This window comes from Rhea pennata, chromosome 19 (genome assembly GCF_028389875.1).
Source record: "Rhea pennata isolate bPtePen1 chromosome 19, bPtePen1.pri, whole genome shotgun sequence".
Lineage (NCBI taxonomy): Eukaryota > Metazoa > Chordata > Aves > Rheiformes > Rheidae > Rhea > Rhea pennata.
The window spans coordinates 106,739-359,114 of record NC_084681.1 but is presented as its reverse complement, the minus strand read 5'-3'; the positions used below and the strand labels follow the sequence as shown (position 1 = coordinate 359,114).

Below are 252,376 nucleotides of genomic sequence, written 5' to 3'. Positions count from 1 at the left end.
GCGCCCGCCGCCGGCGCGCGCCGCCGCTCACCTCCTCGCGATGCCGCCGGGACCGGGGCCGGGGCCGGGGCCGGGGCCGGGCGGGAGGTGGCGCTGGGAGGGACCGAGACGCCGCGAGCCGCCGCCGCCGCCGCTCACGGACGCGTCACGTGATGTTTGGTCACGTGGCTCCATTCATGAGGCGCCCGGCGCGGCCGCCGCGAGCGAGCGTCGGAGGCGACGGGCGAGGCCGCGCCTTAAAGGGGCGGCGCCCGGCCGCGCCCGGGCCCGCGCAAACCCACCGAGGGGAGAGCGAGGCCGGGCGGCGCCGGCTCCCCCGCGGCCGCGTCACGGCCCGCGCAGCGCCTGCCGCCCCGCGCAGCGCCTGCCGCCCCGCGCTCCCCTCCGGGAGCGCCCGCACGCCTTGCTCCCTCTCAGCAGCTCACCTGTTTCCACGGTTTCTCGGAGCTGCTGAAGCCGCAGGGAGCAGCAAGGTCTCCCCGCGAAGTGCTGACTTCAGGAAGAGGGCTTTGCAGCTGCTGTCCTAGGCACTAGTGGCAGGGCTGAAGCAAGTCTCAGCTGAAAAGCGTACAAATAGGGCTGGCTCTGACTGTGAAATGGAGCTCTCCCCCGACCGTGCCTGGCTTGAGCCAGGTACGTCCGTCTACACTGCTATAACCCTGTCACAGCAACATCCGTGCCTGCTGCATTTACTGCTGCACTACACCCAAAGCAGGGCCTCTGCCTGCCAGAGCACATCAGAGGAAGGACAAGGGACAAATGGAAGGTGCAGCAGTGAAACCAGGTGTACAGGAATTAAGCAACATCACAGAGAAAGCATAATCCTTAGGAGGAAAAAATGCGGGCCCCGGATACTCAGCAGCAGCACTGCTGTCCTCTGCCATGCATGCAGGGGACATACGAACTTGAGCCCCACAGAGTCCTTCCGTACGCTTTGATGGGCTATTTCTCTTCTGTGGTGAGCAGCTAAGCCTGCAAGCATCTGACAAGTTCAGCTCTAGTTCTTGCACAGCAGTGCTGCTCTGAGGCACACTGGGACAGCCCATATGCCTCTCTGGAGGGGAACAAACTCAGCTGTGCTACCTTTTACTGTGTTAGCCACCTGACTTGCAGCTTGGCAGGTCCCTGCACGGTTTTCACAGCTTTTGAATGGGGAAGGAGAGGAACATGTGGCACCAACTTGCTTCCCATCTACTCCTGCATGCAGTAGCAGATCTGCTAGAAAGCCTAAAGGTTCAGGACAGTATGACAGGAATTAACACTCAAAATCCTCAGTCTGATTTCAGCCAGAAGGCTTTTTTCCTTCCATTCTCTTTAAACCTCTGAATACTGGTAGCATAGGGCCCTAAAATAACCTTTATGTTATTGCTCAGGAACCACAGATGACAAGAGAAACCAACACCTTCCCAGTCCCATAGCCAAACAAGCTTCAAAGACAGGAGCACAGCACACCCTAAGCACACTCAGTGGAGTATCCAAATAAAGAGACCCGCCCCCCTCCACTCCAAACAGCTGGGACTAGCCACAGGCCTCAGTCAGAGAAGCAGTTTATTATGTAAAGAGGTAAGAGGAGTAACCGTCTCTAATAGTCATACCCTGCTACCAGCCTAAATCTTAACAGTGAAAAAGCTTTTCCATTATTAGCACCTTTGGCAGCCTCTGCACTGTTACCTAAATGCTTTTCCTGTATCTCCAGAATATCAAAGATTCCCCAGGAGAGAGACAATAAGCCCAGCACTCCCCCACTATATCCCAAGGTAGAATACAGTATGACATATTCATCCACCCAAATCCCTTCTGTCCCATCCAGTCTGCTGCTTCCACTGCAGTCTGCTAAAAGCAATGGGGGCAGCCTGCGTGCTTTGTACTGCTTTCTGGCTCAGGAGAGCACTCAGTGTCTGAGAAAAGAGTACACGCAAGGACGACAACCAAGGCTATTTGCTATTAGAAAAGTCATATAAAGCAGCAGATGAAACCTGGTCTTTGCTGCTGTTCTTGAGATGGTTCCCAAGACGATACCCGATTAACCACCTTTCTAGATGATGCGCTGTCATTCATCCAGTTGCTGAAAAGGGTCAAGCAGGGCTTCTCTCTCAGCTTGCTGCTATCTTAAGCCTGGCCAGATTTCCCCCTTCAGAAGTACTGAGTTTGATGAGAAGAAACCACTGCTTCCAGACCCTATTTTTCCCTGCTGTTTCTTGCTCACAAATTTGAGTCAGGCTTGAGAAATTCTTCAGATGGGAGCAGCAAGGGCCTTCTTTTTCTGCAACGGTGCAGTCATCCAGACATGTTTCACCAAACAACTTGTTGCACAGGCACCAGGCACACATGAGTACTCCCTTAATCTCTTTGGTGTCAAGCAGGGACTGAACCATTTTCCTCCTGATCTCGTGCAAGAGAAGCTAGATGAGATGGGACAACATCTGAGCCACAAGCCATACCAGATGATTTAGCGTTTCCCTTCAGTCTTGTATACTAAAGGACTAGGAATGCAACTGCATAAAACATCACCAGCTAGCTTCTAGGTGTTTCCCCTCTCAGCCATTAGCAGTGTAATATCTTCAAAAGAACAGGAAGAAAAAATAATAATCAGAAACGGGCTAGAAAATACCAACACAAAGGGATACTGAAGGCTGTTGTGCTGGAATTCATCAGCCCAACCTGGGGCCCTATTGGGGAAAAGTATTGTCTGGAAGGGACAACCAGCCTGTTGCAGCATATATAAACTGCAGGAACTAAAGCAGAGTAGCCCCTGGCAGCGAGTTATCAACACTGCAGACCAAGGAGACAAAGCCTGATTCAAGGAAAGAAGCCAAGGAGAGTTCTGCTGCCACTCAGTAGCCCAGCACCTGTGTACCAAACCCAACCAGATAAAGCCCACTTGAGCCTCAGGAAGCAGTACAGAAAAGGACTTCCTTTGAGGGAGGGTGCCCCTGACCTCAGCTCTGCTCCTTGCTGCTTCAGGTGTAGTGCAAAGAGCAAGGAGAGCATCACGAAGCATAGCAAACACTGAGGCATACCCATAGCTGTGTGGAAGCAGATTCTGCTCGTGGAGAGGTCAAGGGTGTCAGAAAGAGAACAAAGAGGGAGAACTTGCTACCCATCCACCTGCCTGAACACCCAAGAAGGCTAGCAGCAAAGGAGGGACAGTGAGAGTAGGTCATGGTCCCTAAACTATCTGGAGTAGGGAGGAGTTAGCAAAGAGAGATGGAGTGTGGTTCACGTACTTGGGCTGCTTGAAGGGCAGGGGTTCACATCACCGGGCTGTCAAATCAAGGCAGACGGGAAACAGAGCAGAGGCACTTTGATCCCTTTTGAGAGGTACATTAGAGCCTAGCCTCTAATGCAGTGCAGAGCACTATGTTTCTGCAGTAGTAGCTGTTCTAACTAATAGACAGGGACAGGAGACAAGCTCTGACAGCACACGCTGAGGCAAGAGGGATCCAGCCTGATTCAAACCACTGAGACCAAAAGGCATTCTGAAACCTCTCAGAAATACCAGTAGAAACCGTATTCACATGGGACACAATAAACACTGCCTGAGCTCTAGGGGTATCCAGGGCCTCTGGCCAAATGGGGTCCTTGATAAAGCTCTGGTGATATCACCTCTGCCCAACGGAGAACAGCAATGCTAGGGACAGTTTTCACCAATCCTACTAGAGGTTAAAGATCCTCTCCTACAGCCTCATGCTGCTCCACAGCTGCTGCAAGCTGAGAGTCAGGTATGGGGAACACCAACATTCAGAGCGAGAGTTTTTCCTTAGATAAAGAAGAAAGGGCATATAGAAGACTGATGATCTGCACAGCCAGACTACAGCAGTCTGGTCAGTTCTTCTTGATGCTGGGGCTCTTACTGGTGAACAGACTGACTTTGCTGGCAGATGCCACAGACAGAGAGGGAGATTCTAGCTTGACCTTATCCAACAAAGTCTTCTTTATGGCTGCTGGGGAGATCTTCTCTTGGTCTGCCAAATGCTGCAGCTCCCTGCAAGGTAGTGGGGGGAAACAGAGTTAGTCACAGCAAAAGGAAAAGACCCAGGAGGTGGGAAGCACAAGTTTTGTAGCCTCAACAGGACATCTTGGGTGCCCACCTTGTCCGGATGCATGAAGCCTCCACAGCATTGATGAGAAGTGAGCGAAAGCCGCCGCTCTCCAGAAAGTGCAGGGCATGGATGGTGGCTCCTCCAGGAGAGCAGACATTATCCTTTAGCTGACCTGGGTGCTGCTCAGACTCCAACAGCATTTTGGCAGCACCCTGTAGCGAGGAAGAGAAAACAGCCGCCATAAAACTCATACTGAGGACACCTACTGTCAAATACTCCTGTTCTTCACTGCATAGAGCAGTACCTAAATACTCACAGCAGGCAAAAGCAGTCTCCTGCCTCACAGCCATTAGCAGGCTGCTAGAGCGCTCTTCCAAACTGAAAAAGCCTGCAGGGGAATCATGCTTCTCCTGCCCCAGGCTCCTACAACACCATCAGCACCAGCAGGCATCTGTGAAACTTCATCTATTCCCTCACCAGGAACTTGTGCCCATTCAAATGGAACCCCTTTTTAACATTCAGTACAAGGACTGAGATAATTTTAAACTGTGACGTACAGAATACTCTGCACTGAGTGGGCACAGACTCAGTGTGGTTTGGAAGAAGAGATACTGACCAGCAACGCCTGAGCTCCAAGCCGAACAGCAAGCCTGCGGGGAAGTCCCATTTTCACTCCTCCATCCGCCAAAGCATCCAGGGCAGTGAATGCCTGAGACCACACAGAGAAAAAATGATGAAAAGTTGTTCTCTATTCCAGAACTAATGTTCTTAGGAAAGGGAGACTCCAGAGCTCTAGGATCACAATTTGACTCCTACTGCTTACAAGAACTTGGCAAAAGTCACCTCCAGTCAACCCATTTCTCAGATGAGACTGCTCCCCTTTACTACATGGGTATCATACCAGGCTTCCCTCCCATCAGTTCCAGATGAGCTGAGGGGAATGGGAGAAACTGAGTTTCTGGATCGTACTAACAACAGGCCCAGATTTTGCAACATGGACACGTGGACACTGCACACTGGCTATGGACTTCAGACTCATGAGACAGTTAATGGACTTTCATTGTTGACTCATACTGTTATAAACTGGATGCCTGGATTATGTGTCCCATTGCAAATATAAAAAAAACAAGAACTCACAAGCTGAAGTTGCACAGACTTTCACTGCATGCAAAGCCCACTTCTCTCCCCATGACTGTCACAAGTTGAGGAAGCAGCACATACATACGCAGGGCCACTGCCACTGAGCCCCGTGACAGCATCTATCAGATCCTCTTCCACTTCGGTGCAGAAGCCTACACTGGCCATGAGTTGTTCCAAGAGCTTCCCATCCTCCACATCTGCATGAGTCCCAGTGGCATAGACTGTAGCACCTTCCCGGACAATTACAGGGGTGTTGGTCATGCACCTGATCACTTTTGGTGTGGGGCAGAAGGTAGAAAGTTTCTTAGGGTAGAAAATAATCAGACGTAGAAAGAAAGGAGGAACAGACGGGGGGAAAAGAAAAAAAGAGCTTTAAAGTATATTTGCCATACCAAACAGGCTGCTTAGGAAAGAACGCCCAAGGGACAAGAGTAATGCAAGCAGAGGGAACAGAGAGACTTCTGTATCCCAGCTTTCCTGCTTTGAGCCAGTGGACAAATTTTAAATGTAAAGTCTATAGAAGTACCACCAAATGGAGAGCTGAGCAGAGCTGCTACTGGGAGTGAAACCTGCAACACCTAGCTCCCACCCAACTTGCAGTTCTCCACATACAGCTCCTGCAGACTCAGCACAAAGTCTGCAGGAACTCAGGAGAGGTGACCCACCTTTTTTGAGAGAAAGAAGATCCTACGGCATTTCACATAATAAGAGAGTTTGCAAAAATACTTTTTTAGCTTATTCTGGTAAGGATAGGGAAAGGTGGCCCAAGGAAGTTGGCTGGCTGCAGCACAGAGTTAGTCTTGCCGGGAAGCACAAGTACCATCTGCCCCAGAAATGGACAACATGCCAACTCCTGGGATCTGGGGGAGAGTGATGGACACAAGGCCAGCTCCAGCATGGTGCTGTGCTGCAGGGAACATCTCCCAGGTGCCAGGTGTCTGTTACAGCGTGGCTCTGCAAGGACACAGGCCCCATCGCGAGTGGCAGCACACAGGCCCATGACAGCTTGCGGTGGCCTATGCTGCACCTCACCTTCTCAATGGAGCTAATGGTGACACCAGCTGCACAGGAGACCACGATGTGTCGAGCCTCGATGTCAGGGCCGACTTCATCCAGGACGAAGGGGATGATAGGGGGCTTCACGGCCAGGAAGAGCACGTCGCTGCTCTTCACCGTGTCCTTGTTGCTCACCGTGAAGTTCACGCCTATTTTCTGTGAGGATTGGGATAAGCGAGAATGGTGCTGTCCTGGCCCCCGCGGCGCCCCGGCTCCGGCCCGACCCCCGCACTCACCCGCAGCCCGCTCACGGTGGGCAGGTCGGTGTCCGGGGAGCTCGCGGTGATCTTGTGCGCCGCCAGGATCCCTGCGGACGACAGCCAGGCTGAGCGGGGCTCAGCCCCGCCGCCCCGTGCCCGGCCGCCCCACGCCCCAGCCCCACGCCTCGTGCCCGGCCGCCCCACGCCCCGTGCCCCGCCGCCCCACGCCCGGCCGCCCCAGCCCCGCCGCCCCGTGCCCCGCCGCCCCGTGCCCTGTGCCCGGCCGCCCCGTGCCCCGCCGCCCCACGCCCGGCCGCCCCAGCCCCGTGCCCGGCCGTCCCACACCCCAGCCCCGCCGCCCCGTGCCCGACCGCCCCACGCCCGGCCGCCCCACGCCCCGTGCCCGGCCGCCCCGTGCCCCGCCGCCCCACGCCCCGTGCCCGGCCGCCCCGTGCCCCGCCGCCCCACGCCCGGCCGCCCCACGCCCCGTGCCCCGCCGCCCCGTGCCCCGCCGCCCCACGCCTCGTGCCCGGCCGCCCCACGCCTCGTGCCCGGCCGCCCCGTGCCCGGCCGCCCCGTGCCCCAGCCCCGCCGCCCCGTGCCCCAGCCCCGCCGCCCCGTGCCCCGCCGCCCCAACCCCGTGCCCGGCCGCCCCACACCCCAGCCCCGCCGCCCGGCCGCCCCACGCCCACCTGCCGCCGTGAAGCCCCGGGCCAGGGCGAAGGCGAGCTGCCCAGCTCCGATGAACCCCACGCTCATGGCGCCCGCGTGTCGGGTCCGCTCGGGTCCGGTGCGGCCCCCGCCGTCCGCCCGCAGCCGCGCCGCCCCACACGTGGCCGCGCACCGAGCTGGCGGCGGCTGCGACGCGTGGCAGCGGGGCGGGCTGCCGGCGACCAGCCAATCGGCGAGCGGTAGGGCGGGGCAGAGCCCGGCGCTCCGCCACTCAGGGAAGAGGGGCGGGGCCCCCGAATCAACCCTCGTCACCTATTGGGGGCAACCTGTGTTTGGTGTTGCATCATTCGCTGCCTACGGAAGCCGCCCGAGGTCAGCCCCCTTGCGGCCCGCTGGCGTCTAGGCAACCCTCGCTCCACTAGGCGGCGCTCGTCCCCCGCGCGCCCGGCGGCGGCGCCCGCGGTGCCTGCCGGGAGCTGTAGTCCGGCGCGCTCCGTTCTGGAAGGTTCGACGGCGCCGCGGGCGGACGGCGGCTGCGAAGGCGGCTGGGCCCCGCGCTTTGCGCTTGGCCAGAGGCCCGGCGGCCTCCCGGGGGAGGGTCGCGCTGCGTCCGGCCCTGCGAGCCTCGGGCAGCAGCTGAGTGCAGCCTGTGCACCCTGTGCCTCACCACTGCGGGACACATCGCACGTCCCCCCGCATGGGTGCTGCTGTGCTGCGCACTGATGCTGCTGTTTAACCTTAGTTAGCTCCTTGCAGACTTCCTTGTCTGCATGGGTCCAGCTTGCTCGGGGTATCCTCTCAGGGGCAAAGCAACCCGAGGTGGAGTAAATAACAGCCTTGCCTTGGAAGCAGCTGTGGAGAGCATGCAGAAATCAGCACACCGAGTTTTAAGCAGCGCGATGGCGTTGCCAAGGCAGGCTGGGCCCAAGGGACAGCACCAGCATTGCCGCAGCCACAGGGCTCATTCCGCTCCCTGCAGTCGTTCTCGTGGTGCGGTTGCATTGCCTGGTGCACTTGGGCTAAGGAGGAAACACAGAGGGATGCAGCAGGTGTCTGCAAGTGTTCTTACTTTCCGGCACATAGTTCTGTTTTCTGTTGGTTTAATGCATATTTTGCATAGAGAAATAAGTTTGTGGCATCAGCTTTACTGGTGCCAGTGGCTGCCTGCCAATAGCCTTAGCACAGCCAGTGCGACCCTTTGGATGTAGGACCAGAGATAAGGTGGTCCTGGGGCTGCCTCCTGGCAGGTCCAGGGTCATTGCTGGGAAGAACTGATTCCAGAGGGGCTTTTTCCAGCTGCTGATTCCAGACATTCCACAGATGTTTCTACCTCCTTTTGTCTGATTCAGCTCTGGAATTTTGTTACTGCTGAGTTTTTTTCTCCAGGAGGAATGTGTATGGTATATTTCAGGAATGACTGAATTTTTTACACAGCGGTGAGGATTTAATGGGCACAACAGGTGTGAGGAAAGGACTCTCTTAATCTCCATTTTTCTTCTCCCCCCCCCTTTTTCTGGTTGTTTTCAGTATTTATTTTTCAGTGTTCTTTTGTCCTGTTGTTGCCCTTTTCTCCTTCCTTCTGTCTTTGTCCAGCCTTACTGTTGGAGGTGGGTGGCCGGGAAACAGGTTGATGAACTGGTTCTGCCTCTCTGAGAAAGAGGGAGACCTCTGTTTTCCTGCCCATACAGATTCTTGTTTTGATGGAGAATGACTCATGCAATCTTTGATTCTGGAATGATGGTTTTCTCACTTTCTTGGAATTACCTGTAGATTCCTGAATGAAGAAATTTTCCTATGTTTGAACCAGGATGGAAATTTTATAATCCAGTAAACAGAAAAGTTATATTAGCAGGTTTAACAGATAGCTGCAACAAGTGTCCCAGCTGTCATAAAGGAGAAATAGAAATGTATGATCTTGCTGGGGCTCTCAGACTGAAGATGTGTTCAGCCCCGTCTGTGGCAGGAGCTGTAATGCATGCTTCGGAGAAGTGCACCCCTGTTGTTGTGGGTTGACTCAGAGGAAAGCTGCACAGTAACAGACTCTAAGGACACCAAAACACTTTGAAATATGTAACCAGACAATGTTTTTTCTCCTTAATGTAATCTTACCACACTGTTTTTTTTCCCTTCTTTGGCTTTTCTTGTGCTCTTTTATTGACAGAAATAAATCTCTGTCTTTCTCCTGAGGATGAATGTTCCAAAACATTGTCTTTGTGGGATACTGAATCCCAGAGTTCTTCAAAAAGGAAGGGGAAAAAAAGATTTTTTTTTTTTTTTTTTTAATTTCTGGTTGGGCTCCCGTGGGACCTTTATAGGTTCACTGCAAATACAAACCCATAGTTCTGAGTGAATTGAGGTACTTTCCTTCATTTAGGTACATACATTAGTGTATCAAAAAAGTTGAGAATGATTTGTCTGTTTTGGGGCAAACAAATTACTTGATCATGATTTATTACTTAAAGGGAAAGAGGAGCTCTGTAAATAAAGGGCTTTTTAAGTCAACTGGATTGGTTTAAGTCAACAGGATTGGTTCTTAAAATTGTGTTAGCAGATATCTGATGTTCTCTGCCCTAGATTGGGTAATCTCATAGTTTCCAATGGTTAGAGAATATTTTAACCACTCAAGCATGAGGTTTAGATTTTTTTTCCCAAAAAAAGAATGGATTGTTATCCACACAATCTTCCTTTGCCGTTTTGACCATGCTAACATTTTTTGCTCAGTCTTTGGCTGGCAGATGAGAAAGCTAAATCTGAACACGCTGTTCTTGGCAATGATTTTTCTTTCCACTCCTCCAGTCAGTGGTATCATGATTTCCATGTTAATTTCTGTTTCCTTGTTATTCTTAAGGCACTGAATTTTACCATGATAGACCCAACAGAAAAAGTAACTGTGAGACAGTCTTTGTGTCCTTAGTATTGTATAATTTGCATTAACAGGTGCAGATTTTATCATACTCCTGCTAATTACTCCTGTTCCTTGCAAAATCATCACAACAGAAAGCAAGCAAATACACAGCTAGAAAGAGTGTTAACCATCTGAGGAGCTTTGCAACCGGCTTTACTGCACACAAGATTCAGCAGTGTCATCTCTGGTGACAAGCAGCCCCTTCCTGCTGGGCACCTGTCACTGACATCTCTCTCCCTAGTCTCTATCAGCCCCTGAATAGCTACTCTGGAGCCCCAGGAAGATGCTTTCTTAAAGCAGTACTCCTTTTTTAGATTTTAATTTTATAAAACAAACCATGACAATTCACAGTCACCTATTTTATTTTTAACACTCAACAAAAATAAGTAATTTCAAAGTGTTACACAGCTTAATTTATCTAGGTTGACAAGTTTAAAAAAAAGGATAAATCATAAACGTTCAAGATTTCTTTAGTGTGCAATGACTTTATTGTACAATGCCTACTCTAATACAAATGAATTTCTCTTCCAAACTTAAAACTTCTTATTTATACAGTCCATTAATATGTTTGGGCTTGAGGGTGCAAGAAGAAAAAGCTCTCTAGTGCCCTGTTTTACACCTACACCAAATAATCTTGGTCTTGACCTAGAATGAGCTGGCCAGCCTCTTGCTGGACCATTATCTTCTGAATTTCCTGCCCTTAATGGGAACTTGTGGACAAGAAAAATCTCTTGGGAGGGTATTTTGTGCATTCCTTTTACTACAGATAGTGATTCTTGCCCTGTCTCATGGGCTAATAATTTGAATCTTTAAAGGCTGCTTCTAACCCAAAGAGCAGCAGAATTATCCAAAGCCATCTGTCCCAACATATTTTTCCGCTGTTTTTCAAACCCCACAGAAAGCCCTGATGAGAGATATGTTTTCTTGCTTTTTCCTGAGTGACCCTGCTACCAAGAATGGTAGTCAGAGCTCTTGGCTATACACTTTTTTAGGGCTGCATTCAGGCTTCATAAAATGAAAATATAAATTGAACTGTGCTTTCTGGCAGAAAGCAGAAGGACTATGTGCTAAAATAGTAGCTCTGTAGAGGATAAGATAAATGTATACAAATCTCTAGAGATGCAATAAGTCTGCCATTCAGCCTTATTTTAAAATAGTTAAGAGGGAAATCTTGCTTCTGACAGTCAACTACTTCTGGACTTTAATTAAACCTATCCAGTCTGCATACTTTCTGCACAAGTACTCAGACTGCTTTGGTTTTTTGCTGGATCAGAAATGAAGAACAGTTTTTCATATTAAGCTTGAAATCTGAGCCATGCTATGTAGGACTTCAAAGTCATTTTGTCAGGGATGGGTCAGAGAAATGCAGCTGTTTGGTGACGCAAAATGTCAGGAATACTAAAACCTGATCTAGTCTGAGGCGGTGCTCTCAATTGGTTACCATTATATGCAAGTTTTTTCCCCAGCAATTTTGGTCTTTTATGCAGAGCCGTGAGATCAATTCATCTTTGCATCCCCTTCCCTCCTCTGTTCCTCCCACTCCCCAAACTCATATTCACTTCAGACTTCCGGGGGGGGGGGGGGGGGGGATCTTGACATCAGTATAAGGAAACAGTAGGGTATGAACTGAGAAAGATGCACATGCCAAGCTACCTTCAGGTCCTGCTTGTGTGAAGATGTTAAATGACATGCTTATTTTGCAGCTTAGTTCCATTCTGCAGCCTGTAGCTTGGCAGTAGAACCCCAGTTTCGCAAAGCTTCATTTCTGTAATGACTCAGTGTTTGCTGAACAAGAATGTCCCATACTTCCCACCAAGGTACACGCTTAAGGATTTTCTTTCTCTGTGCTAAGCAACAAAGGAGAAAGAGAGGAAGGGCAAGGACTGTTAATCTTCAAAATAGTAATATGGCTGTGATGTTCTTCTCAGAAACATCCTGACTAGGGTTTCCCACACTTGCAAGCATTTCGTATCTCACCACATAGTACAAACTAACCCAAACTGTGAAGGATCATTTTTCATCCCTAGAACTGGTGTTCCTTGATGCAGCTTTTAGTTTTCCCACTTCCTGGGCAATCACTTGATTATAGTTCAGTGTTGGTAACAGTTTCAAAATCTTTCATGCCTTTCCTTAATATTTGGTTCAGGAATCCAGTAGCCTACAGACCCAGTACTGCAGCAAGCCTGTCTGTCTTCTGGAGATGAAAGGCTGTTTCACACATTTTGAACTGCATAATTTCTTTGCTTGGTACCAGGTGGCTGAAGCAGATGTTGAATGACTGGGGAGGTGGGTTATTTTTCCAGGATTGCCTGCAGCTTCCCCACACTACAAGCTGTTCATTTGTTGGTCCAGTCTTAACCTTCGAGTTTGGTTCATGTTTCTTATTGTGTGCCTGGTCAACAGCCCCCTCCACCACAGCCCAGCTCTTGCTGCGTCCCTAGTTGCATTTGTTCACAGAGCTTGGGTGGCTTTGCAGAAGCAGACCTGGGCCTATAGGTGGGAGACAAAGCGGATGCGCTGCGAGTAGGCCAGGTCCACGACATAGAGCAGCAGGTTCACATAGGTGAAGATGGCAATCACCAGCTGGCTATCCCAGGGGCACTTGCCCTTGGCACAGAGCGCGGGGCGCTGCGGGGAGCCGTACTTGCTGTCGAAACAGAACACTGGCCAGATGACCGCCGCGCTCACGTACAGCAGGACGGCCACGAAGGTGTAAACCACCACAGAGCGCTCAAAGGGAAACCACAGCGTGGCTGTCTTACCCGTAACGCTGAAGGCCACCACCACCACTGTCATCACAAAGCAAAAGCTGAAGACAGCTACGCACCACTGTGTCGCCACGTACTTGCTGTACTGGCTGTCATTCACCAGTGCCCCAAAGATGATGCATGCCACAAAAGCCTGCACAATTTTCAGGAGGCCAGAGACTGTGGCCATGTAGCTGGTGACTTGTCCTGGCTTTGCCCTGGTTAAGAACACTTCCACAGCGTACGCAACGAACAGGAGGCCTGCAAAGACGCTGGCTGCTATGCGAAAATCTCTCACCTCACAGCCGATCGGATAACAACTGAGCTGGACAAAATAGAGTGGGTAGATCACCGCAGCTGTGACAGACATGAGTGTGGCCAGCATGGCAAAAGCAGCAGTGAAGTTTCCCCACGAAATGCGCAGGCAGCTGTGCAGTTGCGTGAACTCGCAGGTTATGATAAAGACAGTGATGGCAAAACAGAAGGTCCAGACAAACATGCAGAAAGTGCCGTAGGCTGCACTGAATCCCCCTTGGTGGGCTACCAGGCTGAATGTGGTGCATCCAAATGTCATCTGCAGTAAACGAGCTATTCCCACCGGGGACGTCACTGCAGCTGGGTTCAGATATGGTCCTCCCGTGCTCTCCATCATCTTTCCAGTTCAGCAGATGCTGCACTTGCAACCCTCAAAACTTCCTTTCAGGCTTTTGCTTCTTTGTCCTGAGTCACACCTGATACCAATTGGATAGAGCAGCAGCTTTAATCCACACTCGTCTCTGCCGGTATCACTAGGTGCTGCGTGTGACGCTGAGCATGCGTTTCTGGCAGGCTCTCGGTACAGGCTCGCCTGCTGCAGGGAGGTTACTGACTGGCTGTGCCTGCTGGCTGCATTCTCAGGGCACCATGACCAGCTCACTCTGCCTGCAGAGGTCTGAAAAATCGTCCCTTCTTCCGTCCTTTCGCTCTCTCCTTTCCCACATGGTGGCTAAAAGGGGAAGCTTCTGCCTGGGGGCCAACATTTATTCCATTTTAGCTCTGCAGCTGTAGCTCTCCACTCTGACGTTTGCAGGAACCTAGGCGTATAAATAGGCATTATATTAATAGTGCTGGAATGGAATGAGTCCTGCCCCCCACAACTCCCCAGCGCTGGTGTTAGTTACACCGAACCAGTCAGCTCCGTCGGCTTGGGGCTATCAATATTGTTATTCTGCTACAAACACTCAGGTTGAGCGCTGCTGTTCTCCAGGCGGCTGACACATATTGCGGAGGCTCCTTGTGGAAGCAGGCTGTGATCCAGCCGTGCTGCAGAAATAGGAGCTCAGTCCTGCAGGGCCTGTGGCCCTGAGCTGCTGTACAAGCCTGGAAGCATCACAGACACTTAGAAAGGATTTATACCAGAGGCCACACCAGGAACTGACTCACTTTACTCCATTTGATTGGGAGCAGTAGTATATTTACCTGCTGTGAAAGGCCATGCTGTGCTTTGGGCATTAGCGAGAGCATGTGACTGTGAAGATTGAGAATTACTTCTCACTCCATCTCCTTACACTCCTCCCTGTCTCTGTTTTGCTTATATATGAACAAGTTAATCTTGTATCTTTGAATACCAGAAATAAATAGAAGTGCCCACAAAGAATTGCTTTGATATTCTTAGCTCTGCTTTGGAATATAGATTTCAATGTGTAAGGTCAAACCCTTGTTGCTCAGTAAATCAAAGCTTTCACAGATAGTTATTTTCAGCCTAAATTTTTCCTGAACAAGGTCTCTACTCAAAAGTCTCTTAATTTTAATTTGAAGAGACCCGAATACAATTTCTGCTGTAGTTTCAGATTCAGAAAAATTAAAAATGCAATTCATAAAAAAAAAAAAAAAAAAGTTCCTCACCTACCTCTTTAGTCATTTCTCTCTTTTTTTTTTTTTTTTTTTTTTTTTTTTTTTTTGTTCTTAAAGCAAAGAACAAATGCACATTGCTAACTTCCCACCTGCAGACAGGCTCGCCCAGTGCTGGTCCTGGTACGAGGAACTGGGGGTCATCCCAGGAGCTCCTCACAGGTGCAGGCACTCAGCCTAACCGATGGCCAGATTAGCCCAGCCCTGACCAATAAAAATGTCCTGAATTGCTCTAAATAGCCATAAGCTGTGCTGATAAAGTCTGCAACTTCCCAAAGCAGAAACTACAGGAGTCGCTAGATTTATGTGGGAATTACATCAAGTTCATGCTTAGTAACAATATTAATTGCTCAATATTATTGTTTTTATATTCATATGTTAATAGGACAAATATGAGACCCAGCAATGGACTACCACATGCTGTGCTCCCAGTGAGCATGCTGCTACCCTGAACCCTTGCCCTTTCTTACTCTCTGTGATGGTAATTCTTCAGTTTTAGCAGAAATTCTCATTCTCCAGACTTCACTTACAATGTGTGTAACTGTCCGTATTGTAGCATGTCCCATCAAATAGAGAGCCTATGCCGGAAGGCAGAGGAAACCTGCTGTTGGGCTCTTAACCAGCCTCTCTGGGCAGCCTGGTGTGCTGTCCCTGTGCAGTCTCAGCACACCATCAGTGACACTCTGTTGCACCTACACACAGCTGAACTTACACTCATCGCTTTTCTCTTTAAGCCCTAGCAGAAGCTCCCCTCTCTTCCCCCCCCCATACTATAACATTCAGCTGCAGCTGTCCCACACTAGCTGTGTGGGCCCAGCGAGAACCATTTATTCAAATCTTTATTATACAATCATCAAGCAAGTGACTGTACTGAACCCCACAGTCACAGGAAAAGTACACTTTTCAGTTTATAGCACACTATGTCACTGCTTGTGCTGCAGGTCGCTGCATCACCTCCCCATCTGCCAAGGGGAACCATCCGGACTCATCATTTGTCTTGGAAAGGCAGTTGCAAGTGCAGAGCAAGGGGATGGTGCAGGCCATGCACACCCAAAGAGAGCTGCTCGCCAGGCCCAGTGCCGCACGCTGGTGACTGTGGGCCCTGTCAGGTGCATGTGCACTGTGACCGCAGTCAGTCGCTGAAGCCAGTCCTTGGAGTTGGCCTGGTCCTGCTGCCTGGCTTCCACTTCCTGCGAGAACTGGTGCTGCGCGGGAGAGGCCTCAGCTCCGTGAGAGAGACAGTGCCGGCAGAGGGCAACTGTCATGCTGCAAGCAGCACTGAGAGGTGCTGCACCGTATAGACTGCTGTCTTCTGCAGGAATATTTGGGTTTGAATGAGCAGGTCTCTGCCCCCTGTGCCGCTCCAGTTCCTCCATATGCTGCCAGCAGTCTGATTTCCCAGCATCACATGAATGCATTTCAAAAGCACTTGAATTTTATTTTTGCTTTAAAAATTTTAAGCAAATATCTGATAGAAGGTCCTGCATTAGAAGCCCACAGCTTCTTGCTCCCTGCCACATCAGCTTGTTGCACTGGTCCTTTGCGAGTTTTTTGTACTGGATGGGGAATAGTGCTGCCTGTACAAGTGCAGGTTTGCGCTGAAAAGAGCTCCAGCACCACAGACCTCTGCTGGTGAATGAAGTGGCAGCTTTGCAATTAAAATGCTTGCTGAGATGCACACCTACCTGTACATCAGGCCAGTGGCTCCAAAATGAGAAGTCAGCACACCTTACAAAGTGAGACATTGGTTGACACAGAGAAGACCATAACCCCACCAAACTGTCCAGATGTTTAGCCTGGGCTCCACACTGGAGCTGTACTGCCATGCAGAAGGCGCTGCAAGGGCCAGCACTGTGCTCAGGCTCAATCCACTGCTCCCTGGCTGCAGCAGGGCTGCAAAACTGAGGCAGCAGCGGCAGTGCTGGCCTAGCACTGCTGCTGCCCTCTTGCAGCATTTCCATAGTGACGATGCTGCCTCCCCATCACAGGCCCAAGGAATGGGGTGCCTTGCCCCACAGCAGCTGGGCTGTGCCTCACCTCGCACCAGTGCAGCACGACTCCTTGCAGCTGCTCTGCTCCTGGAACACTTGCAGGTGTAACTGCTTGCGCACCACTTTATCACAGCTGGGCTTTATGCACCCTGCCATCTGGGGTCTGCTGTCCTCCTCCACAAGGACTAAAAAGGGGGTTGCTGCTCATCTAGGTAAGAGTTAGTTTCTGTTAACAGGCCCCTGTGTTTTAGCAGTAATTCTTGCAGTGAGCAGAGGTATGGACTTTACCCTCCAGGTCACAACTGCAACCGCTGACGTGCCAGATGCCGGTGTCTGGAACTGTGGCCATGTTGTGCAGAAACAGACATTCTACTATCAACTTTTGACTTCTTAGTTGCATTTTAATTTGGGCTCAATCACATTATGTTTTTAGAAGCAAATTTTCAATGATGGCAGTTTATGAGGGAAAGGACGTCATCTAGTCATAAGATCTGAGAGTTCCCCTCATGGTGCCCAGTACTTTCAATCTTACTTTTTTTTTGCCATTGGTTTCCATGTAACAAATATCACAGCGGATGAACTTAGAAGTGCTGGATTTACAAAGGCTTGGGAAATTTGTATTTATTGCACAAGGACAATAAGAAATACAGAACTGGAAATTACCTCCTGGGTTACAGATTGCAGTTTCCAGTTACTACTTGCAACCACCTTATATAATCTAATAAATTTATCAGTGTCACCCCTTAAAAACATCTCTGAGAGCCTTGCTCCCTGCTATAACTTTTGCAGAGCCACACTAAGCTAAAAGTGTGATTCCTGATTTCTAGGAATTTTTTTTCTCTGTTTGCAAGAGAAACAGGATGTCTCGTATCCGCTCTCAACATTTTTCATCTGCTCTAAGATGAATTAACCTTTTAGAAATACAGGTAATCACCTCTGTATATACTGTTCCAAACTTCTACAGTGGCATTTATACTTTCCTGCGCCCTGTTGAAATACATGACTGGACACAGAGTGGAGCACTTGTCATAGCTACAGATGCATGATATTGTGTATAGTCACCCCGTGAGCAACTGGTATGGACAGTAGTTTCCCTTTATGCTTCCCGCTGAAAAACTCTTTAGAGAACAGCAGGAATTCTGGCTACTAGTCAAGTACCAGCACTTTGCACTGATTCACTCCATTTGACCCCAGCCCTCAAAGGAATCCAATTTTCCTGTATGCTTTTCCAAACTGTCTTGGTACTGAGGAAGCCTCTCAGTTTTGTGGCATGAAAAATGTAATTAGAACAGTGTTACTTTTATACCAAGCTCATTAAAATACAAAGAATATTAGTAGTCCCTAGATTAATCAGAGGGGAACTTCGGCATCTCAGTTCTGCTTGCAGCATTATTCATTTTCTCTTTAGCTACTTTTTATCTTAAATTGGTACTAAACCCCACCTTGCACAGCTGAAATGCTATTTTCATGTGTGGTACTGCCTACCTAACTATTGATTGTTCAAGCCCATCAGAAGTAACTGTATAGTATGGGTTTTGTTTTCATTCATTTATGACGAATTCTTACAAATAATACCATTTTAACATGGCAAGACCTCTTTTGGAAGTGATTTGTGTTTCAGCTGCCTACGTGTTGTTTAGCTATTTACACAAATGTAGGTAAATACAAAGCAGGTGTTAAGAACTTCTGCAGAATGGATATAAATTACTGCTACTTGTATGGGTTTGACTATACCAGCCGCAGTGCGTTACTGTGTAAAGCTTTTAGTGCAACTGTCTTTGTGCTTTCCTCACCCAAAGCAATGGTCTCTCACTCTCTCCAGCATCAGCCACCCATTCCTGTTTCCTCTCCTGTTCTCCTCCCATTAAAAACAAAGGGGATTCTGTATGTTCCCTGAGGTGATTGTTTGCAAACGTTTACAAGACTAGAAATATGTCGGTTCTTGTCTTGTGCTTGCTACCTTTTATGTTCCAAATGTTTCCCATTTTAAGATGGGCCAGACAATCTGATCAAACCAAACACTTATCTCATTAGAATAATGGCCTTTGCTGTAAAAATAGATGCCTCTCTGCATCTTAGAATGTAATGCACCAGAATACCTGATAAATCATGATCCTCAAGCTGGAGGTGCTTGGCAGATGAGAATCTCTGTACTTAGACCTCACATTACAACCTTTTCATTAGAGAAACAATGAAAAAACAAACTGCAAGGGGAACAGAGAAGTCTGATTTTTATAAAATGTCAGTACCACCATCAGCCCTTTCCCAGACACAAGTGATCATAAAGAAAACCTATCCAAATGAGCAGCACATACAACTTTACAAAGACATATGAACAGTTCTCTGACTAGCCCTTATAAATAGCATTTTACATATTAAAATAAATATGTCCATATTGCCAAAGTAGCAAGAGGTTTCTTTGTTATTTAAAAAAAATATGTTACAAAACAATATCATTTATTTTATATTTCTTGCTTATTTAAAAAAGTAATAAAAAGTCATTTTATAAAATAATACAAAAGTAAATTGAGTACAAGAGTGTCCACCCCTAGCACATGTCCTTGGTTTGTACATTATGACACATCATGAGACACTGACCTCCAGGAAGTCATGTAATTTCTTCACTTCTAGTTGGTCAAAAGAAATCCAGTGCTTGCTTTTTTCACCACTTGTATCAAGTCTATGATGTAAAAAAATCATGGCAAGGAAAGAAGTCCTAGATCTGGGGAAGGTTCCACTGCTGCTATTTATGGTTTGGCTACTTCCTGCATCAGATGGCCTTGTGTAACACAGAAAGAGGATGTGAATGCCCAAAACAGCCCTAGTGTGTGGAGGTAATGAGTTCCAGTCAAACAGCCGAAGGAAGAAACTGCTCTTTTCTTGACACGTCCTAAGCGTGCAAGATTTTGGGGGCATGTGGGCACATATGGGTTTGAGCCTGAATGGGTATGGGTATGCACCTGCCTGTATGAGTATGAGGAAGAGCAGAGAGTCTGGAAGAAGGGCTTAGAGTCTCCTCTGCCTGATCTAATCTCTCTGCCCCTCAGAAGATCCCTTCTTAGTTACCACTGCTGAGCATTCCCAGAAGTTTACTGGGCTCCAGGCCCTGCTGCTGTGCCATCTTCTGAACATCAAAACCCATGTGCATGAGGAACTGGATCACATTCATCTCCTGCCCTGTGAACTGGTCCCTGATGGTTGGGCATGAGGGGTTGCAGTGGGGCCACGGACAACTGTCAATCAGATGAATTGGGCAACCTTTTAGAGGGGTTTTCCCATTTTTGTTGCTCTCATGTAGGCTCCGATCCCAGCAGTGCAGGGCACGGGGTAATGAAGTCCCCTTCACCTGGATGTCTGTCCAGTGACTGAAAAGACAAACCATACAGATTGCATTAGAGGTCAGGTTGTCAGAATGGCCAGTTCCCCGGCGATTCCCCTGTTAACCTTTCATAGAATCTGCAAAAGCACTCACTTGCGTATAATGATCTCATGAGACAAGCAAGCAGGAGCAAAGCTAGCGCTAAAGGGAAAAAAAACAACAACAACAAAAAAAAAAAAAAACACACATGGATCAGGTCTTGGAAGGACAAAGTTACTCCTGTTAAATAAAACCTTCCTGACAAGCTAGAAAGTGGAAGTTTTGCTGCCCCTGGCAAGAGATTTAGAAACAGCAATGGCTGTGTTCCATCCTGCCTAACAGTGCACACGTGCAACAGGGACTCATGAATAGCTGCTCTTGCATGAAGCAAATAAGGCACATTAATAATTCCTCTTCTGCTGTCTCATCAACTATCTGGTTTACAGTCACTACCTTTCAACGCACCCCATCAGGTTCATAGCTGTGCAATGAATGGCAAGGCTTCTCAGATCTCACTTTGGAGGTAGGAAATGAAAAACCGTGTTCTTCCAGATAGTAACAGTTTACTGAAAATTGTGAATCTGGAACTTATTTTGCACTTATTCAGAAATGAAAAGGGCAATATTCTTGATACAGACTAAGTATGGTTACCTAATTTATGGTTTTTGCAGAGCTCCAAGAAGTGTTACTAGAATACTGGATAAAGGACTTCTCTTGGAAATAAAGACGCCAGCTTTTCTCAGTGGAAGACTTACGTTACATCCTTCAAGGTGTTTCTCAGCTCCCTACCCAGGTTCTGGATGTAGAGCCACTGCCCCTCCTGAACAGGCTGGCCAGTTAGGTGTACATTATCTACAGTAAGCTGGGCCTCGTCAAAGAGCCATTGGACAATGAAGACGGGACCTAAAAAGACAAAAGAATTGGGAAAGAAATACCTGTAGCTAGTCACAAATACAGAGAAAACTCTAGAATCCATTTTAAAACTCTTTTCTCATACTTACACCGAAGAGTAGGGTATATCTTGTATCCAAAAAAGCAATTCCATTCCTCTCCTTCTTTAAACTGCAGTTTACAACGCTCAGGAACAATACCATTCCAATACCTACAAGACAAAGAAAGCAGTAATAGGATGAAGGTCATAATGCCATCTTAACAACTGTCCTTCCACATCCTAGCCTATTGCTATTCTGGTTATAATTCCAACTTATTAATAGCAGAATTTTTCCTCAGCTGTCATGTCCTATCAACACATTTTAGGGTATCTGCAATTACACACATACTTTTGCATAGCTACAGTTCAAATAATTTTCTTTTCCAATAAAATAATCCAAGAAGCCTCTAACATAGGCAAGAAGTACTTTTTAAGTACCAAAATGCAGGAAAAACGAGAAGGAGGGCATCTCCTCCTCACTCTAATGTCTTACAAAAGGGTAGTTTAAAGTATCTGATTGTACCTTATTCCTCTCTTGATGGCTTCTGTTGGAGCGCACGTTATGGTATCTATACAGTCAGTTCTGCGATACTGTTTATTATCCAGGAACCAGCCAGAGTCTGCCAAGCCTCGAACCTGAATCCCGTGATAACCCATTTCCTCTAGCTGCTCTGCCACTCGATCCACATTCAGGAGCACTCCTGTCCCTCCAGCGCTGCAACAGCAATGTTAATACTGCAGTCATGAAGCACGCACAGCTATTACATGGCTGGCTAGAGTACAAGTCCTCTCACAGCAACAACACTCTAAGCAACTCCATCAGTCACAGGACAATACAGTCATTGGTCACCAAGTTATTTCCTTGCTTTGCAAAATACTGAGGAATAAAGCCAATGATGATCAGAAACAATCTGATAGCTCAGTAACCAAATCCCGTTCTTGTTCTTTCTTCTAGATGATGTAGTTGCAAGAATTTTGGGTGCTTAAAAATGGGAAGAATTGGAAGTGAGACCAATTCACCCTCTAACATCCTTATGTAACACATGCTGTATGTACCACAGCTTCGTGCAACATAACATGATTAAGAGCACCTATGTCAGGCAAGTCTGAACTTTGAATTCAAATATCTGGAATCTGCTCATAAGGGGCACGTGGTTCACAGTGCAGAACCACAGAAGCCAATATTCTTAATGCAGGGCAGAGTGAATATATCCCTGTCTCCAGCAAAACTTTTACTTTATTACTATTTTCTCTCAAATGTACTTGAACCAAAAGCTGAGGAACTATTTTTATATCATCCGCTATTGTACCACCCATAGGAGGAAACTGAGAACAGATTCAGGGTTTGCTGTGTTATTTTTCAGGAATTTTTCAAGATTTGATGAGACCTTCCCCCTGAAGAGCTGCTTTCTACTGTGGAAGCCTGCTGTTCTCATCACATGAAATCTTGTAGATACCTACCTGCTTCCTGCTAGCAGCAACACTTTTGCAGTGCTAAGACCTTTTCCCACCAGCTCCTTTATAACCTCCTGAATGATCAGTGCTCCCATGAAGGCATATTCATCTGGAAGAGAAAGCTCAGTGTCAACAAGAAGCTGTTTGCTGTGCAGGCTAAGTCTTTGCTCCTCTCCACAAATGCTTAAGAACCTTTTGAAGGAATCACATGCCTAAAAATAGGCACATTTTCCCAACCTATATCAATCAGGTCTAATAAAACATATTCCCTCTAATACAAAAAATGCTTCCCTGAAAGAACCCGAATACAGAGGGATTGTTTGTAGTGAAAAAAAAAAATCTACCCCCAATACACAGTAACACAAGCACACCTTTCTACAACCATGCTTATGAACTGATAAACTTAGAGAGGAAAATAACAGCATACCAGAAAGGCTCTGGGACCCTTTCTATGAGGAATATTCATACCTTTCTATAAATTAGAACCTCAGTTCCAACTTATTGCATCCCTTTTTATTCCAGTCCATAAAGCCAACTCAACCATGCAATATTTCAAAACACTACATTTATATAGACTACTACTTCCTTTGCATCACCAAAAAGCTGAAGTGTAACCATGTCACAGCAAAAATCATAAGAAGCTGTGAAATGAAAAGGCCCCTTACTATGACAAAAAGTATATTTTTGGCATCCATAAGTGGTCAGTTTTTCCATTTAAGAGTTTAGTGGAAAGAGACATTGAGTAACAAAGTGGGTGGCTCTAGGGCCATAATTCAAAGACCTACTCAGAGAAAAGCACTGGACCTTCTAACTTTTTGGTGTCATGTCCCAAAGCATCTTAGGCCTACTGCTTTCATTCACATCAGTGCACGTCAGGAGTAGTTCCATTCCAGTCAAAGAAAACTCAACATGAACTAAGACCTGGTGATTCTCTAAATAGTACTGCATCTAAATACCAGTCCTGCTTAACTTGGGAAATGCAATGAAGTACATGAGGTAGAACAATTCATTTGCATGAAATTTAGCTTAAACCAGAAGAGGACTCCTTTAAGCAGACTCTCAGAGACATGTTATTGTCAAAATGAGAGCTGATGTAAAACAAACACAAATTATGATGAACTACTCTTTTGTCTTCCAAGGCAATCTGCAGACAGCTTTAGCCCGACACATGATGGCTGTCTTCAAAGGCCAGATATCTTTCTGATAAAAGCTTGAAACTAAGTTCACTTCACTCGACTCTCAGATCAGCAAAGCCAAAGTCACATGAAACAAACCATGGCTCCTCAGCTACAACAATTAATTTGCTGTGTGCTGGATTCTGAAGATTCAGCTAAAAGGAATTCAGTGCCTCTAATCCTTGCATACTGCATCATTGTACATCTCTGCAAGCAGTGGCTCTGAACTATTTCAAAACAGGTTGGGCTAAAGAGATCAGGATGTTTTATCTGGAAGTTACTTGATATTCTTTCCTGTCCTTTAGCAAGAAAAAGCGCATTCTTCATTCACGTAATTTCACAGAAGTCTGGCCATATCCTTTAATGTGTGATGTCTGTGGCAGCAACAGCCCATCAGCAACACTCACTTTTCTCAGACTTGGAAGAGGCACCACTCCAAACATCACTTGAGCAATAAGGGATGAATCTGCAAAAGAAAAGTGTGTGAGAACTGATGTTCCTTTGACATCCAAAGAGGGGTGAGGACAGGGTCAAGTAACTGGAAGAAAAATAAACCCTGGCTGAGGGGAAAAGGAAAGAATTTCTTCTCCAGTTAGACACTTGCATACCTACCTGTGCAACAAGGTGACAATTATAACTCTCTTGGGATTTCTTCTGAACACTAGTAGTCTTAGTGAGTTAAATCAACAAATAACGCACCTTATTGATTTAACTGAAGTACTAAGCTCAGTGGATAGAACAGAAGGTCTAGATTTTGCTCTTGGCTGTCCCATTGGTATGATGGGTGGCTTGCCACAGGGCAACTCTCTGTGCTTCAGTTTTCCATGTGTGAAATGAAGAGACCTTGTCCATGCAGAGTAAGTGTTGAGCGCTACCACTGGAGGCTTATGCAAGAATACAGTTACCTTCACATTTTTGTCTCCAGCTTGTGGGATGCAAATTAACCTCCATGTCTGCTGCTATGCCCTGCTATACAGATACTTACATAAACTGGTATCTTTCCCATTTCTCTTCTCTGAACTGGAAGAGCTACTCTAAGTTCCTTTCAAATTGGCAAATGTAAGGCACACTATCAACTCACCACCCACAATAGTATTTCCCCTTGCAGACATTAGTTATATCTATCTCTGTAGCATTCTTGCTAGCCTAAGAGGCAGGAGATGCTGTTTTAGTATAAAGCTATTCCACATATTTGTCTGTTCTTACACCATGTTTGCATTCCACCAGTGGGGATTTTCTTCTGGTTGTGATGACAGGATCCCAGTTCCTGCAGATGAACACACAAAAACAAGAAATGTACACTTGCCACTCTGAGGTTTTAAAGAAACTCTGTCAGCCTAATGCAGGAAAACCATTGGTAAGAAAGAGGAGGAGTGAGGAACATTTCTAAGTTTGCCCTTTGATAGATGTGACTTTCAGAATTTAATTCATGCTACAGATGAAGGCTGTCAAGAAGACTGTGGTAGTATAAAAAGAAGCTGTGACACCTGTTGAGAGGTACACACTTCCCCAAACAGCAAATCCTAGCAGGTGAACTGTATTATATGAAATTACAGGATTTGTGTAAACGACAGAGGTCTTCATATACAGCAAGCTCTGAGCATAAGCAGTAAGAGATGAGAGCTCCATATTTCTGTGTTGACTCAGGAGCCTTGTGGTCCAGGGTGTGGGTATCCATGGTATTAATTCCACCTTATACATTAAATTAAAAGCTAAAAATACTTTTACATATATACCAAATGTATGCTTTCACACAGGCAGTCTCTGCTGTTGCTTAAGCAACATTACGCAGAAAGGGGATAACACAACTCCAGATAAGAGGCCCAGACAATTCATCTGATTTTTCTGTATGTCCATAGGGCCAGTCCTATTGTAGGCAAACAAAGGAATCCAGGGCATTGTGTAAGCAGGTATACGTGTCTTTACAAACAGTCTAAGAGGCCCAAGAACACTTCTCACAGGATTGAGAAGCACAGACTTTCTTTAAAGAAAACAAAAAGCAAAAACCCAACTCTGTAAAGCTCCCAAGAGGCTCTTCTGTATGTGCATACATTTAAAATAAAGAAAGTATATTGGCCATGGTTCAAAAAAGTAGCATCCTCTTACTAGTCAAAACCATACATCCAAGCACATGAGTACATCTGTGCTTTTATGATCTTTCACGAGAGTGGAGAAACATATTTATTTGCACCTATCCAGGCAGGAACAACAGTCTGTCTGCACCTGGACTGAGCAGGAGCAGCTACAAGGCCATGAGCAGGTGCTCACAGGGACACCGATGACAGACGCCTCGGCAGAGCCCCGGCATGGTCATGCCCAGCGTGCAGAGCAGCAACTCACCGACTCTGGTTACCGGCCACTCCTTGGAGCTCATGAGCCGCCGCATGGTGTCGAAACGGGTGTCGCAGTTCTCCCGGTTGAAGCAGTACCACCCTCCTGGCGAGGAGAAGAGACCTGTAGACCACTGCCCCGCCGGAGGGGGCGGCCAGGGCCTGGCGGCGGGGACGGCGCCCGGGACACATGGCTTGGCTCCGGCGGGACGTGAGAGGCGACGCCGCTGGCGAGGCGACGCCGAGGGAAGGCGGCCAGCACACACACGCCGCTGCCTTTGAAGGGGAACCTTCCCCCTGCCCGGCCTCCCACCCACCGCGGGATGAAACGCTCGGACTGTGCTGAAATAAAGAAGCGCCTGAGGCTCACCCTCCAGGAACAGCAGCCACCGCCGGCTGCCCTTGGACTCCTTGAGGTAGTAGCTGAGGACAAACAAACAGGAGGCGGCGTGAGCAGGGAGCCGCGCCCGACCGCAGCGCTTTGATGTCGCGGGCCCCGCAAAATATTTGGTTAAAGCGCCGGGGCGGGGGCGGAACGGAGGCGGGCGGGCGCCGCCGCCGCCGCCGCCCTCCCGAGCGCCTCAGGCCGCGCCGCGCGGGAGGCGCTCGCTGCACCTGTCGCGGCTGCGCCACGGGCCGCCGCGCGGTGGCGCCGCCGCGCCGGGCCGCGCCGGGCCGCGCCGGGCCCGCGGGAGCGCACGGCGGCCCGGGCCGGGCCGCGCCGCCCCGCGCTGGGCCGGGCTCGCCGCGGGCGGCGGCGGCGCGGCGGCGCGGACTCACCCGGCCGGGCTGCCATCGTTGCAGGTGACCGAGGCGTTGTGCAGGAGGTGGAGGCGCAGGTCGTGGGGCAGCGCCTGCGCCGAGCAGGGGTACAGCGACTGCGCCAGGCTCTTGATCTGCGCCATGAAGCTGTCCATGTTGCCCTCCACGGCGGTGAAGTCCAGCGGGAAGCTCTCGGCCGCCGGCGCCGCCGCCTCGCCGCGCTCGCGGGCCGCCGCGCCGCGCCGCCGCCAGCCTTTCCTGCCCTCGCCGCCCGGCCCGGCGTGCAGCAGCCCCAGCAGCAGCAGGAGGTGCACGGCCGCCGTGCCCATCGCCGCCCGCCGCCACCCGCCGCTCGCCGCGGCGGCAGCCAGCCCCCGGCGGCGGGCAGCGCCGCCCGCGCTCCGCCGCGCCGCGCCGGGCCGCCCGGGCCGGGGGTCGGCGGCGGGCGCCGCGGGCAGCGCCGCGGGCGCGGGCAGTGCCGCGGGCGGCGGCTCGGCGGCGCGGCGCGGCGGCGCGGCGCGGCTCCCGGCGCTGCAGCCCGCTGCCCGCTCCCAGGCGGCGAGCATGACAGAGGGGCACGGAGTGCGCGGGGAGCGCGCCGGGGGCGCCGCCAGCCCGGGCGCCGCGTGGGGCAGCAGCCGGCCAGCCCCCGCCCTGCCCTGCCCTCCGCCCCCTCGGCGCGAGGCGGGGGGAGCGGGGGGTCTGCGCCGCACCGCGCCGCGCCTACCGCGCCCGGGCACCGCCATCGCCGCCGGGGCCGGGGCGAGCCGCCGCGGCGCCCTGCCAGCCCGGCCCGCGTGGCGGCGGGCACGTGGGGCCGCCCCGGCCCCGGCAGCGCCGCGGGGGTCGGGGCCGGCTGCCGCCCCGACGGCGCCGCCCGGCCGGCAGGCCCCGCACGTGGCGGCCCCGGCGGCGGCGCCTCCGGGCCCGCGGGCGCTGCGCCCCCCTGCTTCCCCCGGCCCCGACGGCGGCTCCTCCCCTGCTCCCACGGGCGGTGACCCCCGGCGGCGCTCCCTCTCAGCCGCGCCGTCTGCCGCGGTGCTGCCGCTTCACCCGGCGCCCGCAGAGAGTCGGGGGCGGCAGGATGCTCCGGGACGAGAGACGCATACCGCTGCCCCGGGAACAAAAGGGACTGGAACGGCCGTGAATAAATTTCGATTGGAAATTAAGAGAGGGCTTTTCCCCAAACATTTGTGGAGGAGCGGGGACGCTGCGGGGGGAAGAGCAGGGGACCCAGCCGGGCTGGGCCACGCTGCTCTGTCCCTGCCGCTCCCCCCTACCCCCGCGAGACCTGCCTGAGGTTCACGTGCTCGGAGAGTTCTTCTAGGTCCTATTCTCAAACCATCGGGCTTATCCTCCAGTAGCTTCCCTGGTTATTCTCCAGAGTTAGGACATTTCCAGCAGTGAAAAAAAAAAAAAAAAAAAAAAAAAATCCTGGACCAAAACTATGTTAAGGATCTGTTACTAGAATGCTTGTCATGTGCGAGACCACAGGATGTTGCAGACATTTTGCAGTTATCTCAGAACTCAGCATTACAAACCCAAGAAATCCAGAGAAAATGTTACCCTTAAAATAATTCCAACTTTGTTTAGATACGGAAATGGACAGCCAATGCATTTAAAAAGCCCTCGAGAGGAACAGGGAAATAGTCTGTGTCTTTGACAGGCAATTTAATCTATCTGGGATCAAAGAGGTGAAAACAGTATAATCTCAGAATAGTACATTATTTTTCTATAGGGCAAGAGTTATGGTTGTTCAGTTGATGTAACTACATTTTCTACCTTAGCGTGTTTGGACTTTAAGCATATCCTCAACTCTGAATTTCCTACTCACACAGCATAGTTTTGTAATATGCTTGTCATGTTTTAATTGCAGTTACTCTAACACACTCTCAGTCTTAGCTCTGTCCTTAGTCAGATTTTTCCTTTCAAATGTTTTATTTTCCTTTCATTTAAATGCTGATAGTACCAATAGTATCTTTAAGATAGGAAAAGCCTAACATACCACACACATACAAAAGCCACTCACTGATATTTTGGGGTGCTTGGCACAGTTCTGTATCACTCTATCTTCTCCTACTCTGCCTTTAACATCCCTTCCTCACTGCCCATGATAGGTATAAGGACTAGTTATAGCAATTAAAGAGCTCACCTGACTGCCTGAGCAGAGGTGCATCTGGAAGCTGGTTAGTTTGCACAAAGTCTGAATAGATGAATTTGTAAGTCCTCAAGAACACTGGAGGCTCACTGAAGTAGCTGGTATTCACAGCTCCAGGGGCTCATGTACCACAAGATACCTCTAGAGAATTAGGCTGAAGAGACTGCTAAACTTCATCTGAATTCTTTTGAGAAAAAGGCTGCCATTCCTAATACCGATAAGCTTGTGTTCTTGGTTTTCATGCACCTTCACTTTGGGGAGGTCTAGCATTGCTGGACTCTAACTGCATTGTACCATCCAGTGCAGTAAGAGGTAACTGGATGTGAAGAGGAACCTTACTGCAAAGAAGAACCCTTGTTAATGCTGATCTTTGGGCCTTTATCCAAAGAGGTGAAGCAGTAATGCTTAAATTATACCTATTTTGGCTTCGCTGAGCTCCCTTCAACTTTCATATTTATCTTAATTCAGATATATCAGAAGGGTTTCCATCAGAGCACTTGTCATCCTTCAAAGCCCAGGAAAACATTCATATTACCTCTGTCATGAAGGTGTTAGGGGGCTATTAGAAAAGTGTGAGGCTGTGCAAGGGTATGGCATGAGAGACTTGCTTTCTTCTAGAGGTTTAAATTTGTTTTGATTTAACTCTTTGTTATACTGAGTTCTGGGAGAACAGAGTGCACAAAAGTTTCAAAGCATTTTCAGATATTGCCCTTCAGCATGAGAGTTTCACTAAGTTTTAATGTTTCCATAAGAGCCATCCTACACTGAATAGATTGGACTCAGTATGGTAGGAAACTCAGAGAAAGCTGGGAAAAAATTAGACTCCTGCTTCTGAAATTGAAGATTTGGCATTTTTATTTCAATAGAAGAAAGGCATGTAGGAGGCCAGCTAGATATTTTTAATTTTTGAGAGTAATGTAAAGGGAGATGCTGTTTCATTTTAATAAATATCAAAATGAATTAATCTGTACAGTATGTTCCAGTATGTCCTAATGTAATTCAGTATGTTAAAAGTATATTAGAGTACGTTGTACAATAGCAAATGAGCCAGTTCTGAAATTTCCTAATACCCTGCAAGACCAAGGTAGCTCCAAGACTTGCCACTTTGGTGTTTCTGTCAAGAGAGGATCCCACTTGCAGTCCTGTGCATGGACTCATGTCACAGGTACGTTTCCCCTTGGCAGCCAGTTCTCACATCTGGTTTAAGCAGCTCTGCAGCCCTAGCTCAAAGTTCCTTGGCACATTTCTGTTGATTTTGTATTAATCAAAAGCTGGGATGTGTTTAAGTTACCTGATAGAAGGCCACCAACCAGTGGATAAAATCCTGTTTTTGCACAGTCACTACTTCCCCACTATCTCTTCTACCAATGTGCAGCAGGGGGTGGGGGCAAAAGAAGCTCAGCAGATAGGACAATATGGCCCATTTATACTCTTGTCACAAATGTGAAGTGCTGTGTGATGCTATACTAGGAACCTCCCTCCTGGATGTGCCCAGGACTCAGCATAATCAGTAGTGCATACTATTGATACAAGTACGCAGAAGGAAATACTTTTCAGAATTGCCATTACTGTGAGAAATAATTATTTTCCTGTGTGATATTTTGAGATTGGTTTCTAAATATTCACAATCACTTTCCTATCATTTTGAATAAAAGAAGGGCTTTACCATGCTTTATCAAGAAGCAAATAAATGCACTATTCTCTGTGCAGATGTGTAACTGAATGCAAACATGCATAATGCTGGGAATATTTATCTAATGCAAAGCACCATTAGCTACCTAAAAGGTGTTTTAAGGTCATTCTGTAGTTTCATCACTGTAATCACAAACAAAACACAAAGGGTCTCTAGCATTTTCAAAAACGGTTTTGAGACTCACCCAGCAGATTTGTAGGCATGCTCTTGATCTTGACAGTGGCAAAAATCTGAATCATTAAAGAATTTTTCAGCTATTCCCTAATGAGTTCCTCTTTCTCTGTAGTATTTTAATGAGCTCCAGGTTGTAGTTCCCTCTTTCTTCCTTCTTTCTTGATGCTTCTAATTTCAGATAAATATTTGAGATTAAAAGTGGCTCTGGATGTTAAATGTGACCCTTAACCTCCGTGCAACTTTCTGATTATGACATGTCATTAAAAGCTAGATTCATCTTTCTCCTCCTGCAGCTTGGAAATGTTCAGCTCAAGTTACATTGGTGTCTTTTTAACAGGAGCAACATTTCTTTAAAGGATATGTCCTTTCAAATGCAAAATAGAAACAGCTGCATGCTTCAGGCAGCAAATAAGAGCCACCCTCCTATACAGAAATGAGACCAAACTTTTGGGTTCCATCAAAACCAAAAAGTATCTTTTAAAATTGGATGACTGCCAGCTAAGTAACCAGTGATGTTAATATTTTAATCCTTTTAATTCTGTTTCTTCTTTTGCTTCCTTCTATTAAGCTATTAATTGATGAAAGGATGGGAGATTTTCACTCCGTTTTAGATACCTGCAGAGTTTTGATCTCTTACCCCCCTCTGTTTTAAAGACTAAAGGGAATTGACAAGACACAGGTATTTGTTGGACCTTTTGTGGCCATGTGGAAACTTTCAGGACAATCTTACCCTTAAGTCCTCATGCCTCTTCAGATCATATTTTACAACAGAAGGCAATTTGAATGGTAGAGTATTATAGGAAATATGTCCACAGACCTGTGGTAACAAGAGAATGATCATTAATTGTAATTATTCTTATATTATGTGATACCAAATAAATTATCCAAGATTTGAGGAGAATGTTCTAAAACAAACACATTTAAGTACATCCATCTTAGAACAAAATTAAACTGTGACACTCATTGCCCAGTTATCTTGTGTGTGCCAAAAGCTTAGATGGGTTCAAAACACAGCTGGGTAAATTAATGTAATAAAAATCCATAAGCTTTATTAGATGTTAAGATACAACCTCTGATTCTAGAAGCCTGGAAGGTGAAGAGAACTGACAACTGGAAATTTATTCTGGGATAAATATAACTGTATATCCTCTTGTTCTGCTGCTGTTCCCAGTCACTGTCAGACATCGATTACTGACCAGACAAAACTGTTATGAACTGTTCCTATTAAGACAGTTCTAAGATGTGGGCCTCTTTCCTGGAAAAGGGAATCCTTGAAAGGACTGCAGTTCATAACTGCCTTATGCAGTGGTGTATTTCAGAATACAAGCAAAGTTCTCTGGTGTATAAGCTGAGAAATTATAAGTAAAAGGATGGTGGTAATACCTCCATATATAGATATAATGATTATACTCAGAAGTTCCATAGTTGCTTAGTTAAATCAATTAAAAAAAATGCATACAGAAAACTTACAGGATGTTGACATTACTGAAAATCATTTGGCTGATGTGGACTAACCAGTTACTTTTCTACGATAACCGGCCATATGCACACTCCCTGTCCATCCCAGCTCTGAAGTAAAATACATCAGTTTAAACCTTTTAAATATATCTAGGAATCACGGATACAAACTGTGATTCCAGTACCCTGAACTCTATAGCTGTATACGCAATATGTCAATGACACTTCCCAATAGAAAAGAGCAAATCCAAAACAAGGACTTAAAAAACTTTTTTAAGCATTACTTTTAAACAACATAATGTACACTAGGATGTCCTATATTAGCATTAGTGCATCTTACTGAGTAGCAATAATGTTGTGTGGACTTAGGAGGCTACATGCATAAGCAAGGAGATGTCCCTCCATCATCCAATTTCTCATTCTCTTAATCTCCCTTCTCTCACACTGCTGATACAGTGTTATCTATAACAAAAGTCTCTTCCCTTAACAGGATCTTTTTCCTTTTTAAACTAAGCGCAGCAGACATTTTTGTGGGAGCTGGTGGGGACTTAAGCTTAACATATATGATAAATATAGAAAAAGTAGAGGAAACATTTGGAATATAGTAACAACTTAAACTAAATAAATTCCAGTGGTTACTAGAACTAAAAGTTCTTTATGATAAGAGCAAACAGACTAGTTGCATCTCTTGAAAATGCCTTCAATGCTAAAACGGTGGTGCTGAGACTGAGGGGGAAGGCTCCAAAAGAAATAACTCAGAGCATTTTTGGGGAGGTGTCATAAAAATCTCCTTTTGTAGGCAGTGGCACACTCCCACCTGCCTTACCACCAGTGTCCTGGTCGCGACACTGTTCCGAGACCCATATGGCAATAGCAGCGCAGTCAGGTGCTCTCATCTTGTCTCTGAAAGGTGGCTATCGTGACAGCGTTTGCATTCTGCTAAGGAGCAGCTTTGCAGCACGTACAAGCATTTTCAGTTACTAGTCACTCTGCCATCACTGCTTACTAAAGGGTCAAGAGCTTAAATCTGGGAAGGAGATTTCTTGCCATACATTCAGCGTGTGACTGTGCCACCCCCAAGTGCATCTGTCCAGCTCGGAGTGAAGAGCCGTAACTGCAGAACGCCCGAACACTGCAAAGAGAAAGGAAAATAAGACACACTAGCAATAGCCACTGGAAACAATAATTGAAGAAAAAGGATAATTGCTTTGGAGCCCGTCGGCAGAGCAAGGGGATGAGGCCACGGTTGATGCCAGCAGGCCCGGCCCGAGGGCTCCAGCTCCGGCTCGCCCCGGGGGCCCCGGCTCCCCGCGCAGCGCCGCCGCCGCGGAGCCCTCTCACGCCGCCGCCGGCCGCCGCGCAACGTCCGCCGCGTCCCGCCGCAGCCGCCAGCCCCTCGCGCCGCGCAGGCCAGGCCGGGCCAGGCCGTGGCGGGCGCGGGGGCGGGGCGGGGCGGGGCGGGGCGGGCTGGCGGCTGGGGGCGGCCCACGGCCCAGCTCCGCCTCGGCCGCGGCGCGGCGGGAGGGAAGATGGCGGCGGCGGGCGGGGGGGGCTCCGCCGTGTCGGTGCTGGCCCCCAGCGGGCGGCGGGTCACGGTGCGGGTGGGGCCCGGCACGGCGCTGCTGCAGGTGGGTGCGGGGCGGGCGGCGGGGCCGGGCCGTGGCGGCGGCCGCTGACGGCTCGGTTCTCTCGGCAGATCCTCGAGGAGGTCTGCAGGAAGCAGGGCGCCAGCCCCGACGGGTTCGGCCTCAAGTGAGTCTCGCTACTGGGGTCGCTCTGGCGGGCGCGGGAGAGGCCCCGCCCGGGGATGGAGCCGCTGGCCGCCCTGTGGGGGCAGCGCGCGCCCGCTGCCCGCGGCCTGGTCACTGCCCCCGCCAGGGCCGGGCGCTCTCGGCCGCCTCCTCCCCCCTCCCCTCGGGGGAGGGGGAGGCTGGCTCCCTCCTCCTCCTCCCCTCGGGGTGGGGGAGGCCGGCTCCCCCCTCCTCCTCCTCCTCCTCCTCCTCCTCCCTCCTCCCCTCGGGGGGGGCCCGGCTCCCCCCTCCTCCTCCTCCCTTCGGGGTGGGGGAGGCCGGCTCCCCCTCCTCCTCCTCCCTCCTCCCCTCGGGGGGGGCCCGGCTCCCCCCTCCTCCTCCTCCCTTCGGGGTGGGGGAGGCCGGCTCCCCCCTCCTCCTCCTCCCTCCTCCCCTCGGGGGGGGCCCGGCTCCCCCCCCCCCTCCTCCTCCTCCTCCTCCTCCCCTCGGGGTGGGGGAGGCCGGCTCCCCCCTCCTCCTCCTCCTCCTCCTTCTCCCCTCGGGGGGGACCCGGCTCCCTCCTCCTCCCCCTGCCCACCTCTCCCCCCCCCCCTCCCCTCGGGGGGGGGCCCGGCTCCCCCCTCCTCCTCCTCCTCCTCCTTCTCCCCTCGGGGGGGGCCCGGCTCCCTCCTCCTCCCCCTGTCCACCTCTCCCCCCACCCCTCCCCTCGGGGGGGGCCCGGCTCCCCCCTCCTCCTCCTCCTCCTCCTCCTTCTCCCCTCGGGGGGGACCCGGCTCCCTCCTCCTCCCCCTGCCCACCTCTCCCCCCCCCCCCCCTCCCCTCGGGGGGGGCCCGGCTCCCTCCTCCTCCCCCTGCCCACCTCTCCCCCCCCTCCCCTCGGGGGGGACCCGGCTCCCTCCTCCTCCCCCTGCCCACCTCTCCCCCCCCCCCTCCCCTCGGGGGGGCCCGGCTCACTCCCCCTCCCCTCGGGGTGGCCCAGTGTGCTTTGATTGTTTATGGTCTCAGAGGAGCCTGAACTGTCCGCAGGCTACTGCCTGGAACTGGTGTTTGTTTTTGCCTTCACCATAGCTCTGTGGGTATTTAAGTGAGGATAGGGGAGGAAATCATTTGTACGGCCCTCGCGAGGGAGAGAGATCCATACGGTATGGTTCTGATTAATTTTGTTTATGTGACTGTGTGCAAATTTTCTCACCCAAAATTCCCTTCACTTGGGGATGGATCCCGAGATCCTGTGTAACTCTCATGAAAATACCCCTGCTCACACACTTCTGCTAGCTCACAGTTTGGTGAGACCCTTTCCCTCTTTTACCTGTTTTTTGGCTATTACAGGGTAATAATCAAGAAGTTACTGATTTGACTGTCAGTCAAATAAGTTTCATCTGTTTTAGCGTTGAACATAAAGCATGAATGTGTAGAGTTATTGTTTATCTCTTAAAGTCTGAGGATAAGCATATGTATGCCCATTTGTAAAATCTGTGACCTCTGTAAACTGTAGGTCTTTGGCATGCAGAATCATTTTATTGATGACCGTTTTCTGAATTACCACTTGTACATTGCAGACTCCATGGCTTTTGGTTGCCCTGAAGAGAGTTCTCTAGCTCTGTACCTGGACTTTGCACTGTTGCCCATCCCTGAAGTGTTCTGAAGGTGGCATGTGATGGTTCCCGATGTCTTCATTGGGTTCGTTGTTCTTTCAGGTTTCAGAGAAGTATGTTGGATCTCTCTCTGCAGTGGAGGTTTGCCAAGCTGCCCAACAATGCCAAGCTGGAGATGGTGCCAGTCTCTCATAACAGAGTGGGAGTGGGAAACACGGTATGTCCATTTCACAACAAAACCTGATTTATTTGATTTTTGGTCATGAGGGACATGATCTTGGAGGCGTGATGATCAAAGCATGATTAGGCTTGGTCAGTGCTCGAGTGGAAGACCACCCAAAGAATAGCTGGAGGTGGAAAACAATTTGGTATAATTAAGTAGCTGAAGTCTTTGCTTACAGGCCGTACAGTTGTGGAATTGCAGCTTTGTGCTAGAGGATGGGGGCATCTTTGGGGGAGATGAAAAAAATAGTAAATGTCTGAGACCTTAAAGTCTTGCTCAGGAGTTTACTCAGCAGCTGAGTTATTAAATTAGTTCTCTCCTATTTTTTATTTCAGTTGTAATAATCTACCTCTATAAGATTTAACTAAAATATCAAACTGTTACAGGCTTGTCTTTTTCTTCTTTCCCAGCATTGCTGTTCGCAATGTGTTCACACAGCTTTAGAGTTTTTTTTCTGAGGGATGCTTTGTTTAGCAGTGGTTGAATATGCCTTTTCAGTATAGTTTGCAAAGTGCTTATGGATACTTTGTTCTTTAAGAATTTTTGTCACATTTGTTCGTAGGAGATTTAAAAACCTTTTTATGCATGTCATTATAGCTGCTGGAGGCATAACTTTTAAAACAATGTGTTGTTGTTAATGAGCATGAACACTTCATTTTGTGTGATAAAAATAGTGTATGATCTTGTTTAAGTAGTCTGCAAATGAAGATTTGTCTATCACTAACAACAATCCCTCTTCTTAGTGACGTGCCTAATGTAGAGTTTTTCAAATTTAGGGGAAGGTTTTGGGGTCTGTAATACCAATCCCTTATGTCTGCTTTCTGAATTGTGTTAGTCTTTGTTTTGTTACAGGCAGTTGCCTTAGGCTTAGCAAAAACATTAACTTATACATATGATGAAATGTGAACTTCTTAATGCTATAAGAAAGTTTTGGGACCTCGGCTGTCATTCATTGTGGGATGCTGTGTAGTTTTTAGGATCCTTGCTGTCTATGTTTCTCTATAAAATCTCTTTATGCTTTGTTTTGCACTCTAATGTTTTCTTTTTCACATTGTGGCAGAAGGAAGTTTGAGCTTTAGATGACATATTTAATTAAAAAAAAAAAAAAAAAGAAATACCACAGGCTAGTAGCATCTGCTGTGGTTTTTAGTTGCAAAGGTTATGATGGCATCAAGTTTGTGTTCTGGAGGGAAGCAGTTCTGTCAAAACGGTACAGTGATGACTTTATCTTACATTTACATCCAGTTTGAGGGTTGTTGTACTTGTGGAAAAATTTTTTTTCCAAGCAGATATAGCCAGTATATCCAAAAGTATGAGAAGGACTGAGTATATGAGAGAGGCTGTAACTTGGAATCACTACTTAGATTGCAGAAGAGAAGCACTAATGAAAGTTTAAGTTGTTACTGTTTCGTTTTGTTTCAGCAGAAGAGCCTGCAAGAGTGAGGTTCCCCTTTGACTGTTTGTTGATGTTTTAGAGGGGGAAAAAAAAAAGACAGCAGATACCCTTGTTAAGGGTGCAGTCTAAACAGAGTTGCTGCCCCATAAACTCAGAACAGAGATCTTACTTGGAAGAATTTTATACCAAGGCAAGAAAATCCTTTGTACAAAATACAATTGACTGAAAGAATTGCCTGTCACAGGGAATCGGTGTCAAATAGTGCAGGAAGTTTAAAACAGCTGGATAAGTCCATGAATAGAATTGAGACTAGGGTTATGCCCTAATGTAAGGGTAGTCAAGCTGTGGACTCGATCTAGCAGGCTGGTTGTGGTCGTGGTGGGGTGAACATGCTTCTGTGCCTTTTGTTATTGGCTCCTTCATTGAGATAATTTGCAAATAAATAGATGTTTTTTACTGTGAAACACTTAGTAGTAGGAGATAGAATACAGACTTTGATAAATCATTGATTTGTTCAGCAGATTTGATATTTTTAAAAATAGAATAGTTTTAGATTTGCCTCTGATTGTAAAAAATCCTTGATTTCTGTAAGATATGTCTTTATTGAAAAGTTGAACAAATTCCTCTTGCAATGGTGGGAAGTGAACTGTACTCCATCAGTACAATTCTAGTGATGAAGCCATTAGCCATTTGCTTGTATGTTTGTGAACTTAGAAAATAATTGGCTCTAGTCTCTGTAATATTTTATATAGAGTTGGGGGTTTTCAAAAAGACTTTTATTTTCTAATTGGCTGAATATGATTTTCCTGACAAGCTTAGCTTTGAACTGTTGTCCCAAAACTGATGCAACTGGCAGTCTGAATTTCTGGTCTGGATTCATAGAGAATGGTGATGTCAGCTGTCATCACTCTGCTGTAGCTGAGAATAATCTAAGGCTTGTCTTCAGCATCGAAAAAGCAGGAGGTCATGTTAGTGATGGGATGAAACTACTTAGTTCTGTTGGCTAGTTGCTGATGATGCCACTGTTCCCCTTCATGCAGAAAAATTGCTGGCTCCAGCAGTTTGCAGTCCTGTGAATGCAGGAGTAGAGGTAGATGACACAGTCCACCAAGGCATCAGTGTAGATTGCTGGAGTGTGTGGTGGCTATTTTTTCATCTCTCTCTCTCTCTCTCTCTCTCAAAAAAAAAAAAAAAAAAAAAGATTTTTGCCCTGAGGTTGTTGGTAGTGTTATATTGTTATATGAATGAAAAGTGCTTTGCTATTTTCCTTTTCTTGGCCAGGTGCTAGATTTTTCTCCTTTGGAGTCGCTGGGAGTTTAAAGTTCTTCAGGACTGTCCTCAGTGTATTAGTGTTTTGGACTTTTTCCTCAGTTCTCAGGAGAATATGTAGAAGCTGCATGAGTATGTGCTCATGAATATGAATTTTCACTTTCTGAATTAGGAAAAGCTTATTAGAACAGGCAGCTGTCCCTTGCCTTTCATTCTAATGCTGTCTGCAGATGTTTAAGAACATGATAATTGAAAGCCAGGAATTATTTTTGAGATTTTGTTTTACTCTTAATTTAAGTTTTAAAATTTGGTAGTTAGGAAGCATTAGGGAGTTGCAAGTTACACGTGTAGTTGTTTTGAACTCAACAATAGTTAATTAGGTCTTCAAAATATTAAATAAAAAGGGTAGATTTGAACCGTGTTCATTGTTTCTCTGTGTAGATGTTCAAGTGTGCCACTTCTTCTGCCTCAGGGAAGTTCTTTCCCAAATCAGTGCTTAATCTGCAGAGCTCTGGTGTTGGTATTTTAGTTTATGCAGCTGCATCAATGAGTTCATGACCTCCTGTCTGGGTTATTGGAATTAGTTCTATATAGCTGTGAAATCCCTTGCTGTAAAGTTTCAGCTAGTGTAAAACAGAACATCTCAATTGCTTGTGAAGACCTAAGGTAGGAACCCATTATTTGGGATTCTTGCACTGATCTTTTTCTGAATAGGGTTCAGGTCAGGATCTGACATTTTAACCAGCATTCTCTGAAACTGAGATGTGTTGCATGATACTTTATTCTCTTTATTGGAGAGTGTGACCACCTTTGGCACATCCTCCTAAAACAGTGCACAAGCTGAGAAGTGCTGAAAGAGTGAATGAATGTTCAGAAAAGCAGATGTTACATTGTGGAACTGGCTCCTGGAGAGGAGATAATGATTCCAGCATCCATTTTATCCTGAACTGAATGCAAAAACTACTGCAGTGATTAAGCTTTCTGCCTGCTTCTTTGTTTTACCATCTTGACAAATGAGCAACTAGCAGAAAATTGGGGTAAAAAACCCACAGAAGTCTTAGAAAATCTACCTCTGTTGCCATTTGCCCCCTTCAGCTCTTTTATCTTAAGTTTACCAATGTGAGCTTTATCTGTAATCTTCAAATTTTGCCTTGGACTATTTTTTTTCCAGGATGAATCTGACACTTGCATTGGAACTGTTCTCTTCAGAGTTCCCAATGACTTTTTCAAAGCCAAGACTCATAATGAGTACTGTAGCCTTATTTCCCCATCAATTTGTCAGCTGCTTTCAATACTTTGACCACCATTCTGTGAATATGGTCTCTCTTGACTTAAGAAGTGTGTACGCTCCTATTCTCATTTGATTTTCTCCAATTGCTTGTCCAAAAGATCCATCAAGCTCCTGCTTACTTTCTTTGGAAGCTCCATAGACTTTGGCCTGAGTCCTTTGTGTTCTTTCTCTGCATCTTCTGACTCAATAATTGGCAGATATGCTTGCTTCCAATCTATCCAGAGACTCAGAATTGTTCTCTTCTATGCTCATCTCTCTTCTTTCTTTTGAAGCTAAAATTTTAGATTCTTCAGGCCCTCTGAGGATATCTAGCCACACCTCATTCTCAAAATTCTCTGTAAATATCTCTTTTACTGTGAATTTATGTGATTAAGGAAATGAGAATCTACTTTACTGAGCTTGTAGAGATGCTTTTTGGTCTCCACAGACATTGTGTTATTTGGAAAACATAGTGCAACTCTTCTGTCTTCTGAATCAAGAGAAGATTTCTGTATAAAAGCCTTTCCTTTCCCCTTTCCCCTTCTTTCCCCTGTCACTTATGATTGTTTGGAAGCCAGGAATATACTTTGTCTTAAAATTGTACTCAAATGGATGTCCTCTAGAATTCTTTGAGATAGTTCACAGAGAAGTGGAGTCTAGAGTGTGGAGGAGATGTCGTTGGGTAGCTATACTGGGCAGGCTGGTGGACATTTGAGTTGCAGTGAGACTTGTTTGTCCTGCTGCTTCTGTAAACAGTTAGTAACAATAATGAGCTATTCCAGCAGTTTGTCTCATCTCAATTTCTACATTTTGTTTACTCAAATTGTGAGCTCTTGGAACAGATACAGTATGTTTGTACGGTATGAGGCACAGTGGAGTTCTGAGTTAAATCCTGATGTATTAGATTGATACAAAATAGTGGTAAAGTTGCAGAGTAAATAGTTTTGAACTGCAATATTGCTCAGAATTGGATCAGGTGTGACATGATTTAATCAATAGACTATTTTCGTAGCTTAACCTCTTAAATATTTCCCCAAATACATGTTCTGTTATGAAAGTAGAATTAACAGCTCATTAGATTGTATATTTTTAATTCATCAGTAATTATGAAGAGTCTCTATTTTCATGATCTAAGCACTAAAAATCCAACTGTGATTTTTTTTTGTTTGTTTTTTCCCTTGTGGACTAATTTAATCTAGAGATTAAGCTCTGTATTTTTTGGTGCAATTTGCATTGTAGTTCAATACAAATGAGCAGGAGACTGGAGCTAAGAGATTTGAGTTCTAAGCCTTGTATTATCCTTGTATTATATTTATTTAGCTATGTAACTTTAGGTCTGGAAATATATAATTTTTTAAAATGTTGTCTGATATGCCCACAAATATTTCCAGTACCACGCAAAGCATCCTGCTGTCTGAGAATAAATATATTGTAGATTGTCCGGATGAGAGGAACGTGTCTCATGTGAGATTACTGAAGTTGTATTTTTTTACAGTGCTGAATGAGTACTATGGGCTTGGACTCAGAAAGCAACTTTGCAAGTCTTATTAACTGAAGTCATACAGTTATGTTAAATATTTAGTGATGTGAGAGAAGAGTAAAATGCTAATGAACTGCCCAAATGAGGATCTTTACTAGAGAATTAAAAATTTTAACATTTATATTTATGTTACAATAGAATTATTCAAAATACCAATTTCTAAAAGAATATATTGAATACCCTTCAGCACTTCTTAACTAATTAATCATTTGCAGTAAGTGTTGAGAAGGAGGTCCCATCTTTATGGATAACTAGAGGTAGTTGAAATATTTGAAGAAAAAGTTGTTGTGAGAAACATTTTCCTTCAATTTTCAGGTTAATTCAGTGTATTTTCCCTATAGGTTCGGATTGCATTACACTTAGATGATGGCTCCCGTTTACAGGACACCTTTCTTTGTCAACAGACTTTGTGGGAGCTTCTCAACCATTTTGCAAAGACCAGGTGAGCAATGCAAGGGAAAAAATGCTTGTTTGGACGTATTTCTGAGTGAGAGCAGCTAGCTGTCATTAGTGATCCAGATAAACCTGCAAATTTGTAGAATTAGCCTTTATTTGACTGTATTTTTCCCTTTACAACACACATACTTATCTTCCCTTGCTCTTTCAAATTTGACAATCCATAATTTCATTATTATTTTTAGATCCTGGAGTAGCATTCTGGCTTCAGGGCATAAACTGTTAAAAAAACTGCTAAGGCTAGGAAGAAACTATACCCAGATATGTTACTGCATCTGTCTTTTGCACAAACTTCTTTGAAGTGCTAAGTACTGCCAGTGTTGAGAAACTAGTCTCCATCAACTTAGTCACCCACTCTGCTCTGCATTTCAGCTCTGCAGTTCCATGTGATGAAGGGAGTTCTTTTTTAATCAAGATACTATGGCTTTAGGGATTCGTATAGGTCCTTCAAGGAAACCTGAAGCTCTCAGGAGGTTAATGTGGCATCTTCAAATGGCTGATTATATCCTATTTAAATAGAAGAACTTGTAATCTATTCTTGGTCTCATGTTCTACCTGGGTTTACATTTATTAAATATATATGTGGATTAGAAATCTTATTTGATCTAGTCTACATCCAGTGCTTCCTTTTGTTTTTAGTTTAGACTTAAAAATGCTGTATTATTTTGGAATGTCAAATGAATAAACTCTTCTCCAAAGTTTTTTTTTTGGTGTCTTGAAAGACAGAATCTTTAAGCTGTGACAGCTATTTTATTCTGAATAGAATTTCAACTTTTTAAATTGTGTTTACATTTATCTGTCTTATGATAAAATGTCTTTTCAATCATGTCTTTCTAGCTTGTTCTTTCTCTCACATTTCTCACCTTCTACCAATTGCTCCAGGCTATTTCTAACTTGGCAAAATAACTTCTTTTGCCTTTGAAGCTCTTACCTCACTGTACAGATACTGTGCAACAGTATTGTGTAACTAGGAACTATAAACTCAACCTTTTAGGATATAATTACAAGATGCAAAATTATGAGTTGTCACCTGGCAGCTGAGCCATAGCAACTGGCCACTTACAGGTATGTTTTCACCTACACTGCAGACTAATCTGTACTAGCATAAATTACTTCCACCGAAGTTTAAAGTTGCTTATTCTACACTGCAGTTGAACTAGCCTAAAAGCACAGGTGGCCAGGTAGTGGACTGGGTAGAAAAGTACCTCCTCAAATCAGAGTAGCAGTTGAGTTGTGTGCCTGAAGCTGTTCTGGAGCTGTTTCTGGGACAGCAAAGCTAAATCTTCCAACCTTCCATTGGTGAACTGCTAATTTTCTGCCAGCTTAGCCCACTGACTGGCTCATAACAAGATCAAAGGAGTGCCTAGTGCTGGCCTGAGGGAGGGGTTTGGGATCATGGGGTGGGAGGCAGGTCAGAAACAGCTTTAGGTGGCAGCAGTGGATTGAACAGTTACTGCCTTCTCTGTGCTGGTGACAGTAGTTTTGTAGCTTTATGTGGGTATTGGCTCAAATAGCTGATTCAGCTGAAAAATATTTTTCCTTTGTGTTATCTCTCAGGTAGATCGGTTTCCTCATCTAGTTCACATTTGGGTCTCAAAGACAGTTGTGAAAAGTACAGTGTATCTGAAACAATGGTAAAAAAAAAAAAAAAAGGGTAGCAGCATGAATGGTGGAAATGGCTTATGTCAGTATTGCTACTCAGCGTTTAGTATTAACCTTACCGATTCTATGATCCATCAAACCATAATCTGAGGAAATGCTTGAGGTAGTCTAGTGACCCTAGAACTATATAAATGTGTTTTTTATTCATTCTCCTCTTTTCTTTTCCTTAAAGGTTGGGGACCAGGTCTATTCTATAGCATTTACTCTTAAGTCAAAAAGGGCAATCTTCATGTAAATACTAGAGAGTAAGGTGGGGTTTTTTTTGTTCATTTGTTTTGAGTGGGAAAGAGAGAAGGAGTAGGCAAGACAGGAATGGGGAGAGGAAAGCCACATATAATAGCTGTTTTTAAGGCCTCTGTTGTACCTTACAACATTCTTCACCTTATGGGAGAAGTGCCTGTGGCAGTCTGGGAACTGCTAGATTGGTAGGGGAGTAATTGCGGATAGTGATAAATAGCCCTTATGTGGCTTTCTCACACATTATTAGTCAGTGTTTCTTTAGTTTATAATTTGAGCTTTCTTATATAATTTTGCTCCTTTGCAGTTTTATTTGTTATAGGTTGTTGTAACAGTACTAGTTAAAGTACATATCACTCTTTGAAGAATTATCTGCCACAGAGTGCAAAGCATTATTAGCTTCAGTTCATAAGATACAGCTGTTCTTTTCTGCCCTCTGGAAGCTGAGTTCAGATATCTGGATGGTATTTGCAGACTTATTAAATTCAGTGAGTGGCAAAGATGCTGGGGGTGACTTAAGCACATATGAGCTGGATCTGTATAACCATCCATACAGATTTCATGAGTTGTGCTGCTTTCCAGTGTGTACTGACTTAGGTGACTAACTAGTCAACTAGTTGTTGATTTTTGCTGAATTCTTCCTTGGACTTTCCAATTGGAGACATTTTCCTGGAATGCTCAGCTGCTGTAAGTGCGTGAGGGGAAGTATGCTAAATCCACTGGAATTTCCCCTGAGTCTCCAGCATCTATCTTGGCTAATTGGGTCTGAAGAAGGTCTGGAAGCTATTCTAGGCTGCTCCTCCTCTCAGCGTGCGGCAATCCTTGCACAAGATGTTTACAGTCCCTGTCAGATCACTACATGAAGGAATCTAATCTGCCTGCCGTTCCCTTTCTGAAGAACAGCACATCAAAGAAGTGACACTGTTTGATGTGTGTGCTTGCCTCAGTGAATGCATGTAATGGATTAGCAGCAGCTGGAGGAGGAGCCTACTGGCTTTCAAGAGTTACACAAAAATAAGTCTCTCGGGGATCTTTGCTTTGAGTCTGTTCTGCAGAGACTGGTTGAGGGCACAAGCAATGTACACCCTTTTAGCATCAGGCATGGGAGCATTGTTGCTTTTCTGTCTCACACTCTTGCCTGTCTGGCAGCTTCAGCTGCTTTGTAGACTGTTTCACATAGACAGTGGTTGCAGTCTGGACAACTGAAGACAATTTTGGCAATGACCATGACTCTCTGCTGTTTTTGAGATATTGTTCGCTATGTTCAGGTATTTTTCCACACGTTTTTAAAGGGTTCTTCAATCCATATTGTTCCTTGGATTGAAGCAGAAGAAGTTTTGGAAAGCTAAATGAAGTGAGGTTATGTAAGTCAAGTTAGTTTGCCCTCTCATGGGTGTATTTGGGGTGCATATTCCATTGTGCTTCAGCTTCTCTCCTCCTAAATGGTGATCATTCACCTTTCCTGATAGAGAGATGACTTAAGGTTTAAGTTTTTTTTCCTCTGGCTGTTTTTACCCTTTTCTGTGTTTCCAGAGAAGAACTCCGAATTATAAACTCTCTGTACTATTTCCTCCTTGTCTCAGCAGTCCTTTGTTTTGTGTGCTTTTATCTAGTTTTTCCTTTTGAGAATGTATCAGATGTTACTTCCTCAGATGCGGAAGGATTTCTGTCAGGATATAGGTAGTCCTACTTGGAAGCATCAATGCTAGCAATAAGGTAGGGATGGCTAGCTGTCCTGGATTGTGCAGAAAAGTCCAAGCATACACAGACAGCTATGGTGTGCTAATGGTAGTCTTAAGTGCTATTTTGTTCCAAGCTTCCATCTGGGATGCAAGATTTTTTTCTGCCTTTCCTCGTCAAGTGTGGGCCTTTAGAACTTACTGAGTTACTGCTGCAAATTGCCTGAACCTTGGGTATGAATCACAAGAACTAGCATGGGCTTGCGTAATCTAGCATTGGAGTGTGTTCCATGCTGCATGACAGTTTGCATAAAACAAAAATTTCAGGTCATTTTTGTATAAGGTTGGTTGGTTGTTGGTTCTGAGTTCCTAACCCATAAACTCTGAAATAATGAGGTTTCATTGCATAACTTGGTTTTTAAGGGGAAGTTTTCTGTGCTATTTGTCTCTGAGTCCTCCTTTGCTTTTTCTTCAAAGTTCTTTGCAGTAGTTTGTGCTCATTAAGAAATGCCCTAATTTTGAGTGATCTTTTCCAGCTTATCACAACAAAATGCTGGAACCCTGTAAATAGAAAGCTTTCTTCTACCTACAAGTATCTTTATTTCCTTCCTTCATATTTTGTTGTACTTGCATAACAGTTGTCTAATTTCACTCTTGTTTCTGTTCTACGGGAGTCTGTTTCTGGTTCAGTCTTTTTTTTTTTTTTTTTTTTTTTTTTTTTTTTTTCCCAGAGGGACTGCAAGTTTTGAATACTTGTTTTTAAAGAGCAAAGAACTGTAATATATGACACCAATGGGATGGCTAGGATGGATCATACTTTGCATGGGGCACTGCATGATAGCACAGGATATTGAGAATCTTAACATGTAGATGGATAAGGTAAAGGAATAACCAGAGTAGAGTGGGCAGGAACTGTCATATTTGACTGAGTAGGATTTTAGAGAGTAGGATTTTGGAGATGATGATAATCTTAAACTTGAAGACAGTGAATGGAGTTGAAAGTAATTCTGTGATTGAACCACATAAGCAAAATAAGTGATAATGAAATGCTAAATTGGGTGGACAAGGCAGAAGAGGGTAATGTTTTGAGGAGAGTGGAAAGTGTTTATGTGGGAATCTAGAGATATTATCTAGTTGCAGTGAGGAGGAATAAGTGATATTCCTGTAGGTGTAGAGAGAAAAGCATGAATTTTGGAAAAAATTATGAGTGAGTTGAAAATATAAAGCAGAAGAGAGTGAGAAATAAAAACATATTAATTTTTTTTTTTGGTTGTTGATAATTCATTCTAAATTAGAAAGGTAATTATTTTTCAAAAATAATGAAGCTTTGAATGAAAATGATAAAGGAGGAGAGGGTGAATTTACTCATGTAGTTTCCAATGAGGAAGAGATAGCCAAGAGGTGATGTCAGAGCAGCCAAGATACAAAAGTAGGTGGAAGGGAACAGGTTTAATGGTTGAGAGAAAAAATGTTCACATTAGGATTGGACTGATTACTGCAGCTTGTCCAGGAGATACTGTCATTTAGAGATTTCAGTTTAAAGTGAGGAGCCAAAGACTGATTGTGAGGGGACACGTTTTACTCCTGAGAGTGGAAGAGGGGGAAACGACAGTTCTCGGAAAGTGGCCAAGTAAACAACAATATTGGGAAAGTCAGGAAAGGCCAGTGACTTTGAAAGCTCAGGGACAGAGATAACTACCTAGAAGGACGGGGACCTGTTACGAGAGTTGACCAAAGAATTCTGTTATGTATCTTGCTCTTGGACCCTTCCTTGGAGTAGAAGACATCTAGACCTTCGCAGAATTTGAGCAGGTTTGTTTTTCTCACCAAAATGTAAGCAAAGCCTGCTCGTTGTTGAACTCCTGCTTCTTTTTTGTTTGATCTCCTGGTCACCTCTTCCTGAAGAGCATATGAGAGTAGTACTGCAGTTGGGTCTTTTAGGAGTCTTTTTAATACTCCTTTTCTTTTTCTTTTTTTTTTTTTTTAATATTTATTTATTTATTTATTTATTGTTCGTGGAATTAAAAACAGGCTAAGTGACAGCTGTTAAGTACTGTTTGAGACCAAAGTAACTTGGAGGTTTGTCTTAACCAGAGATTTGTCCTGTATGCTGATATTTTGCTGGCATTACTTTGAATAGGCTAGCAGCTGCAGGATTTATAAACACAACTGCAAGCAGGGTCTTCCTGATGTGTGGGAAAATGCCTGGGATAATGGAACCAGCTTTCCGTCTGTTTTTGGCAGTGTTTTCAGCTATTTCAGTGTCTTAGTAACAGTAGACAAGGGGTTATGTGAGAATAGTCACACTGGTACAGATAGCTGTTCATCTGCTCTAGTATCTTGCAGATGATACCTTTGGCAGACTAATGACAATTTTTCGTATCCACCTGTCAGATCCTTTCATGGATCTCGGTTTTGATGGTAGCTAACACAACTCTCCCGCTTCTTCCATTCCTGTTTAGTTTGTATTGCTCACCTTCTCTTGTTTACCTGTTATTTATGCTGTTCTTTCTCTGCCATCAGATTTGTGTTTCCACTATTTTCTTTCCAGCTGTCCTTTTTGCCCAGCAGTCTTTCAGCAAACTCCATTCTATACTAGGAGCTTGATCTCTTGATTCCTGTAGTGTTATATACAACTTTCTGTCCTTGACAGTGAATAACTGATGGCAGAACCCCAAGTCACAGCAGAGTTGTTCTAGTTCTTCTTCTTCTTCTTCTTCTTCTTCTTTTTTTTTTTTTTTTTTTTTTCTGGTTGTTGATGCTGAGTTAGGAAGATAATTGTTTTTTATACTCTGAACCTTGAATGTATGGATTAGGATGCTGTGGGTATGTCTGTCACTTACATCTTGTGGGAGTGGATTTGATGTGTTGGTTGGAAGAAATGTGTTCCAAAAACTGGTACTTGAGTAAAATCGCACTGTGACCTGTTGCAGCTAGGCTGGAAGTAGTTTTCAGCCCCTGACTTTGCCAAATCAGACCCATCCCTCAGGACGAGTTTTACATGTTGCTCTGTTTGCATTTGTTATCTCTGTGGAAGAACAGCAACTGGAGCTTGTCAGTTGTGTTCTGACTCACCTTGTCCCGGATCACTGTGCTGTTGCTTGCTTTATTTAGAAAAGCTAAAGTTTTAACTTTGAGATCAGGATTGAAGATAGACTGCTACAATTAAAACAAATAGGGATTTAAATTCTAGTCTGTGCTTAACAGGTTTGCTCCCCCACATCCCTCCATCTGGAACTCTTTGATGTGTTCTTGCTCTTAAGGATTGCTCAAGGATTTAAGTATCATGGTTTTCCAGGTGCCTGTCTCAATTCTGAATGACTTCTGGCTCCACCCACCTCACATTTCTTTGAAGCTGAGTTTTGAGTCTAAATGTAAATATTGTTGATTAGTTTTCCTGGAACTTCATGGTTATTTCCATTCTGTTTCTGCTTTATAGGCTGCTCGACTCCTTCCCTGCTCAGTTTGTTTTATCACTTTCTACTGGGCTAAATAGACTCTTGTTTAATGTTACGTAAGACACTGATTGGATATAGGTATGTTTTTGTGTATGTGTATATATGTATGTATATATAGTCTTGGAAACCGCTAATCTGTATGATACAGATCACATTATAGGTAGCCTTTCTAAGATGATATTAGCGTGTGTATATAATGTCAGGTAGCTTTGGTTGACCATTATGAAGATATATGAGTTTACTGGAGCCACTGCTTTGGAAGTAGTACAGTGCATTTGGGTATGTAGACTTTTGTCTACTACTGTGCATGCAGATTGCTATGATGCTGAGGATTATTTTCTTGTTCCTGCCTGGACAGAAATTTTTATCTCTGTCTAAAGATGGTCTTTCCATAGTGATTGTTAAAATAATCACCTCTGGGTTGGGTTCATTACGTGACTTTTTGTGACTTACCTGCTATGAAATAGAAGCCTTACTAACAGCAATAGTCAGTGTGGCTACAGCATAGCTATGCTATATGATGTGTGTGGTCACTCCAGAATCAGATACTCACTTGCCTGAATGAATTTTTTCTATCACTTAAGGAATTCTCCCATAAACCCCAGAAATAACTTTGTGTCTCGGAATATTGTGCCTGAAATATTTAGTGTTTAAATCATATGATACTGAAGGGAGAATGCTTTAAGTAATGGAACTCCATTCATTAAACTCCTTTCCAGAAGAGTTGGAATGAACCTAGCCTGTCATTAAATCCTTGTCTTATAATCTTCTCTTGTTCCCTCCCCAGGTGTGACACCCCAAAATTAAAAGAAAAGATAGAGAACAAGTCCCTGAAATTACAGTTTAGAGATACAAGGAATACCTTAGATGTAAGCAGTCAGAGTTCATACGTAAGTTTTGTGGCACTTGGACACCAAGTTGAGAAATGTTTTACAAATGTGTTCAGGGGAATGTGTGGCTATGACTGCTTCTGCAGAATTATGAACATCGCAGAGAAACTGTTGAAGTGCAAACACTTTTGTTTATGACAAATTTTTTTAGGAAACTTGTTTCCAGAAAAAAAATACTGTATTTTTTTTTCAAGCTGCCAGGGTCCTGAAGGCTTTGCTTTTTTTCTGTAAAGTTCACTGCAAAGACTAGAAGCAAAAAACGGAAGAGATTGTTAAGTGCGAGTGTTTACATAACCCTTTAAGTAAGCCACTTGCAAAGCTCTGCTTGAATTTAGTAGCCAGCACAGGGGTAATAGAGCATAAAATGTCAAGCTGGCTTCGGGGACTGGCTTCTGGCTCTCTTTTGTCAGAGGCCTTAGGAGCAGAGTGAGGATGTATCATTTTACTAGGCTGTCAGGTGCATTTCATTAGCTGATTTGCAGTGACATGTTTCTGGTAAAGTAGCAGGTGATGGGTGATTGCTTCCTGCTGGGGGGAGGCATAAGGGAAAGCCAGTCTTTTCAGGGGCTGGACTACAGAGAGTACTAAGATCAAGGGATTTTACAATGAGGAAGAATTTCAGCTGTTTTTGCTTTTGATGCTGGAACAGCTGTTGCAGTGCAGATGGTATATACTAGCTCATTACTAAGGGATGTTCTGGTCATAACTGAAATGACATAGAGCTTTGCATAGGATGTGTTAACAGTAACTGTTGAACACCCCAATGTTATGAAGAAGAATGAGTCTCATGAGTTCTCACTGTGTGGATGGGGAATATCCTTGGGCAACTCTTTCACCTTTTGTTTTGTAGTTTCCCCTGCTGAGTTACATTCAGACCGTCAGCCTAAAGCTTTTGAAAAAAGGATTTTGAGAATTCAGCTAGCCATCTCTCCTAACTGCAACTGTCCTCAGGATGGGCAGTGTTCTCCTGGTCACCTTTTGGCATTCACATGCTTGAGGGAGAGAAACAATCTATTCTTCTTCATCTGCTCATGTTTCACCACATTCTCAGCTGATTTCAGTTTGAGTTTCGCTCTGATCATTGAAAGGGAGACCAACATAAAAGAGATTTTCTCTTGTTGTTGTATCTGTATCTACTTCTCTCACTGATTTCAGTAATTCAGTGTAAAGTACTGCTTAATTCTGCAAGGCTTTTTACATTTCTACAAACATTTGAGGTTTTGTATTGCTAAAAGCGTTGCTCCATTTTTATTTTTTCATTAAGAACATTGTGTTGAAGAGTTTTCCACATTTGTTCCTTTTTGAAATTACACTTATCATATTAATTTTCCCTGAAGTTCTGACTGTGCTATATGTCTGTCCTTAGACCCCTTCTCTGGTTGCACTGGCACATGGTGTATGTCCAGAATATGTTGATTTGCAATATTTGGTGGAGATAAGTTTGCCCTTTTTATCATACTTTTCTTTCTGATGATACTCGAGACAGAATGATCCTGCTGGCTGCTCAGTTTTCTCTTGCTGTCTTTTGCAGCAGAGTAGAGTTTGGTCTCCATACTTGGCAGTCCACTGTTTACAGAAGCAGATAATAAAGAATTTACTTTTAACACTTGTCATTTTCTTACTTTATCCCATTTAATTTTAATTACTTCAATTTACTGCAAAGCTTTCTGATTGCCAGTTGTATCAAATCTCCAGGTTTCAAGCCGTATGCAAGCTTAGTGGTGGTGGTGATCGTGGTGTGTGTGTGTGTGTATTTTTAACCTTAAATGGATGAATATAATTGTTGCTTTTATTTGTCTGGATGATTATTCTGTGCTGGATCACTGCTTAGTGTGCAGATTCCCCCCCGCCCTCACAGAGTAATCCACCGTCAACACTTGTTATTGTTTGCTCTTGAAGGGGAGAATCAGTTTCAGAAGAATGCTGATTCCAAAGGGAAACATTTTTTGCTAATCCTATATGCCAGCCAGTAAGTGGGAGAATGTACTTCACAGCTTCTTGATTGGTAATGGAAAAAAAGAACTTGCATCTCTTTGATCTAACAGTTCTGTAAATATTCTCTGGAGAAACTGAATCCTCTTCAGTGAAGCTGGAGATACCTCAGGGTAGTGCAGATTGGATCATCATCTCAAAAGTCAATTACAGCCTCAAACAATCCTTTCTTGGAGTAGAAGGAAAGATTCATAAATTAATCCTAGACTCCAGAACCTGATTGCTCAGCCCAAATTAGAGTAGCAGACTGTATCTTAAATGCATACTGAGGCCAAGCTAACTGCACTATTAAAGGTTAGCATCTGCAATGGTTCTTTCTTAACTTGAATACTGAGACTGCTGGAACTATGTGCCAATTTTGGAGTTAGTTATTAAGGGACTGTCATTAGCGCTCTGACCAAAATTCTGGTCTGTAACTTAACCAATGTTACCAGTACTGTCTTTTTCAGTAATGAAAGGTGCAAAAAATGTGTGGCAGCTATCTGATTAGAATTTAAAGAGGCTTTTTTAACGCCAAGTTGATATAGAATAACTGATCTCTGATATAATTCTAAATTATTGAGGGAAATGAAAATAAGCCTGTACTCCTTTCCCATATATGCTTTCACAGTAGAAGAGGAATGCAAGAAGGCAGGTGGGTCTGCATAGGATGGACACTACTGAATGAGTGAATCATCTTGGACAGATGATGACTGAGACCTGCAGTAACACAGTGATTGTCTTTTTCCTGTCCATCTTCTCCTTTTGATCAAGTGAATATGTGATAAAGCTTCTTCAGTACTTCAGAATTGGTTATCTGGAGAAAAATAGGATAGAATCTCTTCAAGATTTTTCTTTGTAGTCCCAAGCTGTATTTTTTTTTCCCTTTCCCTGTGCTGTGAACCCTTCGCTTTTTAAGTTTTCCTTTGCAGATGGCTTGTCAACAGCTTGCATCATTATTGATGTATCCTACCTCACTAAAATTCCTAGCTGCACCTTTATCTTCACTTTGTCTACTGCTGCAGCTTTTTCTTTGGCTTTTTGTCCCTGGTCTCCATAATCTAAAAGCGTTTGCTGTTTTCTTTCTTTTTTTACTTGTTACTAAAACAGGCAGGTTCCTTGTCCTCATTATTGCTTTTGTACAGTACTTCATTCTATTAGATGCTCTGTATATACAGAAAGAAACTAGCCTTTGCCCAAAGAAAATATGGTTTAAACTCTAATAGACTAATTAACTTAGATAAAAGGTTAAAAAATCGAGTAGTAGTATATCATGTTAGACATTGAGTACTGAGACAGTAACAGTGGTGTTTTCAGATTTATCTAGTAAAATCAACTCATGTCAGAATTTGACTTGAAGAATTATTTCTCCTTTGTTTTTAAACTTTTTTCTGGGGCTGTGTTTAAGGAGCACTAGATGTGTTGGAGCAAATTCTTTACCTGATGTCCAATACCGATTTTGTGAAATGTCTAAGAATTCGTGCTGGAGTTACAGGGCAGAGAGCATAATTAGCTAATTTCACTTTTCACTCTTTCTTTACAGTGGTTTTGGAGGGGATAGATTACTCTACAGATGCTGCAGGTTATTTTGCTTTTTATTGCAGGGAGTTTATGGAACAGCACGGTGAATTCTCTCCGGTCTGTATTTACATGAGAGATGAGGTAAGTCATCCTGCTCTCCTTAGCTGTCTCTTTTCCTTCTGTTCCCCTTCTTCTTCTTCTTCTTCAAAAAAAGACACCCCCCCTCAAAAAAAAAAAACAAAAAAACAAAAAAACAAACAAACAAACAAACAAAAAACAGCTCACCCCCCCCCAACCCACTGACACTCAGCATTCAGCTTCATTTTCCAACCTGGAAAATGTTTCCTCTGAGCTTTCTTGAGAGGGGAAATAGAAAAACTTTGGTCTTTTCAAAGCCTGACATGTCTGTGTGGAAAAAAAGCTCTCTTGGAACGCAGCTGTGGGCCGTTTAGACCTCTGAGCCCATAAAATGAGCTCAATGACCTGTTCGTGTTTTTCTTTCCAACTTCTTTTAAAGCTCTAGAGTCAAAACAGTGGTTTCATTTTAATAAATATTTGCTTTTCTCTGTGTTTTGATCTTTTGCTATTAATGTTTTTAATATTTTTATGTGCATATTGTGGAATTTGCTCTCCCTAGTGTCCCTTTCGCTTCCCACTGACCTCTGTGGACAGGTTGTCTTTATTCTGGAACAGATCATGACAAGCAGATGGGAGGTGTATGTAGGGAAATCGGCTATCTTTCAGCTAAGATATATTGCCTGTAATTAACTTCTAATATAGAAATAATCTTTTGCTGAGCTTGGATCGTACTTGGATGCACATATGGAACAGAAATATATATGGGTTGTCTTCCATCAGAACGTTTTAATAAGTAGTGAATTTGGTAAAGCAGTACAGGTGAATACAAATGGATTGAAGTCTCATTTCCAAGTGCAGAAAGAGTGACTTTGAACTCTTTCTAATGTTGTATGATGCTTGTTTTGATGCAGACTTTTTTCTAGAAAGCGCTCTTTAACTGCTCTCTTAGGTAGGCAGTTGCATGAAGTGTTTCCTCTGTTTTTGTTGCAGATACCAGGAAAAGATGTCCTAAGGAAGACGACACTGAAGTCACTTGGCCTGACTGGGGGCAGTGCCATCATCAGGTTGGGAGGAGCAAAGTTTGAGTGTTTTATTTTTCCTTTACTCTAATGGTGAATTTGTTTTGTTTGAAGTACCCAAAAATGCATTGAAGTTCAAAAAGACAAACATCGCAGCATTCAGTAATTACTGTATTTGCCTGTTTATCTGAAACTGCTGCCCAGATGTGCTTCCCACAGCTGCAGATGCTGGCACTGACCAGTCGTATGCAGATTAAAGGGGCTTGTTTAGTTTTCTTTCTTTCCTGCAAGTGAAACAGACAACTCAAAGTTAGTCTCTCTGACTGAGAAGACAGAATCTACTACTTCATTCTTGCCTGCTTTGAATTTCAGACACTAAATTCCCAGTCCCTGCAGTGCCTCCTGCTGACTGGTTTGGAGGGTGAGGTGGGGGACAATGACAGCCTTTCTATGATCTTCTAGTGAGTGCTTTGCAATGTGTACAGGAGATGAGGATGATTAGAATGTGTGCTTTACAGCAGGTCTTCGTTTGGGGTCCCCCTTTCTCCCCTTCAGAAACTTCAGAGCAGCTAGAACTTGTTCTTTGCGAATGAATGGAAGAAGATGTTTAAGCTTAGGGGTATACTTGAGTCCAGCTGTCTCCTTTGTTTTCTGGTTGTATTGGAAAAGGGAGGACAGTTCTTAGGATAAATGATTTTGATTTTATTCTTTTTTGTATCTCTTTTAAGGGTTGTCATGAAGAGATGCGGCTCATCTGGTCAGGAGAAGGCTGTGGATGCCATGGCTCAATGTAATGAGCTGACAGTGAGGGCAGGCTACACCAAAGAAGCAGTGGATGTACCCCTGACTCAAACACACACATTCCCAGAGGACTTGGACCACAGTGGTGTGGCCTTGTCTTTACACAGCTGCAGAAACAAGCAAGATTTCGTTAGAGAATCCCATGCCAGCTTGGAGGATGTGTGGCCTCCCTCAGAGCATGAGTCTGCCCCATCCGTCCCTTTTTCCGGAGACGGACAATGTCTTGGGGGCTCTACTGTGGCTTCAGCATCTGCTGGATTGCCATCTTCAAAGCTGCCAATATCTTCCTCCAGCCCTGGAGGCCCTTCTAAGCCAAAGAAGTCTAAGAACAGCCAAGAATTGCTAAAGGAGCAAGAGCAGGTAAGGCAAGACTTACTTGCAATGAGAGCTTTTTCATCCTGCCTTGCCTTAGTCTGAGTGCCTAAGAAGAGAGAGATTTTTTCACCATTTTAAGATTTTTTCCCCCACCATGTAATTTAGAGTTAGGTGCCTTGGTGACATACAGTTCTGACAAGTTCAATAAGAAAGTATTACATTTTAGGCTGCTTGCTGTAGAAAAGATGAGGGGTGGGAATTTAGGAATTTGCATGCTGTCCAGAGGCAATCAAAGCTTTGAAACTCGAGGTATTTTTGAATAGTTCAACTGGAGGCAATATAACTACATTAAAAGTGCAATCCAGAAGAGCCTCAATTTTTGTGCCACAGATTCCATGAAGAACTAAATTTCATTACCCAATGCACCCTTTGTCATCTGGGTGCTTTGTCTTTTCTAACTGCTATTTACTGTGTAATTTTACTAAAATGAGCAGAATTTGGCTAGACTTGTGTATTCTAATACTCTGAACGTTCTAACTGCTTGTTGTGACTTACCTTCTGCATGATCTAGGAGATAAAACTTGGTAGAGTTCTATATACAGAAAGGGAAAACCTTTCTAGCTGGATGTAGGATTATGTCCTAGGAACAGAACTGGTCTTAACAGATTTGTTGCAACTTGATCCCATGCCTACCACATACTTCTAGGACAACAGGATCTGAGCAGAAGATGGTCACCATTTCTAACTCTGAGGTTGTAGGGTGTGCTCAGATTTCTTGTCTGAGCCTTTCTGTGCAACACAGAACTCCATATTCAAGCTATGCTAAAAGCAGTGTCCCATGCTGATGAATAGTTAACATTTACTTCCTCAGAGTTTCTTCTGACTGTTTTTGCTTTGACTTCTAGTTTAATTCTTTTGGAGACAGTGTGGTAGAATACAAGGGGTACAGATTATAGAAAAGGAATTTTTCAGTTAGTTGCATCACTCTTGCCAATTACCAGAGTTAAGTCTTTAAAAAAAAGAGATCTGAACCTCTTCCCTTCCCTTCAGTCTAATCCTGTCTCCTCTCTGAGTCTAATTTCTTAGTATTGCAGATTATGCAGAAATCTTCTGTCTCTTTCCTCTCTGTTTTGGCTTGCATCTAAAAGTGTTTTCTGTCCTATTCTAAATTCCTTGCTCTTTATTAAAGTCTACCTCCATTTAATTCTGCTCCCAGAAAGAGAAGCTCTACACTTATCAGTACTGTTGGTGTCTCTGAATTAAAGATGCATTCATTAAAGTTAAAAATGGTTTAGCTGACATAGAGGTAACAGAACTGATGAGTCTATAGTGCTGTTATGCCATCACAGGATGGTCTTTGAATGCTGTCAAGCATGCTTTCTTGAAGACAGCTATATGGAATTCATTGCCTTGAGCAAGGTTAGATATGTCTGGCAAGTAACCTAAAATGAAGTACAAGAGACACTGAATTCATAATTTAATGTGGACAAATTACTGTTTGTCAGAGATTGTGTCTCAGATTCTTCAGGATCAGTATTTTTTCCTTGCCCTCTCACTCTCTGTGCACATCACTAGGGCTGGCTTTAATGATGAGAGATCTCCTTCATTGTTTCCCGCTCTTTAATACCTCCTACAGTAGGGAGTGCTGTGCTTAACTTTGGTTCTGATCCAGCCAAGAGATTAAACAAAGGAAGGCCGTAAGTAGGAATAGAGGAAGTCTGAGGTTCAAAGGGAGCTTGATCCATCGGGAACTTAACAAGGACGTGTATATACTCTCACACAGATGCAGAGACTCTACCAAGGTTGACTTCTCTGTGGTGCGGTCTTTTCTTGGTGGTTTTCTGAATTGTTTAGGAACAGAAGCCAGACCCTAGAAGGACTCTGGAGCAGTTACAGATGTAGCAGAAAGAGACCATGTCAACCCAGTGGTGAATATTTGAGACACATGAGAGTCCATCTAATCAATGTTTTCTAACCTTTTGTAAAAGATTGAGTATAGAGAGTGCTAAACAGTAGGCTGGGCAATGTTTCCAGCCTAATGTGGTGTTCACTTCAGTCATGTTCTCATCTATAAGGGATTTGGAAAGATTGTGCCTGAAAAGGAGAAAAAGAAGAGTGGGAGGGTTTGGTGTTGCTCTTCAGCGGTCCTGTTGTTCTCACTTCTCTTGAACTGCTTTTATTGTTTTACTGGCTATTGCCTTATGTGAGGTTGTGCTGATGAGCATAGAGCTGAATAGTGGTGGCCTAGGGACTCTTAAGATCCAGTGTCTTTCTCAGAATTGTAGTCCAGTTCAAACCACTTTGAGGCACTTCTGGAGCCAGCCTCCCTTCCAGTTTGAGAGCAGCTTTGGAAGCAGCTGCAAATTCTGTTGAGGGGGTTCTGCCCTTGTGTTAAACAGCATGTGATTTTTGACTGCCATTTTCAAGCGCTTTGATCTGGTGCTTTTGCTGCTGATTGATTACATTTTGTTCCCTCCTCCATTCCTGCCATCCTTCGCTCTCCTTGCTCTCAGCAGCAACATAAGAGCAGAGCTGGCCACATGGCATCTGCTTTTTGTCCCTCTTCAGTCTGGAAGAAAAAACCCAAAACAAAACAAATTATTTTTAAACATCAAAGGTCCATTTTTGTAAAGAATCTTCCCATTAATGCTTTGCCTGTGTGTGGTTTTTGGAATTGAAGAGAGAGACTGGATAAAATCTGTGCCGGCGTCCCTTCGTTTCTTTGGCTGAAGATGGTTTACAGACAGCTGCATGCTGACTTTGATGTCAGAACACTAATTATTAGAAGGTAACTTTACGCCAGATTCCCCTGGAGATCAGAGCTCCCTGAGGTGGTGTAGAGGACGTGGGACTCCAGGGAGAGCTTACTGCTATGGAAGGCACAGTAGCCACAACTTTGCTAAAAGATAAAGACAAATTTTCCTCAATTTACTGCTTACATAGGGCTACAGTAATGACCTTAGAGTGAATTGCATTCTTCCTGACACCTGGCTTTATTGTGTAAGCTGGCATTACATAGACTGCCTAGAAGACACTGCTGTAAATAGATGGCTTCAGCCTGCTGGTGAAAAGTGCTTAACATTTCAACTTTATTAGAAGTAGAGACTTTGAAGAGTTGATATTTCGGGAAGGTGACAAACCATAATGCAGTGTCCTTGGCTCCTGAAAGATGTATAGCTTTCTCTTCTCCTGAGCTATATAATGGAAGATAGGAACTACCTGATAGCGGCCACTCTAGTATTAATAGAAAATTCTTTGTCACAATTGCAGAAAATACCAGATGTGAGGTGGACTGGAAAAGAGATGGTACATCTAGCAGATTTCTTTTTGTAAATTGCTATGGGAACGTGGTTTTCAGACTCTGTTTGTACTTTAAGATCATTATTGGTGCATTAAAATAAGGCTGTATTGACAGTGTTCAGACTAGGGAAGCCCTGTCAGAATACCTAAGTGAGTAAATGGTGCCTGGCCTGTGCAGGGCCAGTACAGATGTGTACCAGAGAACCAAACAGAGACATTTTGGCTGGATGCAAGATGGATGTCAAGAGCAGAGCATTTATGTCTGGAAAGTAGTTTTGCTTCACAATGCTTACATAGTTCTGATAGGCTGGAGAACGGCTTTAGAGGGATTGCTAGTTCCTGATTGCCAGTTTGTAGTGAAGACCCATTTGTCTGAATGGAGGCATCTGGAAAGCAGCACTTGTATAATAGTTCAAACATACAATAGCCCAGGCAGTCAGCTGGGAGGTGAGTGCTTAGAACTGGGGTACATGGCTGCCTTCTAGTATCCTGTGATTTCTGATGTCTTGGCTGAAGTCTTTAGCCACTACCCTGGTTTGACTGTTTTCTTGGGGAATTCTGTTACTGTTATGATTAGCTAAAGTGCTTGCTGGAGCCAGTAATTAAACGATAAATTTAGGATTTGCTAATGCAGACATTGCATTTTATTCCAGCACCTTTCACAACGTGCTGACATAGGGCACGTCTACTCGGTCTTTTTCTCTGGAAGGGGAAGTCTGTCTTCAGTAGCTTCGTATCCAACAAAAGTGTGCTCAGAGTGAAATGAAATTTAAGTCCGTTTGAGGAGATTGAAGTACATTGTTGGGGACAGCTGACTGATTCTCTGGCCTCTGACATTGCTCTGTCCTTGTTAGACCAGCTACCCACAGCAGTTAGGACTCTTGTGCAACAGTGTCTTTCCCAGAGGGTGGCTCTGTGCGCTCAGGATCACTTCTTTATACACACAGCTCAGGGAGTTCTGCAGCTCTGGGCATTCTTTCCCCCTGAGTCCAGGGAAAGCTGCAATCAGAGTCCTTCACCCTCTAGTTAGAGCTGACTCCACTCAACTTTCTAAAAGTAGCCAAGGGTCCCACCCACACAACCTCACTCTTTTAATTTCTCAAATTACCCTTTAGTTCCCACAAATAGAGTGAACATTGCCTTGTAATTTGTGTTGTCTCTTTTGACAATTGAAGGAGACTCCTGTTCCCAAGGGGGCTGTGCCTGGGGGAAGGGAGAATGGATGGAAAGCAGGGAGAAGGACATTCAGGCATTCCTTTGGATTGGAAGGGGTATATGAAGGAATGATGGGAGAAGAAATGAGTACAGGGAACTTCTCTTCTAGCAGCTGCCTACTTTGAATCACAGAGCAGTTGAGGTTGGAAGGGGCCTGTGGAGAGCATGTGGTCTAACCTTCCTGCTCAAAGCAGTCAGCTAAAACAGATTGCCCAGGACCATGTCCGGTCAGGTTTTGAATATCTCCAAGGATGGAGACTCCACAACCTCTCTGGGCAACTTATTCCGTTGTTCAACTACCCTCACAATGAAGTGTTTTCTTTTTTTTAGATAGAATTTACTGTGCTTCAATTTGTGCTCATTGCCTCTCATTTTGTCATTGGGAACCATTGAGAAGAGGCTGGCTTAGTTTGCTTTATGTCCTTCCATCAGATATTTGTGCATATTGATAAGATTTCCCCTGGACCTTCTTCTCCATGCTGAATAGTCCCAGCTCTCTCAGCGTCTGCTCATATGAAAGTAGTCCAGTTCCTTAATCATCTTTATGGCCCTTTGCTGGACTCAATCCAGAAGATCCATGTCTGTCTTGTACTGAGTGGCCTAGAAATGGACACAGTACTCCAGATGTGACCTCACCAGCGCTGAGTAGAGGGGAAGAATCATGCCCTTTAACTTGCTGGCAACATTCTTCCTAATACAAGCTAGGATGCCATTGGCTGCCTTTGTCATGAGTGAGCGTTGTTTGCTCATGTTCAGCTTACTGTCCACCAGGATCCCCAGGTCTTTTTCTGCAAAGCTGTTTTCCAGCTGGCTGACCCCCAGACTGTAGTGGTGCATGGGTTATTCCTCCCCGAGTGCAGGGAAGGCACATCCCTTTGTTGAACTTCATGAGGTTCTTCTCTGCCCAGTTCTCTAGTCTGCTGAAGTCCCTCTGAATGGCAGCACCACTATCTGGTATATCAGTTGCTCCTCCTAGTTTTGTGTCATCTGCAAACCTGCTGAGGGTGCATTCAGTCCCATCATCCAGGTCATTAATAAAGAAATTAAACAGTATTAGACACAGTGTCAGCCACTGTGAGATACCAGTAGTGACTGATCTCCAGCTAGGCATTGCACTACAGGTCACAACCCTCTGAGGCTGGAATTTCAGCCAGTTTTCAGTCTACCTCACTGTCCACTCATGTAGCCCATACTTGATCAGCTTAACTATGAGGATGCTTTGGCAGATGGTGTCAAAACTTTTGCTGAAGTTGAGATAAACAACATCAGTTGCTCTCCCCTTATCCACTAAGCCAGCCTTCTCATTGTAGAAGGCTGTCAGTTTGGTTAAGTGCAATTTCCCCTTTGTTGTTTACTCCTGATCACCTTCTCATCCTTCATGTTTCTGAAAATGGTTTCCAGGATTAGCTGCTCCATCACTTTCCTAGGGATTGAGGTGAGGGTGAGGCTGACCGTGCTGTAATTCTCCATACTCTCCTTCTGGCCCTTCTTGAAGACAAGGGTGACATTTGCTTTCTTCCTGTCCTCAGGAACCTCTTATGATCACTGTGAACTTTCAAAGATAATCAACAATGGTGCTGTAATATAATCAACCAGCTCAGCTCCCTCAACTCTTGGTGGGCGATGACACTTTCTTAGGTTCCATGGACTTGTGTATGTCCATGTTAGGTATTCCCTAACATAATCTCCTCCACCAAGGGAGAGTCTTCCCTTCTTCAGACTTCCCCTTTGGTCTCAGGGGCTTGGGATTCCTGCAGGCCAGTCTTACCAGTAAAGACTGAAGCAAAGAAGGCATTCAATACATCTACCTTTTCTGTGTCTTCTGTCACTAGGGTCACTGCCCCATTTAGCAGCCAGTCTACATTTTCCATAGCCTTTATTTTACTGTTTATGTACTTGTAGAAGTCTTTCTTGATGTGTTTCACGTTTCTTGCTAGTTTCATCCCCAGAAAGGCTTTAGCTTTTCTAACCCCACCCTTGCGCTCTTGGATAGTGTCTCTGTATTCTTCCTGGGTCACCTGTTTGTTTCCACCTCTTGTATACTTCCTTTTTTTTGTTTGACTGTAGTCAGGAGCTCCTCGTTAAATCCATACGGATGTCCTGCTGCCTGTGCTTGATTTCCTGCTTGTTGGGATGGACCGTTATTGACCATGGAGGAGGTGATTCTTGAATATCAAAGAGCTCTCTTGGACCTCTTTTCCTTCCATGACCAGATACCATGGGATTCTTCCAAGCGGGTCCCTGATTTCTGCCTGCAGCTAAGGCTGACTTCAGTGCTAGGTATTTTATAAGCACAAAACAAAAAAAGTTTTCACTGTCCAGAGGAGCTCTCTTTACTGGATGAGAGGTGATACATACCAGAAGCCAGGTTAAAAAAATTTAAATGTGTACAATGAAACTCTACAGCAAGCCAGTTCCAAGCACTCAACAAGCCAAAAATTAGTTTGCCAAAGCAGAGAATTACTCTCTAGAGTAAGAAGAATGCTCTCAAGTAAGAAGATACGGCATGGGCCCTGGTTGTGAACTACTGCAGCTGGTTCTGTGGCAAGAGAATGTGAAGGAAAGAAAACAGAAGGTGTGATGAGAGCCAAGGGTATGTGGCAGATGAACAACTTAAAAGGGCAGTTTATAGGCTATAGTACATATGATAGTACCTGTATTAGCTGTGTCCTGCCTGCAGGATAAGGAACTACTTACATACTGAGAGGTTTGGAGCAGGGTAGAGAGAGGCAGATGACTTTGGGAGAAGAGTCACTTCTGAGTACTTATAACAAGGTTCTAACTAGCTAGAGGTATGGTTCAACTGCAAAATATCTTTGTAATGTAAGTGAAGAGATCCCACAGGTACTCTCTGGAAAGGAGTTATCTGTCCGGACATTAGATGACTGCTGAGCTTTTTATCCTGGGCTGCTTATATAGACAGTTTAGAGTAGCTAGCTCTATTAGCTGTGTGACTCATCTGATAGAATATAGGCTTCTACTGCTTTTTGGGAGGAATTGTGCCCCAAGCTCCATTAACTATAAAGAGTGACTAGTTTCAACATTGGAAACTTCTATATAGTCCATATCTGTTCTTAGTGAGATGAATTCCATACAGTGTGATTGCATTTCAGTTTGCAAATACTGTCCTGCTTTTTGTCCATAACCTTCTAGCATTATAAAAGGAATGTATTTAAAACTAAACTGAGCTCACTTTTATTCTGTAGCTTTTAGAACGAGAGCCGCTTGTATGTCATCTAGACCTACTAGAACCGCTTCCTGCTGGCCCGGAAGACCTCCCTGATGAGTTTTTTGAAGTCACAGTGGATGATGTACGGAAACGCTTGGCACAGCTGCAGAGCGAGAGGCAAGTTTCCTCTCTGTTAGCAACTGAGAATGTTCCATACCTCTTTGTTAAGGAGAGTCATGCTATGCTCCTAAAGGTGGCTGTGATTTCTGGGGAAAGAGTTGTAGATTAATTAATGGATGTGGGATCATAGAATCATAGAATCAGTAAGGTTGGAAGGGACCTCTGGAGATCATCTAGTCCAACCTCCCCGCTCAGCAGGGTCACCTAGAACAGGGTTAGACAGGGCTGCATCCAGGCAGGCCTTGAATATCTCCAGAGAAGGAGACTCCACAACCTCTCTGGGCAACCTGTTCCAGTGCTCTGCCACTCTCACAGTGAGGAAATTCCCCCTCACAGTCAGGCAGAACTTCCTGTGGTTCAATTTCTGCCCATTGCCTCTTGTCCTGTCACTTGGGACAACTGAAAAGAGTTTGGTCCCATCCCCTTGACACCCTCCCTTCAGGTACTTGTACACATTGATAAGATCCCCCCTCGGTCTTCCCTTCCCCAGGCTGAAGAGGCCCAGCTCTCGCAGCCGTTCCTCATAGGGCAGGTGCTCCAGCCCTCTGATCATCTGCGTAGCCCTACGCTGGATTCTCTCCAGTAGCTCCATGTCTCTTGTACTGGGGAGCCCAGAACTGGACGCAGTACTCGAGATGAGGCCTCACCAGGGCTGAGTAGAGGGGCACGATCACCTCTCTCGACCTGCTGGCAACACTCTTCCTAATGCACCCCAGGAGACCATTGGCCTTCTTGGCCACAAGGGCACATTGCTGGCTCATGGTCAGTCTGTCATCCACCAGCACTCCCAGGTCCTTCTCTGCAGAGCTGCTCTCCAGCAGGTCAGCCCCCAGCTTGTACTGGTGCCTAGGGTTATTTTTCCCTAGGTGTGGGACTCTGCGCTTGCCCTTGTTGAACCTCAGGAGGTTCCTCTCCGCCCAGCTCTCCAGCCTGTCCAGGTCTCTCTGAACAGCAGCACAGCCCTCAGGTGCATCAGCCACTCCTCCCAGCTTGGTATCATCAGCAAACTTGCTGAGGAGGCACTCCGTCCCCTCATCCAGGTCATTGATGAAGAAACTGAACAGGTTGGGACCCAGTACTGAGCCCCGGGAGACTCCACTAGCCACAGGCGTCCAACTAGATTCCGTGCCACTGATGACGACCCTCTGAGCTCTGCCTTTCAGCCAGTTCTCAATCCACCTCACTGTCCGCTTGTCTAACCCACGCTTCCTGAGCTTGTCTAGGAGGATGTTATGGGAGACAGCATCAAAAGCCTTGCTGAAGTCAAGGTACACAACATCCACTGCTCCCCCCTCATCTACCCAACCAGTCACTCCATGATAGAAGGCTATCAGGTTGGTTAAGCAGGATTTCCCTTCGGTGAATCCACGCTGGCTGCTACTTTTCCTCCATATGTCTGGAGATGACATCCAGGTGATTAATGACTAGACCTGGAAATCTCTACCTTTTATGCAATCAAAGCACAAGGGCCAGGTCATACTTTTGTACCAGGACCTGTGTTTTTGTGTGAACCAGTTGACTATTTGTGTCATGGGATAATGGACTCGTTGGATGCTGAAAATTTAATCATGAAGTGTTTGTGATGCTTGTCTGGTGCTAACTTTTTCTGAGAAGTTCAAACCAGCTGGGCCCTCACTAAGCAAGGAATAAAAGAAAGATTCATACCAGTCTTCTGTGTTTCAGGGAGTTATTCATAGACACTTAACACCCTACCTCTCTTTCTTTTTTTTTTCTCTCTTCCTCTGAAAGAGAAGCCACTAACTTTATAATTAATGTGCCTGTATTAGTTAGAGGCCCGAAGTAGTGGTGAGCTCCTGCTCTCTGCGTTTTGATCTCACTGAACATTGAATTTTAGCAATTAAATGGCTAGAATTTGTAACGTGTGGTGGGCAAATATATGAACACGGTGATCCAGTTCCAGAGGAATAATTCCCAGTGACTTCAGTAGTAGCTAGTAGCATTTTCAGCCAGTAAAAAAAAGCCTTGTATTCTAAGTAATGGAATTATCTTTTATTTGACCTTATCATAAAAGACCAACTTTGAGGCATTATCCAAATGGGAATAATGCAAGATCAAACTTAATCAGAAATCAAGACATAAAGATGTTTGGGATGCTCCCAGAGGGAAGAAAGTAGTATGGGAAACTGGGCTAACTGTACATTCTGCTGTTCGAGTAGTTTGCTGTCAAATACTTTGACTTTATTGTACTGTTATTCCTGTTCTGAACTAAAACCTCAGCTTAAGTAACTTTCCCATCACAACAGCATTTTGCCATCTATATATTCCTTAATGAATTAACTTTGTGAGTATATTTAGTTTCAAGTAGATCATAGTATTTCTTTAAACATTACAATATTCTATGAAACTACGGGATAGTGTTATACTATGGCCAAGTCTGAGTAGAACTTTCTGCTTTAAAGTTGATTTCCACCCCACTGGCCCTTCCCAGGCCTCTGAAATCCACATGAGTACACAGATTGGCTTGGAAATTGTTCTGCCACTTGTGGGTCTGGAGTAGTTAGTGGTACAAATGTATGGTCATTTGGTCGGGGGTTACTGGAATACACCCCCCTCAAAAAGGTCCTCATTTCCAAATTTGCTGATGCTTGTAACCCTTTTTCCTCCCATGGTTAAGGATAAAAATAAAGGCAAGTTCCACAAGAAACTGGTGTCAGTTGGCTGCTGATCTCAGCTGGTGAATCTTGCCCAGAATTAGCTGCACACAATGCAATATTTTAAACGTGGTTAGAATTTAATTCCAGTTTCATGAAGAGCAGAGAATTCATATGATTCAGGAACTTGGTACACAAAGAAGGAATGGAACAGGTTAGTTTGCTGTTCACTTTTCAAATTTTTAATTGGTGCTTTCAGATCATTTTGAAATGTCATGTGCCAGCTGAGCGTTCTAGGTATGGTTGGTGAAGTAGCCCTTTAGTTGTTTTGTTCAGCATCTATTCCTGAGATACCTTAATAATTCTCAAATATAGAAAGAAATCCTTCAAACTGTGTAGACACAGGATGATTTAATAATAGAATGAAATTGCAATTATTTGATCCGATGTTTCACGAAAATCTATCCTGGTAAATAGGTTATTCAGAATTAAGAATTATTCGGAATGCTGAAATGAGGGAAAGGAACTGAAGCTGAACATGGAATAGAAAGGTATCTGCTAGATCTAAGTGTAGTTCTTTACTTAAAGGAAAATACATAATTATTTTTCTGAATTTACTGTGTCATCTTAAATACTGATAGATTGTTTTGCACCTGCTAATCCTTTTGAAAGACCAGTCCACAGCCTTGCTTCATTCATTGTCTGAAATGTCCCATTCCTGTTCTGTTTCCTTTGCGCTAATTAATACCCATTAGTTCTTATGCCAACATTGTTTTTTCAGCTTCAGTAGCTCTTTTTCCTCCCTAGAGTAATCGTGTCCCACTTCAGTCTCTGTTTTATTGGATAAATAAATCCAACTTTTTTGCATATAATCTCAGAAATATTCCTCTGATTATCTTTGTGGCAATCTTGGCATCTACTTCAGTAAACATACTTTTCTTTTACAGAGTAAAAATAATTTTAAACAGTATTGTAGATGATGCTCACTAAATCCATGTATGTGCAAGGCACTAATATTCCCTATCTGTATAAGTATTTTGCTTCATACAGCCTGGTAAATACTTCTTTCCAAGATCATCCCATCGTGTTGGCATGTTATAAGCCTTCTTATGATCAGCTTCTCTGCTTAGATTTTTCTCAGGTTTCCAATTTGTGAGCTTCTACCTTATAGTAGAAAAAATACTCTGTTTTGTTACTTCAGTTTACAGGATTGTTCACTTTCAAAATATTAATATTTCTCTATCTTGTAAGTGTCTCTTTAATTTGTATCATAAGCAAAGTTCATTAGAACACAGTAAGTTTTCCTGCAAAATTTATTAAATGTATCCCAAAAGGGATTCTAAAGGAGTTGCAATTGCAACATTACTCTAATCCTCACGGTTCTCCTTTTAACACAACTACTTTTTCTTCACTTTATTGCTTTCTCTTGCCTTAAAAATCTTTAAAGAATCCCTATCTTCTCTATCTAAACTGATGATTTTCCATGTGGATAAATTATACTTTTCTGATTTTATATAGATTAAAGCTTCTGTTTTGCCCTTGTCTAGAAAATAAATTACCTTATGAAAGAACATAGCAGATTAGCAGGGTACCTTCAGTACCTCCTCAGTTGCATTTTATCCATTGTCTATTTTCTTTTTCTTTTAAAATATGATTTAATCTAAAGCCTTTAAAGTCTTTAAAGACTTTAGAGAATTTGAGGATATAGTGCTGGTACCAAGCTGGGGAAACTGCAAATATAGGGAGAGTGGAATTTTGGAGCAAAGAAGACATCTAGAAGAACATCAGTCTGAATTTGTGGGTAATTGCATGCATGCATGCCTATGTATACACTACTTGTATACAGACCAGAAGTTTGCAATTCTTAGCTGTTAGAGCAACATGACCTGGGGGTAAAGTAGTGGAAGTTCTAAGATTTTGAGTGGAAAGCACAGCAGGTGGGGAACATACAGTGAGGGATATATGGTAAGCAGTTGTCATCTGTCCTGCTTGGGCAGGACATTTTCTTAATAAAAGTATATCTTAGAGTGGTGGGAGTTACACCCTGTCTTTTTTCCCATGTATCTAGGAAACGCCTGGAAGAAGCTCCACTGATGACAAAATCTTTGAGGGAGGCTCAGCTGAAGGAAAAGTTAGAACGTTACCCAAAGGTATCCTTTTTCTCTCTCCAATCCCTCTTGATAGTCCAAACTTGCAGCTTAAGTAGCTTTGGGAACCAAATGTGACCAACAGAATCTTGAGCTGCTTATAGGAAGGCTTTTCATGTTCCATTTCCTTTTAGCAGTTGGTAGCACCCACTGCTACCGTGTGAAATCAGCTGGCTTGTAATGATGTGGTTGGGCATCAGGCTCCTTTTATTTCCTTCCAAATGGTTGAAAACCCTTATGTTATACACACGTCAGTCTATGTGATTGAGCTTTCCTATCTACTTCTCCTCTATGGACTCTTAGTTTCAATAGTATCTCATTACACGTTAAATGATAAGATAATATGGACTAGAAAGATCTTAATCTGTAAATAGGATCCTAACACAGTTCTTGTCTTTGATGCTTCACTGCAAAGAAGTAAGAAATGAAGTTTCCAAATTAGGTGCTAACTGACCACCACTGTAAACAGAATGATGCTACCTATTTCAGCATATATACAGCATAGGGACTGTGTGACTGGGAGGCTTCCTACTACTGCGAACCCTCCAAGATGCTGTTTTATTGTCTATACTTGTCCATGTTTGGAACCTAGGGTGACTTTCTACCTTATCTGAGTGTCACTTAGCATGGGGAACTTGGAGCTTCTACTCTCTGAATATGTGCTGTTACACTGTACATAATACTGTTGTAATTCAGCTCTTAACTGTCTTTGGAAGTCAGACAGTCCATATTCTCTGAGGAGCTGCACAGTCATGGGAGCCTGTAGAGCAGAATAGCTCAAATCTCCCCATTTGTAAGAAACTTGCTATAAATTCTAAACCAAGGGCAAGCCTCACAGAATAGCTGTACACAATTGACCTAATGTGCTTTGCTTATGACTAGGTGGTGCTGAGAGTACGTTTCCCAGACCGTCATGTTCTACAAGGGTTCTTCCGTCCTAGTGAAACTGGTAGGAGCAATTTCTACTTCAGTCTCTGTGACTGCAGCTAACATCTCTCGTCACTGGTTATTGGCAGGGCGAAAGAGAGTCGCTCTGGATAGATCTTTCTGCTGCGCAGGAGAGTAATACTGCCCTGAAGAAGCAGCAATAGCTAGCTATGCCATTATTATAGGGCCCTGAACTTGATGAGAAAAGAGTCTGAGATAATACCTTAGTTAAAGGGAATTTATTTCCAAGACTACTTGATGGAGGCTATGTCAGGCTGCTTGATGGTGAAATCTTTGTGCCCAGGAAACTGTCCTACTTGATATCCCATTACTTGTGCTCAAATGGTATATAATTGAGTTACAGCTTATTTCAGACAGACTCTGTAAGAGAAGACTTGGTGGGGCAAGAGATGAGGTTGAACATTTCCTTTATTTTAAAGATTAAAAAGTAAAAAAAAAAAGAGGGTGGTAGCCTTCTGTACTATATTCATAGTAGCAGGGGTTGGATCATTCTTTAGTCATCAATTCACAAAAGATAGTGAGTCAGACTACATGTCAAGTAGCTCTCACTTGCTAATATAGATCCTCTCCTTATGAGCTAGCAATCGTGGTTACCCACACATTTTTATATGGAACAAGAACTGATGACTAGTGACTAGAATCTAAGCTAGCTTGTCTCTGCAGATCTTGCAGCTGTTACTGGATTTGCTAGGAAAGATTTCACTGGGATCCTTATATTTTGCCAAGGGACCAGAACACACAGGTTTGTTTTCTGCAAGATATTTGTAATAGTGACAGCTGTAGGGTTCATTCAGGGAAAGGGCAACCTGCACACATTGCAAAGGACAACTCTGCATATTCAGACTAGCCCTTTGGGCCAACACCTGAAGAAACAGCTGTCATCCAGGAAACCTTTCTACCCTCCTTTTTTTTTTTTTTTTTTTTTTTTACAGTTGGCGTTTTGAGAGAGTTTGTAAGAAGCCACCTTGCAGATGCAGATTTGCCATTCTACCTGTGTGAGTGTGCTGTTGGTAATATTTGGCCCTATTTTACAAAGCCTGTTCCTAGCTGTGATTGCTCTGATGTGTATGGGATTTTGTGATGCCATGAGATAAGACCTGAGGAGGGATTTCTTCTTCAAATGTGACCTCAAAGTGGAAAGAAGGTATAACTCTGGCCAGTTAGCCACATTATGCTTCTGCCTAATATGAAGCACATGTGGGCAGTGAGAACATGTCCCGCTTTTGAAAGGCAGCAATCCCTCGTGTATCTGCTGTATTTATTGTTTTGGTTGCTGGGTGGTCCTGTTTTGTAACTTGTTTTTTAACTTCAGTTATTGCACCTCCCAGAATCATCTTGAATGATGAAAGTTTGACGCTCTTTGAGGTAAGGACTCACGTGTGCTCTTTCGTTCCCTCTCTGACATGCTACTTCTTCCACTCACCCCAACATGCCTTAGTAGCTTTTAAAAGAAGTTGTAAAATGTCATGATCCCTGTGGATTTCTACGTAGCCAAAACTAATGGAACCAGGTGTTTCAGAGCACAAGCTCTTCACCAGAAGAGGTCCACCTTGTGCAGCAATAAGTAATTTCATGATGGTGGGGGTGGAGGGTTCATATTGTTGTATAGATAGACTCTGTGCCCTATGGAGCCTGCACTGTATGTAACCTTAAAGGTTATTGCATGAGCTGTGTAAATGACTTTGCTGTATTTGTGGTTGGCCCAGTATAGTAGGAGATGTGATACTGGTTTTGGATAGATGACTGTTTAACTTCTACAGCAGAAGCTAAATGCCATATTAGACGAAAATCTACCTTTTCGGTAGTCATTGTACAAGAGTTTACTATAAGCTAGCTTATACATTGTAAAACACATACTTTATGTTGTAATTTTTTCTCAGCAGCTGAAATTTAATTTTTGGAGATTATTTGCAAACGTCAAAGTGGTGATGAAATCTCTGATCAGAGACTGTTGGCTGCAGAAATCACACATCTCCTAAGAAGAGACTGACTGAGTGACTTTGCGAGTGACTTTGCCTCAGACTCACCATGTTTAATGGGAGTCATGCAGAATGTTGTGGACATTTGTAGAGTGATGGACTGAAGATCACTTGCAGGGTGAAGGGTCAAGCAAGTTGTAGTGAGAGTTTTTGATTGATGCCCCTGAGGGACAAGAAAGGGCAGAGTGGAGAAACAGTGAGAGAGAAAGGGACTTTTGAAACAACATACTGAATTAAGAAGGGATTAGAATGCCTCTGAAGTTGTTTGTAATAGAGCTTTCCAAATTCCACACAACTTCCTGGCCAAACCATGTGGAAGAGATACAAGCACAGCTGCTCTTAGGCTATTGCCTGTTCAGAGAGTCAAATAATTCAGGTCTCCATGTTCACACTCAGAAGTTTCTCACCTTTCTAATATGCTGTTAATATTTTTTTGCTAAAATTTGAATATTTGAGTTTGGTTTATTGATGTCCAAGTTGCTCCTCTTACTGTCACAGTGCCTGTGACAGGTGTGGCTTCCTAGAGAATCCTGAGCATATCACAGCCCTGTTTGGTTTTGTGGTTCAGGAATGGCTATGCAGTAGCTTTTGGCCTCCACCCAGCAGCACAGCGTGCGGACTACTGTTTCTATCAGCCTTTCTGCTCTCTACTTAAGCATTGCTTCTGTTTGTGTGTGCAGCATGCCTGGCAGCCTTTCTTCCATTTGACAGGAAAGGGACACTGTGTACTGGTAAGACTTAATGCCATCCTGGGTGGGGGAGAGGAGCCAGACCAGTGATTTTTCTCTTTAAACCTTTCTTTTTATATATGTATTTTAATTGATAACGGAAATACCACTGTCTTTGAACCAGGAGATTTTGCCACTCGGGCATGAAGGCAGGTCTTCCCAGCTTCCTCTGATTTTGGGGCAGTAGATGGGGGAGAGATGGCACAGCACTGTCTCACATGGTTACCATGGGGGGAAATGCAAAAGACCAAATTTGTCTTCAAATTTCTGGGAAATCCCAGGGAAAGGAAACTGGCTATGATTGCATTGCTATTGATGCATTTGAAAAACATTCATAGGATCAGCAAGTAATAAGAAGTATTCTGCTCTTGTTAGCTTTTTCTGAGGCCAGGGGTAGCCTTATAGCTGTGACTAGTACAAACTGATCTGATATTTCACATGCACTCTGCTCTCTGCTTTTCTCTTTTTTTCCTCCTGAGCTCTCATCTCTGAGCACATCCCTCACCTACAGCTCTGTGACATGTTTATTGGAATCCTTTTTTCACCCTTCCAAAGTGTGGTTTCTCTACTGTTCTTACCAACAGCTGTTTCCTGGATAAGATGGATGTTTTTCTGTCTTTTTCTAAGATCTGGCTGGAATACTTCCTGGATTTCCTGTCCCAGCCTTCTGACTTCTCTTGTGCCCTTACAAAATAAACTACTTCTTTTCAGTATCTCTGTGAGATTTTTTTTTCCATGCCACATTTCTCCTTAGTATCCAATGGACTTGCAGTTTTGACCTCTTTTTTTTTTTTTTTTTAAGATGTGCTTTTGTTTCTTTTTTTTTTAAGCACTCTAGATGTTGAAGACTCAAAATCTACTTCTGTTACTAACTTTTTTCTCTTTTACTGTTCATTTTCTCTTGGATATTTTGTTGCTCCTTTGAGCTCCAGTTGCTGCCTTTATGACACTAATTTCTTCCATCATTTTCTGTCACTGTTAGAAAATACCTTGTTTGCTCAGGTGCCTGTCCTTATCATCTCAAAATCTCCTTTTACATTCTCTTTTTTAGCTAGCTTCTAAACTCTTTGCATACTGTACTTGTTCCACAAAAAAAAAAAAAAAAAAAAAAAAAAAAAATTTTTTTTTTTTTGCTCTGTTTGCTCTGCCTTTTCAGCGATCTTGAATGCTGCAACATCCTACTGTCTGGCCTATATCTGCCTTCTGTTCATCCAGCTTCTTTTGCTATCTCTGTTCTTAGCTTTGGTCCATCTTCTGAATAAATTTCAAAATCCTTTGTCTATCATTTCTCCCTCACCCCCCAACAATATTGCTCCTTTATTTTCCCTTTTCCAACAGATATCAGTTGTTTCTCTGGATCTCTTTTGAAACATTACTTGTTCAATGAAACACCACAGACATAATGATTTCTTTGCTGTCTTTGGATCAGAAATTTTGTGGCAGGAATTTTGTTTAATTTGTGCTGTTAAATTCTTTGCTCATGACATGTTACCTGTGCTTCTTATATGGATAGCAATTTCCCAGTTTCCCAGTTATGACATTTAATTTGGAATTCATCGCTCACAGCAGCTTCTTGAAACATTGTTCTACTAAACGATCTCTAAGATCTTAGAGATTTTATAATTCTTAGAGCCCTAACCCGTGGGATTCCTCCAAGTAGGTCGCAGAAGAGGCAGCCAGAGTCTGCTCTCCTGAAGTCCATGGTTGCCATCCTACTTATTGCCCAGTTTCTTCCACTCAGGATCCTGAACATCATCTCATGGTTGCTGGAGCCAAGGCTGCCCCCCAGCCTTCACATCTCCAACGAGTCCTTTCTTGTTTGTTAGTACAAGGTCCAGCAGTGCACCTCTCCTTGTTGGCTCCTCTACCACCTGTGTCAAAAAGCTATCATTGATGCTCTGCAAGAGTCTTGTGTGCCTAGCTGTGTTGTCCTTCCAGCAGATATCAGGGTGCTTGAAGTCCCCCCATGAGAATCAGGGCCTGTGATTGTGAGGCTACTTCCAGCTGTCTGCAGAAGGTCTCATTGACTTCCTCTTCCTGATCAGATGGCCTGTAGTAAACACCCACAACAGTGTCATCCATGTTAGCCTGCCCTTTAATCCTTACCCATAAGCTCTCGACTCTCTCCTCATCCACCCCTGGGCAGAACTCAATACATTCCAGTTGCTCTCTCACATAAAGAGCAACTCCACCACCTCGCCTTCCTGGCCTGTCTTTCCTAAAAAGCACATAGCCATCCATGACAGCATTCTAGTCATGCAAGCTATCCCACCATGCCTCTGTAATTGCATTGAGATCATGGCCCTGTGGCCGCACACAGATCTTCAGTTCCTCCTGTTTATTCCCCATGCTGTGTACATTGGTGTACAAGCATTTCATAGAGGTAGTCATGCATGCAGGTTTCCCAGGAGGGGTGCCAGAGGATCCTCCGTAGCCATGTCTCATATGCACTTACCTGGCTGTATGCACCTGCTGGAGGCATCCTGACTTGAGCCATTTTTTGTTGACTACCCTGTCTCTATAACTCTTCCCTTCTCCCATCCTTCCTAGTTTAAAGCCTTCTTTACCAGGCTGGCCAACCTGTTGGCAAAGACATGTGTGCCCTGCGTAGTGAGATGTAAGTAAGTTTCTTGGTGGTACCATTTCAGCTGGAAGAGGATGTGTATCTGCAGCATCATGAAAATTTTTGCTCATGTCTTTGTCACCCACATCCTAGAAGAGTTTGCTGATATGGTTATACCAGTAGACCTGAGCAAACTACTTCTGCGGGATGGTTGCTAAAGTTTATGATGAGTTTAGAGGCTGACAGACCCTTGCTGTAAGTTTCATAATCTTTCTGCTTCAGTGGTTGAATGTAGAAATTTTGCCAAGTTTATATTTGTAGTGTAGCTTGTCCTCTTAGACCGACTGGTGGAGCAACCTCAGATGGTGGGAAATGTGTATGCAGCTATAGATATTTAACTTTGTAGAATTTTTTATCATGCATGTTTGGTGTGACATTTCAGAATGCCTCTAGCTCTTGTTTTCAAAAGCTTATTCCCCAAATTAGGAAAGCCCTGGTTCATCACAGCTTATTTGTAAAAGTGATTTGATGGTGAAAGGAGCAGGCCAGCATATTTTTTAGTGATTTTTTTTCTGTTTAAACAAAGAATTTGTTTTGTAATCAAATTCTGCCCAGGGAGGCTTTAGGCTCAGCTTACAGCCACTCTAAAGAATTGGAAGTGAGTGCATGATTTGACCTGAATGGCTTGGGTTAGCAACACTACTCAAGGAGGTGAGAGGGGTGTAGAGGTTTAGCAATAAGGAAACCAATGTCGCACTGGATTGGTGTGAAACACCAGTGGAAGTGATTTGTTTGAAGGGGGGAGAAATTCATGTATGTTTGTAGTGAGATATGGGAAGGGAGAAGGCTGTGAGAAACTTAGGTGACTTGAAAGGATTAAAGTGAAGTGACAGGAGGGAGCTTGAGGAGATGTATACCTGGATGGGATTCAGATTCCTCTGTCTTTAAAGTGATTTTGAGGCAACAGGGTTTGCTGCTGCCAGGAATGTGAGTTGGAGGAGGGGCGTCCTAGCATGTACATTAAAGCTTTCAAACTGCTTAATGCAGCTGTATGTATAGTAGCCCTTATATAAAATGGATTTGCAGATTGGAAGAGCTGTTTTTGATGCCAGTGGCCATGTCTCCTGTGTCCCATGCCTGGAGCTCTTCAGTCTTTTCAGGCTACGGTCTGATTGTGGCAGGAATTATTCTGTGTGTTTATAAACATTTTATTTGGATGAAGCATCAAAAGGGGGAAAGAAACGATTCCTGCTGAGAACTTGTCATACCATTCCAATTACCCATACTGCTTGCTGGAGACCACAGTGCTCTGACATGCTACGCTTGCCTTGTCCCAGTTTAGGTTGGCTGATGCTGGGCAACACTTTGCTCCCTGTTACCAGTATAAATCTTCTTTCATCTTTAACTCTTGCCTTGAGTCAGCGAAGGCTCCATGCTGTAATGTCTTCTGCTTGCATAGACTTCCTCAGCTGCTGGAGATCTGAGTGCTTGGCAGGGGCTGAAGGGGGCTTTCTTCTCTGGAAAGAAATGGGTGCAGGAGTTGCTCTGGCTTTCATGTCCTGGCAACTCTGTTATTGTTGGATGCCCTTTTTATAGGCAGCTGTTACTAATCAGGCTGCCTTGCCTCAGCCTCATACTCTTGGTAAAAATGAAACTGGCACAGAAAGGAGCAACAGAGGTGTTATTTCTGGTATTGGGCCAGGTGAGGCAGCACTGGGGACTGGATTTGCTCTCCACTTCTCGCTAGCTCTCGTTCTCTAGTATTGTCTTCCAGACAGTTAAATCTTCTGTCTGGGAAGATGTTTGTGCTGGTCAGTAGCCACACCTGCTGTGGAGCTGAGGGCTGAAGAGGAGACTACAGTGACTGGTCCTGCACTTGATGGGGTTTGGCTTTGTATGGGTGGGCTGGTTGAAGCCTTGGCCTCTTCCAGGCATCATGTGGCCTGGGAAAGGGAAGCCTTTCGTACTGGAGTCAGAGCCACTCTTCCATTTCTAGTATTTGGAAGGAAAGAGTTGAAAAGACAGAGCTGCTTTCTGAAGATGGAAGGTTAGGGTAACTTGTAAAATGTTAGACTTTGGGGCCTAGAGAAGAGTTCTTGTGCTTAGGGGACCTTGCAGCATTTTTACTTGGCATCTCCTTATTATGAGTGACTGTTCTTGAATTATACTGTGTTTTGTTACACTGAATGCATATGTGAATGAAGGAGTGTGGAGTGTGGGGTTCCTCTAGACCTTATAGGGAAGGGAGCTTGACCGAAGTAATTGGACAGTTAATTTTTTAGGTTTTATACTATCTGTTTCTTGGAGACTTTGTGAAAGAATGAGGCGAGGTTGTTTTGATCAGTAGTACTGCTCTTTAAATTTGTTGGATCGCATCCTGTAACTTCCAAATTTCACAGCTTTCTCTCCAGGTGTTCTGTGTCAGGGATGTTAGCAATAGCTTCTTAGAATGCTTTGCACCTAGTGCAACTTCCTATCAAAGATGCATGCCTGTAATCTGACACTTCATTTTAATAGGGTGTTTCTTAGATGACTTTGAAAATCCATGTTTTTTTTTCAAACTGGATCTTCCAAAACATGCGTACTGCCCTGGATTTTTTTTTTTTTTTTTTTTAATAATTAACTGTCATATTATCTGGCTGCTCACTCTTTCATACACATCTTATCTGAGCAGACAATAACATACCAAAATAAGTTCTTTTTTTAGAACTCCTCTGGAGTGTATATTCATATCAGGAGTAATGTGACTTTCAGAGGAAGCAAAGGCAATCATGAGGAAAACTACACCAAAATCTGGTTATCCCAGTGCCAGCTGAGAGCTGTAATTGAAGTTGTGCAGCCTTAGGGTTCCTTATTTTCAAATGTTAGATTTTGTCCAATTAGCCTATTCCATAAATACATTTGCATTTTTTGTGCTTTATTCTCCTTTTGCTCTCAGGGACTTCTTAGATGGATATTTCCCCGTAATGGTGCTCAAATTCTTGAGAAACAGAAGATAAGAAATAGTTCAGAAGACTGAAGAATGAAGGAGTAGAGGCTGGCTTACAGCTTCTCCACACCCATTCTTGGTTTTCTAGGTTGCCTCATGTCCTCTCCAAACATGTGATGCTATCATGTCTAAGCATCAATGAATTATTATTACTACTTTTAAGTAGGACTGCAGCAGAGAAGCATCCAATTACTTATTCCCTTCAGTTTAGTTATGAACTACTTGATTGCCTTCTGTTTTCTCCTTGTCTTTGAGAAACACATTGGTACACAGGGAACTCTAATAGTGTCCTCTGAGGATTTGGGAATTATCTTGAGGAACTTTAGAATGGGTTTCTAGAAACTTAAGGTAATTGAGACTGTCAGAGGCAAAGCCTGCTTTACCCCAAACACAGAGTGTTCTAGACATTGACCATTGCCAGCCTATATGTTTTAGGAGCTTGTTGTCATGAAAACTGCTTGATATCTGAATGTATCACAACCCCACCCTCTACTCGAGTAGAAAAATAGAGACATCTGTTATTGTTATCTGCCTGGGAACTGGGTGGTGAGAATCACTTGTCCAAGGTCAAGCATGAATCATGGAGTTGCGCTTAGGTTTCTGTGGTATGTGTCCATCTGTGATGGTTTTCCAGGTATTATGCCAGCAGTATGTTACCCTTCCACTCCTCAAGCTGCCTTAGTGCTGTATATAAGAAAAAGTAAATGGCATCTGAAGCAATGTGAGCATGTTTCAGTGTTTGGGTATTTATGAATAACTGAAATTTGTGCTGAAGCCGATAATAGGAGTCATTGCAGATGGTAGAGTACCATATTGTCAACACTTTCTCTCTCTCTCCACCCTCTTCCTTCAGCCAAGTTGATGAGATTGTTGGAACGACATTTGTTAAATCTGATAGCCTCCAGTAAAGAAGGAACCTTTACATTGCAAGCAAAACCAGGAAAAAAGACAAATATTGTCAACTTGTTTGCCAAGAAACAGAGGCTGAAAGAACTATGTCTGAAGTGAATTGTTCTGAAATATATGTGTATTTACAGTATAGTGAGCACACAGATTGGCAGCAACGTGGAGTTTTTGGAACCCATAAAGACTTCAAGGCATTGCTTTGGTATTTTGTTATTGCTATTTTGCTGGCTGTCTTATCCTTATGTCCCTTGAATTGTTTTATAATGTTCCGCTCTCCAGAACTGATCAAATGCAGGCTTTCCTGTTGTAGCAGTTGGCCTGGAGTTCCTTATATAGGTCTAGTTGTTTGTTTGTGCTTTTCTAGGCTAGTTGAGCTCCTTAGAGCTGCTTTTCCCCTTCATTTCTTTCAGAAACGTTTACTCGTGTAGTTCAGATCTTGAGCTTTAGTGGAGACTGTCATTGACTGCTGAGTTGATGCTAGGAAATAGTAGAGGCTGAGAATACCAGCCACTGGAAAAAGTCAACGCAGCAAAGGGGGCAGGAGGCCATTGTTTGTCTTCAGAGGAGCTAAAGGAATCCACACACTTCCACATAAATATTTAGATTTTCTAATCAGATCTTAGAATGCACCGAGTTTTTCCTCTGGCATCTACTGTGGGGCAGGAATCCAGAGGAGCTGTTTGTTCCTTTCTTTGCCTTCTGTTCTGTTTCCATATCCTCTCTGTTAAAGCCATTTTGGGCAGTGCATTTGGCGTTTTTTGTTCAGTGAAGCAGACTGTGACTTGACCATTGTGAAGCCATCTCTGCTCTTGGCAAGAGTCAGAATCCAATTTCAGAAAAAGTTACTTCATCTGAGTCAGTCCTTTGGAGGTATTTCCAGTGGCAGGCCTTGTAATTATTCTACTCACTAGCAAAGAAAATTAGAGTTAATAGTGGAATTCATCCTCATTCATCCAGCCCAGAACATGCTATTCAGCTTCCTGTGTTAAGTCTTAGTCCTTACTTACTCATTCAGGATTTTCTTACCTGGCGAGGTTTTGGTAACAATCTTACCTCCTATCTTACCTTATGTCCTATCTTGCCAGCTCTATTAACTGTGCTCAGAAAGGTTGTAAGTACTTGCTGCTTATGCTGACTTTTGAGTAGGCTGGACGGTTTGATCAGTATAAGGGCTTTCCTTAAATTCTGCCAAAAATGTTATCTCTTCTACTGTTAATTTTGGGGGGCAGATCTTTCTGCCCTCAGCTCATGGAGTCAATAAATATTCTTCACACCTAGATTCCTTCTTAAGTAATTGTCTCAAAATAGTGCTTTCAAATCTTACCTTTAACCTTATGAATCCTTTAAAGGTCCCCTTGTTCTGGTTGGATCAGATTGCCTCTGTATTAGCTACAGAGTATCCATCTTCTGCAGCAGTTGCAGTCCACATTGAGAAGCTTTGTTCTCAGGTTGTAAGCAAGAACTACTTAGTCAGTTTGCTCCCTTTCACTATGACTGTAGTGTTTATTTCTGTTTCAGAGATGCTTTGCAGTCTTTTTGCAGAAGCTTTTGATCCACCAGCTTTCCGGTTGAGTTTTCCAAGTGCTAGTTTATGTGTTTGGAGTGTGTGTACTTTGCAGTATTTCATGTTGGTAGCTTGAGTTTCTCCATCCATGAGCATTTCCTTTGAAGTGCTTGTTTTCTTATTCATCTTGTAACATCAAACTAACAGCAGACCTGTGGCACTGTAATCTTTTAAGATCATATAACGGAAAGAATGCTTCTTGTTCTGGCAGCTGCAAGTTCCCCCTTAGATAGCAGCCTGACTGATCTAAAAGCATTATTCTGTCAGTGAGCAGAGTAACTGTATGGAAATAATGTACAGATTCTGCAATATTCTGTTCTGGTTTTTTTGATACGGATATCTGGAGATGCCTAGTGAAGGAGGAAGTATTGTAACATTATTTGGGGAGGATACTGCCTGAAATCTTTCCTGTGCCCTGGAGAACAAGTTACTAAAACATGCAATAAAACAAAGCAGAAACATTTCTCTTGTGAATCGCAGCTGTGCTCACAAGAAAATGTTGTTCTAATATAGATATTTTTATCATGGAATGCAAGATCCAGTAGACCCAATATACCACTCTACAACCAGGATGCCCTGCTGTCATAAACCACGCTTACCACGGTGGTGTCTGAGTAACTTCACTCTGAATGTCTGAAATAAAACCTTGAGTTATGTAGCTATGCAGTTTCAAACTAAATGCAGCTTTATGAGTAACAGGCAGGTCTTCAGACTGGAGGCCCAAAATGGGAGGTTTTCATTTAAACTGGTTTAACTGTAACCAAAGTGATGAAGCTATGTTATGGAGCTCTTTTTAAAATGTGCGGAATTGGTTGTTTGGAATGGTATCCCTTGAATGAGGAAGACAGTAGCAGGGCATTAGCTTCCTTCACGTCTTGCCTCATCAGCAAGTTTCTGATCTCTTCAGAAGAAAACTATCCTGTGATTAAGGTCTGGGATGGGACTCTGGAAACTTGTACTTATTTTTCATTTCTGCTACTGTCTTCCTGTATGACCTTGAGCAAGTTATTTAATCTCTTTAGGTCTCAGTTCTTCATCTGTAAAACAAAACAAAATCATATTTTCTCACATTTGTCATTGATTTTATTTATATTGTGGCTTGCTTCTCATTACATACACATAATGGCACAATAGGACAACGTTTTCAATTGGATTTCTAGATGCTGTGACAGTAAAAATAATAATCTCACTGTATCTTGGAAATATACCTTGCACAGTGTGATTTGAATGTTTTAAGGCCATGAGTTAATAGTATCCATTTTCCCAGTCAGAATGGCACTGTACTCAGGGGTGGAAATGAAAGCAGCAGAGAAGAGAGATGCTCAATATTTGAGTATAGTAACTAGCAGTTGACTCATTCATATTGTAGTTATTCTTTGCATGTAACTGATTGGAGTTTTCTGAACATATGTTTCAAACAGCCTGCAATTCTTTGGCCAATCTGGCAGACTCAGTGTGACTGTAAGAGGTTTCTAAATCTCTTTTGATTCACAGATACTCTTATCCTATACAAATCCTATAAAGTAAGTATTCAAAACTTCATGATTCTTCTTCTAGGGATAGCAATACATTTGTTAGAGCAACTGCAAATGAAAAAGTAGCAGCTGACTTGAAAATACAGTTTTCAGATAATATTCTTCCCAATATTTGATTCTTGCATACTTAACACTACTAGAGAACACTAAAGGCTCCAACTTCAGAGCTGTATGTTTTCCTGGACTGTGCAGATACTAAAGCCTTCTCATCTTTATGCCAAGACATTCTTTGGCCAGTGGGGTTATTCCAGTTGGTTTTCTTTTTCATGTGAAGTTGGTGTTGATTTAAATATTTTTATATTGCAAAAAAATTGCAGACAGTGTGCATCCTGTCAGTGGTTAGATGGAGAATTCCTGGGACGGATCAGCTGAGGTGTATCTGTCTTCTGTACTGAACCCTCAATAAATGCTGAAATTGGAATGATAACCTGAGACTTCTTCAAACAGGAAATAAGATAACAGATTGCTCAATTGATCCCAGTTGAAGAGAAGACGCTTACTGGATGTAAACTTTGGAAGAAGGGCCTGTGCCTTGGCTGAGCCCTAGGAAAGGAAAGGGATGGAAGGAGTGAGCCGTGGGAAGGAGGTTGCATTCTGTATACTTGTAAGCTGCTCTCTCGTTCCTTTCAGTTTCTTTCCATTAAAAGATTATGGACTGAAGTGTTTGGACTGATGTTTTGCCAGTAGTGCGAAGTGGTTGTAGAGATAGAATCTGAAATGTAGAACTATGGTTATTTGTTACCTTGTGAGTAAATAGGGCAGAGCTTTATATTGGGGCATATTCTGTCTGTATGTTTGCGTGGTTGAGAGTATCTGTCTTGCTCTTGGTGTGTGCATTTCTCCCTCTTCTCTCTTTGTGCCTCACACAGGCCCTGTCATGAATTTTCTCTGACCCCTTGGGGCCATTCCCACACGAAGCTTTGATGTGTGTGCCCAGACCTTGATTGACAAGGAAGTTTTAACAGCAGCAAGAGGGAAATGAAGAGAAAAGGGCAGGGCTTTGTACTAAAAGGGCTTTGAGCTCTGAGATGCTGTGCTTAGTTATCTGCTTCAGAATGTTAATTATTTACCAAGATAATTGGGCGGGAGGGGAAAAAGCGAGAGGGGAGGTTATTAAAAAATTCCAACATTAACATGCTACAAAAACCTCATTTTCCAACTTGCAGCTGACATGAAAAGGATGTTGTGTGTAAAGGGGCCTGAGCGTATGTATGTTTGGGGAGGGGATGTGGGGGGCTCCTTTTTAAACCACCCATTTCCTAAATAGAGGGATCCCTTCAGAGGAAAGCAGCGGAAACATCAAAGGCCTTGCAAGAGTTTTCACTGGGGTTTCTAAATCGTGTCTGGCACTTTTTAATTAAAAAAGTTTATGTAGAGCTGTCTTTGTGGACTAGAGCAGGCAACCTTAGGCCCTGTTGCTTGGGGAAGGAAATGTTAAAAGACCTAGTAAATAATGATTTCTGCTGCTAAGATGTCAGTTCAAGGATGTGAAAATTGTTGGCCATTTAGGCAGGAACTGAGACTTGGAGTCGACTGATGGGTGTCTCTGCTGCTTCAGTGTAACGTGGCATAGGCCATTCTACATGGGAGTTTCCTACGTGCTTTGAATTAATGTCCAAAAAGTTGTAATATCACATGCTCCTTTGATGTTCATAGTTAGGAAGATAGGTGAAGCTGTTTTGTTTTGCCACTAGTTAATACACTTTTATTAGTCTCTGCTCTAGGTACCAATCCACAGACTCCTCAGTGGTTCCTTGAAGCTCCATAGTGCTCTGCAGTTCTGGTAGCTACTTTGCTGGATCAGGCTCCAGTATCTTCACTCTGCTGATGGTGGCAACAGAGGTTTAAGAAAAGTCAAGAGCAGGCAGCCTGCCCTGCAAAATGCTTACATATCTATTGATGTTCTGAAGAGGAATAGAGATTTTTTTTTGTTCAAGAATAAAAATCTAGTATTCTTGTTTTGCCAGGATGTATATAGACCATTAAACAACATTCTTCCATCTCCCTTATAGTTTCTGACCTGTGACAATGCTTATCATATTAATCTTCTGCATATCACCTTCAAACTGTTTTTAAAATACAAGCCTGTGCTTGCAGTAATGTCTGTTTTTAATGAGAAGCTTAATTTTGAATTTCTTACTCAGCAGTTCCTTGAACTCTTGGATGTACCATCTGGACTTGCTGATTTAGTGCTTTTTAATTTATCACTTAGTTCCACCACCAGTTTTTCTGCTGCTTCGGTTTCTTTGAGGATGTAGTGCCATTCTGTGATCACTATAGTAGCAGAGCAAGTTTTATAGGTACTTACCTTCCTGACTTATCTGCAGTTGTTTTTACTACTCCTCTGTTAAACTACTGCAGCTGTGAGTGCATGCAGTTTTACATTATGGTTTCTCTGGTGTCTGGTGAAGGGCCAAGTATATTTAAGGGATTGGTGCATCTGATATACAGGGAGAGGCTGAGAGAGCTGAGACTGTTCAGCCTGGAGAAGAGGAGGTTCAGAGGGGGATGTTATCAGTGTATAAATACCTGATGGGAGGGAGAAGAGAACAGAAGAGAAGACCTATTTTCTTTTTGAAAGAGAAGATTGAGAACAAAGTTTTACTCATCTCCCACTCTCCCTAATGATAAAATTGATCCAAAAAAGTCATTTAAATTCTCTTCTTTAATCTGAACTTGTTATTGCAACTTTCTGCAGTTTTAATCCTTGAGTTGTATTTTAGCTCTACACATCTTCTCTACACATCATCTGCTGTGGCTTTTGTTTCTTATTATTGGCTTCACAAGCATTAGTTATAAAAGTCTGAAAGATCTTTGTTATATTTGAATTACAGCCAAATGACATTTGCCAGCTTCCTTTAATTCTTGCCTCCCTGCTTATTTATTTATTTATTTATTTGTTTGTTTGCTTGTTTGTTTATTTAAGGCTGCATAATGTTTCTGAGACTCCATTTTTTCTTGAGTAGTATTTATTCAGCAGCTAAGGATTCTACTTCATTTCCTCTGATCCAATCCTTCAAGATCTTTAACCGGCATGCTTAATTTATTAACTCTCTTTTTCTAAAACAAAATGTTTGCGTTCTTTCCTACCTTTTCATTCCCTATGATGCTGAATCTTACTATGTTGTAATCACTGGTATTTATTGGCTTATTTCCCATTACAACTTTAAGCTGATCCTGTATGTTACTTAGAATTAGTCAAGAACAGATTTTCTTGTATGTTTACAATTGTTCATGCAGGAGGTCATCATATGAGCTACTGACAAATTACTTCTCAATCATACAATTCCTTCTAATCAGTTAGTATGTCAAACATCAAGTATAATTTGTATTTTGTATTTAAAATTTTTTTCATGGAGAGGTAGTTGGATAAAGCTACTTAGCCATAGCATAACATGAGGATAAAGCAGTGGAAGGAGATGATGGTGAGATGACCACTAAGTTATTTGACTTCATTGTTTTGATTTGCTGCTTTTTTAATAATTCGAGAAAAACAAGTGAATTGCAACAGGCAGTTGCCTCTGTGGAGCACTGGGGAGCTAGGGAAGATAAGAGGCACGAAGTACTGTGGTGTGTTATTTCTGGAGCTATTCCCAGCAAGACAGGCACTGTCTTGCATCTTTCCACTATTGTGGGCACTAGGGCATTATCCTTTTATCACAGGCCTTTCTACATGGCGTCAGTACTTAAGAGATCATGGAACCAACCATGAAATCTAGTTGCCTATAAGCTACTTTCATTTGATTCAGTGCTTCGTGAGGTGTGTGTGTGTGTGTGTGTATACATATATATGTATTTATTATTTTTGAATATGCTACACAAGGTAATTAAAGCACATAATGAATTAAGATTCAGCTAATTGACATCTCAAATAACAGTCAATGAGGAATTATTAAAAAACACAAGCAGCTAGTGTTCTACTGAGATTAATTTTGGGCACACACTGTTTAATATTTTTATCTAATTTGAAGGTAAATATATAAAAGCATGAAGATCATCAGAGTGATGAATACTGGCATCAAAAAGGCAGTCCTACAGTTATGTAGATCACATGATGAGCTAAACTACTGCAAAATATGTTTGAATACAGCAATTATTCAGATAGGAACTAGTAATTCAGACTGGACTTTCAAAAGGATAAAGTGCCTCCTGGAAAGCTGTTGAAACCAGACAAATTCCAACTAGAAACAGGATAGAAATGTAATAGGTTAATCTGAAATAGACTCCTGAAGGCATAGGTGGATTTTTCTTCTCTTACTATCATCCACTCTGGTTTTGGAAGATGCTTAAACATATCCACATTATTTGCTCAGCACTGCAGAATGTGGGTAAAATAAAATGGCCTCAGACACAGGGGGCAGAGGAGAACAAATGACAGGTCATCAGCACAGTGAGCACTTGTACAGGTTTCATCATCTGTGTAGTGGAATTTTCATACTGTTGTGCCTCATCTTAATTGGCATGCCCTATGCTCTAGAAAAGTTTAGACTTTTCTGAATTATAGATGGCTCAGTGACCTGATCTTAAGCTCTGTAAATTTGTCCATAGCTGTCTTAACTTGTCTGCAATGTCCACAGCTGACTGTGGAAGCATCTACAACCAGTGATCTCTTCTTTTTTCCCTTTGCTGCAGGCTAAACTCTTTCCAGCTGCTGTCATTCATTTTGGATCTGAGGAGTACAGGGGTGAGTGAGCTTCCTTTCTTCTTCAGCTGGCTGCACAGCTGCTACAGTAGACCCAGAAGAATTACATTATTTCCCTCAGATTTATTCTAACAAAAGATAAAGTGGACCCTGAGAATGCTGATAAGTATTTCCATTCTGAATTGCTGAAAAGTAGCTTGGACCTGTTGAAACTGGATTTGGCACCATTTAGCTTGATTACAAACATAAAGTGAGCAACTTCCTTGTGAAATGTGTTAGGCTACGAAATAGGCAGTATCTACTATGGGAATGGTAGAAGAACAACTCTCTAGAAGAAAATGTCATTATTCAAAATGTTAACTAGGCAAGCAACTATGAAATGTCTTTACAGACTTCCTATTGTAGTGGACTAACTGGAGATATGAAGCTCTGATTCTGTGACACCTCTGGTTTATGCTCAGAATTCTTATTTCTCCTGGAGAGTAAAGAAAACTTCATAGAGTAGATTGAGATGCAGTGATCACTGAAAGAAAATGTCAAGATCTTGCGTTTTGAATGATGAAGTAGGCACCTTGAGCTGTTAAAGAAACTGGCAGAATTTAAAAGCATCCTATTTGTCAGTTGGTGGAAGAAGATGGAGATTCACTAAAACATATTGTAGGCATTTGCTGAGCCTAGAGCTGCATGATTCTGTGGTGACTGATGTCTTTATCTTACCGAACAAGCCTTCAGATTTCATTGAGTTTCATTTTAAACAGATTGTTACCTGAAGTCGGACCTGCTGCACTCTGCAGTTTCCCCTTCTACAGCTGATTTATTAATAGCCAGGTATGTTGGGACTGACTAGAATTGCAAATGAGTGAATATTTCAGGGAGGGAAAGCATGAAATGAGCCTGTCTTTCTAGAAAGAAATGTGATCTGAAGGAACTAGGGCTTGAATTTCTCCTTCATACAGTCATGATTCACAAACATACTTGGCTTTATAGTTTTGTGAGTCCTTCTTTGTGTAGTAGGATTTCAGTGACTAAATCAAGTAAATCCTAGGGCCTTTGTCATAAGAAGGAAGAGCCTTTTCAATCTGACTTTGAAAGTGTAGAGATGGTGGCATATGGGGCGTATTATGAAAAAATGAAGTTATTCTTGTTGCTTCTTTTTTCCACAGATGTTTGTCCAAAGCAGTAGTTTCTTCTGCTTCATCATCTTTAGAATCAACAGTTCCATCCCTGGCTGAACCTGAAGGGGAAAGTGACAAAAAGACTGATGAGCAACTGGAACGAGCAAGAGTACATGAAGTTCCACAGCTGATGAGTAGGGCCCCTGGGAAGATACCCAAATGGCTGAAGCTGCCAGGTATCATATGAGATCAGAGGACAGCTCTTCTCCTAGTGAACTCCCCAGGAAGGCAGGCTCCTCTGTGCCATACATGTTGGATGTTGAGACTGTTCTTAGGTGACACGAGGAGGCTTGCAGGGCATGGACTTGAACACTTGACAATCACAAATCAGTTTGTAGCTTGAAACTCATCCTTAATTGGAAAAGTAGCTGAATACTTGTTCTGTGCAGTGTTGAGTCTGGCATCTAATCCGTATGTCTGAAATCATTTAATGTTCTGGGGTCTTAATTGTGCCAGTGTAGTTCAAATACTAACAGGCATGATACTATGCCTATGAAGGGCCCTTGTCATCTATTAAACTTCGCCATTTTTTTTTGTTTGTTTGTTTTACTGGTGTAGTCTGTGTTAGTATTTTCCTTTTCCTTGATTTTTGAGTAGATCTTTTTATTTTTAGTCTTTACTGCAAAACAGTAGTAATTTTCTATAGTTAAGATTGCAAACAAATTTCTATTATGAATTTGTTCTTGGTTTATCCTGATCAGAAAACTGCAGCCTTGTTTTCAATCTCAAAACCAATAGCTGATATGCATTCTTACGTGAGAACTTGCACAAAATACAAAATAACTATAAAAAGGATTCCAGAATTAAATGATTGTCAGTATTCACTTTTTGATGCAGTGGTAAGGAAGAAAAAAGTTAAATCAACTCGCTAAACAGCAGTAGAAGTGGGAATTATTATCTGGAATTTCATGGCTAACAATGCCAAATGTTTACTTCTTGAATGAGAATTGTAATATTTGATTCTTGGAAGACACTCTGGGGCCATCAGCTCCAGCAAGTGTAGCATAAGGTGTGAAATGATTGCTGGAATCCTGCAATCAGTGGGTTGCTGTTTTCCTGCTGTAACTGCTCTGCTTTAGACTACCTCTGGGATATTGATGCAGGTAATGTGGGAAACAGTACAGGCAGGACGTTTGAAACATTCCACTTATGAAGGGAGAACTTTCTTTCTCCAGTAAAGAGTATTTGGATAAAGTACAAAAAAAAATCTTACCTACCTAGTTGGCTTACTCATGAATAGCTGATATGAAAAGCTAATAGCATGCCTCTGTATGACAAAGTTCCCTCCTGTAGAAGTTGTGTTGCATTCAGCATTCCATCTCACTAAGAACTACACCTAGATACTACCTAACTCTTGCCTAACCACAATGGTGTATAGCACCCTCAGCAAAGAGATTGTTATTTAGAAACTGTGCAGTGCAGATTATATATTTTGTGTTCTAATGCTCTTATGTTTGTGTTGTAGGTGGGAAGAGATGAAACATTCTCAGCTGCTGGATTAGTGTAGCAGTCAGCTGTGCTTCTTTCCTGATGAAGTACTTCAGAATTTGTAAGAAACTGCTGGTGGCCCTGGAGAGACCTAATCTATATGAACATGAGTTATAAGTAGAAAATTGTTATTCAACCTGCCAATTTCCCCTTTTGGAAGAGTGGAAGGCCTACCTTGTGGTCCTTCTGACTATAGAAGCAGAGTCAGAGGTTAAAGTTAAGATTGCTTGCATGCAGATAATATGAATAGAAAACTGAAGAGATATTTCCTAGTTACTCTCCCTTAAGGACTTTGCTTCCTTCTATATTTTGAAATTCAAATCTTCCCAGTTCTGTCTTCAGAGATAACCTGAGATAGTCTAGCTGCCTGAATTCTAGCAACAAGGTAACAAGTTGATTCAGTTTTACCTGTAGTTAAGTGCTGCCTAGAACAAGAGTTCTCTTTGCTTTCTGCTGGTTGAGGTTAGTGCTCCTGTAATTCTGGGCATAGGTTGCTTGAAAGCGGGTGAAGAAGGCACATACAGGTCATTCATAACAGCTTAATTAGGCTTTTCCTGTGAACCTCTTGGTTTGCTGCACTTACCTGTTTTCAGTTGACAGAATCTTGTTAACAAAAACACAAGTACCTGTTAACAGAATGCGTGTGGAGTTTTTTATGCCTCAAGCTTTTTTTTTTCTCCATTACACATAATTAACATCATTAATTACTGTTCTAATGAGTAAAAAAACACCCAGTGAAAGGGTCTCTTTGTGTGACCTTCCATCTTAACTGACTTCTGTGGTCTGAGTGTTTTCACAGCAGAGTAGCACTTTTCTGTAGTGCAATTAGTGTAGGGAAGGGAGCACTAGTCTAGATCTTTGCCTCTTGAGATGTATGGAGATGAATGTTATTGTTTAGAACTGTCTGCCCTGGAGATGAGCAGTATAGTGCCACAGTGGCTATGGTGCTGTATTTTATTTGAAGTCTCCTCCATGAATCAGTGATTCATGTTGGACAATTAGGGTTCCATGTTAGGGCAATAAGACTTAGAATTTGTTTTCTGTTCTCCCTTTGTAGACGCTTATTCCCTAAACTATGTATGCACCTGCACAATTTGCAGATGTAATAAAGCGGAGTGGCCATAGAAGGCCTTTTTGTCGGTCTCTTTGATAATGTGTTTCTTCTCCCAATGCTATTTTTCTTGTCAGTTCACAAGAGCCTGCTCCCTGTTCATTGGGCCTGCCATGCCTCATTCCATCCCCCCATTTTTTTTTCAACAAAGTAAAATGGAGCTTTGTACCATCTGAATGAACTTCAAAGTGGCTAGAAAGGGCACTCAGGGTTCCTGGCACTTGTCATTGTCTCGCAGCCTGGCCAGCATTTCCCTTCAGGTCTAATTACTTCCAAATGTTCCCAGATGCTTTGAAGAAACTCAGAGGGAGGGGGAGGCATGAAAGAAAGGTGGAAGAAGAAAAGGAAACTCAAACTCCAAGTGGAGGAAGCAGAGTGCTGTAGGGAAAAAAAAATTGACTTCTTATATGACACCCAAACATGAAAAGACAAGGAACGTGTGCGGGCACTGGCAGTGGAGAATGCAAGAGCACTGTGTACAGCTGCTGCTCTAAATAATCATTTCTATGGAAAGCAAGCTTTCCTGGAACGTGACAGACTGCCTATGAAAGACATACTACAGCAAAATGAAGAAGATTAAAGTACTGCTTAAAGCTTATTACTTCAGTGGATCAAGTATGGGTTAAGCCTAACCTCCAGAGTACTATCTGCATCTTGGTTCAGGTGCTATGTCAGGCTTATTCAACTCAGGGAAGCCAGAGGTAGACTGTGGTTAGGGCTGCTTTGCCGAATTTGTGCAGGATATATTTGTGGCCAACAAATAGCCAGAGCTGATGATAGGTGATTATATACTCACACTAGTGCTGCTTGATGTATTACTGAATTAGAATAAAAGTAGCAGTCTGGTTGGTAGGAAGTCGTTCTACGCCTTCAGATGCCTTCGTCTTGTTCTTTGAAGGCCCCAGGCAACATCAGCTACTATGCTGACGTTATTATTCTGATTAGCTCTTCTGATTACAACAGTTGTGATAGAGAACTGGCACCCTAACTACCTGCAAGGACCTGGTATGGGCAAATGGAAGAAAGAAAAATTTAGGAACACAAATAACAAAAACATTATTACTGGAGCAGTTTCATGGGTTAAGTACAGGACTGAGGACAAGACTAAGGTCTGGTCTGTCAGGACCTAACTGGTGCTCACAGGAGCAGTTAGGTGTGACTTTACCCAGCGGAGACACTAACAAATTTTGGCACAGTTTATTTTTAGCTGTGGCTGGATATGAGCAGCAGCTGCAGGAACAATGTTGGGTTTAGCTGGATCCCCAGTTTGAACTTTCTAATGATTTTAAGATCAAGATGCAACTGTTTTCTCCAGTTATACTGTAATTGGCTGTGCCAGTGGGATGATGTTTTTGGAGAAGAGGTAACATTTTGCCTTTGATTTCTGCAGCCAACTTCATCCTGCTGTGTGCTTTAAGTCAGTTCTGTCCAACATGTCCCTTGTGTAACACAGTAGAGCATCAAACCCACTGTAATCCTGTCTGTTTCAGTAGGATGGAAAATTGGTACTTTTGAGAGCTACACCAGCGGTCTTACGCCCCTTCCCCTACACAAACAATAGTTAGTTTTAGCTGCTGCTGTTAAAATAGCACTCTACCACTAACATCTACATCTGCAGTCGTCTTTAGGCAAGAAAGCTGGTGTAGGGACCAAGTACGTCAGGGAAGTGAACTCATGTCTTTTTAGGGCAGCAGTTTTGACCATCCGTGTCACTAGGAGACAGAATGGATGAGAGGGTGAGAATCTGAAATCTGGATAAGGCAAGAAAGGAGTGTATTCTTTAAAAAACAGGCAAGATGCCCTGATGTTTAAAACTGCAGGCTCCTCACCAAGGAAGCTGCTATATGGATTCCTACCCTGCCACTACATGGTAAGCTGGATTTGCTTCAATCTTACTTCTGCTATAGTAGTTGAATTCATCCCTTGAGTTGTAGTTGGACATTCAAAGATACTACTACCTATATTTTTTGATACTGCCTATTATGCCAGTATGGTTGTGGGACTGAATGCTGAACTGGGTCTGTTCTTTCATTAGTTTCATTGTGCAGTTGCACAAACAGTTGTCTTGGCAAACAGGCTGCAGTGTAGAGGGATGGGGAGACTGCTTAAGCTGGTACTGTCACCAAGAAGAATGTGCATTAAATTCTGGTTTTAGTTGAAGTTTCCAAGTGGCTGGTGCCCTGACTAAGGACCTTGATAGTTCTTGGCTGAACAAGTACAGTCACCTCCTGAGTCTTTGCCTACTACAGTTACCAATTGGACGGTGGGGGGGAACAACTCTTACTAAAGACTTCAAATAGCCAGCAACAGACAACATGCAATCTTTAAAACACAGTACTGTCAGCTGCTTTTGCTGTAGCAAGCTGTGTGTTTCCTAGCAAAGCTGCTTCAGTTGTGTGGTTCCTGCCTACATGTGTAAGGTTTCTTATTTCAGTTCCCCCACCCTGCTGGCTGAGGGGCCAGCCTGTCCCATGATGTGGGATTCTCACACATGCTGTTTGTTATTCTGTCCTTTTTCCTTTCGTCCTACAAAGATTTAGAAAAGAGGGTGTGTGTGGAAACTGTGCAAGTCTTTGAAGCAACTTGACTTTCGATGATTAACTGCAGCAAAGAGCCTGTACAAGGGAAGGAGACTTGGCTTTGATTTATTGATGTTTCTTTGTGAGAACAAATTTATAGCAGAGGGAAGCAGCTTCTGAGGAGAATATCAAGTAGTTAAAAGGTTCTAAGCATTCTTTGATGTCAGAGCCCTGAAGAAATACTGGAAGGTATTGAGGAACAGACACTGTTTATTTATAAAATAAAGATCAGATATCTGCTTTTGGCAAGAGCCTGTAACTGAGCTTCTGTTAACAAACCATTCATTAGACAGGCACGGAGCTGGACCTAAAGTTTCTGCCACAGCTGCCTGCTGAGGTGATGAGAGCCTGCAGTTAGAATGACATTTCCAGCTATTAAGTCTTGCCTTGCATCTCAGTGAAGCAGCACCTGTTTCTCATGTAATCTGAGAAAGCAGCAGCACCTTACCTATGCTGTGGGGTACAAGCTACTGTTGCAGGAATAAGGCAGCAAGATAAAAACCTGTTGCACGCCTAGTCTACCAAAACAAATGTGGCAGCCTCCTCCCAAAAATACCATCTGACAGTGTAGTTGCCTAGGGCTTTGTCATGCTTGGTAAAGGAAAGAGAAAACAGAAACAATATGGCAGAAAAAGAAAGTGATGCTGTTCTTCCTAGAGCTAAACTCCGAGGATAACAATCCAGATGTTCACTGTCAGATCAGGGTCTTCTGCTAGCAGCTGGCATGTCATATTTGCTTCACTGAGTCTCTAGAAGTCTAGAAGCTGTAAGAGAGCAGCAGCTGCTTTAGTTTCCAAAGGGAGCAAGCCAGTCACCACATCTGCTGGGTCCCCAGCAGCCCCATAAGGATATTACTGACTAGCCAAACATCTCTGAAAAGCAAGGGGATTAAGCTGCTTGAGTCCACATCCTTATCCTGTTAACAGGATATTTTACATACCAGCTGTGGCAGCACTTTCTCCACATGTTCGATATCCACTTTCTCCAGGTCCTCTGCCTGAGCCTGCCGTGCTGCTCGCGCGGCCGCTTCTGCAACGCGAGTGAAAGGGAAGCGTTAGGGGCAGCGGTGCCCGTGCGGCGACGCGCGGAGGACGGCGCGGCCCCACGAGCTCCCTAGGCCCGCAGCGCCGGCACGCTCGGAGCGCGCAGAGGGCGGGCGGGCTCACCGCGGACAAACACCTTCAGCATCTCCGCCGCCAGCAGCAGCGCCTCGCCGTTCACTGCAACGACAGAGCTCTCGTGGAGGGCGGGCGCGGCCCGGCCCGGCCCGGCCCGGCCCGGCCCGCCGCCCTACCTCGGGTCCGCCCGTCCCGGAAGTGGAGGTGGAGCAGCCGGTCCACGGTCTCCTGCGGGCAAGGAGCAATGAGTGCGGGCGGCGGGGGGAGGGCGGCCCGGCCCGGCCCGGCCCGGCCCCGCCGCACCTTTCTGAAGCCGCCGGCGCGCCCGGCCCGCTCCTCCATGGCGCCTTCCCGCCGCGCCGCGCCGCGCCCCGCCCCGGAAGCGCGCGGGGCACGCCGGGAGCTGTAGTTCGAGGCGGGAGGGGCGGGGAGACGCGGCCTGCGGCGGCGGCCATCATGGAGGAGTTCCGGCGGGCCTACGCGCGGCTCTGCGAGGCGGGCGGCGCGGCGCCGCAGGAGGCCGTGCTGCGGCGGCTGCGGGAGCCCGGCGCGGCGCCGGGGCGCGGCCGCCTGGACCTCGCGGCGCAGAGCCTCTCGCTGGAGACGTGCGGCGCGCTGGGCCGGCTGCTGCCCGGCGCTGCACCCTTCGCCGAGGTGGCGCTTGGCGACTGCGGGCTCAGTGAGGAAGGTGGGCCGCGGTAGGGCCTCGCGGGCCGCCCGCTCCGGTGCCCGGTGGGCACCGTGGCCGACCTCGTGCCGGGGCCTCGCCGGCCGTTGTTAGCCAGAGCGGCGTGGCATTCGCACCTCGCAGGCTGGCCCTACTCTTGCTAGGCTGTTTCGAGGCCCAGTCACATGCCCCCAGCCTTGCTCCCTGCTCGCCTTCCTGGCACTTTCTCACCCTGTATAGGAGACCCACAAATAGGAGGCCAAAACCCTCTCCACGGTGAATGCGATAGGGAGGTGCTCTGGCGTCTGCAGCCGTGGCATGCTCAGTGGCTGCGGCCCTGCCCTGTGCCTGGTCAGGGGCATGCTGGCCCTCCAGGCCTGAGCTGCCAGGCAGAATTCGACTGAGAAGTTGCAATGGAGCCCTAATTGTGGTCAGGCTGCAGGCAGCAAGGGAACTGTATCGCAGCCTTTGAGGTAGTAGGGTCCCAATAGCAATATAAAACGTAATTGTTGATCTTCAGGAATCATCTGTTAGCAAAGACAATAGACTAGAGAATAAATATTTCTTGTTTCAACCAAATTAATTTGTGTGATCTTGACTAGACAGTGAGACAACAGCATAGTCTGAACATGCTTGTAAACAGAGCTGTTTTCCTTCTGCGTTCAAGGGCCTGTTGGCTGTGCATGTGCATGAAGGGGTTCTTGGTGGCTGCTGTTAGAGGCTGTGGTGATTAGAATGATAATCTGTTAATTGTAATCACTAGATCATTAATTCCAGCACGTATTGGATTAGGATTCTGTAGGACATAGTAGGGTGATTCTCTATTCAGCCTCTGTTGTGTAGACAGATTAAGCCAGTGATCATCCTGTCTTTGTGGTCTGTCCGGACCTGGCTGTTTTAATGGCTGTGTTAAGAAGGTGTATAGTATAAGATGCAGTTCTCTGTTTAGGTTCCTCTTTTTCTAGGAATATATAATCTCCATCCTTGGGGCTTCAGACTCGCACTTCCCAGCAGCACTGACTGTTCATTGAGTGAGATGCTTTGTTGTAGCCATATCTCCTGAGCTGGCTGGTTGAAATCACACTTCCTTCCTGCTCAGGGAGAAGATTACATGTGCGAAGTAAAGAGCCTTCTTTTTTTCTTTTTTTCTATCCAGGTGTCAAACTTCTGTTACATGGGCTTTGCTCCAACACTACAGTCAAGTGTTTGGATTTGAAGGTGAGTTAGAGTAAGCATAAAACGAAACAAAGAAGGAGGGAGGGGAGTAAGAGCACAGTTTTAGTGGGAGTTAGGAATAGAAAATCCTGGTACAGGATTGTTCTGCAGCATGTGTAGTCCTGTAAATTTCCACTTCTTGAGTGACTTGGTCCTCTCCCCTTATCCACCATGTTACAGCAGCCCCCAAATTACTTGGTAATTTATCTCTCTCTGTGTTTTTTTTCCCAGTTCTTTTGTTTTGCTAGAGTTACTGCTGCATGTTTTTTGTTGATTGCTGCTCAGTCAGATAGGGCATATGTAGACTTTTCTTTGAGTTTCTCTATTAATCACTGACTTAATAGTTGCTTAACTCGCTCTTCTGTGGAGTTCATTGAGTTTGTTGGTATTCTTCTGCTAGCTTGCGACTTGTAACTAAGCATGTATTTTCATATGTGGTGATCACTTTGCTGTTAGAGGGCCTTTCTAATCTCTGTTCCTGTAGGACATAGCTGTTCCTTATTATCTACAATAATAAACTATATCAGACCTTTCTTTCTCATCTGCATTGGTATTAGCCAAGGTGCTCTTAATGAAGCATATTACAATGGTTCTGCTCATCTAGAATCAACATTTTTTATCCTGTTATGGACCATATTGATCCTTTGCTGTCCTGTGATTTTTGTGAGCCCAGTCAAATGTTCTTAGTCATAATGTCTCGGAAGAATATCCATTATTCTTCCAGGGAGGTTTTGCTTTCTGGAAAGCTCATTGACACGTGAAACAAATGTTGTTCAGACCATCTTTGGCAGGCAAAAGTCCACATTACAGCTGAACTACACCTGGTGCTGTTTGATGTGCTAGCTGGATTGGGGCATGGCATAACTCTCTGATTGCCTAGCACTTTTGTTTCAGGGAAATAACCTGCGAGTCGTAGGAGCAGAAGCTTTGGGAAAACTTCTTAGGCAGAACAAATCCATCAGGAGGTAAACAGCTGCACATATCTCTCTTTCTATTATATTCCTGTTAGATGGAGAACAAAATTGGAAAGGGATGAGGGGTGAGGATGTTTTTCCTTGGGCAGGAGGAATATCAGATGATGCCCTTTCTTGTGAGAGATGGGTCAGGTGAAGGAGTGAGAACTGGTGGGTGCCCTTTGTGAAGATGCAGGGCCTTAGCAGCACCCTTCTCTCTGAAACTGAGTCTCTGTTGTGGAGATGGGTATCTGAATAGGTACCGTGTCCCATTCAGATATTATGCAGGCTGTTAAAACTGCCAGGTTACAGGACAAACTCCAATCCTATCTGATCTTTCCCTCGCTAGCTTAATCTTGGAATGGAACAGCCTGGGTGTGTGGGAAGAGGGCTTCTCCTTTTTCTGCCAGGGACTGGGAGCAAACAGCTTTCTCCAGCGGCTAGATTTACGCAATAACCAGATCAACCATCAAGGGGCGGGAGAACTGGCCATGGCACTGAAACGAAATGCCAGCCTGCAGGAGCTAGGTAAGAGTGACCAATTTGTCCGCTCACAAACACATACAAAAACGTACATGTGTATGTTTTGGGTGTGTTCAGGTTGATTGCAGCCTGCCTGGATCTCTGCAAACTGCTCAGTGTTTTCATTCCCATTTCCCACTCCTGTTTCCCATTTTGCAGACTGTGCAGAGAACAGAGGTCACAGCCCTATGGCTTTTGAGGGGTGAGAACTGTAATTGGCATCTCTGGAACCAAACCTGCAGATGAAGATTATGTTCTTGGAGCAGAACAGTTCCTAGTGGAGGAGGGAGTGGGTTTATTCCCATTCATGAATCCTGTTGGCATGCCTCATATCAGGCTCTGAGACTTACTTTACATTTGCTTTGTCCTCAATGAGGAACTCTCATAAGGTGAAGATGTGAGGGGCATGATTTACTCCCTTGTCAAGCTGGGACAGCTCCCAGCACATAACTCTGCTTAGGATTCATTCTCTCCATTCCTGTTTTGTCAGTCATTTTTCCTCCTCTTGTTCATCTTGCAAGGGGACATAGCAAGAGCTGAGCCCTTCTGGGATTAGTTAACCATGCCTGCAGATGTGTGAGGAGGATGGTTACTCCTGAGTGCTGTATCTCTCAGCAGATTTTGAGTCACTACCTGGATGAAAGTTTGCTTTCCATGTAGATTTGCGCTGGAATAATATTGGGCTTTTGGGTGGCCGAGCTTTGTTGAACTGCCTGCGCTGCAACAAGACCCTGAAGAGACTGGAGCTGGCTGGGAACAATGTTCCCAGTGATATCCTGAAGGCTGTGGGTAAGCAGTACTCGTTGCATGGGAAAGAATCAGTAAGTCTCCTCCTAACTCAGTGCTCAAGGGACATTGGATATTTACTGCTCCAAAAGAGAGCCACCCTCATCCACTTCCTATCTTAACAGCATATACACCGTGTTGCCCTGCATGGCTTCCTCTTGCCCTGTAATGTGGGCTGCTTACGTAGGAGATGTCATTTTTACCAGCAAGAGGAAGAAATAATTTGGATTGAGTTAGACTGCTATGTCATGTGAACATGGAAGAACTTGGGGCTGTAGTTTGTCTCTGAGTAACCAATGGTCAGTTAGATTTGGTTAATGTAGCATGTCCTTTGTCATTGTCCTACTTACACTGGAGCTGAACTGTTCTCATGTGGCTGGGGTGTTGATAACTTGGTATATGCTACTCTTTGATTCCCCTCCATTGTGTCCTTAAGGTGAAAGTGGTCTCTGTACACAGACCAGTCTGAGAGAGGCTACTATCCTGGTGCTTCTGATAGACAGAATGACACCTGGCTGCTATAGTACCGTCTTCTATAGCAATGCTTTCTATTCTGTTGCTATAGAAACATATTCATGCTCTCCTGCTTTTTCTATGTCAGAACAAGCTTTGGATCACAACCAAGACCGTCAGACAATTCTCAGTGAGACCCACAATCGAACCCATGTTCTCAGCAAGGAGGTTTTGAGTTTGAAGAATGAGAAGGCTAAACAGGTCAGCAATTTCCTCATATGTTGGCAGTTCAAGTGAGACAGCTGGAATCTTACGCTATTTGCTGATGTCCTTATGAACCATTCAGTGACAGGACTGTTGTGCACCTGAATTTGCATGTGTATCTTTTAGATTTTAGAAGTACTTGATGTTATTTAGTATGTTACTTCTTTCCCCTGAGCCCTGTTGCCCAGGAATCAAATGCATGACACATATTATGGAGATATGTGCTGCTGAGCATATTCATTTTGGATTCTGCGTGAGTTTGGTGATTTTTCACCCACATTCATGCTTCCACCACTACTTTTGCAACTGTTCTGATGTTTTCCGAGTGATAAAGCTGTAAATATGGGTGTTTTGCTTCTGACACCTAATGTTGTAGAGTTCCTGTGGCTGATGACCTTAATCAGACCTGTAGTCAATCTGTTTAGCCTCCAGTTATTTTCTTTCACAGGAGTGTCTTGACCTGTTTTCAGCTGTCATTAGGAAGATAAAGATGAGAAATGCAAATGGTTTAAGCTGATGCTATTCGTTTTCTCACTGATGTTTGTCTTGCTCACAGTTCTTGGATTTGATGGACATCATAGACAAACAGAAAGAAGAAATAGCCAGGAGCAGCAGGTGAGTTGAATTTCTGGGCACTTTCTGCTCTCTGGCAGCAGGATTGGGCCCTCTCCATCTACCAGAGCTACCAACAAAATATTAGCCCTTTTATTTATTTATTTTTATCTTTCCTGAATGCAGGATGTCTGCAGCACGAGTCAGCCAGCTGCAGGAAACACTGGATGAGCAGCACTCTATTATGAATTCACTGAAAGCCAAGTATGGAGGGGGAAAACTCTAGCTTTCTCACTGTTCTGTGTAGTAGGCAGTGCTGAGCTGAGTTACTAAGAAAGAGAATAATCTTTCTTATTCTGTATTCTAAGTGGCTGGCTTAGTATTTCACTTAGTTCTGCAGTAATGCCCAGAAGGTGTAGTCAGATCAGGCCTATGGCTTTTCCACAGTAAACATTTTGCCTGTTATTAAATAAAAATTGAGTGCATTGATGTAAGAGCTTGTGAATGACGGAGGGAGAAGAGAGAAAAAGAACTGGGGGGGAAGGTGGTGCTGCAGGTGTGTTCCTTGAACTATTTGCAACCTGAAAGAGTCTATTGTGGTCATCTGCTTTGCCTGTCAGTTGGCAGTATCCCATGGGGACTACTGCACATATGAAGAAACCTGATCGATAAGATTCTGTGTTTAGGAACAATGAACTGGAACTGCCCAAAAGTAGTGTTAGACTGTTAAGCTGTCACTTCAGCACTGGCAAGCCTGGTTAGTTCAGTTCTGTCAGCTCAAAGTAGTTTCTTTGTGCCGTGCTTCAGTGTGGCTGTATCACTCACATAGAGAGTAAGCAAGTCACTTCTGATACCTGTGTTTAAAATTCTATCCCTAATTTTAAATAACTTTGCAGTGGTGTAACATAACCAGCTTTGTTCTCCTGTGAGAGTGTGCAAATTCTGAATGGGTCCAGGCAGAGAAAACAGCACCAGGAAAACAGGATGAGACAGCAGGGCAGCAAGCTCTGAAAAGTCCCAGGTCACTGTTTGTAGAGGCTGCTGGGTACAAAGGTTGTCGAATTCCTTTTCCCAGAGGCAAAAATACATCTTTCAGCCATCCTGATTTAATCCACTGCCAAATGTGTGTCCCTGTCTTGTACCGTATGGTGTAGAGAAGTCAATGGAAATGTCCTTCTGGAAAGAACTCTCTGGAAAGTGTCTCTCTGTGTAGGCTGCAGATGACTGAAGCTGCCCTGGCTCTGTCTGAGCAGAAGGTGCACAACCTGGGAGAGCTGCTAAGTGGTATGAAACAGGAACAAACTAGCATGGCTGAGCGCCACCTTAAGGAGCTCCAGCAGCAAAAACAGGTGGGCTGGATAAGTCCTGGTTAGGTTTGAGAGTTGCATTCCAAGCCATATCATACCTGGTTCTTGTGGATTTGGAGGGTGCTGGGTGGGATAAGCAAGCATGACTTTTACCACTAGTGGATTAACAATGGCTGGCCTGACAAAAGTTCTTATGTAAAATAGACAGGTTAGTGTTAGGTGCAGAGTGAAGCCATGGTGACTCTGGCTTGAGTTGAATTTAGCTGGATGTGGTGTTGGATGGGGTAGGTTGGCAGTACAGGAACTCAGGTGAGGGAGTGACAGGTTTTTCTCGGTTTTATTCTGTTTCCAGGAAGGTGTTGATAGAGAAGGCAAACTTTTCCGGGAATTGTCCGCTACCAGTGAGAAGAACGTGCTTCTAAGAAACCAGGTAGAAAAGCAAGCCCAAGGCTGAGAGGTGGGACTTGGGCACTAATTGCCTCTGCTTTCTGTATAGCTGCTGCTTCGCGCAGACTGTCTCTACTGTTTGTGTCTCTACTGATTGTTCTGTACAGGCAACTCCTGCTGATAGCAGGATAAACTCAGATTTTCTCTTTTATGATGGTAAATTCCTTGTAGGTGGATGAATTGGAGAAGAAGTGCAAAGTCCAACAGGATCAGCTCTTCCAGGTGAAACAAGACTTGACTAACACAACAGCAGAGTTGAAGCTTCGGGCTGTGCAGGCTGAGGGTGAGTGAAGCGGCAGAAACAGCTCTTGAGCACCTGCAGGATAGGGTTACTGTCCATGAGTCAATGGTGAGAGACAACCAAAGAGAAAGGGTGGAAAGGTTTATGATCCAACATGGCCTATGTAACAGAAAGGCCTAGGAAGACTAGTTGTAATCTGCTTACCTTTAATCTGCAGAACGCTTAGAAGTAGAGAAGAGAAGATTTAAACAAAGCCTTGAAGACATGGAATCCCTTCGATTAAAAGAGGTAAGACTGGGGTTTCTGCAGCCTCCTGAGGTTAGCTTATTTTTGGCCCTGAGATATGGAAACCTCCGTTTGTTCTCTGGAGGCTGTTGTTTGCTGTCAGATGCTCTTAAAAAGTTTTTAAATTGGTAGGCTTAGATTTAGAGTGAGCAGTAAAGTCCATTTTTACAAGCAGAGCCTAGCTGAAAAGATCACAAGACATTCTGCCAGCTAGCAAGACTTTGTAGCTTGCAAGAGCGTGGGCCAGAGCAGTATATGATTCCGCAAAAGAGGCTTGTCCTTTATGTCACTCTTCTTCGTGCCAGAGATGGGGTTCTATTTCCCGGGTTGGCCTGCAAAAGGTCTTAGGGGTAGGGTTAGGATGAAGAGAAGGAGAGAGGCTGGAGGAACTGTTATGTTCTTATGTCACTCTTGTTTTACATAGTGTTAAATATGAATATACAGTCTTGTCATACTGAAATAAAAGGTGCATTGCTGGAGCAAATGGAGACATGCCTCCTGTTAGGGGTTTAGCTTGCTGATACTTTCTCTGTGATGTAGCAGAGGGATTATGTCTGAATGTGGATAGGGCTGTGATTTAGAGTATTTATTGAGGTGTGGAATCTCTTGAAAATAACTCAATAATTTCTCCAAAGATTTCTAAATCTTTGAAGAAAAGACATTTGCCAGGAAGATTTCAGCAACATTACAAATAGAAAATGAATCTCTTTCTGGTGTTTTGTGCCACTTGAAGATGAGGGCTCGAACTCTGTCTTTTACCTCTTGGATTGGAAGGGATCTCTGTCTAAAGTTTCAGTTTCTAGAGAGCTGATTCTGCCTGTATTGCAATTTGCTACTGGAGCTCTGTGGGAGAAGTAAGAGTTCTTTTTGGTGGTAGCTGTGTCAACAAGAGGATACTCTTTCTCGTGCTGAATGGCAATGTTATATTATGCCTAGAGATCCATGCTTTTCTGGCACTTGCTTAAATGGTTTCTGCTGTTTTGCAGGTGGATTGTATGACGCAGAACATTGAGGCCAGTGAACGTTCTATGCAAGAGAGGATCCAGAAGCTGGAGGCCATCAGGATAGCTCTGGAGGAGGTGAGAGTGCGCCAGGTGCCCTGGAATAATCAGGTAGCAGTGGCAGAAGCAGGCTGTCAGTATTTTAACAGGAGAGCTATATAGATTATTCTGATGCCAGAAGACAGCAACTGGAACGTTCAGTTTCACAGCTAAAAGTTAGACTTGTGGATTCTATTTGAGCAAAAATGAAGTTTCTATTGAACGTAATTGAACTCTTATCGTGATTCAATTCTGCCAGTTTCCTATGTGGTCCGTGTGAGTTGTGTAGCATGTTTCTCCTTATCTGTTCCCCCAGCTAGATGCAGAGCTGCCCTTTCCTATTCCCCTGTCTTTGGAAAGTTTCACCTGTTACTTTCCTACCTATAAATGAAACTTTCCTTGAGTTTAGTTGGCAATCTCAAGGTGAGAAAAGGTATGTAATTTGGGATTCTTCTCACCTCACCCCTGCCCCTGAGTGAGAGAAACAGCTGTGTCACTTTGTAGCCTGCAATTGGAAGCTGCTGCTGTTTTCTGGTCAGTGTTGCAGTGATGCAGCTTCACTGTTTGGAACGATCTTTTATATGTTTTTGGCAGGAGCTAAGCCAAGTCAAAGCAGCTGCACTTACTGAGCGAGGCCAGGCAGAGGAGGAGTTAATAAAAGTTCGGAATCAGGCACGGCTGGAGGAGGTAAGGAGAAGACCCATCTGTGGGCCCTGCCTCTACAGGAAGGAGTGAATTTGGTTGTCTGGCCTATGCATTTGTCTCGGAAACTGATGAGTAACTCCTGCCTCTGGATTTCACTGTCCTGCAAATAGGCTCGTTTCTGAAGGAAGAAGCTCTGAAAAGCCTGCTTTGAAAAGCCTGAATTATCTCAAAAATCTAAGCAATATCCTTGCTTGCTCAGTGCTTTCAAGTAACAACAAAATTGATGTGGATATTGTTGTAGCAGGTTTCATTTAAGCCACCAACTTTTGAAGGTAGCAGTCAGGTCGATCCTTCTGTTTATCAGCAGCTTTCATGTGCTGCTTCTGTTTCTCTGAACTCAGAATAATTTCCCCAGATGGCTATTGCTGCTGGGTAAGAACTGTCACTGTAGAATTGAACTTCTTTAGAATGGCAATAAAGTCAGTACCTTGGGAAAGAGAAAAGGGGATGAGGAAAATACATCAAGAGCCTCTATTAGGATTTTTCCTCATACATAACATCACAAGAAAATGGTATACAGGGTTACAAATACATACAAGCTGGCATGTGTCTGTGGTGGTATACAGCATTCAGAATATGGATGAGAAGACAATGTAACATTAAGTGTAAACACTAGAGGTGGCATTGGTGCTTCTGCCAGAGGAAGTGCCTCTGTGTTTCAGTGAGTGAACTGGGCTTTGCAGTATCTCCATCAGAATGTTTTCCTTGGAGCAGAAGGCAGCTTAGATTCTCTCCTGAATGCGAGAGAGATGTGCCGTATCTTTTAGGGCTAAGCTTTTTTTTGTTCTTTGCTGCCAGTTGACTCCACCAAGGGTGCGTTGTGCTGTTGTAGACAAGAAGGAGAGAATCTTTTTGCAGGAGTGGGAAAGGACAGATTTCTTTTATTTTTCCTTTGTATTTTACAGCAACAACGACTAGAACACTTAGAAGAGAAGCTGCGGCTGATGGCTGAGTCACGGGATGAAGCTTATAACTGTTGCCTTAAGCAAAAACAAGTGGTTGGTGAGGCCCAAGCCAAGGCCAATCAGTTAAGCCTTCATGCTGATGGACTCAGAAGGCAGATAGAGGAACTTCAGCAGGTAATTTGGATGGGAGCAGAGAGATGCTTATCACTGGAGCAGAGCAAATTGCTGATGTTTGGTTATTCATGGATTTGTGCCAGGACCTGAACAATAAAGAACAAGAGAAGGTGACAGAAGTGAATAAAGTAAAAGTGGAGTTACAGGAGCAGATTGGACACCTGCAGGCTGAACGCACAGCACAAGAAGGACTTAGAGAAAAGATTGCAGCCCTGGAGAGACAGCTGAAAGGTGATGGATGTAGCAGGATTATATGTGGTTATCCTTTCGTGCTTATCAAATGGTAGTGCTGGGCACTGTACAGTGGGCCTGGGGCTGACTTATCCTTGTAGGTAGTGACAGCAGTGTTTCCTGCTTGTGTATGCACCCATGAATTAATTCTGGTATGCTTACAGGGATACTTACCTTCAATTTACAGAGAAGACCAAGACTCAAAATTTAACTGCCCCAATCTGCATAGCAAGTAAAATATCTAGATTTCCTGCGCAGTGAGGTGTAACATTTTGCAAAACCTCTCTCATTGTCTCATGTAACTAAAGGCTCCTTGCAAATTCTTATGTGCCTGTCACTCATCCTGATTCCATTGCGCTTGACTGTGCTACAACATGTTGTTCCTGTTTGTTCTAGGAATACCCTGATTTCCTGTAGTAATGCTGTTATTCTTTTCCAGCCCAGTCAAGTAATCACCGAGAGGCGCTACTGGACAAAGAAGGTGAAATCTCCATGCTGCTGGAGAAACTGAGAATGAAAGAGGCTGAGATCTCCAGAATAAGGGAAGAAGAGGCCCAGCGAGCAAGCTTCTTACAGAATGCCGTCATGGCATACGTGCAGGGCTCCCCCTTGGGAACCCCCAGTCCTAGGAAATGAGAGTATGCCCTAAAGAATCCACATAGGGTAAGCAACTCAGGTACAGCTCGTTCTTAAGTGGGATAGTTTTGTCTGAGTGGAGTGGCATGAGGGATTGCAAACATAAGAAAATCCTCTCTTGCTCTTGAGAAATCCTGCTACTGACAGCATAAAGGACTGATGGAAGCAACCATCTAAGGTTGGGGTAGAGGCAGGTGAGTCTGAGTTCATGATGTCGAGCCCTTTCCTTGCACTGCTACAGCATTTGAAACAATTTCAATGTCCTTTTGTATGGTGCTAGTCTGTCAGTGCACCTTCTCATTACTAGTGGTGCTGTGTGTTCCCTGGGAAGTGGTCATTCTGAAGCACTCAGATGCCAGGGCTATTCACAATGAAATTTTGCAAATGACAGGCAGAAGTATTTTTTTATAGCACCCTGTAGATGTGAGCCATTTACTTTGCTCTAAGTCATATACATGGGCTCCAGAAGCTGCTGGAAACACTAGGTCTTAGCCACCTGCGCTTTTTTACCGAATGCTGCAGATGCAAGGACCACTGACAAGGCTTGGGCAGATTTGCTCGCTTTGGCTCTTCTGTCTTGCCTCTCTTTGGCACTGGCAGTAGCGATGGGCAGCAGAGATGCGCTTATTACACATAGAAATAGCTATGCTGAGATGGATCATGTAGTGGCTATCCATATTCTTTTGGGACAGCTGAATTTTGGCCATGATTCAAGCTTTTACAGCATCAACTGACATTTAAACAGAGAGGATCAGTTTCTATTTTTCATCATTGTGAACTGCAGCCCTTGGTCAAAATACAGCAGGATTTTATTCCACCATGACAAATGATAAAACTATCCTGCTGGCTTCTCAGGATCCTGGAATTCGGTGCCATTTTCTGGGCCTTGGGCCGGAGAGTATGATAGTTCTGACCCACTACTGGGGAGATGCTCGTCACAGCACAAAGGGATGGATGTTGCTTCCTTTTCTTGGCAACAGATGTCTATTGAGTGACATGGAAAAGGGGGAGGGGATGTGAGGGCTCTGAACCAGAGAAAGAAGAGAAATCTATCAGGAGACCAATGTGAGAGCCTTCTCTTCCTTTCCCCACTGAGTCTGTGGGGGGCAGGGAATGAATGAATTTTAAGTACATATTTTAAAAGGCAGCTGAAAAATGAAGCTTTTCTTTCTGTGTGTGCTGCCTGCTTTGTGTTCATGATCTGTTTTAAATACTGGGTTTTGCACTGCTTTTTTAATAAAGAGCTTTAGCATTTTGCCATAACACTAGACAGTGAAAATCTACATGAGGTGAATTAGCTATGTAAGTATACAGACTGAGGTTCTGAACCAAGGTAAAAGCAAAGAAGCTGAGAGTTGCGCCTCAGTGACACTTACTACAGTATTCTGCTGTCACCTAGTGCAATAGTGTCTTCTTGCTTTTTTTACTGATGGAGAGGAGAGAGCCTATGCTGGTAGTTAGGTAGTCTGGATCCTAGGCATCTGTAGAGGAGCAGATGAGGGGAGAAGAAAAGCCTGTTACATAGAAATAGTCCCTTGATGTGAGTGTCTCTGTTCTTGGTAGAGTATTTGGTAACATGGAAAAATCCACAGGTTATTGTTATGTAGGATTCCTACTGCTGCATCTTTGCTTCTCAGCATGGTAGGATGAAACTTCTGTAGGGAGGTGGAGGTGAAATCTACAGTGTGGCTGCATGATGCAAGCTGCAATGCAACCAGATTTTAAATCTTCACCCTGGACGGAGGGGGTCATATCGTGTGCGGACCAGCTCTTCAAGTTTCTATGCAACATCTATTGTTCTCTTTCAAAAGGCCGCATATGAGTAACTTGCCCTTCACCGATGGTTTGTTCCTCAGCTGCTAGGAGGAGGAAGCAATGGCTGGAGTAGTGTGGGATTTGGAGGGAATGATGCAGATGGGGCAGGATAAGACGGCTGTATGTGAGCACTCTGCGTTTCTCTTTCAAAGCCCTTTGAAAACCGGTCCAAAACTTCCTGTCGAGGCACTGGCGCCTGCTGTGAGGGCTGCGGGTGGCCGGGGCAGCCCTCGAGTGTCCCTGCGGGCCTCGCCGAGGGCGCCTGGCCGGCTGCACGGCCCGGGGGAGGGGAGGGGAGGGGAGGGGCGGGCCGGGCCGGGCCGGGCCGGGCCGAGCCGAGCGGCGCCACCCCGGGCGGGGCTCCCGGCGGGGGCGGGGGCGGGGCTGGGCGCAGGGCGCCGCTCCCGCCGCAGGGCTGCGCTCGGCTCGGCTCGGCTCGGCTCGGCCCCGCCCCGCGCCGGTCCGTCACTGCGGCGGAGTCGCGGAGGCGCCGCCATCGCGGGCAGATGCAGGCGATCAAGTGTGTGGTGGTGGGCGACGGGTGAGTGCGGCGGCGGCGCGGACAAAGGCGGCGCGGCCTCGCCTCCCGCCGGGGCCCCGCGCCCGGCCGCGCTGAGGGCGCCGGGCCCGCCCCGCCCCGCCCCGCGGCGCGGCCCGGCCCGGCCCGGCCCGGCCCGGCGAAGCGGCCGCGCGGCGCGGCGCGGCGCGGCCCGGCCGAGCGGCCCCGCGGCGGGGAGGCGCGGCCCGGGCGCGGCCTGCGGCGGCGGCGCGGGCTCTCGGCGGGGCCGCGGCCGGGCCCAGCGCTGCGAGGCCGCCGCCGGCGGGGCGGCGAGGCCGGGCCGGCGGGAGCATCGGGCGCCCCGAGCGCGGCCCGTGCGCTGCCTAGTTCGGTCTTCGGCCCCTAACGCGGATGAGCTTCACGGCCAAACGGTGTAGTGCGAGGAAAACAAATACCTCCTTTTAAATCTGTTCCCTTATTTCTCACTGTATGAGGATGAGTTGTCCCAGTGACCTCCCTAAAAATCACAACGTTCACAGGCTTCTCTCAAATCTCCTTTTATTGTCTGTGTCCCGAGGTGAAGTGCAGTGCGTTGCTGCCTCTGACCTCACCGTGTGCCTCTTGTCATCCCTCTCAGTGTTCTCCAGGCTTTTCCTACATGATTCTTTCTGAGAGCTCATCTGTATTCAGGATGTGGGCCTGCAATAGGTTTATTGTGCTTAGTAACTTTTTCTAGTACTCTGTTTGCTTTTCCAGTCACTGCAGCAAGGACTTCAGCAAAAGATTTCCATGCTGGTGTTGTAGTTTAAGACCAAAATAGCAGTGTGAAGACTAAATGAACTCGGCTACCAAAACACTTTAATCATGGGTACATGCAGCTTCTATGAATGAAGTGACTCCCCTGTTCCATGGGAGAGAGGACATAGTCCATGAGAAAAGCTGGGCAGATCACCATAGTGGTTCCTTACATTGTTGCTCTTTTCCACAGGAGAGGGTACACAATCCAGGGGAAATACAAATGAATTAGTGCAGTGGTTTCAGCTGTGCTATGTGTAGTCCTGCTACAGGACCATGGAGTCCCCTGGGTTCTCTCCCCATGTTACTTTAGTTACAGAATTGGGTAGAGAGTACCTGAGCCATTCAGATTCACTCAAGAACCTAACAGCCAGCTGTTGCTGGTGCTCACAGTCTGCTTCTCTGGAAAGTTCTCAACAGTTCACAACTTTCACAGTCATAAATAGGTTTTCTGTACTCATGATATTCCTCTTTTCTTATAACTAAGCAGCTCCTTTATACTATAGGGTTAACTAAAGTTCATATGTTAACTCTTGTCAGCCAGATCCAACCCATGCCAGCTGCCACTGCTGGGTCCACCAATCGCCCCTACCTTCAACAATCCTGGGCTGATATTTTTAGTGATCTACAGTGATGCCAAAATCTCCTCCAAAGTGATAGTATTCAATTTAAAGTTCATTTTTCTTTATGTTTACCTGTCTTTTTTCCCCTTTTTGTGTTTATTGTCATTGAATTCCTGTACCTGGGGAACTTGCATAATTCTGAGTTAATACTAATTTTTTACTTCACTATTTATCCACTTTGCTATATCATTTTGGATGTGTTGAGCAACAGAGAGCCCAGGAGAGAACCCCCATTCATTTCCCCTCTTTTGGTTCTTGGAACAAATACATTTTGTCTGGTTCTTTGCTGGGGCAAAGGTGGGGGGAAAGGAGTGGAAGAAAGCAGTCAGGTGTGTGCTCAGGCAAAGTGCATATGGTGAGTTCAGGCCTGATCCCTGACAGACAGGGAATTCTAGCCTGCTACAGATCTGTTTCCTCACATGTTAACTTTTTTACCTAATTTATTTTTGGGGTAAGGGAAAGGGTAGGTTTTCCTGCCTTATTGCTTCCTGCTGTACTACCCTTCTTTACGCTTGTCACTCTCATCCTCTGCAGAGCTGTAGGGAAGACCTGCTTGCTGATCAGTTACACCACGAATGCCTTTCCTGGAGAATACATCCCCACTGTGTGAGTAGTGACCCTGGGCTTAAGTCGCTCTTTGCTCAATACGCGTACGTGTGTGAAAGTTCACTTTGTAGGTGGAGAGGAGGCTGTCCCTGCTCAGGCTATGAACTGCATGTGTGAGGACGATGCCAGTGGTAGAGCTGTATGTGTGGAGGGTAGAGTACCCCCCACTGGAACTGAGTTCCACCATGCTCCCTCCTGATTCACTACCCCCATGGATTTCATATAAGTCACATGTGGGTCATAACAAGATTGTCACTGATGAGGGTTCTTCATTGGCAGGTTTGATAACTATTCTGCCAATGTCATGGTAGATGGAAAGCCAGTGAACCTAGGCCTCTGGGATACAGCAGGGCAAGAAGACTATGACCGACTACGGCCTCTTTCTTATCCACAGACGGTGAGTGCTGAGCTTGAACTGACCTGTAACTGTTCCCTGTTGGGGACAGGGCAGCTCCCAAGGACAGCCAGATTTTAAGCAGGCCGTTTTTCCTTTAAGGAAAGTCTTTTAATTTTCCTTTAAGGAAAGTTCCTGCATCTGCAGCCAAAATTCTCCTTGTTTAAGGAGGATCACAGCTGAAATTCTCCCAACAGATCATCCCATTCTAGTCCTATGTTGTAATGGTGTTTGAACAGTGACACATGCCACTGGCAGGGTCTGTTGCAAGGAATGTAGTAGGGCTTCTTTGCAGCCAAACAATGTTCTGGATTCCCATTTTCTCTCAATGGCACAGTTCACTATTGGGCTGCACTGGTAGCGTTTCCCTGCATGTAATGATTGCTACCTTCACCGTCAGGTGTGAAGAGTGTACCACAGTTAAGGTATTTGTGGCCACAGGCTCTTAACATAATGAGACCAGTATTATGCATCAAGATGAAGTCATATACCCCAAATCTCTCTCTTCCCTCTGTGAATTATTTTCATCCTCTTAATGGGGAAGAGTTTATTATAGCCACAGTCCTCACTGGTGAGAGGTAGTTGTCCTCCCTAAGGCTCCCTCTCCACCCTCTCTCCATTATCTCTAGCTGTTCCTTTCCACATGACTAACTCTCTTGTTTCCACACAGGATGTTTTCTTGATCTGCTTCTCCCTTGTGAGTCCAGCCTCCTTTGAGAACGTCCGAGCGAAGGTAATGTGTTCTTTTGCCAGGGGAGGCAGCGGAAGGGAGGAACTAGTGAAATCCTATGTCCCACTCAACACCACACTTAAAATGACACAATCTCTAGCACTCATTTTTTGAGAGGAACATTCATAGTCTGTGGAGTTTGAGAGGAGCCTACTTGTATTAATGAGTTCTTTGTCTAAGTCTTTGCCTTTTGGAATCTGACACTTAAAGAAGATAAGAGATATGATGTCCTAGAAGCTAAAATGGAGTTAAGGGAATCAGTGTGTGCTGAGCTGGCTAATACTGTCTGTCATGATTCCCTATCTCTGTGCCTTCATTATTACATCTACACCACTATGTTTCCACAGAACATCTTCAGAACCATAGGCAGAAGTATCCTGTTCAGGTGTTGCCAGCATGTCAGATATTACTAAAATCCTTGCTTCTAACAGTGAAAGCATCTGGGTGGCTGCATCTCCTGGCATAGCTACTGTTCTCATCTGGCTTCTCTGTTTCAGTGGTACCCTGAGGTCCGACACCATTGCCCAAATACACCTATCATTCTGGTGGGCACCAAGCTGGACTTGAGGGATGATAAGGACACCATTGAAAGGCTACGTGATAAGAAACTAGCCCCTATCACCTACCCCCAAGGTTTGGCCATGGCTCGAGAGATTGGTGAGTTTGGTGAGCTGGCAAATCTCCGTGGTGCTGAGGGTTTTTTTTTTTGTTTGTTTTTGTTTTTTACTGGGTGAGGGACACTATTACCTCTTAAGACTGGTGTGATTGAGCTGGAGTTCTCTTTCCTGTAGGGTCGGTTAAATACCTTGAGTGCTCTGCTCTGACGCAGCGGGGCTTGAAGACGGTGTTTGATGAAGCCATCCGGGCTGTGCTCTGCCCACCACCTGTGAAGAAGCCTGGCAAAAAGTGCACCGTGTTCTGAGGGCTGTGGCCTGGGTGCTGGCTCAGCATGTTGTTGTCCTCCGACAGATTGCGTATTAGCTGAGTGTTTCTGGAGGGGGCTGGGATGTGTAGGGCCCTTCATCATGTACGAAGTCAGTGTTTTTTAAATGTCTCTTTGATTTAACGTCAGTGTTGATGTGAAGGGGCAGTGGGTGCAGGAGACTAGCTGGGGGACTGTGGAGCCCCCAGGGGAGGTACAGTGGGGAAGGCAAGGTAGCTCCTTGAGGCAACAGGCTGTTGTGACTCTCCTGAACTCCAAGCTGAAAGAGCTGAGACATCCATCCTGTGTTGGAAACACCTGTTTTATACCTGCAGGGTGAAAAGGTGGTGAAGATCCTTGTAAGAGTGGGGAAGGAGCTGACAGAAGTAGTGTTGAATGACAAGAGCAGCTAGGAGAGCAGTAGGGTCTCCTTGCCCAGCCTGCTGTGGCTAACAAATCGGTGCTCTACCAGATATGTGCCTGAGACTGTTACAGGAATCAAAACCAGCTCTTGAAGGCGTCAAAAAATAAATGAGATGCAAGGCTGAAGAACTAATCATTAGGTGCTTTACTGGGTACTAACCAAACTCAGTGAGTGAAACAGCCCTGTGCAGTTGATGTATTTGCCTTTTAATGTGCGCACACGGTAGGACAGCGTGGTGCTGCTCCCTCTTCATCAGTCTTTAGCAGGGCCTCCCCTCCACAACCCAGCTTCTGCAGAGCAGGGCTGAGGTTGTTGCCTCTGCTTTGTTTTTTTCTACTAAAGACAGTGAAAGAAGCAATGAGGAGTCTGCTAGCTTCTCCCTTCCCTTCCCACTGGAAGTGAAGGTGGACTCTATGGATTTGGATGGAACAGGGAGAGCGTCCAAAGGGTTGTGGGGGGAAGAGGGTTGGAACAAAGACAGGTCCAGTTTCTAATCATCATGTAGAGTGAAAGATAAAACCTTATTTGGTGCAATAAACATTCTCCATGACGGTGTATCTGAGCTTTATTATATAGAAGCCTCCTAATGGTAATTTTCTGCCTTACTTATACAGGTTTCAGCCCTGTTGCCCCTCTTCTGCAACATGGGGCAAGATTTTTTTTTTTTTTTTACTGCTTTTACTGGTTTCCATCCAGTTTACATCTGTGCCGTATTAGTATGAAAATTAAGGCCAGGTTTGAAAAGCAGGTGTCATCTTAGGAGACAAGAAATCCCCCATCAACCATCAATGAGCTGCCAGTTGTCATAGCACTCTTGTCACTGAGCAGGAAGAGAATGCTGTTCACAACATCATCCACCTCTGGAATCAAACACACAGAGACCATCTGATGCACCCCTGAAGCGGTACTAAATGGCCTCTAAATGTAATTGAAGCAGGGAAGAATCTCCACCTCCTGGCTGTACTTGGTTTGATACACAGTGCAGCCCAGGTGAGAGCTGGGCAGCTTGAATAGGAGCTGGACATGCAAAAGTCCTTGTTGCAATCACACAATAGATATTTAGTTCACAGCAAGCACCTACACACTTTCCCCCCGCCACTTGATCATATTTATGAACAATAGAGTAAGTGCATTCCACTTGTCCTAAACTGAGAGGGTTCTAGAAGAGGAGCAGTAAGGTTGTCTTGCCTGTCCTCATTAAGTGATTCATAATTCAGCTACAGCCACTCAGCAGAGTTGTGACTTTGCCCACAAAATAAGCAAGTTACCTATGGCGCTAATGTCAACTAAGGGGAGAGCGTGGCTATGACAAAGAGCCTAGCCTGGTAGCAAGTCTACACCACTGACCTGCAAACTTTCCCAGTGGAATCCGGTTAATCATGGCAGCAGATTTCTGAGGGTCACTCCAGTTAATTCTCCCCATGTCAGTCATAACCACTGTGGGGTTCACAGTGTTCACCCTAATCTGGGACCAAGAACAACAAACACACCATGTAACCAGACTGCTCTGAGAGGAACTACTTGTGTTTAACTTCCACACCGTTCTTTCTCTCAGAAAGAATCCTACCTTGTGGGGCCCCAGCTCCATTGCCATCACCTTGCTCAGCATATCCAAAGCACTTTTTGTAGAACCTTCAATAGGAAGGAAAAACGAGGCATTTAAGTGCGTAGCGCTTAGTCTGGATTGCATAGAAGTATTTCACTTTCCCCAGAACTGGTAGCCAGCACCTGGGTGGCTGTGAGTCTCCAGCTAGTCAAAGATGATTAAAGGTACACACACTTACAATAGACGGCATGATCCCGCAGAGCACGCTGAGATGCCTGGCTAGAGACATTTACAATTGCACCTGGCACCCCTTGTGCAATCATCTGCCGAGCAACAATCTAGAAACAAAGGGATGCCAGAATCAGAGAGAGAAATCACCATTGTGTTCAGTGGGAACCTTCCGGGGATATTACAGTAGACAAGAAAGCCAAAAACATGAAGAAGAACTGAGTCCCAGCAACCTCACACTTTCTAAAACGAGAGGGAGAGGGAGAGGGAGGGAGGGAGGGGGGGGGGGGGGTGGGGGGGTGTGAGAGAGGGAGGGAGGGAGGGAGGGAGAATGGGCAATATGCACAAATTGTCAGGTTTAAGTTTAGGTTACAGACTTATCTCCACTCTGCTGAACAACTTGGTCACTGTTGCTTACTGGATAACTGTAGTCATAATTCCTCCTCACCTGGGAAACATGAAGCACAGACCGAAAATTCACATCAAGAGTCCTACAAATAAAGCAAAACAGAAAGTTGCAGAGCAGTTGCAGCCCAGGCCAGAGAGGAATTGTTTTGGGAGGCAAGAGAGGACAACTTGCTGCTAGCGCCTTGGAAACACTGGGTGAAACTCTAAACATAGTAAGAAATGCCAGGGTGACTGGCTAGTAAGAATGAGTGCACTCACTTTCAGCAATAACCATTCATCAGAAGCAAGCTGTTTAGAGGCCTCTTCCCCTGTGCAGAGGGAGAGGTGCAATCTGCTTCCTCACGTTATTTCTAGGAGGACTCTGTTCTTCGGTGGACTAATCTAGTACCATCGTTAAAGTTTAAACAGAGAGGTCTGGGCCTGCGCCAGTGCCTCCTCTTACGCCAAATCAAACCTTCATGAGTTTTTAAAGCAACAAATAAATCTGCTATATAATGTGTAGAAACAGCATTTCTTGTATTTGCCACGTAAGCCATTTAAGCCTTCCTTAGGTTGTTACCAGCCCATTCTATGCAGTGCTCTAAGTAGCACCTGAGCATTTTATAATCTAGCTATGAAGCAATCAATTCTTCAACATAGCTTCACATTTGCCATTTTTAATGAAGGGACAAAGCATGATCCCTCTTCTCAGATTCACCATATCCCATTACATAAAGCTCACACCCAGCTGGAGCTCTTTCTACAAATGATGTTTTGTTTTCAAAGAAAATAAGTGAGTTTGATTTTTCACAGTTTCATACAGCTTAACCTAACTTTGTCTTCTCTAGCTGAATGATCAACAATTGTGTTTCAATACAGGAGGGTCAGTGCTATTTTGGAAGCTCTGGATAAATAGCTTGATTAACACGCTTCTCTGCTGCTCAGATTGGCTAGAGGGGCCTTCTGTGTAAGTAAAAGTGATGAAGCTGCAAGGGTCTGACTGCTCAGTAACAGCATAAAATAGCCTCAGTGCTTTACTTAGCTGCTGGCTGATATTTAACAACAGGGTGGAAGGTGATTACTTGAAGTAAAGAAAAGCAGTCAAAACCAGTAACAGGCAATGAACCACTGAGGAAGTGAGTGTTATAGGCATTCCAAGAGTATGTGAGAGACACTGGTACCTGCTATTTTCCCTCGTAACACATACCAATTTCTGGAAAGCTTTGCCACAAATTTTGTGCTCACTGTTTTGCTAAAGATCAGCATAGGCCTTTTGGACGCCAGTGCAAGGCCGGGCAGCAGCGGCACTCACCTGTCCAGGGCTTCGCGCGTCACCTCCAAGAAGGGCTGCAGCAGCGCCACGGCCGCGTTGTTCACCAGCAGCTCGAAGGGCCCCGCAGTGCCCAGCGCCGCCTCTGTGGCATCCCAGTCGGCCAGGTCAAGGCACAGGGGCTTGATGCCGGGGCACTGTGGCGAGGAGGCACTCAGCAGGATGGCGGGGGGCGGGGGAGGTCCTGCAGCCGGAGCGGCGGCGGGGGGGGGGGGATGCAGCAGGAGTGGGGGGGGTAAGGGGGCAGGGGGTCCCACAGCGGGGGGGGGGCCCACAGCAGGAGTGTTGGGGGTTAACGGGGCAGGGGGTCCTGCAGCAGGGGGGGGGGCCACAGCAGGAGTGGTGGGGGGGTAAGGGGGCAGGGGGCCCTGCAGCGGGGAAGGGAGCAGTGGGGGGGAGTCCCACAGCAGGAGTGGTGGGGGGGTGAGGGGGCAGGGGGGGTCCCACAGCGGGGGGGGGGCCCACAGCAGGAGTGGTGGGGGGTGAGGGGGCAGGGGGGGTCCCACAGCGGGGGGGGGGGCCCACAGCAGGAGTGGTGGGGGGTGAGGGGGGGGGGGTCCCATAGCAGGGGGGAGACCCACAGCAGGAGTGGCAGGGGGTGAGGGGGGCAGGGGGGTCCCGCAGCCGGGGGGGGGGCGGGGAGGCAGGGGGGGTCCCACAGCGGGAGTGGGGGGGGGGTGAGGGGGGCAGGGCGTCCTGCAGCGGGGGGGGGGGGGTCCCACAGCAGGAGTGGTGGGGGCTGAGGGGGGCAGGGGGTCCTGCAGCGGGGGGGGGGCGGGGAGGCAGGGGGGTCCCACAGCAGGAGTGGTGGGGGCTGAGGGGGGCAGGGGGGTCCCGCAGCAGGGGGGGGTCCCATAGCAGGGGGGAGGCCCACAGCAGGAGTGGCAGGGGGTGAGGGGGGCAGGGGGGTCCCGCAGCCGGGGGGGGGCGGGGAGGCAGGGGGGGTCCCACAGCAGGAGTGGGGGGGGGGGTGAGGGGGGCAGGGCGTCCTGCAGCGGGGGGGGGGGGGGTCCCACAGCAGGAGTGGTGGGGGCTGAAGGGGGCAGGGGGTCCCGCAGCAGGGGGGGGTCCCATAGCAGGGGGGAGGCCCACAGCAGGAGTGGCAGGGGCTGAGGGGGGCAGGGGGTCCTGCAGCGGGGGGGGGGGCGGGGAGGCAGGGGGGTCCCACAGCAGGAGTGGTGGGGGCTGAGGGGGGCAGGGGGGTCCCGCAGCAGGGGGGGGTCCCATAGCAGGGGGGAGGCCCACAGCAGGAGTGGCAGGGGGTGAGGGGGGCAGGGGGGTCCCGCAGCCGGGGGGGGGCGGGGAGGCAGGGGGGGTCCCACAGCAGGAGTGGCAGGGGGTGAGGGGGGCAGGGGGGTCCCGCAGCCGGGGGGGGGCGGGGAGGCAGGGGGGGGTCCCACAGCGGGAGTGGGGGGGGGGGTGAGGGGGGCAGGGCGTCCTGCAGCGGGGGGGGGGTCCCACAGCAGGAGTGGTGGGGGCTGAGGGGGGCAGGGGGTCCCGCAGCAGGGGGGGGTCCCATAGCAGGGGGGAGGCCCACAGCAGGAGTGGCAGGGGGTGAGGGGGGCAGGGGGTCCCGCAGCGGGGGGGGGGGGGGGCGGGGAGGCGGGGGGGGGGGTTCCCACAGCAGGAGTGGGGGGGGGGTGAGGGGGGCAGGGGGTCCTGCAGCGGGGGGGGTCCCATAGCAGGGGGGAGGCCCACAGCAGGAGTGGCAGGGGCTGAGGGGGGCAGGGGGTCCTGCAGCGGGGGGGGGGGCGGGGAGGCAGGGGGGTCCCACAGCAGGAGTGGTGGGGGCTGAGGGGGGCAGGGGGTCCCGCAGCAGGGGGGGGTCCCATAGCAGGGGGGAGGCCCACAGCAGGAGTGGCAGGGGGTGAGGGGGGCAGGGGGTCCTGCAGCGGGGGGGGATGGGGGGTGAGGGAGCAGGGGGGGCGGGGGGGGTCCCGCAGCCGGAGTGTCGGGCCCGGGCCCGGCGCTACCTCCCGCGCCAGGCTCTCCAGATCGGCCGCGGTGCGGCTCAGCGCGGTGACCTGGGCCCCGGCCCTGCTCAGCGCCGCCGCCACGGCGCGCCCGATCCCTGCGGAGAGGCGGCGTCAGCCCCGCCCGAACCGGCGCCCGCACCGGCCCCGCAACCGGCCCCGGCCCGGTCACCTTTGCCGGCCCCAGTCACCAGGGCCCGGCGGCCGCAGAAGCCGAGCGGCGCCTCCATGCTGCGGGCGGGCGGGCTACGGCCTGGGCGGGCCGGGGCGGCGCCGGGGCTGGCAGCGCCCGCGGGCGGAGCGGCTCTGGCGCCTGGCGGGGCGGCGACATGCGCCCCCCGCCCGCCGCCGCTCTCGGGCAGCCCCCGGACGCGGCCGAGCCGGCAGCAGCGGGCAGAGCCGGGCCGCGCAGCAGCCCCGTCCACGGAGAGCGGCAGCAGAGGCCCCCTCTGGGCTCACCGCGCAGGAGACAGGCGCTCCGAGCTCACTTTTTTTTGGCTCTGGTTCTCACTGGAGCACCATACTGAGAGGCCATAGGAAAGCAGGCTCGTTATGAGACGCACAGGATCTCTCATGCAGCACCCTGCAACAACAGTAGTGCGCTCCGAGGTACAACAGGAGCAAACAGACTAGAAATAGTAAAGAGGTCAAAAATGACAAGGCACTGCACTACAACTTAGTTCTGATAGTGAGGGAGGCAGCTCCACCTCTCTCCTGCTTTGCAGTGCTGACACTGTGCAGCAGTAGAGCAGCAACAAGTATGCAGCTTATTAACATGCTTCAGTGGTGGATGCAGAGGTCTGCTTGGAATATTGCATGATTCAGCTATTGCTCTCTGGGGACTCTGAGCTGCTGTGGCATGTTTAGTACATGCTGAGCCAGATTTACAGCAGTTAATTTATTCCTCATTCCACTTCAGTATTATAGTTCAGCTGCAAGGCTTCTCACCTCTAGTCCTTCGTATGCCCACCCAAATGTATTTGCCACAAAGCCTGATACAGGCTTATTTTCTGCAGTACAGGTCTTATGGTCTGTTATGGTAAAGAAACACAACAGAAAACACGGCTCTTCACATATTTACAAATTTATTTTATAGAATCATTTTGTGTATGAGACATTAGTTTAATTGAAAAGCTCCATTCTGATATATCCATAAAGCCTACTGTATTGTCAACACTTAGAAGTCTTAAAAAAGCTTGAACACATTGAACAGCACTGTATTGCCATGCCAAAGAATATGGTCCTTTTTCAGCTTAATAAACACCCTATGAGCATTAGGTATGCCAAAGAGGCAGCATATTCGTTTTAGGATGATTAAGGAATACACAGTGTGAAACTTCTACAGTTCATTTGCTGCCATCAGTATGAAGTGGTGTTGGTTTTGAACTGCAGTTTGCAGCAATGATTACTACTTGTTCCACAGTCTGCAGTATCTGACAAGAGGTTGCTCTCAGTGGAAGGAGAAGCTCCAACGTAAGAGTTCAAAATCTCTGTCTGAGGATAAACTTTAGAGATAATGAACCTTTACAGCTTTCTGCTGTAGAAGAACCTAAAAAAATGTTTTAAAAAGCAATGGTATTCATATGGTACCAGGAATCACCACAGCTATTAATGACAAATTATAAAACCACAGGACACCTCAGTTCTAGTGAGCAGAAAACCTAATGGCGAGGTAGAACATTCCACAGCCAACTATTCCACAAGTCCCAGTCTATCCTCTGTTACAGGCTGTCAGTTACACATGCACATGAAACTGCCATTATGTTAGCTGGACTTTGACATGAGAATAAGTGTTGCAGTGAATCAGATCATTCTCATGGTCAAAGAATGATGTTTGCACTGCCTTGAACACTTTAAGAGTTGGCTGCAGGATTGTAGGAGTCAGTTTGTTTACACCTCAGTGGAATTAACTAATACCACATAGGGAGGAGAACATACCCAGTTAAATGCTAAAAGATTCATGTTAATGAGGGTAAAAATACTGAGTGCAGAGAACAGTATATTCTAGGAGGCTGACACCTCTGCTAAGCTTCACAACTGAATACACTGCAGGTGCATACCTATATTATCTCTTTCCAAGTGGAAGTTAAGCAACTAAATGAAGCTCACAGTACACTAGGCACAGCAGTTTAGAAACCTGAAACCTGCTAGGTTGACATTTTAGCTGTACAATCTCTGATCAACAATATCAGTCTGTTGTTCTTTCCTTAATTTTGCCTCAGACCTTTAAGCTAGTAACTAGCAAGTATTTTCTGAAAAGTCTGTGAGAATAAACAATGTTTAACAAAGTAAATTAATGCAGTTCTTCACCATGTCAGTTAGGGAGCGGACATGGCCAAGTTGAAGCTAATAAACATAAAATATGCAGCCCCCTTTCTTCCACTTTCAAAACAAAACTGACTTTATTTAAAAAGCAGCAGCAGCATTGAACTTCTGCTTTTGTGCAAGTGTGCAGTCTCCTTTTATTGACTACATGAACTATTTATTGAAACATTAAAATGTAGAGTAAAAGTAAACACAGACCTAGACCTCAAAAGATTTACTTAAGAAGCTGAAGAAGGGGGAACCACAGTCATACAATTAGAGGTCCTCAAATCACACATCATTAAAGACTTCTTCAGGGCATTACAGCTATCTAGCCTTCTTCTTCCCTCACAGAAGGCAAAGAATACAGAAGGACTTCAGAGTGTTTAATCAACCAATGAGCATGCTCTAGCTCAGATAACCTGCTGTGGGCAAAGTAGAAGAAATGATTACTATCTAGTCTGACAAATATTTCTTTAGTATCAAATATCAAGGGAATAGTCTAAGCCACCTTTGGACCTGGCAGACCACCATCATAATCATTAGTCACTACCATTCATCTGGTAAGCGAGCAAGTCTGACATCACCTCCATGGGAGGTACGTTCACAGACTACTGGGGAGAACACGCACTGGTAAGCAATTCCTATCTGGTCCTGAGCCAGCTTACCCTTACACAGGGTTTTTCCACGGCAAAGGCTTTCAGCCTTGTTTACCCCAGCAGTTCTAAGATTCCTGATGTTTACCAATAGACTCTGTACTGGGCCACAGGAAGAGACAATTTAGTATGTCAGGCCACAGAAGCTCTTAAATAATTCTGTTCCCAAGAAAGACAAGTAAAAATTCTTCCCCAACACCTCTCGTCACCATGGGGACTACCGTCTGCTACAGCACTCCAGCTTTAAGATAACTGCCTCTAAAAGCCCATAACAGTAGTAACAATGTTGTCATTCTAAGTATGTGTATCTGTGCACATATTCACATGATAGACACAGAGACTAAAGAGCAAGGAGTAGAAAAAATTTTTTCTCTGGAATGTCCCAGACAGCAGGTGAACAAATCACACCTTCTTGCCATAATTATCTGATCAAAGTCTTGCTTTTTTAAATACAGTCTGCCTCCATCTTTTGTAGGTATTTGTCTTGCTCACAGACAAAAAGAAAAAAAAGTCATCACAACTCCTGTCTTAAGCAAAGTAGGTAAGATACAAGTGCCAACAATTGGTCAAAGATTAAGATGTCTTCTTAGTTGGGCACCAAATAGTGTCAGGATAGAGAAGACAGTGGACAGATTTAAATCTGTGAAGAAAAAAAAGAAGCAATATGAGATTGGAATTCTCCAGACTAGAAACATATTAGCATTGAATGTGCAGCTGTAACAGAGCTGAGAAAGTGGCTCTACTTGTCTCTGGCACACTGATAAGAGCTAGCATGAGAAAATAACCCCATCAGTGTATTAGATCATCTTGTAGTTGATAAGCATAAACAGGGCAGGGAGATCTTGTTCTGGAAGTGGACACTCACCGAGTTGGATCTTGCTGCAGGCCAAACACTCCTCCCACACTCACAACATTGTGTTTGTTCTCAGGGTCTCCATAACTTAGAGTTACCTGGAAAGGCAAATAAATATTCAGAAACTGTAACACAAAAAAAATAACTGGGGGAGGAAGGGGTTATTACTGAGGCATGAAGAAAGACTCCAGAGATCCTGTCTGATCTGAATGGTAGATTACATTTGAAAGATAGCGAGTTGTTTTGACATAAGCAATTTTGGCATTAAATTGTAGCTATCAAGTAAACCACTGCTCATACAAAGGAGATCTGGGAGAATAAACAGAAGAGCTGAAAACTGCATTACCCTGAAGGATAAGGACATTTACAATTTTAAGCTTTCCAGTAGCACCAATCCTGCAAGTATCTTAATTTAAAAAAGTATGTTCATCTTCAACAGATGTTGTCTGAAATCTGCAGGTAGTAGTGTCTTAGCACAGAGGGAAAACAGAAACACTTGGATGTTAAATGGCATACAAATGACTACTGTATGACAAACCTGGCAACAAAATTTAGAACACTGGAATTTCAATTCAGCGCTATTCTTCTAAAGAAACACCGTATTAAGAAGTCTGCAAAGTATAAGACTTCTGTTTTCTGTTGAATTGTAGATCTCCCAGACTTTGTATTAGCTATTACAGCCTTAGAGAAAAAGTGACCATCGACAAAAAGCCATATTTGGCCTACAGTAACTTCACTAACATGAGAGAGGTTACATCAGGCAGGAAGTTGGCCCCAAACAGATTTCTGCTGCGTAATAAAATTGCCAGGAAAACATACGTACATAAGGACAACGTCACTCATTTGTTCATGATGCCAATAAATAACTGTCAGATAAAGCTTCTGGATAACCCTATAGCTCCATCTGCTGTCTGTTAGTGAAAAGGTATCTTGAGTGATTAAAAAGCAGTCTGATTTTCTCCAGGGAAGTGATTAAGTCTCTTGAGAAATCTATTTTCTTGAGATCTAGAAAAGTCATTCTAAATATGACCAAACATGGAACTATATCCTAGTTATTGAGGAGGTTCATGCTACGGATACAAAACAAATATAAATTGGCATAAATTAAGATGGGTTTTTAGGTGAAGATGCAACTACTTTCTCACGTAACAACTGTAAATGTTGCCTCTTTCTACACCTGCTGCTACTATATCTCGTGAAAAGTAAATAATAGCCTACACATAGTTCTCCCTGTCTCCTAAATGTAGCAGAAATGACCAAAGAAGTGGACAGTTATATGACTTAAATGGCTAGGGAGAAAGTGTGCTAGTTACCTGAATGAAGGAGTCGGACAGGACAGTTCTGAGCAACTATGTAGACATCCGTCTTTGCTGAAAGTGCTCTGCCTGTAGAGACCACTCTTTCCAATCAGACTGAGGTATAATTATAAGGACAGGACACGAAGCTTAACTCTACCTGTTGCAGCACAGCCTCCCCTCGTAGTCTCTGCAGATTTTCCAGATGTGAATGGAACAATGGGCTGTGCAGCAGCTTCACCTCCAGTAGCCCTTCAATGATGTATCCAATAGTGCAGTCATCGGGAAGACGCACTCTTTCTGCAGTACTGATGAAATTACCCAGGCTGTAAGACAGAGTATAGGAGACACAATCAAATAAATTTTAAATCGTACCAAACGTATCTGTGGAGCTCAGCTATGAGCACTGTTTACCTGGCCCAGGGACTCATCTTCAGGGCAAGACCTCTGCTGATACAGAATCCTGCTCCACCCGTGGCAAACCAGAATTTCACAGTTGTCTTCCAAAGAGCAGAAACAAAACAAAAACAACAACAAAAAAACAAACACACACATATGAGTTACTGATAATCAGCTTTTCCCCATTTGGCTGAGCAGGGAGAGAAACTTGAGCCCCTGCAGGATACCAGATACTGTACTTGAATCAGAACAAGACTACATATAAACCCTATTTTTTAGGTTGCTGGAAGCCCAGCTGGCTCTTCTCTCAAAGGAAACTTCATTCTGTAACTGACACCAGGTGACTATCAAGTTAGCACAACTGATGGAACAGACATGAAAATGGGAAATTGTAGTCTGACTCCTACCCAATTCCAGCTGTCCCCCGGTTATTCTAGCCAAGGCTCACAGCCAGCTTCATCTTCCTTAGGAAATCAAAGGCTCTGTTTGCTCCTTTGCACCAAGTCCAAGGAGACTATTCTGTTGTGCAGAGCTTTCCCTAACAAGCTGCTTGATAACTGACTTTCCGGACAGTGGATTTATCTTTATGCCTGTCAGAATGGCAGACCTGGTAAGAATTTGTCCTTTAGTTTCTGACTGAGACATGTTTGCTTCCACCTCCTGGAACCCCAGTGACCACTCAGTACTGGAAATGCCTTAAAATGACCGCTCTTAAACACACACACTCCACACGCTGATAAAGGAAAGGAAAAGAGTTGAAGCAAGGGAAAGGGGGGCCTCCTTGCCTTAGTGTGAGAGCACAAGCATACATGAGTAAAGAAAGACACATCCACTCAAGAGACAACTCTATTGTACAGAAGCAGAACATGTGAGATCAGAGCAAAGGTCCATTTAACCCAGTACACTGTCTCTGACAGTGACCAGTACCAGATTCATTGCTTGCAGATTAAGTCAGCTGTTTTTATAGGTGATCCTATGAACTGTCAGATTTTTAAAAGCTTAAAAGGTCAGGGTGTCTCTCAGTCTAATTACAAAGCTTGCTTACTGATCCATCACTTTGAACGTGGTCAGCTGCTTCAATGGGGTGGTCCAGACTTGGTCGCCCCACATAAACATCCTGGCTGGGTGAGAAGGCAGATAAGAGATGCAGGAGAGTCCGTGGATTCACATAGTTATCATCATCCACATGGCAAAACCATCTTCAAACGAAACAAAACAAAACGTTACTATGCAACAGTGTCAAAGAACTGAGTTACAAGTTCAGAGCTAAGTCTTAGTTTTTCAGGCTTGGAAAAGAAAGCATTTCCCACTCTCCTGGATAAGAGTTTTGAAACTGAAAACACCAATGGATCCTAATTCTGGAAAGAAGCTGAAACTAATGACTCCCTCTAGGTTATCATTCTTGCTGCCTTTCAGATGACATTTATTTATAAACACTGCTTCCGGCTGTGCTCCCTTCCCTATGCTCATCCCTGGGTTTTAGCTAATGCTATTTTCCTTGCTGGAGCAGAGAAGGATCCTGAAGTTTCCTGTGAACACAGAACTGTAAGAAATAAAGTTACAAATAGAGCAGTATATTTCACCTACTTTTGTCCAGATTCTAGGAATTTGTCGTATTCCACAGACATCTTGCAGCAAAGTGCTTGCCGGGTGTGGACAGCAGAGCAGTTGGTGTTGATCATGTGATCCCCTAGGAAGTAACGGTCAGCCTCTCAGATTTGGGATGCATATGTATAGTCCAAAAAGAGACAGTGAGTACATTTGTTGCTAGAAGTCTACATGTGAAGTGCATATGGCACACACATGCAGAGTAAACTACAAGTCAGGCAGGGCTCATGGCTTGTGCATGTGGTATGTAACTGCCAAGTACATGAAAATGTGTTCAGAGTGCAGGGCACGCAACTAGTACCATGAGACACTACACAAAGAAAATGCCTGATATAACTTTTGACCAGACAGACCAAAGATAACTAAGAGGAAGGAAATGGGTGCAAAGGTGAACCTGGTGAACAGTATTCTGGATATTCGAGGGATCTTGTCCAGGTGGTAAGTAAAAACAGCATTTTCTCCTGTGAAAGCTTTCACCTTAACTTCCCCAATTGCTTGTATAGCATGAAATGAGGCCTTCTAGGGACCAGCATGCATCTAAGCAACACAGCTCACCTGCTTTTAAGCGCAGTTCCTGATCCTCCCAGTCAGTGAATATAAATGTCTGTGGGAAACAAAAAAAAAAAAAAAAAAAAAAAATGTGTGGGGTGGGATGTGGAGGAAAGGCATTTCCCTTTCTGAGGATTTCAAAAGCTATTCTAAACTTTGCTCAGTTCCAGGTCAGAATTATGAGTATTTTATTTCATTAATTTGTCTCATAGGAGAGGAAAGATGGAAAAAGAAACTTTAGCTTTCGTCTTATTTGACAAAATTCTGCCCTGCAAACCGAAACAAGGAGAGCCATTCCAGCAAAGTATCCAAGATAATACTCTCCTTATCTCAGGGCACAGACAACTGTTTTCTAATTAGAAAAGATAGTGGTTTGGTTAATATCTCCCTCTGCAACTTCACCTCCTTTCTCTGGCTAGGAGTCATTCCACAACTATTAAGCAAGAAAGTCCAGGCAGAAAGCATCAGGTGGTAACAGTATCCTGCCCAACTGCTGGATAGAATTGTATTAATACACTTAAATGCAATGAAAACCCCAAACAAGAGAACTGAGTCTGTGCTTTTTCTATAGAAAACTCAACCACTGAGCTATTTCATCCAAAGCACAGGCTAAGACATGTCAGCGCTGGAGATCTGCCATTATCATTCAGCATTTTCCTCTCTCATGCAAAATTCAGTGAATGGTTTCTGGTAGGACCAGCAGTCCAAAAGAGAAAGAAATTGGTTTACATGAATCAGCAACCACCTCTTTTTTTTTCCAGAGATGTGCCCAGAGGAACTATTCAGACTGCGGCGCGATCCTCGAGGGCCCGCGGGAAGGCGGTGGGAGGCCCGGACGGCGCCTCACCTGCCCCTTGGCGCGGGAGATCCACGTCTGGAAGAGCAGGTCCAGCCGCGACCTGTGGTACTTGCGCGTGGTCTTCACGGCGATGAAGATGTCCTCCAGCTCCAGGCGCTCGCCGGCGGCGCCAGGCCGCGCCGGGCGGCCCCCGGGCCCCGCGGCGGCGCCGGGCGGGCTGGCGGCGGGCGGCGGGCGGCGGCGCGGCGCCGCGGGGGGCCGCGCCCGCGGCAGCAGCAGCAGCAGCAGGGCAGCGGCGCTCACCGAGAGCAGCACGCAGGCCCGGCGCAGCCCCAGGCAGGGGCCGCTCATGCTGCGGCCCCGCCGGCCCCCGCCGCGCGGCGCCGCCGCCACATGGCTCCGCGGGCCGGGCCGGCGGGGAGGCGCGGCGCGGCGCGGCGCGGGCGGCCAGCGGCGGGCGGGCGGGGGGGCGCCGCGGGCCCTTTAAGGGCTTCACCTGGCGGATGCGGCTTGGCGGCGACGCGCAGCCGGAAGCGGAAGTTGAGCCAGAGGTCGACGCTCTGACGTCAGCCGGAAGCGGTGGGGCGAAGGGAAGGATGCCGCTGCCCGTCCAGGTCTTTAACTTGCAGGTAGGGGCCGCCGCCTCCCCGCCCGCTGGCGCCGCGCGGGGTGCGCCGGCCCGGCCCGGCCCGGCCCGGCCCGACCGCCGTGCGGCGCGGGGCAGCGCGGCTTGTGGGCGGCCCGCGGGCATCGCTGCGCCGCGGCGTGGAGAGCCGCCTGCGGCCGGCCCCGCCGCTGCCCGCGGGGCCCCTCTGGGCCGCCGCCGCTTGTGGCCCGCGCGCAGCCGAGCGGCCCCGCAGCGGCCCGCTGGTTAGTTTTCGCTCTGTGTGTGTGCTGGAGCTTGTGGTAGAGAAGGGTGCAGTAAAGAGGGGGGAAGAGCAGCCGCGGTGCAGAGGTAAGGTGGCGGAAGCCCGGGGCGGGTTGCTCTGCCGCACCTGAAACTTGTGCAGCCACGTAGCTGGTCCCTTTGCGAGTTAACTATCTTTTTTCCCTTTAGCAGCCAGCAAGTTCTGTATCAGGGCGAGGGGGTGCAGAAAGTCAGGACAGGATGAGGGATAGTTCAGCACCCATCTCAGCTTCTTCATCAGTGACAGATCTGTACTGCACCCCCTGCAGCAGTAGGTCAGATCTCTTCCTCCCGAGTACAGCAGGAGACTTCAGCTTGAGTGCCAGCTTGTCAGCTTGTACGATGCTTTATGAGGTACCTTCAAACAGGCTGCTCTTCTGGGATCAGAAAGTCTTGGGGAATTAGCATTATTTTAATTGCTTTGTGAGTAGTTATTAAGTAAACCTTTTACCTTTCTTCCAGAATAAATAGCTAGTTTGAAAATGTCTTAATTTATGTCTCCTACTGAATCTTTTAACCCCACTTGCACTTTCCCTCATCTGGGAGTTTAGGAAGAAATGCAGGTGCAGCCTACCAGGATGGCAGGACACAAATCATTCTGTTTCACCAGCGGGAGCTATTGTTACTTCCTGTGGCACTGGATTCTAAGGAGTCTAAGTCATAGATCAGATTTTCCTTATATAGCCCCCCAAAAAGCAACCTCAACACTTAAGTCGAGAAATAAGTTGGATAAAGTTGAGAAAAACAGTGGTCTTGGTACATGGGAACGTAAACAGCGTGGTGCACTGCTGTTTTTCTGAGTGGCAATCTGGACAATTGGATTCTCCTTTGGTCCTCCATCCCTTTTCCTCATACAAAAAATGGTAATTTTTTACAGAAACTTTCCTTGCTTTACTTCAAATTTTGGGAGATTTCTCTTAAATCTTGGACACCCAAGTCAAATCAGTATGTGAATTGACAGTAGGTGAAACCGCAGCTCTTGCTCAAGAAAGAGAAATGGAATGTCTTTTGAAATTTAGCATGCACACTGAGATGCTATGCAGTGTCAAGTATACTGACCCATTCACTTTGATGCCTTATCACTTGTTTGATAAGCTTCTGAAAGAAGGAAAATGCTCTGTATGAAAGGTGCGAATTAGCCCCCCCCCCCTTTTTTTTTTTTTTTTTGAGGAAGCTTCATGCTGAGTTGTGGTATTGCTAGAGAAAAATCATTAATATGTCTAAAAGATGAAGAGCATTCTCTCATTTGTATAATTTCATGTGTATTTAAGCAAGTCCTTAACAGAATGGGTCACATAGTTGTTTCCTGCTCAAATGTAATATGCTACTTTTGAACACATTTTGCTGTTCTAGGGTGCAGTAGAGCCCATGCAGATTGACGTAGATCCACAAGAAGATCAGCAGAATGCTCCTGATATCAACTATGTGGTGGAAAACCCCACTCTGGTATGTGCTGGTTGAGGGCAGAAGGGCTACATTTCTTGGGCATGGCCTCTTGCTTTCAGGTTTTTGGAAGATACCTTCATTTTACTCCTTGTTAAATTTTTATTTAGAAATTAATAGATTCCCTTGTAAGTAAGGTGCAATAAGAATAACGGTGACTTCTTCTGTAGCTCTTTGTCTGCTCTCTACTGTATCTTTTGATGAAGATCTGTAACTGTATCTTAATTTTGGCACACAGGAGGGAAAAAATTAAGTGTGAACAGGCAACCTGAATCTAGTGTTTCCTGATGCCCAAGTGCTAGAGGCCCTGAATATTATGTTTGTTTACATTTGTACTTCCTTTCTTTGGGAAATCTACCAGCAGGGCTTTAGCATATCTTTACTTGCCACATGTAAAGTGATTTTTACACTCTTCTCCCAAAGGCTTAAAATCTGTTACATGTTCAGAATTATAAATCTCAACTCCTTCCCCAAAAGTAAGTGATTTTAATATTTCTTTAAGGAGATGTTTTAAGAAATTAGTATGATTAAAAGAGTGCAAATTCTCATTCGGAAAGTACATTTTAGGGGAAAAAACTGTCAAGGATGGGTGTCTGGTCTAGGAACTTCAGCTCAAATTATAAAATCTGGACAAAGTCACAGTGTGAGTTAGTGTTGCCATCCTAGTTTTCTGAGACCAGATCTTGTTTGCAGGATTTGGAGCAGTATGCATCAAGTTACAGCGGTCTGATGCGAATTGAGCGGCTGCAGTTTATTGCTGATCACTGCCCACAGTTGCGAGTGGAAGCTCTCAAGATGGCACTGTCATTTGTCCAGAGAACTTTCAATGTTGATGTGTATGAGGAAATCCACAGAAAATTGTCTGAGGCCACCAGGTACTGAGGAACAGATGGGAACATGGTAGAGCTTCTTTGACTGTGATAAAACAGGTGTGCCACAGGAGGAAACTGCATATAATAGTGGAATGTTGCTTATACAAATGATTTTGGCCCTTAGAATTTGATCGCAATCAACTATATGTTTCTAGGTGTAAGATTTGGTGCTTTTTGAAGATTAAACAAAGAAATCTTATTATTTCGGTCTGAAGCCTTAATGTTTTAAAGGGCTACAGGTGGGTGATGAGGAGAGATTTGTCCTTGTAGCTGCTTCAAATATTAATGAACACACCTGTCTCTCTCAAGGAAGACTCTGGAGATTAAGCTTCTTCTAGATGCTCTTGTTTTTGTAAATTAACACCTTATTTAAATGTTTGCATCATTGCCATGTTTTCTCCTGATGACAGCTTTACTGTTAAGGGTAGCCTGTTGATGATTGCCTTTGATACTTCGCTTAACCATCCATAATTCCCGTCTTTTTTTTTTGGGGGGTGGGGGTATGTGCGTTTGCTGATTTCCTGTCTGTTTTGCTCTGGGAGCATTTTACCATGTCTGTATGACCACATGCTTATTACTTTCTTGTATGTGGAAAGGACTGTTGGCTTAAAAAAAAAAAATTCTGGTTAAAATACTGGAAAGGGAGTTCAGTGCAAGTAAAAACGTTGATTTGAGCTTAATGAAGTAATATTATTCTCTAGGATTAGGTTTTCTTTGTCTTGCACTCCATTGTAGGCACCACATTAAAAGAAGTAGCATAGCAACTGTACAGTGTAGCTTTGCTATCAAATCCTTGCAACAGAATTGGGAAAAGAACTCAGAAACGCATGTTCATCGTGTCCCATATAGAGATGTTTGATAGGATTTTATGACTTCTTAGAAGTTAATAGAATGTAATAATTACTTGCAGCACTTGCAAAATTGCTTGATTTATAGCATAATGATTTATTGATTTATAGACTAGATTGGCTTTTTCTTTAAAATTAACAAGAACTTGCTTGTTAATAAATATCTACAAAAGTTCATTAGGGTAGTTTTGAGAAGAATTTGTAAACGTCTGATGCTTCTGTTGCTATTTCACTGCAAATCATAGCAGCCATTTTTAGCCATTTTTTCCTTTTCTTTCTCCTCCCCATCTTATTTTGGTTTTGGTCAGTCTGGTGTATGTAGTACCATTTGTTAGGATAATGGTGCTAGGTACTTATCAGGCCTTTGTCTTGAAAAGCTTGCAGTATAATAGCCCAGTTCAAACTCTTTCCTTTCAGAGAACTGCAGAACACACCTGATGCTGTTCCTGATAGTGGAATTGAACCCCCTCCTCTTGACACAGCTTGGGTTGAAGCTACACGCAAAAAAGCTCTTCTTAAACTGGAGAAACTGGACACAGATCTGAAAAATTACAAAGGGAACTCCATCAAGGAGAGTATCAGGTGAGACGTAGAAGGCTCTGCTGAAGCGCGGGAGAGCATCTACCAGGCACCTAACAGAGAATGTCAACTGCATTCAGTACCTTAGGTCAATGTGCCGAGTTACTTGTTTCAAGCAAACTGATTCTGAGTGCCTTTCCTTTTCTGCACTTTCTGAGTTCACAGTTCATTGGTATTCTAATTTCTGCACTCCAGGAGAGGCCATGATGACTTAGGTGATCATTACCTTGACTGTGGGGACCTCAGCAACGCTCTCAAATGTTACTCACGAGCCCGTGATTATTGCACCAGTGCTAAACATGTTATCAACATGTGTCTCAATGTCATTAAGGTAGGAGGATCTGCAGAGAATGGTAATTGGTGTCTTTCTGACACCTATTGTGCAGTCCAACAGTGCCTAGTTACACCTCTGTCATCTGTAATGACAGAGCATATGCACGTAACATTGTTTATTCATATCTTGATCTGTGCTGTGTTTCTGGTTGTGTACAGGTCAGTGTTTACCTCCAGAATTGGTCTCATGTTCTGAGCTATGTAAGCAAGGCTGAGTCTACACCAGAAATCGCAGAGGTAAGATTCTGCTTTTTAACTTGCATTTTCCCATTGCTTTCCAAAATTTGTAATGAGATTTCTCCCTTTTCCTCTTTAGAGTTAGTTCCCTCTAAGACTCATTTGATCTTGCAGTCTGTTCTTCCTCTAATCCATCCGCTCCCTGACCGGTATACTATTCCTTTTAAGGTTCATTGCTGCTTATCTCCATGTGATATGTGCCTAAGAAATCTAACTCATGGCAAATGCAGAGATATTTCCCATCCTCAGTATCCATTTCAGTTCTTGCTGTATTTCTCAGGACAGATGACATGAAGTTATCTTTATGCTGAGATCTGTAAGCTAGCTGTTAGGATGAATTATCCCAAGGACAGCTGTGATCGAAGAAGTTTTCACATTATTTGCTCATTACTGCTTTTGTCCATTCTCTAGCAAAGAGGAGAAAGAGACAGTCAGACACAAGCAATTCTCACCAAACTGAAATGTGCAGCAGGTGAGTGAATCCCTCAGCTTCCTGGATTTTTGTCATCTTTCTACCTGCTAGCTATCAATAGGGCTCTTTGACAGCTGAGTGTGCTTGATTTGTTCTCTTATATTTGCTGTATGTCATATTTTCTCACCAGAAATGCAGAAATACTAAAGCTGATGAGATAGAAGTGCTGACTAGGTTTTGAATTTTCTTTCCTCTCCCTAAGCTTCTTCAGAGGGGATGCCAGTGTGAGTCAATGTAGGTTACAAGATGCCAGATACTGGCCAAGAGTCTATTTCACTTCAATAGTGAATGCACAAGCAGCCATGTGGGGCTCATTCGACTCCATAGATTTTGCAATTTCTCCTACTTTGTGTGCTATCATAAACGGAGGACTAACCTTTTTCTGGTTCCTAGGTTTGGCTGAACTAGCTGCTCGGAAGTACAAACAGGCAGCAAAGTGCTTTTTGTTGGCATCATTTGATCACTGCGACTTCCCTGAGGTGAGGACCAAAAGGGAGCTGTGTGCAGGTCCTGGAAGGGATGTAATTCTTCTAAGTATTAGACAGTAAAATTCAGATGCTATAGTTATCCTTACAGCACTCCTATATGGTTTGATGGTGTTGTGAATCTTTTTTTTTAAGTGTTCTCGAGTTCTCTAAATGGTCTACTGTATGTCACATAGGTATTCTGTGTGGGATACGTGCACTTGTGTAGTCCAGTCAAAAGGTTGCTGGCATTGGTTTCTGCTGTTAGCAGTGGATGTTAATTCCTCAGGCTGACTGAATGCATGAGAGCGTATTGAGTGCTTCCACTGTATTTGGCAAGGACTAATCTTGTCACTGGGTGAAGGAAATGCCTGTAGTAGTATCCTACTATACTTGATACTTGGATACTTGATTCCAAACTTCTGCCATTTTGGTAGTTGGCAATAGTGCTCCAGTTCAGATTTCTCTCTCTCTCTCTCTCTCTCTAGCTGTTATCTCCTAGCAATGTGGCTGTGTATGGTGGTCTCTGTGCCCTTGCTACCTTTGACCGTCAGGAACTGCAACGAAATGTTATCTCCAGCAGGTGAGTGATGCAAGGAGTTTGTACAGTACAGTACAGGACATCTTTTGGGACATGAGCTCTCACTTGCGAATGGATTCTAACAGGAGTAGTAGTTTCTTACAGAAGATAAAGAACCACTGAGCCTTAGTTAGAAATTAGTGTTAGGTGAGATTTTACTGTCACAGTGGTTAATCACAGCTGAAATTTTTGTAATCTAACAGAAGTTTCCAGCCCTGCTCTTATCTAACAACTGTATAGCCCACTTTTCTGTATCTAGCTGTTGCCGACATCGGATCTTAAATCAGAGACAGCATTATAAGATAATTTGCCTTCATGTTATGACTTGTTCTGATGTTTATTTATCATATTAATACAAATTAATAATTGTTAATACAACTTTGATTAATACGATTATCTAACTGCAAAATATGCAAGGTTATGAGAATTAAAGGTTTGGAAGAATATGGACATTTGTGTCATAGATTAAATGATTCTGGTGCTAAATTGTTGACAGCTAAGAGTATGGAAGCAGTAGTTTTAAAATGATGTGGAAAAAGGGGCATTACCCTGACATTTTTTATTTGGCTGGTTTATCAGATGAAGTACCAGAGTTCAGAAATCTGGGGTGGAGAATTGGGAGAGCACTGAGAAAGGATGTGCATCCCAAAGATCTCCCCCACTTAAAACATGTTATTTTCCTGAGACAGTTGCATGCTGAACCTTACTATGGCATGCTGTACTTAGAGGAGGTTGCCCTTTTGAGAGGGAACACAAAGCTGGCTAGCACAGATCGCAGCACACAGCAACGTTGCCTTAGGCAGACAAACATTTCTACTACTTGTTTTGTCAAAGTCCTTTGCCATAGCTCTGCTGCTGAGCTGCACCTCTCTTTCTTCCAGACTCCCTCCCTTACTGAAAATGGTCTCCCTGGTCTGTTAGTAAATTCTTGGAGTCTTTAAATGATATTGAGAGTTTGTAACCTTGTAATTTGGAGTGATGAGGTTGTGGGGGTATCTCAGTCGTGGGTTCCAAGATCTGATCACTGCCTGTTTATCTGTAGCTCCTTCAAATTGTTCTTGGAGCTGGAGCCCCAGGTTCGTGACATCATCTTCAAGTTTTATGAATCCAAATATGCTTCATGCCTGAAGATGCTGGATGAGATGAAGGTGAGTTGCAGAGGAGCAGTGCAAGAACAGACCCTTAGAATTCCCTTATTCTGGCCTTTTCTGAGAAGTAGTGAATATTTAGAAGTAGCTACTAGGAGTGTGTTCCATGCTCAACTTTTTTGCTCTGCCTTCTGCCTCCTGACATGATGAATGGAAATTTGGAGTAGTTTGGCAATGGAGGGTGAGGAGAAATTATATATATTTTTTAATTTATTGACGGTTCTTCTATTTTGTATTATTTTACAGTCTTGTCTTGCTGTAGTGGACATTGATGTTTTTAAGGTTTAAGTATAGACATATGCATGCTTAAGAACAGAAGAATACTATGTTTTTCTAGACTACTTCTCCACTTCCTTTTTTTTTTTTTTTTTTTTTTTTTTTTTAATAGGACAACCTGCTGCTGGATATGTACCTTGCACCTCATGTCAGGACACTTTATACACAAATTCGAAACCGTGCCCTTATTCAGGTAACTGTTCCTGTAATCCTGAGAGACAGATGAACTGTGAGATAGGGAATCTTTTCCTAATTGCTTTTCTTATGGTGTTTTAGAGGATGAGGAGTATACCTGGCAACTAAATATTTCTTTGTTCCTAGTACTTCAGCCCTTATGTGTCAGCAGACATGCGCAAGATGGCCACTGCTTTTAATACCACAGTGGCTGCTCTGGAAGATGAACTTACGCAGCTGATACTGGAGGGACTGATCAATGCCAGAATAGACTCTCACAGTAAGGTCAGTGCACTGGAGCCACAGGTTATGGACTGGAGTGAGCAGCTGTACTCGTATTTAGAAACTCTCCATTTCTGGAAGAGTTTGAAGTTACATTCATCTGTAGTGACTGGTATTTCCAGTAGAGCAGATCTGCATGGAAACTCAGACTCCATGATATCTCAGCCTTATTCTCTTGTGCAGAAAGGGCTTCCTGGCATAGCTCCTGCATCCCATTCTCTGTATTGGTTACAGATTCTTTATGCTCGAGATGTAGACCAGCGCAGCACCACTTTTGAGAAATCGTTACTAATGGGCAAAGAGTTTCAGCGACGTGCCAAAGCTATGATCCTGCGGGCAGCAGTCCTGCGCAACCAGATACATGTCAAGGTATGGGCATGTTAAATGCGGAGTCTGAAGCAGTGGTGTTTTTCTTTTGTTTTTTGTTTTTAAATACAGAAAATGCAAACATTGTATTGAAGATTCTGGAGGGGAGTGGATTTATGGTGCTCACGAATGGATGCATTCTTACTATATTAAATAACAAATCCAGAAGAAACAAGAATTTCTAGCCAATACACTGACCTACTTGTGCAATGTAAAGTGTACTCTGAAGTTTGTGTGCTTGAGTTGATTCTGACTAATTGATTCCGGCTAATTCTTGGTACGCATATCTTTTATCTTACCAAAATAAAGAAAAATAATTTTGAATAACTTTATTTCTTCTGTTGAAAAAAGAAAAAAAGCATTTTTGTTTTAAGTATTTCTTCTAGGATGCAGTTCCAAAAGAAAGCCCTGGGGAAGGATAGAGCACCAGCAGCAGAAAGTGTTATTTTCTGTAGTATAGTCATCTCCCTGATTTTTAAGTGCCAGAAGTTTCAACTGCCAGCATGTTTTTGATTCAACTTGTGGGGCCCACGGCACCTTGTAAACAGTAAACAAAAGTGGTTTCAAGTGTCTGATTTGACTTGATACGAACAGTTCTTATCAACAGTAGCTGTAAAAATTATAAACACAAAACCTTGCCAAAGCCATCACTGTTTATGAGTCGGGGGTAGGCTCTCCCCCTGCTGCTATCCTGCTGCGCTTCACCTCTGCTTCATTTGGTCTCTCTGGAAGCACTCTGTGTAGCATATGTACACATATCACTAACTAGCATGTGTTTTGGTCTTCTTGTTGCAGTCTCCTCCAAGAGAAGGTAGCCAAGGGGAGCTTACTCCAGCTAACAGCCAATCCCGAATGAGCACCAACATGTGAAAAACTTCATGCGCTACCAAAAGAAATGGTCCCTCCAGGACTGTATCCAGTGTCTCACCCTAAAACTGATGAGCTTCACAAACTGTCCTTGGCTCCCTCACTTCTTGCTTTGTTGAGAGGGTCAGGGCTGATGGATAATAAGAATATTCCAGAAACTTTAATTCTCATAGAAAAGAAATTCTTTCTAAAACCAGCATCCCTGCAATGGGTTATCATTTCAGTGCTGGTAGGACATCTCCCTCCATTCTCCTTCATCCACCACTCCGTGAACAATTGTTAGGTTATTCGTACAGATGCTGATTAGAAGGTTTTTCAGCTGCTATTAATTCTATTGGTTCAATGCTGCAAAAATAAATAGTGTTAAGTTGAATGGACAGGTGTGATCAAAGATGAATTTTGCTGGCCTGAATGTAATGCCTTGAATTCTGAGCAGTGCACTGCTTTCTCTTTATTTCAGATAAACTCTAAGTGCATTGTTGTCAATTATGGAGCTAGAGTTCTGATTCTTTTGAGAAATTCTTACGGATTTTTTTTTTTTTTAACCTATACCCAAACACATAGCACTGCTTCCATGCATTCAGTCACAGGCCTGTATTTTAGGTGGTTGTGTTCACCTGGATCCAGGTTCTTTCTGTCTGGCTTCTGTTTTCAAAGACCTATTTCCTGATGTATTTCGCAGCTGCACATGACCTGGCTTTGGGGTCCAGTGTTACCATAGCAGTAAATCCCTACCTTATGCAAATACTGCTGTTTGTCCAGTCTTCCTGCCACATTGTGTGATGGTTTCCCAACATGTGCAGCAGTTGCTTCTGGCAGCATGGATAAATGCCATAAAATACCATGCAAGTCCTGGGGCAGAGCTGAAAGCAGCCAGTCTAGATGCCTGCTCTCCAGGTACATTTATTCTGCTTTCCCTTTTATAAAGGGATTAAAGGTGGCAGCCCAGGTGTGTGTGTGCATGTTCTGTGTTAATGAAAGGAGATATGCACTGAATGTTCTGAAGTCACTGCAGCATAAGGCAAGCTAAGAATTTTGATCCAGCTGGATCTGGCTGGACTAACAATTGACTGCAGATGTTATTGTTAATGTGTTGGTTTTTTTTCCCCTAATGAGCTGTTATTACTAGTGCATTAAACTGCAGGATTAAAAAGCTTTGTAGTGTCTTGAGCTTTGTGTTAAAGTTGGTTTTTAGGTATCTTTATCTCAAGTCATTGGTTTTCTGCTAAGCTTGATGATGTTTGGCAGGCCTCTTATCTGGTTGGAGATGTAGCTTGGATGGACGGTGAAGAAAGGGCAGTTTGAGGAAATGTTCTAAGAGCAAAATCCCACACTGCTTTTGTACACAGCTGCTCAACTGCAGCAGTGCTCTCTCCCTCTGGCCCTCAGTGCTTTTTTTGACTTAGGTGCCAAAAAATGGAAGCAATATTTCCTATGAGGTCTTTGGTTGAATGTCTTCCATCTGGCACAGAGAAAATAATCACATTTTAGAGGAGAGAAAGGAGGGAGCTAGTTAATCAAGAACTTTGAGTCAGGAATACTGATGGCCAGTTTTGAGAGAAAGGGAAGCTGAGTCCTCAGGTAAATTATAGGTCCTTGTAGAAATCCTGGAAAGTAATGCTGTCTGTTCATGCTGAAGCAAAGCTATTAAATTCTGCTGTAGTATCTAACCTCCTTGCTTTCAGATACTTTCTTCCAAGTTCAAATGGGCCAGTGATAGGATTTTTAAGGAAAAGATCTAACACCTTATTCTTGAAAAGATTTTGCAACCCAATTCAATGTATTGTGTCAGTTGACTGTCTTTGCTGATCCACACATCTTCAGCTGTCGATTTTTATTTGGCTACTTCTGTCCCTTCCTGTAGGCTTTCTCCTGGAGGAATCGTTAGTTGCAAGCAGAAGTCTTTTGCCTCTTCAGCATGCTCTCTTGAGAATCTCTGGTCTTTCAGTCTCTGACAGTTGTCTGCTCTTGTGATGAGTTTCATTTTCCTATCTGGGAGGTGGCTAGAAGCAGTCAGCGTTAAGCCCACTAGGTGGCAATAATGGTTTCTTACTCATCAAAATGGGAATGTTGCTGTATTCCAAAGCAGTTCAATAGCTAAGACAAGGCAAAGATGATCAGTTTCTTATTTGCAGATAAAAATGTTTGCATCCTCTCTGGGACAGATAGAATGTTCCTTTCTTGCTGCTCAGTTCACTGGCGTTGTTCAAGCATAGCGTATGATTTTGCATAGCGTTACCGGCAGCCTGTGAAGCCTCCTCTGGTAGCCTGTGAAGGGAGCTGCTGCAGCCTGAGAGTCTCCCAGATGCAAGTCAGGACTGTCAAGTCTATTTCTTCTAGACTTTACTCAATTCCTACTTGAGTCTTAACAAGTCCTAACAACTTGCCAGTCCAAAGATTAGGAAATACAACATAGCAGGGATACAGCTCAGTAACTCCCATTCATAAACTATTTTTTTCCAAATTAGAGATTAGAATAATCTTAAATTTCCAAGGGGAAAGAATAACACACAGTAAGATGACTCCCATAAGATGAGTTTTCAGGGATTCCCTGTGACCACTCAGCTAATTCAGGGGATGAAGTTTTGTGGTATCTGCAGCATGTTAATATGGCTAAGATATGTCCAGAGGAAGTTCATTTTAAGTATATTTCATTAACTTGTTCAGCACCTTTGGTTGAAAGGGAAGGAGTTGCCAATGGTACGCCATAATTTATGGTGCATTCATGTGGTGTAAGTTCCCTTCTTTTAGCCTGACTTGGCTAGGGATATAGGAAGAGCAGTCTGAAGGAAAGTGCTTTTGGTGAAAGCAGTTCACTTGCAGATAGCACAAAAATGACAAACTGCCATTATAAGAGTGTTGTGTTGGAGTAGTTCAAGCATAGATCATCTTGAAGAAAAAAAACAACCTAAACCAACTTAATTTGTGTATTCAAAGTTCTTATACCTTCTTTGTTCTTTTATATAGGATGAAAAATAGGTGAGAAAGGGGGAGCCATGTGCTCCACATGAAGTGCTCTCACCTTTTTCTTGTGCCACATGTTGTGAGAACTGAGATTAATACAGGTGTGCATTCTTTTTTCAGTAGTCCATTAAGTATTAATTTGTAGTATTTTAAAAAATTTTATGGAATTGACCTCCACTTATCTCTGATACTGTTAGAGAACAGAGGTGGATTACTCAGTGCTCTGTGCATTAGCTTTGCCCTTTAACTGCTATTGTTTTTGCTACTGCATTTCCATCTACTTGAACTGTAAATCCAATTCAAGGTTTTGTAGGCTCTAATAGAACAACCTAGCTTTACGTTATCTTATAGGATAACTTGATCAGTCTAAATTGATTGTCTTGGGAACAGAAACAGGCTAATAAGAATATATCACTCTCTAAAAGAAAACTATGAGATTCAGTGGTTAGAAGTTAGGTAAATTGCCGATGCAAATAAGACAATTTCTTGACAGTAAATCATGGATCAAAATCGGGATTTGGTATACTTACCAAAAGCCATAGAGATAGGGGTAGATGCAGAAGCAAGAGGTGGTCTAATTCAAACAATAATTCAAGTGGCAAGACCTGGAGACTTGTCTTGTGTGGGAATTCAGGCTAGGTAATCTCGTTGTCCTTTATCCCATAATACCAGTCTTCCAGTTCTCTAGTACTTCTGCAGCCAGAGCTTTGACTGTTATACCATCCTCTTGGAACTTATGTCACTGTGAAGTGTATGTGTACATAAAGTTTGTGCCCTTGAAATATATGCTGAGATTCAGTGTTTTCTGTCTTCATTTGATTTACTACTAGTCTTTTGGGGGGTGTGTTTCTTTCTTTCTTTCTTTCTTTTTTTTCTTCCTTTTTTCTTTTCTTTTTCTTTTTTCTTTTTTTTTTTTTTTTTTTTTTGGTTCTCTGGTGCATTGTCTGAAAGGCTGGTTGCCAAATGAAGACAGTTGGCTTTCTTTTTGTCAGGTGCACTGGTACTACTCTTTATTGTGTGTCTGTGAAAACAGATTAAGTGCAGTAATCTCAAGTTCAAATAAATATAAGTGGGTGATTTTAAAGATCATTTCTGGCATGCTTCTACGTGCAGAATGCTGCCCTCCCTTCCCCCTACTTCCATTAAAATTGAGCACTTTATTTCTTCTTGAGGGCCTGTGACACAGGAGCAAAATAGGACATAATCTTGCTGAGTTTGCAGGCTGCAATTTTTTGATTAGAGATAAAAGGATAATTGGTGTATTGCCTAGCCTGAAAGCAATCCCTAGTTAACGTAGGTGCAGGTGTGCCCAGTTGAAGTGGCAAATGGCTTGGCTTTACTAATGTTGTAATAGTGCCTCCTGCTTCACAAGCACTGGTTATTAAGAAATTGATGTAGTGGTCCTTTGCCCCATTAATTATGAAGTTGTAATCTTCTACAGTGGCTGTTGAAAGTTCAGGTTGCAGCTTTTTTGCATTAGTGTAGTGCTTTGGCTCTGCAACACAAAGCTTCCTTTGTGCATCCAACTACAATCTACACAGTATTTCAGGCCCGTGTTAGGAGTGCTCTAGTCTTCTGCCATACAATGGGACAAGAGCCAACAAGCTAAGTGTGTTTCTAGCTACATTGCCTATTAAGAAATACCTTGGAAAAGGGGTGGGGAAGAACATACATTAAATACTAATTCTGTGAAGGTCTACATCTATTTAAGATTCTCGGGTTTAAGACCCTGAATTCAGATGCCTAAAGCTGGTTTGAACTGTTGCACTGGTGAGTGATTCTATGATGAGACTGCGTACTTGAGAGAGACCTGTTCTAAAATCCCACTGTTTAATTGAGGATATAATCCAGGTCTCTCACATAGCAAAAGTCCCTCCGCTTCCTTGTTACGACAGTGCACACTGCTCTTGCCAAAGCTGTTTCTGACTGTACATTTTCTCTGGCCCAGTGAATAGGACAGTGAGAGAACTGAGCTGTCTGGTGTTTTGGGGAAACTGCATAAAGTAAGTGGGGGGTATAAGTGGCAGTTTGAAAGTCTATGACAATGATTATTTAGCTGTTTATTAGAAAAAGGACTTTTCCAGCAGGCTGGGGAATTCTGTTCAGAATACTTTACAGCATTAAAGTGTATGTCTCTGTAAGGAAAGGAGTGGAATATTTCCACAGAATGTAGGAGATGTGGTTTCAAGTTTCCATCTTTAAATGAGGCAAAGAGGCATTTTTAAACTTGATTCTCTCATGCCAATCACTGGACTATTTGGTGAATGACACACCCTTTTCTTCCCCTGGGTTTCTGTGCTGGTTCCAATTCACAAGGCAAGTTAGCAGAACACCTATGAGCTTAGTGTCTAAATTTAATTTGAATATGAGGGTAGACAGAAATTGTGAAAGTTGCTGAAAGACTTGGTTAACAAAGTGATTGAGGCTGGAAGATCCTATTCCCAGAACATAATGGAAAATATTTTGTTCTAGTAATTACTGACTAACAGGAAGACTCAATACCAGAGTTTAAGCTGCTTTTTTCATTGTAATCTGTAGAAAGTTAAAACTAAATGTTAGACAGCATTTAATTCCAGTCTCCAAATTAATATGAAGTTCTTGCCTCTTGTGGAACCTCTAAAGGAATTGAAGTGGGAATGAGTGGGAACAGCTAGATAAAAGATGGCCAGATACAGAGAGATAATCTAGAGAGGACAAGGTGCATGCAACTATGCGATGGGGAAGGTCCTAGAGAAACAGCAAGGAAAATTGGAAAACAGAATAGAAGATTGCCAGTGAGCATTACAGTAATTGTCCTAAAGGTAGACCAAAGCCTCTCTTCTACGTATGGTATTCTCTTTAATGATCTGTTGATCTTCTGGGCTGTCTTGTTAATACTTTGAATGAAAACATGCTACAGCTACTAGCTGTTTTTTTTTTTTTTCAGGCATACTATTCTGATTTAGGTATGAAGTAAGTCATGACTATACTATAAAACAGTTGTCATACTGATTGGAAAAATGCAAACTGATCTCTAGACTCATCTAAATGTTGCTCAGGTTCAAAGTGAATGAGTGTACATGTGTGCACACATAAGTCCTCTTAGGTGTGTTCCAAACAGCTATATCATGTCCGGTGGTGATGCTAAATGACAGATTTTTCTTTTAAAGTTTTGTGTACATATGGAAGTCCTGGGTACTGCCCTCTTAGTCATGCAGTTCCCATAAGCCCAAGAATTGCTAGATACTATTCTTGGCAAATGTGAATTCCCTTTAAGTCAGCTCCAACTTGTGCAGGGTCTGTTGTGTAGGCTGAACATAAGAATACGGAGCAAGAGCCAAGGCACTATGAGACCAGGTGTTGTGTTTCTGAAATGAAGCAACCTCCTGCCATAAACCCTCAAACCAGCAGCCTGAGTAGTTCAAAAGACTCTAGGCTAGAAGCAGTTCATGACTCTAGGCTAGAAACTGATATAAAACAGCCACTCAAAATACAAAATTGTACACTGTAAGATGGGCCACGTCCGAAATATTAACAGTATGTACTGGCAGCTTACACTCTTAATGCATCTGCTTACAAAACTGACAGCTAGCCCATAGCATAATTTAATTTTATGCAGTGGCCAGTACTTTGTTTTGGCAGGCCTGTTGAGGTGGTGGGGGTTTCTCATGTCTGGCAGAACTGCATAATGTTATGCTCTAAGAGTCTACTGTGGAACCAGCACAGTAGTAGGGTGTAAGTATTTGCCCAGGAACCTGGTCAAACTGCTGTCAGCAACTAAGGGAAGTTTAGAACTGTCCTCCTGCATTTGAAGGTGTGTCTACACCAGGCTTGAGGATGGCTAAGACTGTTTTAAAACATGTGCTTGGACTAGCAAGTAGGGCATGCTTTCTGACATATGCCAGCTCTTGTGACATTCTGGCTATGAGCTGCAGAGCTATGAGCTGCAAGGCCTTGGATATTGCAGTGGTTGATTCCTTTAGCCATTATCAGAGCTTGAAGTGGTATTACTGTATGGCGACAGCTCTCAAGCTGGCTCTCAAACCACTTTAGATGGGCAGATTGCTCAGATCCTGATGCACAGAACCTGACTGACTTACTTCCTCCTCCTTTCACTCCCCAACTGCCAGTTCTATGTTTATCTACCTTTCTTTTTTTTTTCTTTTTGCTTGGAGGACCTGTAGTTTATTACCTAGTAGCTGTTTGCTAATTTTAGTGTATTAACTGACTGTCCTTATAGTTTAAGGCTGTGTAACTCTAGGAAGAGCTGACACGTAGTCCTGGGTGTATATTTTGTATAGGCTCTATAATGCATCATTGCTTTGGTCCCTCTAGCTGGCTTCACTTTATGAAGTTAGGAAAAAAATTATAGGCCTGCTGCTTTGAAATGCACTAACAGTGCAAGCAGCACTGCAGCAAATATGCTGTGAGTCTACAACTACAGAAGAACGCAGCATATAGCCTTACTAACAGTTAAACCATAAAATAATTTGATGGCATTTTATGCATTCAGAGTACATCTCAATTCCTTTCTGCATTGACAAAGCATGCTGGAACTCAAGAAAACACGAGATTTTTCTATCATTGAAGTAGTCATTGCCATTTCTTTTTTTAAACACTCCAGAAGGCTGCTCTAATAGAAGAATTTTATTCCTCAATATTAAAGACAGCACAAGAGGCAGATGGTGATGGTAGTGTGTGTAGGTTACCCCCCCCGCAATGCATTTTTCAGCCACTAGAGTGTGCTCAGATTGGTGAAATCTTTCAAACAGAGCATAAGAAATTTAATTCCATCTTTTTTTTTCATTATTTCAAATGCAGGATAATTCCCTGAGTAAGCAGCTTTTTATTTAAATAGAACTTGTCCAGAACCTACAATAAAACTGTGGAACACATTCACACAGCTGATGGTACTCTGGAGATAGCAGGTTCTTTGGCCCAGGGATGCAGAGGCTTGGCAAGAGCTCTTTCTTTTGTACAATTCATTTCCAAAGCTTTACCCTGCACTGTCAACAGCCCCCTTCAGTAAGAGTAGTTTCTCCCACATCCACCTTGCCTCTCCAGCTGATCTCTGGGTTTTGAATCTCTCTTTGACCACTCTGCCACAAAAGGGACTTTTCATACTTGGTCTTAAAAAGTAGTCCATGACCTGAAGAAAAAAGGATAAAAAAAATGAAATAAAGATGAATGCACTGAAAACAGACCAAGCTCAGTCTGAGGTGCTAGAAATAATGACTGAGGCTTCACAGTCTGGAAATGATGCAACTCAAGGCTTTGGAAGCAGAAGAAATACCATGCATACCAGAAAGAACAGCCATAAAGTTTTAGAAGGAGCTCTATGACATTACAAAACAAACAAACAAAACCCTCCCAACTTATAAATCGATGAGTCCAGTACTGAATACACACACACACACACACGTATGCATATATAAAGGATAAGACATTTGTTCACTGACTTCTAAGGACAGAACTGATTGATACAGCTACACTTACCTGGACAGTCTGCTGTCTCTTTGAATGCTCTTTTCTTACAGCATCCTCGGCACATGTTAAACACGCATTTATTGCCCTAGCAGTGGCAAGGGGACAGCAGTAGAAAAGAAACTTACATCAGTTACTTCAGTGAAATTATACTTTCTGTATAATAAGATCAACCTATCCAGCTATGCACAGGCAGACCATTTGAAGAAGGCTAGAGACATACATTAGGCAATCACATCTCACTGTAAAGACTACAGCATTGATGGCATGTTAAACACATTTCCCCCCCCCCCCCGGTCTCCCTCCCCCAGCTATCAAATGTTTGTGCTTAGGGAAATTTGGGGTGGGGTGGGGTGGGGTGGGGAGAAAACACCACCTTCCACTTCTACAGCATCACTAAGATGTTGGGCAGCCTGAGTTCCATAACGCAGATGCAAATGCTGAAAGCATGTTAGACCAAGAGTTATGATACTGTTAGCTTTGTGCTTGCAGTGTTTGAAACAAAGCATCTGACAGGTGTCTAGCACAATATGTAGCTATGCTGACCATCTATGTACCACAGAGGTTATGGCCATAACTGTATCAATATGCCTCTCCTCCTTGCGTGCACACGCCTTCTCTCTTCCTCTCCCTCCGTGTGTGTGTATGTTTTACACCCCCCCCCACCCCCACCCCCATATATCTATAGACTCATCGAATCAGTAAGGTTGGAAGGGACCTCTGGAGATCATCTAGTCCAACCTCCCCGCTCAGCAGGGTCACCTAGAGCATGTTAGACAGGGTTGCAAACAGGCGGGCCTTGACTATCTCGACTATATCTCCAGAGAAGGAGATGCCACAACCTCTCTGGGCAACCTGTTCCAGTGCTCCATCACTCTCACGGTGAAGAAGTTCCCCCTCACGGTCAGGCGGAACTCCCTGTGGTTCAATTTCTGCCCACTGCCTCTTGTCCTGTCACACGGGACAACTGAAAAGAGTTTGTCCCCGTCCCCCTGACAAAATGCTTTAACAGAGCTGGCATGGACTTACCTTAGGGTTTCCACATTGATCACATTTTGCATATTTGGCTGGAAAAAAAAAAAAGAGAGACCCAATTTCAGCAGTAGTACTCTCATACGTAACCAGTATATTCACAGTTTCAGGATCAGACAAAGCTTGGATCTTTTATACCCAGAAGTGGACTTTTCTTCTAATAAAATACTATACCTCAAAGTACAGTGGAAAGAAGATAAAGATACTCTGACTTTAAGAGCATCTATGCTAAGTCCAAACATAGAAAATTTTTAACTCCAAGTCCAAAGAAGGAGGTAGGCTGCTTAAAAATGAACATGAAATTTCAATTTCAAATGCTAGTGACTGCTGCAGTTTAGTTTGTAAAGCATTTTCAGCTTAAAAAGAAGATGCTTGTAGTGGATCAGCAACCTGCTTCTTTGGTAACTAGCTTCCTTTCCTCATGAATGCAATTTGAATCACATTTCCTACTACCAAAGTTTCCCAAGAAAGTTCTCTCTCTCTTCTGAAAAGTTTCTTCAATTGCATAAACAAGAAAAAGAAAGTGGTGGCAATTTATGTCCAAAGGTGGCATCAGCAGCTTTTCCATCCACTTACGTCAATAAACAGTAACAGAAACTTACGTTTTAAAGATGGATCAAAGCTTTTATTTGGATTTCTTAATTTCTTTTTTTGCTTATTCTTTGAAAGCAGCTCAGAATTTCTATCTTCTTCATCTTCCAGAGCACGTTTCCCTCGCACACCTGTTTCAGTCCCATTCTCTTTGCATCTTTCCTTTGGCCTGAAATGGTAAATTGGCAGAAAGGAATAAGGAGGTGTTCTTTGGCCCCCATTACTGCTTATGGAAATCTAGATAAACTGTAAACCTTTCTATCATTGCTAAATTGTAAGCGATACTGCATTTAAAAGTGAAACAGGAAAGCACAAATATATGTCTCTTCTGAGCAGTTCATAGCTCACAGGCTGTTAAAAACAGAATACTGTCAGTCATTCCAGTCGGAAAGTCAGTGAAAGCTGTACAGTTAAATTAGTTTGGTACCTGTCATTTCCAGGAAGAATTTAAATATTGCTCTTGACACACTTCAATCCACATTTTCACTGCAGAAAGAAGCTAAGCTATCTGAAAAGCTTGCCCATATAACACCAACATCCTTTATATCCTCAGCTTTGCTACCCTGGCAGTTACCAGCAGCATTCCTTTTCTAACCCTGCACAATAACGTGCTGTCAGGTAGCAGTATCTGTTGCACATCAGGTTTTCTTTCTATGCTACAGTGGAACTCTCTTGACTTTTACTTTCCAGAGAGAGAGAAACTTGAGAAGGATCTAAAAGAAAAGATGCATAGAATGAGTATCGCCCTCACGAACAAAGCAAAAACATAAAAAAAGCCAGAAGATCCATTTATTTTCAAATGACTGTAAACTTCTAGAACAGAACTGAATGGTTCTATATTGAACAGCACAGGAGGGCATGGCATATGCATACTTGTCTGTGTTAGGACTGGTAACTCACCCTGGCCTGATGTATGGCTGACAAATCCAGTGGAAGAAAGGCAATCCTTCTTTTGGCTTTTCTCCTTCTTTCTGATTAGCTATTTCTTCCTGCAGCACAGAGTTACAGTCAATTTTGCTGGAGTTCTCAGCAAATAATACCTCAAAGGCCATGAAAGCACAAAATGGAATTTAAACTAATAGTTAATGACAGTTAAATATAGGCAAAAATACTGTAATACTCTAGTATGATGGATGTAATGTAGCAGATTTTAGCTCTTAAGTCAGCTTTATCCCACATAGAACTGTTTGAGTTTAAGGGAATTGCACTGCATTAAACTAACAATATTAAGGTTGCAAGTCACAAAGTTCTAGTGAGGAGGGTAACAGACATTAACTGCATGGCAGACATGGTAAGTTCCTGCTAAGTGTGGACAGTGTTCTTCTGGGAGATAAGAGCCCATCCTGGTACCTGGCATCGTAGTTTCAGCTCTCTGTTGACATCTGCAATGCCCTCTAGAGTCTTCACTTTTGCTAATTCTTCACGCAACTGATGGTAAACTTGAAGCCTGTGGCAAATCCCAAACACCAAGTCATGTTTATTCATTATTGCTAGACAAAGGAGATTGAATAAAAATGTCTTTACAAAAGCTTTTGGTAGCTTTATAAAAGCTTACCTTTTTTTCCTCATATGTCCAGAGAAAAAGAACAGACTCCCGCTACTCTTTTTTGAATAAATACTTGGAAGTTTGGGGACACAAACAAGGAACTCCAAGATAAGCTAACACACAACCTTATAGCAGATCAGCTACTCTGCAGGGGTTGCCGATGGTCACGCTCTTACTCCACAACAATTAAAGACAGCTTGCCTCACAGTGAATGAGGAGTTAGTTACCTCACGTTTGCCACAAAGTGCATGTATGCATAAGAACAATTACCACATAGTAGCTGACGTGCTATAAGCTCACGCCCTAGCTTATCTTGTGGTAACTTGTTCATCCCCAGGTCCTGTTTCCCAGATATGCACTGAAAGGTAAAGGCCTTAACCCACATTCTCTCAGCCAGGTCCAGGGAAGAAAATCATGCCGCATGCCAATTCTGGCCAAATTCTTGTCTGGAAAAGCCAGAAATTTGCTAATCAGGATAAGCCCTGAAAAAATTATATAGTTCTGTAGAGTTACTCACGTGTGATGCCAGAGCTTGAAAAGATGAGCCCTGACGTAAGACAACGGACAAGGGTACTTCTGCACTATCTCAAGATACTCCTCAGCCATCTCCCACACCAATGGGTTTCGGCCCTCAAACAAAGCTGGGTTATGAAGATTACCTTCTAGGGAATAAAAAGAAATGCTCAAACTTTCACTTCAGGGTTAAAACAGACAACAAAATCTAGGTTCTAGAGCTTGATCAGCTCTGTTGTGATTTTACCAGTTAGTCAAGGACTTAGTATATAAGAATGAAGGGTCCAAAAACCTCTAGACTGACCATGATACTGTATTTATTTCACTATATATTCTTAATTGAGCTCAATCACTTTTACCTAAATATATCTTCCAGAAAGATCAAAATGACACAAAGACAGATTAAAAAAAAAAAAGAGAGAGAACTTACTGCTTTTCTTGACCAACGGTTAATGTTTAACCATTAAATAAAAAGTCTTATGGTGCATTCACATCTGTCTAGTCTAAATTTCCAGATACTGTTTCTCACTGAACCTTTCTCTGCTAGTTTGACAAGCCTTTTGTTAGCTAGTATCTTCTTAAAAATAAATGATTGCCTGGGATACTGTAGAATCTTAATTGCTTTAACTGTGCCAGTGACTGGAAGCTTTTCCTGATGTCACTTCCCAACTCTTCTTGTAACAAGTAGTGCTAACTCCTTCTTGTTCCAACCCAATACGAACCTAGAGAACAAATGATTGTAGTTTTCTTTACAGTAATATGACAGTTATAAGAACTCTGATACTATGCCTTGTCCTCCCTCATATAGCAACTCAACACTGTAATATCAAAAAATCCCTTATTGATTTAGCACGCCTATGGAAACTCTGCATTCTATGGCAGATCACAAAGCATCCGCAGGAATATTTACCAGTGGACACAGTTTCTGCATTAAGATCCATTCAGAAACCCATGAGAATATTCTAGGACAATTCCCATATGTCTTTGTCAACTAATTAGACTTGAGCTGTCCACTCAATGGTACCAGAAGTCCAATACAACAATTCTCAATGTAAGGTAATTCCAGCTCCTGATGAGAAATGCCAGTAAAAAAGAGAGAATGGCTACTTAGCTTTCAGTCAAGGTTGTTCACCAAAGAAGTCTGACTTAAGCTTTTTAAAAAGTTAAATGGGACTACTAAAGAGAGCAGGAAACAGTCTGCACCCTCAAGAGTAAAAACTCATTATTCTTTACCTGCACTCATGACACCATGTACTCCTGTCTTACGGATACATTCTTCCACATCACTGAGACACTGGATGTTTCCATTTGCAAACACAGGAATGCTCACAGCTTTTCTATACCAGTGAAGAAAACAGATGCATAATACTGAGAATTAAAAAGATTGCTTGAAGTCGATCCAGATGGTGTGCCACACACATTTGTTCTTCAGCGCCATTGCACATTGCAACCTATGTTGATATCATATTAGGAGTTATCCTCTTAAACCTGTATACACAGAGTAAAGGAAACCCAGGATGCTCCCTTTTCTGGTACTGCTCGCTTACCTGACAGCTTGAATGTGCTCCCAAGATGCCACACCAGCAAGTGGTCCCTTCTGTTCTTTAGTACGGCCATGGACAGTCAACAGCTAGAACAAAAAGTTGCATTTGCTTTTAAAGTATACAAACCGCGGAAACAAATCCAATTCCTTTCACCCCATAAACTTCATGGATGCCACTGGATCTACAGTGCTATTTCAACACCACAGCAATTTTTGGTATCACAGAAAGACATTACCAGCTTACCTAGCACAGCATGGTCTTTCTTCTTTCAGCTTACTGTTTCACAGTATGACAACATTGTATCTTGGGGAAACCTACAGGTTTCCTACTGCATGGCTCCTATTTGTGATTCACTGTTGAACGTGTGCTGTAGTCATCTGGCTTACTCCTCAGAAGGTGGCCAGAATACTGGCAGCACTGGCTCTAACTACCAGCTGTCTCCAATTTAACCAGAGTTAAATCCTCTAGAACTACCTATATTTTAACTGATGATTGCCATCTTTGATATGAATTATTTTCCTCCACAACCTTGTTGACATCATGCATCCACTCTGCCTCCTGCAGTACTGTGTTAGACTGGGATGCTCACCCACAGTGAAGGATCCACACCATGCAGTGACTACTGCAGGGATTCTAAAATCACAGTGCATTCCATATCACACTACTGACCTGCAGGCTAGAACTGCAAATATACAAAATCTCTCTGCACCCCATTTTTTGTTGGTAAAGCAATACAGCCTATCCATCTCCAAAGTGTGCCAAGATCTGGTCGTAAGATGGTTTACAAAAAGACATGTGTGTCTAACGCAACAGTAGAGGAAGCAGCTGCCTCCTTACCTGGCAGCCAGCTTTCTCCAGCATCTGTGCATACTTCACAGTCTTGTCAATTTCTGGGAAAACACGGATTTTGCATGTGATAGGAACAGAGAGCTTCTCGTTAGCCAGCAAAACTGGGAAAGAGTAAAAAGACAGGTAAGTGGGCTGCACAATGCTATGAAAAGTGCCCCATCATCTCCAGATCAAGCACTGGGTGTGGCATGAAAAAAACTGAAAAGTTAATGCTATGCAGCTCTCTCACAGCTTAAACAATCAGCAATATCATTTTGCAACCCTTATTGCATAGGTTAGTCAATTTGATAGTAAATCACGAAGAACAAAATCTGCATTCTAATAAGAAGGCATCAAATACTCAGAATTTAATGGCCAAAACTTCCACTACATCAAACATTCACTTTTAAGAAGCTTCCCCCTTGGATCTTAATCACTGATCCATTTTTACCACTGTCACAACACACTGTTCCTTCCGCTCTGCCAACAACATTAACTCACTTATCCACCTTTCCTAGAAAAGCCCCTTTGCTTCTTTCCAAATTATCATCTAAGTAATCACAGCAAGTAGAGGCTTATCTGCTGAGGGAGGCTGTGGACCCAATTAAGTAGCAAATGTAGGTTACACATTAAATACCCATAGCCCTTGCACAGTGCATGGAACTGGAATGCTACTAAAAAGAGAGCTATCTAGAGACAACCACCTGGAAAATGCTGAGCAACAGCATGCCTGAACTTCTCTTCTCTTCCAGATCTTAGGTGTTAATGTATAAAGGTGCCTGCTTTCCTGTAATCCAAATCACAGAACATTCCTCTATTGATAGGTATTTCCTATCACTCTTTTGAAACAATAAAACAGGGTTTATATAAGTGCAAGCAGAAAGTACTCCAATTTCCAATTTTTTAAAGAAAGATGGAGGAGGAGGAGGAAAAGGAAGAGGCTTTGCTCACTTTCTATAGACAGTTATTGAGACAACTCTCTTAAAAAACAGGTGACCTGGGTTCTCTTCCCAGCTTGAGGCTGTTCTAATTTGCACCTTTCATTCTCAAGAAAGATCCCCTGACAACCAGACTATATACTGGGCAGGGAAGCACAGTCTACCTTTCCATGTTCCTGGCTGTGTTTTTGTGCATAACAGCATTTAAGATTCACCGGACCACAAGGAATGCAAGCAGAAATAAGACTGTTCAAGAAGAGTCTTCTGGTTCAGACACTTGCTTTGAAGGAAGAAAGGTGTGTTCTAGGCTCTACAAAATGATCAGAACATTGCTTTTAAAAGCGGTTCCAGCTGTTATTTCAATAAAAAAAAATATGATACTGTTCCTATATTCTGAGAATAGCCTACATAACTCAGAGAAGAGAGGGATAACTTGCTATGGTATAGCCAGAAAGAGGACACTGAACTGATCAGAAAAAGGAAACTGTGGCTTCAGGCAGAAGTACAATTCCAGGCACCTGAGAACTTCAGAGTGAAAAGGTAAGGCACTGGGGAGCTGCACTATTTCTAGAGTCACGAGAGCCACTAAGCCATTGCTAGAGTAGAACTTCATCAACCCACTTTCACCTAAGATCAGTTTCAGGTATTGAAGTCTTTTAGCAGATCTAACATGAGTTTGAAGCAAGACACGACCAACTATTCTGAGGGTGCCATTGGAATACAAAGAGTAAAACAAACAAAAAATCCCAAATAAACCTCTTTTTAATGATGAGCTCATCCTGTTTCCTCTCAAAAGTAAAGCTATAGACGTCTCTAAAAACTTACTCATTCTCTGAAGAAGATCCCATTCCTCCTGCAGAAACGCCCCATAATGACCTATAATAAAACAGTGTATCATGGACTGCAAAAAGTGAGAATCTGCAGTATACAAGCTTTTATAAACATTCACATACAAAGATCCAGACAAACTCATATTCCTCACTGACAGAAACTGAGCTGCTCTGTTCTGTCCAGACTGGAAGAGTTGGATCACTCCATCTCTTATGCCACCCTAGATTTACAGAATAAACAATGAAGCCCCACACCCTATTTTCTCTGTTACTCCCTAAGGCTGGTAGGTTGTCAATGGCAGCTCAAAGTCCTATTTTCAGAGTTTTATAACTGTTTTAATTCCCTCCAGGATAAAAACTGATACGACTGAAACATCTATTTTCCCTGTGCACCAATAGGAGTCCAGTTAGTCTTTAAAAGATAGTTTTAAAGAGGAACAGACAGTTAGGGAACAAATCTTTCCTCAATATCCTGACTGGTCCAAAATTTTCCAAGGCTAGTTTTTCCTCTCTACAAATCTCCCTGCAATATCCTCATTGGTTTGGCAGGTTTTATCCTTTTACATATTAATATGAATAAATTTTGTGCAGGCACAAAGGATACAGGAAACGCTGAGTGCCTACATTATACAATTTTAAATTAAGCTTTTGAAGGCAGGCTGTTCGATCAATTGAAGTCAGATAAAGTCAAATCCTTGTTAAAAATTACTTTTTTGAAGGATAACCTAGAAATGAGAACTTTCAGTCAAGAGCTGGAATTACTAGTATACTTAACTTCTGTTTCAGCTACTGCAAAGCATTATTTGTTAAAGTGGGTGTAACTATCTTGATTTCCACAGTACTGCAGCCACCCATACCGAGGCTGAATTTGGTCCTCTGGATATTTTACTGCCCAGGTTCATACTTGTAACATGCCATTTCTCTGCTTATGCAGGGCTTAGATTTGCACATACCTCTCTTTGCAATCATCTGGGGGCAACCCAAATTCAGGTCTATGGCATCACAATAATCCTGAGCCAACATTGCTGCTTGGACAAACACTTCTGGGTCATTGGCACAGAACTGAGAAAGACACAGATGAGTGGAAGAATCAGACAATAGCCATTTTCAAGTACTGACAACACACCATTACTGTGACACATAAATCAACTAATTGTTACAGAAAAGAGGCATAGTATGCACAGTTTATATTAGTAACCAACATTTCTCAAATGAAAAAGTTATTATATAAATCTGTGACACCTATCAGCTAAAGAGTCAACTCTTAGCATTCTATAGGCAAAGAAATATTCATCAAACATTTTATATGTAATAGCCATGAACAACAGGGGGACAACTCTTAAGTTTCCCCGAGAGAAATTGCTGTAGCATTTGAATAAACAAAAGTGGCACAGAAGAAAATTTATCTACAGTGTCTACTGGTCTTGAGGTAATTCAAACTTTGTAGATACAAATAAGCACCATTGTCTCCAAAACAAACGGACTTTAGTGTGGAGCAGGAAATAGACCTCGGCCTGCTAGTCGATTGCTTGGTCTTAAATATAATTAATGTTTCATCTAAAGCATAGACAAAACATCAGTTTGTTAAGAACAATTACAGTAATTTGAGGTCACTTTGTTGAAGAGGACAAAGTGAGACTATTGTTCACATTTAGGCTTTTAAATAGATTTTCTAAAACTAATTATTAACAAACTGTCATCATATCTTTAAATTTAAATCATAACGGTTTAAATTCAAACACATTTCGGAGCAGAAAGTATTATTTCAAGCCTGCAGCACTACACTATTCACCATCAACACTGACTGAAAGCAGAAAAGTCATTTTTATTCTCTGAGAGAACTGAAATAATGAAAGTGTCCAATCAAGCCACATCAGTGGGGATGTTCATACAGTAAACTAATCACATCCAGCAGGCTAGGTGCAAAGGCACATCTGCTTAATCAATTTCCCAGAGCCTGTGATCAAAACCCTAACCTGCTCTGAAATATAAGAACACTCTCCAGGCAGCAGAAAAGAGTACTGGAGACAGAAGCATCAGGATGGCAGATAATCAAGGTACTTTGGTGCCCTGTTGAAAGAGGGAGTGAAGAACGGTTGATGGTGGCTTTACTTTCTGAACCAGAAAGCAAAATTTTCTTTGCCATATCTTTTATTGCTCTACTGCAGCCAGAATGTATACCCAAACAAGGGCAACGGAGAAGGGATGGGGACTGCTAAGCCCTGAAAAGGATTGAAGGAGGTATCTGAAAGTAGAACTCAGTAAGGACAGCTGCACCGGATCAATCCAAAGATTCACCTAGTTCTACCTCATATAGGCTCTTCCAGCACACATGCCTTACTGAGCTGCAGTCCTGTATTTAAAAGGTGTATGGCTTTATGACACTATTTAAACTTCCGGCATTTATATTTTTGGTGGCAATCAAAACCATTTCTCACGGAAAAAAGCAAAATACACAAAGCCGCACTGAGACAGACCAAAGGTTCACCTGCTCTGACAATAGTCAGCAGTAGATGACTAGGGAACAGCAGGTGTAGAAGTGTCTCCAAGGACTTCAAAGCCAGTGGTGTTTCCTGCATCTAATGGTCCTTGATAGGGTTTTCTTTAATTTGGTTTCTAAACTCATGCAATCTTTTAGTATCCAGAATATCCTATGGCAATGAGCTTTGCAATTTAACTATATTTCCTTTGGTGAAGTGTCTTGTTTCTCATCCATCTTCTCAAAGCCAGTCCTGTTTTTACAGACTTATTTCTCCCCTCAGTCACTTGTTTTTCAGGGTGAAGAGGCCCCCTCCATTCAGTTGCTCCTCATATGGGCATTCCCCCGTTGGCCTGCCCATGCTGGCTGCTCTTTCCTGGATTCTTCTCCAGCTCTCCCTGCCTCCACGGGACGGCGTGGAGGGGGGCACCCACACCTTCTGCGATCTCTCATTACCGGGAAGCAGAGGCGCCCCAAGCTGCAAACAGCGCCACGGCTTTGGTCCCGCGCCCCTCGCCTTCTCCGTCACTACAACCGAGCTCGCGCTTTTCAGGGAGCCGCCCGAAACGCCGCGCTCCTCCCCGAACAGCGCCGGGCGGCAGCAGCCTGGGGCTGGGCCCGGTCGCAACCCGCCTCTGAAGGCCAGAGACGGCCGAAAGCCCGCCGGGGCCCGGGCCCTGCGCTCACCTGCACGATGAGCGGGCGGTCCTCGGCGCAGGCCTCGCCGTAGAGGTTCTCGCGGCGGTAGTTGGCGTCCCGCAGGAAGACCTGCGCGTGCAGCATCGGCGTGTAGCAGAGCTGGGCGCCGTGGCGGCGGCTCAGCAGCCGCCAGGCCAGCTCGCTCTGGTCCACCATGGGCGCCACCACGTAGTGCGCGCCCCGCAGTGTCTCACGCCAGAAGGCCTCCCCGCGCAGCTTCGGCATCGCCTGCCCCGCCGCCTCGGGCCCGCAGGCCGCCGCTGGGCCGCAGCTCCAGCACGGAGGCGGCCGGACGGTGCCACCGCCATCTCGCTCCGGCCGCCGCCGCCGCCGCCGGAAACCGCGACGGCGCCGGAAGAGGCCGCGCGCGGAAGAGTCCGGGCCGCCGCCGCCACCGCCGCGGCTCCCCGGTGCTTCGAGCTTCCAGCGCCGCCGAGGCCCTCTGCCATGTTCTGGAGCCCTGAAAAGTGGTTCTGTTTGTTTATTTATTTATTTAGCGCTTAAGCCTCTGCCCCCAACATGAAGCGGTTAGTTGGATGCTGCAGATGACAGCGAGGACCTGGGCTCCCAACAGCTGCTGTGGGGCCACCAGCACTGCTGGGGGCTGCAGGCCAGGTGCTTCTCAGTTGCAGGCTTGCAGAAGCCGTGGCTGCTCTGACTCACAGCAAGGCCAAGTGTGCCTCCCAGAGACCCACGTGCCGAGGACGGTGATACAACTGCTGGCAGGTGGGCCATCGCTTTTCACGGCACCTGAGCTCACATAAAACATGTACAGAAAGCCAAATTCTCTCTGCTTCACCTGATCAGCATTGAAATCTGCTAGTTAAAACACGTATGCTTTCATTCTTGATGTTGGCAGGCACATGCACCTTTGCAGATCCCTTGAGTGCTTGGGATCGTACAATATTCATGCCCAGATCCTGGACCCCCCTCACCTGCTCTTTATGGGTCACCTTTTTCACAGCTAATCCAGCTTGATGTTTGCTAGCAAACGGAGGCACCCAATCATGCTCTAGTCTCAAAAGCCCTCGCAGATCACCTGAATATCAGTACAGGCCGATAATCACATAGGGTAGAGAGTGAGATCACAGAAACATAGGTAAGAATGAATTTAGTAAGAAGACAGGACAGACTGCAGTGATCAGGTGCTGGGCTCAACACTACTCCACTGCTCAGTCACCCTCACGGTAAAACAGCTTTTTCCTTATATTCAGCTGGAACTCCCAGCATTTCAGTTGGTGCCTGTCGCCTCTCATCCTATTGCTGGACACCACTGAAAACAGTCTGGCCCGATCCTCTTTACATCCTTCCTTCAGATACTCATCTGCAGTGACTAGCTCCCCCATTCAGTCTTCTCTTTTCCAGGCAAGACAGCCCCAGCTCTTTCAGCCTTTCCTCATTTCAGAGATGCCCTGGTAGCCCCATGTCTCTCTTGTACTGTGGAGCCCAGAACTGGACCAATTCTGCAGCACCATAGGGCTGAGCACACTGGAGGTTTTCTCTTCTCATGTGTCAGTATCCTCAGGAAATTCAAAATGTTTCATTTTTACTTCACGCACAACATCAAGGTAATTCCTTCAGCCATAAAGGGTTACAAGTTCTTCAAAGGGTAAAACTCATCTAATAACATTATATAAATAAAAGAAAATCAGCCAGAGGCTAAACAGGGTTCCACATACAGTTAAATTGTTCAGGAAGCCTGCCAGAGCCTATTCTTTGGCAATCTCCAGTTTGCTGTCTAATCCTACATCCTTTTAAAACTAAGTTATCAGCAGTCACAGTTGTGAGACATTCTGCCACAAAAGATAGCTTCAAGCTCTTCTGATTCTTTCCTCGTCTTCCGGATAATACCACTACCTTCAAAAGGCCTACACCACCAGGTCTACCGTGGCAAATGTCAGCCCTCTCCATCCCTCCTTCAACGCTCTCATTCCTCCTTAGCCTGCTTCTCCAGTGTTAGTTTTTTTTTTTTTTTTGATCCTGAGTTGTAGGCAAGATGTTTGATCTGTCTGTAGGAGAAACACCTGCTTCCTTTTCCACTCTTCTGTCTGAAATTCCTTTGGTTTTTACTTGACCTCTGCTTCAGAAGCAGAACTCAATACTATCTCCATTTCTGCTATCCGGGTTTCTTATTTAAAGTCATCACTTCTGTTAATCCATGACTCTTCTTGTAGTACTTTATTACCTTTGGTAGAAGATGTGTACTTCTTTCCCCTCAGGAAGCTGAGGGAACACAATAGGAAAATAACAGTTTTAATACTGACAACTACATGTACTATGTACTCCATGTTATTGTTCTCCTTTTCTGGCAAGTTGTATTGCAGATTTAAAGTATAAATACTTTTTACCCACAAGCCAGTGTTACACATGTATAGCTGTGAGCCAAAATAAGTTTGTAGGTCCAATGGGACTGTTTTGCAGCTTCAGGGAGGACCACACTGTGTACTGAAGCCTGTTAGTAGCTGGCATGGGAGTAGCAGTTGACGGAGACTTGCACTTAGATTTAATGTGGAAGGGTAGAGCTGAAGGACTACTTTTCTGTCCTAGTCTTCTCAAAACAAGGAACTGCAACATTTGATTTTGCATTAAGGTGTTATTGCCCTATACACACCCATCTGACTGACTACTGAGAAACAACAAGCAGTGCAAGCTCTAATAATGCGTTTATTTTTGGCAGACTGTATTCAGCAGCCAGTTAGATAACAAGTTACACAGCAGTAGGTGATAATCAGACAATTATGGAAAAAAAAATGTTTTCGAATAACAACTGCAAGAACATTGGGAGCATAGATGCTAAGTCATTCTTAATGTACTTTATTACTCAAATAGTGTCTTCAAGCTTTGCCTAGAGGAGGCTATGCCATTTTATTTTTGTACAGAAATTTGTATTCAACTCCTGTGTAGATAGCCGCAACAACATTAGTCCTTACTCCCTCCACATAGCCCAGTCAGAACTGCTCACTAAATTACACCACTTTCTTTCAGAGCTGAGATGCTGGGTCAGACTCTTGTTAAATATTTTACTTCAGTGCAGAACTATCTTACCAGCTTGGTTAAAATTAATCACTCTTCTTCCCTTGTAGATTTTTAGTACAACCAAGGGAAATAGGATTCCTTTGCTCTTTTTTCAGGGTCACCACAACTGCCAGTAGTTGGAAAAACAAAATACCAGTGCATGTTTGTTTCAAGTTTTATCTAATATCCAATGCTACAATGGTCATTATATTTACTGTTTACTATCCATGAAGTCCTATATTATGCACATATGACCAGTTCATATAGCCACTCTTCAGTATCATGTTCTTTGCAGCTGCCTCTTGCCCCTCACGTTGTTTCCTTCTTTCCCTTAACACCAGACAAGACGTTATCACCATACCTAACAACTTAATAGCATTTATACCTATAGCCTACCTAACCTTCTCAACAATCTTGAGGTAGATGTTATTAGCCCCATTTTACAGATAGGGAAACTGAGGCAGTGGCATTAATGACTTGTCCAAAACCATAATAAAGGTGCCAGAATTAGAATTGAGAATTTCTGCTTCAATTTTGTATGTTTGTGGTTTGGCTGCATCTAAGGTACTAAAATCATGGCAACAAAAAGCCATGCTCCAGAATAGTCACAAGTGTTCTTTATTATTACTATTACAGACACCAAACCAGGTATTCCAGCAGAAGTTTTGGCTTAATACCAAGAAATGATAGACTCAGGATGAAACACAGAAATAAAAGGGGTGATAAGAGAATAAGACAAAAAGCCAACCAGTTATCAGTTCTATTTAATTCTAGGAAAACCAAAGAGAAAAAGACACTCTTCAGATCAGAAAGTATTTTTAAAAAATTAAAAAAAAAAGGGGGGGGGACAACACTAAGACTTATTTTGCAAATGCTTTAAGCTGACATTATGCTTGTATTTCAGATTTCACAAAGAAATACTTTATAAAACTAAAACCAGTTAACCCAGCCACTATCCACAGAGGGTGGTGTAAGCAAAAGACATCAAGTCAGAACCTGCAGTGAAGAACCACTCATTCTTGACACTGAACTGCTCCAGTACTGACAGGATACTTCACTGGGAGATGATGATGATGAAGATGGAGAGAACTGGGATTTAAAACAGTTCTGAGAAGCACAACAACTCCTTCTGTTTTGTTGCTACCCAGGTCTCCTCTGTATCATAAGTGTAGCAAGGGATTTACTGATTCCCAAAAGGACAGGTTCAGCATAGCAAAGGCAAGAATTTAATTGAATTTTAAGCAAGTTTCCTTTAAAAAGGTACTATATCTTAAAATTATACCATTAAACTGATTACTTAGCTAACTTATGTGGGATTTCTGGTCTCACTGCTGAGAGGAAAATTAATGCCCAAGGCTGAAGGCAGCCCTGTGCTAAGTAAAATATGCAGGGGCTTTGGGTAGATGCTCATGTTTGCCTGAGCTTTGTTATAGGAAAACAAGGGTAGGAGGATATGTATATATATGAGTGAAGGACTATTCTTCCCATTTCTAATGTTCTGCATCACGCAGAATGTTCTTCCCATTCCTAATGCAGACTAGAGGTGGGCTGAAACAAAGGTAAAGCAATAGTTTTAATGCTTTATGAAGGTTCTGGTCTGGCAGAGCACTGAACCTTGCACAAATATGTACTGAGTACATGCTTAAGGACAGCTTTGCCAGTGTTTTTATTAGCCGAATTAAGGCTGCTCGGTACAGTGGAATCTGTCCACCCATCCCACCCTTTTTCCTCTGTCTGTCTGTCTCTCTCTCAAAAAAAAGGGGGTAATCGTAAGAAGCCTCTTCCTACCTTTTTCTTTCTGAACAGAGTGGGAAAAGACTGTTCCAAAGATGCACTTTGGTTTAACAATTAGGTAACTTTTCCTTGGAGTATAAACCTCCCCTTCTGAAAAGGGTTGTTTTTTTTTCTCCTAGAACCCACGATAAATTAAAACTAAGCAAGAAGTCTCTGGTTTGACACAATAAATACTTAGAATATTTCAAATTAAAAAAAAAATATATAGTTACAAAACCTCAATGAAATTCTCTTTCTGACCTAACTACAGACGGATTCTTCACAGACAAGAAGTATCTCCGAAATCAGCTGTAGCACGCCTCCCTGCTCACTGGGCTTGGTCAACAAGTGCTATCACTTACCCTTTGGAATACTGTTAAAACAAAACAATATAGAGCACAAGAAATCTACTCTTAAGTTTGTTTTTCATACTGCCACAGGTGTAGGAAGCCACCATCAGTGGGGAACCAGTGTAGCAGTGCACAGTGACATAGTCACAGCACTAGCGGAACACAGAGAGACTAGGAGAAAAAGAGTATGAAGGAAAGAAGGGGAGAGAACCCATGAAAAGTTGGGAAAGGGAAAAATGAGCAAGAAAAAGAAACTGAGAGAGACTGATCAAGTTCAGCTGGACTTCCCAGTTCTGGCAGCAGGGCAGATGAGATGTTGAAAAACAGGAAGAGTTCCTTGGCATCTGTCATAACAAGGAATGTTGTTGGCATTTTCTTCGCCACTGACAGTAAGTGAGCAGAAGCAGTTAACCCTCTCTGACACTGACTCGGGGCTCTGCCAGTGAGCTGTGGATGATCCCAATAATTGATTCAACACCATCTCCCTCCAATAAGGTGCGGTGATCCCCTTCAATGACATGGACAGATACTTTGCCATCGCATACCTGGACAGAGGCAAAACAGAAAGCTTTATGTTTACAGTTTTCAAGCACCTGGTTACCTAACTGTTTTGGCTTTGATAGCCTTCTGAGTTACTCACATTTCACATCATTGTCCATATCAAACTTAATCGAAAACACTATCAATTTTATTCTTATGAAACGGTTCCATAGATCAGTTGCAAGACATGATTTAGAAACCAGTGTTTTACAACATTTTACTTAGCCTGGCAGGTGATCTGCTCAAATACAAGCTGGGCAGGAAGCCTCCCAGTCTGATACTAGCAGAATAATTTACCTACTATACCAAGCATGAATAATGAAGTAGCTATTTCCCTGCCCTTAAAGCCAAATAACCCTCCACCAAACACATCCCTCTCTCCCATTCCCAGCCTCCCAATATCTCTTTCTTTAAGGGTGTTATGTAATTTTGTAGATTGGAATCAAGAATGAATGTGTATGAAAGTCTGAAGAGATTAGGAAACTATGTGGATTGGAGATATTAAAGAGTGGCAAGTTGTTCTGTAAATTCCTTCTTCTCTGGTATCTTTACAGTAAAGTAAGACACCTCCCATTTTATGTGAGCAGAAGCTAAAGAACAGAGGCCTTATTTAGAACGCAGACCAAAAAAACTGATCTGTTACCTATAAGTTACCCATATACTAACTTCTACAGGGTCCACAAAAGGTGACTAAGCAAAGCTACCTCTGTTGGCAGAAGGCCAACATTTGCTCTTCAAAAATCTGCCCGTGTGTACTGGAGACACTGTAAGGGTCTACAGTCAAGAAAAGAAGCAGAAGTTTATTTCTCTGGAGTTGCTCTCATAACATCTTTGTTATATAGAGTGTATTTGGGGAGCTGCAAAAATTAGCCATGGAAAAAGTTATCTGTCCAGTAGAGAGGTTAGATCTTCTTTTGGTCCCTTACTACCCTGAGAAAAGGCCTGGAACCAAACCAAGTCATTCGATTTTCAGGACATTTCCTTTCTTTGTAGAGCACAATGGCTGCACTATATGTATGTGTGTGTATATAAATATATATGTTTATATATATATATATACACACTCACACAATATATATATGTGTATATATATATTTATATTTGTTTGTTTTCCAGGTGAGTTTCATCCCTTCTCACTCAGTAAGAAGGATTTTCCATGCTTTTCTTTCGTTCCTCAAACTATCAGAGAATCTCAAGAGTCTCCAGTGTGCCTCCGACTGACCTCTGAGAGTCTGTAGTCTCCACCTAAGCCTTCTTCATACTCATTGTGAGTCTTTGCCCGCATCAGTGTTACGTTCCCATGATACTTGGACTCTGGTATATACTTGTCAGCAGCCTTCAGTTTGTGGTAAAAGGAAGTAGCAGCAAAGCTGAGTGCCTCACGATTGATATTTTTATGAATCTGAGTTATCAGGTCTGCAGCAGCGCTGACACGGGCCTCCAGATCTTTCAGGGGCAGAAGAATCTCCAACAACTGGAAACATGATTTTTCCATTATTTTCAACATCTAAATATCTGGTTACATTAAAACCAACCAACCCCCCAAAAAGTCACCACATACTAAAACAGATCACACACTAAAGAAAAAAAAAAACCTCCCTCTTCTTTGCACTATTAGAAACAAATATTACCTTATTGTATTCAATGCCTGTAAACTGCTGAACAAAGGCACATAATGCTTCAGTCTCCAGTGCAGCCTCATTTCCTTGGGTCAATTTGGCTCTGTAACTCTGGAAAAGAGAAGAGTGGAATACTAGCACAGAGGGATATGCTTGCTTTTGAATGTTAGACAAAAAGAATTCCTGAACATAGGGCTCTGAACTGGGCAGAGGGGGACAACTGAAGCCTGGGGGTTGGGGGGGAAAGATACCTTGAGGACAGAGATTAGAACACTAATCCACAGATGACAGTCGCCAAGAGCCTAGGATCCTCTATAAACTACCATGATAATGAAAAAGAAGGCTTAAGCCAAGTTTCCTAGCAGCCCACATTAGGATGTCATCTTGCAGGCTCTAGGATCTTCCACACGACATATACTTTGTGGCCCAGCTCTAGCCAATTAATGAAGCCCCTGCATCTCTACCCTCCAACAGTCCTTAAGTGTCCATTATCTATTATTTGCAGCTCTTTCCCACCTCCCCTGTTATGAAAGTTGTCAGTTTTTCAGTTGGCTCACATATAGGATATTAAACTCCCAAAACGTGAGTGCCGATAAGACAGAATGGTCTCCAGATGGAAGATTTGCCTAACACCTCTTACTTGAGTATATGCTGCCACAAATGAATGAGACCCATCAAAGAGGAATAGACTGTTGAGTGCATGGGAGGCATTCTGTTGGGCTTGCAGCTGGGAACACATTTCAAAGGCTACACAGGCACCAAAAGAATATCCAGCAATACGATAAGGTCCTTCAGGCTGTATCTGCTTCATACAATCAATATAATAGGCTGCCAGGCTCTGTATGCTGTCCAGAGGAGCAGCTAGAACATGAAAAAAAAAAAAAAAAAAAGAGTTAGAAACAGGCTCCAGTCAGACACTGGGAAAGATAATTATGTTTTCATGAGCTCCAAACCAAATCTATTAGAAACATCCAGGTTATTTTGAAGGTAAAACACATCATGCCTTATTTTTCTCCCACGTAATAATCTACTGGCAGGGACCAAATGCAACAGCCAGTTGTTCCATTTGCCCATACACACGCATCTTCAATCTAACTTAGTACACAGCCCTATATAGACTGCAGGTACTGATGTTTAATCCTCCAAGTTTAAGAGTCTAGAGCAAAGCTTCCTCTACAAGAACAATAAAATTTAGAATATTAGGTTTACCAATTCAAGATATACAAGAACTTAGCTACCTTTTGTGCACTGGAGCCCATAGCATGGCATATGAAGTCTGGAGGCAAGAGTGTAGAAGACTGCGATGGATCCTTCAATTGGGTGAACAAGGAAAAGAGGGCGTTCTGTGCTCTGAACATCATTGAGACGGGTGATCGTTGGATCTTCTGGATTCACCAACAAGTTGTTCAGATCTAGTTTTGGAGGCTCACCTGGGCCAGTCTTCATAAGCTGAGATGGTTTCAACTCTTTGAAGGGAAGTATACCAGGCAAACCCAGTTAGATTCAGGACCAGATTCTTGGTCATATAAACACAGCCCTGAAAGAAATGCTAAGAGCTGCACTGGATTAGCCCACTGGCTTACTAAAACATCATGGTGCAGACAGAGAGGCCTCCCCACTGTCAGCTGCTTGTTGACAGCTGTACTTGACAGTAAGCAACAGTAAGTAAGTTTATTCCTTCGAGAGATAAAAGCTCTCAAATTACATCCTGCACAGTACCACGTAAGAGCACTCATGCAGGCAGTTACTATGGAGCAACTGATTGACAGTACCTTGCTTATGGATCCATGGCTAATACTATAGGGAATTTAAACCATTTAGAGATCTAGAGAGATTATTTTTGTCAGGCTCTTAAAGAGAATGGGTACATGGAAGATGCTTATCATACTGAGCCTTGGCCAGGGATATTTCTATTGCTTTGGTCTTGCCTTTACTATTTTCTTATTTGTCCTACTAGCATAGCTACTGGATGACCTGGTTAGGTCCAGTATTGTATCTCTATTACTGATACTACCCAGGCAGTAGAACAGCTTGCAAAATTTTTCTTATATTCTTACTCCATAAATGATGGTCCTAACCCAATGGTCAGTGAACTTCAGTGGCACATCTGTCATTTAAATTCCTTTCTGCTATTATCAGATTTTATTTCATCATTTGACAGAGGCTTATGGCATTAGCAATGAAAGTGGTGGATTGGAAGCTTAGTTATTTGCATTCAAGTGATTAGGGTAGTAACCCTAATCTAGATGCCATACCCTCTGCCATCCCAGACTTGGAGGAAAGTTCGCGTAGTTTGTTGACTGTAAGGAGTCGAATTTCTCTCATGGTCATAACGATGTCATAGTCCCTCTCCAGTGTCTGGCGCACCTCCACACCCATCAAGGAATCCAAGCCCAAGTCTGCCAAGGAGCTCTCAGCATTCAGACTACTCACATCACGGACCCCTGAGGAAAAACAGTACAAATATCAAAAGAAAAAGAAAAGGTGGGGGGCTGATTTCTTTTCTGGCCTCTCTAGTTGAGGCCAGAAAAGCAATCTTCTCAATTTTTCAAAAAAAAAAAAAAAAAAAAAAAAAAAAAAAAAAAAAAACAGAATGTAACAGAAATCATTTTTCTGTGCTACATGTTTATGATTAATTTCCTTCTTTTCTCCTCAAACCTGAATAATATGCAGGCACATAAGCAGAAATCCCTTTCAGGATTTACCTATCGCTTTCACAAATACTCTTCTACAATCCACAGGATCTAGCTTTTAGAGTACCTGTTAACTGTACACAGCTTGATGACAGAGAATACACCCATTCCAGCTAAAGAGCTGTGAGTGTCAGCGTATCAGCCCTAGATCAAGTTCACAACAGCCAGCCAGAAGAATTTCACATACTGGAAGCTCTAACTGAAACAGAGGTCTTAGACCCGACACTACTAATCCTAGGCTATGACATAAAATTGGAACAGTTGTCAGTGGCAATAATGGTTGACTGCAGCAACTGATGCTTACTATGAGAATAATCACCTCTTCCTTAAGTCTTACACCCCTTTTCTCCTTCAATTTCTGCACTGTTCCCAGTCTCTCACACTTCCTTTTCCTGTAAATGCTTCTCCTAATGACAGTTGGACCTACATTTCTTCCCCCCTGCTGCCACTTGTTCTGCCCCATGTTGCCACCCAGGTTTCTCCCTAGCTTCTCCCTTTGTCATCTTCACCTACTCACAGAATCACAGAATGGTTGAGGTTGAAAGGGACACCTGGAGATCATCTAGTCCAGCTCCCCCACACCTCCAACAAGGTCACTTCAAACAAGTCCTCGCCTAGGACCCTATCCAGACAGCTTTCGAACATTTCAAGGATGGAGACTCCACAACCTCTCTGGGCAACCTGCTCCACTGCTCAGTCACCCTCACGGTAAAACAGCTTTTTCCTTATATTCAGCTGGAACTCCCAGCATTTCAGTTGGTGCCCGTCGCCTCTCACCCTATTGCTGGACACCACTGAAAACAGTCTGGCCCGATCCTCTTTACATCCTTCCTTCAGATACTCATCTGCAGTGACTAGCTCCCCCATTCAGTCTTCTCTTTTCCAGGCGAGACAGCCCCAGCTCTCTCAGCCTTTCCTCATTTCAGAGATGCTCCAATCTCTTAATCATCTTAGCAGCTCTTTGCTGGACTTGCTCTAGTAGTCCCATGTCTCTCTTGTACTGCAGAGCCCAGAACTGGACACAGCACTCCAGGTATGGCCTCACCAGGGCTGAGTAGATGGGGAGCATCACCTCCCTTGCCATGCTGGCGACACTCTTCCTAACACAACCCAGGATACCATTTGCCTTCTTTGCCACAAGAGCACATTGCTGGCTCATGGTCAACTTGTTATCCACTAGGACTCCCAGCTGCTTTTCTACAAAGCTGCTTTCCAGCGGGTCAGCACTCAGCTTGTACTGGGGTATGGGGTTATTCCTCCCCAAGTGTAGTATTCTGTACTTCCCTTTATTGTTTTATTATTATTCATGAGGTTCTTCTCTGCTTATCTCTCCAGCCTGTCAAGGTCCCTCTGAATGGCAGCACAGCCCTCTGGGACATCAGCCACTCTTCCCAGTTTTGTATCATCGGCAACTTGCTGATGGTGCACTCTGTCCCTTCATCCAGGTCACTGATGAGTAAGTTGAACAATACTGGACCTGACCCCTGGAAGACACCGCTAGCTACAGGCATCCAACTAGACTTTTCACCACTCGTCACAACCCTCTGAGCTCTGCCCTTCAACCAGTTTTCGATTCACCTCGGTGTCTGCTCATCTCACCCATACTTCCTCAGCTTGCTTATAAGAATGTCATGGGAGACAGTAGCAAAAGCCTTCCCGAAATCAGGGGAGACAACAGCCACTGTTCTCCCCTCATCTACCCAACCAATCATTCCATCATAGAAGGCTATCAGGTTGATTAAGCATGATTTCCCCTTGGTGAATCCATGATGATTACCTCTGATCACACTCTTATCCTTCACAAGCTTGGAAATGGTACTCAGGATTAGCTGCTCCATCACCTCTCCTCCCTTCCAGACTAATTCTACAGCTGGTATACTTTCACAGATGTTCCCTCATACTTCACATAGCTTATTCTGTGAAGTCAGATTTACTGTCAGTTGTTACACATGATTCCTTAAATAATCCTGAGGAGACTGTCTTTTTAATTTGTCTGTTGGTAGAAAACTAAGAATCAGTATATGCTTCTGTCTGGAAAAGAGACAGCTGCAGTGGGACATAGCAGAGTTTCAAGGGTTTATTCACTTTCAATACAAGAATAAGGGACAAATGACAGTAAAAGGAAGCAGGTTCAAAACAAATGCAAGAACATGGCACTTCTCGTAACACATGGTTAAGCTATGGATATGAGATGTTCACATACGATCAGCAACAGAGCTGATAAAAGAAATACACTACAGGTTACTAAGAATATAAAATGCCACTATTTGTGGAATGGGGAAATTTCTGAACCACATGTTTGAAAGCTGGAATAGTACTCAGCAAGTTAAACATATTTGCCCTACTATACTCTATTCTAGGATTTTGCTCTTGTGGACTGCTGTTCCCATGTGTTCTCCATTTGCGGAGAGGCACCAGTCCACTCAAAGAACTGCAGAGGCTGAGGAAGAGATATGCATGCTTGCAGAGAAAAGCCCATATTGAAGGAGCAAATGGATTGTTGGGGACAGTGAAAAAGAAGCAGTGCAAAGGGGTGGTTGGAGAGGCAAACGAAAAGACAAGGGAAGAGGAGGAGGATGAATTAGAGGGAAATACAGTGTAGAGTGCCTACAGCAGCTTCACTGCTTTCCAAAAGCATTGAACTGTTTAATATTATCCAGTAACACTCAGCTTTGACCTGGCAGGCTGAGTTTTGTCCACTGGTCGTATTGGCTTCTCTGTTTGGTGTTATACTGTGTCCTAACAAAATCTTAAAGCCCTCAAGGCAAAAAGCAAAAAACCCAGCCAAGAAAAAAAGCAAACTGATTATAAAGGACAACAAATTAAATAAAGGGAAATGGTGCAGAGAAAACAAATACAAGCTTTTTTAAATTAAGTGACAGATAGGGAATCAGAGATGTACAATACACATTTAAGAGAGCACCCCCAAAAGTTCCCACCACTCTCTGAAGCTGGACAACAAGTCTTCAGCTGCTGCTCAGTCTTGTTCTGCCTAGTGGCGTGGCAGAATGAGGGAAACAGGCTTTTTGTCACTGCTGAACACAGGATCCTGGGACAGATGGTCCTTTGACACAGCCCCATAAAGCTATTCTCAGGTTCTCATGCACACTTCTAAGGAAATAACCATACCAGCAATATCCTCCTGACTGTTTAGCAAGACAACTTCTAGAAGTCAGTGTCAGTTATGCAGTTACTAGCCTCTGCACCTACCCAGAATGTGAGCAACAGCTTCCACAATATCCCGTTGGCTGCCTCCTTCGCTTTTCACAGAGATCTTCTCTGCTAGGACAAAACTGGACATGACAGGATGAGGTTGATTCAGAAAGATATCAAGCACCTCCAGGCATGAGCTGATCTGCTGGGGTATGGTTCCTGCAACCACAACCTCTCTGTTTCCCAGTGTCTTCATAAGGATACCCACATCACCAATGGCTCCCCATTGGATTGCCAGCCCTAGAGGAAAAAGCAGAGAAAAGAACACATTAGGCTTTTAACTAACTTAAGTTAGTTGACTAAAGCACTTGGCAGCAACAAAAGGCAGTTGAAAACACCTAGGTGAATGCCTTTGTGCATGAAAGTGAATGTCATTTCCTTTGTACTGTTAAATAATACACATTCATACATGAATCAGAGTCAATAAGGTTGGAAGGGACTTCTGGAGATCATCTAGTCCAACCTCCCCGCTCAGCAGGGTCACCTAGAGCATGTTAGACAGGATTGCATCCAGGCAGGCCTTGAATATCTCAACTGTCTCCAGAGAAGGAGACTCCACAAACTCTCTGGGCAACCTGTTCCAGTGCTCTGTCACTCTCACGGTGAAGAATTCCCCCTCACGGTCAGGCGGAACTCCCTGTGGTTCAATTTCTGCCCATTGCCTCTTGTCCTGTCACATGGGACAACTGAAAAGAGTTTGTCCCCGTCCCCTTGACACCCACCCTTCAGGTACTTGTACACATTGATAAGATCCCCCCTCAGTCTTCTCTCCCCCAGGCTAAACTGGCCCAACTCTCGCAGCCATTCCGCATAGGGCTCCAGCCCTCTGATCATCGTTGTAGCCCTACGCTGGACTCTCTCCAGTAGCTCCATGTCTCTCTTGTACTGGGGAGCCCAGAACTGGACGCAGTACTCGAGATGAGGCCTCACCAGGGCTGAATAGAGGGGCACGATCACCTCTCTCGACCTGCTGGCAACACTCTTCCTAATGCACCCCAGGATACCGTTGGCCTTCTTGGCCACAAGGGCACGTTGCTGGCTCATGGTCAGCTTGTCATCCACCAGCACTCCCAGGTCCTTCTCTGCAGAGCTGCTCTCCAGCAGGTCAGCCCCCAGCTTGTACTGGTGCCTAGGGTTATTTTTCCCTAGGTGTGGGACTCTGCGCTTGCCCTTGTTGAACCTCAGGAGGTTCCTCTCCGCCCAGCTCTCCAGCCTGTCCAGGTCTCTCTGAACAGCAGCACAGCCCTCAGGTGCATCAGCCACTCCTCCCAGCTTGGTATCATCAGCAAACTTGCTGAGGAGGCACTCCGTCCCCTCATCCAGGTCATTGATGAAGAAACTGAACAGGTTGGGACCCAGTACTGAGCCCCGGGAGACTCCACTAGCCACAGGTGTCCAACTAGATTCCGTGCCACTGATGACGACCCTCTGAGCTCTGCCTTTCAGCCAGTTCTCAATCCACCTCACTGTCCGCTTGTCTAACCCACGCTTCCTGAGCTTGTCTAGGAGGATGTTATGGGAGACAGCGTCAAAAGCCTTGCTGAAGTAAAGGTACACAATGTCCACTGCTCTCCCCTCATCTACCCAACCAGTCACTCCATGATAGAAGGCTATCAGGTTGGTTAAGCAGGATTTCCCTTCGGTGAATCCACGCTGGCTACTCCTGATCACCTTCTTTTCCTCCATATGTCTGCAGAGGACACCCAGAATGAGCTGTTCCATCGCCTTTCCAGGGGATGGAGGTGAGGCTGACTGCCCTATGACTGCCTGGGTCCTCCTTTTTGCCCTTCTTGAAGACTGGAGTGACATGGCTTTCTTCCAGTCCTCAGGCACCTCTCCAGGACCTTTCAAAGATGATGGAGAGAGGCCTGGCAACAACATCCGTCAGCTCCCTCAGTACCCGTGGGTGCGTCCCATCTGGGCCCATGGATTTGTGGATGTCTAGCCTGCCCAGAAGGTCTCTAATCCTTTCCTCCTCAACCAAAGGAAAATCTCCCCTTCTCTGGACTTTCTCCGTCACGTCCAGGCTGCAGGATTCATGAGGGCTGCCCTTAGCGGTGAAGACTGAAGGAAAGAAGGCATTCAGTAATTCTGCCTTCTCTGTATCCCTTATCACCAGGGCCCCTGCCCCATTCAGTAGCAGGCCCACATTTTCCCTAGTCCTCCTCCTGCTGCTGATGTATTTGAAGAAGCCCTTCCTATTGTCCTTGACATCCCTTGCCAGACTCAATTCCAACTGGGCCTTAGCCTTCCTCGCAGCATCTCTACATACTCTGCCTGCATTCCTATAATTCTCCCAAGTAGCCTGTCCTCTCTTCCACATTCTGTGTATTTTCTTCTTCTGCCTGAATTTGGCCAAGAGCTCCTTGCTCACCCATGCAGGTCTCCTGCCCCTTTTGCTGCACTTCTTACTCATAGGGATATACCACTCTTGAGCTTGGGAGGATATGATGTTTGAATACTAGCCAGCTCTCCTGGACCCCCCTTCCTTCTAGGGCCTTAACCCATGAGACTCCACCAATTAGGCCTCTGAAGAGCCCAAAGTCTGCTCTCTTGAAGTCCAGGGTTGCAATCCTGCTTGTTGCCCTAGTTCTTTCCTGCTGGATCCTGAACTCCATCATCTTGTGGTCACTGCAGCCAAGGCTGCCCCCAACCTTCACATCTCTAACTAGTCCCTCTCAGATGGTAAGGACAAGGTCCAGCAGGACACCCTTCCTCGTAGGCTCCTCCACCATTTGTGACAAGAAGTTGTCATCAATGCATTGCAGGAGCCTCCTGGTCTGTTTGTGCCTTGCGGAGTAGTCCCTCCAGCAGATGTCAGGTTGGTTGAAGTCCCCTATGAGAACCAAGGCCTGTGATCATGAGGCTACCTCCAGCTGTCTATAGAAGGCCTCATCAACTTTCTCATCCTGGTCAGGATGAGACCTGTGGGTGTAGTAGACACCCACAACTGTGTCCCCTGTGCTAGGCTGCCCTTTGATCTTTACCCATAAGCTCTCAGCTACCTCCTCCTCCTCCCTGCCTAGGCAGAGCTCAATGCATTCCAGTTGCTCTCTCACATAAAGAGCAACTCCAGCACCTCACCTTCCTGGCCTGTCTCTCCCAGAAAGCACATAGCCATCCATGGCAGCATTCCAGTCATGTGAGCTATCCCACTATGTCTCCATGATTGCAATGAGATAGATCACAGCCCTGCGATCGCACACAGATCTCCAGCTCCTCCTGTTTGTTCCCTATGCTGCGTGCATTGGTATACATGCATTTCAAAGAGGTGGTTTCCCAGGAAGGGTGTAAGGGGGTCCCCCATAGCCGTTTCCAAAATGCACATCCCAAGCTGCATGCACCCCTTGGAGGCCCCCCAACCCAACTTGTGTTTCATTGTCTACCCTGTCTGTATGACATGCCCCCTCCTACCTAGTTTAAAGCCCTCTTTACTAGGCTGGCCAACCTGTTTGCAAAGGCAAATGTGCCCCGCTTGGTGAGGTGAACAGTTGGAGAAGAAACACCTTTCAACACTCATGATCAATCAGACAAGTCCACAAGTTTTGGGGAGCTGGCTCTCCTCTGGATTTTTGAAGGGATGTATTTTTCCACCAGATAGATAAAAGTTATCATACCTGGAAGTCCATCATGGTGTCGCTGCTCACAGATACGTTCCATGGTAGAATTGGCAAAACCATAATTGCTTTGCCCAGCATTTCCTCTTCCACAGCTTATAGAGGAGAATGCAACAAAATAGTCCAGGTCTGGACACTTCTTACGAGTCACCCTTGTCATGGAACAGAGAGAGAAATCCATTAGAAAACCTTGCTAACTACATGTTGCCACAGAAGGACAGAGCAAGACTAAAATGACTAAGTTGGATCAACTTCCATCACCATACATGCAATTCATATCTGTCCCTTCTACTGAGGCTTACCAATCCAAATGAAGGGTGCCTGAATATTTGGGCTTGTTGACCTCCCAAAAGAATTCTGGCGTCTGATTTTCAATCATGCCATCTCTAAGGACCTATTAGAGACAAAATAAACACTTTCAGTACCTCTAGCTTTTCTGTTTAAAGTTGCCACGTTTTGACATGTGACAGAACTTCACCACACAACACATTTTTGTAAGTCTCTAGCACAGACATACCCTGAAATACAACAATGCTAATCTTTTTTTTTTTTTTTTTTTTTTCCTCCCCTTAAGTCTGTTGTTCTCAGTACGGACACTGCAGTCTTACCTAGCAAGCTTCGTGTCCCCAGGGGTCATAGGAAACACTCATCTTATCCCAGAACTGAGCTGGCTGACCAAATACTGTTGCTTCCCAAGTCAAGAGGCCAGACCTCTAAGCTTATAGGTCACTAGGTAAGGTTAGAATAAAATGCCTTTTGAAACAGAGAGGCAGTCTAAAACTCTCTGAACCTGGACTGCTGCCTACCCTCCCTACAAATACCATTTTAATGGCTTTCATCTTTTATGAGCCTTGACCATTTCTAGCACTTACCACAGCCAAATTAAAGATGCCCCCAACTGGTCCAAGCTGCAAAGCTTCTTCTATCAATAGCTGTGTTCCTTCAAGTGTTCCAATATCACTGGTGGATACCAACACTTGGATTCCCAGTTCTTTCCATTCTCTAACTCGCTTAGCCTGATAACCTGCAAAAATAGGTGAACAATTCACAAGATGAAGCCTTCAAAACACCATGCTTTGCATAACCTATTTCCTGCACTTTTATGGTTCGATAGGGATTGAACAGATAAATAATTCCTGATTCAGCTAAACAGAAACTCAAAAACATGAGAGCAAAAAATAAAGTCAATTTGATGCAGAGACAAGAGGAAAACTGGACAGAACTCGAATAGGAGATAGAAGTCACTTGCATGTCTTAAGTATTTTGAAAAGTGTGCAGTAGTGAAGGGAAATTAAGAATTTGGATACTGAGATAGGAAAGAATGACTAGATTAGAATCAAGGCATCAGGTAGTAGTAGCACAACCAAAAACAGAAGAAAGAATAAGAGTATTTGTATCCCATATGTTTGCAGAAGGGGTATAATTGAATATCAATATATACAATAGAAAGAAAAATTTGAAAAGTCAGAGTAAAGTTTTGTTATTGCCAAAGATAAGAAATCTCAGTACTGAGACTGCAGTGAAACTGATGCCTCAAATCTCAGTAGAAATGCTAATTGATGTTATTTGATACCAGGGTGCATCTTTACAGATGGGCTGTCTATGTGAAGGGTCAAAGGAAATATTCCTAGGTATACCCTGAAGAACAAAAATAGATTATCTTTAGCAAGAACAGTCATAGGTCATTGTTTATGGCATTCAGTGAGCCACTGGATAAGTCTACGAGGTAGCTGGGTATCAACTTTTGGAGAGGAGGTAAAAATAGAAGTAAGACCTCAGGAAAAATCCTGGGAAAAAAGAAAAGGAGAACATGGATTGACAGGATTAAGAAGCATAAAATGAGAAAAAAGTTGCTAGAAAGAGAGGCTGAGTCAAAGGGTATTTCCTTCTTTAGGATAAAGGGAATGACAGCTTGTTTGAAGTGAAAGGATGTACTCATGTGGGGAGGGCATGGGGGGAAGGGAGGTCAAGACATTCATATTTGCTGGTAGAAACGTAAGAGGAAAGACTACAGATCAGAGCTGAAAGACAGTCAAGTCCTGTCCTTTATGATCTTTACTTACCAGTTCGTATGCCAGAACGAGATGTCAGCATAAGCTTCTGTGCTCCTCTCTCAATTAGCCACTGTGCCAACTCAAGGCCAAATCCTCCTAGGCCCCCTGTAATGATGTAAGACTTGGTAGGTGGACAGGAAGTTCGGCAAATGGCAGAAAATTTGACTGGTTCAGATTTTCTTAAAGGATATTCCTTCTCCTCTTCTTGGACCTTCCAACAAAACAATGAAGAGTTACAATTAGATAAACGATGTGCTTCCTGTCCTTCCATGTAGACTTATACTCCTCCAGTCATCGAGGATCAAATTTCTAGATCAGTGACAGACCTTAGCTACAGATGTTACAATGTCAGCAATAAGAGACATAACTCCTAAATATGCTATCCTAGTTAGCCAAGCTGAAGTTGCCTATGTTGGATATTTCAATCCAATTCATCTACACAGGATGATAGATGAAGCAGAGAATCAAAGTTACAACTATCTCATTACCTTGATCATAACTTTACCAATGTGTTTTCCTTGTGCCATGAACCTGAAGGCAGCTTCTACCTCTTCTTTGTTGAAGACAGTACTCCTCAGGGGTTTTACCACACCATCTTTTATACCTTTCTTCAACAACTCCGATACTACCTCCCACTCTTGGTTTCCCTCCTCAAAGATTGCATCTAGTAGTATCCCATGAAATGCTACATTCTTGAGGAAGAGAGCCATTCCTAGAAAAAGCAATTTGGTTATAATCTCATGCACTGCCATTTCAAAAATAGTCTTGCTTCTGCTTCAGAAGCATTTCTATGAATAACATAAAAGCGAGGGGTAAAACAGTCATTAGTTGCTAGAATTCCAGGTTTTTCAAACTCACATATGTGTACATAGTTTCTAAAGGCTATATTAATTAGGCTGCTTCCTTCCTTACATACCAGGTTAGCAGACACTCCACTCACATAAAGCAGCATCTTGTATTTATGATACAACTGCAACAGGATAAACTATAAAATAGTCAGTCCAATATTAGAAAAGAACACTTTGCACATAGAGACAGCTGAATCAGAGGTCAGAAAGAAGTTAGAATTCCATGTGCATCCCATCCATCTCCACAGATGCTTCTACAAGGAAGAATCATTCTGTGACACTAGCATCTTTTGAAATTTAATAAGAATACAACAGGAGAACATTCTTGTCATTTTTCACTAGCCGATTGCATTATAATTCTTGAATTTGTCTCTCCATCCAGGAGAAATCAGATAAATCTTGCCCCCCATCATCAAATTGCAACAGAAACTTAGCAAAATACCATACTAAGGTTTCCTTGGATCAAATTCTTTGTAATTAGCTGAAAAAGTTCCAATTATTCTTGTCTTAAAAAAAAAAAAAAAAAACTTACTCAGAACTAAGGGTAAAAACTTCACCTCCTACAGCTATGAACTTCATTTGCTAGTTTTACAGTACAGTAATACATTATAAATGGACTTCTTACTTCCCCAAAAGTTTATAATCTTACTACCTTCTAGCCAATCAAGCACTTCACAGGCATTATGTTCTACGCTGATTTTAAGAAAAGACTTTAAGGAAGATAATTCAATTTTGTATGTTTTATGACAGTCTTCCAGGAAAGTAGAGTGCCATGTGTCTCCAAGAAGGCATTTGTTGAAAAGACTAGATAAACTATTAGTGATAAAAGTGAAATAAGTTTTGCAGTGATGCATTATACAAGACTTTTAAAGTCAAAGCAAAATTTCTATTACAAAACAATTATTCCAGCTAAAAACTTTCTGTATTTGGAGATTAGTCTGGATTAAGACAGTGAATAGACTGTGTTGTCATGCTTGCCTAAGCATAACAAAAGATATTTCCTGATACCCTGTCTTACCAAGTTGACTGTTGTTAGACAGATCAAATTTGCCTATTTCCAGAAAGCGCCCATGTCGAGCAAGACAACGCAAACTGGCTTGGAGCTTCTCTTCTGCCAAGGAATTTAGCACAAGGTTGACACCTGCAATGAAAGAAGTAACTATTTAATAAACTCAGTCTGCTGAGAGTTTAACCATGTTGTCTAGTGACCTGTTTCGTCTTTGGAAAGATGCAACTGTGTAATGTGATAACTGGCAAAAGAAAAAAAAATGCTCCCTGAACATACCTTTTCCACTGGTAACTCGCAGTATGTGTTGCTCAAAGGTAGTATTTCGGGAGCTAGCAAAGCTATTAGCATCCAGCTGTGGGAATCTTCTTTGGAGATATTCACGTTTTTCAGCAGAGCCTAGAAGCAGAAGACAGGCTTAGTCTTCAATGATGCCAGTATACTTTGTTCACTTTTTTTTGATGAAAACAGCACATTTTCATCTTTGAGGTCTTCTGAGAAGCCATCAAGCACTAGTTTCAAAGATCTCAAACCTTTCTTCTAAGGTTTGACACCTAAGGTTTGCCAAAATTTAGGACAAAGGCTGGTCTAACAGTTACTGCTTATTTATGTGATAGAGCAATGGCCAGAGACAGACCAAGCCTTACAATGGATGGATGTTCTTTGATCACATAACTCACTTTAACAAGAAGCAGTCTTGTTTTTCTCTTGTACTTTTGAATAGCATAATGTACAGAAGGTAGATGTTTGTTGGTGCGCTAGCAATTTTAAGTAGTCAGCAGCTGTACTTGCCACATATTCTGTTGCTGTCCAGTTAGATTAGGTCAGGGTTATAGCGGATCATATTGGTGAAAAAAATATACATACACAGATTTTCCACCAAATGGGACCTTGGTACTCACCCACAGTAGCAAAGACATGGCAGCCCATGCTCAGGGCAATGGCAATAGCTGCTTGGCCCACACCTCCTGAGCCAGAGTGAATGAGGACACTCTCACCCTTCTTCATACCACCTCGAACCACCAAAGCATAATAAGCAGTAGCATAAACCACAGGAACGGAAGCTGCTTCTTCCAGAGTCCTAAGAGAAGAGAAGAGGAGAAAGTTAGTAGATTCTCCTGATAAAATTTGCTTTTCTGCACTGGAAAGGTAAAACTGCTGATATGGACCAAAAGGTATAAATGGTTTTGAATTATAAGACAATCACAGCTGCTGAGCACAGCCAAGAATTTCATCCTTCTGTAGAAATATTTCAGTATCTAATCAATAATATTGTAAATCCCTGCCCACACTGAAACACATGGAGCAGACAGTCTAAGGAAGAGGGTTTGATACAAATCACTGTACAGAAAAGTGCTTAAATCCTGCAGAGAGTCAGATGACTAAGCCAAACCCTACAGTTCCATTATCCACATTTTGTGGATCAGCCTTCCCCACAAGCAAGGCTAGCTACTAGAGAGATTTGGCAGATAACAAATCATTTCCCCTCCTCAAAGTGCTAGCTTACAATTCTGCTGCAGGCTGCTTTCTGTCAGATCTTTGCTAAATCATGAAGGTCAATAGGACCCCTATACAAGGCTTTTCTGTAGCTTCCAACAAAGGAAGCACAGCGTTGGCACAGGGGTGACAGACAGGGTGAGGAGAAGTCCTCAGACTATAGCTCTGTTTTCATTCCCCGCAGTGGAATGTATACAGTATGCAGTCCTCCACTCAGACCAGGACTGTCACCAGCCTCAAAAAGTAAGGCAAATCTTATGTGTATATATGAAACAGAAAACAGCAGTTGACCTACCAGTTTGGGGGCACCTCCCATAGAAACCTCTTGTCACAGTCCACCACTGTGGCCAGTCCCTTTGCTGGCAGCAATCCCATCACCCTTTTTCCAGCCAAGTCCCGTCCTGAGAACTCCATGCCCAGCATGCACTGCTGCAAAGCCCAGTTACCTAAGAGAAGGCAAACAGTTTCACAAAGTGAACTTCCAAAACTCCTTGACCAAGAATTTACTACATCAGAAGGCTCTGAAAGTTGGAACCTTAGAGAAAGAAAAATGCTGGGATTTGTCTACTACTTACAAAGTTCCTAAGTCACAACAGGAACTGAATACATGAATACAGTTTCTTCTAGCGCAGTTTTAACTCACCAGGTATGGCATCTGGAGAAAGTTTTCCTGTGGCCAACATAATGTCCCGGAAATTGAGAGATGCATAATAGACTTTGCAAAGCTGAACATTAGGATTAGTTGTGTGAAAGTGACGAAGTGGGGAGACAATCCAACGAAGGGATGAGAGATCTCCACGAGTTAATACATTTACATAGGCATATTCTGTCAGTTCCTGAGGTTGAGCTGCAGAAAAAGGAACAGTAAGAACTTCACCTATATTAACATAGGTTTCCAGAATGAGTAAATTTCTTGAGGAGTTGCTACCTTCTCCCTTTGCTCTCCACAAAACCCATTCTTATCCTAGAATCTACCTGTACCCTAAATAGCTCATCCTTCCTCCCAGAGTGAACAGTAGCATGCTCTGGTGCTGAGCTAGACAAAAAAAAATCCAAATTATCTATTAAAATAAACTAACTTCTCCCTCACAAAAAACTCCAACCTAACAACAACAAAACAGCCCAGCTCCACAATAGCTACTCCTGTTCCATGTAAACTCTATTCTTTTGGGCCTTGCAAGCAATCCTCCAGTGAGTTACCTTGCTGCAATGGGAGATGCCTGAAGGAGCCCCACTTTCCATCACGATACACATTCATCACCAGGTCTCTCTGAACAATCTTTTGCATCTCCAAGGAAGAAAGGCTAGTGGGTGGGACAGGTGACGAAGGATTCAAGTTGGAAATGAACACACACCTAGAAGCCAGAAGTTGTCATTTTGTTTGTTTTGCTATAGGCAAGAAAATAAGCTAACAGAAAAACCATCGTGTCCTGTGTGTCTCAGGGCATACTTTTGTACCTGATTCGGTGGCCTTCTGCTTCAAGGCGGAGGCAGTTCACCATTCCTAGGATTCCTGAATTCCCACAACTGGTGGCAGTCAGCCACACAGGCTGCTCTGAGGAGTCAGCCAAGATCTCCTACGAGAAAAACCCCAAACTGTCTTAGTAGGAATCACAAGAAGAAAACAGCCCTTGCAACCTTAAGGCAGGGGAGAATAACTTTTATTCAAAAAACCCAACAGTTGAACACACCTATCTCCATACACACACCTCTTAAAACGCTGTTAAGTGTATCTCATTTATAAAGTATAATGATTTGGAAATATCCAGAACACAGAAATTCTCACCTTCAAGGATTCAACCCACTTATAATGGGTGTCATCTACTGGCAGAAAAATAGGTGTTTTAACAGTGGCTTGCCGGCGACACAGGAAAATAACTGAGCCAAAGAAAGATCTTTTCACTGCAACCAGATTCAGTGAGACCTCGTTGAATAAGCCCTCCCATTGTGCCTGTTAAACCAGGAATAACAGCAATTAATAGCAAAGTAGAAATCACGTCTATACTTTCTGATGCATCTCCCCAAAGATGACAACTTTACCAGGAACAATAGGCACTGTCCACCTCTTGCTTTTGCTTGAAACCTTGGCATCAATTTTCTCTCAGTATAAAGACATATTTGATTAATGTAATAGTATTTTATCCATGTCTAGACTATTTCTTCTTCCCCAAAAGATTCTCAACATGCAGTAATACAAATATCTTTGACAACTGTGGAAGCCTTGGTTAGGAAAATGGTCTTTCCACAGTATCAAGTGTGGAAAACCGAGCAATGACCATGCTATCAAATCCTGTGTAGGATTTGACTAAAAATTTAACTCCAGCACTCTTAGTAAGCCACATCCACAGATGGAGGAAAAGGGGAGGGAAAAAAAGAGGCAGCACATGAATCCACACACACATGACAACAGTGGAAACTGTACACGTTGAGTTTAGATGTTATTAATCTATGTCATGTAAACTCTGTCTGTAATAGAAAAGTAGAGTATGACAGAGAAAACAAGAAACCCCACTTCTGCTTGAAAAAAGCTAGCAGTGGAGAAGCACTTGCACTTAAGTTGCATAGAAATAACATTTCAAAAACAAGAGAATGAAAATGTGCACAGAGACATTGAGGCTCTGCTATCTGAGCAGAACAAAGAAAGCATACATTTGTTTTTCCTACATCAGGAACAAAACAGTGGGCAGTTCTGACTGGGTGATGCCTTGTATCAAGGACTAAGGAAAGTAAGAATTAGATCAAATCCCATCCACTCTCTTCTGCATAGTATCATTTTCTTTAGAGAAGGTGCAAGCAGCACACACATCCTATCCAAGGGATTTGCTAATATTGAGATACTGACTCTTATGAGAGATCTAAGTTTTAAGATGGTATCAGCTTCAGCAGGTTTTTAACTCCTTCTGCAAAGATGCAAAGCCAAAGAACTTGTCCTTCTTTCCTCAAATCTCCTTAAAACTCTTCGCAAAGAGTGATTGTCTGAATCCATTTTTGTGCAAAATTCCTAATCCAACTACTGCACTCCAGAAATATAAACAAAAAGTTAAACTATTGTAAATACTATTCTCTTCCCGAGTGCCTATAGACACTCGGTTCAGAAAGGCTGCATATGTTCTGTTGAGGGGCAGTTTCGTGTTACTGCTTAGCTTAACAACTAGCTGCCAAGAGAAGGTGATGTATCAGTTCCTACTCTTTCCCTGGTCACTCACTCATACTTTCTCTTATGCCAGCACTGGCCTTGCTTCATCTGCATGATGCCTTTATTTACAGCTATAGGGCACTTAAACAAACAAACAAACAAAAAATAAAATAAATAAAGAAGCAAAACAAAAGACACTGGTCCCCTATATTTGCTGATTTAGTTTGCCATAACTCATTACGGAATCAAAGTGAGGAGAGAGGGAGAAGTACAAAAGAAACGCCTTCCTTTTCTGGGAGCAGTTCAGTGTTGGAAGAGGTTAACTGGTTTATGAAATCTTACCCCCAGTACAAGGAAGAGATTCTGGTATTGAAGCATTTTAGGATTCTACAGTAGAAAACTGCACCCCCCCCCAAATAATGCAGCACATTAACTAGCACCACTCATAACAGAAATAATGTTTTCATATGGATTATATAGACATAAGTGACAATAAATCATTTAAGAGAGACACTCCTGGACTGAACTCACAGAATTTGCTCTCCCAATCTAATAAGCAGAAATTCCCAGTTCTTTTCTCATCTGAAAAAGTAGTGGCTCTTTCACATTCCTGCAGAGGGACTCAATGGAAAGTGACATTGACTCAACATTCCTCACAGAAGAGTCTGTAAGCAACATACTAACTCCAGACTAACTGCTGAGAAAGTATCCATACTTCCCAAATGTTTACCTGAGCCAGGAAGCTGCGTCTCTGCTGTAGGTCTGGACTTGTAAGAAAACTGATAATTTCTCCCAGAGTTTCTCCTTTAAGGAGCGTGTGTAGCAAAACAAATCCTCCTTCTTTCACTGCAGCTGCTAAGTTAGACAGAATTTCAGTGGTGTTCCCCAGAACATTTGTTGAACAGTTGTATACCAACAAGTCAGCATTGGTCAGATTTCCAGAGGGAGGACTAGATGGATCCCACTGGCTAACGGAAACTCCAGCATCTTGTAGCTGTGTTTCATTATCTGAAATAGTTTCTACGTTACGGTCAGTGGCAATGTAGTCCACCTGCAACAGGGGCTGAGTATTCAGAATACTTGTAACACGAGAGAAGAGATATCCGCTTCCTGCAAGAGCCTGTGAGAAAAGAAGTGGGGAGGGGGAAGGAAAACCAAGCTGAAACATGAATAATATCCAGAATTATAACTGGAACAATAAAAGACTGATCAGGTTCCTGGAAGGTCTGGAAAATATTATCTATATCTTGGGCTTCTAGCTAACCTCCACTATCTTCATCCTGTGACTGGTCATGTTCTCCAGTACCACATCCAAGCAAGCCCTCAGCTTTGAGGAATCCAGCAAGCCATTGAGAAGAGGGTCATCCTGGAGGTGCATTTTCTCTTGAATCACGATCTGTTCCAGCTCAGAATGGAGGTTTCCATTCAGTTCTAGATGGCAGATTTCAGCAAGGATATGCTGAAGGCCCTTCTGTATGGGTGAGGACTCTGCAGCAGCCCCTACAGTTTCTAGTCCAGGAATGGCTAATTTGATCCCATGCACTGCCACCTTTGCCTGTAAGTTCCGGATCAGATCTATAGAACAGAAGGAGTGAAGGGAAGAGTCAGATTTCAAATGCTGTGTCTTTTCCTTTTATGGAGGAGAGTATCCCTTCCCTCAAATTTTTCCATTTGCTGTAGCAGCTGACAAGCACCACAAATTATGGCATCCTATAACATTAGTCTAGGCACAAAGATGTAGTACATGCTTCTGTACATTCTCATGACTGACATTTTACACAGTAGTTGCAGTGTCAAAACAAGCAGGCTTGGAGAACAGATTGTGTAGCAAGACAATCTAGCATACCAAATATACACCATGGCAAGGCTCTTACGGAAAGAGGGCAACTAACAGAAAACCTCTGGATGATGAGAGCTTTAGGGAGGTGGTAGTGGGAAAGCGTAGTTTCTCCATATTAAAAACAAACACACACAAACAAACCCCACAGTTTTGCTTTACAGCTGGGTGAAAAATAGCCCGTCTTGACTGACATCAGCTACAGAACTGAGAGAAATAAAATCCTACTAAAACATATGTAAAAACTTGGTATACAGGATCCAGACATTGCAAGGAGTAGGGAAAAAAAAATGTTGACTCCTATTACCAAATTGAAATATGAGTGTGAAGTCACTCTATCAGCCTAGAAAGCCAAAAATGTCATCTCCAGACATGGCAAAATTCATTGCTCAAGCCAAAGAATTTTTTAAAAAATAGCAATTTATTTCCCACTGATGAAAGAACACTCAAGAGAAATGAGCTATTTGTGCCTCTTTGCTTACAGGACACTTGTGGCATCTGAAACACTCCCTGTCATAGAAGGGCAGATGTGCCTCCCACACACCCCAGCTTTACTCCTATCCACAGTCTAGAAGCACCTCAGGCAGACCTAGCTTTTAGCTTCTGGCAGGCTCTACAGACAGAGGACTTCTGCTCAGGTCTTGTACAGATACCAGTACTTTATGTCTTGAATGCAGTAAGGACTGAGCTAGCCAGAATTGTTTCTCTCAGACATTTCTGACAGGCCAGAAGATGGCACTAGTGCAAAAACAAAGCAACCCCACTCTACCTTTGCAGTGCTCCAGATGGGCTTGAAGCTGAGAGCTAGAAGACAAACAGTTGCTCTCAGAATAGGGCAAAAAGCAGAATTTTTCCAGGGTGGGAGGGACTCGTTCCTGTTGTCGTCGTGGCGCCACAGAAGCATGGAGACCACTGATCTGAACACCTCCTGCTTTGAGGCTATCAAGGTAGCGGTCAAAAATGACATCAAAAGCTGCAAGACAAGAAAAAACCCAGAAGTTTGCATCAAACACTAGAAGTAATTGTATTCAAGGTTAATTAGCTGAACAGTGCTTTGTCAGCCCATGTTACAGAGGGAGCTGCAGAAAATCTTGGAGACTAAGAGGGCCTCCAAAAATCCAGCCTACTTTTTAGTAAGTCAAACATTTGTGCACACAACACTCAAACTAATATAAGCCCAAGTATGAAAGACATATTACCTTTTATATCATCTTGGTATTGGCACACGTGCTCTTGATGCAGTACCGGGTCAATGCACACTGATCGAATTCTGGTAGGTAAGCGCAAACTGCGCCCAGTCTCAGCTAAAATTATCATGTGCAGCAGAGTGTCTAGGAAGGTCACCCAGTTTCCATTCCACAGAACCTTCCCTGTGTTTGCTGAAAAGTAAAAGGCAGGGTAGTCTCATTGGAATTTTGTCAGTCAGCAGATATAAGGAGTCACTACTTGTCAGCTGCAAAGTCTGTGGCACCCAGCTTCCCCTGTAAAATCCAATAATCAGTTCTACATGGGAGATAACTTTCCCACTGCACTATCAAGACACATGGTCATCCTCCATTATCATACCAAAAGTACACCACCACCTCATGTAGCATAAACAGCTTGGCCACTAATACAAAGTAAATTAAAATACCAAATAATCATCATGATAACAACCATGTTCATTATTCTTCTACAGAAAGTAAATTCACCTTCATTATTACATTCCAGAAGGCCCTGGAAAGTTGGTCCATAATTATATCCACGCAAATGCAGCTCTTGGTAAATGTCTTCTTTGGAGAGGCCAGACTTAGAGCTCATCCCTACTTCAGTCTGAAGGTCAGCTGGGTGGTTATGAAAGTTATTCTGAGCAGTGTTTTCTAGGAGGGAAATCTTCCCTGATGGGCACAATGGAAAGAATAATTGTCACCGTCCATAAATAACGAATTTGGGTAGGCCAGGGTATGCACAGACACTTTATCCACTCACCACTCACAGCCAGATTTCCATTCCCTGACACTTCAAAGCAGTGGGAAGCAGGCATGAGTCTCACCTCCAGCTGCGTTGATCCTGCAAGAAATATCAAAGAGGTCTGAGAGGCCATTCACTGCCTCCAGTTTCTCTCATCCTCTCCAGACTTGCACTGCACAACATGGAATAGAGATGGCCATAATACATGCTACCTGACCATATGAATTGACCTCTTCATTTTGTTATGTTGTACTCTTCTGTGTATGCTTTCTGTTATGTTCTTTCTCACTTCCTCCTTGTTTCTTTTTCCTCCCACTCCCTTCACCAGGCAGTTCTGAAGTCATATCATCACCTCTCACTCACCCTTTTTGGGAAGGATAGTTGCCTGATGAATTGTGACGTCTTCAAATATAACAGCCATTTGTTCCATGCCCACACCAAGAGACCGTGCCAGAGTTCGCCAAGCCAGCACTAGATACCCAGTTGCTGGGTACAGGACTCTGCCATCAATGCAATGACCAACCAAGTAGTGGTCAGGGGACTCAGGATTTACATCTGCCAAACAATAAAGAGTACAGTAATGAAAATTCCCTAATAAAGAGGTCTTTCCCCTTCAATGTCTGTAAGAGGTTCTAGTGGTTTCCCCAACCATCCTGACTGGGAATATGTAGCTCTTAAAACTTCTGTCAGTCTGAATCAAGACTGCTCAGTTCATATTCCTTCATGCCACTTCAAGAACAGACCCAGCCTCCTAGAGAAAACGTCTCAAGCTTCAGAAGACTGCTTCAATGATGCTGCTTTGAGTTTCTTTTTCTGTACTGTTACTAAAAAATGTAAAGGTAAAGTGGGGAGAGGGGGAAGGGACAGGCACACACACCAATATTGTAGACTGAAGCTGATGCAGAGCCTTTGGAACCTGCTGGAAAGTCTTCAGCTTTTGGAACATCCCAGTCCTGGCTGTGGTCCCATTTTATATATGGAGAAATAAGTGGGGTTCCCACTGGGACAGGATATTCCACAAGTGGGAACAAGTTATTTCCAAGAACTTTTATCCTAGGAAGACAAAAAAGAATTAAGAGGGGGGAAAAAAAAAGGAGAGAGAGAGAGAAAAAAAAATGTTGATGATGGCACTTAAGAGGTCAGACAGTAATAATTCATGGGACTCCTGGAGAAGTCTCAGACATCGAGTTCAGGAACATTGCAGCCAAATCTGTAATTCTTACAATCCATGAGATTCAAAGTTTATTTCCACGAGCTAGTCCAGATTCCTAGGCCTCTGGACTGGGGCTCCTTCCCTTTGAAAGGGAAAGGCACCTTCCCAGCCCAAGCAGTTTGTAACCCAAGGCATTTTTCCTAAGTGGCATAACTATGTAAAGCAAAGAGGTAAATCCCATCATTTTCTACATTTCTTAAAGCAATGTCTCAATTCTTGTTTGCTAGGAAAGAGATCTCAATTCTGTCCCAAATGATAGCAGAATCCTTACCCAGTCAAATGAATCTTTCCAGTCTGTGTTAGGAAGAACTCCAGGTTATTTTTGTGGTCTCTTTTCATCAAAGGCAGAATGGTGCAAGTTGGTTTCAAAGTTCTCCTCAAGATAGCCTGGTCAAGTAGAGTTCAGAAATCATTGCTGGAAGGCATCACTTTCTTCCTTGTTCCTGAATTTATTTCTCTGCAGATCTCCAACCACTTCTGCTTCTGTGCCAGGTGCTGGTATGTGCACCATTTTAAACAGGAAGAGAAAGCAGCAGAAGAGCCACCTCCCAGCCACCAAAGAAGCAGCATTTCTTGTAAGACAGAACCTATGTAATATTCATGAAATTCTGCCAAATCACATACCTCCCTTTCCCAAGTAGATTGTCAAGTAGAGTCAAAAGCTGCACTTCAAGAACTGCAAGAGTATCCTCGAGCCTCCCATTTGCACAAACACACACAGAACTCAGACCCTTGCCCCCAGTGTCAGTCCTTTTCAGCTTGAAGCATCCCACAGCATTTTCCAAACAATAGCTATTAAACCCAAAACCTTGCCCTAGACATCTGCTCTTTAATTCGGTGCTGCATCTTTAAATGGGAGAAGGAAGAAGGAGAGAAAAACCAGGACTCCCTCAAACCCAGCTGATAAAATCCTTGTTTGCACTAGAGTCCAGAACTGTATGAGTACAAAAAAAAAAAAAAAAAAAAAAAAAAAAAAATCTTTTCCACAGGGAGGGGAGAATTTGTCTAAAGAGCTCTGCTCTGATTCTGCCTTTCTCTGCCTGCCTGGCAGTTGCTTTCAAAATACAAATAAGCCCAATATGACATAATAAATATATACTGGATTGGAACTCAGAAGCCTTATACAGCCCTGACATTTGATTCCAAAATCACTATGATTCCGCTTAGACTTTTCACCTCTAGCATGCCATTTAGCAAACAAGAAGAACCAGCCCTCAAGCTTTTTCAGGGACAAGCACAAGACCCATAGCACTGATCTTGTGGGGAAAGCACATTCTTGCAGACTGCAAGGAGATTTTCATCCACATTACTGCTTCAAAGGGGGACAAAATGGGAAAGAGGTACTGACTATTTATACACTTGTATTCAAGAAGCAGGCTTCACAGCTAGGTCCTGACTGCCAGTGACTATGCAAGTACTGCCGTACACAAAATGGCTAAACACAGTTATCCAAGAGTTATAATCCACTCCCCCAGTTAGGCTTCTCACACAATGAAGGCATCTAACTCTCAGGAAGTTCCCAAAAATACACTTCTAGCCATAGGCTAGAAAAATAAAACATTTTCAGTGGCATTCTGAAAAATGTGAAGTATACAAGACATTTTGCGAACATCTGATGTATAGATGCCGAAGCATATGGGAAGCTGATCAGAGCGCTTGCTGCCTAGAAGTTTGCCTTTAGCTATAGTCACCTAATTAGTAGCGTCTCAAATAATATTGTTAAGCAAAGCAAGACTTTACTTCAGCATAACGATAATCTGATAATCAGATTTCCTGGAGGAGGGGGTAGTGAGGGAGAGGGTCCAACTCCCCAAACATTCCCCTCACACACATCCTCTCTCCCCTACCCACCTTTTAGGGATCCAAAGGCACAGCCTAGCTTTCTTACCTTGATCATTTAGGTCAAAATTCCCAAGGAAAAACAAAACAAAAACCACCACAAACAACCCCCCCTCCAATTTTAAAGGTCTAATGCTTTAGTGGATTAACACTTGGACACTCTCACGGCTTCTAAAAATGTAATGAGAAATGCTGTTCATTTTCAGCTCCTATTGAGGGAGAGAGGAAGAAATGGAGGAACGGACACCATATACCCCAAATATACTAATATCAAGATGAGTGCTTCTAGCCATGCTCCATTAAGCTTGAGGATAAGTTATTTTTATTTGGGACTCCAGTCTTCCCTCCTTGAAGATTTATATGACACAGAACAACTGAATATTTTTAAGAGATACAACACTGTATATTGTATTCTTTTAATTAGTTATATTAGTGTAGCGCTGTTTCCTTTTCTCACCGAACTGCTATAGCAGTGCAAGTTTGATGATGAAACCTTTCAAATTAAGCGAAAGAGATCAGTATCAATTGAACTAGGTTAAAAAAAAAAAAAAAGGAAAAAAGAAAACCCTCTGTTAATTAGGGCACAGATGGCAATAAAAGATTTTCATAGAGATGGTCTGTTTATTCTTGTTCCCCTCGCCCCTTAGACAATATCATTTATCCCCACTGCACCAAATAACTATTGGGGGATGAGGGAGAAAGAGGCTCTTCAATCACCCATATTTCTTCATTGCATCCTTTGATTGAGGTCTCCTATCAAAATAAGGATCTAAGTCTGATCCTTTCAGCTTAGCAAGAACTGACAAAACTACAAACCAAGATACTAAGTCTTCACATTTTTCCTCCCTGCTGCATTCTTTGCACACGCTATTTGATCCAAATGATTAAGGGCTTTTCCTACTCATTGCACAGTTCAGTGAGTTGACTATCAGCTATCTGAAATGCATAGCAATGAATAAAGGCAACCACGTCAAAATGGGGGTGGGGAAGTGGTAGTATGTTGGGAAGTGCGCTTTTTTTTTTTTTTTGAAAAAAAAATCCTAAATATGAGAGACTTGAAACCGTTGAACAGAAAAAGTGTTCTCAGAACTAGAAAGGCAGTATTCCTTAATTCTCAAACCTTCAGTCTCCTTCCTACAGCATACCAATATAGTAGTCTACTGACAAAATTGAACACAATACCTGTAAGAGAGCATGTGGAGCAATCTCCACTACAACAGCATTCTCTGGAATATGCTTCAGACCTTCATGGAATAGCACTGGGTTCACCAGGTTGTTCACATGATACTCTGCAGAGGAATCTCTAGCCAAATCACTCTGCCACTGAGATTCAGGGATAGATGTACTGATCCACCGTGCTGAACGAGGTTTAGGGTGTGGAATGACCTACAAATAGATAAGATAGAGGAAAGGGAGGAAGGTTACAGGTTGTAGATGATAACAAGACAGACAAAAGCAAGCCAACCCCTCGCCTTCATGGGCCATTTTTCTCAGCTTGATTGCTCAGGACATCCTTCTGCTTGAGGCCACAGGACCTTTAACCATAAGTACCACACACTTGTCAAAAGACTTCCCTCCTAAAATAAGGAGTCTCCTTGAGCTCAGCATCAGCTCTACTCAAACCCCAGCTGTCCCAGAACAAACTACACGAGCAGTAATTGAGCAATATTACCTTTTTCAGGGCACTGAGCAGCACTGGTGCAATCGATGCCATGTAATAGGAATGAAATGCAACCCCAGCACTGCGTACCTCTTTTGCAAACACACCATCCTTTTTCAGTTTGGTTACAAACTGATTCACAGAGTCCTAAGAAGAGGAATAGAAGTGCATTAAACATAAAACCCTGCAACATATCTAGGATCTGGATTAATTGCTCTACTCCCCCAACACACTCCATCACTGACACAGAGGGAGCCATAGCCTGTGATGCTGTTATTGTCCTTCTGAGTCTTTCATCCATCTCTTGTCATACCCATGGCTGTAACATTATTCAGTATGAGAGATCTCTAAGTATTAACTCACTGAGGCACTAACATCACTTTCTTTCACTGGACATTTGAGTGTTTAAGTTCATAATAAGCACCATGTCCCCTCCCACCACTTCACTACAGCCTCCCTTTGCAAGAAACTAAGCCCTAACTTGGCTTCACATTTTCTCCAAACTGGAACTTCCCAAGTCCCAACCACAGCTCTGGTGTGTACCAAATTAGTTCCTTGCTCACCAGAGGCCCCGAAACAGTGACAGTATCTTCAGAATTGTGACAGGCAGGTACCACATTTGGAGGACAGCGATGCTTACATTCCTCCCATGTCAGACCTGCAGAAGGAAGATTTCTAGACAACACAAGTCTTTCTAGGAGTGAGCTGTGAGCCTCATGAAGGGAGGCAATCACACACACAGAATCTGGCCATTTATTACATGAATACAGAACACTGAAAACATTTGAACTCAGTATCAGGTATGGAAAAACATATGCAGCAGTCCGAGATGTATTATGTCATGTATTTAATATCAAGCAAAAGAAAGCCTAATTAGATAGTCCTTTGGAGCATTAGTTAAAATAAGAAGATTATAACAAGTGATCTAGTCATCAAATTAGACCTGCAACAGCTTTTCTCTGAGTAGTAGTGTTTCAGATTTTTTAATGACCACTGTGCCAATAATAAGAAGCAGAAAATGGTTATTTGCTGCATGGCTGTTTTTATTTAAAAACACATGAGACACCATAAAGCCAGACAAGACAAACTGATGGGTCCATAGCTCAAAACTTCACCAAATAGTGGCCAAAACTACATCCTTTACTTTACTCAGAGACACAAAAACACTGAGCAAAGCTTGTCTAAGGGAACTTCTTCCTAAATGTTAGTACACAGGAGCCAGTCCTATCATCAGGTTCCCAGTCTCAAGCTATAAGAGCAATAAATTCCACAAGCCATTTATTCAATACAGAAAAATGTCTTACTGGTTTCATGCCTCATTCTTCTGTACATCAGAAAACTCTTCTTGTCTCTTTAAATCAAGAGACAAAAAGCCCAGTGCCTTAGATTTTCATCTCTTTCAAGTAGATTATCAGGCTTTTGTCTGTCACCTGCCAATAAACCTCTCAATTTCCACTTAGTTTTGGATGGGTGGCCGAAGTTCTACTGTATTGTAGGTCAGAGGTTACTACCATTATATAAACTTCAGTATTTTATATCCCATTTTACATCAGGGGGAAAAAAAAGGACAAGAAGCAGCAGTAGCTGAAATTGTATAGACAGGGTTGTCTCCGCCAATGCATTTCAGAGCCCAATTTTATCCTAATACTATACAACAGAGAACAGATGTACTTTCCTGTATCATTTGGTAAGGATCTACTTTTAGCTACCTACCAACAGCAGCCATTCCTCCTGGGGGTAATTTGGCCTCTTTAACACATCGTCCTCGCCAATAAGCGGCAAGAATGGCTTCTTCATGACTTAAGGAATTATCTGCATAGCCACAAGCTAGTTCTCCCACTGAGTGGCCCAAAATTCCATCAGGTTGCAGACCTGCAGCCTTCAGCATGTCAATCTGGGCAATCTGCAGGAAAAAGTAGAATTAGTGATTCTACATCAGAGTAAGCAGGCATCAGGCCTCAACAAAGAATATGTTACACAGCAGCAGTGAGTATATTACAAAATGGCTTTTCTGTACAGACATTCTTCTTGGCCTCACTGCCATCCTCTTCACAAGTGCAGTTCCAGCCTTACTTCAAAGCAAGCTCAAGAATCATTATGTGACTCCAGTATTGTCTGGGCCTCTCCATTATCTAGATTTCCACTAGGAATTTATTTCCAACAATAGGATGTTACAGAAGAGCATGTCTGTCCAGAGTCAAGGCCAGCTTTATGGATTTTAAAACGATACCTCTTAAGGTATACTGACATTCATTCAGAATTAAACGGACTTTATTTAACATCATTAAATTCATTTTCAGAACAAGTTTTAGGAGGTAAAACACAGAAGTATTTTATAGACCCTTGTTTATTGGCACAAACATTTACACAAAATTCAGTGTTCCTCAATCTCTTAAAGGAAGAAGCTGCCCCACATAAACACATGCACGCAAATGAGTTTAGATCAACATTCCCCCAAGCATCTTCAAAACAACAGGACCCAAAACTATAAAGGATGCAACACACACTACTATCAGAGAGTATATTTCTAACAGATCGCTGTCATCTGCTGATTACACAAACTTACTAGTCATTATTAATCCACATGATGTTTTACCAGCCAGACAGACACATTAACAGAGCCTACTCATGGACTGAAACTAGGAAAGAGTCCATGTTCCCTCCTCTATCAGTCATTCAGTCTTACTTGAATAGCAGCTAGTCCAACAAATGCATGGACAGTGTCATCAAAAGTGTTCTCATCTGCATGCAGGAGCATGTCCGAGACCTTCAGCCCTGTGTCCTTCAAAGCCTCATCTGAACGCAATATAGACTGTCGAAACAGATCCAGCTTCATGAGGCTCAAACCCATACCTTTCCACTGCGTTCCCATGCCTGTAGGATAAGCAAAGAGAATGTGAGCTTTGGCAATGCTCAATAATTAAGGAGCAGACATCACATACTTGCTCTGGCAGTGAAAGAATTCTATGAGCAGAACACCATACCTTTCTAATACCTTCTAAATCAAGCACTGCTTTTCATTCTCCTGGACTTTGCTATCATCAGAAGACAGCTAAATTGGAAGGATTAGATAGAACACAGGGAACAAGAGTCTCCTACACTTAGCCAAGGGCTGTACGATAGTACCTCATGCTAGAGAGTGGAAGAAAACACCAAATAGAGCACAGGATCCAATAGCTCAAACCCCGGATCCACAAAGGAATACAGAAGCCTGGACCCACTGCTGTGGCGTTACCTGAGCAGATGTACCAGAGTGGTCTAACAGATGCTTGAACTTGCTGGACCTCTTTTACATCACTCTCACTGCCAACTAGCGTGTAGCCCCTGTAGGGCATGGAAGATGCAGAAATTGTAGAGATATCACTGAGCAAACTTATAAATGGACTGCATCCTCCATGTTTTCTGCTCTCTTGAATTAGTATTTCCACAGCTTCCTGCGTTCTGCCACAGATTTGGACCAGTCGCGGCAAGTTGCAAGTTTCCAGAGGCTGGCGTTTCTTCTCATTTGGCCTCAGAATGACATGAGCATTAGAACCTCCAAAGCCAAAAGAATTGATACTGACAAGGCCACCTTTCACTGGTGTTGGTTTACAAACCACCTGCAAAGAGCCATCTTGTAAGGCAGGAATATCTGGATTTGGGGTATTGAAATGAAGATTTGGAGCCCACAGTCCATGTTCCAGAGAGAGAATGACCTGAAAGAAACAGAGTAGTCTGTGTTCCACATTTTCTTATAGAAAACATTCTTTCGTTATTATTGTTTTACTATAAATGATTATATAGCATACACTTAAGTGTCATGGCTTTTTTACCGGTTTGAGTACAGTACAGTGAGTATACACCAGAGCCACCAAGAGACTTTAACTATACAGTAATTAATTAGGTCAAGTAGTAAAAAGAAAAAAAGAAAAAAAAAAAAAAAAAAGTTGTTCCCTCCCACATCAGAATTTAAGTAAAGTGACCTTGGCGAATGCTAGTTCCCCTCCTACCTGTTTATATACATAATGGATTTTCAAGTCTGAAACCAGATACTTCCAGGAACTGTTTTCCTGACTGACATCACTCACAGAAAAGCATTTTATGGAATCCCAAAAGAAGATATTCACAATAACTTCAGACTGCCTGAGACAGCAGTGTCTTTGAGACAGTTGGCTTGGTGCATTTTCCAGCTTGGTTTCCAGAGTCTCTTATCTGCCATTCTGGTTAACTTCCAAATGTTCAAATATGAAATGCTACCCAATTGATAGAGAAGCAAGAACAGAAGCAGAGTTTCCAACATCCTACCAAACAAAGCTTCAAGTGCTTTCAAGATACTAGATCTGGGAATCAGACATAACACAACTTAAGAAAAGCATAGGAAGAGATACTTCAGCAGGCACGGTAAGTGTTAGGGACTGATGTATCTAGCTGCAGGTTCTGATACAAAGTTAAATGAGAAAACTTATGGAAAAGAGTGAGAAAACACATTATGTCAGAGAAACCTACAAAAAAGAAATCACGTCTCCTTTTCACAGTTCTGCACCATTTCTAAGAAAGGCTGAGATTAGGAAAGAGCACTTCAGAGTTATGATTCTGTCCTGACAGATGGCAGTAGACCTGCTCTAAGCAAACTGCTTATAACCTACAGTGTAGTGACACTGGAGAGGTTTATTTCAATTCAGCCATCATTCCTTCTACTGAAGGAGGTCTCAGCCTGGATGACAGAAATTAAAGTAAATTTTCATCTAAAGAGAGATAGACACTGCAGTTTCCAAACTTTATTTGCAGACAAGGTTATTCAGAAGTAGTAGTATGTATTCAGGTCATAATAATCACTTTAAAGAGCCTAAAGAACTAGCAGTGACAATGCACATTGCTTCAATCTGCATGGCTCTAAGGTTTTCAGTAATAGGCTTACAACCAAACGTGAACATTAGCTAGATCTCTGCTAAGCAGTTTAGGAGTCAAGACTGATAGATGATTGTCTGTCTATAGCAGTAGTTAGTAGGCCAGCTGGTTGCTAAGATAACCAACTATTCAAGCTTGTTGTATGACATCTTGAAGAACTCACCTGGCTTCTTGCCAACACAAGAGAGACAGAAGAGGAGGAAAAGACACATCCCTGACAAACAGCCAGAAGGATAAACTACTCTTTTGGCACCGAGAGCCCAAACTGCCTCTTTGGTCAATGTCAGCTATCCAAAATATTTAAATTGTTCTAGTTGTACCTCCCTCAAACATACTGCAGTTCTTCTGGAAGTTCTGGTATAAGAACAATCAATAAGGTGACCAAAATCTTTATTCTGAGTACATTGGGAGCTCCTGTAGAATTCATCTGGACAGGAGGATTAAAAATGTATGTGCATATAAAAACGCCCCCACCAAGGTTCACCTGAACATTCATGTCCAGCTGGCAGCATAATGACCTGAGCTTTGAAAACTATTTGTAGATGAAGTAAAGAGTAATGAAATAATAAGCAAGAATCACCTGAATTCATCATAAGCTTATATCTTATCCTGGCTCAGTGCAAACTTTCTTAAAAGCTAACATTTTCCTTCTCAAGCTACGCGTTACCTTCGCTAATGCGGCAAGCCCAGAGGCAGGTTCAGGATGACCCATGTTTGACTTTGTTGAGCCAATCAACAGTGTCTCTCTCTCACACTGGCAGAAGACATTTACAATGCCATTTACTTCCTGCGGATCGCCAACCTAGTAAGAAAACATCCAGAACAATAATTAGCTAACACTTCCGACATGCACTACAGAAAAAAAATCTGAAAAACTAAGATGTTTAGGTAAAATCCTAAAGTGGTGAAGCTGTACACATTCCAGCAACTGTTGTACAGGGAAAAATACAGGTCCTTCATGTTTATTTTGAAAGGACGAGGAATAATTTGAGGAAAGAGTGTGACAAGGGGTATGAGGGAAGACAACAGGAGGAGTATGGGGAGAAAAAAAAAAAAAGGATAGGACACGCCAACCTTGGTGCCTGTCCCATGGGCTTCAACATACTCCACTTCTGCCGGTTTGATACCACATTCTCTGTACAGAGAGCTGACCAACTGCTGCTGCATCTCTCCAGATGGGAACGTCACACCTAGGACCAAAATTGCCATCAATTCCTCTCTCCCATTAGATGCTTCCTGTTCTGGTTTTAGTGTCCTTTTAACTGGTTAGGGCTACAAGGTCCAAAAAAAGAAAGAGACCAAGTAAACCTTTTCAGGATTTATACCTATGGCTTTTGCACAGGATACAACAAGCCTATCAAACCCTTTGGAAGATGAAGAGAAATCAGATGTGGAGCTAAATCAATCACTTAAACTAGTAAGGGAAGGTACTGATTAATAGGATATGAAGAGGTGCCCAGATGAAGCAGAACACGTGAAATTCAGCATGTCCGTGACTCAAGAGTGGGAGAAATGGGAGAGCAGCAGGGAAAGAGTTTTCCATTAACAAAAATGCCTACATGTCTACTATCAATGCAAAAAAGTTATTACAAAGGTATCCTGAGGAGGTGACAACTAGTAACATGACATTCCTGTTAGTCTGCACAGTAGAAAGAGCCACTTGCCTCCTTGGATTCCTCTATAAAATGAAGGCCTGAACTCTATCTTACCAAAAGAGGGGGAAAAAAATATATAAATATATATATAAAAATCTCACAGGCCTAGAGAAAGTGAACTCCGTAACAGTCATAAGCCCCTGTTTGTGATGACCATGACTCAAGACTGGACAGTTGCGTAGAATCTTACTTTTCTGAGGCTCAAGGCCTACCTTGCTCCTTAAAACCATCAGTGTTACTCCCAGCATTGACTATTGTGGCATAGATTCGTTTAGCCATGGATTTCTTGGTCAAAAGAACAACAACAGCAGCCTCAGAGCGACAGTATCCGTTTCCTGTGAACAGAGCAAGGAGAACAAGTCCTTAACCTGAAGAGTTCTGCTCATGTAGCAAAACACCATACACTACAGTCACTCATTCCCAAGAACTGTTTAAAACTGATTGCTTTGAGAATATGATGTAGGCATTCATTTTAAAAAATATATGCCCTAAAAACGCTGCCTGCTTATCACAAATGATGAATGGAAGTTTCTGTCAAAAGATCAAGTTATTTCCTCTCCTCAATGGTAGTGAAATGAACCACACAGTTTACATTCCATAGTTAATTTTCCATGTTCAGTTAAGCAGACAACATAGATAAGATTCAGGGCATGTCCCAAACAGCGCACATAAGTGCACCTAAGAACAATTATGACACCAGCACTACCTGCTGTTTTACAGGAATATCAGGTCACAGTCTCATCAATAAGACTCAAACAACACAGCATTATTTGGTGCTAATGCCTTACCTGAAACATCAAAGGCCTTACAGGCACCATCAGGACTAAGCATACCAAGTTTCATGAACTGCACAGAAGTGTTGGGTTTTAGCAGAAGGTTGACCCCTCCTACCAGGGCTGCACTACATTGTCCGTGACGAATTGCCTTGTAAGCATTTTCCAGTGCGATGAGACTAGAGGAGCAGGCTGTGTCAATAGTTATGCTTGGTCCTTAGGAAACACAAAGGGCAGGGAGGAAAAAAAAATAATGAACAACAAAAAACTAACAAAATTTTTTTTTTACTGATCATTTTCTAGGTTTGCTTACTAAAGACTGGAAACTGGGGGAAATGTACCCAAAGAAAGCTAAGTAAAAGTTGCTACAGAATATTAAAGATAATCCTGATACCCTGGGATACAAGTATCATCATCTTTGCCTGCTTACTGGATAATAAGGGACAGGAAAGAAAAAGAAAAAAAAATAATGCAAACAGCTTAGTGTTAAGGGTAGCTTTTTACATTACATCTATCAGTCCCCATCCAAAAAAAGGAAATTGTATTGTCACAGGCAGGTCTCATCGATTTCTCCATTCTCACTAATAAAATCCCTTCATCTTCCTGGTGTTAACTTTGCCATGATCACAATCCCCAGCTGCTCTGCATAGGAATTCCCATCCCTCTACTTTATCTTCAAGGCCACAGATACTTCTAGGCATGTCTATGCCTTCAATATACCATTTCGGTACTTCCCTCAGTTCTTTTACTTTACTCAAGCAAAAAAAAAACAAACCAAAACAAAACAAAACCAACAACAACAACAACAACACACCCTTCCCTTTACATTTCTTTCCTTCTAGTCAAGGAAAGCTTCTACATGACTGGATATCAAACAACAGCCTAAAGGAATTTTAAAGCAAGTAAAGCACAACCTGGACCCTTTTCCTGAAGACCTTCTGCCATTGTCTTCATCTTTTTTCAGATGAGCACCAGCTAAGCCCATCAGCAGCAACTGAGGTACACAGCCTTATAGTGAAGCTCATCAAATTTTTTGCTTCCCATTTGCTGCCTCACAACCATTGCATGCTGCTTTCTTCTCCCAGAAGGGTCTATGTCATCATACCCATCCTACCCCACTGCAGAAGCTGCAATTTGAGCATGATTGTACCACAATTACTTGTCAGCATTGACAGGTTTTGGGACACTTACCTGTTAAATCATAAAAGTAGGAAATCCTGTTGGCAAACATAGCACGCTGGCAGCCGGTCATGCTATATCCCAAAAGCTCTTCAGGATCTTGGCTAAGGGCTTCAGCAGCTTCTGACCCACTTGCTCCAACCCATACACCTGTGTCTGTGCCACGAAGGGTGCCTGGATTAATACCTATGGGAATATTGGAAGGTAGATTATGGCAGACCAACTCAAGATGAAGGGCTAACTGGGGAAATACTAGGTACCTTCTGGTACTGGATCATGAAACACAGCTTTTTATTTTTCCTTTCTGGCAGATCTGCAGCATTGTTCCCTTACCAATAGTTCTCTCTCCATCTCCCAAAATTGCAGGTCTTACAAAACTTACAGCAAAGTCCCTCAGAATTTTTTTTTTTTTTTTTTTTGGACAAGAACATATTGCCCTGGGACAGCTTTTCAGCTTAGCGGGCATTGCTGAAGTCTTGTATAGAAGTGGTACAGATTACACAAAATACAAATGGTGATCAGGTAAGCTAACAGCTGACTTCCAGTGCAGAGGGAACTAGCAGACAGAAGGGGAAGAAATACGCAGCCCTCAGTATACCACATGAGAACAAGAATATCTACCTATCCACACTAGAGGCCTCTGGAGTACAAGGATTAAGCACAAAAGCTGACAACATGGAATAAGAAACAATTCTGCTCCGAAAGGCAGCATGCAACTTTAACTTCCAGCAATCTCTGCTCTTTCTTTTCTGTGTTGCAGGAGTCCTGAACACAAACAGACTATTCAGGCCTTTGACTGAAGCTCTGCAGTCAAGCAACAGGTGCCAATTTGTCAATCCTAGCAGGCCATTTCCAACTTTGTCCTTATGCTTCTTGTGTTCAGATGTGAAACTGATTAAGAACAAACCTTTTGGCTCTGTGGGTGAGTAACTCAAAAGCTCAGGGTACTGGCAATGTGGAGAAAGGAGACTCCAATTTCTGAGAGCACATCCCCTAGGTACACGTTCTATAGTAATAGCTCAAATGCCACATATTTTCAATGAACCTGGCCAATGCATAGGCACACGTCAGGGCACCTGCCATCCTTTTAGACCATGGATGAGAATTCTGAGTCTTCCTCTATTTCAGCTGCAATTATACCCTCTGCCTTTAACAGGCAAAGGAATCTATTTTGGAATATTATGATAGAGCATGACCACAGGGACATCAATGTACAAAAGCTCTTCCACTGGTAGCTGTTTCAGTGTTTCTGTAGTTCTAGTTGTTCTGTACGAGACAGACTTGCTGGCAACCAGGGTGTTCTAATTCTCTTATCAATCAGTTCTTTGGTCTCCTCTGTATTTGTGATAGGTTTCTCATGTTAGAACTCTCATCACATTGATGCAGGTCTGCACCTGTTGTGTAGAGGCAATACAGCACAATTCTCCCTCTTCAGTCATTCAGCTGCTTACCTCCATCCACAATAGCTTCATAAGAAACTTCTAACAGCAAGCGAAGTTGAGGATCCATTGTATTAGCTTGTTTGGGGTGAACTCCAAAAAAAGAGGCATCAAATTTACTTATGTCTTTGAGCTTTCCATTTCTCTTGGGCAGTCCATAAATTCCTGAGAAGAAAAATTCAACATTTTGTCACAGATTACATATGCTTTGAAGCAGTTACTAGCTGAGGATGGTAGTGGGGGAAGTAGTGCAGCATGAGCACAGCTGATTCTTGATTACACATGAAACCTCATTTCCATACTGCAGTACCCAGAGTGCTATGAGACCAGCTAGCATCCCATCTCTGTAGATCCCATATGGAAATTAGAAAGCTGCATTACAAATTCCAATCCTTTTTTGTTAAGACTTTCCAGGATATGGCAGCAAAACGCATCTATTTGCCTGTAAGTATTTGTGTTTTGACAAGTTGTGCCAAGCACATACACAGACTGAATCAGTGGTTCCAGTCAGTCACCAGTTAGAAGAAAAACAAAAGCTACTTTTCACTTTCACAAATCATGAGCTTTGAATTAGATCGACATGGGCCAAATATTTCAAAGAGACAATCAAACAGAAAAGAACATTGTAAAAAGCCATAAATCATGGGATGCAATCCCCCAGCTACTTTTGAACTCATAAAACTGACAGAAGAGTCTTACTAGCACAACTGTCAACAGTAGGTCCAAGATTATTGATGTCGTTTTGTTAAAGCTGTTCTGTTAAAAGTGTTTTTTTCCTGTAAATACTCTACATGGAACTTATTAGTTACTATAACATGAAAAATGCCATTATAAAGAGGATTACATAAGACTTTTATAGAAATATTTTGTTCCTGAATTTCTTGGTGGCTGTATCAGAAGCGAATTTAAAAGCTCTGGCAGGGTTTCCCCATTTGATAAAACCTTTCACTTCATAGTTCATCAGAAAAGCTCGGCACTCAAGGCTCCAAAAAGGAGAGATGACAAGTGCTCACCTGGTTTCCACCTCCGATCATCCTCTGTGACCATATCAACTCCATTTATTAGGTTCTCCCAGAACTCTTGCAAGTTCTCCGATTCTGGCAATTTTCCTGCTATGCCTGCAATCACCACGTCCTCCATCTCTTAACTTCTCCCTGTCGCTGAGATCCAGAAAGCAGTAAGACTAGTAAGCTTTCACACAGAGAGGGAGACTACATATGTCTCTAGCCTTCCTGACATGTTGTGACAAACAAGTGTGTTTGCAGGAGAAACACCCACACAGGAAATGCCCATGGAGCTTCCAGTTCAGAGAGATATCCTACCTAATCAAATTGACAATAAGATTTCTGAAGACAATGGAGACAAGATAACTGATGCTACAGGCGTGCTGGGCTCTGAAAATCATCACTTTTTATACAACTAGAAAATGAACAGGTCTAGCTTTGTCAGACGCAGGGCCTCTGTAAAGCCTGCAGAGAAGGAAAATTAATATGTTGGAGCAGAGGTGGGTGGGGAAATTAAGAAATACATATAGTAAAATATATAATTACAAGGCAAACCTAACAGGCAGCAAAACAAGTTCTACAATCATTCCAAATTTAAATACTAACTTCAGAATCAAGAATCGGGGACTTTTTTTTTTTTTTTTTTAATATAAACAAAGTGCAGAGATGACAATACATTTTAGTATCATTCTAAATACCTGAATCAAGAAATAAGTTTTATATATAAGATGTTACCCAAAACACAGAACTCTGCGTTTGCAGATAAAGGACTGGGCATGGAGACCTGTGAGCAGAGGGTGGTGCTTTAAAATATAAGTCAGCAGAATAGATCCATATTCCAGTTGGAGAGAAGGAGGTGAAGAGGGAATCCTAGCTGTAGTCTGGAAGAATTTGTATTCTAAGACTACAACTTCAAATTATAGAGGGAGCACCACGCCTGCACGAGGCAACATGGAAGGCTATCTACAGAAGTCACAATGTCAAATGAGAGCTCGTACATTATGGTCAAAAAATAAATTTAAATATTTTTTTTGCATTACACTGAAAAAATTACTAGCAACTAAGTAGAGAGTCAGTAAGTTAATCTGATGTTCCAATTAAATTCAAGTTACAGTTTGTAGACCCTAAGCAGGCAAGTTCAAGAAAAAAGTACAAATAAAAGTGGTTGCATGAACAGAGGGCAAGAGGTGGGTAGTAAGCACAGCACTTTCTTAAATAATTTTTTTCTGATGGTAGAGGCAAAATATTAATATGTGGGATTTTAACAATTAGAAAAAAAAGTCATAGTGAAAATTAAGCATCCAAATAGCTTGAAGTCTGTCTCAATGACTTCGAATAGTGTTATGTACAACCTAAAGTTTAATCTCCATCACAGATTATGCACCACAGTGTCAGGCAGGCACTTTGCAGAAGTACTACTGGTGCTCAATCATTTTTCCTGCACAAAACAGCACCAGTGGGTAATCTCGGATGATTCTTTGCATAACAGTTTTCCCAGCCCAATAATTTCATCTAGCAATGGAGTCATAACCTCTTTTTCTTATGATGATTTATCCAGGGGGGGAAACAAACAAACAAACAAAAAAAAAACCACACTCTCAGAAAGCCAAGGTAAAAGGTTGCTGGTCTTATGATTCTGCATCCTCCTTCAGAAATTCTTGATGTTTCTGAGCAAGAGATAGGCTTCTCTTCCATCCACACGTTGCATAGGCATAGCACAGTCCTGTGACTGAAAGAGGTTGGGGCACGGGTGTGTACAGGTGTGTAGGAGAAGCAAAGCCCTTCGGTTTGCAAGGCTTTTGCTAAGGTGTAGCCCAGACACCACACAATACCACAGACCTTGCCTGATTTCTTTTACCCTTCTTGCCTTCAGTAATCTTTACTTAGATCTGTGGAGTAACTGCAGAATTATGCAATGTGTAATACTCAGAAGAGATGATTACCTCATCCAGTCCATTCCTTCTGGCAGCAAAAACAGAATTGTTCTCAAAACGATATCTTTGATTTCTCAGCCTCACATTAAATATTTCAGACAACAACCACAGGACGGTTGAGGTTGAAAGGGACCTCTGGAGATCACCTAGTCCAGCTACCCTCCTCAGAGTCACCTTGAGCAGGCTGCCCAGGACCCTACCCAGATAGCTTTTGGAGACTCCACAGCCTCTCTGGGCAATCTGTTGCAGTGCACCCTGTCCCTTCATCCAGGTCACTGATGAATAAGTTGAACAATACTGGACCTCGATCTGACCTCTGGAAGACACTGCTAACTACAGACATCCAACTAGACTTTGCGCCACTCGTCACAACCCTCTGAGCTCTGCCCTTCAGCCAGTTTTTGATCCACCTCGCTGTCTGCTCATTTCACCCATACTTCCTCAGCTTGCTTATGAGGATGTTACAGGAGACAGTAGCGAAGCCTTTCTGAATTCAGGGGAGACAATGGCCACTGTTCTCCCCTCATCTACCCAGCCTTCTACAGTGGAATGACTGGCTACCAGGCTGGTTAAGCATGATTTCCCCTTGGTGAATCCATCCGGAAGCTCCTCTGGGATAAAGTTCTATTCCACTCTGATTGTTCATTTAAATGGAGAAACAGTATCACTACTGGTTTTAGTCAGCAAACATTTAAGGACCTTACGGAGAAAATATACCCCAAAATCCCAATCCACTCCGTTCTGAGGAGAAACTTGATTTTTTCTATTCCCAAATCCAGCAAGCCAGTTCTGTTGCTGGCATCACACTATACCTAGAAAACCTGATCAAGGACCACAACTCTGCCGTACTCCCAGCAATTCTGTGCTAGGAACAGAGCAAGAATGAACCCGAGGCATGGAGCTTTCAACCCAAACATAAGGCATGAGATATATAAGACAACAGTGTGATTTCTGACTAAATTTTATGCCATGGCTCTTTGGCTGGGGATCTTGAGGGACAGAAATACATTTCAGGAGAATTTATATTTCAGGGGATTGAAACTTCATTTCTTGGACAGTCCCTTCCCATCCCGTATCTGGAGCATCGCAAAAACTCCATCCAGGTATCATCAATCTGAATAAAATATTCTTCTGGGTGAATAAAGTAATGGAATTTATCAGAAAAGCAATCTTTGCCAACATGTTATGAATGTAGTTGTGCAAGACTGTGTCAAAGGCAGAGAAAAAATGCTGCAGTAATCAAACTGTAAAAGGAGGAGAGTCAAGAAGTTTATTTTAGCTGGGTGAATGGGTAAGAAGAGGCATAACCTAGAAATTTTATATAAAAGAACTTGAAAGATGTAGACTTGACACAAAGAGCCCCAAACACCTAATTCAGAGGTAATATCCAACTCATGGACAGATGTGACAGACACAGTGTAGTGGCACATGGGGAAAGGAAAAGCCATGAATTCTAAGTCATCCCCAATTAACCAGAGATTAAAGACAACATTATAGCAACCAATGTCATCTTCAGTCTTCCTTGCCAGATGGAGTAGTGTCAATGAACTTTAGTCTACTAAAATGGTGTATTGTACTATGTTACTACATTGGAGACTCATTTTTTTTCTGTACAATACTCTTAAGACTACACACAGTATACAGGCAGGCTGTGAAGTACAGCACAGATCAGGAAAAACAGAAGTTTCTGCAGCTTAGAGATTGGACTATAGCAGATATGCTTAAGAAATTGTTCCCATTACATCTGATGATTAATAGGTGAATAATAGCAACGGGTTAGAAAGGGAAGGTAAAGGGAAGGCAAGAAAAGGTAAAAAGGGACAACAAAGGGGATTCTCGCATTTCTTAAGGCTGTATTCTGTTGGATACAGCCAGACATCTAATATCCTTTTCCCTTTGTTTACCCTAAGATTTTGTTTTAATTGCTGTGAATACTTCCCAGATAGCTTGCCTTTTTAAACTGTGGGGGGAATCTGAACACACTAGTCCAATAGACACCTCAGTTAAGCAAAAATTGCCAACACACTGGATTTACACAATAATTTTTTTGCAATGATATTGCATTGCTGACTCATTCAGTTTGTCATTTGTAATAACTAACAATCCCTGATGGTATTATTGACTAGTAACCACTTTCATCACTTTATACTTGTGCTCTGGTTATCTGCCTCCCACATTAGCCACTTGACAAGGTTGGTTTGTTTATTGATGCCAGTTCATTTCTTCAGTCGTATTATATCTTATTAACCATGTTCTCTATGCATGTGATACCTACTGATTTCATGTGAGCCCAGTGCTATTATCAAGCTTACTTATAAGTTGAAATACTATTCTTCATTGCATTTAAGACAATTGTTCATCAGTACCTCACTAATCTAGCATCAATAAAGAATCAAAAAGAAAAGTATTAATTGTTGCTTTTCATGATGCCTGGTAGCTGTACAGCTATTTTTAAAAATGCCTATTTTGTTTTGCTGCAAGAATATCCTTGCATCCACTGAAACTGTAAGATTATATTTTTGGGGGGTGAGGGGTGCAGGAGGAGGAGGAAGAAAGGAGACAGAGTAAAGGGAAAACCTGAAGATAAAGTTTGAATTCTTCTCCCACTTTCACCTGACTACTCAATCTCCAAAGATAATAGTTTTCTTATATGTGCTGTACCTATGCCCACCTGAGCCTTGGTGAGGAAAAATGGGGAGGGCTTATGAGACACACCCATATTTTTGCTGATCATTATAAATTTGGGATGGAGTATTCTTTACCAAGCAGTAAGCACAGAAAGCACAGGGAATCTGTTTGAAAATAAACAAAAATACCCAAACCTTTTTTGCCTCAGGCACGGTTCAGTTTCTACACAGAAATAGTTTGCTTTTATTCGTTTCACTGTTATCTTGATGACTCTACTCACGGTGGGCCAGGTGCCTCAAAGCCAGCACTCTGCTACTGGTTCTCAGTAGTCCAAATCTTGACCCTTCTTTGGCAGTCCCACTATCTTAACAGGAAACATTCATGGCACCCATAGCACCCCTCAGCACAGATGAGGAAAAGTCTTTACAAAATAAAACTAGAGTTTTATTTTGTAACTACAGTCAGTCCGTGTGCTATAGCTTCAATTTTACAAAAACCTTTTAACTATCTGTGTTTCACAACTGGATTTGTCCCACTGACCACATGGGAAGTGAAAAGCAGTAGTGTGTTTTCATATTTATTTAAACTGAGTAGGAAACATAGTTTGGTTCAAAGTGTTATTTGAGGAGGTAAAGACAGATTTTCATCAAAATTAATGACAACATCAAAAGAGCTGTCTGAATTCCCAGATAACCAGAATGGAGTGTACAAACAGAAGTCTCCAGGCTCACCATATTGGATCTGTGTGTGTGCGCACACCACTAGGAACAGCCTTTGAAAACACATTATTATTTTCAACCTACCTCAAGAAGCTTAGAAGCTGTAGAAAAAGGTGAACATTTTGCTAAAGTGACTAAAAGGCTGTTTAAAAAAAAACTTTTGTTTTTAAAGCAAGATATGCTCCAAAGCTACCAATATGGCTCTCTGAAGAAGTACTTAACAAGCTGCCCTGACGCAACGTGTTTCAATCTGCACACACGAAAAAGGCTTTTAGCTACCAAAAACTGCATTCAGTATTTCAAAGGGCGCTCTGCTGGGGGAAGAGGGTGAAAGGTAAGCTGCAGAAGACAGACTGACAGCCCTACATCACCAAAAAGAGACTGCGCGATTAATGAGGTTATTATGTTCAGGCAACTGGTTTATATTAGAGTGGAAAAGAAAAGGGGCATTTACTAATATAGGCTGTACCCTTTTCTGTGAAGGCTTCAGTTACGGAGAAAGAGCAAATACCTGCTTGCCAGCTTCCACACCCTCCTAATGCTTTTTAAGCCACGAGATCCTGGGAGACAAAACGGGGGGCCGCAGTGCCGCTGCCAGCAGGCGCCTGCGGCCGCAGCGCCGGGGGTAGGGCGCCGTGGCTCCGCAGCGCGGGGCCGCCGAGGCCGCGCAGCACCGCGGCGCGGCGCGGCGCTGCCCTCCGCGCCCCGCTCCGCGCCGGGGGTCGCGGCGGCGGCGGCGCCCCCGCCCGCCTCCTCATCGCCAAGATGGCCGAGCGCCGCCGCCACAATGCGGCGCCTCGGCCTCCCCCGCCGCCGCCGCGCCGCGCCGCGCCGGCCGGGAAAACCGGAGGCCCCGGCTGGGTGACGGCGCCACGCTCGGAGCTCTCCGGCGGCGGGGGCTCTCCGCGGCGCGGCCCCAAGAAGGGGAACCTCCCGGCAATGGGCCGGGGCGCGGGACCTGCTCGTTGTGCGGGCCAGGCCCGCGCGGACCCCTCGCCCCGGCCGCCCCCCCCCCCGGCGCAGCCCGGTTGCGGCGGCAAGATGGAGCCTCCCCAGTGCGGGAGCCGGGACGCAGCAGCCTGCAGGCGCCGCACCCCCGCCCGCGCTGCGGTCGCAGCCCCGCTGGTACCTGCGCAGCCGCGGAAGGCTTGATGCCGGCAGAACCCTGGCGTCAGCTTCGCGCCGAGACCGGGCGGCCGCGGGGGGGTCTTTCCGTACGGACTCGGGCGCTGCAACGGCCAAGGCTGGGCTGTGGACTGTACACCAGCCACCACTCCGCGCTCTCCTCACTGCCTCCCTCTAGCTCCCACCGCTATTTAAGCAGCCGCCACCTCCGGCGGCCACGCCACATGGGCTGACGGTTTACTCCGTGGCGCAGTCCAATGAGAGCCGGGGCAGGGCCACCCGGAGCCGGCCCCAGGGTGATGCCAGCCCCCTGTCCGCCGGAGCCTCTCCGCGGGAGGAGGGGACGTGAACCCGCTCCTCAACCCGGGCCGGGCCAGGCGCGGCGTCCCGTGCCCCGCCCCCGAGCCGCAGGCTGTTAGAGGCCGGGCCCGGTGGGTGGCACCCGGTTTCGCTCGGGCCCGCGGCGGCGGCCGCTGGCCCCCTGCGGCCGCAGCCCCCCCCCCCCGGCCGCCCCCATGCCCCCTCCCCCAGTCGGGTGTGCACACCGTGGAACTACTCGAGCGCCAGTGCGGGCACTGTGGCCGCAGTGAGGCGTACGGAAACTGCGCGAGGGCCGGCAGCCGACAGAGGCCGGGCCGCACCGCGTCCACGCGGGCCGGCGGCGCACAAAGAAAGGGGCGCTCCCCCTGGACGCTCGGTCACAGGCCGGCCCCCAATCCCGAGGCGGGGCGTGTGGGCGGGGACGCCGCCCGGCCAATCGCGAGGCCCATGAGGGTGTTGCTAGGCGATAAGGCGATGTGGTGACTGCTGAGGGGCGGTCGCAGTGCCGCCGGCGAGCGAGCAGCGCCCGCGCGTCGCCGGAGGTCGTTCACCCCGGCGGAGTGCGGCCCCGGGGTTACCACAGGGCAGGCGGACACGCCGGCCAGGCATGCGTTGCCTCGGGCCCATCGCTCCGCCGTGACTAGCGGTAGACTGGCGGAGCGGGCGGGGAGCTGGGCCGCGGCAGAGGCCACCCCGCTCCCCGCGGCGCCTGCCTCGGGCTTTCTCACTCTTCACAAGTGGAAAAACTGACGCTTGTGTAAGGTACGGCGAAGGGCACCTTCTAGCCACTTTATCCGTATTGTGTACTACCTACATTAAAGCAAAATACTGAACAATAAATTTATACAAAACTTCATTTGAAGGACTTCTTTTTGGACGGAGTGATTGTCCCTCCTGCCGTTCAGCTGGCAGATTTGGGTCCACGTGCCAGGATGTGGGGAGCATGGGTATCCCATCTGCGTGAACAGCATGCTGTGGTCAGAGGTCCCATCTTGATTAGTGCTCCTCACTACTGCCAGAGGGGCACAAAAGCACCACTGGTTCAAAACACCACTCGATTATGACCTTCTGTGAGCAGAATTTTTGCCTTTATCCAGATATCCTCAATACTACATAGACAACCACCAAGACTGCACCTTTAATCTTTGCTTTACCTTTTGAGTGCTCTGTGAACAGGTGGAGGTGGAATTCTCTCTTTTTTTTATAGGCTTTCCTTTCTTTGTATAATTCAAAAGCATTCACAGTATCATCTCATCACTGTTTTCCTTCTTCTTCTTCTTCTTTTTTTTTTTTTTAAGAATCAATATCCAATTGGTTAAGTATTTTGTTCCTAAAATATGTGAATTTCCCCCCTACATTTAGTAAATACAAAACTAGCATAACCTCCCCATACAGGATTCAAGCAACACATTTATATAATTTATTATTATTATGCATGCTTTGTTAACTTTCAGCATGCTTACGCTATGTTCTGATAGTTACTGTAAAACAAAAGTACAATGATTGAACTCTTCGCCCCCCCTCCCCATCATGAGGAAAGAAGTGGAAACAACCAACAGCTGTCTTCTTCCCTTACCGACAGTTGCCTTAGGGAAACTGAATAAATTAAAATTGCCTGCCTGGCAAAAGGTTGGCATGACCAGGCATGCCAGCTGAAACACTAAAAAACAAAACCGCCACCACTACCCCCAGAAAGACCCAAACCCACAAAGGCATTTCTGAAGTCTGCAGCACAGCAGTTTATACCTATGATACAAGAAACAGAGTAGCATTTTTTCAAGATCAGATGTGGTATTACAAGATTATGGAACTGCTCCTTTTCTAATGAGTTGACACTGCTTTTAATGCAACAATCATAAATGCACAGAATCTCATTGCAATGAAATACTCAGCATCTCCACAGTTCAATAAAAACATGGAACCAGAAGTTTTTTTTTTAAAAAGCTGTTTTACAGGATAACCTGCAATTAATATCAACTTTGGAATTTATACATTGTGCTCTAGAAATATGCAATGAGAGCTGTAATTGTGGTGTGATCTCAGCCAAAATTCCTGTGCTTGTTAGAAAACACTATGTTTTGAGCTGCAGAAAGAGCTCATTCAGGGCCTGGTTCAAGGGAATGCATCATGTTGTTCTGGCTCATGAACAATGTCAAATGTTGAATCAAATGACAGGACTTTCAAGTAATAAAATGATTTAGAAAGAAGCCCACAAGATCTCTCAGGCCTCTTATTGGCTTAATAACATCCCAATGGAATTTAATTGCAGATTTAAGCATCTGATTATATTCCCATAACATCTTTATACTAAAGTAAAACATTTTCAACAGGAAATAGAAAAAAAAATTCAAATTGTTCTCAAAATGATTACTACCATATTATCAGATGCTACAGGGACCAGCTGTCTGCAAATACTACCAGAGAAGGAACTTTAAAAAGACAAGTGCTACAGAAAAAAAGTGCTGGTAGGTGAGTGGCTCCATTCCTTCTTTAATCCTGTTTATATTTTATATTTGCTTTCAACTGTAACAGAGAACTAAAGTTCACTTCAGTGATACAACTTGTAGTAAAGTTCAATAACAAAGTATCTCAAGACAGCTCATTGTTGCTGGAACTTTTGACACAAGTACACTGATAACTTGTTTAAATGTCCTGGTGTGGTTCATAACTACACAGGTATCCCTCATTCCACCGCAACTCACTCAGGATTTCTTTTAGCTTCATCTGTTTTAAGACTTATTTCTTACAGTACTTCTGAAAGATTCTAAGTGAACATGTTCTTCACTGCTTCAAACTTTGTATAAGCTCTTGTTAAAGAAAAACAGTATTACTGGTGTGATGACAGAATTTTGATTTTATATTCTTTCATACTCTCTCAACAGGTGGAAACTACTATAGAAGATGAGAAACAATACAAATTCACGTGTAATCTTTTCAGTCCTCTTTCTTTCAAGTGGAAAGATAGCTGCACAGGTTAATTATAAGAAAACCAGGAAGTTGATGTATCCCCCTTATAAGCTAAAAACACATTTACAGTTTCTCAACAAAATATTTGCTAAAGATCTGCTACCTTTGCCTAGAGGCAAAAGGATTTACTTATGTATCAACTGGGCATTTCTAAATCCATGATGCAATATTTAACATATATAATTAAAATAAATCAGTATTAACAGTGAGCATGATAATCTTATCATTTATGCAGATTAATCCTTTATTTTAGCTTGCAGCATGAAACAGGGTATTTGTTCTCTCTTTTGGTCTCAAATATCCCAACTTTACATATAAAAATGAACACCAAAGCCAATATTTAAATCTGATTCATGGGTTTAAAAATAGATAAATAGCAAGTGTGGACATGAAATTTGCTGCCAACAAAGAAATCAATCTTTAATGTTGTAGTTACGGATTTTTGGCGCGTTGGAAGAGATTTTTGGCTTTATGAGATGAGCACAAGACAAATTCCTGGATTTTAACTTCTGCTGAACTTCCAGCCTGGTTCCTGTGACAGTCAAATGTGTAGCTGGCATTTCAGCTTTATCCTTGGCTTTGATATTTTGCTGAGATTCTTCAGGTATCTCAGTCGTACGTGTAACTTCAAAGTCCACTCCTCGAAAAAAAGAAATAAAATTACTTTGTAGTTATGCTCACATTTAATCATAAGACTGGATAGTTAAGGAAAATCAGTTTACTCTTGTCCTCTAACTATACTGCCTTCATAGTGCCATATTATCAAAGTCTTATATTGGGCAACTGAACCTTTCTGCAATAGTAAACACAGGGGGCATAGAACTGTCCACTAAGGCCTGCCAAGCCGATATAAAAATACAACAGCATCTCCTGATCAAGCCTTGCTTCATCTGTACCTCTTCATCCTCAGTTAGCATCAGATTGCTTAATAGAAGAGGAAAGACAACAGGAAGGAAGGTCTGGAAGGTCTGTATGACTGTTCAGTTCAAGCACTATTATCTACTCAGCTATTTTTAACACCACATTTTACAAGTTCACTCCTCTCTGCTTTCTGAGAGAACGTCTATATCAATCAAAGCAATACCATCACTGGATAACATGACATAGTTAGACTTGCTTATTCCCATATTGTGAAATGGTGATAAATCAGTCATTAGTTGGCTGCAACAGTGAGATCTTATGTTTCAAAAAATCACCAGCAGCCGTAAGAGCTGCAGCAAAGTGTTTTACGAAAAGCATGATCCAAAAGGCTCTAAGGTAGTTCTGTGGGCTTAATTGATGATTTCTGCCAGAAGAACATCTTGCTCCCAAGAAGGTACCAGCAGTGAACTTCCAAAGCTGTTTCATTATCAGAATCCCTTTTTTCAGGGCATGGTACTTTAAAGAAGTTTTTTTATTTGCCAGGTTTAATAACTGAAAAACAATGAGAAAGCTTAAGGTGCCTGTCATGGAACACTTTGGGGCCTCTGTCTTGAACATATTCTATATAGCAACCCATCGACACCCAGTGAAAGTTATCTAGGATTTTTAATAGGAATGCCACATTCTCATTACACAAATAAAAGGATGTCTTGCTAGAGAAACTTTATAATTATGCTATTACATGAAAAAAGATTAATATCCAGACGCTTCACCCCTACTCATCTCCTGGAATGAAAGATACGGACTTGAGAAGACATGAAGACATGGAGGGAGGAGGATGGGACACCCTCTCCCCCCAAAATAAAACTCAACAGACCAACAGATGCAACTCCCCTAATCTCATAATTCTAAAAAAAGTCACATGTGAGACAATGGAGTACAGGAGAACACAGTTTTAATAAAGGAATGAGGTATAGAGGGAAGAAACTTAGGATGTCCTATTTTGTTCAATGTTGTCGTATTTTGTTGAGTTCTTCTTTTTCTTCATTCTCAACTCATTCTGACTACGCATGAAAGCTACATTACTACCATCATCACGTGTGGTTGTTTCATCTTTTTTTCAGAAGAAGGTGTACACAGTGGAATACTTTGTTATCTAAAATATTGATATGTACTAGGCGGAACTAACTGAAAAAGTAAGATCTTAGACTGGGAAGCAGGGAGATTGGTATTTATACTCACATGAGTTCACACTGCAGTGTCTCACATTATTCTCTGAAAACACTCTCTTCAACTAAATGAACTTTAGTCTCATCACAGGTTTCATTAGGTAAGGTAAGTGGAATTGGTCAATCAGTATTCATTGTAAGCTTTAAGTAATGTTTACAGGTGTTTGGCTCCAGCCACTTAATCCTTATTTTTCAAGGCACTCATATTTTAATCTCAGATTTTCTACAGGAATCCAAAGCAGACAGCAGAAGTAAGCATAATGTATTTGCAAAAATGTCCACTGCAGTATTCTAAACAAATTGGAATGTTTTGAGCATGAAAGGCTTTGGTCACAGGTACAATCCAACCACAGAGAAAGAGTTGCACAAATTGTCAAGAATAGGTTATTAGCAGGATAAGATAAATTCTCATAGTCAACAGAATGTGATAGAAATTCTGAAAAAAAGTTTTATGTGGAAGCTTAGCATCACTCACAAAGAAAATCAAAACCATTCTTAAATTATGGAATGAATGAATCAATTGATTCTATGATTCATAGAACTGAGGCTTTATAGGTCTATCCTAAACATGACACTGTGACTGTACACTTTTCAAAATCACTTTTACATTCAGGCTTAGTTTGAACCAGTTGTTCACCCATGAGTGTGAAATCTCTGCATTGGGTCAGCTTGATAGTGTTTGTTATTACAGGTGGTGAAGGCTCAGTGTAATCTTGTGTCACTTGTATACTATGGATATGAGATCGAGTTGTTCAGCTTGCCACCTAGTGGTTACCTACAGCTGTTGAAGATACGAAAGAAAATTAATGCTTGGGGCCATGGGAGACCTTTGTGTGTCTTTTCTGTCCAGGAAAAAGGACTTCAGTCATTACAATGCATTACCTAGACCCCTGCTACATTTGTCAGCTGATAAAGTAGAATTTCATGACAATATCAACATTTCAGAAAAATGCAGGAGGCTGTGTCTGAAATGACACGGATATAGCTTCAAAGATTATTTTGCTTGAACAGGAATGGTAGCAGAACAGACTCGCTCTCATTTTTGCTCCATTTAAGAGCACTGAGGTCAGGTCCATAAATAACACACAGGCAGTGGTGCTTATTGACAGCCTGTTTTGAAGGATTCCCTCGGTTTTGGGGGGCCTTTTGAATCTGATCAAGGAAATGACTTTCAGAAAAATGTGGGAGGTCCTAATCTTATAGATCTAAAGGCAAACAAACCAAGCACTAATATGCACTCATCATCTGAAATAATGTTATATTTGTTGCTTTTGACTGTAATTATAACTAATAAGGGCTATAAATTAGTTAGAGGTTTGGAACATCATCACAAGCAAACAAGCATCTTCTATAAATAATTTAAAGTTTCGGACTGTACTACTATAGAAATTTAAAACAATGAAACTGCAAACAGGCAGGCTAGTCCTATAGTATTATAATATTGTGCCACAGGAAAAGATAAAGAATCAACATGCAACATTAGAAATGCTATTTAAAACTGCAAAATTCTAAGAGAACACTGAATAAGGACTCTCACATGTCACTGCTTCTGCTTGGAATTGTTCACCTGTATGAAGGACCTCAAAAAAAAAAAAAAAAAAAAAAAAAGGGAAGAAGAAAAAGAATAAATAAAAGAAAAAAAAGTGCATCTAACTTGCAAGCTTTTTAACTCGCTTTCAAATCAACTTTGCTAATAAGAAAGAACTAATAAGACCATAGTTAAGAGTTTAAAGTGCTTTTGAAAATGTACCTAAGATTTTAGAGTACTGAAATGCTTAACTCATCTTCTATTTGACCTCTGCTGACTACAGTCAGACAGAGATTAACATACACAGATAGTTTTACTTCCCTGCAACTAAAGAGACAGAGGCAGACATGTTGTATGAGCAAAATGAAATTTCCGCAAACTGAAGCCTTAATTTCAAAAACTGGTCCCGAGCTATTTACTTAGGGCTACTTGCACTTCTGAAGGAACACCAACTCAAGCAGTTCCTATTCAGGAGGAGAACATAGAGGTGTAGACTATGTAACTAGGAGATTAGTTAATATTTGTAAAACACTTCAATGATGAAAAGTTTTATTTAACATGGAAGAGAAACCATCATTCCTCCTCAGACTGGAGCCAGAAAGAAGCAGATCTCTTTCTGTTTGTTAATGTTTTACCAGACTTTCTCTAGCCAGCTTTTTACCCACATGTATTGCTCTTAGAACTGTCAGTGATGTCAAAGCTGTTGAAATTCTGTCTAGTGTGGAAACATTTAAGATAACTTTTGATCCATTAAGTGCAGAATTTCAGACCATGGGGCTTAGCAAGTAACAGTAACAAAAAGAATTACAGTAAAAGAAACTCTTGTATCTAAGTTCAACCAGAAAAGTTACTTTGCTTCCCAACAGCTTGGTCTTTTTCTTCCTTAGCTTACAACATAATACCCAAAGGACCATAGTCCTGGGTAGCTGTGGGTGTGCAGTTTCTCAAAATGTGTGCTGGGACTATCCACTGCAATTGGAGCCCTACTCTGGCATGAATAATTGGAAATTTCATCTACTTCAAAAGCGTATTCAGACTCTGAAAGTGACCAGTTGGGACATTCTTAGTGCAGATATAGTTGCCTTATGCTCTTGTTCCCTCTGCACTGACCCTAGTCTCTGTTGACCAAAGGAGAGACAGCTGATCATGAACTTTTCACATGGTAACACAATGCATCAGTCACAGTATTGGCTTCACTCTAAAGGTGATCTTACAGCCAAATTTTAATAGGTGATGTTTGCTTTCTTGACTTTTTTCTTCAGAAAAATTAAGAGCAAGCAGAAAAACAACAGCAAGTAAAAACTTTATAAACTGACCTTGAAGAAAAATAAATTCCAGTTTTCTAAATGTTCTACAAACAAAAATTCCCTCCCTTTCCTCTAATATTCTGAAAACTGATAAAAGCTCTGTAACCCACAAGTGAATAGAGAAACCTTGCAGCCTATACAGAACCTAAGCACACTGTTGGATAACTATGTAATGTTTTCTGCAGAAAAGCACACAACTCCCCTGACAAGCATCTTTCTTTTGAGAATGGCCTAGCATTCAAAATGCATGTGTCATGGACCACCAGTCAAAGTCTCCCAGCTGCTCTCAACCTGCACAGGGTACAGAAAGGAAATACAGAAGCGTATTTGTTACCATTTAGTACAGTTTCTGTATGTAACTGATGTTTTCAAATTCAGCCTGGCTTGCACTTGTCTAACTCAGTTGTAGGATCTTTTCCTTTCAATAATATAATACCACGAAAAACAGCTGTGCAAGGAACCTGTATTTCTAAACCTTTTACTTCTACTTATCTACAAAATTAACACAAAATTTATTTTAATCCATCTCATTCCTACAGTACAAACTCCATACCAGTAGGCAGAGTAAGGAGAGAGAAAAATAGAATATTTCTTAGTCCTCTGACTTGATGGAAAGCTTCCAGAAATTTGGAATTTGATAGTGAGACGAACAAAGCATATAACAGTCCATTTCAGTGATTCAGTGTTAACTTCTAAGTCAAAAAAACTCCCCCAAACACACTGTCACCATGAATCATGTCATATGCTGGAAATACAGCAAATAGTAGAGCTTATTTGAAGTGCCAACCATTTTATGTCCCAACTGGCTGTATTGTACATGAAAAAGCACTGAATGAAGCTGTTTAACAGGTTCAGAAAATAATTCTTATGTTACATCTTCTTTCACCAGAAATGCCATAAAACATTGTTACTGGTGTAAAAGATTTGCATAGTGTTGAACTTACAAAAGAAATGCTTGAATAAGCAATCTAACTTGCTTGCTGTTGTTCCACATTGTTTGTTCCTGAGCTTTCAACTCTGTGTGCACCACTGCTGTTTCAAAGCCCAGCAGCCAGTCATGCAGTCTTAACCACAGTTCTCTCCACTATGTGTTTAATGAATATATTAAATTCAAATGAGCAGCTTTAAACAAGAAAGAGTGAATTAATTTTCTATAGCACAGATATTTTAAAAAATCCAGATTTCTGCTAAAATCAGAAGTAGAATTCCTTGAAAATTTTATATACTCTGCTCTGAAAACATGGCCATAGACTTGCAGAAAACGAAGATTTTGATTTTATAACATTGTTTTCAAAAATTTAGAAAATTAACTGACAATCTAGCAGAATTAAGGATATAATTTGGATGGTTTCCTGGAGGAGAGAGCCAAGCAACATGAAAGAATTTCAAAAAATTCTATTCCTGCGATGCAGTATTTCAGGGCCTGCACATAATGAGTAAGAAACTCCTTTCTTAAGTGTTTTTTAGGGTGAAACTGGATGCACAGAACAAATTAAGGATGCATTCAGGAAAATGTCATCGCTTAATGTTGTTTCACTTGTTTTATGTCATCAGTAACCTCTTTTTTTGCTACTCTCTGGACCCCCAAAAGTCTCACAGTAAGTTTTGCAACTGTGTCTGGAAATTTCTAGACATTAAGAAACTGATGTCCTTGTAAGGCTGCCAGTGGTATTGCATCATACACACAGCAGCATGAGACTGCATGGCATTATCAGCAATGTTTCAAAGACTCCTTTTGCTTAAACTGTCAATATAGGCCTGACCTGAAATACTCTTCCTATTTCAGTCCCAGCCCCACAAAAAAAGCACATGAATCATGACAAGTAGATCAGTACTACTTCCATTCCTGTCCTGAAAGTCTGTCAATGCATATTAGCATGTCCCTGCAATACAATGCCACTGTGAATAATTACACTTATAACCCATTTTTTCATTTTGAAAGCCCATTTAGATACCAATTATTTTTGTGTGCCACTGAAAAGGGTTCATTGCACCTATACACTGATTTAAAAATGGAAGCATGGTAACATAGATTGGAAGGACCCTCTAGAGATCTGTAGTTCAACCTCTTCCTCAGAGCAGAACTAACTTCAAAGTTGTATTAGATGGCCCAGGTCTTTGCCTAGTCAAGTTCTGAGTTATCTCCAAGGATGAAGATTCCACAGACCCTCTGAGCAAAATGTCACAGTGCTTATTCCTCTCTAGTAAGAGCAATCAGATGATCCCTTGCCTTCTCTTCTCCATGCTGAAAAACCCACCCCTCTCAGTCTCATCCCATACATCAGGTGTTCCAGCCCCCTACTCAACTTAGTGACTCTCCATTGGATTCACTCCAGTTTGCCAATCTCTCTCATACCAGAGGGTCCAAAACTGGACACAGTATTCCAGATGCAGCTTCAGAAGTGCCAGATAGAGGGGAATAATCACTTTCCTTAACTAGCTGGCTACATTCTTGCTCATGCAGGCCAGTATGCAGTTGGCCTTTATCACTACACAGGAGTATCTCTGTAATGGTAACGGGCCACTACAAATAGAAAGCTAACTTCAGAAGTCTAAATATCTGCCATATTACTCCACAGCTATCACCAGATCTCAGAAATAATAGTGGTAACAATAAAACCAAAACCTAAACAGTCCCTCTCAAGTCTCATTCTAAGAAACAATTTATTGACACTCAGCCTTCCCAATCTAAAACAACAAATAAAAAACCCACCTTAACTTGGAATATTCTGGAGAAATATTTGTCTGCGAATTTATAAAGACCTTCAATATAGAAGAGTCTATGACACTCCTGGGTATGCAGTCTAATATTAGCCATTCTTACAGTTTTTCCATTATTACAAGTTAAGGCCATTACTTTGTGTCCTATCCATAGCAGATGTAAGAACAGTTTTCCAAAGTTTTGCTGATGAAGGATTACTTCATGAACAGAGTAACAGTTTGGGAAAAACATAACACTCATCTGCAATACAGTGCTCAACATAATGGCTACCATTAGAAAGTTCATTTACAGTTTGCATGTGAAGAAGCTAAACTTTGGAACTACCAGTGTATTTCATTACTCTTTGCAGCACATTCTGCTTCTCTATGCCCTAAGTAATCATTTTTTCAATCATTTTTAAAATCATGATTTCTGGACTTCTTCTCATTCTTTTTCTCTCCTGTTCGCCCACATTGTTGAAATGTAGCACCCCAAAATGGGACTTCCAGCAGAGGTCTCACTAGAAGTAGGCAGGATTGGGAAGATTACTGCCCTTGCCTTAGAAACAATACTCCTGCTAAAAGTTCCAAGTACTTGTGTTTTTTCTGCAACCATGTAACACTGATTAATGTTCGATCTGTGACCTCAGTTTTACCCTCTCCTCTCATCCCAACTCTGACACCATCTTACCATCTGGCATGTAATGCTGGGATTCTGCCTCACATATTAGATTTTTTTTTCTTTTATTTTGGTTTTTTAGTGTCCCAACTTGTTTCACTGGATTATGAAAAATTAGTAAAGAAAAAGCTCTAGCTCACTGGGTGCACACGACATATACCACATCATACCCATGATCTCACTTTTGGCCTTTAGGCCTTAGTACATTGAGTAATAATGTGGCTATAAAACTGCCACAAACCTTAAGCAAAGGTACATGTCAAATTAATTTTGCTTAAGCAAAGACTTGTCAAATTATGATTTGATCTACAGGCACATGGCAGCACATGAACTATTCAGTTCTCAGAGAAACACCTGAATATCTATTCCCAAATAAAATTTGGGCTTTATCCAGATAGAAGAGTATTTGCATTTTCCAAAATTCTTTTAGTAAAAGGTGAGAGTATTTAAAACAATAGCATTAACATCAGAGAGCTATGTTGGCATTTCTCTTAATTGTTGGATATTTCCAGCAAGAGTAAAAGTAACTAAAATAGTTTATTAGGATCTTCAGATGGTGATTGCAGGACTATAATATCAGTAGCATTCATATCAAAAATTAGAGGAAGAGGGCAGAACTCACTACTTGCATTCTTCTAGAAGAGTCAAATACTATGATTACTTTGCAAAGCATGCTTACCTTGGCCAGTGTTGTTTTGAGGACTGAGAATAGAAGGACTTGATCCCATTTCTAAAGTGTGCCAAATACCTTGGCAGGAACGATGTGTTCTAGATGAAGAAAGACAGACCTGCTGGGCTTGACTAGGACTCTCTCCGAGTGGCTGACTTGCAATGAGCTCTGAGGATGTACATGCCTTTTGTTGCACTGCTTCACAATTTTCAGCGGAGGTATCCAGCCGAACCTGTGAAATTCAAACATAATCTTACAAGGATACATACTCTTCATATCAACGATATCTGGTAATTGGTTAAACTTAATAGTGGGATCCTAGCCTTAAAAGAGACAGAAAGTTTCAGCACCTTAGAGACGAGCAGAAGCAGAAAGATGTTACCTTTAATTTTGAAAGGTTGTACAAGAAGATGAATGATAATATGGTAAAAGTGATTGAGATACCCTAATTTAAGTGTTAAGTAGCATAAAGCTCTACTACAGATAATAATTTGTACATGAACAATGACTAACTTAATATATTTATATATTCTTTTTTGAAGCTTTCTCGAAAATGACTTTTGAGCAACTGCAACAGATGCATCCAACTGAGGGCAAGTTTGATAATAAAACTGCACTGTAGCTCCAGGGATGGTAATTCTATTTCTTCCCTACAGCTGCTTGGAGCTTCTTCTTCATTTAAGCTACAGTAGGCATTTAGAGAAGAGAGCCTTGAGAGATGTGTGTTTGCGTTGCATACTGATGCTCCTTACACGAAATGTTATATTAACACAGATAACCCACAGCCTCTAAAAATACTACATTTATAGCTTAGCATGCTGCTACACTGCTAGATTTAAAATAATCTATTATAAATAATACTAAATAAAATCATGTTATATTTGGATCAATATGGTCCAACCTTCCCTCCCAATATTTTCGTAATAAATCTGTTCACAATCTCCATTTCTTATTGCTGTTATTATCATTGTGTTCGTTGCTCAACTTTATATTCACAGGGATGCTCTTCCCTTTCATTTTTTCCCATGATCAAGTTACAGAAGAAAACCCACAGAGAAGTACTTAAAAAAAAGATTTTTCAAAAAAAAATCACATTACCCCCAAAAGTTTTATAACCTTCAACATGTAGCAATTAAAGTGAGATCTGATAAAAGGTTAAATGCTTCAGCCCTGTCACAGAAGAATAAAATAAACATCAAAAAAGTCTTTAGCTTTTTAGCATCAGCAGCAGGTCAAAGGAGATGATTATTCCTCTCTACTCAGTGCTGATGTGATCACATTTGAAGCATTGTGTCCAATTATAAGCTCCCTGGTACAAGAAAGACATTGACATACTGGAATGAGTCCAGTAGAAAGTCACGGAGATGATTAAAGGATTGGAGCATCTGACACATGAGGAGAGGCTGAGGAAGCTACAACTGTTTAGCCTCAAGAAAAGGAAGCTCAAGGGGGACTGCAAGGGAGGTAGGGGTGCAGTAAAAGAAGACTGAGACAGACTCCTCTCAGTTGTATCCCATGGAAGAACAAGAGGCAATGGTTAGAAATGAAAACACAGAAAGTTCCACTTAAACATAAGGAAAAAACCACTTCTTTACCGTGAGGGTGATCAAACACTGGAACAGGTCACCCAGAGAGGTTCCCAGAGGAAGTATTTCCCCAAGTGAACTTGGTTAATAATTCTACTGCAGTTGTATGCCTCAGAGCACCAACCTCGCCCTTTCTGAAAGAACATTGTTTACTGCCCTCAAAACTAAAACGACAATCAGCTACTCTGACTCAATCATCACAGGAACAAATCTGCTGATCAATTAAGTAAAGTACATAGTGAAATCCTGACTTCACTGAAGTCACTGGGAGGTCTGCCACTAACTTTTGCAGGAGTCAAGATTTACGCATTTTTGTCTCTAATGAAAACTGCAATTTAACTATTAATATTGTATTTTAATTATAAAAGATGAGAGACAGGTTAGTTACACATTCTATCTTCATATATGTAAACATGCTATTGCAATAATTTGTATGAGTGCTTTAAAATCCCACCAATGTGACTATTTGGAAATATGCTCACTGAGTAATCATTTTCAAGTTTATCTTAGAACATATCGTAAATACCTTCAAATGGTCTTATCCTACTCATTTAAAACTAAGCTTTTTGAAACTTACACTTGTAATTCAGCATTTCTGCAGAGTAAATAATGCATTTCTGTGGCATTAACACAAATGTTTCTGATTTTCTGGGGTGAAAACCATGTTAAAAAAGTTAGTTGTCAAGTTCTAAAGATAACCCCTCAAGTATAAATCTTCCAAGGAACCAAAGGAGCATTTTTATCAGGCTTAGCTCAAAATGCCTAAATGCAAAGAGTTTTAAGGGAAGTTATATACTTGGAAATAGAATTGCCTTAGCAGCTCATTATCACTAAATTTCAGAAGAGTACGTCATTACCTGTGTTGCAAGCTTGTACTGTAGATGCTCTAAAGCTGAAAGCTGACACTGTGCTCTTTTGACAAAATCTCTTGGAAGAAGACTACCAGCAGCTACACAAACTGTGCAGCACTTAGAGCTAACAGGATGCCCAAGCCCTATAAAAGATGAAAAAATATTGAGGAAAGCATTCTCTCTTGTTATTCTATTGTCACTATTGCATTCCCTGCAGGTGTTTATAGCAGGTATAAATGAATCACAGAACACAGCAACTTCTTATTGCAGATGAATTCAACACCACGTGAGAACCTAGAAACACCTCTTCCTGCTGTTTCTTTTTTTTTTTTTTTTTAATCTTTGCTTCACTGTCAGAGTGATTGTTACATGGAATTTACATGTCTACAGTGAAGTTTATTTACATTATATCTACTCTCAATTCAAGCTTACTTCATAACAAGCCTATTTGGCTTCCTTTCAAATTTTAATGAGAAATTATTTTTTATTCCAAAAGATAAACTGCTTCTTTTCTGCCCTTAAAAGAGAAAAGTCTTAATTCAGCTTCTGTTTCCCACATGGAATCTAAGCACCAGGGAATCCTTCCTCAGAATGTTCATCCTCCCAAAATTACTGCCTACAGACTGTCCTTGTTCTGTTTTAGCACCTATCACAGAATAATTTTACTTGCAACAATTAGTACTGCATTCTCAAAGAAACTGTCCAGCTCAAGGATCTGCCAGGTCCAGTGTTTTATTTTCATATCAAAACTTAGCTCTCTCCAGCTCAAAAGATGAAGTGATTTCCAGATTTTAGTTTTATTCTAAATATGTGAGCTAGTATTCTCCTATAGAATAAGTTTACCTTCCTTTGATACCATTCCAAGTTCTGCTCTGAGCCTGTTTCCCATTTCAATTAATTGCTGCTTTTCTTGGCTCAAAATCAAGATTTTTCTTAGTGCTTCTTTCAGTTTATTCTGTATTCCTTGTAGACTGCAACCCACACCATATGGAAGACCATCACTGGGCCCTACATTAGGCAATTGTTGTCCATGATCTACCATCTTTTCTTGAAGAACTTTGTTTTCTGGCCCCTGAGAAAAACAGATAACATGTATAATGAATATTTTAAAAGCGTGGTTAGACGGTCTAGAGATTGGAACAAACATGCATTAGAAGCCTGTTGAGAAAAAGTAAATTTAGTCTGAAGCCCATTTTTTGAGGGTCCATTTTTGAGTTTCTTTGTTAGCTGCACAGAACAAATTAAACCATGGACCAAACTACTATCATGGCCTCAGAAGTTTCCACAAGTAAGTTCCATCTTGTTAACTGTAAATGTAATATGATACATGTAAGATAAAAACTATATAATTGTTCATTAGAGAGCAGTTAATCTTAAGATAAAACATGAGAAAAAGAGACTTCATAGCAGATGGCAGGCTACCACAAACTTTTTCTTTGTGCAAAATGTGTGTTCGTACACATGTGGAACAGGTATGACATACAGTAAAGTTAAAAGAAAAAAAGCTGCAACATAAAGATTCTAGAATTGGTTTTGTCTCTGCAGCCCTAGCAGAGCCCACTTGCACATATGCGTCATGATATAGTATTTACTCAAAAAAAACCCACACCCTTGTTTTAAGAGCTGCATGCAGGTCCCTTTCAGCCCCCTTACTACAGCGGAGACATTTTCAGAGTCATTTAAACACTCACCATTCACTGAACATATCTCCCTATAGACCACAAGTATGTAAACATTTCACACACATTGAAATAGTTTTGCAAAAGCCTTACAGATCTGTATTTGCACTTCTGTATGTAAAGTACTGCTACATAGTAATTGTACAATCTCAATCAACTTTCAGCTAAATCACTCTGAACACTGTGATTCAAGGAGTACATGTTGATTAAGGTGTCACTGGTGGGGTGGGAGAGGGGAGAGGAGAGAGGGAGGAAGCTTTACGGTATCATGCAACTCCCAAATACTCTTTTATTCCTTTTGGATAGTTCTACTATAAAAGAGGAGAACTATGACAGCATGCACAGAAAGCACACGGGTCCACAAACATCACGAGGGAGGAGGGTTGAGAAATAAGTGCAGGGTTATAATACATAAAAATATGAAGGGACCACAGAGAAAGAAAAAAAAAAGACCGCCGCCTACGTGTACATACAGCAACTTGTACCTAAGCAATCAATGTAAGAAGTGTGAACATTTAGATTCTAACCTCATCACACTGATGGTGAAATTAAAGCGCTGAGGCTCAACATTAGGAGAGGTCAGGGTCACGTCCAATTATGGCTGGCTGTCATGCTGTGTACCACCCCTCTTGTGCAAAAAGGCAGAAGCACACCACAGGGCTAGTGCAGGAGTACCCTTTCCCTTAACTTGTGTTTCTAGGGAGTTTTTCATAAAAGCAATCACAGAGGAATTTGTTTCAGGTGACAGCTTGCAGGTTGAAGAGTTAGAAGTGGAACTCAGAAATCTTTTTATCTTTAGACCCATGTCCAGTGTAGAACTCTACAATACAAAAGACAGGAAACATGGAAAAGACAGGCACTAAAAGAGATGGAGGAAATTCTCTTAAGAGAAGATATAAAAAGAATGGAAGACAAATACACATACAGGCAAAAGTCTGTATGCCCATTTTACCAGTTGTGTGTTAAACTTTCCTCTTTTCATTAAGCTACATTTTAAGCTAAGGCACCTACCATTTTGAGACTATAGCCCCAAAACCTCTGTCAAATTAAGTGGAAAAAGAAAACCATCACTGTGGCCCTCTGTACGGACTTCATGTCTGCTCCTCTGTGTTTAGTTACCATCACTGCTCAACAGATTCCAAACTCCCTGAGGTAGAAATATTTTTCCCTGAAATTTATTATAGCCTTAAGCTCACAATTAATGTGTAATTAGAAAGCATAAGCAGCACAGAGACAAGGTAGAAGAATGTTAAGAGGTAAGGACTTTTAAAATACAGTAAAGATTTCTGAAGACATGTTGTCTATTATTCAGAAGATGGACTTAAGATTATTTGCATCTGCCGATCTAAGAAGGCTCATTATATGCTACGGAAGAAATAAAGCACAATTGTGTGTAGGAGATAGGAAAATGCTAGCTCAACATCAATGAAGTTAGCACTGACTATAGTTTTAGTACTTTGTTCACTGCAAATTTAGGCCTGCACATTTAGATTTTCACTATATGCCTGTACACATATCGCGCAAGTAATATGATATTTCACACCAAAGCTGCATATCACTGCCTGAAAAATGTTGTTTCTCTTTACCAGCCCTGAACATTCAACTGCTGTTCAGCATCATAAAACGAAGGATTTGTCTCTGGCACACAGAATGTTCAGTTCCTGTCTCAGTGTCCCCAGGGCAAAGCTACTCTCTACTTTTCCTTTAAGGCTCCTTCTCACTTAAAAAAAAAAAAAAAAAAAAAAAGCAAAAAAGCAAATTCATCTTGGACAGTAGTAAAATATTGTAAAATCCTTTCTGCAACAGGAAAGAATAACTAGTACAAAAATCAGTTTTCTTCTAATTATTCTGAAAGCTACCAAAGAGGAGAGAGAAATCCATTTAATATATACTGGTACATTTGCTACCTGTAATTTCACAGCAGGAACAAACAAAACTCCTTATGTATTCAACAAAAATATACAATTTAGATTAAATGTTAGCTGTTTAGAATGGTACATGTTTTCACACAAGCTTCCCAGGGCTCCAAAGCTTTACTTAAATATTATTTCAGTTCTTAAAGCTATTACCTTTTAATGTAATCTCTTGTTATTTTTTATTATTAGTTACTATTTCCTTTTTCTTGAACTTAAAAGGTTAGCAGTGAGTCTTAACACTTAGAAAAAAAAATCACTGCTCTCATCTAACTTATTACTAACTGACTTTATAGGAGTATATGACTCTGTATTTTTAATATTTAAACAAAAGCAATATGATATTTATGTAATCACATACGTATCTTAAGTAGTTTAAACATCTTCATACCTTTTCTTTGTGTGCCTTTACTATGAAATCCAAGTTAGCTGAGCTCACTTTGACTTTGTTTAAAGTACTTCTAGTGGAAACTTGGTCTGTACATGATGAACCTAAAAGAAAAGAGTGTGAGTATGTACGTGCATGTGTGTACATATATATATATATATGTGTGAGTATACACATACAGTCCAGCCTTTCATAGAAAGAGCTGCATCAGAACTTAATCTCATTAATACATAGGCATATCATTGCAGTAGATACACTTCAAACAGAGCTGAAGAAACATGAAAAGCAGTACAACCTCACAAAATGCAAACATTCAGCTACAAAATGCAGAAGTGATCATGTAAGAAACATTAAAAAGTTCAACTCATGCATAAGGAGCACACAGACGAAAGTTTTAATTTCTTCCAATGCTGCATTATATAATCATTCTCAGGAAACTGGCAATACTCAGTATAACAAAAATAGTTAAGATAGAGTAGCTTTTCAACCACAGTTGAAAGAAGAACACCAATAAATTGAAGTCAATCCTGAAAAATTTTAAAGATCTAGTAAAAAATGGAAGACTGAATTTGAAAATTTTGGTGTACATAGGCAAGTCAGTGGAAAGAAAAAATCAGAAGTGTGTTTCCAAGCTACTCTCCCATTGCCTTAAATTTTGGACTTAATGTTATAATCTCTTTTAGTGATTGAGTATAATCTCCATATATTTTTAAAGGGATATCAGAAAGATTATTTTAATTGAATAAAGAATTAAGTCCTAGTGGAAATGAATAATCAATTTCTGGAAAGTTACATTTATCAGCTGACAAAAATTATTGGTTCTCTTGGAGAGTACTAAGCTCTCAGCGCCGAGTCTTTTACATATTATCTTCAAAATAGTTGCCTGTGATGAAGAACTATTTTGAAACGATTTTTTATTTAACAGAGTTTTTGCTTGAATTGGTTATCAATGTTTTGTTACTAACAAAAGAAGTAAAATAAGCTCATAGTTATTAAAAAGGTATCTACAGCCTTAATTAGCTAGTGATTTCACACTGCTGTGTAAGTGACAGTTCACAATAAATTCTGCAAACTAGTAAGACATAGATCTAGTTTCACTGCAAAATTTAAACAGAGAAGCCTAATGGACAGCAAAACACTTGGTACAACAAAATGCCTTTCACCAAACCCGTCTTGGTTTTCTGAAATATAAAAAAATGATTTACGGTAGCTCTGGAATATTTCAAGGCAATCAGAAGTTAAAGGTTTACATAAATGATTTATAGAGAGATGTATACTGCACCTGAATTCTACCTGAATTTAAATAACTGGTAAAAACGGTTAAAAAACAGGGTTATCTTTCTACAAAGATGAAAGATGTCCTTGAAAGAGTGATATCTTGCTTAGTTTATTATTAGTAGTACACCAAAACAGATTGCGGATGGTTATTCCATTACCAAGTTATTGTTGGTTTCTTTTTCCATTTTCTCCAGACTTCCCTTTCCTTACGAAGCATTCTAAGGATTTCTTATGAAGTATTTCTTATTGAGATATTTTTAATGTTCAGCTCTAAATGAATTTAGATGTCTAAGTCCAGTTCCCTAAAATGGGGGTGGGGAGGAGGGGCAAAAGCATCAAAGGTGCATGTAGCATTTATGTAACACCACCTTCATCCCATTCTACCTCATTACCAGGTGTGAGAGCTGAGTTTTCTGTAGTTATGCCAGCGTTATTCTGCTCTGCAAGCTGCTGGTTTTCTGTCAGAAGACAAGAGGGCAGCATCTGCTCATCAAGACTCTCCATTTCTTTCCTCATCTGTGCAATAGTAGCCCGAAGATTGTCATTCTGCTTCTGAAGTTTTTGTACTTCCAAGGTAGGAAAATCTTTGTTAAGAGAACTTTTATCATCATATAGAAATATCTATAAAATAAAATTACAGCACAATAAGAACAACCTTTATTGATGAGCAACAAAAATAGTATCTCCACAGCACAGGATCTTAACATTTTCAATCTATAAACAGGTTGTTGGAAAAGAGCCACAGAAAGTGAAGAAAAATCTGGTTATTCTGAGGATTTGCCTACGAAAAAAAAGTGCTATGCTGAGAGTTTGAGATGGGAAAGGACACAGAAAGGGAGGAAGAGGGACACGCAGGGCTATATGTCATCTCTGTTGTTGAGACATCTCCACTGTCTCTCCCTCTTACACCCCATCTCTTAAAAGAACTCAATTGCTCAACAGCAATCCCCTTTCTGACCTGCCAAATTCTTGCATCATTGGAGGACATTTGTCTGAAATTATAGAGGTTGGATATCTGTTGCTACACTGGAAAAAGGAAAGAGGGGTGTGGAATATATCTAAACAAAATCTAGAAAACCTCTAAGCATATTCTTACATAAAATAAGTAGCAACATCTTTCTTTAAGAAGCAGTTGTTTATGCATAATAAGATAATCTAACAGAGGACAAAATAAAAGGAACTTTTGTCAGGTACAATTAAAACTCTGCCTTCACAAAGACAACATCTGTAGTAGAAGCCTGACTTTTGGAATTTTACTGGTGAAAGTATGAATTGATGACCAGCTGTTGGTCCTAGATTTCCAAAATTTAAAAGTCTACCAAAAAAAACAGGTTGTCAAAGCTGCTTTAACTACTGTAGAAAGACTAATCTATATTCATAAAGTATGAGTAGCTTGCTTATACAGTAATACATTCCAGAACTGTTCTCCTTCAATAATTTTTGAAGGGGAATTGTTTGATATTTTCTCCATAGGATGCAAACAGCCTTGAAGACCATCTTAGAGATTTATTCTGGAAAGAAAGTTGTGTGTGAATAAGGTGATGCTCTAATCAGAACAAGAATGTGAAACGTTCTAGATCATAAATTTTGATCGCTGCTTTACCATAGGTTGCCTGCTCCAGCATCCGATTTCTGACAGTAGTCAGCAACATATGTTTAAGGAAAATACGATTAAAAGAACAATTACAGAATCACTTCCTCTCACATGTCTTTCTCAGCTTTCAAATTTGCAACTTTGGTGGAGAGGAAAGAAACAAACAAAAAACCACAATGTGACAACACCCCCCCACCCCAAAACCAACACTCAGGAATTGGTAAATGCATTTCCTGATTATTTGAAATTCCAATACAATTTTCAGATTTTTTTCCCGGTAGAATCCATGCATCATTGGGAAAAAAAAAAAAAAAAAAAAAAAAAAAAAGATAGAGTCCTGACATTAATTACCACTTCTGTTGTTTCTTCTTTTGAAGTATTAGTGACTTCAACATTTTTTAAGAGGTTGCATTAGACCAGTGACTGTGTGTTATAATGGTGGTTTCATCAAAACAGAGAGTGCAAAGTTTAGGTTCCATTTCATAAATCCGCTCTAACTGCTGGAAGCACTTGGAATGGAAGTATTAGAAACTCCTGGAACTGTGCAATGTTGAATATAATAGCATTTGCTTGAAGCCTAAGGCAGCATACTACCAAACTTCCCCTGAAATTATTTGAGCCAGTTCAAACAAGAAAGGAACAAGGAGATAAGACAGTAACAAAATAGTTTCAACAATGGTCAGTGAGTACCATAACTCGGTTTGAAGACAATGAGGAATCCAACCAAGAGTGAAGAAGTTACTACTTGTTGAGCAATCATTAGCATATAAAATTGGATAATTGACAAAAAACTTAACCCATAGGGGTAATACCCAGGAAATTTTCCATTTGGGGTTCCTTGGAGGAGGAACTCAGTTCGAGGTGTAATACTAATAAAAACATCTTATAAAGAATTGTTTTGTACCTTTTGGATAAAGTGGAAATCTACAGTCAAATCCTGTTAAGGATACTGGATTGAACAGTTTCCCTAACAGGAATATACACTAATATAGTTTCTGAATGAATTTGATTTACAGACAGCCCAGATGAGACGTTTTTAAAAAGGAAAACAGTCTAAAGCGTTTGGAATATTTGTACTGAATGCTGCTAGTTTATCTTGCTGAGCCCAAAAGTTCCAAATGTTTGTCTTTAATCAGCTCTAACACAAAATTGTTGCAAGATAGCAATCTTGCCTCCTGAGAGCAGAAAACAATTCCTGAGCCCCTGTACAAAGGACAGGCCAGCAAAATATTTAAATCTTAACTTTTTTGCATTGCACAGCCTCAAACACTACTCTTTCTTCAGTCTTCTCCATCACCTCCCTCTTCTTGCAATTCCCTTATTTCCCCAGTCATCAGGCTATTCTGGGAGCATGATCTGAAAGCTGGGAATCTATTGGCTTTCAAACTAAGTTTCTCTTTGTATTTGAATGATTAGATATATAGCTTTTGTATCAAGGCCAGTTTTAGATGAAATTGGAGCAATCTGCTCCATAAGAAGTTTTTGCTACATCTACTTTGTCCCTTTTCTATTTTAATTTAAAAGTTGTTTTCATGAAATATTTTCAAACTATTTTCCATATTCAGAAAACATTAGGTTTGCTTAATACTGCTTTTTCACATCAGCAAGATCTGATAACATATCACTAGTTTGCTTTTGAGCACCTGCAAGTGCCCAGTAGGGTGCACCACAGTACACTCTACTTTCATTCTTCACACAAGTGTTTTCTTAATACATCTCTGCCAAAAGAATATGATTACCAAAATTAAAAAGAAAGCTCTCCCAGAATGACCAAGTGGATCTCCAGAATTATCTGTTTTTAAAGCGTTCAATTAAAATTTTAGCATTACAACTTCAAAATCTACTTCGAATTTCAACTAATATAGAGCCTCAGGAACATTCTAGAAAATAATGCTCCCTGTTCTAAAGTGCCACAATGCTATAGTGCATTGTCTTTTTTTTTGGAGCAACGTTTTTCTTACATCTGGCTTGCTCCTTTTGCCAGCAAGTAGACAATCAGACTTGTAACGAATCCTGGGACACTCAATCAACAAGTATTCCAGGCTACCTATGTCTGTATTTTTGAATTAAATGAGTGTCACAAATGAACTGCTTACAAGAAGTCCAATGAAAACAAAACCTATAGGGTTATCATCTCATTGTGAATCCATCCAAGCCAAGATAGCAATTGCTGTCCAACCTCTTTCTCTTCTTTATCATGACTCCAAAGTGCTTGGATTGTTTGATCTCTCTCTGAAAAAGCAGACAGAACAGTCTTCATTTCATGCAGCCTGCATTCTGTCTTCCGTAGATCAGCTTCAACCTAGGGGAGGAAAAAAATTTAGATCACAGGACAGGGACAGTACCTAACTGATGTATATCCCTTTTGGCTCTGTCAAAAACCTTACTCACAGGAAAATAATTTGGCTTCTCTGTCTCAAGTTCATGCTATGAAACGGATAATGATGATTCACCTCTCAGATGTAGTCCCATGCTACACCTATTAATGTCTACAGATCATTTTGGAACACAATAGTAAAACAAAACACTAGGGTGAGTAATAGTCTCTCTGCAAAAGAAGATGTTGATGCTGTATTTCATTTCCTTTTTCAAAAGCAGCAGCTAGTACACTTCACATAATAGCTCCCCCCATGTGGCTAGTATTGTTCTCTGTTGTGTTTTGATCTGTGAAAGTCTCTATGGCCTGTGGCTGCTCTGAGAGGATATTTCTTCTCCTGTTACAGTGCCAAGAGAAACACAGTAGCATATCTCAGGTTGGTTTGACTTCATCATAAAGGAAAAAAAAGGAGCTAGAAGGGTCTGAGAATTATTCTTGGTTATGATAAAATATATTTGATGACCGGCCAAGTACAATACAAAAATTATGTTTAAAGGTTTTGAAAGTAGACTGAAATGCTTCCCCGATGAACACCAGGATGGAAAGAAATTTCATAACTCTCTATGCAACAGATATTTTCCTAACAGAGTTAATTTGATCTTTCGACCTGCTTGCTTGCTGAAGACAGGCTTTGTATTAGGTCCTCTGATTTCTGATACTGCTTTCTTTCAGCATTCTCACAGCAGTGCTGCCAGCCCAGTTCTTCTTGTGCTTTACTCTGTTCCAGAATCCGTTCTCCTATACCTGCCAGAGCCAGTTGTTGTTTATACCTGTGATAAATAGAATAAAGCTGAAAGTGTTGCTGTTGATTTCAGCAGAATAAATGTTGAGATATTAAAAAACAAACAAAAACCAAAATAATGAACAAACACTCAGCCTTATTTATTCTGCTCTTCTTATTTCCTTGATCTATTTTGCCCTTCTCCCCCCCCAAAATCTGTTATATTCTATTCCTAATCTAAATATTTTCCTGGATAGAAGCATTTAAACTACTGAGAACTCAGCAGTCTCTTAAAGTACATCTGTATGGGGATTTAGAGTCAACTTCAGAGGTCATCTCATCTCAAGCTGCATAAATTGCTCTTCAACAGATAGTGCTCTCAGCAAAACCATCCACAGCATGTTTCTGATTTGTTAATAATGGAAATAGGATACAAAAGGGCTAGGAAGCAGCAATAGAAGACTGCTGGATCATTGGAGTAGATTTGCTAAGCTCAAAGCCTGCTGCACATGCATAAATTGCAAACAAAACAAAGAAAGAGAAGGGCTAGGAGGTGCACAGAATGAGACAAGTCTTATATTCAGAACTTATGGGATTTGAAGACTGATTAAATTTCCTTAGAATTGAGCAAAGGCTTTTAAAACACAAAAACATTAAGAATTCAGGGCAATCTTAAGACTGACTCTAAATGGCACTTTAGACAAAGTATTCTTTACCATTCTGCATCTTCCTGGAACTTTGCCAATTGTACCCTCAACAACTTCTCTTCTTCATGCATTGATTGAATTTGGAAGTCTTTAGAAATAAGTTGTTTAGAAATCTCAATCAGATGAGAATCCCAGCTTGCTTTTAGTGTTACAAGTTCTTCTTGAAGGCTATATCCAGTAAAAGAAAAAAAAAAACAAAACCCACATGAATATATACTTGCTTAAGTTGATAAACAAGAGATATCATGCAATCTTGCATATTAAATTGTTCAATAACATCTTTTAAATTAAAAGCTCAGAGGGACTTTACTTTCATGAGCCAAATGCATATTGCAAACCATGCATTTCTGGTTGTGTAAAAAGTAGGCCACACAGACAATTCTTTGATTTGTTTCCAGCGGCCTTCTTGGAATGGCAGTTGCCTCTTTACAGATTGGCTATGGAGGAAGTTCTCTTCTTCTGCTATGTTTTTGCTTCTCTAGATTCTCAGCCACTTTCTTTCCCATGTGAGCTCCTTCTCTTGCTAATACTTTGAGTAGCCTGTTCTCACTGGTATCAGTCATATAACTAATGTTTATACAATTATACCAATGTTTTGCCATAAATTTTGTTGTAATAATATATATATATACAATTTCAAACAGTGTAAGTTTACTTAGACCTACATTTGTCATAGCTTTGCATATATGGTAACACATTTGCTTTACTAGACATATATACATATCCTACACTCAACAGAACCTTTCTGAAAAGGTTTGTATGCAAGCAGTATCCCTACTAAAGGATAGTAAGTGAGAACTTTAGGGAAAGAAAAAAAAAGAAAAGAAATAAAAAGAGGAGGGTTGGGAAGACCGTAGTTCAAGCAACCACAAATCAAATATCTGGGAAAGAGTTCACATTGCTCCATCTTACATAAGCAAGAGAGGCATTTACATTCCAGAAAAGTAAATTTTAGCTTTGTTCAGAAACTAAGCATTATTTAGAGTAAGTTCTAAATATACCTCTTAGACCGGATATGAAAAAGTTTATTATAAGATTCTCTTTATATCCATTGCACTACATATTTCATTAGGGGGGAAAAAAAGCTGGAAACTACAAATTTACTATTATTGTCTTGAGTGGCTAAAGAATGCAAGCTGAATAACCACCAATCCTTTCCTCTTCAGAGAGGCAGACAGACGCACAGACACACACACAAAGAGAGAGAGAGAAAGAGAGAGAGAGAGACAGACAGACAGACAGACAGACAGAAAGAGTGTGTGTGTATGTGTGTGACCCCACCTCATACACAGATCTGGTATGAGGTCTTATAACAAAGTCACCAAGCAAATAAGCTCACCCAGCCTCCTAGCAGATAGCTACTATTTAAAATGGCATTAACAGGTAGGCATTTTAAAGAATCTTGAAATAAGATTTCAAAAGTTATGCTCCTCAATAACCTTAGACAGCTTAAACACATCAAGATTAGACATGAGATTGCACTGGCACATCCATAAGTTAGTCCTCTGAAAGAAGCAGGAGTCTGGAGAAAAAATAATCTAGGCTTATCAGTAGTAAAGACATAAACATCAGAAACAGCCATTATGTTAAGAATTTCAAGAATTAGTCTAAATATACAAAGAACTTCTACCCAGATACAGGTGATTGCTTGGAGGTGCTGTTGAGATCTTTGCCATTCTTGTTCCCCTGTCCCAGCTCACTAAGGAACCCAAGGTATTGTGAACTATTGCACACACTGACATTGGAAAAATGATCTATCTGAGACTTCTCCTTGATTGCAGCAGTCACGTATATCTAAAATGCCGTGCCTAAATGGTGTCTTTCAAACATCTTCTTTGTTGAGGACAGGCAAAGAGATAAGAAAAGTAGCAACAGTTTGTCCTCACAGAAAAAAAAAAAAAGATATTTGATGTAAATGGGTTTTATGTTGCATAGGGGTGGGTACCTCTTAGATGAACAGCTGCATACTGATTCTTCTTCAACTAAGACATGATGAAGTCCCCTCTGTAAGACTCCTTAAATTTTAAAAACTAGTTTGAGATTTCCAAAATCCAAAACACATTGTCATATCCTGTGGAAACTGAGAAACAAGTTTTTGTAAAACTATCTCAACTTTGATGTTATCAAAGAGTTCTGGAAAGGAATACTTCTACAGACATTTTTCAGGCTAGGGGTTCTCAGTAAAGAACTGTGGGAAGATGAGTGGGTAATGTTAAATCAGACAGCTATCTCACTACAGTACACTTTCATTAGAGCTTAGGAAATGAGATAAATCAGGGAACTCACTTTCCAACAAGGGCATCTTTCTCTCTTAAGCAAGCACTGTGACTCTGTTCTCTTCTATGTAGCTCCATTTCCAGACCTTTATGTCTCATTTGTAGTTCCCTTATCTGTTTCTCCAAGTTTTGTAATCGTTCAACTTGGGCTTCTTTTGCTGAAGCTGGCATTGGAGGCTTTTCCTTGGCAGTATGATTTAGTACTTCATGTCTAGAAGATGAAGAGAAATAGAATAAAGAGAGGTGTCCAGCAACACAAAGTATGTACTTTCCCCCCTCCAAATTGTTGGTTTACTTTCTCATCAATTTTGTTTGAGCAAATTTAGAGAACCATTGTCAGAAGCTCTGCAAACAAAAATTAACCTCAGCTTATCAGGGAACAAGTTAGGGTTTTTTTGTCTTGTTCTGAATTCAGAACGCCACTGTTTGGATGGACTCAAGATGAGGGCAGAATCTTTCTTATACTACTACAAAGAGTTTAGGCTCCAGCTTTTCACAGAACTTTAATTTTGTGCTTAGCACAAAGAACAACAGTATTTCACCTAATAACAGGATCAGAGCCATCTTAAAAATTCAAGTGTTTTAAAAATAGCTCATACAGTAGCTACTATCTTAACAGACGAACTTCTCTCTTATTTCCATGTAAAATATTGTCCATGTCATGATGAAAATATTCTTCATATAATTAAACAATTGAAAGGACACTCTAATTCTTACATCCTAACTCAGCAAGCATTGGGAAAAGAATAAAACCAGATTTAGAAACTTCAAAGCCCAGATAGTTACGTTTAAAAGTTACAGGAAGAAAGGCTCAGTTGTAACCAACAATGTGGAAATCAAATGTATGACTCTGCCCTCAGCATTTTCCAAAATATACTGGTAAGACTTCAGTTCTTTCTACTCTTCTTTCTGTTCTGTTCTTAAAAAAACAGAACAAAACAAAACAAAAAAGACACAAACTTTTTTAAAAACATCAGTTCTAGAAAATTAAAGAGATTGCCACATTATTCAGCTATGCACATAACCTCCGTTCAGCAGCCAGCTACCCAAGTTCTTGTCAAAAGTTACTTTTGTCTGTTGATGCCTATGCATCATGCCACCCTCCATCATAGCACTTGGGTGAAGCAAGCAGCTAACACCTCCAGTTTTTATCCCCACTCATGTGGGGACCCTGCTCTCCAGTTCAGGAGTTGCTTTGTCAAATCCAGTAAAACAATTAGGGAGTCCTCTTTCCCCATTCAACCCAGGAAAATTGGAATGAATATAGTCGAGGTTTTTCTTCAGAAGCAAGGGAGTCCCTAGGTTACACCTTCCCTTTTTACAGGAAGGTAGAAGATTTTACTTTTCAGGTAAAAGCCCTTTCCACATAAAATCATGAGAAAACAGCTTCAAATCACAATTGTAATGTTCAAAATTTCTTCCCAAAACTTTGCGTTTTCTCCAAAACTTTGTTACAGGTCATATACAACTACTACTTTGGTAGACACATTGCAAGTTCTTAAATATGACGACCTTTCTTGAATTGAATAGTTTGAAACAAATTACACGGCCCAGTTACAGCATATTACTGGCAAGTCTCAGAAATCTTAAGGACAAATGGAGTTTACATAGTAGAAATGCTTGTGCTTTACACCAATTCAAAGCCCAGATTCAGGGGCTAGAAGTAGGAGAGTCTATAATAATCTGGAACATGAAGCAAAGAGGAAAAAGGCACAGCGAAGCCAGAAATGTGAATGTGGAAAGTTCAGGCAACTCAGAGTGGAGAAAGACTGTAAGGCACTCATTCCATTAAAAACAAAACAAAATAAAACAAACAAATCAACACTCAAATACACATTCATCCTAACTATTATTCAGTCAGGTCTTAGCTGCAAAATTTCTTGCTGTTGTTTCTTTAATTTCCCACAGGATATAAAGGACAAAACAAACAGAAGGAACAGAAATGGAATTATGAGTAAGTCTTAAATTTGAACCAGTGTTATACAGATTCCTTAGACTCATTCAAATAAGAATACCCCCAATCTATTTAAGAGATCTTAATTTCTCGGGTTAAGCAGTGAAATTATACATTAACTTCTCCCCAAATCTGAGAGGTACACAAAAAAATATTCACTAGTTCCTTCAGACATTTAAATTATGAGTCAGTGCTGGCTGTATCCAATCTAATAATTAATTCCATCCTATCTGTCAATATAGGACTAAAAATGACAAGTCACATAGTAAGTAATTATCTCCAGGCTTAAATTACAGATTTTCAATATGGATTTCTAATTCCTTTCAAAGTTTGTTTCTTTTCTTTTCTTTTCTTTTCTTTTCTTTTCTTTTCTTTTCTTTTCTTTTCTTTTCTCTTTTCTTTTCTTTTCTTTTCTTTTCTTTTCTTTTCTTTTCTTTTCTTTTCTTTTCTTTTCTTTTTTCTTTAAGTAAAGTCAGAAGGCAATATTGAACCATTAGAACTTTTAAGATAAAATTTTATTTTAAAACTGAGAGAGGTTACATCCAGACAGAAGGCATTAGAACTTATCTGAAATCCATGCTACTTAGCAAATACTTCCTACCAAGGATTATTTCTTTTTGTTGCAAAAGTGGATATTACTAAATGAATCAGTTCATATGCATTTGAAACTACTGCTATTATTAAAGAGTATGTGAAGAAGAACAAAGTTGAAAGGCAGTTTATTCTGATCATAATCAAATTTGTACAATACCGAGCATCTTTCACAGCTACAAAATCCTTGAATTTCATCTCTTTTTCCAGTTTCAAATTAATTGTTTCTGCTCTTTGCAGTGATGCTACAGCTTTCATTCCAGGCTCTTTCAGTACCTCCAGTTCTTTGGTCTGCAGTTTAACCTAAATAAAACCCAAGAGAATAAGACTCAAGAATTCTAATTAGTCCCTGATAAAACTTCATTCTAAAGATGTCCAGAGCCATTACACAGTTGAAATATTAACAACAGCTCCAGGGAAAACAAACAAACAAAATTTATATTTAAAGTATTCAACAACTTGAATGGTATTAATTTTAGTGCAATAAAAACCACTTGAGATTACATTAAACTCATTCACTCTGAGAATAAACAACTTAAAAATAATTTAACTTCATTGGATAGAACTAAGTTACCCACTTTGTTTGTCTGCTGTCGAAACTCAGTTTCCCGCTTTTTTATTTCCATAACAAATTCAGCTAGCTGTTTCTAAAATGGGAGCAACATATAGGTAATGCTAATACAGTAATACTGATGCAGAAATGCTGTACTGTTACTTTTTTACTTTTTAAAATCATTGCATTATTTTTCTCTGTTCTAATAAAGATCAGAACGCCCTGAATGAAATCTATCATCCCTTCTATGCTAGTTCCCCTAATATTACTTGTACAGAAAAAGAGAATTAAAAAAAAAATACATCAGCAGAATGGCCTTCTCTGCAAAATAAGCTCAGATTCCATAACTATAAGGAAAAAAAATATTTGAAAGAAAATCTTACAGGCTTTAAAGCTCAATTGCTAAACAGCCATCTTAGAGTTTGCAATTTTTTTTTTTAACTTGCAGATGAGCAGGGAAGTATAACTTCTCCCCAGTACTAAGAACATTTTTTTTATTTGTTTTTAAACTAGCTACATTATTCAGAAACAAGCCATATCATCTGCAGATAGCAGATGGGATTGGGCTATCTTGAACTCCACAAAAAGAAACAGAATGAGGTTGTTTCAGCCCTGTTTGTCAAATTTAAAGATTTTAAATATAAAATAACAAGTCTTAAAAGAAGTTAAAATTAAGTCAACAAGAGCAGTACATACTGCAAGCACATAAAGAAATATAGATTTTTTTTAAATGTACGATCTATTACAAGCAATTGGGCCATCTATTTTCTTATAAGGACATTCATTTTATTAAAAACCACACCAGTATGTGTGTGTGTGTGTGTATGAAATCAGTGATGATAACCCTTTCACCATTTTCTCTTATTTTTGCAGAACTTTTGCAGGATGATGATAAAAACAGTACTAAAGCACAAAAAATGGTCACTGACAAACCACACAAGAAAGACAGCAAAAGTACATCATAGAAATTTATAAACCCAAGTCTAAGCTTTTTGTTCAAGTTAAGCTAGACAATCCACTGTCCTTAGTAGGGAAAATTTTGGCTGCAATCAAGACTCTTACAGAGAATACTCGCAGATCTACTAGGAAAGAAAAAAAGGCCTGAAAAATACCACTGTATTTTCATATTTGAGATAGCAAATTGACAAGAGGTCTGCTGGGAGAGAGGAAGCTATGGGAAAGACTTTCTCGTGTATTGCTTGTACAGCTGTTGAAATGGTAAAGTATTTAGAAAAAGTGTTTGTGAGCTACTACTTCCAGGATTGCAATTGATGATTTACAATCAAGACTTAAAAGCAAGAGGACAAGAGGTCAAAAGAGCAGATTTTGACTAGCTGATGTAATATAGTGTGTTAGATTAAGGGGAATGGCAAAAAAAAGTAACTATAAATAGTGTGCATTATATGATGTGCCATTATACTCAGGGAACAGTAGATAATCAGTTTTATTATTTTAATTTAACCACACACACACACACAAAGATAACTTCTAAATTAAGCCAATTATCTAGTGTTTTCCAAGTGAACAGTGCTCATACTCCCTAAGGCAGGTTCATAAACTATCATTGGGAATCAAATGGGTGGCAGACTCCTAGATGAAGATGGGCTGTTTCAGCAGGACTACCATTTTGAGGGCAAGGAGGTTTGGCTGAGTACGTTCAAGTTCTGATTGCATAGCAGTATCTCCTACCTCTCCAATGTATATTATATATACTGGTTTGGATGATAAACCAAAAATTAATCATTCTAATTGTAATGATTAACACAGACATGCAAAAACATAAAAAAATAATTTTAGTATCATAAATATATTTTTATATAAAAATAAGGGGGGAAATTTTTGTTGCTCTTTCACGTTTTTACACTATAAAGGTTGTAGAATGCCTCCTCTCCCCCCAGGTATCACAGCTGAAGCTCAGACTTCCCTGTCAGTTCATCAGACTATCCTTTTATGACAAGATGATAGCAACGTAAGAGGCAGAAGGGCAAACAAAACAAAACAAAAAAAATTGTGAACAGGAATATGACACACAAAGTATATTTATCTACCCATCCGGCCTAAAGCTGCCTCTGCTTTCTAGATGTTGACCTTCGCTGAAGTTTCAAGGTTAACAAACTTAGCACTGTGCTGTCTACATACTTAAAAGAATCTTACGCAATCTCAGATTACTAAACACATTCTTAACAGTTCCTCACAAGTGGCAGCTGCCAGATAAGTAAAGCAATAGCTACTACACAAGCACTAAATAATACCTAGAAGTCTGAAGCGTTTTCTAAACTGTCATCATACATCTTGTTAATTTAAATAAAAAGGCAAAAATAAAAGCTTATACAACTATTTTAAACCAGAATATTCTAATAAGGAAGGATAGATTGCTAGGTGGCGCCCTAACACAGCATTGTTTCTGCTTTTTTTTTTTTTTTTTTTTATACCTGTTTCTGACCAGCAAGCTCTCCTTCCAGTTCCTGGAGTCTTCTTTCCATGTCATGTTTCAGGCTCACATAGTCCTCACACTGATGACTTATGTTGCTGTTCTTAGAGCTATAAACAAAAATAAAACAACTTTACGTTAAAGATTGTCTCCAAGAGAGGCACATATTGTGTGTGTGGGGGGGAGTCTTTCCAATGGTAACATATAATTGGTAAGTTTGTAAGATGCAATAACTAAGTTCATAAAAGAACAGTTACCATTAAAAAACAAACAAACCTTCCCTTTACTATAGATTATTAGAAATCACTATTTTAAAATTATCATGCACATAAGTGAACAAACCTTTTAAAATAACATGATCCATTATGGTCTAATTGCTCAATCTCCTTTTCAACATAGTATATAAACTTTTACTGTTTTTTTTTTTCCCAAGATGTTCAGTCTCAATTTAAAAAGGTCAAGCAATGCAGAGTATATCACAGCCCTTGGTAAATCAGTTCATTATTCATTTCCCTTATGAAAAAACAATGAATATTGTTTCAACTTTGGCATGTCACGGTAACTCACAGCTATTGGATTTCACTAAGGTTTGAACAATACTCTTACTAGACACCCTCTTCAACGCAGACTTATTCCACTCTCTTATGGTCTCCCCCTAATCCCATCATAGAGACTGTTCATTGGTGAAGCTCTCTAGGAATCCAACTTAACTGCATTCCACGATTCAAGTCATTCTCCACGTCTTTCCCTTACCCTCTGCCCTCCAACAGTTCTGGAGCAGTACATATTACCAAAGTCAAAAGATAGTACCTGCTCTTCAATCTCACTGCTATGTCTCTGGCGATACCTCTAGAGATCCTGTACAATCTACTAGTTGCAGCATCAACCTTGGAGTTTGCTGAATTTGTCACACTGTGTGATTCTTGAGTGCTCTTCTGAGTAAAGCTGCATTCTGGCAAGCAATAGAATGATTTTTTTTTTAAAGTTTTTGGACCTCACATTGCGTTAGAGATGCATTTGTTTGTGCCCCCTTTATTTATTGACCAACAGGGATTCATCAGAAATCACTTAAGTACAAAATAATCTGGACTAATTACAGGTTAAAAGGTAGGGAGAAGGGAAGGAAAGAAAAGACCCAAGTATCTCTGTCTATCTTCATAGATTCTGGCCATAATGACTTCCCAGAAAAGCTTTTTCTGGCTTGTCCTCAATACTATCATCTGCTGTGAAACCTACTGGTAGAGCATTTTAGACACAAAAATCTGGCTACAGTCAAGATAGGGAAGGAGTTTATGTTAGTGAGCATACAGAAAAGGTCAGCATGGCAATATGCAAGACTGGCAGGAGCAGACTTGAACAGAACTTGTCCTAACACAACCTCCACTGCCAGTAGAGTTACATTATCACTCTGCAGGGCAGATAGTTTCTAACTTTGTTTATAAGCCTTCAAGCACCATGAATATGTATCAAGCTGTATGAATATGTACATTCGGGATATAATTTCTCTCTGAAAGTCGTTTGAAATGCATCATTCTCTTCCCTTTCTTGAATATGAGAGGTTTCACTGCTTGCAAAAAGAAAATCAAACTTTTGGTTCTGATGAAAAGTCCATCTCCAACTCTTTCTCATTTTTTTAAAAATAAGAAGCTAGTAACAGGTATGAACAACATGCCCATCTTTCTCCCTTGTTCTTTAGCAATGTAACACCTAGAAGCTGTTCTATAACTGATATAGCAAGAGTACAGCAAGTCATTACTTTTTCACTTTAATTTAGGTGACTATTTCACATACTGCTATTAGCAAGAGACAGTTCAAGTTGATTTTAAAGAAGTTATTCAAATTTGTAAGCAGACTATATGCACTGCACCAGTTAGCTACAATGCAAATTCTATATTCATAACCCAAGTTTATAAGCCACAAAAGAGGTCAGAGCTATTAATCATTAGAAGGTCCCTTAGAACATGAAAATAAAAGTCACCTCTTCCTGTGACACTTCTTCAGTTAGTAATAAAAAGCCTACCAGCTTATTAGAGATCAAGTTTCTGAGTACAGGGGAGACTGAGGAATACTTGATCTTTTACTTTGGAACCTGAGCAAAATATACCAGTGGTTCTGAATTCAAATATATGGCAGTCTGCCAATTGAACTGGCTATTCCTTCTACTTCTCCCCAAAGTATATATTGTATTCAAGCCTTCTAGAGACCTGGATAAGTTAATATTTGTAGACACTAGTAATCTTCAATATGTAACCAGATATTGTTGAAAAGATGTCAGGTGTATCGATGCAGAACAAGAACCGGATGACCTTGTTCGAGGGTTAAGTACTTTGAATCTCTCTTGTAGTGCAGCAATTGGGATCACAACTGCCTCTTCCTTTTAGTTATAATCTGTGTTTCTGAAATTTGTTACTCAAGAGCTTGTAACAGGTATATTTATTTACATAATTCTATAAAAACATCTGTTCCCTGAAAGTCTGGTCCAAGTGTTTACATTACACGTTAAATCATTCTAAATGGATTTTTGCTTATAGACTTTCTAGACTTCGTTTTTTCTGTCATTGCATCATTCATTTCTAGCAGCTCATGCTACAATTACACCATTTCATTCTAGGGATGTCTTTTCCCAGTAAATGGAAATAAGAACGAACAGGATGTTTGGGCGGAAGGGGAGAAGAGACTAATGACATTTGTCTTTTCTGGTTTAATATATCAAGAAATATTCTGAGAAATATTTAACCACCTGTTTACAATTTTGCATTAATACAAAGGATAGCTTTTAAAGCAAACTTCAGATAAAGCCATTATCTTGGCAACCTTAGAACAGAAACTGAAATTATACTTTTGTGTAGCCAGCAAGTTACAACAGAACTTGAAGTATTTAAAAAAACATAAGGGAAGAATGCCACTTGATCCAATTCATGGCTAAAAGCACTAGAAATACAGAATCTGCAGAGAAAATTAAGTGGGACAAAAGGAGAAGTATGCAATGAGGCATTTTGCAAAGTGCAATGGAAAAAAATACAGGCATCAGAACTGAGGCATAAACAAGTAACAGAGTTGGAATTTAGGGATGATGATTCTTACTAATAATGCTTAACTTTCGTTGCTGAGAAGTGCTGCATAAAAAGCCAGAAAGACGGGGAAGTGCCATAAACCTATCCATTTGTATTTGTAACTATTACAGAAAAAAAAAAATCTTCCAAATAGAAATGGAAAGATGAACTTCAGAGTTACAAGGGTTTTTATTTTTTTATTTTCTTTCCAGTTGTTACTGAGCATCCAGCTTTACAAATGAAAAACAATATCCAATCAAAACCAGGTAGAAACAGGTACACTGTTACGTGCAGTAACTGATTTGGCATAACACTCCAATAACGCAGTAGTAACTAATTATATGCAAGTTAAGGCAGGTAGCAATTTTTCCCCTTTTCTTTATATCAGCCATTGATTCTAGAAAGACCTTTATAACAAAGTAAGAGAAGCTAAGAATTAGCAAAAAAAAAAGTTGTATAGTCATGGTGTTAATAGCTAAGCTTTTTGATGTATTGATGACCACTGTATTGGCTTAGCCTACTTGGACCATATTTTATATCAACTGCTTTCATGAAACAGGAAACACATTGTAAAAGCATCTACATTTGGATTTCGGGGCTTTATTTTTCCTTTAATCTTTATAAACCTGGAGACTGATTAAGAGAATATGAAGGATCTGTTTTTAAAAAAATGGACAAACAAACAAACAAAAAACAGGTCCCTGATGATACATAATGAATTTTTAAATAATCTGTCTTGAAATGCAAGCTTATTAAAAAAAAGGTAAAAATAAAAAGCCTCAAATCCCTTGATTATGATTTTAATAAACAAAAAAAATCGTTCAGTTATCTGAAACAATTCTCTCAATGATCAACTGAAACCAGTTACATCAGTATATGTCATTTCTCTCCTCCCCCAAACACTTCAACAGTTACTGCTGCATATGAAATATTGATGATCCATTGAAAAGTAGGGCAAAACTTGCACTTAAATACAAGAGATATCTCCCCCTCCACCACAAAGTTTGTGTTGCATAAGAATAAAAAGCAAAGTAATAGGTGCTCAGCAGAAATCTAAGCTTTCAGACGTATCTTCTTACATTTAAAAACAGAAGTGGCTCCATACCCCCTGCCCCAAATGTTTTATGTGCTATCAAGGAAACAACTCTCTGCAATACAGTAAGACCAGCATTTCAAACAAAGTCAAAGAGTTGATACTGCTACTGCAACCAGTGAATTCAGCAACAATAGCATGAATCTTTCCAAACTTTGGGCACATCCCTTCAAGACTCAACAGGCTTGGTGCAGACATTAATAGCTAAACAGACTTGGACTGATATTCTGCAGTTCTGCAATCTTCTGATTACTTAGAACTCTATATTATAGCTATTTCATATAGCTGAATGACTGCTGCATTTGCTTAGGTAAGGTTTATAATATAATAACTACATAGATACAATTGCAAACCAGAACTGGATAGTCATAAATAACTAAACGCATACTCACTTTCATACCCTGCTTCATTTTGCTTTTAAATTTACACATCAGCTACATCGATCTGAATCCCATAGTCAAGTGTAAAGTACATAAATAAAGTATAACAGAAGTGCTGTCTCAGTGCAGTCCAGACAGGTACTTCTGATCTGCCTTGTCCTAGACAGCTGTGGGACAAAAAAGGAAGGTGTAGAAAAATACTTGCTGTATAACCCAGGAATCAGAGTCTAGCTCAGCCTAGTAAAGAGGCAATGCTGAGTGAAAGAGCTTCACACTCCTCCTCCCACCCCCAAAGGATATATTCCACATACAATTTCTGCATTGGCCTTAAGAGTTTGCATATGCTCCACAACAATGGTAACATCAATCAGTTGCCTGTGAGAAATTCTAACATGTCCAGACCACTTCTAATAACTGAAAAGTTATTTATAACTAATCCAGCCACCTCTATATTATAAATGCAATCTGAACGAGAACATTTTCTCACACAGACAAATTAAAGAGAAAATAATTTCAAAGATACTATCATATCTGAAGACAGTAGTTCTATTAGAAAAGAAATAAGATTTAGAAAAACCTCAAGAAATAAGCATTTATACTTCTTCCAAGGTTTACAAGTATAGATAGAGAAATAAAAATCTATGAGAACGGCCAAATTAAGCAAGTGTAGTACTTTGGCTACCTTGATCTTTTAATTGGTTAGATAAGCTGTAAATCCTGGTCCTGCGAAGAAGTCCATGCTCAAAGTGCTCTCTACTATAAATGATGTTACTGCTTTACCCCAATCCAAATCCTAGAGAAGCTAGGTTTCTCACTTCCTACATACCATTCTAAGGAAGTTGCATCCCACCTGCAAAACTGTTCCAGCTCTAATTTATGGTCTTCAAAGTTTTGTTGACAGTGATAATGAAGTTCCTCTCGTTTTTTTCTTTCCTTCACAAGTGCTTGCTCCAGTTTATCTAGCTGTATTCTAAGATCACTAATCTCTGTCTTTTTAGCATTTTCAGAAGTTTTCAGATGAGTGACCACGATATCATAGCGTTCTAACTCTTTATCTCTCTCTTCTAAAATTCTCAGATTGTAGACAAAATCTTCTTTTAATTTGTTAAATTTTTTATGCATGTCTTGGAGTTGCTTTCTGACATCCTGCAGTGTTGTCTTTTGACAAGAGAACTTGCAAGCCTGTAGTTCTTTCCATTCTTTTTCATTCCACTTAGGTAGCTCATTTAGTTCCTTTTCCATTTGTTACGCTGTTATAAATCTAAAACAAAAGATGATAGAAGACAGTTAAGACTGATAACAATGAAAAATCAAACATGTTCTCACTCCCAATCTACAGTATAGCATAATTGATTATCAATACATTTTAAAATTTAAGTTTTAAAATTTCCTGGAATATTAGTTAATAGTCATTTCTAGAGGCAGAATTCTTTCTTAAATATTTATGTCCTGCATTATCAAGGGATAAAATTTCCCAATCTAATTACTAATTGCCACTAAACTACAATGTAGGAAAATATTATTTGCCCTTTTATACAGATGGAAAACAGAAGCATAAAAAGATTTAGTCACTCAGAGAAACCCTATGCTTTCCACTGAGAATCTTAGAGCAGTATACTCCCAAAAGAGGAGAGCTGTAAATTGCATACATATTTCTCTTCTCTTGAAGACATTTATGAAAAAGTTAGTCAAATCACAATCCTTCTTTGTTTCATACTGCATTTGATCTATCCATTAAAATTTTAATTTCTCTGTCCTATTTGTCTTCTCTTCCCGTAATTATCTTGACACACTTCCCTGTCTCCCCTTCCCCATCACTTCCTAACCATGGACTACAAAGTTCCTTGTTCTGTCTTCGGTCAAATCCATCTCAAAGTCATTTGTCAGAAAGCCAACAGGTACGAGGAAACGGCTGTATTTCAGTAACATATTAACTGCATCTTTAAAATTAAAAAGCAAATAAACAACATATGGAGATCACGTGTTCCTTTATTGGCTTCATATCCACCTATTACTTATTATCCACATCTGCCTCATATCTAATTATAAACTGTGTAGAAGAGTAACCGTTGATTCTAAGAGGCACCATACACATGTTGATTGAGAGAGAAAAAAATCCCAAATAGGAAAAAATAAAAGAAAAAAAAAGTAATCTCTGCTCAGCGCATTTTCCCAAATCTCTGGAGTCAATATAGCTTCTCTCATAGCACAGTATTAGTCTGTGTCAGCAGTTATAGATAATCCTGTCTGGATAAGCACAAGGATACAGAGAACAACAAATCAGACAAGCGTGCCTTTCAAACAGTGGCTCTTTAATCTCTTTAGGTGCAAGAGATTTCCAGATCAGCAAATGTGATGCAGCATTTCTCCCGTAAAAGAATGCCATGACTTGAACACCATTTTTCTCACAGACTAGACAAAACGAATTCTAGAGGGTCAGAAAACGAGTCTCTGATAGTTCGAAATGGCAGGCATAATAAAAGTCAACCATGTTTTTCTCAGGCACACTAAGTAACACACACTGCTAGAGGACACAGTGGTCTAGTGGTCTGTTAATTCTGCTTGCCCAGATCTCATTGTTATGTTTATCCTTAAAGCAATGAAGGTATGCATTCTCTTCAGATTATGCTTGTTATTGGTAATCTTCAAATTGAAATAAGGTATGAAAATAGTATAAATAATACCTTTTTCATTTAGGTAAGCAGAAATACGTATTTTGTGTAAAAGTCACCATACTGGATATACACAAGCAGTATTGCCTCTTTGCCTGTAACACACAACACTTGGCTTCCTTTCAGGTATTGTTGCTCCTAAGGCATCTGACAGCTACCACGGTTAAAAATATTAACTAAATCTAACATCTGTTTTTTCTCTGTTCATAAAGATATAAAATGTTGTCATTAAGTTCTTATGAGATTGTTTCTGAACTCTATTTCTAAAGACACTGAAAGAAACTTTCTTCAGTCTATACTCAATACAGCATCAAAACAATTTCCTAAGTACTTTTAAAAACAAAACAAAACTGATACCTGCTTCATAAATAAAACTCAGAAACACTGTCATACAAGACCTTTGTGTAACGAAACAAAAATAAGATCACACTTCCAGCCTACTAGCCAGCCTTGAAATTATCAAACTGAAGTTTTTTTTTAAAGAAGTAATTAGAAAATGAGATATTAATAATGCAACCTCTCTCTACAACTATCTTAAAATTAAAAAGGTACCATGCATTTTCCTATAAAATTTTCCCAAATATTTAACTGTATTAGTAAATTAAAAGTGGTATCCCTGATGGATGTGTGGGTTACATATAACAAAATTCATTCATTTCATATACAAACACAAATGAGCAAGGATGGAAATATGTTATCTTTCCAAGATGATCCACACACACAGTCCCATAATGGAATGTAATCTTAACTGTAAGTTGCGCTCATCTGTGCGACGTCTTAAGAGTCAAAGGAAGGATAAAAATAAATAAATCTGATGACATTAAAAGATGACCTAGAAAACAGCAAATATATATACAAGACATCACCATTCAGCACAGCTTACCTGTACTACCTAGGCAATAAAGATACCCATTACACTCCTATAATTTACCTCAAGCAAATCCAGAAAAAGGTGATTGATAAGTACTCCCATTCCCCTGCACACGGGCCCAACAGTATTTACATTAGCTTCTGAAAAGTTTTTACCAAATACGATGGCTCTGTTGCAAAAACCAGACAATTGAAAGCTATTGTGTGTTATCAGATATTGGCACATCTGGTTCAGTAGAGATCTCACAGCTGTTATTACTAAAACCCTACTTCAGCAACAAGAAATTAGATGCCATGTTTGAATTAGCCACTTTTCAAACAGAGAGAACATGGAGATACTGAAAAACAACACAAAGTAACAGCTTCCATACAATCCTTATTTTGTCAAAAGGGGTTTAAGGCCTTAAAAAAAAAATCTAATTTAAAGTATAAAGAAGATGTACTTTTCTCTCTCTCTCCTCCTCCTCCTTCCCTCTCTCTCCATGAAAGCACATCCTTAGTGCAACAAGAATATAAGATATGCATAACAGACATTACTGCATCTGTTCCTTTCAAAGCTACAGAAAAGAGGATGAAAAAAATGTCACACAGCCAATATAAATTAAGTATCTTTAGTAACAGTTGTTTTTATTGATGAAACAGTAATGGACATAACCAAGACCACCTTAGTATTCATTATCACAGCTGTTTCACTCTGCTGAAAGTCATAAGAAGACAAGCAGCATAGACCCAGCAACACAGCTGCAGTGTAAATGGTTCTGTGCCCTAGCTTTGTTGACAAAATAAAAACTGTCAACACAGTTCCAAGAAAAAAACTGATGACAATCAATGATGCAAGTTAGAATCAATTATGTGCTGACTTTATTAGCTCTCTCCTTACTGTTAGTAGCTCTTTTGCTAATTACAAGTAAGGTTAGACATACAAAACAGCAATCATACATAATGCGTTCTCGCAAAAACAGACAAAACATACGTTCTCGCAAAAACAGACAAAAATACGGCAGAAGTTGGATAAGGACCAAACACATACAAGAGAAACCTGGAGTATCTATGTAAGAGGACTCCCTGATCAAAGCCAAACAGAAACAGGATGGCACAGCTGGCAACATATGTGGTGGACTAGGCTATGGGGATACATGATAGCCTGATGTCAGGCTTTGCCATTATGCAGGATGATGAGGAGAGCAGAAGGTACAGGAATTGCATAAGGAAAAAACAAATATGGTGGGAAACAATTAACTCTAGGACCAGGGGATGGGTACATACCCTAGCCAGTATTCAGGAAAGTTGACAGAGGGTAAAATACCATGAGGAGCACCAACAGGGGCTCCCCTAGAACAGATATCCTCTGGGAAGACAGGAAGGGACAACTGCAGCTAAACCAGGGATTAGGTACCATGTGACACTAGAAGGTCATACAATTTAAGTGCAGGGAAAGAAAGGGCAGAATCAGGGAGGAGGGAAAGAAAACCGGGGCAAGTGTAAGCAGGCAGGAAGCAGATCCCAGGAGGAGGAGGGTGCAAAAGGACAGACGTTCTGAGATAGAAGAACAGATGGCAGAAGGATTGTTGAGGGCAAGCCCCTCTGAAGAAGGCTGTAGAGAGGAGCACATCATGGCAGAAGATAATACTTAGGACTCAGAGGCAGCAGATGGAGGGTGCTTATCAACAAGAAGGGAGCAAAAGACGAGTACCTGGGGTGGTGCTATGTCGGGGGCTCTGAAGCATAAGCTGCACTACAGTGGAAAGGGGGCCTAGAGCACCTTCCAGAGGACGCCCATGGAGCAGCCGATCCCAAAAAAGCCCCTCCCAGCGCCAACCCGGACCTCCGCCTGCTCGTGGCTGTAGGCCTCGTCTCCCTGGGAACCGCCGCGCCTGGCGCCGAGCAGGATACGTCTCCATAGCAACCGCGGTCGCGCCCAATCAGCGCTCCCCGGCCCGCAGTCCGCCCTCCATACGTTTACTCGCCCCGGCCCGGCCACTTCCCGGGCGAGCTGACCAGCAGCTTAGTGGCTAGCGGCTTCGAGCTGCCTCCTGCTCCAGCCTCATTAGGCATCGCCACTTAGTCCCCTCGCTTTTCCCCTTCTAGCTCAACAAACCAGTGTTTCTGCTTTTCACTGAATTCCTTCTCTGCCACTCAGTATTGTATGTATTCTTTCTCCTTCATTTACCACGCTTCATCCCTCCATTAATAGATAGCAGTCCTTCCTCTGCATTGTGTGAGGGCATACAGATTTCAGTTATATGCTTTTAATATTATCCCCTTCTTCCAAAACACAGCTAACACCTATTTCATCCCCTCAGATCTCATCTTCTTGTTCACTGATAGTCTTCCCACATCATTCATTCATTCATCAGACTATGGATTACTAATTAATTTCTCCTTGCTCTAGAACAAGAGAGAGGGTCCTTGCCCAATTCTCAGGAATAGTTATACAGAGAACAAACTTCCTCTTCTCACAAAATTCCTATTATATCGTTTGAAAAGCTTTAAAAAGCCCGTAGCGCATAAGCTCGGGCAAACAGAAACACAAGGACATGCAGCATAGAAAAATGATTTCTGTTACCAGAGTATTTAATTCCTTTTTTTTTTTTTTTTAAAAAAAAAAAAAACAGTATCTATAAATTAAAACAGAGGCTATACTCTTCCCTGACTTTGCCTGTGCCCAAACTAAGATGCAGTGTGTACTCAATGAACCATCTACGTGATGCTGAGGAAGATGTAACGCACGAACAGGACGTAAAGCATGCTTTTCCCTTAGTCACTCTGGATGACTCGTTTGTCTGGAAGTCATGAGGCAAACTTCCTGTAATGCTCTCTCACTTTTTCAGATTTCTGGGTTGTACAAACTCCATCAGATGAAAGACCTTTCAGAAAACTGAATGTTGCATAACTTATAATTATGGCTGAATAATACTGATTTTTAGAAATGAGAATATAATCAGTAGTTCTTATATATTTCTTCCCTAAGTCATGAGAAAAGAACTGCCTTTCTTGACCCAACATGGCCTAAAGAAAGGAGGGGATTATTTCCATCAGTAACTATTACTGAAAATTAGACTCAGAAGTAATAATTAGACTTTGGAAACAGATCACGTTTCATTTAGCTATATGAAGTGTATCCACATATAATTTCAGAATACTAAAATCACTAAAGGGATTTAATTAATTCATTTATATATATAATCACCTCTAGTTTAAAATGCAGCAGTGAATTCTGGCCTCAATTATTTTGAAACCTTTTGAGCACACAAACCCCAGCATAACCTATTCTCTTCAGTGGGCCTGTCAAAGCACTCATCAGAATCTATGCATAGCAGCTGAATGCTTAAATCTGTATATCACACTAGCTGCCGGTACGCTCCTTTTCCTTCTGTTACCCCCTGGCTGCCTGACCTATCAGCTGCAGATCTTTTGCAATGCTGCCCTCTCCTCCTCAACATTTCACTCAAATTAGTTGTCATCACCACGGTACTTTCAGACAGTCCCCAGTCACATAATTAAAACATGTTGGTTCCTCGAAGGAGTGACTGCTGGATTCTGATTCAATAGTGATCCAATGGGTCATTTTTGATGTAACAGAGTGAGTCAGGAAGATAGCAGTCTACACAGAGTTGGGGATGAATGTAGAAAGCTGTACACACCTGAAATAAACAAGAAAATATCCTGGTTTCATAGATGAAAATGGAAGGAAACTTTCTTGCCCTTTAACAACAACAACAACAACAAAGAACAACTGGAATTTAGAAGAGAGAAACAGATTTTCTGTTCTTACCAAACACTGATGATTTCAGGAATATTTAGGTCAGAGCTAGATTTCAGACACCTTTCTGCTTTAGAATCCAAGTCTTTGGTCCTGTCAGTGTGCTGTGAAACAGCAATATTTACAAGTTGCTTCACAAAGAAAGAAAAAAAATGGCATCATCCTGGCCACATATATATTATTAGGCTTGAAAGCACTTCCAAGTTTCCAATCCGAAGGCTGTGTCCAACTCATCGTGGCCCAACTCCATACCAAGGCAAGACTCATGAGTACACCAGCTACTCATCTTGCCTCCTTCATCCTTGTTTCTACGGAAAAGTAGTTCAAGACACAGGCCCCGTGAAAGCCATGGCACATTCCACACGATGCTTACACAGACAATCAGGAAGAGGTTCCTGAGAACCTACAGGGGCAGGACCATGTAAGGCCCCTCTAACTGAATGCAGACATAACTTACATAGATGAAACATAAAGACCTAATTCAGAATAGTTTCTCTTCCAAGTAAAACTTACCTTCCAATGAATACACTTCTTGTTTTCACAGAACCCCAAGGAATGTATTTGGTATGAAGCATACTATTTGACAAAAAGAAAAAAGAAAAAGAAAACTATCTGCTCTTCTAAATAAAAGTGCCCTAGTTTTCAGAAGGGCTGGATGCCCTCTGCTTGCTAAAGATTCCAGAGGAACTTTTGATCCTGAGCATCTCTGAAATTTGGCTATTGCTATTTAGGAAATGAATGACATTTAAATTCCAACTTTATCCAGGCTAGAAGAATTTGGTTTCCATGTCTATCTTCCCTATGTCTAACCGTACAACATTTGTGGGATTACATTTTTAAAGACTACAAACATCTTTGTATATACAGTTTATATTCCTCACTTGCATCTTCAGAGTCATATAAAAAGACTATTTTTGTATTTGCTTTAGAAACAAACTAAAAATTGTTGAAACCTCAGCTCTGAATATCGCTAGCCTTTCTGCAATAAAGATCTTACAAGAGCTCTTTGTATAATGTGGTCTGCTAGATTTTCCTTTTGAAGCACAGGCAGAGGCATAAGCACAGCACAGTGCATAGACGGCTTTGTATGAAATAATTTGAAAATGTTCAATGTTATGTTAAAATTCTTACAAATATTGCTGTGTAAGTCTTAATACAACATACTCCATTCAAGTGTAAACAAGAAAAAATAGCCTTAAAAATAATATATCTGTAAAAGCTTAACTGGAATAAACATTTATAAGCACTTTTATGGCAACATTTGGGACTCACCTACAAACTGCAGAAATGGTGAAGGGTACAGTAGGAAATTGGAAAAGGAAGCACCTGCCACCCAGCTGTTATGATACACAGAAGTATTTCTATAGTTAAGTTGGTGCTAGGGAAGACATTTGCCATAGGAAGTCCTAAGTTCCATGTAAGTGAAGTTTTGTCCTAATGGCAGCTACTCTCTTCCTATTTACACCCTGTAACAACGCTTCAGCCATTCTGCCCCTTCAGAAGCTTGATCAGGAAAAAAAATCTCCAACATTTTCTTACTGTCCTTACTGACCTGAATTACAAACAGTTAT

At 42.7% G+C, this 252,376-nt stretch overlaps 13 protein-coding genes across 20 annotated transcripts; 4 read left to right on the top strand and 9 right to left on the bottom strand.

Moving 5' to 3' along the window:
• Positions 1-1,530: 1,530 nt before the first annotated feature.
• PYCR1 (pyrroline-5-carboxylate reductase 1) lies at positions 1,531-7,295 on the bottom strand. The gene is made up of 7 exons (XM_062591814.1): positions 7,132-7,295; positions 6,476-6,546; positions 6,216-6,395; positions 5,265-5,486; positions 4,660-4,752; positions 4,092-4,255; positions 1,531-3,985 (listed from the first exon to the last, which is right to left on the bottom strand). The coding sequence occupies exons 1-7, from the start codon at positions 7,196-7,198 to the stop codon at positions 3,826-3,828; spliced, it is 957 nt and encodes a 318-aa protein (XP_062447798.1). The 5' UTR covers positions 7,199-7,295; the 3' UTR covers positions 1,531-3,825.
• A 3,185-nt stretch (positions 7,296-10,480) lies between these two features.
• On the bottom strand, positions 10,481-13,776 carry MYADML2 (myeloid associated differentiation marker like 2). The gene has a single exon (XM_062591675.1). It carries the CDS (start codon positions 13,413-13,415, stop codon positions 12,507-12,509), a length of 909 nt encoding a protein of 302 aa, XP_062447659.1. The 5' UTR covers positions 13,416-13,776; the 3' UTR covers positions 10,481-12,506.
• A 5,082-nt stretch (positions 13,777-18,858) lies between these two features.
• Positions 18,859-26,999, bottom strand: NOTUM (notum, palmitoleoyl-protein carboxylesterase). 2 transcript variants are annotated; one of them, XM_062591684.1, is made up of 11 exons: positions 26,674-26,999; positions 26,264-26,316; positions 25,904-25,999; positions 24,770-24,830; positions 23,971-24,029; positions 22,395-22,497; positions 21,457-21,648; positions 21,004-21,104; positions 20,758-20,905; positions 20,117-20,164; positions 18,859-20,009 (listed from the first exon to the last, which is right to left on the bottom strand). In XM_062591684.1, exons 1-11 carry the CDS (start codon positions 26,982-26,984, stop codon positions 19,703-19,705), a joined length of 1,479 nt encoding a protein of 492 aa, XP_062447668.1. In that variant the 5' UTR covers positions 26,985-26,999; the 3' UTR covers positions 18,859-19,702. The 2 variants fall into 2 exon arrangements, with proteins under 2 accessions (XP_062447668.1, XP_062447667.1); XM_062591683.1 differs by lacking the exon at positions 20,117-20,164 and having other exon boundaries at positions 26,674-26,839.
• Positions 27,000-33,667: 6,668 nt separating this feature from the next.
• On the top strand, positions 33,668-89,536 carry ASPSCR1 (ASPSCR1 tether for SLC2A4, UBX domain containing). Of its 3 annotated transcripts, XM_062592125.1 has the most exons (16): positions 33,668-33,766; positions 33,835-33,890; positions 35,587-35,701; positions 41,524-41,624; positions 53,140-53,197; positions 54,125-54,198; positions 54,882-55,314; positions 62,991-63,130; positions 67,814-67,895; positions 68,775-68,841; positions 69,773-69,835; positions 70,153-70,205; positions 85,737-85,788; positions 86,505-86,574; positions 86,910-87,097; positions 88,387-89,536. In XM_062592125.1, exons 1-16 carry the CDS (start codon positions 33,668-33,670, stop codon positions 88,398-88,400), a joined length of 1,665 nt encoding a protein of 554 aa, XP_062448109.1. In that variant the 3' UTR covers positions 88,401-89,536. The 3 variants fall into 3 exon arrangements, with proteins under 3 accessions (XP_062448109.1, XP_062448111.1, XP_062448112.1); XM_062592128.1 differs by lacking the exons at positions 33,668-33,766; positions 41,524-41,624 and having other exon boundaries at positions 33,787-33,890; XM_062592127.1 differs by lacking the exons at positions 68,775-68,841; positions 69,773-69,835; positions 70,153-70,205.
• Positions 89,537-92,149: 2,613 nt separating this feature from the next.
• Positions 92,150-93,590, bottom strand: CENPX (centromere protein X). The gene is made up of 5 exons (XM_062592129.1): positions 93,521-93,590; positions 93,394-93,445; positions 93,266-93,319; positions 93,040-93,128; positions 92,150-92,863 (listed from the first exon to the last, which is right to left on the bottom strand). Exons 1-5 carry the CDS (start codon positions 93,557-93,559, stop codon positions 92,849-92,851), a joined length of 249 nt encoding a protein of 82 aa, XP_062448113.1. The 5' UTR covers positions 93,560-93,590; the 3' UTR covers positions 92,150-92,848.
• An 83-nt stretch (positions 93,591-93,673) lies between these two features.
• On the top strand, positions 93,674-108,934 carry LRRC45 (leucine rich repeat containing 45). The gene is made up of 18 exons (XM_062591840.1): positions 93,674-93,905; positions 95,041-95,102; positions 95,994-96,064; positions 96,402-96,580; positions 97,235-97,363; positions 97,962-98,074; positions 98,634-98,692; positions 98,816-98,893; positions 99,843-99,978; positions 100,289-100,366; positions 100,555-100,666; positions 100,842-100,912; positions 101,896-101,988; positions 102,544-102,636; positions 103,560-103,733; positions 103,817-103,964; positions 104,404-104,627; positions 108,867-108,934. The coding sequence occupies exons 1-17, from the start codon at positions 93,674-93,676 to the stop codon at positions 104,598-104,600; spliced, it is 2,025 nt and encodes a 674-aa protein (XP_062447824.1). The 3' UTR covers positions 104,601-104,627; positions 108,867-108,934.
• RAC3 (Rac family small GTPase 3) lies at positions 106,811-111,963 on the top strand. Of its 2 annotated transcripts, XM_062591843.1 has the most exons (6): positions 106,811-106,956; positions 108,867-108,938; positions 109,218-109,335; positions 110,003-110,065; positions 110,560-110,719; positions 110,854-111,963. In XM_062591843.1, exons 1-6 carry the CDS (start codon positions 106,922-106,924, stop codon positions 110,982-110,984), a joined length of 579 nt encoding a protein of 192 aa, XP_062447827.1. In that variant the 5' UTR covers positions 106,811-106,921; the 3' UTR covers positions 110,985-111,963. The 2 variants fall into 2 exon arrangements, with proteins under 2 accessions (XP_062447827.1, XP_062447826.1); XM_062591842.1 differs by lacking the exon at positions 108,867-108,938 and having other exon boundaries at positions 106,831-106,956.
• DCXR (dicarbonyl and L-xylulose reductase) lies at positions 111,956-117,140 on the bottom strand. Its single transcript, XM_062591841.1, has 8 exons — positions 117,045-117,140; positions 116,873-116,970; positions 114,882-115,036; positions 113,631-113,673; positions 113,193-113,292; positions 112,976-113,040; positions 112,756-112,873; positions 111,956-112,268 (listed from the first exon to the last, which is right to left on the bottom strand). The coding sequence occupies exons 1-8, from the start codon at positions 117,100-117,102 to the stop codon at positions 112,165-112,167; spliced, it is 741 nt and encodes a 246-aa protein (XP_062447825.1). The 5' UTR covers positions 117,103-117,140; the 3' UTR covers positions 111,956-112,164.
• An 800-nt stretch (positions 117,141-117,940) lies between these two features.
• Positions 117,941-125,686, bottom strand: RFNG (RFNG O-fucosylpeptide 3-beta-N-acetylglucosaminyltransferase). The gene is made up of 8 exons (XM_062591793.1): positions 125,384-125,686; positions 124,543-124,591; positions 123,967-124,069; positions 123,425-123,578; positions 122,395-122,480; positions 122,141-122,306; positions 120,698-120,783; positions 117,941-120,472 (listed from the first exon to the last, which is right to left on the bottom strand). The coding sequence occupies exons 1-8, from the start codon at positions 125,684-125,686 to the stop codon at positions 120,406-120,408; spliced, it is 1,014 nt and encodes a 337-aa protein (XP_062447777.1). The 3' UTR covers positions 117,941-120,405.
• Positions 125,687-125,913: 227 nt separating this feature from the next.
• On the top strand, positions 125,914-138,945 carry GPS1 (G protein pathway suppressor 1). 4 transcript variants are annotated; one of them, XR_009960302.1, is made up of 14 exons: positions 125,914-125,964; positions 127,596-127,688; positions 128,379-128,560; positions 129,823-129,987; positions 130,180-130,315; positions 130,477-130,554; positions 130,966-131,026; positions 131,420-131,505; positions 131,979-132,073; positions 133,113-133,218; positions 133,607-133,687; positions 133,816-133,953; positions 134,185-134,593; positions 135,112-135,192. XR_009960302.1 is itself a non-coding variant. In XM_062591533.1 (14 exons), exons 1-14 carry the CDS (start codon positions 125,932-125,934, stop codon positions 135,184-135,186), a joined length of 1,464 nt encoding a protein of 487 aa, XP_062447517.1. In that variant the 5' UTR covers positions 125,914-125,931; the 3' UTR covers positions 135,187-138,945. The 4 variants fall into 4 exon arrangements, 3 of the variants coding, with proteins under 3 accessions (XP_062447517.1, XP_062447519.1, XP_062447518.1); XM_062591533.1 differs by having other exon boundaries at positions 134,185-134,319; positions 135,112-138,945; XM_062591535.1 differs by lacking the exon at positions 125,914-125,964 and adding an exon at positions 126,414-126,596 and having other exon boundaries at positions 134,185-134,319; positions 135,112-138,945.
• Positions 138,946-142,758: 3,813 nt separating this feature from the next.
• Positions 142,759-154,938, bottom strand: DUS1L (dihydrouridine synthase 1 like). Its single transcript, XM_062591790.1, has 13 exons — positions 154,599-154,938; positions 152,386-152,494; positions 151,428-151,478; positions 149,674-149,786; positions 148,840-148,922; positions 148,526-148,629; positions 147,297-147,441; positions 146,584-146,680; positions 146,134-146,222; positions 145,245-145,402; positions 144,640-144,677; positions 143,623-143,698; positions 142,759-143,275 (listed from the first exon to the last, which is right to left on the bottom strand). The coding sequence occupies exons 1-13, from the start codon at positions 154,833-154,835 to the stop codon at positions 143,136-143,138; spliced, it is 1,440 nt and encodes a 479-aa protein (XP_062447774.1). The 5' UTR covers positions 154,836-154,938; the 3' UTR covers positions 142,759-143,135.
• Positions 154,939-157,254: 2,316 nt separating this feature from the next.
• On the bottom strand, positions 157,255-205,960 carry FASN (fatty acid synthase). The gene is made up of 43 exons (XM_062591403.1): positions 205,818-205,960; positions 199,417-199,563; positions 198,416-198,568; positions 196,977-197,150; positions 195,801-196,001; positions 195,225-195,347; positions 194,432-194,547; positions 194,025-194,159; positions 191,706-192,165; positions 191,157-191,344; positions 190,184-190,373; positions 189,034-189,128; positions 188,483-188,617; positions 187,993-188,196; positions 185,243-185,358; positions 184,636-184,811; positions 184,122-184,313; positions 183,777-183,857; positions 183,500-183,685; positions 183,008-183,187; positions 182,578-182,781; positions 181,236-181,546; positions 180,702-181,091; positions 178,622-178,786; positions 178,294-178,412; positions 178,036-178,190; positions 177,479-177,682; positions 177,131-177,281; positions 176,241-176,419; positions 175,618-175,737; positions 175,351-175,473; positions 173,973-174,196; positions 173,494-173,695; positions 172,303-172,454; positions 171,733-171,824; positions 171,431-171,582; positions 167,811-168,053; positions 164,163-164,351; positions 163,146-163,373; positions 162,548-162,768; positions 161,920-162,018; positions 161,511-161,762; positions 157,255-160,293 (listed from the first exon to the last, which is right to left on the bottom strand). Exons 2-43 carry the CDS (start codon positions 199,541-199,543, stop codon positions 160,156-160,158), a joined length of 7,545 nt encoding a protein of 2,514 aa, XP_062447387.1. The 5' UTR covers positions 199,544-199,563; positions 205,818-205,960; the 3' UTR covers positions 157,255-160,155.
• A 3,554-nt stretch (positions 205,961-209,514) lies between these two features.
• CCDC57 (coiled-coil domain containing 57) lies at positions 209,515-244,742 on the bottom strand. Its single transcript, XM_062592086.1, has 12 exons — positions 244,351-244,742; positions 238,976-239,084; positions 236,103-236,293; positions 233,456-233,656; positions 230,349-230,511; positions 229,544-229,666; positions 226,163-226,391; positions 224,496-224,596; positions 221,356-221,584; positions 220,498-220,655; positions 218,664-218,799; positions 209,515-209,741 (listed from the first exon to the last, which is right to left on the bottom strand). The coding sequence occupies exons 1-12, from the start codon at positions 244,740-244,742 to the stop codon at positions 209,515-209,517; spliced, it is 2,259 nt and encodes a 752-aa protein (XP_062448070.1).
• Between the last annotated feature and the right edge of the window lie 7,634 nt (positions 244,743-252,376).

Coding starts and splice junctions, on each gene's coding strand:
- MYADML2 (XM_062591675.1), bottom strand. CDS start 13,415: ATGATGGAGAGCACGGGAGGACCATATCTGAACCCAGCTGCAGTGACG.
- RAC3 (XM_062591843.1), top strand. CDS start 106,922: ATGCAGGCGATCAAGTGTGTGGTGGTGGGCGACGG. Junction 106,957..108,866: donor TGTGTGGTGGTGGGCGACGG/GTGAGTGCGGCG, acceptor CATCCTCTGCAG/AGCTGTAGGGAAGACCTGCT. Junction 109,336..110,002: donor CTCTTTCTTATCCACAGACG/GTGAGTGCTGAG, acceptor GTTTCCACACAG/GATGTTTTCTTGATCTGCTT.
- FASN (XM_062591403.1), bottom strand. CDS start 199,543: ATGGAGGACGTGGTGATTGCAGGCATAGCAGGAAAATTGCCAGAATCG. Junction 175,738..176,240: donor CCATGTCTTTGCTACTGTGG/GTGAGTACCAAG, acceptor TTCTGCTTCTAG/GCTCTGCTGAAAAACGTGAA. Junction 174,197..175,350: donor GTCTAACAACAGTCAACTTG/GTAAGACAGGGT, acceptor TGCTTTTTCTAG/GAATGGCTCTCTTCCTCAAG.
- DCXR (XM_062591841.1), bottom strand. CDS start 117,102: ATGGAGGCGCCGCTCGGCTTCTGCGGCCGCCGGGCCCTGGTGACTGGG. Junction 113,674..114,881: donor ACGCGCGAAGCCCTGGACAG/GTGAGTGCCGCT, acceptor CTTTATTTGTAG/GACTCTTGATGTGAATTTTC. Junction 113,041..113,192: donor GCGGGATCATGCCGTCTATT/GTAAGTGTGTGT, acceptor TTCCTATTGAAG/GTTCTACAAAAAGTGCTTTG.
- CENPX (XM_062592129.1), bottom strand. CDS start 93,559: ATGGAGGAGCGGGCCGGGCGCGCCGGCGGCTTCAGAAAG. Junction 93,446..93,520: donor GCGCCGGCGGCTTCAGAAAG/GTGCGGCGGGGC, acceptor CCTTGCCCGCAG/GAGACCGTGGACCGGCTGCT. Junction 93,129..93,265: donor GCTGAAGGTGTTTGTCCGCG/GTGAGCCCGCCC, acceptor CTCGCGTTGCAG/AAGCGGCCGCGCGAGCAGCA.
- ASPSCR1 (XM_062592125.1), top strand. CDS start 33,668: ATGGCGGCGGCGGGCGGGGGGGGCTCCGCCGTGTCGGTGCTGGCCCCC. Junction 63,131..67,813: donor GCACAGCTGCAGAGCGAGAG/GCAAGTTTCCTC, acceptor CCATGTATCTAG/GAAACGCCTGGAAGAAGCTC. Junction 68,842..69,772: donor CTTCCGTCCTAGTGAAACTG/GTAGGAGCAATT, acceptor TTTTTTTTACAG/TTGGCGTTTTGAGAGAGTTT.
- LRRC45 (XM_062591840.1), top strand. CDS start 93,674: ATGGAGGAGTTCCGGCGGGCCTACGCGCGGCTCTGCGAGGCGGGCGGC. Junction 98,075..98,633: donor AGAATGAGAAGGCTAAACAG/GTCAGCAATTTC, acceptor TCTTGCTCACAG/TTCTTGGATTTGATGGACAT. Junction 98,894..99,842: donor ATGAATTCACTGAAAGCCAA/GTATGGAGGGGG, acceptor CTCTCTGTGTAG/GCTGCAGATGACTGAAGCTG.
- CCDC57 (XM_062592086.1), bottom strand. CDS start 244,742: ATGGAAAAGGAACTAAATGAGCTACCTAAGTGGAATGAAAAAGAATGG. Junction 233,657..236,102: donor ATAAACTGCCTTTCAACTTT/GTTCTTCTTCAC, acceptor TTCATCTTCTAG/ACATGAAGTACTAAATCATA. Junction 220,656..221,355: donor TGGAATGGTATCAAAGGAAG/GTAAACTTATTC, acceptor CATCTTTTATAG/GGCTTGGGCATCCTGTTAGC.
- RFNG (XM_062591793.1), bottom strand. CDS start 125,686: ATGAGCGGCCCCTGCCTGGGGCTGCGCCGGGCCTGCGTGCTGCTCTCG. Junction 124,070..124,542: donor GGAACTGCGCTTAAAAGCAG/GTGAGCTGTGTT, acceptor GTTACTTCCTAG/GGGATCACATGATCAACACC. Junction 122,481..123,424: donor ACGTTCAAAGTGATGGATCA/GTAAGCAAGCTT, acceptor GCTCTTTGGAAG/ACAACTGTGAAATTCTGGTT.
- PYCR1 (XM_062591814.1), bottom strand. CDS start 7,198: ATGAGCGTGGGGTTCATCGGAGCTGGGCAGCTCGCCTTCGCCCTGGCC. Junction 6,396..6,475: donor CCACCGTGAGCGGGCTGCGG/GTGAGTGCGGGG, acceptor CAATCCTCACAG/AAAATAGGCGTGAACTTCAC. Junction 3,986..4,091: donor GCTTCATGCATCCGGACAAG/GTGGGCACCCAA, acceptor ACTACCTTGCAG/GGAGCTGCAGCATTTGGCAG.
- NOTUM (XM_062591684.1), bottom strand. CDS start 26,984: ATGGGCACGGCGGCCGTGCACCTCCTGCTGCTGCTGGGGCTGCTGCAC. Junction 24,831..25,903: donor GTGGCCGGTAACCAGAGTCG/GTGAGTTGCTGC, acceptor GTTCATCTGCAG/GAACTGGGATCCTGTCATCA. Junction 24,030..24,769: donor TGGTGGAATGCAAACATGGT/GTAAGAACAGAC, acceptor TTTCTTTTGCAG/ATTCATCCCTTATTGCTCAA.
- DUS1L (XM_062591790.1), bottom strand. CDS start 154,835: ATGCCGAAGCTGCGCGGGGAGGCCTTCTGGCGTGAGACACTGCGGGGC. Junction 148,923..149,673: donor TGGAGAAAGCTGGCTGCCAG/GTAAGGAGGCAG, acceptor TTTTTGTTCTAG/CTGTTGACTGTCCATGGCCG. Junction 148,630..148,839: donor GAGCACATTCAAGCTGTCAG/GTAAGCGAGCAG, acceptor TCACTGGTATAG/AAAAGCTGTGAGCATTCCTG.
- GPS1 (XM_062591535.1), top strand. CDS start 126,444: ATGAGGGATAGTTCAGCACCCATCTCAGCTTCTTCATCAGTGACAGAT. Junction 131,027..131,419: donor CAAACTGAAATGTGCAGCAG/GTGAGTGAATCC, acceptor TCTGGTTCCTAG/GTTTGGCTGAACTAGCTGCT. Junction 132,074..133,112: donor CGAAATGTTATCTCCAGCAG/GTGAGTGATGCA, acceptor GTTTATCTGTAG/CTCCTTCAAATTGTTCTTGG.